This window comes from Triplophysa dalaica, unplaced genomic scaffold (assembly GCF_015846415.1).
Source record: "Triplophysa dalaica isolate WHDGS20190420 unplaced genomic scaffold, ASM1584641v1 Contig8, whole genome shotgun sequence".
NCBI classification, from domain to species: Eukaryota; Metazoa; Chordata; class Actinopteri; order Cypriniformes; family Nemacheilidae; genus Triplophysa; species Triplophysa dalaica.
Window position 1 is genome coordinate 149,186 of NW_026622642.1, and position 247,926 is coordinate 397,111.

General features: G+C 39.2%; 2 protein-coding genes across 4 annotated transcripts; one reads left to right on the top strand and one right to left on the bottom strand.

Moving 5' to 3' along the window:
• Positions 1–96,457: 96,457 nt before the first annotated feature.
• LOC130417022 (CAP-Gly domain-containing linker protein 4-like) lies at positions 96,458–159,326 on the top strand. Of its 3 annotated transcripts, none has more exons than XM_056742362.1 (15): positions 96,458–96,568; positions 102,525–102,671; positions 103,199–103,338; positions 117,280–117,373; positions 117,529–117,690; positions 117,806–117,924; positions 134,534–134,773; positions 136,292–136,427; positions 136,986–137,117; positions 152,349–152,531; positions 152,810–152,947; positions 154,012–154,135; positions 155,944–156,008; positions 156,138–156,207; positions 157,203–159,326. In XM_056742362.1, the coding sequence occupies exons 2-15, from the start codon at positions 102,539–102,541 to the stop codon at positions 157,594–157,596; spliced, it is 2,130 nt and encodes a 709-aa protein (XP_056598340.1). In that variant the 5' UTR covers positions 96,458–96,568; positions 102,525–102,538; the 3' UTR covers positions 157,597–159,326. The 3 variants fall into 3 exon arrangements, with proteins under 3 accessions (XP_056598340.1, XP_056598339.1, XP_056598341.1); XM_056742361.1 differs by having other exon boundaries at positions 96,468–96,788; XM_056742363.1 differs by having other exon boundaries at positions 96,468–96,788; positions 156,138–156,200; positions 157,203–157,388.
• Positions 159,327–162,003: 2,677 nt separating this feature from the next.
• Positions 162,004–237,980, bottom strand: LOC130417021 (ALK tyrosine kinase receptor-like). Its single transcript, XM_056742360.1, has 25 exons — positions 237,603–237,980; positions 224,896–225,021; positions 215,310–215,444; positions 214,981–215,081; positions 211,294–211,460; positions 209,432–209,526; positions 194,682–194,804; positions 189,762–189,927; positions 188,946–189,093; positions 188,661–188,771; positions 188,139–188,280; positions 178,931–179,101; positions 178,723–178,821; positions 177,586–177,741; positions 176,030–176,143; positions 174,600–174,786; positions 172,912–173,002; positions 172,518–172,582; positions 172,280–172,409; positions 171,842–171,939; positions 170,936–171,028; positions 165,983–166,084; positions 165,621–165,755; positions 165,213–165,303; positions 162,004–164,877 (listed from the first exon to the last, which is right to left on the bottom strand). Exons 1-25 carry the CDS (start codon positions 237,958–237,960, stop codon positions 163,921–163,923), a joined length of 4,161 nt encoding a protein of 1,386 aa, XP_056598338.1. The 5' UTR covers positions 237,961–237,980; the 3' UTR covers positions 162,004–163,920.
• Positions 237,981–247,926: the final 9,946 nt, after the last annotated feature.

Consider the following 247,926-nt stretch of genomic DNA (forward strand, 5'->3'; position numbering starts at 1 on the left):
AATTGATAAAGAACGAAGCCATTAGCAAAACAAAGCAACTCCTGTGTCTCTAAAACATTCTATTGCACAGATATAGGTCTTTTTTTTAATACAATGCACATTCTTCAAAATAGCTTATTTTTTGTTCTGAAGAATTGATAAAAAAAATACGACCAATTTAAATAGATAATTGATTCACATTCATGGTCTGCAACAATATTCCAGAAGACCTTGCCATTTAAGTGATGCTTATTTGGTTGAGTCTGGTGACTCTGAAGGCCATTGGAGTAGAGTGAGCTCATTGTCATGTTCAAGAAACCAGTTTGAGATCATTTGAGCTTTCTGACATGGTCGATTTTTTTTACTGCTGGAAGTAGCCATCAAAACATGGACATGGTTGGCAACAATCCTCAGGTGGTATGTGTTATCTAATATATCCCATACCATATATCCAATTGTTTCTCCATTTTGATGCTCGGTTTGAACTTCAGCAAGTGTGTTTACCACGTCTAGATGCCAAAATGGATTGAGTTTATGCTATGTGACTGGCTGATTAGCAATTTGACTAGCAAATGATGTATTTATTAAAGACAAGTTTAAAATAGTAATTTTAAATGTATGATATTTCACCTTTTTGACTGTTGTGAAGGCATGCCTCTTCCGATAAGAATCACATGTTGCATGCTTGTTTTGTGTCATAATATGTATAATAGTACTTAATGGCAAGTCAGTTGGATTAATTATTAAGGAGTGGTGACCTTCACCACACTTGTTTCACGCTAATATAATAAAGGACCCTGTTATGGTCACAAAACAAAAAAAAAACTCAACATGTTTTTGATGATTATTGACCTAGAGAGTCCAGAGAAATGTACTGTGGTGGAAATTTTGTAATTGCTTGAAAATCTTTGAACAAGTTTGCAAAAGTAGGTTTTATACATCATCACCAATAACTCACAAACCATTTGATAGACATCAATGGTTCAAGAGGCAAAGTTGTTATGAATGAGGAGATCTATCGTTTGATATCAATAGTTTGTGTATTAGTCAAATGTCACATGACACAAAGTTGTCCAGGCCACCAAAATACATGTACATTTTGCCTTTTTTAATGTTTTAGCGCCACCTAGTATCCAAACGCCACCTTCCTTTGTATGTGACCTTGGAGTGATGGTCTACACATATCATCTGAGCCCCATGATGATATGTTAAGCCGTTCTGGATTTATGGCCATTTTAATGTGATAGGCTCAGACCATTTTAAGTTTTGGCGTCCCTAAGCAGCGGTGAAAGAAAAATTTCAACTTTTTTTCAATGATTATTTACATTCACACTCCACAGAAGTCATCTGCATTGGTTTGGTTCCGATCGGTTGAAAAACCAGGAACTAGTTCGCGAAAGTAGGTTTTTGACATCATCAGCGATAACTCACGAACCGTTTGATCAATAGAAGTTGTTCCAGAGGCAAAGTTGCTCAGAATGAAGAGTACTATCATATTATAACCATAGTTTGGGTAAATGTCAAATATCACGTGATACACAGTTGTGCATGCACTCCAAAAGCGCTATTACGCCCCCAGGTGGCCGAATAAGTTCATGTTTCTTACACACCGTCAGGACCATGAGACAAATAAGCCCAGTGAGTGGCGTTTTGATCGGCCTCCGTTAACCCGGCGTAATGAGTGCTCAAACTTCATCGACCAATGGCGGCCATGTTTTTTGATATACGCCAATGTCCATTTAGATAATTATGTAGAATGAGACAAAGACACACCATACCAAATAATAAGTCAATCGGGCAAACTGTTGCGTAGTTATAGACATTTTCTAGCTCATTCAAATTATAGCGCCATCTAGTGGCCAAACGCCACTGTCTTTTTATTGTGACCCCGGACTGAGGGTCTACACATGTGTTCCAAGCCCCATGAAGATATCTCAAACAGTTCAGGAGTTATGGCCATTTTAGCTAAATATGTTACTTCCGGTTTGGATGTTTTAGCGCCACCTAGCGACCGTGAATTGAAAATTGAACTTTTTTTTAATAATTATTCATATTCACACTCCACAGAACTCATCAGCGTTGGTTTGGTTCCAATAGGGCAAAAATCCAGGGACTAGTTCATTATTTTTTTTTTTCATAAAATGCTAATTAGCGAAAAATCTATAATGGCGGAAATGAAATCGGAGATATACGTTTTTTAAGTTTTGAGCCAGTGATTACACTGATATAAGACACTTGGGTGTGCGACAAACGGTTTCGGAGTAACAAGCGCAAACGCGTTTGGTATTGCTATAGCGCCACCTATGGGTCGATATGGCTGGCTCCGTGTATCTGAGTAGCGACAAGGACTACTACCATCTGACCAAGTCTCAGCTCTGTCGGCCTTACGGTTTGGGCTGCAGTATCAGTTTTATGGCAGAATAATAATAAGAAGAAGAATAATAAAACCAACAAATACAATAGGTTTCTAGCCCTTCGGGCTCGAACCCTAAATATAGCTGCAAGCAGCAATCATCGGGTTCGAGCAGTCTAAGGCGTCTAAGGGGTCGACTAGGCTCGGGAATCGCACCATTACAATCCATGACGGATGTCACTCTCCCACAACAAGAAAAATGACGGAAAAATGACAACCATGGGACTGGTTGAGTATCAATTTGGGTTTACATGCAATTAAACTGGTGTACCTAATAAACGTTTGTTATGTACATAAATACAGCATCTTACAACCAGCCATACATGTGCCATATTTATAAATGTATTAATAAGGACCAACGTTTAACGTTTATAACATTTAATTTCTATCACTGTCGTCCTGTAAGACTTATTTCATTCCACACACATGCACAGTCTCAATCACGCACGACACACAGAACTATAAAGTACATTCACTCTCTTATGAAACAGAGAGAAATAACATCCATAAATACACACACACAGAATAAGTAATACTTACGCACGTATGCACATATAATATAATATACAATAAACCGCTACAGTGGAACTACATGCATTGTGATCTGTTGACTATAAAAAAGCCATTGAAATGAATTATATTTCACACTTTTGACTGTTATGAAGGCATGCCTCTTCCGATGACCTTCACATTTTGCATGCTTGTTTAGAGTCACAAGATGTATAATAGTACTTAATGACAAGTCAGTTGGATTATTCATTAAGGAGCTGCGAGCTTTCAGGTGGACTTATGAGGTTAATATGATAAATGACCCTGTTATGGTCACACAAATTAAAAAGTTCAACATGTCTTTGATAAGTATTCATCTAGAGAGTCCAAAGAATTGTATTGTGGAGGACATTTTTTAATTCCTTGAAAGACCTGAAATTAGTATGCAAAAGTAGGTTTTTAACATCATCACCGATAACTTGGGAACCATTTGATTGACATCAATAGATCAAGAGGCAGAGTTGTTCAGAATGAGGAGAACTATCATATGATCTCAATACTTTATGTAAATGACAAAAGTCACGTGATAGACAAATGTTTAAACAAAGAAATACACTTCAATTTTACCATTATTACTGTTATAGCGCCACCTAGTGTCCAAACGCCACGTTATCTTGTAGGTGACCTCGGAGTGATGGTATACACATATTTCCCGAGCCCCATGATGATATGTCAAGCCGTTCTGGATTTATGGCCATTTAAATGTGATAGGCCCCGCCCATTTTTAAATTTTGGCGCCCCTAAGCGACCGTGAAAGGAAATTTCTACTTTTTTTCGATAATTATTAACAATCACCTTCCACAGAAGTCATCTGCATTGTTTTGGTTCCGATCGGTCGAAAAACCAACAACTAGTTCGCGAAAGTAGGTTTTCGACATCATCAGCGATAACTCATGAACCGTTTGATCGACAGAAATGGTTCAAGAGGCAAAGTGGCTCAGAAAAAGGAGTCCTATTATATGATATAAATAGTTTGGATACATGTCAAATGTCACGTAATACACAATTGTATAAGCACTCCTAAAGCGTTATTTTGCCCCCCGGTGGCCGAATGAGTTCATATTTCTTACAGACCTTAAGGACCATGAGACGAATAAGCCCAGCGAGTGTCGTTTTGATCGGCCTCAGTTAACCCGGTGTAATTAGCGCTCAAACTTCATTGGCCAATGGCGGCCATTTTTTTTGAGATACGCCAATGTCCTTTTAGTTATTCATGTAGCATGAGACAAAGACCCACCATACCAAATATCATGTCATTCGGGCAAAGGATTGCGTAGTTATAGCCATTTTCTAGCTCATTCAAATTAAAGCGCCATCTAGTGGCCAAACGCCACTGTTTTTTTATTGTGACCCCGGACTGAGAGTCTACACATATTTTCCAAGCCCCATGAACATATCTCAAACAGTTCACGAGTTAGGGCCATTTTAGTTAAATATGTTACTTCCGGTTTGGACGTTTTAGCGCCACATAGCGGCCGTGAATTGAAAATTCAACTTTTTTTTGATAATTATTTACATTCACACTCATCAGAACTCATCAGCGTTGGTTTGGTTCCGATCGGGCAAAAATCCAGGGACTAGTTCATTTTTAATTTTTTTCATAAAATGCAAATTAGCGAAAAAATTTGCATACCGGAAGTGAAATCGGAGATATACGTTTTTTAAGTTTTGAGCCAATGATTACACTGATATAAAACACTTGGGTGTGCGACAAACGGTTTAGGGGTTACGTGCGCAAACGCGCCTTTCATCGCTGTAGCGCCACCTATGGGCCGATTTGGCTGGCTCCCTGTATCTGAGTAGCGACAAGGACTACTACCATCTGACCAAGTCACAGCTCTGTCGGCTTTACGGTTTGGGCTGCACGATCACTTTTAGGGAAGAATAATAATAAGAAGAAGAAGAAGAAGAAGAATAAAACCTACAAATACAATAGGTTTCTAGCCCTACGGGCTCGAACCCTAATAAAACCTACAAATACAATAGGTTTCTAGCCCTACGGGCTCGAACCCTAATAATTAAAGCTGCAAGCAGCCTTTAAGAGGGTTTCGAGTATTTGCGCCATTCAATGGAGCAGTGCATCCACGAACAGGCTAAGGGGTCAAACCCCAACAAACCCACGACGGATCAAAGTCCCACACACACAGAAAAGTGATAGAAATTATCAGTATTAGCTCACAGAAGCGTTGCATGCTTACACACTCATGACTAGCTGTTTTCTCTCGATAAAACAACAAAATAATCTAATTCAAAGTTGGTTGGTGTCAGGTAATGGTGTCATAAAATACTGCCTGCAGGCATAGCCTTTGTCCCCTAGCAGGATTCCATCATAGTCACCTGTATAATAGAAACATGCAGTTCTGTTAGGCCCAAGATTAGTAATCTATTTAGTTTGTAAAGTCTATTTGACTTGCCACGTTTAAATAATGTGCATAACTCTCTAGGATACTTGGGTCGTGCACAGAGCCTGGCCATTTCGCTACCACATTGATCCTATGATATATAGTCACACACCATCTAAGAGATTTGTTTTATAATTGAATACATTCCCTTGAATAATTATCAAACTAAATGTTATGAATCTCACCTTCACATTTATACTGTGAACCCCATTTTGGGCCACAAAATCCCCTTCATTGTGGCCTGGGGGTGCCTTGATGGCAATGTGTGTGCAGTCTATGGCACCAATCACATTAGGGAAGCCGGGAGACAATCGCGTCATATTAACTGGCATGGTCATTTTTTAATCTCTATTGATAAATTATAATGTGCCTGCAATAGAGAATTTTTAAATTGCTTGAAAATCAAAGAACTAGTTAGCAAAAGTCAGTTTTAAACCCCATCACCGATAACTCGTGAACCTTTTGTTTGACATCAATGCATCAAGAGGCAAAGTTGTTCAGAATGAAGAGGAGGACTATCGAATGATATCATTAGTTTGTGTAAATGTCAAATGTCATATGATACACAATTGTTTAAAAATGAGATGCATGTCAACAAACTGTTTTAGCGCCACCTAGTGTCCAAACGCCACCTTCTTTTGTAGATGACCTTGGAGTGATGGTCTACACATATCAACTGAGCCCCATGATGATATGTTAAGCCGTTCTGGATTTATGGCCATTTTAATGTGATAGGCTCAGCCCATTTTAAGTTTTGCGTCCCTAAGCAACGGTGAAAGAAAATTTCAACTTTTTTTCAATGATTATTTACATTCACACTCCACAGAAGTCATCTGCATTGGTTTGGTTCCGATCGGTTGAAAAACCAGGAACTAGTTCGCGAAAGTAGGTTTTTGACATCATCAGCGATAACTCACGAACCGTTTGATCGACAGAAGAGTGTCCAGAGGCAAAGTTGTTCAGAATGAGAAGAGCAATCTTATGATACCAATAGTTTCTGTATATGTCAAATGTCACGTGATACAGAATTGATCATGCACTCCAAAAGCGCTATTTCGCCCCCCGGTGGCCAAATGAGTTCACATTTCTTACAGACCTTAAAGACAGTGAGACGAATAAGCCCAGCGAGTGTCGTTTTGATCGGCCTCCGTTTACCCGGTCTAATGAGTGCTCAAACTTCATTGGCCGATGGCAGACATGTTTTTTGAGAAACGCCAAAGTCCTTTTATATAGTCAAGGTTCATGACACAAAGACACACCATACCAAATAATATGTCGATCGGGCAAACGGTTGCGTAGTTATAGCCCTTTTCGAGTTCTTTGCTATTATAGCGCCACCTAGTGGCCAAATACCGAGTTTTTTTTATTGTAACCCCGGACTGAGAATCTACACATATGGTCTAAGCCCCGTGAAGATATCTCAAACCATTCTCTAGGTATAGCCATTTTAATGAAATAAGCCACTTCCGGGTTTGACGTTTTGATGCCCCCTAGCGACCCTGAATCGAAATTTCAACTTTTTTTCAATGAATATTTACATTCACACTCCACAGAATTTATCAGCGTTGGTTTGGTTCCGATCGGGCAAAAATCCAGGGACTAGTTCATTTTTTATTTTTTTCATAAAATGCAAATTAGCGGAAAAATTTGCATACCGGAAATGAAATCGGAGATATACGTTTTTTAAGTTTTGAGCCAATGATTACACTGATATAAGACACTTGGGTGTGCGACAAACGGTTTAGGAGTAACGAGCCCAAACGCGTTCAGCATCGCTGTAGCGCCACCTATGGGCCGATTTGGCTGGGTCAATGTATCTGAGTAACCTGCACAGATACAACCAACTGACCAAGCCTCAAGTTTCTACGACTTACGGTTTGGGCTGGGCGACCGGTTCTATGGCGGAAAAATAATAATAATAATAATTAAAGCTGCAAGCAGCATTTAGCGGGTTCGAGCAGTCTAAGGCCTCTATTGGCCTTGCCATTGTCAACTAGGCTCAGGAATGGCACCGTAACAAATCCACAACGAATGACACTCTTCCACACCAAGAAATATGACAGAAACGGTTGGTAACTTTTAATACAGACCATGCATGCGTACACTCGTATGCAAAAACGGGCGTAAACCGATAATACCTAAGGGACGAGTGCAATAAACCATTTCTCATGTCTCTATGATGATTTGTTGCAGAGATAGAGATCTTGCTAAACGGTTGCTAAGCTAACCTGTTCGGTTGCCATGGGTGTCAATTAATACCTGTCAATTAATAACACATCAAACCACAAGTCAAACGAACCAAGCCCCGTGTCTTTATAATATTCTACTGCAGAGATGTAGGTCTGGCTAGACGATTGCAAAAAATAATCTGTTTGGTTGCTAAGGGCGTGGCTTGGCAGCTGTCAATTGATAAAGAATGAAGCCATTAGCAAAACAAAGCAACTCCTGTGTCTCCAAAACATTCTATTGCACATATATAGGTCTTTTTTTTAATACAATGCACATTCTTCAAAATAGCTTATTTTGTGTTCTGAAGAATTGATAAAAAAATACGACCAATTTAAATAGATAATTGATTCACATTCATGGTCTGCAACAATATTCCAGAAGACCTTGCCATTTAAGTGATGCTTATTTGGTTGAGTCTGGTGACTCTGAAGGCCATTGGAGTACAGTGAGCTCATTGTCATGTTCAAGAAACCAGTTTGAGATCATTTGAGCTTTATGACATGGTCGATTTTTTTTACTGCTGGAAGTAGCCATCAAAACATGGACATGGTTGGCAACAATCCTCAGGTGGTATGTGTTATCTAATATATCCCATACCATATATCCAATTGTTTCTCCATTTTGATGCTCGGTTTGAACTTCAGCAAGTGTTTACCACGTCTAGAAGCCAAAATGGATTGAGTTTATGCTATGTGACTGGCTGATTAGCAATTTGACTAGCAAATGATGTATTTATTAAAGACAAGTTTAAAATAGTAATTTTAAATGTATGATATTTCACCTTTTTGACTGTTGTGAAGGCATGCCTCTTCCGATAAGAATCACATGTTGCATGCTTGTTTTGTGTCATAATATGTATAATAGTACTTAATGGCAAGTCAGTTGGATTATTTCTTAAGGAGTAGCGACCTATAACATACTCGTTTCACGCTAATATAATAAAGCACCCTGTTATGGTCACAAAACTAAAAAATACTCAACATATTTTTGATGATTATTGACCTAGAGAGTCCAAAGACATGTACTGTGGTGGAAATTTTGAAATTGCTTGAAAATCCTTGAACAAGTTAGCAAAAGTAGGTTTTTTACATCATAACCAATAAGTCACAAACAATTTGATAGACATCAATGGTTCAAGAGGCAAAGTTGTTATGAATAAGGAGATCTATCGTTTGATATGAATAGTTTTTGTATTAGTCAAATGTCACGTGACACAGAGTTGTCTAGGCCACCAAAAGACATGTACATTTAGCCATTTTTACTGTTATAGCACCACCTAGTGTCCAAACGCCATGTTATTTTGTATGGGACCTCGGAGTGATGATCTACATATATTTCCCGAGGCATATGATGATATGTTAAGCCGTTCTGGATTTATGGCCATTTAAATGTGATAGGCTCCACCCATTCTTTTATTTTGGCGCCCCTAAGCGACCGTGAAAGGAAATTTCTACTTTTTTTCAATAATTATTTACAAACACTTCCCACAGAAGTCATCTGCATTGTTTTGGTTCCGATCGGTCGAAAATCCAACGACTAGTTTGCGAAGGTAGGTTTTTGACCTCATCAGCGATAACTCACAAACTATTCGATTGACAGAAGTTGTTCCAGAGGCAAAGTTGCTCAGATAGAAGAGTACTATCCTATGATACCAATAGTTTCTGTATATGTCAAATGTCACGTGATACACAATTGTTTAAGCACTCCTAAAGCGTTATTTCGCCCCCCGGTGGCCGAATGAGTTCACATTTCTTACAGACCTTAAAGACCATGAGACGAATAAGCCCAGCGAGCGTTGTTTTGTTCGGCCTCCGTTAACCCGGTCTAATAAGTGCTCAAACTTCATTGGCCAATGGCGGCCATGTTTTTTAAGATACGCCAATGTCCTTTTAGATATTCATGTAGAATGAGACAAAGACACACCATACCAAATAATAAGTCAATCGGGCAAACTGTTGCGTAGTTATGGCCATTTTGTAGCTCATCCAAATTATAGCGCCACCTAGTGGCCAAACGCAGGATTCTTTTTACTGTGACCCCGGATTGAGGGTCTACACATATGTTCCAAGCCCCATGAAGATATCTCAAACAGTTCAGGAGTTATGGCCATTTTAGTTCAATATGTTACTTCCGTTTTGGACATTTTTGCGCCCTCTAGCGATGGGGGATGAAAATTTCAACTTTTTTTAATAATTATTCATATTCACACTCCACAGAACTCATCAGCGTTGGTTTGGTTCCAATAGGGCAAAAATCCAGGGACTAGATCATTTTTTATTTTTTTCATAAAATGCTAATTAGCGAAAAAATTTGCATACCGGAAATGAATTCGGAGATATACATTTTTTAAGTTTTGAGCCAGTGATTACTCTGATATAAAATACTTGGGTGTGCAACAAACGGTTTAGGAGTAACATGCGTAAACGCGTTTTTTATCGCTGTAGCGCCACCTATGGGTCGATTTGGCTGGCTCCGTGTATCTGAGTAGCGACAAGGACTACAACCATCTGACCAAGTCTCAGCCCTGTCGGCCTTACGGTTTGGGCTGCAGTATCAGTTCTAGGGAAGAAGTATAATAATAATAATTAAAGCTGCAAGCAGCATTTAGCGGGTTCGAGCAGTCTAAGGCCTCTATTGGCCTTGCCATTGTCAACTAGGCTCAGGAATGGCACCGTAACAAATCCACAACGAATGACACTCTTCCACACCAAGAAATATGACAGAAACGGTTGGTAACTTTTAATACAGACCATGCATGCGTACACTCGTATGCAAAAACGGGCGTAAACCGATAATACCTAAGGGACGAGTGCAATAAACCATTTCTCATGTCTCTATGATGATTTGTTGCAGAGATAGAGATCTTGCTAAACGGTTGCTAAACTAACCTGTTCGGTTGCCATGGGTGTCAATTAATACCTGTCAATTAATAACACATCAAACCACAAGCCAAACGAACCAAGCCCCGTGTCTTTATAATATTCTACTGCAGAGATGTAGGTCTGGCTAGACGATTGCAAAAAATAATCTGTTTGGTTGCTAAGGGCGTGGCTTGGCAGCTGTCAATTGATAAAGAATGAAGCCATTAGCAAAACAAAGCAACTCCTGTGTCTCTAAAACATTCTATTGCACATATATAGGTCTTTTTTTTAATACAATGCACATTCTTCAAAATAGCTTATTTTGTGTTCTGAAGAATTGATAAAAAAAATACGACCAATTTAAATAGATAATTGATTCACATTCATGGTCTGCAACAATATTCCAGAAGACCTTGCCATTTAAGTGATGCTTATTTGGTTGAGTCTGGTGACTCTGAAGGCCATTGGAGTACAGTGAGCTCATTATCATGTTTAAGAAACCAGTTTGAGATCATTTGAGCTTTCTGACATGGTCCATTTTTTACTGCTGGAAGTAGCCATCAAAACATGGACATGGTTGGCAACAATCCTCAGGTGGTATGTGTTATCTAATATATCCCATACCATATATCCAATTGTTTCTCCATTTTGATGCTCGGTTTGAACTTCAGCAAGTGTGTTTACCACGTCTAGAAGCCAAAATGGATTGAGTTTATGCTATGTGACTGGCTGATTAGCAATTTGATTAGCAAATGATGTACTTATTAAAGACAAGTTTAAAACAGTAATTTTAAATGTATGATATTTCACCTTTTTGACTGTTGTGAAGGCATGCCTCTTCCGATAAGGATCACATGTTGCATGCTTGTTTTGTGTCATAATATGTATAATAGTACTTAATGGCAAGTCAGTTGGATTAATTATTAAGGAGTAGCGACCTTCACCGTACTCGTTTCACGCTAATATAATAAAGGACCCTGTTATGGTCACAAAACAAAAAAAACTCAACATGTTTTTGATGATTATTGACCTAGAGAGTCCAGAGAAATGTACTGTGGTGGAAATTTTGAAATTGCTTGAAAATCCTTGAACAAGTTTGCAAAAGTAGGTTTTTTACATCATCACCAATAACTCACAAACCATTTGATAGACATCAATGGTTCAAGAGGCAAAGTTGTTATGAATGAGGAGATCTATCGTTTGATATCAATAGTTTGTGTATTAGTCAAATGTCACGTGACACACCGTTGTCTAGGCCACCAAAAGACATGTACATTTAGCCATTTTTACTATTATAGCGCCACCTAGTGTCCAAACGCCACGTTATTTTGTATGTGACCTCGGAGTGATGGTCTACATATATTTCCCGAGGCATATGATGATATGTTTAGCTGTTCTGGATTTATGGCCATTTAAATGTGATAGGCTCCACCCATTTTTTTATTTTGGCGCCCCTAAGCGACCGTGAAAGGAAATTTTAACTTTTTTTCAATAATTATTTACAAACACTTCCCAAAGAAGTCATCTGCATTGTTTTGGTTCCGATCGGTCGAAAATCCAACGACTAGTTCGCGAAAGTAGGTTTTTGACATCATCAGCAATAACTCACGAACCGTTCGATCGATAGAAGTTGTTCAAGAGGCAAAGTTGCTCAGAATGAAGAGTACTATCATATGATACCAATAGTTTCTGTATATGTCAAATGTCACGTGATACACAATTGTTTAAGCACTCCTAAAGCGTTATTTCGCCCCCCGGTGGCCGAATGAGTTCACATTTCTTACAGACCTTAAAGACCATGAGACGAATAAGCCCAGCGAGCGTCGTTTTGTTCGGCCTCCGTTAACCCGGTCTAATAAGTGCTCAAACTTCATTGGCCAATGGCGGCCATGTTTTTTAAGATACGCCAATGTCCTTTTAGATATTCATGTAGAATGAGACAAAGACACACCATACCAAATAATAAGTCAATCGGGCAAACTGTTGCGTAGTTATGGCCATTTTCTAGCTCATTCAAATTATAGCGCCACCTAGTGGCCAAACGCAACATTTTTTTTACCTTGACCCCGGATTGAGGGTCTACACATATGTTCCAAGCCCCATGAAGATATCTCAAACAGTTCAGGAGTTATGGCCATTTTAGTTCAATATGTTACTTCCGTTTTGGACATTTTTGCGCCCTCTAGCGATGGGGGATGAAAATTTCAACTTTTTTTTAATAATTATTCATATTCACACTCCACAGAACTCATCAGCGTTGGTTTGGTTCCGATAGGGCAAAAATCCAGGGACTAGTTCATTTTTTATTTTTTTCATAAAATGCTAATTAGCGAAAAATCTATAATGGCGGAAATGAAATCGGAGATATACGTTTTTTAAGTTTTGAGCCAGTGATTACTCTGATATAAAACACTTGGGTGTGCGACAAACGGTTTAGGAGTAACAAGCGTAAACGCGTTTTTTATCGCTGTAGCGCCACCTATGGGTCGATTTGGCTGGCTCCGTGTATCTGAGTAGCGACAAGGACTACTACCATCTGACCGAGTCTCAGCTCTGTCGGCCTTACGGTTTGGGCTGCAGTATCAGTTCTAGGGAAGAAGTATAATAATAATAATAAAACCAACAAATACAATAGGTTTCTAGCCCTTCGGGCTCGAACCCTAATAAAACCAACAAATACAATAGGTTTCTAGCCCTTCGGGCTCGAACCCTAATTAAAGCTGCAAGCAGCATTTAGCAGGTTCGAGCGATTTAAGGCATCTAAGGTACGTCTGCCATCGCCGATCAGTTTCAAGAATCGCACCATAACAGATCAAGGACGGACGACACTCTAGCGCACCAAGTAAAATGTCAGAAACGTTTAATACAGTTGCAGAGATATAGATCTTGCTAAAAGGTTGCTAAGCTAATCCGTTTGGTTGCTATTGGCGTGGAATGGCACCTGCCAATTAATAACACATCAAACCACAAGTGGCGAAACAACTCCAGTGACTCTGCGATGCTCTATTGCAGAGATGGAGGTCTAGCTTAATGGTTGCTAAGTTAACAGTTTAGTTGCTATGGGTGTGGTATGGCACCTGCCAATTGATATTACATTAAGTCACAAGTGAAATTAACCGAACCCCTGTGTCTCTACAATATTCAACTGCAGAGATATACGTCTGTGTAACTGATTGTAGAGCTAATCTGTTTAGTTGCTATGGGCATAGCTTGTCACCTGTCATATTATAATACACTTTTCCATGAGTAGAACGAAGCAACTTCTTTGTCTCTATGACATTCGATTGCAGAGATATTGGTCTTTTTTGTTAATTTAATGCATATTTTTCAACATAGCCTCTTTTGTGTTTTGAAGAATTAAAATTGAATTTAAAATTTAGGACAATTTTAAATGGATACATTGATTCATATTCATGAATACATTGTGGTCAGTAGGACATTGACATTGTCTGCAATAATATTTTAGAAGGACGTGCCATTTAAATTATGTTTCTTTGGTAGACACACCTCACATGATATATCCCATTTCTTCTCAATTTTGATGTTTGGTTTGAACTTCAGGAAGTCATGTTTACCATGTCTAAATGCCTAAATGCATTGAGTTGCTGCCATGTGACTGGCTGAGTAGCAATTTGGGTTTACATGCAATTAAACTGGTTTTATCTAATAAAGGTGTGTTGTATATATATATATATATATCAACACAGCATCTTAAAACCAGCCAGACATGTGCTATATTTATAGATGTGTAAATATGGAGCAACTTTTAATCTGTAATACATTATATTTCTAACACTGTCTTCCTGTGAGACATATTTCATTACACACACATGCACAGTCTCGATCACACAAGACACACAGAACTATACAGTGCATTCACACTCTTATGATAAAGAGGGAAATGATACCCAGAAACATACACACATGCACACTACACACCTTTATCCTGCACACATTTATCGTTCCTTAAGCAAAGCTACATGCATTGTGATCTGGTGACTCTATAAGAAAGCCATTGAAATGAATGATATTTCACCTTTTTGACTCTTATGAAGGAAAGCCTATTCCTATGAGCATCACATTTTGCATGATTGTTAAGTATCATAATATGTATAATAGTACTAAATGGCAAGTCAGTTGGATCATTTATTAAGGACTAGCGACCTTCACCGTACTCGATTCACGCTAATATCAAAAAGGACACTGTTATGGTCACAAAACTAAAAACACTCAACATGTTTTTGATGATTATTGACCTAGAGAATCTGAAAAAATGTACTGTGGTGGAAATTTTGAAATTGCTTGAAAATCCTTGAACAAGTTTGCAAAAGTAGTTTTTTACATCATAACCAATAAGTCACAAACCATTTGATAGACATCAATGGTTCAAGAGGCAAAGTTGTTATGAATGAGGAGATCTATCGTTTGATATCAATAGTTTGTGTATTACTCAAATGACATGTGACACAGAGTTGTCTAGGCCACCAAAAGACATGTACATTTGGCCATTTTTACTGTTATAGCGCCACCTAGTGTCCAAACACCACGTTATTTTGTAGGTGACCTTGGAGTGATGATCTACATATATTTCCCGAGGCATATGATGATATGTTAAGCCGTTCTGGATTTATGGCCATTTAAATGTGATAGGCTCCACCCATTCTTTTATTTTGGCGCCCCTAAGCGACCGTGAAAGGAAATTTCTACTTTTTTTCAATAATTATTTACAAACACTTCCCACAGAAGTCATCTGCATTGTTTTGGTTCCGATCGGTCGAAAATCCAACGACTAGTTTGCGAAGGTAGGTTTTTGACCTCATCAGCGATAACTCACAAACTGTTCGATTGACAGAAGTTGTTCCAGAGGCAAAGTTGCTCAGAATGAAGAGTACTATCATATGATACCAATAGTTTCTGTATATGTCAAATGTCACGTGATACACAATTGTTTAAGCACTCCTAAAGCGTTATTTCGCCCCCCGGTGGCCGAATGAGTTCACATTTCTTACAGACCTTAAAGACCATGAGACGAATAAGCCCAGCGAGCGTCGTTTTGTTCGGCCTCCGTTAACCCGGTCTAATAAGTGCTCAAACTTCATTGGCCAATGGCGGCCATGTTTTTTAAGATACGCCAATGTCCTTTTAGATATTCATGTAGAATGAGACAAAGACACACCATACCAAATAATAAGTCAATCGGGCAAACTGTTGCGTAGTTATGGCCATTTTCTAGCTCATTCAAATTATAGCGCCACCTAGTGGCCAAACGCAGCATTTTTTTTACCTTGACCCCGGATTGAGGGTCTACACATATGCTCCAAGCCCCATGAAGATATCTCAAACAGTTAAGGAGTTATGGCCATTTTAGTTCAATATGTTACTTCCGTTTTGGACATTTTTGCACCCTCTAGCGATGGGGGATGAAAATTTCATCTTTTTTTTAATAATTATTCATATTCACACTCCACAGAACTCATCAGCGTTGGTTTGGTTCCAATAGGGCAAAAATTCAGGGACTAGTTCATTTTTAATTTTTTTCATAAAATGCTAATTAGCGAAAAAATTTGCATACCGGAAATGAAATCAGAGATATACGTTTTTTAAGATTTGAGCCAGTGATTACACTGATATAAGACACTTGGGTGTGCGACAAACGGTTTAGGAGTAACAAGCGTTAACGCGTTCGGCATCGCTGTAGCGCCACCTATGGGCCGATTTGGCTGGTTCCGTGTATCTGAGTAGCGACAAGGACTACTACCATCTGACCAAGTCTCAGCTCTGTCGGCTTTACGGTTTGGGCTGCACGATCAGTTCTAGGGAAGAAGTATAATAATAATTAAAGCTGCAAGCAGCATTTAGCGGGTTCGAGCGATTTAAGGCATCTAAGGTACGTCTGCCATCGCCGATCAGTTTCAAGAATCGCACCATAACAGATCAAGGACAGACGACACTCTAGCGCACCAAGTAAAATGTCAGAAACATTTAATACAGTTGCAGAGATATAGATCTTGCTAAAAGGTTGCTAAGCTAATCCGTTTGGTTGCTATTGGCGTGGAATGGCACCTGCCAATTAATAACACATCAAACCACAAGTGGCGAAACAACTCCAGTGACTCTGCGATGCTCTATTGCAGAGATGGAGGTCTAGCTTAATGGTTGCTAAGTTAACAGTTTAGTTGCTATGGGTGTGGTATGGCACCTGCCAATTGATATTACATTAAGTCACAAGTGAAATTAACCGAACCCCTGTGTCTCTACAATATTCAACTGCAGAGATACACGTCTGTGTAACTGATTGTAGAGCTAATCTGTTTAGTTGCTATGGGCATAGCTTGTCACCTGTCATATTATAATACACTTTTCCATGAGTAGAACGAAGCAACTTCTTTGTCTCTATGACATTCGATTGCAGAGATATTGGTCTTTTTTGTTCATTTAATGCATATTTTTCAACATAGCCTCTTTTGTGTTTTGAAGAATTAAAATTGAATTTAAAATTTAGGACAATTTTAAATGGATACATTGATTCATATTCATGAATACATTGTGGTCAGTAGGACATTGACATTGTCTGCAATAATATTTTAGAAGGACGTGCCATTTAAATTATGTTTCTTTGGTAGACACACCTCACATTATATATCCCATTTCTTCTCAATTTTGATGTTTGGTTTGAACTTCAGGAAGTCATGTTTACCATGTCTAAATGCCTAAATGCATTGAGTTGCTGCCATGTGACTGGCTGAGTAGCAATTTGGGTTTACATGCAATTAAACTGGTTTTATCTAATAAAGGTGTGTTTTATATATATATATATATATATCAACACAGCATCTTAAAACCAGCCAGACATGTGCTATATTTATAGATGTGTAAATATGGAGCAACTTTTAATCTGTAATACATTATATTTCTAACACTGTCTTCCTGTGAGACATATTTCATTACACACACATGCACAGTCTCGATCACACAAGACACACAGAACTATACAGTGCATTCACACTCTTATGATAAAGAGGGAAATGATACCCAGAAACATACACACATGCACACTACACACCTTTATCCTGCACACATTTATCGTTCCTTAAGCAAAGCTACATGCATTGTGATCTGGTGACTCTATAAGAAAGCCATTGAAATGAATGATATTTCACCTTTTTGACTCTTATGAAGGAAAGCCTATTCCTATGAGCATCACATTTTGCATGATTGTTAAGTATCATAATATGTATATGCACTGTTTTGGTTCCGATCGGTCGAAAAACCAACGACTAGTTCGCAAAAGTAGGTTTTTGACATCATCAGCGATAACTCACAAACTGTTCGATTGACAGAAGTTGTTCCAGAGGCAAAGTTGCTCAGAATGAAGAGTACTATCATATGATACCAATAGTTTCTGTATATGTCAAATGTCACGTGATACACAATTGTTTAAGCACTCCTAAAGCGTTATTTCGCCCCCCGGTGGCCGAATGAGTTCACATTTCTTACAGACCTTAAAGACCATGAGACGAATAAGCCCAGCGAGCGTCGTTTTGTTCGGCCTCCGTTAACCCGGTCTAATAAGTGCTCAAACTTCATTGGCCAATGGCGGCCATGTTTTTTAAGATACGCCAATGTCCTTTTAGATATTCATGTAGAATGAGACAAAGACACACCATACCAACTAATAAGTCAATCGGGCAAACTGTTGCGTAGTTATGGCCATTTTCTAGCTCATTCAATTTATAGCGCCACCTAGTGGCCAAACGCAGCATTTTTTTTACCTTGACCCCGGATTGAGGGTCTACACATATGTTCCAAGCCCCATGAAGATATCTCAAACAGTTAAGGAGTTATGGCCATTTTAGTTCAATATGTTACTTCCGTTTTGGACATTTTTGCACCCTCTAGCGATGGGGGATGAAAATTTCATCTTTTTTTTAATAATTATTCATATTCACACTCCACAGAACTCATCAGCGTTGGTTTGGTTCCAATAGGGCAAAAATTCAGGGACTAGTTCATTTTTTATTTTTTTCATAAAATGCTAATTAGCGAAAAAATTTGCATACCGGAAATGAAATAAGAGATATACGTTTTTTAAGTTTTGAGCCAGTGATTACACTGATATAAGACACTTGGGTGTGCGACAAACGGTTTAGGAGTAACAAGCGTTAACGCGTTCGGCATCGCTGTAGCGCCACCTATGGGCCGATTTGGCTGGTTCCGTGTATCTGAGTAGCGACAAGGACTACTACCATCTGACCAAGTCTCAGCTCTGTCGGCTTTACGGTTTGGGCTGCACGATCAGTTCTAGGGAAGAAGTATAATAATAATAAAACTAACAAATACAATAGGTTTCTAGCCCTTCGGGCTCGAACCCTAATAAAACTAACAAATACAATAGGTTTCTAGCCCTTCGGGCTCGAACCCTAATAAGAATTAAAGCTGCAAGCAGCATTTAGCGGGTTCGAGCGATTTAAGGCATCTAAGGTACGTCTGCCATCGCCGATCAGTTTCAAGAATCGCACCATAACAGATCAAGGACGGACGACACTCTAGCGCACCAAGTAAAATGTCAGAAACGTTTAATACAGTTGCAGAGATATAGATCTTGCTAAAAGGTTGCTAAGCTAATCCGTTTGGTTGCTATTGGCGTGGAATGGCACCTGCCAATTAATAACACATCAAACTACATGTGACGAAACAACTCCAGTGACTCTGCGATGCTCTATTGCAGAGATGGGGGTCTAGCTTAATGGTTGCTAAGTTAACAGTTTAGTTGCTATGGGTGTGGTATGGCACCTGCCAATTGATATTACATTAAGTCACAAGTGAAATTAACCGAACCCCTGTGTCTCTACAATATTCAACTGCAGAGATATACGTCTGTGTAACTGATTGTAGAGCTAATCTGTTTAGTTGCTATGGGCATAGCTTGTCACCTGTCATATTATAATACACTTTTCCATGAGTAGAACGAAGCAACTTCTTTGTCTCTATGACATTCGATTGCAGAGATATTGGTCTTTTTTGTTAATTTAATGCATATTTTTCAACATAGCCTCTTTTGTGTTTTGAAGAATTAAAATTGAATTTAAAATTTAGGACAATTTTAAATGGATACATTGATTCATATTCATGAACACATTGTGGTCAGTAGGACATTGACATTGTCTGCAATAATATTTTAGAAGGACGTGCCATTTAAATTATGTTTCTTTGGTAGACACACCTCACATGATATATCCCATTTCTTCTCAATTTTGATGTTTGGTTTGAACTTCAGGAAGTCATGTTTACCATATCTAAATGCCTAAATGCATTGGGTTGCTGCCATGTGACTGGCTGAGTAGCAATTTGGGTTTACATGCAATTAAACTGGTTTTATCTGATAAAGGTGTGTTGTATATATATATATATATATCAACACAGCATCTTATACCAGCCAGACATGTGCTATATTTATAGATGTGTAAATATGGAGCAACTTTTAATCTGTAATACATTATATTTCTAACACTGTCTTCCTGTGAGACATATTTCATTACACACACATGCACGGTCTCGATCACACAAGACACACAGAACTATACAGTGCATTCATACTCTTATGATAAAGGCAAGGCAAGGCAAGGCAATTTTATTTATATAGCACATTTCATACACAGTGGCAATTCAAAGTGCTTTACATAGAAGAAATTAAAATAATAAAAAGAAATAAGAGTAATTAAAACAGTTTATAAAAGTAAAATACAGTACAGTACAGACAGTCGGACGAACATTGGCACAGTGCTCATTCATTAAATGCATAGCTAAACAGATGCGTTTTGAGTCTGGATTTGAAAGTGACTATTGTAGGAGCACATCTGATCTCCTCTGGAAGCTGGTTCCAGCTGCGGCTGGCATAATAGCTAAAAGCAGATTCGCCATGCTTTGAGTGAACCCTTGGTATTTCTAGCTGATATGATCCTAGTGATCTGAGTGATCTGTTGGGTTTATATTCATTGAGCATATCTGCAATGTTTTGAGGTCCTAGGCCATTGAATGATTTATATACCAGTAATAATACTTTAAAATCAATCCTAAATTTAACAGGGAGCCAGTGTAAAGACCTGAGGACTGGTGTGATATGTTCATATTTTCTAGTTCGTCTCAGAATCCTGGCGGCAGCGTTCTGTATGAGCTGCAACTGTCTAATGGTCTTTTTGGGAAGGCCAGTGAGGAGTCCGTTACAGTAATCCACCCTGCTGGTGATGAAAGCATGAACAAGTTTCTCTAAGTCTTGTCTGGAAACAAAGCATCTAATTCTTGCAATATTTTTCAGATGGTAGTATGCTGATTTGGTTATTGCTTTGACATGACTACTGAAACTAAGGTCTGACTCTAGTGTCACACCAAGATTCCTGACTTGATTTTTAATTGTTTGACCCCTAGAGTGAAGGTATGCGTTCACCTTGAGAACTTCATCTTTGTTTCCAAATGCAATTGCTTCAGTTTTGTCTTTGTTTAATTGAAGAAAGTTTTGACACATCCAATTGTTGACTTCATCGATGCATTGGCACAGGGAGTCAATGGGGCTGTAATCGTTAGGCGATAGAGCTAAGTAGATCTGTGTGTCGTCTGCATAGCTGTGGTAAGCAATTTTGTTCTTTCTCATTATTTGGCTCATTGGGAGCATATACAGGTTGAAGAGGGAAATTATACCCAGAAACATACACACATGCACACTACACACCTTTATCCTGCACACATTTATCGTTCCTTAAGCAAAGCTACATGCATTGTGATCTGGTGACTCTATAAGAAAGCCATTGAAATAAATGATATTTCACCTTTTTGACTCTTATGAAGGAAAGCCTATTCCTATGAGCATCACATTTTGCATGATTGTTAAGTATCATAATATGTATAATAGTACTAAATGGCAAGTCAGTTGGATCATTTATTAAGGACTAGCGACCTTCACCGTACTCGATTCACGCTAATATCAATAAGGACACTGTTATGGTCACAAAACTAAAAACACTCAACATGTTTTTGATGATTATTGACCTAGAGAATCTGAAAAAATGTACTGTGGTGGAAATTGGTGGTGAAATTGCTTGAAAATCCTTGAACAAGTTTGCAAAAGTAGTTTTTTACATCATAACCAATAAGTCACAAACAATTTGATAGACATCAATGGTTCAACGGGCAAAGTTGTTATGAATGAGGAGATCTATCGTTTGATATCAATAGTTTGTGTATTACTCAAATGACATGTGACACAGAGTTGTCTAGGCCACCAAAAGATATGTACATTTGGCCATTTTTACTGTTATAGCGCCACCTAGTGTCCAAACACCACGTTATTTTGTAGGTGACCTCGGAGTGATGATCTACATATATTTCCCGAGGCATATGATGATATGTTAAGCCGTTCTGGATTTATGGCCATTTAAATGTGATAGGCTCCACCCATTCTTTTATTTTGGCGCCCCTAAGCGACCGTGAAAGGAAATTTCTACTTTTTTTCAATAATTATTTACAAACACTTCCCACAGAAGTCATCTGCATTGTTTAGGTTCCGATCAGTCGAAAATCCAACGACTAGTTTGCAAAGGTAGGTTTTTGACCTCATCAGCGATAACTCAGAAACTGTTCGATTGACAGAAGTTGTTCCAGAGGCAAAGTTGCTCAGAATGAAGAGTACTATCATATGATACCAATAGTTTCTGTATATGTCAAATGTCACGTGATACACAATTGTTTAAGCACTCCTAAAGCGTTATTTCGCCCCCCGGTGGCCGAATGAGTTCACATTTCTTACAGACCTTAAAGACCATGAGACGAATAAGCCCAGCGAGCGTCGTTTTGTTCGGCCTCCGTTAACCCGGTCTAATAAGTGCTCAAACTTCATTGGCCAATGGCGGCCATGTTTTTTAAGATACGCCAATGTCCTTTTAGATATTCATGTAGAATGAGACAAAGACACACCATACCAAATAATAAGTCAATCGGGCAAACTGTTGCGTAGTTATGGCCATTTTCTAGCTCATTCAAATTAAAGCGCCACCTAGTGGCCAAACGCAGCATTTTTTTTACCTTGACCCCGGATTGAGGGTCTACACATATGTTCCAAGCCCCATGAAGATATCTCAAACAGTTAAGGAGTTATGGCCATTTTAGTTCAATATGTTACTTCCGTTTTGGACATTTTTGCACCCTCTAGCGATGGGGGATGAAAATTTCAACTTTTTTTAATAATTATTCATATTCACACTCCACAGAACTCATCAGCGTTGGTTTGGTTCCAATAGGGCAAAAATCCAGGGACTAGTTCATTTTTAATTTTTTTCATAAAATGCTAATTAGCGAAAAAATTTGCATACCGGAAATGAAATCAGAGATATACGTTTTTTAAGTTTTGAGCCAGTGATTACACTGATATAAGACACTTGGGTGTGCGACAAACGGTTTAGGAGTAACAAGCGTTAACGTGTTCGGCATCGCTGTAGCGCCACCTATGGGCCGATTTGGCTGGTTCCGTGTATCTGAGTAGCGACAAGGACTACTACCATCTGACCAAGTCTCAGCTCTGTCGGTCTTACGGTTTGGGCTGCACGATCAGTTTTAGGGAAGAAGTATAATAATAATTAAAGCTGCAAGCAGCATTTAGCGGGTTCGAGCAGTCTAAGGCCTCTATTGGCCTTGCCATTGTCAACTAGGCTCAGGAATGGCACCGTAACAAATCCACAACGAATGACACTCTTCCACACCAAGAAATATGACAGAAACGGTTGGTAACTTTTAATACAGACCATGCATGCGTACACTCGTATGCAAAAACGGGCGTAAACCGATAATACCTAAGGGACGAGTGCAATAAACCATTTCTCATGTCTCTATGATGATTTGTTGCAGAGATAGAGATCTTGCTAAACGGTTGCTAAGCTAACCTGTTCGGTTGCCATGGGTGTCAATTAATACCTGTCAATTAATAACACATCAAACCACAAGTCAAACGAACCAAGCCCCGTGTCTTTATAATATTCTACTGCAGAGATGTAGGTCTGGCTAGACGATTGCAAAAAATAATCTGTTTGGTTGCTAAGGGTGTGTCTTGGCAGCTGTCAATTGATAAAGAACGAAGCCATTAGCAAAACAAAGCAACTCCTGTGTCTCTAAAACATTCTATTGCACAGATATAGGTCTTTTTTTTAATACAATGCACATTCTTCAAAATAGCTTATTTTTTGTTCTGAAGAATTGATAAAAAAAATATGACCAATTTAAATAGATAATTGATTCACATTCATGGTCTGCAACAATATTCCAGAAGACCTTGCCATTTAAGTGATGCTTATTTGGTTGAGTCTGGTGACTCTGAAGGCCATTGGAGTACAGTGAGCTCATTGTCATGTTCAAGAAACCAGTTTGAGATCATTTGAGCTTTCTGACATGGTCGATTTTTTTTACTGCTGGAAGTAGCCATCAAAACATGGACATGGTTGGCAACAATCCTCAGGTGGTATGTGTTATCTAATATATCCCATACCATATATCCAATTGTTTCTCCATTTTGATGCTCGGTTTGAACTTCAGCAAGTGTGTTTACCACGTCTAGATGCCAAAATGGATTGAGTTTATGCTATGTGACTGGCTGATTAGCAATTTGACTAGCAAATGATGTATTTATTAAAGACAAGTTTAAAATAGTAATTTTAAATGTATGATATTTCACCTTTTTGACTGTTGTGAAGGCATGCCTCTTCCGATAAGAATCACATGTTGCATGCTTGTTTTGTGTCATAATATGTATAATAGTACTTAATGGCAAGTCAGTTGGATTAATTATTAAGGAGTGGTGACCTTCACCACACTTGTTTCACGCTAATATAATAAAGGACCCTGTTATGGTCACAAAACAAAAAAAAACTCAACATGTTTTTGATGATTATTGACCTAGAGAGTCCAGAGAAATGTACTGTGGTGGAAATTTTGTAATTGCTTGAAAATCTTTGAACAAGTTTGCAAAAGTAGGTTTTATACATCATCACCAATAACTCACAAACCATTTGATAGACATCAATGGTTCAAGAGGCAAAGTTGTTATGAATGAGGAGATCTATCGTTTGATATCAATAGTTTGTGTATTAGTCAAATGTCACATGACACAAAGTTGTCCAGGCCACCAAAATACATGTACATTTTGCCTTTTTTAATGTTTTAGCGCCACCTAGTATCCAAACGCCACCTTCCTTTGTATGTGACCTTGGAGTGATGGTCTACACATATCATCTGAGCCCCATGATGATATGTTAAGCCGTTCTGGATTTATGGCCATTTTAATGTGATAGGCTCAGACCATTTTAAGTTTTGGCGTCCCTAAGCAGCGGTGAAAGAAAAATTTCAACTTTTTTTCAATGATTATTTACATTCACACTCCACAGAAGTCATCTGCATTGGTTTGGTTCCGATCGGTTGAAAAACCAGGATCTAGTTCGCGAAAGTAGGTTTTTGACATCATCAGCGATAACTCACGAACCGTTTGATCAATAGAAGTTGTTCCAGAGGCAAAGTTGCTCAGAATGAAGAGTACTATCATATTATAACCATAGTTTGGGTAAATGTCAAATATCACGTGATACACAGTTGTGCATGCACTCCAAAAGCGCTATTACGCCCCCAGGTGGCCGAATAAGTTCATGTTTCTTACACACCGTCAGGACCATGAGACAAATAAGCCCAGTGAGTGGCGTTTTGATCGGCCTCCGTTAACCCGGCGTAATGAGTGCTCAAACTTCATCGACCAATGGCGGCCATGTTTTTTGATATACGCCAATGTCCATTTAGATATTTATGTAGAATGAGACAAAGACACACCATACCAAATAATAAGTCAATCGGGCAAACTGTTGCGTAGTTATAGACATTTTCTAGCTCATTCAAATTATAGCGCCATCTAGTGGCCAAACGCCACTGTCTTTTTATTGTGACCCCGGACTGAGGGTCTACACATGTGTTCCAAGCCCCATGAAGATATCTCAAACAGTTCAGGAGTTATGGCCATTTTAGCTAAATATGTTACTTCCGGTTTGGATGTTTTAGCGCCACCTAGCGACCGTGAATTGAAAATTGAACTTTTTTTTAATAATTATTCATATTCACACTCCACAGAACTCATCAGCGTTGGTTTGGTTCCAATAGGGCAAAAATCCAGGGACTAGTTCATTTTTTTTTTTTTTCATAAAATGCTAATTACCGAAAAATCTATAATGGCGGAAATGAAATCGGAGATATACGTTTTTTAAGTTTTGAGCCAGTGATTACACTGATATAAGACACTTGGGTGTGCGACAAACGGTTTCGGAGTAACAAGCGCAAACGCGTTTGGTATTGCTATAGCGCCACCTATGGGTCGATATGGCTGGCTCCGTGTATCTGAGTAGCGACAAGGACTACTACCATCTGACCAAGTCTCAGCTCTGTCGGCCTTACGGTTTGGGCTGCAGTATCAGTTTTATGGCAGAATAATAATAAGAAGAAGAATAATAAAACCAACAAATACAATAGGTTTCTAGCCCTTCGGGCTCGAACCCTAATAAAGCTGCAAGCAGCATTTAGCGGGTTCGAGCAGTCTAAGGCCTCTATTGGCCTTGCCATTGTCAACTAGGCTCAGGAATGGCACCGTAACAAATCCACAACGAATGACACTCTTCCACACCAAGAAATATGACAGAAACGGTTGGTAACTTTTAATACAGACCATGCATGCGTACACTCGTATGCAAAAACGGGCGTAAACCGATAATACCTAAGGGACGAGTGCAATAAACCATTTCTCATGTCTCTATGATGATTTGTTGCAGAGATAGAGATCTTGCTAAACGGTTGCTAAGCTAACCTGTTCGGTTGCCATGGGTGTCAATTAATACCTGTCAATTAATAACACATCAAACCACAAGTCAAACGAACCAAGCCCCGTGTCTTTATAATATTCTACTGCAGAGATGTAGGTCTGGCTAGACGATTGCAAAAAATAATCTGTTTGGTTGCTAAGGGTGTGGCTTGGCAGCTGTCAATTGATAAAGAACGAAGCCATTAGCAAAACAAAGCAACTCCTGTGTCTCTAAAACATTCTATTGCACAGATATAGGTCTTTTTTTTAATACAATGCACATTCTTCAAAATAGCTTATTTTGTTTTCTGAAGAATTGATAAAAAAAATACGACCAATTTAAATAGATAATTGATTCACATTCATGGTCTGCAACAATATTCCAGAAGACCTTGCCATTTAAGTGATGCTTATTTGGTTGAGTCTGGTGACTCTGAAGGCCATTGGAGTACAGTGAGCTCATTGTCATGTTCAAGAAACCAGTTTGAGATCATTTGAGCTTTCTGACATGGTCGATTTTTTTTACTGCTGGAAGTAGCCATCAAAACATGGACATGGTTGGCAACAATCCTCAGGTGGTATGTGTTATCTAATATATCCCATACCATATATCCAATTGTTTCTCCATTTTGATGCTCGGTTTGATCTTCAGCAAGTGTGTTTACCACGTCTAGAAGCCAAAATGGATTGAGTTTATGCTATGTGACTGGCTGATTAGCAATTTGACTAGCAAATGATGTATTTATTAAAGACAAGTTTAAAATAGTAATTTTAAATGTATGATATTTCACCTTTTTGACTGTTGTGAAGGCATGCCTCTTCCGATAAGAATCACATGTTGCATGCTTGTTTTGTGTCATAATATGTATAATAGTACTTAATGGCAAGTCAGTTGGATTAATTATTAAGGAGTGGTGACCTTCACCACACTTGTTTCACGCTAATATAATAAAGGACCCTGTTATGGTCACAAAACAAAAAAAAACTCAACATGTTTTTGATGATTATTGACCTAGAGAGTCCAGAGAAATGTACTGTGGTGGAAATTTTGTAATTGCTTGAAAATCTTTGAACAAGTTTGCAAAAGTAGGTTTTATACATCATCACCAATAACTCACAAACCATTTGATAGACATCAATGGTTCAAGAGGCAAAGTTGTTATGAATGAGGAGATCTATCGTTTGATATCAATAGTTTGTGTATTAGTCAAATGTCACATGACACAAAGTTGTCCAGGCCACCAAAATACATGTACATTTTGCCTTTTTTAATGTTTTAGCGCCACCTAGTATCCAAACGCCACCTTCCTTTGTATGTGACCTTGGAGTGATGGTCTACACATATCATCTGAGCCCCATGATGATATGTTAAGCCGTTCTGGATTTATGGCCATTTTAATGTGATAGGCTCAGACCATTTTAAGTTTTGGCGTCCCTAAGCAGCGGTGAAAGAAAAATTTCAACTTTTTTTCAATGATTATTTACATTCACACTCCACAGAAGTCATCTGCATTGGTTTGGTTCCGATCGGTTGAAATACCAGGAACTAGTTCGCGAAAGTAGGTTTTTGACATCATCAGCGATAACTCACGAACCGTTTGATCAATAGAAGTTGTTCCAGAGGCAAAGTTGCTCAGAATGAAGAGTACTATCATATTATAACCATAGTTTGGGTAAATGTCAAATATCACGTGATACACAGTTGTGCATGCACTCCAAAAGCGCTATTACGCCCCCCGGTGGCCGAATAAGTTCATGTTTCCTACACACCGTCAGGACCATGAGACAAATAAGCCCAGTGAGTGGCGTTTTGATCGGCATCCGTTAACCCGGCGTAATGAGTGCTCAAACTTCATCGACCAATGGCGGCCATGTTTTTTGATATACGCCAATGTCCATTTAGATATTTATGTAGAATGAGACAAAGACACACCATACCAAATAATAAGTCAATCGGGCAAACTGTTGCGTAGTTATAGCCATTTTCTAGCTCATTCAAATTATAGCGCCATCTAGTGGCCAAACGCCACTGTTTTTTTATTGTGACCCCGGACTGAGGGTCTACACATGTGTTCCAAGCCCCATGAAGATATCTCAAACAGTTCAGGAGTTATGGCCATTTCAGCTAAATATGTTACTTCCGGTTTGGATGTTTTAGCGCCACCTTGCGACCGTGAATTGAAAATTGAACTTTTTTTTAATAATTATTCATATTCACACTCCACAGAACGCATCAGCGTTGGTTTGGTTCCAATAGGGCAAAAATCCAGGGACTAGTTCATTTTTTTTTTTTTTCATAAAATGCTAATTAGCGAAAAATCTATAATGGCGGAAATGAAATCGGAGATATACGTTTTTTAAGTTTTGAGCCAGTGATTACACTGATATAAGACACTTGGGTGTGCGATAAATGGTTTCGGAGTAACAAGCGCAAACGCGTTTGGCATTGCTATAGCGCCACCTATGGGTCGATATGGCTGGCTCCGTGTATCTGAGTAGCGACAAGGACTACTACCATCTGACCAAGTCTCAGCTCTGTCGGCCTTACGGTTTGGGCTGCAGTATCAGTTTTATGGCAGAATAATAATAAGAAGAAGAATAAATATAGCTGCAAGCAGCAATCATCGGGTTCGAGCAGTCCAAGGCGTCTAAGGGGTCGACTAGGCTCGGGAATCGCACCATTACAATCCACGACGGATGTCAGTCTCCCACACCAAGAAAAATGACGGAACAATGACAGCCATGAGACTGGTTGAGTATCAATTTGGGTTTACATGCAATTAAACTGGTGTACGTAATAAACGTTTGTTATGTACATAAATACAGCATCTTACAACCAGCCAGACATGTGCTATATTTATAAATGTATAAATAAGGACCAATGTTTAATGTTTAATACATTTAATTTTTATCACTGTCGTATTGTGAGACAGATTTCATTCCACACACATGCACAGTCTCAATCACACACGACACACAGAAGTATAAAGTACATTCACACTCTTATGAAACAGAGAGAAATTATATCCATAAATACACACACATAACATGTAATACATACGCACGTATGCACACATAATATAATATACAATAAGCCGCTACAGTGAAACAATATGCATTGTGATCTGTTGACTATAAAAAAGCCATTGAAATGAATGATATTTCGTCTTTTTGAGTGTTATGAAGGCATGCATCTTCCGATGACCTTCACATTTTGCATGCTTGTTTAGTGTCATAAAAGTATAATAATCCTTAATGACAAGTCAGTTGGATTATTCATTAAGGAGGAGTGAGCTTTCAGGTGTACTTTTGAGGTTAATATAATAAAAGTACATCTTTAACATCTTTAACATCATCACCAATAACTTGCCAACTGTTTGATTGACATCAATGGATCAAGAGGCAAAGTTGTTCAGAATGAGGAGAACTATCATATGATTATATTAGTTTGTGTAAATGACAAAATGTCACGTGATACACAATTGTTTAAACAATGAAATACGCATCAATTTTGCCATTTTTATCGTTATAGCGCCACCTAGTGTCCAAATGCCACGTTCTTTTGTAGTTGACCTCGGAGTGATGGTCTACACATATGTTCCGAGGCCCATGATGATATGTTAAACCATTCTGGATTAATAGGCATTCTAATTTGATAGGCTCCGCCCATTTTTTTATTTTGGCGCCCCTATTCAACCAGGAAAGAAAATTTCAACTTTTTTTGGATAACTATTTACCTTCACACTCCACACAAGTCATCTACATTGGTTTGGGTCTGATCGGTTGAAAAACCCACGACTAGTTCGCGAAAGTAGTTTTTTGACATCATCAGCGATAACTCACGAAGCGTTTGATCGACAGAAATGGTTCCAGAGGCAAAGTTGCTCAGAATAAGAAAAGCTATCATATGATACCATTAGTTTGGGTATATGTCAAATGTCACGTGATACACAGTTGTTCATGCACTCCAAAAGCGTTATTACGCCCCCCGGTGGCCGAATAAGTTCATGTTTCTTACAGACCTTAAGGACCATGAGACGAATAAGCCCAGCGAGTGTCGTTTTGATCGGTCTCCGTTAACCCGGTGTAATGAGTGCTCAAAATTCATCGACCAATGGCGAACATGTTTTTTGAGATACGCCAATGTCCTTTTAGTTATTCATGTAGCATGAGACAAAGACCCACCATACCAAATATCAAGTCATTCGGGCAAAGGATTGCGTAGTTATAGCCATTTTCTAGCTCATTCAAATTATAGCGCCACCTAGTGGCCAAACGCCGCAGTTTTTTTATTGTGACCCCGGACTGAGGGTCTACACATGTGTTCCAAGCCCCATGAAGATATCTCAAATGGTTTACGAGTTATGGCCGTTTTAGCTAAATATTCCACTTCCGGTTTGGACGTTTTAGCGCCACCTAGCGGCCGTGAGTGGAAAATTCAACTTTTTTTTGATAACTATTTACATTCACACTCCACAGAATTCATCAGCGTTGGTTTGGTTTCGATCGGGCAAAAATCCAGGGACTAGTTCATTTTCTTTATTGATGCATAAAATGCAAATTAGCGAAAAAATTTGCATACCGGAAATGAAATCGGAGATATACGTTTTTTAAGTTTTGACCCAGTGATTACACTGATATAAGACACTTGGGTGTGCGACAAACGGTTTAGGAGTATCGGGGGCAAACGCGCTTTTTATCGTTGTAGCGCCACCTATGGGCCGATTTGGCTGGCTCCGTGTATCTGAGTAGCGACAAGGACTACTACCATCTGACCGAGTCTCAGCTCTGTCGGCTTTACGGTTTGGGCTGCAGCATCAGTTTTAGGGCAGAATAATAATAAGAATAATAATAAAACCAACAAATACAATAGGTTTCTAGCCCTTCGGGCTCGAACCCTAATAAAACTAACAAATACAATAGGTTTCTAGCCCTTCGGGCTCGAACCCTAATAAAAATCCTTACAAAAACAATAGGTTTTCAGCACTTCGTGCTCGAAACCCTAATTAAAGCTGCAAGCAGCATTTAGCGGGTTCGAGCAGTCTAAGGCCTCTATTGGCCTTGCCATTGTCAACTAGGCTCAGGAATGGCACCGTAACAAATCCACAACGAATGACACTCTTCCACACCAAGAAATATGACAGAAACGGTTGGTAACTTTTAATACAGACCATGCATGCGTACACTCGTATGCAAAAACGGGCTTAAACCGATAATACCTAAGGGACGAGTGCAATAAACCATTTCTCATGTCTCTATGATGATTTGTTGCAGAGATAGAGATCTTGCTAAACGGTTGCTAAGCTAACCTGTTCGATTGCCATGGGTGTCAATTAATACCTGTCAATTAATAACACATCAAACCACAAGTCAAACGAACCAAGCCCCGTGTCTTTATAATATTCTACTGCAGAGATGTAGGTCTGGCTAGACGATTGCAAAAAATAATCTGTTTGGTTGCTAAGGGCGTGGCTTGGCAGCTGTCAATTGATAAAGAATGAAGCCATTAGCAAAACAAAGCAACTCCTGTGTCTCTAAAACATTCTATTGCACATATATAGGTCTTTTTTTAATACAATGCACATTCTTCAAAATAGCTTATTTTGTGTTCTGAAGAATTGATAAAAAAAATACGACCAATTTAAATAGATAATTGATTCACATTCATGGTCTGCAACAATATTCCAGAAGACCTTGCCATTTAAGTGATGCTTATTTGGTTGAGTCTGGTGACTCTGAAGGCCATTGGAGTACAGTGAGCTCATTGTCATGTTCAAGAAACCAGTTTGAGATCATTTGAGCTTTCTGACATGGTTGATTTTTTTTACTGCTGGAAGTAGCCATCAAAACATGGACATGGTTGGCAACAATCCTCAGGTGGTATGTGTTATCTAATATATCCCATACCATATATCCAATTGTTTCTCCATTTTGATGCTCGGTTTGAACTTCAGCAAGTGTGTTTACCACGTCTAGAAGCCAAACTGGATTGAGTTTATGCTATGTGACTGGCTGATTAGCAATTTGACTAGCAAATGATGTATTTATTAAAGACAAGTTTAAAATAGTAATTTTAAATGTATGATATTTCACCTTTTTGACTGTTGTGAAGGCATGACTCTTCCGATAAGAATCACATGTTGCATGCTTGTTTTGTGTCATAATAGGTATAATAGTACTTAATGGCAAGTCAGTTGGATTAATTATTAAGGAGTGGTGACCTTCACCACACTCGTTTCACGCTAATATAATAAAGGACCCCGTTATGGTCACAAAAAAAAAACTCAACATGTTTTTGATGATTATTGACCTAGAGAGTCCAGAGAAATGTACTGTGGTGGAAATTTTGTAATTGCTTGAAAATCCTTGAACAAGTTTGCAAAAGTAGGTTTTATACATCATCACCAATAACTCACAAACCATTTGATAGACATCAATGGTTCAAGAGGCAAAGTTGTTATGAATGAGGAGATCTATCGTTTGATATCAATAGTTTGTGTATTAGTCAAATGTCACATGACACAAAGTTGTCCAGGCCACCAAAATACATGTACATTTTGCCTTTTTTAATGTTTTAGCGCCACCTAGTATCCAAACGCCACCTTCCTTTGTATGTGACCTTGGAGTGATGGTCTACACATATCATCTGAGCCCCATGATGATATGTTAAGCCGTTCTGGATTTATGGCCATTTTAATGTGATAGGCTCAGACCATTTTAAGTTTTGGCGTCCCTAAGCAGCGGTGAAAGAAAATTTCAACTTTTTTTCAATGATTATTTACATTCACACTCCACAGAAGTCATCTGCATTGGTTTGGTTCCGATCGGTTGAAAAACCAGGAACTAGTTCGCGAAAGTAGGTTTTTGACATCATCAGCGATAACTCACGAACCGTTTGATCGACAGAAGAGTGTCCAGAGGCAAAGTTGCTCAGAATGAAGAGTACTATCATATTATAACCATAGTTTGGGTAAATGTCAAATATCACGTGATACACAGTTGTGCATGCACTCCAAAAGCGCTATTACGCCCCCAGGTGGCCGAATAAGTTCATGTTTCTTACACACCGTCAGGACCATGAGACAAATAAGCCCAGTGAGTGGCGTTTTGATCGGCCTCCGTTAACCCGGCGTAATGAGTGCTCAAACTTCATCGACCAATGGCGGCCATGTTTTTTGATATACGCCAATGTCCATTTAGATATTTATGTAGAATGAGACAAAGACACACCATACCAAATAATAAGTCAATCGGGCAAACTGTTGCGTAGTTATAGCCATTTTCTAGCTCATTCAAATTATAGCGCCATCTAGTGGCCAAACGCCACTGTTTTTTTATTGTGACCCCGGACTGAGGGTCTACACATGTGTTCCAAGCCCCATGAAGATATCTCAAACAGTTCAGGAGTTATGGCCATTTTAGCTAAATATATTACTTCCGGTTTGGATGTTTTAGCGCCACCTAGCGACCGTGAATTGAAAATTGAACTTTTTTTTAATAATTATTCATATTCACACTCCACAGAACTCATCAGCGTTGGTTTGGTTCCAATAGGGCAAAAATCCAGGGACTAGTTCATTTTTTTTTTTTTTATTAAAATGCTAATTTGCGAAAAAATTTGCATACCGGAAATGAAATCTGAGTCATACGTTTTTTAAGTTTTGAGCCAGTGATTACACTGATATAAGACACTTGGGTGTGCGACAAACGGTTTAGGGGCTACGAACAAAAAGGCTGTTTTCATCGCTGTAGCGCCCCCTATGGGCCGATATGGCTGGCTCCGTGTATCTGAGTAGCGACAAGGACTACTACCATCTGACCAAGTCTCAGCTCTGTCGGTCTTACGGTTTGGGCTGCAGTATCAGTTTTATGGCAGAATAATAATAAGAAGAATTAAAGCTGCAAGCAGCATTTAGCGGGTTCGAGCAGTCTAAGGCCTCTATTGGCCTTGCCATTGTCAACTAGGCTCAGGAATGGCACCGTAACAAATCCACAACGAATGACACTCTTCCACACCAAGAAATATGACAGAAACGGTTGGTAACTTTTAATACAGACCATGCATGCGTACACTCGTATGCAAAAACGGGCGTAAACCGATAATACCTAAGGGACGAGTGCAATAAACCATTTCTCATGTCTCTATGATGATTTGTTGCAGAGATAGAGATCTTGCTAAACGGTTGCTAAGCTAACCTGTTCGGTTGCCATGGGTGTCAATTAATACCTGTCAATTAATAACACATCAAACCACAAGTCAAACGAACCAAGCCCCGTGTCTTTATAATATTCTACTGCAGAGATGTAGGTCTGGCTAGACGATTGCAAAAAATAATCTGTTTGGTTGCTAAGGGTGTGGCTTGGCAGCTGTCAATTGATAAAGAACGAAGCCATTAGCAAAACAAAGCAACTCCTGTGTCTCTAAAACATTCTATTGCACAGATATAGGTCTTTTTTTTAATACAATGCACATTCTTCAAAATAGCTTATTTTTTGTTCTGAAGAATTGTTAAAAAAAATACGACCAATTTAAATAGATAATTGATTCACATTCATGGTCTGCAACAATATTCCAGAAGACCTTGCCATTTAAGTGATGCTTATTTGGTTGAGTCTGGTGACTCTGAAGGCCATTGGAGTACAGTGAGCTCATTGTCATGTTCAAGAAACCAGTTTGAGATCATTTGAGCTTTCTGACATGGTCGATTTTTTTTACTGCTGGAAGTAGCCATCAAAACATGGACATGGTTGGCAACAATCCTCAGGTGGTATGTGTTATCTAATATATCCCATACCATATATCCAATTGTTTCTCCATTTTGATGCTCGGTTTGAACTTCAGCAAGTGTGTTTACCACGTCTAGATGCCAAAATGGATTGAGTTTATGCTATGTGACTGGCTGATTAGCAATTTGACTAGCAAATGATGTATTTATTAAAGACAAGTTTAAAATAGTAATTTTAAATGTATGATATTTCACCTTTTTGACTGTTGTGAAGGAAAGCCTATTCCTATGAGCATCACATTTTGCATGATTGTTAAGTATCATAATATGTATAATAGTACTAAATGGCAAGTCAGTTGGATCATTTATTAAGGACTAGCGACCTTCACCGTACTCGATTCACGCTAATATCAAAAAGGACACTGTTATGGTCACAAAACTAAAAAAACTCAACATGTTTTTGATGATTATTGACCTAGAGAGTCCAGAGAAATGTACTGTGGTGGAAATTTTGTAATTGCTTGAAAATCTTTGAACAAGTTTGCAAAAGTAGGTTTTATACATCATCACCAATAACTCACAAACCATTTGATAGACATCAATGGTTCAAGAGGCAAAGTTGTTATGAATGAGGAGATCTATCGTTTGATATCAATAGTTTGTGTATTAGTCAAATGTCACATGACACAAAGTTGTCCAGGCCACCAAAATACATGTACATTTTGCCTTTTTTAATGTTTTAGCGCCACCTAGTATCCAAACGCCACCTTCCTTTGTATGTGACCTTGGAGTGATGGTCTACACATATCATCTGAGCCCCATGATGATATGTTAAGCCGTTCTGGATTTATGGCCATTTTAATGTGATAGGCTCAGACCATTTTAAGTTTTGGCGTCCCTAAGCAGCGGTGAAAGAAAAATTGCAACTTTTTTTCAATGATTATTTACATTCACACTCCACAGAAGTCATCTGCATTGGTTTGGTTCCGATCGGTTGAAAAACCAGGAACTAGTTCGCGAAAGTAGGTTTTTGACATCATCAGCGATAACTCACGAACCGTTTGATCAATAGAAGTTGTTCCAGAGGCAAAGTTGCTCAGAATGAAGAGTACTATCATATTATAACCATAGTTTGGGTAAATGTCAAATATCACGTGATACACAGTTGTGCATGCACTCCAAAAGCGCTATTACGCCCCCCGGTGGCCGAATAAGTTCATGTTTCTTACACACCGTCAGGACCATGAGACAAATAAGCCCAGTGAGTGGCGATTTGATCGGCCTCCGTTAACCCGGCGTAATGAGTGCTCAAACTTCATCGACCAATGGCGGCCATGTTTTTTGATATACGCCAATGTCCATTTAGATATTTATGTAGAATGAGACAAAGACACACCATACCAAATAATAAGTCAATCGGGCAAACTGTTGCGTAGTTATAGACATTTTCTAGCTCATTCAAATTATAGCGCCATCTAGTGGCCAAACGCCACTGTTTTTTTATTGTGACCCCGGACTGAGGGTCTACACATGTGTTCAAAGCCCCATGAAGATATCTCAAACAGTTCAGGAGTTATGGCCATTTTAGCTAAATATGTTACTTCCGGTTTGGATGTTTTAGCGCCACCTAGCGACCGTGAATTGAAAATTGAACTTTTTTTTAATAATTATTCATATTCACACTCCACAGAACTCATCAGCGTTGGTTTGGTTCCAATAGGGCAAAAATCCAGGGACTAGTTCATTTTTTTTTTTTTTCATAAAATGCTAATTAGCGAAAAATCTATAATGGCGGAAATGAAATCGGAGATATACGTTTTTTAAGTTTTGAGCCAGTGATTACACTGATATAAGACACTTGGGTGTGCGACAAACGGTTTCGGAGTAACAAGCGCAAACGCGTTTGGTATTGCTATAGCGCCACCTATGGGTCGATATGGCTGGCTCCGTGTATCTGAGTAGCGACAAGGACTACTACCATCTGACCAAGTCTCAGCTCTGTCGGCCTTACGGTTTGGGCTGCAGTATCAGTTTTATGGCAGAATAATAATAAGAAGAATAATAAAAACAACAAATACAATAGGTTTCTAGCCCTTCGGGCTCGAACCCTAATAATTAAAGCTGCAAGCAGCCTTTAAGCGGGTTTCGAGTATTTGCGCCATTCAATGGAGCAGTGCATCCACGAACAGGCTAAGGGGTCAAACCCCAACAAACCCACGACGGATCAAAGTCCCACACACACAGAAAAGTGATAGAAATTATCAGTATTAGCTCACAGAAGCGTTGCATGCTTACACACTCATGACTAGCTGTTTTCTCTCGATAAAACAACAAAATAATCTAATTCAAAGTTGGTTGGTGTCAGGTAATGGTGTCATAAAATACTGCCTGCAGGCATAGCCTTTGTCCCCTAGCAGGATTCCATCATAGTCACCTGTATAATAGAAACATGCAGTTCTGTTAGGCCCAAGATTAGTAATCTATTTAGTTTGTAAAGTCTATTTTACTTGCCACGTTTAAATAATGTGCATAACTCTCTAGGATACTTGGGTCGTGCACAGAGCCTGGCCATTTCGCTACCACATTGATACTATGATATATAGTCACACACCATCTAAGAGATTTGTTTTATAATTGAATACATTCCCTTGAATAATTATCAAACTAAATGTTATGAATCTCACCTTCACATTTATAGTGTGAACCCCATTTTGGGCCATAAAAAATCCCCTTCATTGTGGCCTGGGGGTGCCTTGATGGCAATGTGTGTGCAGTCTATGGCACCAATCACATTAGGGAAGCCGGGAGACAATCGCGTCATATTAACTGGCATGGCCATTTTTTAATCTCTATTGATAAATTATAATGTGCCTGCAATAGAGAATTTTTAAATTGCTTGAAAATCATAGATCTAGTTAGCAAAAGTCAGTTTTAAACCCCATCACCGATAACTCGTGAACCTTTTGTTTCACATCAATGCATCAAGAGGCAAAGTTGTTCAGAATGAAGAGGAGGACTATCGAATGATATCATTAGTTTGTGTAAATGTCAAATGTCATATGATACACAATTGTTTAAAAATGAGATGCATGTCAACATACTGTTTTAGCGCCACCTAGTGTCCAAACGCCACCTTCTTTTGTAGATGACCTTGGAGTGATGGTCTACACATATCATCTGAGCCCCATGATGATATGTTAAGCCGTTCTGGATTTATGGCCATTTTAATGTGATAGGCTCAGCCCATTTTAAGTTTTGCGTCCCTAAGCAACGGTGAAAGAAAATTTCAACTTTTTTTCAATGATTATTTACATTCACACTCCACAGAAGTCATCTGCATTGGTTTGGTTCCGATGGGTTGAAAAACCAGGAACTAGTTCGTGAAAGTAGGTTTTTGACATCATCAGCGATAACGCACGAACCGTTTTATCGACAGAACCGTGTCCAGAGGCAAAGTTCTTCAGAATGAGAAGAGCAATCTTATGATATCAATAGTGTCTGTATATGTCAAATGTCACGTGATACAGAATTGATTATGCACTCCAAAAGCGTTATTTCGCCCCCTGTTGGCCAAATGACTTCAGATTTCTTACAGGCCTTCAGTACTATGAGACGAATAAGCCCAGCAAGTGTCGTTTTGATCGGCCTCCGTTTACCCGGTCTAATGAGTGCTCAAAATTCATTGGCCGATGGCAGACATGTTTTTTGAAAAACGCCAAAGTCCTTTTATACAGTCAAGGTTCATGACACAAAGACACACTGTACAAAATAATATGTCGATCGATTAAACGGTTGCGTAGTTATAGCCCTTTTCGAGTTCTTTGCTATTATAGCGCCACCTAGTGGCCAAACACCGAGTTTTTTTTATTGTGACCCCGGACTGAGGGTCTACATATATGGTCTAAGCCCCGTGAAGATATCTCAAACCATTCTCAAGGTATAGCCATTTTAATGAAATAGGCTACTTCCGGGTTTGACGTTTTGATGCCCCCTAGCGACCCTGAATAGACATTTCAACTTTTTTTCAATGAATATTTACATTCACACTCCACAGAATTTATTAGCGTTGGTTTGGTTCCGATCGGGCAAAAATCCAGGGACTAGTTCATTTTTTTTTTTTTTTCATAAAATGCAAATTAGCGGGAAAATTTGCATACCGGAAATGAAATCGGAGATATACGTTTTTTATGTTTTGAGCCAGTGATTACACTGATATAAGACACTTGGGTGTGCGACAAACGGTTTAGGAGTAATGAGCACAAACGCGTTACGCATCGCTGTAGCGCCACCTATGGGCCGATTTGGCTGGGTCACTGTATCTGAGTAACCTGCACAGATACAACCAACTGACCAAGCCTCAAGTTTCTACGATTTACGGTTTGGGCTGGGCGACCGGTTTTAAGGCGGAAAAATAATAATAAGAAGAATAAAAATCCTTACAAAAACAATAGGTTTTCAGCACTTCGTGCTCGAAACCCTAATTAAAGCTGCAAGCAGCCTTTAAGCGGGTTTCGAGAATTTGCGCCATTCAATGCAGCCACGGATCCACCAACAGGCTAAGGGGTCAAACCCCAACGAACCCACGACGGATCAAAGTCCAACACACACTAAAAAATGATAGAAATGATCAGTATCAGCTCAAAGAAGCGTTGCATGCTTACACACTCATGACTAGCTGTTTTCTCTCAATAAAACAACAAAATAAACTAATTCAAAGTTGGTTGGTGTCAGGTAATGGTATCATAAAATACTGCCTGCAGGCATAGCCTTTATCCCCTAGCAGGATTCCATCATAGTCACCTATATAATAGAAAAATGCAGTTCTGTTAGGCCCAAAATTAGTAATCCAGTTAGTTTGTAAAGACTATTTGACTTGCCACGTCCAAATAATGTGCATAACTCTCCGATACTTGAGTCGTGAACAGAGCCTGGCCATTTCGCCACCAGATTTATAATGTGGAACATAGTCACACACCATCTAAGAGATGTGTTGTATAATTGAATACATTCCCTTGAATAATTATCAAACTAAATGTTATGAATGTTTACTGGCATGGTCATTTCATAATCTTTATGATCAATTATAATGTACCTGCAATAGAGAATTTAGAAATTGCTTAAAAAAATCAAAGAACTAGTTAGCAAAAGTCAGTTTTAAACACCATCACCGATAACTCGTGAACCGTTTGTGTGACATCAATGGATCAAGAGGCAAAGTTGTTCAGAATGAAGAGGAGGACTATTAAATGATATCATTAGTTTGTGTAAGTGTCAAATGTCATGTGATACACAATTGTTTAAGATATGAGATACACGTCAATTTTGCCATTTTTACTGTTTTAGCGCCACCTAGTGTCCAAACGCTACCTTCTTTTGTACGTGACCTCGGAGTGATGGTCTACACATATCAACTGAGCCCCATGATGATATGTTAAGCCCTTCTGGATTTATGGCCATTTTAATGTGATAGGATCTGCCCATTTTAAGTTTTGGCGTCCTTAAGCAACGGTGAAAAGAAATTTCAACTTTTTTTCAATGATTATTTACATTCACACTCCACAGAAGTCATCTGCATTGGTTTGGTTCCGATTGGTTGAAAAACCAAGGACTAGTTCGCGAAAGTAGGTTTTGACATCATGAGCGATAACTCACAAACCGTTTGATTGACAGACGCGTGTCCAGAGGCAAAGTTGTTCAGAATGAGAAGAGCTATCATATGATACCAATAGTTTCTGTATATGTCAAATGTCACGTGATACAGAATTGATTAAGCACTCCAAAAGCATTATTTCGCCCCCCGGTGGCCGAATGAGTTCATGTTTCTTACAGACCTTCAGGACCATGAGGCAAATAAGCCCAGCATGTGTCGTTTTTATCGGCCTCAGTTAACCCTGTCTAATGAGTGCTCACATTTAATTGACCGATGGCAGACATGTTTTTTGAGATACGCCAAAGTCCTTTTATACAGTCAAGGTTCATGACACAAAGACACACCATACCAAATAATATGTCGATCGGGCAAACGGTTGGATAGTTATAGCCCTTTTCGAGTATGTTACTATTATAGCGCCACCTAGTGGTCAAACACCGAGTTTTTTTTATTGTGACCCCGGACTGAGGTTCTAAACATATGTTCTAAGCCCCGTATAGATATCTCAAACCGTTCTCTAGTTATAGCCATTTTAATGAAATAGGCTACTTCCGGGTTTGACGTTTTGATGCCCCCTAGCAACCCTGAATCGAAATTTCAACTTTTTTTTAATGAATATTTACAATCACACTTCACAGAATTTATCAGCGTTGGTTTGGTTCCGATCGGGCAAAAATCCAGGGACTAGTTCATTTTTTATTTTTTTCATAAAATGCTAATTAGCGGGAAAATTTGCATACCGGAAATGAAATCGGAGATATACGTTTTTTAAGTTTTGAGCCAATGATTACACTGATATAAGACACTTGGGTGTGCGACAAACGGTTTAGGAGTAACGAGCCCGAACGCGTTCAGCATCGCTGTAGCGCCACCTATGGGCCGATATGGCTGGGTCACTGTATCTGAGTAGCCTGCACAGATACAACCAACTGACCAAGCCTCAAGTTTCTACGACTTACGGTTTGGGCTGGGCGACCGGTTCTATGGCGGAAAAATAATAATAATAATAATAATTAAAGCTGCAAGCAGCATTTAGCGGGTTCGAGCAGTCTAAGGCCTCTATTGGCCTTGCCATTGTCAACTAGGCTCAGGAATGGCACCGTAACAAATCCACAACGAATGACACTCTTCCACACCAAGAAATATGACAGAAACGGTTGGTAACTTTTAATACAGACCATGCATGCGTACACTCGTATGCAAAAACGGGCGTAAACCGATAATACCTAAGGGACGAGTGCAATAAACCATTTCTCATGTCTCTATGATGATTTGTTGCAGAGATAGAGATCTTGCTAAACGGTTGCTAAGCTAACCTGTTCGGTTGCCATGGGTGTCAATTAATACCTGTCAATTAATAACACATCAAACCACAAGTCAAACTAACCAAGCCCCGTGTCTTTATAATATTCTACTGCAGAGATGTAGGTCTGGCTAGACGATTGCAAAAAATAATCTGTTTGGTTGCTAAGGGCGTGGCTTGGCAGCTGTCAATTGATAAAGAATGAAGCCATTAGCAAAACAAAGCAACTCCTGTGTCTCTAAAACATTCTAAAAGTTTAAAATAGTAATTTTAAATGTATGATGTTTCACCTTTTTGACTGTTGTGAAGGCATGCCTCTTCCGATAAGAATCACATGTTGCATGCTTGTTTTGTGTCATAATATGTATAATAGTACTTAATGGCAAGTCAGTTGGATTAATTATTAAGGAATGGTGACCTTCACCACACTCGTTTCACGCTAATATAATAAAGGACCCTGTTATGGTCACAAAAAAAAAACTCAACATGTTTTTGATGATTATTGACCTAGAGAGTCCAGAGAAATGTACTGTGGTGGAAATTTTGTAATTGCTTGAAAATCCTTGAACAAGTTTGCAAAAGTAGGTTTTATACATCATCACCAATAACTCACAAACCATTTGATAGACATCAATGGTTCAAGAGGCAAAGTTGTTATGAATGAGGAGATCTATCGTTTGATATCAATAGTTTGTGTATTAGTCAAATGTCACATGACACAAAGTTGTCCAGGCCTCCAAAATACATGTACATTTTGCCTTTTTTAATGTTTTAGCGCCACCTAGTATCCAAACGCCACCTTCCTTTGTATGTGACCTTGGAGTGATGGTCTACACATATCATCTGAGCCCCATGATGATATGTTAAGCCGTTCTGGATTTATGGCCATTTTAATGTGATAGGCTCAGACCATTTTAAGTTTTGGCGTCCCTAAGCAGCGGTGAAAGAAAAATTTCAACTTTTTTTCAATGATTATTTACATTCACACTCCACAGAAGTCATCTGCATTGGTTTGGTTCCGATCGGTTGAAAAACCAGGAACTAGTTCGCGAAAGTAGGTTTTTGACATCATCAGCGATAACTCACGAACCGTTTGATCGATAGAAGTTGTTCCAGAGGCAAAGTTGCTCAGAATGAAGAGTACTATCATATTATAACCATAGTTTGGGTAAATGTCAAATATCACGTGATACACAGTTGTGCATGCACTCCAAAAGCGCTATTACGCCCCCCGGTGGCCGAATAAGTTCATGTTTCTTAAAGACCTTCAGGACCATGAGACAAATAAGCCCAGTGAGTGGCGTTTTGATCGGCCTCCGTTAACCCGTTGTAATGAGTGCTCAAACTTCATGGACCAATGGCGGCCATGTTTTTTAAGATACGCCAATGTCCTTTTAGATATTCATGTAGAATGAGACAAAGACACACCATACCAAATAATAAGTCAATCAGGCAAACTGTTGCGTTGTTATAGCCATTTTCTAGCTCATTCAAATTATAGCGCCATCTAGTGGCCAAACGCCACTGTTTTTTTATTGTGACCCCGGACTGAGGGTCTACACATGTGTTCCAAGCCCCATGAAGATATCTCAAACAGTTCAGGAGTTATGGCCATTTTAGTTAAATATGTTACTTCCGGTTTGGATGTTTTAGCGCCACCAAGCGACCATGAATTGAAAATTCAACTTTTTTTTAATAATTATTCATATTCACACTCCACAGAACTCATCAGCGTTGGTTTGGTTCCAATAGGGCAAAAATCCAGGGACTAGTTCATTTTTTTTTTTTTCATAAAATGCTAATTAGCGAAAAAATTTGCATACCGGAAATGAAATCTGAGTCATATGTTTTTTAAGTTTTGAGCCAGTGATTACGCTGATATAAGACACTTGGGTGTGCGACAAACGGTTTAGGGGCTACGAACAAAAAGGCTGTTTTCATTGCTGTAGCGCCCCCTATAGGCCGATATGGCTGGGTCCGTGTATCTGAGTAGCGACAAGGACTACTACCATCTGACCGAGTCTCAGCTCTGTCGGCCTTACGGTTTGGGCTGCAGTATCAGTTTTATGGCAGAATAATAATAAGAAGAAATATAGCTGCAAGCAGCAATCATCGGGTTCGAGCAGGCTAATGCGTCTAATGGGTCGACTAGGCTCGGGAATCGCACCATTACAATCCACGACGGATGTCACTCTCCCACACCAAGAAAAATGACGGAACAATGACAGCCATGTGACTGGTTGAGTATCAATTTGGGTTTACATGCAATTAAACTGGTGTACCTAATAAACGTTTGTTATGTATATAAATACAGCATCTTACAACCAGCCAGACATGTGCTATATTTATAAATGTATAAATAAGGACCAATGTTTAATGTTTAATACATTTAATTTTTATCACTGTCGTATTGTGAGACAGATTTCGTTCCACACACATGCACAGTCTCAATCACACACGACACACAGAAGTATAAAGTACATTCACACTCTTATGAAACAGAGAGAAATTATATCCATAAATACACACACATACACACACAGAACATGTAATACATACGCACGTATGCACACATAATATAATATACAATAAGCCGCTACAGTGGAACTACATGCATTGTGATCTGTTGACTATAAAAAAGCCATTGAAATGAATGATATTTCGTCTTTTTGACTGTTATGAAGGCATGCCTCTTCCGATGACCTTCACATTTTGCATACTTGTTTAGTGTCATAAGATGTATAATAATCCTTAATGACAAGTCAGTTGGATTATTCATTAAGGAGGAGTGAGCTTTCAGGTGTACTTTTGAGGTTAATATAATAGAGGACCTGTTATGGTCACACAAATGAAAAAGTTCAACATGTTCTTGATAATTATTTATCTAGAGAGTCCAGAGAATTGTACTGTGGTGGAAACTTTGAAATTTCAAGAATGACCTAAAATTAGTATGCAAAAGTACATCTTTAACATCATCACCAATAACTTGCCAACTGTTTGATTGACATCAATGGATCAAGAGGCAAAGTTGTTCAGAATGAGGAGAACTATCATATGATTATATTAGTTTGTGTAAATGACAAAATGTCACGTGATACACAATTGTTTAAGCAATGAAATACGCATCAATTTTGCCATTTTTATCGTTATAGCGCCACCTAGTGTCCAAATGCCACGTTCTTTTGTAGTTGACCTCGGAGTGATGGTCTACACATATGTTCCGAGGCCCATGATGATATGTTAAGCCATTCTGGATTAATAGGCATTTTAATTTGATAGGCTCCGCCCATTTTTTCATTTTGGCGCCCCTATTCAACCATGAAAGAAAATTTCAACTTTTTTGGATAATTATTTACCTTCACATTCCACGTAAGTCATCTACATTGGTTTGGGTCTGATCGGTCGAAAAACCAACGACTAGTTTGCTAAATTAGGTTTTTAACATCATCAGCAATAACTCACGAACAGTTTGATCGACAGAAGTGGTTCAAGAGGCAAAGTGGCTCAGAAAAAGGAGTCCTATCATATGATATGAACAGTTTGAGTGTATGTCAAATATCACGTGATACACAGTTGTGCATGCACTCCAAAAGTGCTATTACGCCCCCCGGTGGCCGAATAAGTTCATGTTTCTTAAAGACCTTCAGGACCATGAGACAAATAAGCCCAGTGAGTGGTGTTTTGATCGGCCTCCGTTAACCCGTTGTAATGAGTGCTCAAACTTCATCGACCAATGGCGGCCATGTTTTTTAAGATACGCCAATGTCCTTTTAGATATTCATGTAGAATGAGACAAAGACACACCATACCAGATAATAAGTCAATCGGGCAAACTGTTGCGTAGTTATAGCCATTTTCTAGCTCATTCAAATTATAGCGCCATCTAGTGGCCAAACGCCACTGTTTTTTTATTGTGACCCCGGACTGAGGGTCTACACATATGTTCCAAGCCCCATGAAGATATCTCAAACAGTTCAGGAGTTATGCCCATTTTAGTTAAATATGTCACTTCCGGTTTGGACGTTTTAGCGCCACCTAGCGGCCATGAATTGAAAATTCAACTTTTTTTTGATAGTTATTTACATTCACACTCATCAGAATACATCAACGTTGGTTTGGATCCGATAGGGCACAAATCCAGGGACTAGTTCATTTTTTATTTTTTTCATAAAATGCAAATTAGCGAAAAAATTTGCATACCGGAAATGAAATCGGAGATATACGTTTTTTAAGTTTTGAGCCAATGATTACACTGATATAAAACACTTGGGTGTGCGACAAACGGTTTATGGGTTGCGCAAGCCAACGCGTGCGGCATCGCTGTAGCGCCACCTATGGGCCGATTTGGCTGGTTCCGTGTATCTGAGTAGCGACAAGGACTACTACCATCTGACCAAGTCTCAGCTCTGTCGGTCTTACGGTTTGGGCTGCACGATCAGTTTTAGGGAAGAAGTATAATAATAATAATAAAACATACAAATACAATAGGTTTCTAGCCCTACGGGCTCGAACCCTAATAATAAAACATACAAATACAATAGGTTTCTAGCCCTACGGGCTCGAACCCTAATAAAAATCTTAACAAATACAATAGGTTTCTAGCCCTTCGGGCTCGAACCCTAAATATAGCTGCAAGCAGCAATCATCGGGTTCGAGCAGGCTAATGCGTCTAATGGGTCGACTAGGCTCGGGAATCGCACCATTACAATCCACGACGGATGTCACTCTCCCACACCAAGAAAAATGACGGAACAATGACAGCCATGTGACTGGTTGAGTATCAATTTGGGTTTACATGCAATTAAACTGGTGTACCTAATAAACGTTTGTTATGTATATAAATACAGCATCTTACAACCAGCCAGACATGTGCTATATTTATAAATGTATAAATAAGGACCAATGTTTAATGTTTAATACATTTAATTTTTATCACTGTCGTATTGTGAGACAGATTTCGTTCCACACACATGCACAGTCTCAATCACACACGACACACAGAAGTATAAAGTACATTCACACTCTTATGAAACAGAGAGAAATTATATCCATAAATACACACACATACACACACAGAACATGTAATACATACGCACGTATGCACACATAATATAATATACAATAAGCCGCTACAGTGGAACTACATGCATTGTGATCTGTTGACTATAAAAAAGCCATTGAAATGAATGATATTTCGTCTTTTTGACTGTTATGAAGGCATGCCTCTTCCGATGACCTTCACATTTTGCATACTTGTTTAGTGTCATAAGATGTATAATAATCCTTAATGACAAGTCAGTTGGATTATTCATTAAGGAGGAGTGAGCTTTCAGGTGTACTTTTGAGGTTAATATAATAGAGGACCTGTTATGGTCACACAAATGAAAAAGTTCAACATGTTCTTGATAATTATTTATCTAGAGAGTCCAGAGAATTGTACTGTGGTGGAAACTTTGAAATTTCAAGAATGACCTAAAATTAGTATGCAAAAGTACATCTTTAACATCATCACCAATAACTTGCCAACTGTTTGATTGACATCAATGGATCAAGAGGCAAAGTTGTTCAGAATGAGGAGAACTATCATATGATTATATTAGTTTGTGTAAATGACAAAATGTCACGTGATACACAATTGTTTAAGCAATGAAATACGCATCAATTTTGCCATTTTTATCGTTATAGCGCCACCTAGTGTCCAAATGCCACGTTCTTTTGTAGTTGACCTCGGAGTGATGGTCTACACATATGTTCCGAGGCCCATGATGATATGTTAAGCCATTCTGGATTAATAGGCATTTTAATTTGATAGGCTCCGCCCATTTTTTCATTTTGGCGCCCCTATTCAACCATGAAAGAAAATTTCAACTTTTTTGGATAATTATTTACCTTCACATTCCACGTAAGTCATCTACATTGGTTTGGGTCTGATCGGTCGAAAAACCAACGACTAGTTTGCTAAATTAGGTTTTTAACATCATCAGTAATAACTCACGAACAGTTTGATCGACAGAAGTGGTTCAAGAGGCAAAGTGGCTCAGAAAAAGGAGTCCTATCATATGATATGAACAGTTTGAGTGTATGTCAAATATCACGTGATACACAGTTGTGCATGCACTCCAAAAGTGCTATTACGCCCCCCGGTGGCCGAATAAGTTCATGTTTCTTAAAGACCTTCAGGACAATGAGACAAATAAGCCCAGTGAGTGGTGTTTTGATCGGCCTCCGTTAACCCGTTGTAATGAGTGCTCAAACTTCATCGACCAATGGCGGCCATGTTTTTTAAGATACGCCAATGTCCTTTTAGATATTCATGTAGAATGAGACAAAGACACACCATACCAGATAATAAGTCAATCGGGCAAACTGTTGCGTAGTTATAGCCATTTTCTAGCTCATTCAAATTATAGCGCCATCTAGTGGCCAAACGCCACTGTTTTTTTATTGTGACCCCGGACTGAGGGTCTACACATATGTTCCAAGCCCCATGAAGATATCTCAAACAGTTCAGGAGTTATGCCCATTTTAGTTAAATATGTCACTTCCGGTTTGGACGTTTTAGCGCCACCTAGCGGCCATGAATTGAAAATTCAACTTTTTTTTGATAGTTATTTACATTCACACTCATCAGAATACATCAACGTTGGTTTGGATCCGATAGGGCACAAATCCAGGGACTAGTTCATTTTTTATTTTTTTCATAAAATGCAAATTAGCGAAAAAATTTGCATACCGGAAATGAAATCGGAGATATACGTTTTTTAAGTTTTGAGCCAATGATTACACTGATATAAAACACTTGGGTGTGCGACAAACGGTTTATGGGTTGCGCAAGCCAACGCGTGCGGCATCGCTGTAGCGCCACCTATGGGCCGATTTGGCTGGTTCCGTGTATCTGAGTAGCGACAAGGACTACTACCATCTGACCAAGTCTCAGCTCTGTCGGTCTTACGGTTTGGGCTGCACGATCAGTTTTAGGGAAGAAGTATAATAATAAATATAACTGCAAGCAGTAATCATCGGGTTCGAGCAGTCTAAGGGGACTAAGGTCAACTGCCTTCGCAGACTACGGTCAGGAATCGCACCATAACACATCCGCAACGGATGACACTTACCCATATCCAGAAAAATGAAAGAAATGGTCAGCAACGGTTAATACAGACCACGCATGCTTACACTCATATGCAGGTTTAAACAGATAAGGGACGAGTGAAATTAACCAATTCTCATGTCTCTACGATGTTCTGTTCCAGAGATATAGGTCTAGCTTAATGGTTGCTAAGTTAACCTGTTTAGTTGCTATGGATGTGGCATGGCACCTGCCATACATTATGATAGACGTGTATACATTTTTTTTAAGGCTTTAGGCCAGGAGCATCTTAAATAGATACATTGATTCACATTCATAATATTCTAGAATGCCATGGCATTTAAATTATGCTTAATTTTATACAAACACCTCACATAATACAATATACCCCATTTTGATGTTTGCTTTGAACTTCAGGAAGTCATGTTTACCATGTCTAAATGCCTAAATTTATTGAGCTGCTGCCATGTGACTGGCTGAGTAGCAATTTGGGTTTACATGCAATTAAACTGGTTTTATCTAATAAAGCTTTGTTATATATATATATATCAACACTCATCTTAAAAGCAAGCAGACATGTGCTATATTTATAGATGTGTAAATATGGAGCAACGTTTAATGTGTAATACATTATATTTCTAACACTGTCTTCCTGTGAGACACATTTCATTACACACACATGCACACTCTCGATCACACAAGACATACAGAACTATACAGTGCATTCAAACTCATATGATACAGAGGGAAATGATATCCATAAACACACACGCACACTACACACCTTTATCCTGCACATATTTATCGTTCCTTTAGCAAAGCTACATGCATTGTGATCTGGTGACTCTATAAGAAAGCCATCGAAATGAATGTCTCTTCCTATGAGCATCACATTTTGCATGCTTGTTAAGTGTCATAATATGTATAATAGTACTAAATGGCAAGTAAGTTGGATTATTTATTAAGGAGTATCGACATATAACATACTCGTTTCACGCTAATATAATAAAGGACCCTGTTATGGTCACAAAACAAAAAAAACTCAACATGATTTTGATGATTATTGACCTAGAGAGTCCAAAGAAATGAACTGAGGTGGAAATTTTGAAATTGCTTGAAAGTCCTTGAACAAGTTTGAAAAAGTAGTTTTTTAAATCATCACCAATATCTCACAAACCATTTGATAGACATCAATGGTTCAAGAGGCAAAGTTGTTATGAATAAGGAGATCTATCGTTTGATATCAATAGTTTGTGTATTACTCAAATGTCACGTGACGAACAGTTGTCTAGGCTACCAAAAGACATGTGCATTATGCCATTTTTATTATTATAGCGCCACCTAGTGTCCAAACGCCACGTTCTTTTTTATGTGAAATCCTAGTGATGGTCTCCAGATATTTCCTGAGCCCCTTGCTGTTATGTTAAACCGTTCTTGATTTGAGGCCATTTAAATGTGATAGGCTCCGCCCATTTTTTTATTTTGGGGCCCCTAAGCGACCGTGAAAGGAAATTTCAACTTTTTTTGATAATTATTTACCTTCACACTCAACACAAGTCATCTACATTGGTTTGGGTCTGATCGGTCAAAAACTCAGGGACAAGTTTGCGAAGAAAGGTTTCTATCAATATCTGCGATAACTCACAAACCATTTGATCGACAGAAGTTGTTCTAGAGGCAAAGTTGTTTAGAATAAGGAGATCTATCATATAATACAAATAGTTTGGTTATATGTCAAGTGTCACATGATACACAAATGTTTAAGCACTACTAAAGCGTTATTTCGCCCCCCGGTGGCCAAATGAGTTCACATTTCTTACAGACCTTAAGGACCTTGAGATGAATAAGCCCAGCGAGTGTCGTTTTGATCGGCCTCCGTTTACCCGGTGTAATGAGCGCTCAAAATTCATTGGCCAATGGCGGCCATGTTTTTTGACATACGTCAATGTCCTTTTAGATATTCATGAAGCATGAGACAAAGAGACACCATACCAATTATCAAGTCATTCGGGCAAAGGGTTGCGTAGTTATAGCCATTTTCTAGCTCATTCAAATTATAGCGCCACCTAGTGGCCAAAATGCCACATTTTTTTTATTGTGACTCCGGACTGAGGGTCTACACATATGTTCCAAGCCCCATGAAGATATCTCAAACAGTTCACGAGTTATGGCCATTTTAGCTAAATATGCCACTTCCGGTTTGGACGTTTTAGCGCCACCTAGCGGCCGTGAATGGAAAATTCAACTTTTTTTCGATAACTATTTACATTCACAGTCCACAGAATTCATCAACGTTGGTTTGGTTTCGATAGGGCAAAAATCCAGGGACTAGTTCATTTTTTTTTTTTTTCATAAAATGCAAATTAGCGAAAAAATTTGCATACCGGAAATGAAATCGGAGATATACGTTTTTTAAGTTTTGAGCCAGTGATTACACTGATATAAGACACTTGGGTGTGCGACCAATGGTTTAGGAGTATAAGGCGCAAACGCGCTTTTCATCGTTGTAGCGCCACCTATGGGCCGATTTGGCTGGCTCCGTGTATCTGAGTAGCGACAAGGACTACTACCATCTGACCAAGTCTCAGCTCTGTCGGTCTTACGGTTTGGGCTGCAGCATCAGTTTTAGGGCAGAATAATAATAAGAATTAAAGCTGCAAGCAGCATTTAGCGGGTTCGAGCAGTCTAAGGCCTCTATTGGCCTTGCCATTGTCAACTAGGCTCAGGAATGGCACCGTAACAAATCCACAACGAATGACACTCTTCCACACCAAGAAATATGACAGAAACGGTTGGTAACTTTTAATACAGACCATGCATGCGTACACTCGTATGCAAAAACGGGCGTAAACCGATAATACCTAAGGGACGAGTGCAATAAACCATTTCTCATGTCTCTATGATGATTTGTTGCAGAGATAGAGATCTTGCTAAACGGTTGCTAAGCTAACCTGTTCGGTTGCCATGGGTGTCAATTAATACCTGTCAATTAATAAGACATCAAACCACAAGTCAAACGAACCAAGCCCCGTGTCTTTATAATATTCTACTGCAGAGATGTAGGTCTGGCTAGACGATTGCAAAAAATAATCTGTTTGGTTGCTAAGGGCGTGGCTTGGCAGCTGTCAATTGATAAAGAATGAAGCCATTAGCAAAACAAAGCAACTCCTGTGTCTCCAAAACATTCTATTGCACATATATAGGTCTTTTTTTTAATACAATGCACATTCTTCAAAATAGCTTATTTTGTGTTCTGAAGAATTGATAAAAAAAATACGACCAATTTAAATAGATAATTGATTCACATTCATGGTCTGCAACAATATTCCAGAAGACCTTGCCATTTAAGTGATGCTTATTTGGTTGAGTCTGGTGACTCTGAAGGCCATTGGAGTACAGTGAGCTCATTGTCATGTTCAAGAAACCAGTTTGAGATCATTTGAGCTTTCTGACATGGTCGATTTTTTTTACTGCTGGAAGTAGCCATCAAAACATGGACATGGTTGGCAACAATCCTCAGGTGGTATGTGTTATCTAATATATCCCATACCATATATCCAATTGTTTCTCCATTTTGATGCTCGGTTTGAACTTCAGCAAGTGTTTACCACGTCTAGAAGCCAAAATGGATTGAGTTTATGCTATGTGACTGGCTGATTAGCAATTTGACTAGCAAATGATGTATTTATTAAAGACAAGTTTAAAATAGTAATTTTAAATGTATGATATTTCACCTTTTTGACTGTTGTGAAGGCATGCCTCTTCCGATAAGAATCACATGTTGCATGCTTGTTTTGTGTCATAATATGTATAATAGTACTTAATGGCAAGTCAGTTGGATTATTTCTTAAGGAGTAGCGACCTATAACATACTCGTTTCACGCTAATATAATAAAGCACCCTGTTATGGTCACAAAACTAAAAAATACTCAACATATTTTTGATGATTATTGACCTAGAGAGTCCAAAGAAATGTACTGTGGTGGAAATTTTGAAATTGCTTGAAAATCCTTGAACAAGTTAGCAAAAGTAGGTTTTTTACATCATAACCAATAAGTCACAAACAATTTGATAGACATCAATGGTTCAAGAGGCAAAGTTGTTATGAATAAGGAGATCTATCGTTTGATATGAATAGTTTTTGTATTAGTCAAATGTCACGTGACACAGAGTTGTCTAGGCCACCAAAAGACATGTACATTTAGCCATTTTTACTGTTATAGCACCACCTAGTGTCCAAACGCCATGTTATTTTGTATGGGACCTCGGAGTGATGATCTACATATATTTCCCGAGGCATATGATGATATGTTAAGCCGTTCTGGATTTATGGCCATTTAAATGTGATAGGCTCCACCCATTCTTTTATTTTGGCGCCCCTAAGCGACCGTGAAAGGAAATTTCTACTTTTTTTCAATAATTATTTACAAACACTTCCCACAGAAGTCATCTGCATTGTTTTGGTTCCGATCGGTCGAAAATCCAACGACTAGTTTGCGAAGGTAGGTTTTTGACCTCATCAGCGATAACTCACAAACTATTCGATTGACAGAAGTTGTTCCAGAGGCAAAGTTGCTCAGATAGAAGAGTACTATCCTATGATACCAATAGTTTCTGTATATGTCAAATGTCACGTGATACACAATTGTTTAAGCACTCCTAAAGCGTTATTTCGCCCCCCGGTGGCCGAATGAGTTCACATTTCTTACAGACCTTAAAGACCATGAGACGAATAAGCCCAGCGAGCGTTGTTTTGTTCGGCCTCCGTTAACCCGGTCTAATAAGTGCTCAAACTTCATTGGCCAATGGCGGCCATGTTTTTTAAGATACGCCAATGTCCTTTTAGATATTCATGTAGAATGAGACAAAGACACACCATACCAAATAATAAGTCAATCGGGCAAACTGTTGCGTAGTTATGGCCATTTTGTAGCTCATCCAAATTATAGCGCCACCTAGTGGCCAAACGCAGGATTCTTTTTACTGTGACCCCGGATTGAGGGTCTACACATATGTTCCAAGCCCCATGAAGATATCTCAAACAGTTCAGGAGTTATGGCCATTTTAGTTCAATATGTTACTTCCGTTTTGGACATTTTTGCGCCCTCTAGCGATGGGGGATGAAAATTTCAACTTTTTTTTAATAATTATTCATATTCACACTCCACAGAACTCATCAGCGTTGGTTTGGTTCCAATAGGGCAAAAATCCAGGGACTAGTTCATTTTTTATTTTTTTCATAAAATGCTAATTAGCGAAAAAATTTGCATACCGGAAATGAATTCGGAGATATACATTTTTTAAGTTTTGAGCCAGTGATTACTCTGATATAAAATACTTGGGTGTGCAACAAACGGTTTAGGAGTAACATGCGTAAACGCGTTTTTTATCGCTGTAGCGCCACCTATGGGTCGATTTGGCTGGCTCCGTGTATCTGAGTAGCGACAAGGACTACAACCATCTGACCAAGTCTCAGCCCTGTCGGCCTTACGGTTTGGGCTGCAGTATCAGTTCTAGGGAAGAAGTATAATAATAATAATAAAACCAACAAATACAATAGGTTTCTAGCCCTTCGGGCTCGAACCCTAATTAAAGCTGCAAGCAGCATTTAGCGGGTTCGAGCAGTCTAAGGCCTCTATTGGCCTTGCCATTGTCAACTAGGCTCAGGAATGGCACCGTAACAAATCCACAACGAATGACACTCTTCCACACCAAGAAATATGACAGAAACGGTTGGTAACTTTTAATACAGACCATGCATGCGTACACTCGTATGCAAAAACGGGCGTAAACCGATAATACCTAAGGGACGAGTGCAATAAACCATTTCTCATGTCTCTATGATGATTTGTTGCAGAGATAGAGATCTTGCTAAACGGTTGCTAAGCTAACCTGTTCGGTTGCCATGGGTGTCAATTAATACCTGTCAATTAATAACACATCAAACCACAAGTCAAACGAACCAAGCCCCGTGTCTTTATAATATTCTACTGCAGAGATGTAGGTCTGGCTAGACGATTGCAAAAAATAATCTGTTTGGTTGCTAAGGGCGTGGCTTGGCAGCTGTCAATTGATAAAGAATGAAGCCATTAGCAAAACAAAGCAACTCCTGTGTCTCTAAAACATTCTATTGCACATATATAGGTCTTTTTTTTAATACAATGCACATTCTTCAAAATAGCTTATTTTGTGTTCTGAAGAATTGATAAAAAAAATACGACCAATTTAAATAGATAATTGATTCACATTCATGGTCTGCAACAATGTTCCAGAAGACCTTGCCATTTAAGTGATGCTTATTTGGTTGAGTCTGGTGACTCTGAAGGCCATTGGAGTACAGTGAGCTCATTGTCATGTTCAAGAAACCAGTTTGAGATCATTTGAGCTTTCTGACATGGTTGATTTTTTTTACTGCTGGAAGTAGCCATCAAAACATGGACATGGTTGGCAACAATCCTCAGGTGGTATGTGTTATCTAATATATCCCATACCATATATCCAATTGTTTCTCCATTTTGATGCTCGGTTTGAACTTCAGCAACTGTGTTTACCACGTCTAGAAGCCAAAATGGATTGAGTTTATGCTATGTGACTGGCTGATTAGCAATTTGACTAGCAAATGATGTATTTATTAAAGACAAGTTTAAAATAGTAATTTTAAATGTATGATATTTCACCTTTTTGACTGTTGTGAAGGCATGCCTCTTCCGATAAGAATCACATGTTGCATGCTTGTTTTGTGTCATAATAGGTATAATAGTACTTAATGGCAAGTCAGTTGGATTAATTATTAAGGAGTGGTGACCTTCACCACACTCGTTTCACGCTAATATGATAAAGGACCCTGTTATGGTCACAAAAAAAAAACTCAACATGTTTTTGATGATTATTGACCTAGAGAGTCCAGAGAAATGTACTGTGGTGGAAATTTTGTAATTGCTTGAAAATCCTTGAACAAGTTTGCAAAAGTAGGTTTTATACATCATCACCAATAACTCACAAACCATTTGATAGACATCAATGGTTCAAGAGGCAAAGTTGTTATGAATGAGGAGATCTATCGTTTGATATCAATAGTTTGTGTATTAGTCAAATGTCACATGACACAAAGTTGTCCAGGCCACCAAAATACATGTACATTTTGCCTTTTTTAATGTTTTAGCGCCACCTAGTATCCAAACGCCACCTTCCTTTGTATGTGACCTTGGAGTGATGGTCTACACATATCATCTGAGCCCCATGATGATATTAAGCCGTTCTGGATTTATGGCCATTTTAATGTGATAGGCTCAGACCATTTTAAGTTTTGGCGTCCCTAAGCAGCGGTGAAAGAAAAATTCAACTTTTTTTCAATGATTATTTACATACTCACTCCACAGAAGTCATCTGCATTGGTTTGGTTCCGATCGGTTGAAAAACCAGGAACTAGTTCGCGAAAGTAGGTTTTTGACATCATCAGCGATAACTCACGAACCGTTTGATCGACAGAAGAGTGTCCAGAGGCAAAGTTGCGCAGAATGAAGAGTACTATCATATTATAACCATAGTTTGGGTAAATGTCAAATATCACGTGATACACAGTTGTGCATGCACTCCAAAAGCGCTATTACGCCCCCCGGTGGCCGAATAAGTTCATGTTTCTTACACACCGTCAGGACCATGAGACAAATAAGCCCAGTGAGTGGCGTTTTGATCGGCCTCCGTTAACCCGGCGTAATGAGTGCTCAAACTTCATCGACCAATGGCGGCCATGTTTTTTGATATACGCCAATGTCCATTTAGATATTTATGTAGAATGAGACAAAGACACACCATACCAAATAATAAGTCAATCGGGCAAACTGTTGCGTAGTTATAGCCATTTTCTAGCTCATTCAAATTATAGCGCCATCTAGTGGCCAAACGCCACTGTTTTTTTATTGTGACCCCGGACTGAGGGTCTACACATGTGTTCCAAGCCCCATGAAGATATCTCAAACAGTTCAGGAGTTATGGCCATTTTAGCTAAATATGTTACTTCCGGTTTGGATGTTTTAGCGCTACCTAGCGACCGTGAATTGAAAATTGAACTTTTTTTTAATAATTATTCATATTCACACTCCACAGAACTCATCAGCGTTGGTTTGGTTCCAATAGGGCAAAAATCCAGGGACTAGTTCATTTTTTTTTTTTTTCATAAAATGCTAATTAGCGAAAAATCTATAATGGCGGAAATGAAATCGGAGATATACGTTTTTTAAGTTTTGAGCCAGTGATTACACTGATATAAGACACTTGGGTGTGCGACAAACGGTTTCGGAGTAAAAAGCGCAAACGCGTTTGGTATTGCTATAGCGCCACCTATGGGTCGATATGGCTGGCTCCGTGTATCTGAGTAGCGACAAGGACTACTACCATCTGACCAAGTCTCAGCTCTGTCGGCCTTACGGTTTGGGCTGCAGTATCAGTTTTATGGCAGAATAATAATAAGAAGAAGAAATATAACTGCAAGCAGTAATCATCGGGTTCGAGCAGTCTAAGGGGACTAAGGTCGACTGCCTTCGCTGACTACGGTCAGGAATCGCACCATAACACATCCGCAACGGATGACACTTACCCATATCCAGAAAAATGAAAGAAATGGTCAGCAACGGTTAATACAGACCACGCATGCTTACACTCATATGCAGGTTTAAACAGATAAGGGACGAGTGAAATTAACCAATTCTCATGTCTCTACGATGTTCTGTTCCAGAGATATAGGTCTAGCTTAATGGTTGCTAAGTTAACCTGTTTAGTTGCTATGGATGTGGCATGGCACCTGCCATACATTATGATAGACGTGTATACATTTTTTTTAAGGCTTAAGGCCAGGAGCATCTTAAATAGATACATTGATTCACATTCATAATATTCTAGAATGCCATGGCATTTAAATTATGCTTAATTTTATACAAACACCTCACATAATACAATATACCCCATTTTGATGTTTGCTTTGAACTTCAGGAAGTCATGTTTACCATGTCTAAATGCCTAAATTTATTGAGCTGCTGCCATGTGACTGGCTGAGTAGCAATTTGGGTTTACATGCAATTAAACTGGTTTTATCTAATAAAGCTGTGTTATATATATATATCAACACTCATCTTAAAAGCAAGCAGACATGTGCTATATTTATAGATGTGTAAATATGGAGCAACGTTTAATGTGTAATACATTATATTTCTAACACTGTCTTCCTGTGAGACACATTTCATTACACACACATGCACACTCTCGATCACACAAGACACACAGAACTATACAGTGCATTCAAACTCATATGATACAGAGGGAAATGATATCCATAAACACACACGCACACTACACACCTTTATCCTGCACATATTTATCGTTCCTTTAGCAAAGCTACATGCATTGTGATCTGGTGACTCTATAAGAAAGCCATCGAAATGAATGTCTCTTCCTATGAGCATCACATTTTGCATGCTTGTTAAGTGTTATAATATGTATAATAGTACTACATGGCAAGTCAGTTGGATTATTTATTAAGGAGTATCGACATATAACATACTCGTTTCACGCTAATATAATAAAGGACCCTGTTATGGTCACAAAACAAAAAAAAACTCAACATGATTTTGATGATTATTGACCTAGAGAGTCCAAAGAAATGAACTGAGGTGGAAATTTTGAAATTGCTTGAAAATCCTTGAACAAGTTTGAAAAAGTAGTTTTTTAAATCATCACCAATAACTCACAAACCATTTGATAGACATCAATGGTTCAAGAGGCAAAGTTGTTATGAATAAGGAGATCTATCGTTTGATATCAATAGTTTGTGTATTACTCAAATGTCACGTGACGAACAGTTGTCTAGGCCACCAAAAGACATGTGCATTTTGCCATTTTTATTATTATAGCGCCACCTAGTGTCCAAACGCCACGTTCTTTTTTATGTGACATCCTAGTGATGGTCTCCAGATATTTCCTGAGCCCCTTGCTGAAATGTTAAACCGTTGTTGATTTGAGGCCATTTAAATGTGATAGGCTCCGCCCATTTTTTTATTTTGGGGCCCCTAAGCGATCGTGAAAGGAAATTTCAACTTTTTTTGATAATTATTTACCTTCACACTCCACACAAGTCATCTACATTGGTTTGGGTCTGATCGGTCAAAAACTCAGGGACAAGTTTGCGAAGAAAGGTTTCTATCAATATCTGCGATAACTCACAAACCATTTGATCGACAGAAGTTGTTCTAGAGGCAAAGTTGTTTAGAATAAGGAGATCTATCATATAATACAAATAGTTTGGTTATATGTCAAGTGTCACATGATACACAAATGTTTAAGCACTACTAAAGCGTTACTTCGCCCCCCGGTGGCCAAATGAGTTCACATTTCTTACAGACCTTAAGGACCTTGAGATGAATAAGCCCAGCGAGTGTCGTTTTGATCGGCCTCCGTTTACCCGGTGTAATGAGTGCTCAAAATTCATTGGCCAATGGCGGCCATGTTTTTTGACATACGTCAATGTCCTTTTAGATATTCATGAAGCATGAGACAAAGACCCACCATACCAATTATCAAGTCATTCGGGCAAAGGGTTGCGTAGTTATAGCCATTTTCTAGCTCATTCAAATTATAGCGCCACCTAGTGGCCAAACGCCACATTTTTTTTATTATAACTCCGGACTGAGGGTCTACACATATGTTCCAAGCCCCATGAAGATATCTCAAACAGTTCACGAGTTATGGCCATTTTAGCTAAATATGCCACTTCCGGTTTGGACGTTTTAGCGCCACCTAGCGGCCGTGAGCAGAAAATTCAACTTTTTTTCGATAACTATTTACATTCACACTCCACAGAATTCATCAACGTTGGTTTGGTTTCGATAGGGCAAAAATCCAGGGACTAGTTCATTTTTTTTTTTTTTCATAAAATGCAAATTAGCGAAAAAATTTGCATACCGGAAATGAAATCGGAGATATACGTTTTTTAAGTTTTGAGCCAGTGATTACACTGATATAAGACACTTGGGTGTGCGACCAATGGTTTAGGAGTATAAGGCGCAAACGCGCTTTTCATCGTTGTAGCGCCACCTATGGGCCGATTTGGCTGGCTCCGTGTATCTGAGTAGCGACAAGGACTACTACCATCTGACCAAGTCTCAGCTCTGTCGGTCTTACGGTTTGGGCTGCAGCATCAGTTTTAGGGCAGAATAATAATAAGAATAAAACTAACAAATACAATAGGTTTCTAGCCCTTCGGGCTCGAACCCTAATAATATAACTGCAAGCAGTAATCATCGGGTTCGAGCAGTCTAAGGGGACTAAGGTCGACTGCCTTCGCTGACTACGGTCAGGAATCGCACCATAACACATCCGCAACGGATGACACTTACCCATATCCAGAAAAATGAAAGAAATGGTCAGCAACGGTTAATACAGACCACGCATGCTTACACTCATATGCAGGTTTAAACAGATAAGGGACGAGTGAAATTAACCAATTCTCATGTCTCTACGATGTTCTGTTCCAGAGATATAGGTCTAGCTTAATGGTTGCTAAGTTAACCTGTTTAGTTGCTATGGATGTGGCATGGCACCTGCCATACATTATGATAGACGTGTATACATTTTTTTTAAGGCTTAAGGCCAGGAGCATCTTAAATAGATACATTGATTCACATTCATAATATTCTAGAATGCCATGGCATTTAAATTATGCTTAATTTTATACAAACACCTCACATAATACAATATACCCCATTTTGATGTTTGCTTTGAACTTCAGGAAGTCATGTTTACCATGTCTAAATGCCTAAATTTATTGAGCTGCTGCCATGTGACTGGCTGAGTAGCAATTTGGGTTTACATGCAATTAAACTGGTTTTATCTAATAAAGCTGTGTTATATATATATATCAACACTCATCTTAAAAGCAAGCAGACATGTGCTATATTTATAGATGTGTAAATATGGAGCAACGTTTAATGTGTAATACATTATATTTCTAACACTGTCTTCCTGTGAGACACATTTCATTACACACACATGCACACTCTCGATCACACAAGACACACAGAACTATACAGTGCATTCAAACTCATATGATACAGAGGGAAATGATATCCATAAACACACGCGCACACTACACACCTTTATCCTGCACATATTTATCGTTCCTTTAGCAAAGCTACATGCATTGTGATCTGGTGACTCTATAAGAAAGCCATCGAAATGAATGTCTCTTCCTATGAGCATCACATTTTGCATGCTTGTTAAGTGTTATAATATGTATAATAGTACTACATGGCAAGTCAGTTGGATTATTTATTAAGGAGTATCGACATATAACATACTCGTTTCACGCTAATATAATAAAGGACCCTGTTATGGTCACAAAACAAAAAAAAACTCAACATGATTTTGATGATTATTGACCTAGAGAGTCCAAAGAAATGAACTGAGGTGGAAATTTTGAAATTGCTTGAAAATCCTTGAACAAGTTTGAAAAAGTAGTTTTTTAAATCATCACCAATAACTCACAAACCATTTGATAGACATCAATGGTTCAAGAGGCAAAGTTGTTATGAATAAGGAGATCTATCGTTTGATATCAATAGTTTGTGTATTACTCAAATGTCACGTGACGAACAGTTGTCTAGGCCACCAAAAGACATGTGCATTTTGCCATTTTTATTATTATAGCGCCACCTAGTGTCCAAACGCCACGTTCTTTTTTATGTGACATCCTAGTGATGGTCTCCAGATATTTCCTGAGCCCCTTGCTGAAATGTTAAACCGTTGTTGATTTGAGGCCATTTAAATGTGATAGGCTCCGCCCATTTTTTTATTTTGGGGCCCCTAAGCGATCGTGAAAGGAAATTTCAACTTTTTTTGATAATTATTTACCTTCACACTCCACACAAGTCATCTACATTGGTTTGGGTCTGATCGGTCAAAAACTCAGGGACAAGTTTGCGAAGAAAGGTTTCTATCAATATCTGCGATAACTCACAAACCATTTGATCGACAGAAGTTGTTCTAGAGGCAAAGTTGTTTAGAATAAGGAGATCTATCATATAATACAAATAGTTTGGTTATATGTCAAGTGTCACATGATACACAAATGTTTAAGCACTACTAAAGCGTTACTTCGCCCCCCGGTGGCCAAATGAGTTCACATTTCTTACAGACCTTAAGGACCTTGAGATGAATAAGCCCAGCGAGTGTCGTTTTGATCGGCCTCCGTTTACCCGGTGTAATGAGTGCTCAAAATTCATTGGCCAATGGCGGCCATGTTTTTTGACATACGTCAATGTCCTTTTAGATATTCATGAAGCATGAGACAAAGACCCACCATACCAATTATCAAGTCATTCGGGCAAAGGGTTGCGTAGTTATAGCCATTTTCTAGCTCATTCAAATTATAGCGCCACCTAGTGGCCAAACGCCACATTTTTTTTATTATAACTCCGGACTGAGGGTCTACACATATGTTCCAAGCCCCATGAAGATATCTCAAACAGTTCACGAGTTATGGCCATTTTAGCTAAATATGCCACTTCCGGTTTGGACGTTTTAGCGCCACCTAGCGGCCGTGAGCAGAAAATTCAACTTTTTTTCGATAACTATTTACATTCACACTCCACAGAATTCATCAACGTTGGTTTGGTTTCGATAGGGCAAAAATCCAGGGACTAGTTCATTTTTTTTTTTTTTCATAAAATGCAAATTAGCGAAAAAATTTGCATACCGGAAATGAAATCGGAGATATACGTTTTTTAAGTTTTGAGCCAGTGATTACACTGATATAAGACACTTGGGTGTGCGACCAATGGTTTAGGAGTATAAGGCGCAAACGCGCTTTTCATCGTTGTAGCGCCACCTATGGGCCGATTTGGCTGGCTCCGTGTATCTGAGTAGCGACAAGGACTACTACCATCTGACCAAGTCTCAGCTCTGTCGGTCTTACGGTTTGGGCTGCAGCATCAGTTTTAGGGCAGAATAATAATAAGAATAAAACTAACAAATACAATAGGTTTCTAGCCCTTCGGGCTCGAACCCTAATAATATAACTGCAAGCAGTAATCATCGGGTTCGAGCAGTCTAAGGGGACTAAGGTCGACTGCCTTCGCTGACTACGGTCAGGAATCGCACCATAACACATCCGCAACGGATGACACTTACCCATATCCAGAAAAATGAAAGAAATGGTCAGCAACGGTTAATACAGACCACGCATGCTTACACTCATATGCAGGTTTAAACAGATAAGGGACGAGTGAAATTAACCAATTCTCATGTCTCTACGATGTTCTGTTCCAGAGATATAGGTCTAGCTTAATGGTTGCTAAGTTAACCTGTTTAGTTGCTATGGATGTGGCATGGCACCTGCCATACATTATGATAGACGTGTATACATTTTTTTTAAGGCTTAAGGCCAGGAGCATCTTAAATAGATACATTGATTCACATTCATAATATTCTAGAATGCCATGGCATTTAAATTATGCTTAATTTTATACAAACACCTCACATAATACAATATACCCCATTTTGATGTTTGCTTTGAACTTCAGGAAGTCATGTTTACCATGTCTAAATGCCTAAATTTATTGAGCTGCTGCCATGTGACTGGCTGAGTAGCAATTTGGGTTTACATGCAATTAAACTGGTTTTATCTAATAAAGCTGTGTTATATATATATATCAACACTCATCTTAAAAGCAAGCAGACATGTGCTATATTTATAGATGTGTAAATATGGAGCAACGTTTAATGTGTAATACATTATATTTCTAACACTGTCTTCCTGTGAGACACATTTCATTACACACACATGCACACTCTCGATCACACAAGACACACAGAACTATACAGTGCATTCAAACTCATATGATACAGAGGGAAATGATATCCATAAACACACGCGCACACTACACACCTTTATCCTGCACATATTTATCGTTCCTTTAGCAAAGCTACATGCATTGTGATCTGGTGACTCTATAAGAAAGCCATCGAAATGAATGTCTCTTCCTATGAGCATCACATTTTGCATGCTTGTTAAGTGTTATAATATGTATAATAGTACTACATGGCAAGTCAGTTGGATTATTTATTAAGGAGTATCGACATATAACATACTCGTTTCACGCTAATATAATAAAGGACCCTGTTATGGTCACAAAACAAAAAAAAACTCAACATGATTTTGATGATTATTGACCTAGAGAGTCCAAAGAAATGAACTGAGGTGGAAATTTTGAAATTGCTTGAAAATCCTTGAACAAGTTTGAAAAAGTAGTTTTTTAAATCATCACCAATAACTCACAAACCATTTGATAGACATCAATGGTTCAAGAGGCAAAGTTGTTATGAATAAGGAGATCTATCGTTTGATATCAATAGTTTGTGTATTACTCAAATGTCACGTGACGAACAGTTGTCTAGGCCACCAAAAGACATGTGCATTTTGCCATTTTTATTATTATAGCGCCACCTAGTGTCCAAACGCCACGTTCTTTTTTATGTGACATCCTAGTGATGGTCTCCAGATATTTCCTGAGCCCCTTGCTGAAATGTTAAACCGTTGTTGATTTGAGGCCATTTAAATGTGATAGGCTCCGCCCATTTTTTTATTTTGGGGCCCCTAAGCGATCGTGAAAGGAAATTTCAACTTTTTTTGATAATTATTTACCTTCACACTCCACACAAGTCATCTACATTGGTTTGGGTCTGATCGGTCAAAAACTCAGGGACAAGTTTGCGAAGAAAGGTTTCTATCAATATCTGCGATAACTCACAAACCATTTGATCGACAGAAGTTGTTCTAGAGGCAAAGTTGTTTAGAATAAGGAGATCTATCATATAATACAAATAGTTTGGTTATATGTCAAGTGTCACATGATACACAAATGTTTAAGCACTACTAAAGCGTTACTTCGCCCCCCGGTGGCCAAATGAGTTCACATTTCTCACAGACCTTAAGGACCTTGAGATGAATAAGCCCAGCGAGTGTCGTTTTGATCGGCCTCCGTTTACCCGGTGTTATGAGTGCTCAAAATTCATTGGCCAATGGCGGCCATGTTTTTTGACATACGTCAATGTCCTTTTAGATATTCATGAAGCATGAGACAAAGACCCACCATACCAATTATCAAGTCATTCGGGCAAAGGGTTGCGTAGTTATAGCCATTTTCTAGCTCATTCAAATTATAGCGCCACCTAGTGGCCAAACGCCACATTTTTTTTATTATAACTCCGGACTGAGGGTCTACACATATGTTCCAAGCCCCATGAAGATATCTCAAACAGTTCACGAGTTATGGCCATTTTAGCTAAATATGCCACTTCCGGTTTGGACGTTTTAGCGCCACCTAGCGGCCGTGAGCAGAAAATTCAACTTTTTTTCGATAACTATTTACATTCACACTCCACAGAATTCATCAACGTTGGTTTGGTTTCGATAGGGCAAAAATCCAGGGACTAGTTCATTTTTTTTTTTTTTCATAAAATGCAAATTAGCGAAAAAATTTGCATACCGGAAATGAAATCGGAGATATACGTTTTTTAAGTTTTGAGCCAGTGATTACACTGATATAAGACACTTGGGTGTGCGACCAATGGTTTAGGAGTATAAGGCGCAAACGCGCTTTTCATCGTTGTAGCGCCACCTATGGGCCGATTTGGCTGGCTCCGTGTATCTGAGTAGCGACAAGGACTACTACCATCTGACCAAGTCTCAGCTCTGTCGGTCTTACGGTTTGGGCTGCAGCATCAGTTTTAGGGCAGAATAATAATAAGAATAAAACTAACAAATACAATAGGTTTCTAGCCCTTCGGGCTCGAACCCTAATAACTGCAAGCAGTAATCATCGGGTTCGAGCAGTCTAAGGGGACTAAGGTCGACTGCCTTCGCTGACTACGGTCAGGAATCGCACCATAACACATCCGCAACGGATGACACTTACCCATATCCAGAAAAATGAAAGAAATGGTCAGCAACGGTTAATACAGACCACGCATGCTTACACTCATATGCAGGTTTAAACAGATAAGGGACGAGTGAAATTAACCAATTCTCATGTCTCTACGATGTTCTGTTCCAGAGATATAGGTCTAGCTTAATGGTTGCTAAGTTAACCTGTTTAGTTGCTATGGATGTGGCATGGCACCTGCCATACATTATGATAGACGTGTATACATTTTTTTTAAGGCTTAAGGCCAGGAGCATCTTAAATAGATACATTGATTCACATTCATAATATTCTAGAATGCCATGGCATTTAAATTATGCTTAATTTTATACAAACACCTCACATAATACAATATACCCCATTTTGATGTTTGCTTTGAACTTCAGGAAGTCATGTTTACCATGTCTAAATGCCTAAATTTATTGAGCTGCTGCCATGTGACTGGCTGAGTAGCAATTTGGGTTTACATGCAATTAAACTGGTTTTATCTAATAAAGCTGTGTTATATATATATATCAACACTCATCTTAAAAGCAAGCAGACATGTGCTATATTTATAGATGTGTAAATATGGAGCAACGTTTAATGTGTAATACATTATATTTCTAACACTGTCTTCCTGTGAGACACATTTCATTACACACACATGCACACTCTCGATCACACAAGACACACAGAACTATACAGTGCATTCAAACTCATATGATACAGAGGGAAATGATATCCATAAACACACACGCACACTACACACCTTTATCCTGCACATATTTATCGTTCCTTTAGCAAAGCTACATGCATTGTGATCTGGTGACTCTATAAGAAAGCCATCGAAATGAATGTCTCTTCCTATGAGCATCACATTTTGCATGCTTGTTAAGTGTTATAATATGTATAATAGTACTACATGGCAAGTCAGTTGGATTATTTATTAAGGAGTATCGACATATAACATACTCGTTTCACGCTAATATAATAAAGGACCCTGTTATGGTCACAAAACAAAAAAAAACTCAACATGATTTTGATGATTATTGACCTAGAGAGTCCAAAGAAATGAACTGAGGTGGAAATTTTGAAATTGCTTGAAAATCCTTGAACAAGTTTGAAAAAGTAGTTTTTTAAATCATCACCAATAACTCACAAACCATTTGATAGACATCAATGGTTCAAGAGGCAAAGTTGTTATGAATAAGGAGATCTATCGTTTGATATCAATAGTTTGTGTATTACTCAAATGTCACGTGACGAACAGTTGTCTAGGCCACCAAAAGACATGTGCATTTTGCCATTTTTATTATTATAGCGCCACCTAGTGTCCAAACGCCACGTTCTTTTTTATGTGACATCCTAGTGATGGTCTCCAGATATTTCCTGAGCCCCTTGCTGAAATGTTAAACCGTTGTTGATTTGAGGCCATTTAAATGTGATAGGCTCCGCCCATTTTTTTATTTTGGGGCCCCTAAGCGATCGTGAAAGGAAATTTCAACTTTTTTTGATAATTATTTACCTTCACACTCCACACAAGTCATCTACATTGGTTTGGGTCTGATCGGTCAAAAACTCAGGGACAAGTTTGCGAAGAAAGGTTTCTATCAATATCTGCGATAACTCACAAACCATTTGATCGACAGAAGTTGTTCTAGAGGCAAAGTTGTTTAGAATAAGGAGATCTATCATATAATACAAATAGTTTGGTTATATGTCAAGTGTCACATGATACACAAATGTTTAAGCACTACTAAAGCGTTACTTCGCCCCCCGGTGGCCAAATGAGTTCACATTTCTTACAGACCTTAAGGACCTTGAGATGAATAAGCCCAGCGAGTGTCGTTTTGATCGGCCTCCGTTTACCCGGTGTAATGAGTGCTCAAAATTCATTGGCCAATGGCGGCCATGTTTTTTGACATACGTCAATGTCCTTTTAGATATTCATGAAGCATGAGACAAAGACCCACCATACCAATTATCAAGTCATTCGGGCAAAGGGTTGCGTAGTTATAGCCATTTTCTAGCTCATTCAAATTATAGCGCCACCTAGTGGCCAAACGCCACATTTTTTTTATTATAACTCCGGACTGAGGGTCTACACATATGTTCCAAGCCCCATGAAGATATCTCAAACAGTTCACGAGTTATGGCCATTTTAGCTAAATATGCCACTTCCGGTTTGGACGTTTTAGCGCCACCTAGCGGCCGTGAGCAGAAAATTCAACTTTTTTTCGATAACTATTTACATTCACACTCCACAGAATTCATCAACGTTGGTTTGGTTTCGATAGGGCAAAAATCCAGGGACTAGTTCATTTTTTTTTTTTTTCATAAAATGCAAATTAGCGAAAAAATTTGCATACCGGAAATGAAATCGGAGATATACGTTTTTTAAGTTTTGAGCCAGTGATTACACTGATATAAGACACTTGGGTGTGCGACCAATGGTTTAGGAGTATAAGGCGCAAACGCGCTTTTCATCGTTGTAGCGCCACCTATGGGCCGATTTGGCTGGCTCCGTGTATCTGAGTAGCGACAAGGACTACTACCATCTGACCAAGTCTCAGCTCTGTCGGTCTTACGGTTTGGGCTGCAGCATCAGTTTTAGGGCAGAATAATAATAAGAATAAAACTAACAAATACAATAGGTTTCTAGCCCTTCGGGCTCGAACCCTAATAATAAAACCAACAAATACAATAGGTTTCTAGCCCTTCGGGCTCGAACCCTAATAAAACTAACAAATACAATAGGTTTCTAGCCCTTCGGGCTCGAACCCTAATAATAAAACATACAAATACAATAGGTTTCTAGCCCTACGGGCTCGAACCCTAAAAATCTCTACAAAAACAATAGGTTTTCAGCACTTCGTGCTCGAAACCCTAATTAAAGCTGCAAGCAGCCTTTAAGCGGGTTTCGAGTATTTGCGCCATTCAATGCAGCCATGCATCCACGAACAGGCTAAGGGGTCAAACCCCAACGAACCCACGACGGATCAAAGTCCCACACACACAGAAAATTGATAGAAATGATCAGTATCGGCTCAAAGAAGCGTTGCATGATTAGACACTCATGACTAGCTGTTTTCTCTCGATAAAACAACAAAATAATCTAATTCAAAGTAGGTTGTTGTCAGGTAATGGTGTCATAAAATAGCCTTTTTCACCTAGCAGGATTCCATCATAGTCACCTGTATAATAGAAAAATGCAGTTCTGTTAGGCCCAAAATTAGTGATCCAGTTAGTTTGTAAAGTCTTTTAGACTTGCCACGTTCAAATAATGTGCATAACTCTCTGAAGATACTTGAGTCGTGCACAGAGCCTGGCCATGTCGCTACCACAATTATAATATGGTACATAGTCGCACACCATCTAAGAGATTTGTTTTATAATTGAATACATTCCCTTGAATAATTATCAAACTAAATGTTATGAATCTCACCTGCACATTTATACTGTGAACCCCATTTTGTGCCACAAAATCCCCTTCATTGGTGACTGGGGGTGCCTTGATGGCAATGTGTGTGCAGTCTATGGCACCAATCACATTAGGGAAGCCTGGAGACAATCGTGTCATATTTACTGGCATGGTCATTTCATAATCTCTATGATCAATTATACCTGCAATAGAGAAAAAGCTCTCTTTTCCAATTTGGGCTCTTAAGTGGCTTGGAAAAACCACAAAAACACCCAAAAATTGTTTGAGTGCTAAGTAAACTTTGCGAATGGCACGACAGACGGCACTTTTCACAATGTTCTCTGCATTTCCAACCATGTAAAGGAAGGTGTCACTCGCAAAGTAACACAAGGCAATACACACAGTTTGTGCTGTTGTTAAAGCCTGGCTACGACAAGTTAAACCTTTCACATAAGGATCCAACAAATTAACTAGATAAATTATACCCTCACGTGAAAAACCATATCTTTCTAATACTGTCCCGCTGCGCTAAAGGATCTTATATCGCAATATGTGATTAATCCTGAAAGCTCTCCGAATTTTCCTTGCACCTTTAGCAATAGGTTGCTCTCTTACAAATGGACAGGACATGGCTGTGACAAACTTCCCATATCACCTTCGTTTATAAAGCGTGATCTAATCCTGCTAACATGAAGTTAGCCTGCTCCCGAGCAGGTTTAAGCTAACGGACCCGTTAATATGACATCAAGTCCCGGATAAGCGCAGAAGAGCCTAACGATCCAAGATCGTGTGAAATCGTCAATGATCAAATCCAGCTAACTGAGTTAGCGAGTTACAAAGAATGGGCCCCTTATTTGGATGCATGTGATTTAGAATTGATGAGATGAAAGAGTTGTTTGTTTTGGTTGTGTCTGATTGAGAAACGATGAGCAGGTGATATTGAGAATGTGTATAACTTTAAAGCGAATAAAAAAACTTGTACGACAGAAAATTTAATTAAATATAAGAATTCTGATAATATAAAACACATTAGAAAATTAGAAAAAAATGTATAATTTAATTGCGTCTTAGCACTGTGAACACAGATCTGCAGCGCATTTTACGTACATGCAACTGTTAGAGCAGTTTTTGTTCTTGAGTCAAGAATCGGTTGTAGAAATGTTTGGATCAGCAATACAGTGAATCAGGATTTTGGTCATGTTTGATTTGTGATCCTATAAACTTATGAGATTGAGCATGCGTGATTACCTTGAAACTGCTGAACAGTATGGATGTTACATGCATGTGAACTGAGGACTTAAATAAGTGGAGCAAGTTTATTTAATTATGAATAAATAGTATGGATTATGCATGGATAACACAGTTTCTGTAAAATGTCATGGGCGAAGAATAGCACCTGCCATTTAATATCACATCAAACCACAAGTCAAACAAAACAACCCCAGTGTCTCTACGATGTTCAATTGCAGAGATATAGGTCTAGCCTAATGGTCACTAAGTTAACTTGTTTAGTTGCTATGGGTGTGGCATGGCACCTGTCAATTGATAACACACTAAGCCACAAGTGAAACGAACCAAGCCCTGTGTCTCTATGATATTCTTCTGCAGAGATGTAGGACTGGCCAGACGATTGCTAAAATAATCTGTTTGGTTGCTATGGCGTGAATTGGCAGCTGTCTATTGATAAAAAAACAAAGCCATTTGTAAAACAAAGCATATCCTGTGTCTTTAACACATTCTATTGCAGATATATAGGTCTTTTTTGTTAATCCAATGCACATTCTTCAAAATAGCTTATTTTTCTCCAGTTTGATGCTGGGTTTGAACTTCAGCAAGTGGTTCACTTTTTTATGCCATGTGACTGGCTGATTAGCAATTTGATTAGAAAATTATGTATTTTTTGAAGACATGTTTAGCAAAGTCATTTAAATGAATGATATTTCACCTTTTTGACTGCTGTGAAGGCATGCCTCTTCCAATGAGAATCACATTTTGCATGCTTGTTATATGTCATAATATGTATAATAGTACTTAATGGCAAGTCATTTGGATTATTTATTAAGGAGTAGCGACCTTCAACATACTTGTTTCAAGCTAATATCATAGAGCACCCTGTTATGGTCACAAAACTAAAAAAACTCAATATGTTTTTGATGATTATTGACCTAGAGAGACCAAAGAAATGTACTGTGGTGGAATTTGTTTAATTGCTTGAAAGTCCTAAAACTAGTTTGCAAAAGTAGGTTTTATACATCATCACCAATAACTCACAAACAATTTGATAGACATCAATGGTTCAAGAGGCAAAGTTGTTATGAATGAGGAGATCTATCGTTTGATATCAATAGTTTGTGTATTAGTCAAATGTCACGTGACACAAAGTTGTTTAGGCCACCAAAAGACATGTACATTTTGCCATTTTTAATGTTTTAGCGCCACCTAGTATCCAAACGCCACCTTCCTTTGTATGTGACCTTGGAGTGATGGTCTACACATATCATCTGAGCCCCATGATGATATGTTAAGCCGTTCTGGATTTATGGCCATTTTAATGTGATAGGCTCAGACCATTTTAAGTTTTGGCGTCCCTAAGCAGCGGTGAAAGAAAAATTTCAACTTTTTTTCAATGATTATTTACATTCACACTCCACAGAAGTCATCTGCATTGGTTTGGTTCCGATGGGTTGAAAAACCAGGGACTAGTTCGTGAAAGTAGGTTTTTGACATCATCAGCGATAACGCACAAACCGTTTTATCGACAGAAGCGTGTCCAGAGGCAAAGTTCTTCAGAATGAGAAGAGCAATCTTATGATATCAATAGTGTCTGTATATGTCAAATGTCACGTGATACAGAATTGATTATGCACTCCAAAAGCGTTATTTCGCCCCCTGTTGGCCAAATGACTTCACATTTCTTACAGGCCTTCAGTACTATGAGACGAATAAGCCCAGCAAGTGTCGTTTTGATCGGCCTCCGTTTACCCGGTCTAATGAGTGCTCAAAATTCATTGGCCGATGGCAGACATGTTTTTTGAGAAACGCCAAAGTCCTTTTATACAGTCAAGGTTCATGACACAAAGACACACCATACCAATTATCAAGTCATTCGGGCAAAGGGTTGCGTAGTTATAGCCATTTTCTAGCTCATTCAAATTATAGCGCCACCTAGTGGCCAAACGCCACATTTTTTTTATTATAACTCCGGACTGAGGGTCTACACATATGTTCCAAGCCCCATGAAGATATCTCAAACAGTTCACGAGTTATGGCCATTTTAGCTAAATATGCCACTTCCGGTTTGGACGTTTTAGCGCCACCTAGCGGCCGTGAATGGAAAATTCAACTTTTTTTCGATAACTATTTACATTCACAGTCCACAGAATTCATCAACGTTGGTTTGGTTTCGATAGGGCAAAAATCCAGGGACTAGTTCATTTTTTTTTTTTTCATAAAATGCAAATTAGCGAAAAAATTTGCATACCGGAAATGAAATCGGAGATATACGTTTTTTAAGTTTTGAGCCAGTGATTACACTGATATAAGACACTTGGGTGTGCGACCAATGGTTTAGGAGTATAAGGCGCAAACGCGCTTTTCATCGTTGTAGCGCCACCTATGGGCCGATTTGGCTGGCTCCGTGTATCTGAGTAGCGACAAGGACTACTACCATCTGACCAAGTCTCAGCTCTGTCGGTCTTACGGTTTGGGCTGCAGCATCAGTTTTAGGGCAGAATAATAATAAGAATTAAAGCTGCAAGCAGCATTTAGCGGGTTCGAGCGATTTAAGGCATATAAGGTACGTCTGCCATCGCCGATCAGTTTCAAGAATCGCACCATAACAGATCAAGGACGGACGACACTCTAGCGCACCAAGTAAAATGTCAGAAACGTTTAATACAGTTGCAGAGATATAGATCTTGCTAAAAGGTTGCTAAGCTAATCCGTTTGGTTGCTATTGGCGTGGAATGGCACCTGCCAATTAATAACACATCAAACCACAAGTGACGAAACAACTCCAGTGACTCTGCGATGCTCTATTGCAGAGATGGAGGTCTAGCTTAATGGTTGCTAAGTTAACAGTTTAGTTGCTATGGGTGTGGTATGGCACCTGCCAATTGATATTACATTAAGTCACAAGTGAAATTAACCGAACCCCTGTGTCTCTACAATATTCAACTGCAGAGATATACTTCTGTGTAACTGATTGTAGAGCTAATCTGTTTAGTTGCTATGGGCATAGCTTGTCACCTGTCATATTATAATACACTTTTCCATGAGTAGAACGAAGCAACTTCTTTGTCTCTATGACATTCGATTGCAGAGATATTGTTTTTTTTTGTTAATTTAATGCATATTTTTCAACATAGCCTCTTTTGTGTTTTGAAGAATTAAAATTGAATTTAAAATTTAGGACAATTTTAAATGGATACATTGATTCATATTCATGAACACATTGTGGTCAGTAGGACATTGACATTGTCTGCAATAATATTTTAGAAGGACGTGCCATTTAAATTATGTTTCTTTGGTAGACACACCTCACATGATATATCCCATTTCTTCTCAATTTTGATGTTTGGTTTGAACTTCAGGAAGTCATGTTTACCATATCTAAATGCCTAAATGCATTGGGTTGCTGCCATGTGACTGGCTGAGTAGCAATTTGGGTTTACATGCAATTAAACTGGTTTTATCTGATAAAGGTGTGTTGTATATATATATATATACCAACACAGCATCTTAAAACCAGCCAGACATGTGCTATATTTATAGATGTGTAAATATGGAGCAACTTTTAATCTGTAATACATTATATTTCTAACACTGTCTTCCTGTGAGACATATTTCATTACACACACATGCACGGTCTCGATCACACAAGACACACAGAACTATACAGTGCATTCACACTCTTATGATAAAGGCAAGGCAAGGCAAGGCAATTTTATTTATATAGCACATTTCATACACAGTGGCAATTCAAAGTGCTTTACATAGAAGAAATTAAAATAATAAAAAGAAATAAGAGTAATTAAAACAGTTTATAAAAGTAAAATACAGTACAGTACAGACAGTCGGACGAACATTGGCACAGTGCTCATTCATTAAATGCATAGCTAAACAGATGCGTTTTGAGTCTGGATTTGAAAGTGACTATTGTAGGAGCACATCTGATCTCCTCTGGAAGCTGGTTCCAGCTGCGGCTGGCATAATAGCTAAAAGCAGATTCGCCATGCTTTGAGTGAACCCTTGGTATTTCTAGCTGATATGATCCTAGTGATCTGAGTGATCTGTTGGGTTTATATTCATTGAGCATATCTGCAATGTATTGAGGTCCTAGGCCATTGAATGATTTATATACCAGTAATAATACTTTAAAATCAATCCTAAATTTAACTGGGAGCCAGTGTAAAGACCTGAGGACTGGTGTGATATGTTCATATTTTCTAGTTCGTCTCAGAATCCTGGCGGCACCGTTCTGTATGAGCTGCAACTGTCTAATGGTCTTTTTGGGAAGGCCAGTGAGGAGTCCGTTACAGTAATCCACCCTGCTGGTGATGAAAGCATGAACAAGTTTCTCTAAGTCTTGTCTGGAAACAAAGCATCTAATTCTTGCAATATTTTTCAGATGGTAGTATGCTGATTTGGTTATTGCTTTGACATGACTACTGAAACTAAGGTCTGACTCTAGTGTCACACCAAGATTCCTGACTTGATTTTTAATTGTTTGACCCCTAGAGTGAAGGTATGCGTTCACCTTGAGAACTTCATCTTTGTTTCCAAATGCAATTGCTTCAGTTTTGTCTTTGTTTAATTGAAGAAAGTTTTGACACATCCAATTGTTGACTTCATCGATGCATTGGCACAGGGAGTCAATGGGGCTGTAATCGTTAGGCGATAGAGCTAAGTAGATCTGTGTGTCGTCTGCATAGCTGTGGTAAGCAATTTTGTTCTTTCTCATTATTTGGCTCATTGGGAGCATATACAGGTTGAAGAGGGAAATGATACCCAGAAACATACACACATGCACACTACACACCTTTATCCTGCACACATTTATCGTTCCTTAAGCAAAGCTACATGCATTGTGATCTGGTGACTCTATAAGAAAGCCATTGAAATGAATGATATTTCACCTTTTTGACTCTTATGAAGGAAAGCCTATTCCTATGAGCATCACATTTTGCATGATTGTTAAGTATCATAATATGTATAATAGTACTAAATGGCAAGTCAGTTGGATCATTTATTAAGGACTAGCGACCTTCACCGTACTCGATTCACGCTAATATCAAAAAGGACACTGTTATGGTCACAAAACTAAAAACACTCAACATGTTTTTGATGATTATTGACTTAGAGAATCTGAAAAAATGTGCTGTGGTGGAAATTTTGAAATTGCTTGAAAATCCTTGAACAAGTTTGCAAAAGTAGTTTTTTACATCATAACCAATAAGTCACAAACAATTTGATAGACATCAATGGTTCAAGAGGCAAAGTTGTTATGAATGAGGAGATCTATCGTTTGATATCAATAGTTTGTGTATTACTCAAATGACATGTGACACAGAGTTGTCTAGGCCACCAAAAGATATGTACATTTGGCCATTTTTACTGTTATAGCGCCACCTAGTGTCCAAACACCACGTTATTTTGTAGGTGACCTCGGAGTGATGATCTACATATATTTCCCGAGGCATATGATGATATGTTAAGTCGTTCTGTATTTATGGCCATTTAAATGTGATAGGCTCCACCCATTCTTTTATTTTGGCGCCCCTAAGCGACCGTGAAAGGAAATTTCTACTTTTTTTCAATAATTATTTACAAACACTTCCCACAGAAGTCATCTGCATTGTTTAGGTTCCGATCAGTCGAAAATCCAACGACTAGTTTGCAAAGGTAGGTTTTTGACCTCATCAGCGATAACTCAGAAACTGTTCGATTGACAGAAGTTGTTCCAGAGGCAAAGTTGCTCAGAATGAAGAGTACTATCATATGATACCAATAGTTTCTGTATATGTCAAATGTCACGTGATACACAATTGTTTAAGCACTCCTAAAGCGTTATTTCGCCCCACGGTGGCCGAATGAGTTCACATTTCTTACAGACCTTAAAGACCATGAGACGAATAAGCCCAGCGAGCGTCGTTTTGTTCGGCCTCCGTTAACCCGGTCTAATAAGTGCTCAAACTTCATTGGCCAATGGCGGCCATGTTTTTTAAGATACGCCAATGTCCTTTTAGATATTCATGTAGAATGAGACAAAGACACACCATACCAAATAATAAGTCAATCGGGCAAACTGTTGCGTAGTTATGGCCATTTTCTAGCTCATTCAAATTAAAGCGCCACCTAGTGGCCAAACGCAGCATTTTTTTTACCTTGACCCCGGATTGAGGGTCTACACATATGTTCCAAGCCCCATGAAGATATCTCAAACAGTTAAGGAGTTATGGCCATTTTAGTTCAATATGTTACTTCCGTTTTGGACATTTTTGCACCCTCTAGCGATGGGGGATGAAAATTTCAACTTTTTTTTAATAATTATTCATATTCACACTCCACAGAACGCATCAGCGTTGGTTTGGTTCCAATGGGGCAAAAATCCAGGGACTAGTTCATTTTTAATTTTTTTCATAAAATGCTAATTAGCGAAAAAATTTGCATACCGGAAATGAAATCAGAGATATACGTTTTTTAAGTTTTGAGCCAGTGATTACACTGATATAAGACACTTGGGTGTGCGACAAACGGTTTAGGAGGAACAAGCGTTAACGCGTTCGGCATCGCTGTAGCGCCACCTATGGGCCGATTTGGCTGGTTCCGTGTATCTGAGTAGCGACAAGGACTACTACCATCTGACCAAGTCTCAGCTCTGTCGGTCTTACGGTTTGGGCTGCACGATCAGTTCTAGGGAAGAAGTATAATAATAATAAAACTAATTAAAGCTGCAAGCAGCATTTAGCGGGTTCGAGCGATTTAAGGCATCTAAGGTACGTCTGCCATCGCCGATCAGTTTCAAGAATCGCACCATAACAGATCAAGGACGGACGACACTCTAGCGCACCAAGTAAAATGTCAGAAACGTTTAATACAGTTGCAGAGATATAGATCTTGCTAAAAGGTTGCTAAGCTAATCCGTTTGGTTGCTATTGGCGTGGAATGGCACCTGCCAATTAATAACACATCAAACTACATGTGACGAAACAACTCCAGTGACTCTGCGATGCTCTATTGCAGAGATGGAGGTCTAGCTTAATGGTTGATGTTGGTTGATATCAAATGGTTAATGCCAATTGATATTACATTAAGTCACAAGTGAAATTAACCGAACCCCTGTGTCTCTACAATATTCAACTGCAGAGATATACGTCTGTGTAACTGATTGTAGAGCTAATCTGTTTAGTTGCTATGGGCATAGCTTGTCACCTGTCATATTATAATACACTTTTCCATGAGTAGAACGAAGCAACTTCTTTGTCTCTATGACATTCGATTGCAGAGATATTGGTCTTTTTTGTTAATTTAATGCATATTTTTCAACATAGCCTCTTTTGTGTTTTGAAGAATTAAAATTGAATTTAAAATTTAGGACAATTTTAAATGGATACATTGATTCATATTCATGAACACATTGTGGTCAGTAGGACATTGACATTGTCTGCAATAATATTTTAGAAGGACGTGCCATTTAAATTATGTTTCTTTGGTAGACACACCTCACATGATATATCCCATTTCTTCTCAATTTTGATGTTTGGTTTGAACTTCAGGAAGTCATGTTTACCATATCTAAATGGCTAAATGCATTGGGTTGCTGCCATGTGACTGGCTGAGTAGCAATTTGGGTTTACATGCAATTAAACTGGTTTTATCTGATAAAGGTGTGTTGTATATATATATATATATATCAACACAGCATCTTAAAACCAGCCAGACATGTGCTATATTTATAGATGTGTAAATATGGAGCAACTTTTAATCTGTAATACATTATATTTCTAACACTGTCTTCCTGTGAGACATATTTCATTACACACACATGCACGGTCTCGATCACACAAGACACACAGAACTATACAGTGCATTCACACTCTTATGATAAAGGCAAGGCAAGGCAAGGCAATTTTATTTATATAGCACATTTCATACACAGTGGCAATTCAAAGTGCTTTACATAGAAGAAATTAAAATAATAAAAAGAAATAAGAGTAATTAAAACAGTTTATAAAAGTAAAATACAGTACAGTACAGACAGTCGGACGAACATTGGCACAGTGCTCATTCATTAAATGCATAGCTAAACAGATGCGTTTTGAGTCTGGATTTGAAAGTGACTATTGTAGGAGCACATCTGATCTCCTCTGGAAGCTGGTTCCAGCTGCGGCTGGCATAATAGCTAAAAGCAGATTCGCCATGCTTTGAGTGAACCCTTGGTATTTCTAGCTGATATGATCCTAGTGATCTGAGTGATCTGTTGGGTTTATATTCATTGAGCATATCTGCAATGTATTGAGGTCCTAGGCCATTGAATGATTTATATACCAGTAATAATACTTTAAAATCAATCCTAAATTTAACTGGGAGCCAGTGTAAAGACCTGAGGACTGGTGTGATATGTTCATATTTTCTAGTTCGTCTCAGAATCCTGGCGGCAGCGTTCTGTATGAGCTGCAACTGTCTAATGGTCTTTTTGGGAAGGCCAGTGAGGAGTCCGTTACAGTAATCCACCCTGCTGGTGATGAAAGCATGAACAAGTTTCTCTAAGTCTTGTCTGGAAACAAAGCATCTAACTCTTGCAATATTTTTCAGATGGTAGTATGCTGATTTGGTTATTGCTTTGACATGACTACTGAAACTAAGGTCTGACTCTAGCGTCACACCAAGATTCCTGACTTGATTTTTAATTGTTTGACCCCTAGAGTGAAGGTATGCGTTCACCTTGAGAACTTCATCTTTGTTTCCAAATGCAATTGCTTCAGTTTTGTCTTTGTTTAATTGAAGAAAGTTTTGACACATCCAATTGTTGACTTCATCGATGCATTGGCACAGGGAGTCAATGGGGCTGTAATCGTTAGGCGATAGAGCTAAGTAGATCTGTGTGTCGTCTGCATAGCTGTGGTAAGCAATTTTGTTCTTTCTCATTATTTGGCTCATTGGGAGCATATACAGGTTGAAGAGGGAAATGATACCCAGAAACATACACACATGCACACTACACACCTTTATCCTGCACACATTTATCGTTCCTTAAGCAAAGCTACATGCATTGTGATCTGGTGACTCTATAAGAAAGCCATTGAAATGAATGATATTTCACCTTTTTGACTCTTATGAAGGAAAGCCTATTCCTATGAGCATCACATTTTGCATGATTGTTAAGTATCATAATATGTATAATAGTACTAAATGGCAAGTCAGTTGGATCATTTATTAAGGACTAGCGACCTTCACCGTACTCGATTCACGCTAATATCAAAAAGGACACTGTTATGGTCACAAAACTAAAAACACTCAACATGTTTTTGATGATTATTGACTTAGAGAATCTGAAAAAATGTACTGTGGTGGAAATTTTGAAATTGCTTGAAAATCCTTGAACAAGTTTGCAAAAGTAGTTTTTTACATCATAACCAATAAGTCACAAACAATTTGATAGACATCAATGGTTCAAGAGGCAAAGTTGTTATGAATGAGGAGATCTATCGTTTGATATCAATAGTTTGTGTATTACTCAAATGACATGTGACACAGAGTTGTCTAGGCCACCAAAAGATATGTACATTTGGCCATTTTTACTTATATAGCGCCACCTAGTGTCCAAACACCACGTTATTTTGTAGGTGACCTCGGAGTGATGATCTACATATATTTCCCGAGGCATATGATGATATGTTAAGCCGTTCTGGATTTATGGCCATTTAAATGTGATAGGCTCCACCCATTCTTTTATTTTGGCGCCCCTAAGCGACCGTGAAAGGAAATTTCTACTTTTTTTCAATAATTATTTACAAACACTTCCCACAGAAGTCATCTGCATTGTTGTGGTTCCGATCGGTCGAAAATCCAACGACTAGTTTGCGAAGGTAGGTTTTTGACCTCATCAGCGATTATTCACAAACTGTTCGATTGACAGAAGTTGTTCCAGAGGCAAAGTTGCTCAGAATGAAGAGTACTATCATATGATACCAATAGTTTCTGTATATGTCAAATGTCACGTGATACACAATTGTTTAAGCACTCCTAAAGCGTTATTTCGCCCCCCGGTGGCCGAATGAGTTCACATTTCTTACAGACCTTAAAGACCATGAGACGAATAAGCCCAGCGAGCGTCGTTTTGTTCGGCCTCCGTTAACCCGGTCTAATAAGTGCTCAAACTTCATTGGCCAATGGCGGCCATGTTTTTTAAGATACGCCAATGTCCTTTTAGATATTCATGTAGAATGGGACAAAGACACACCATACCAAATAATAAGTCAATCGGGCAAACTGTTGCGTAGTTATGGCCATTTTCTAGCTCATTCAAATTAAAGCGCCACCTAGTGGCCAAACGCAGCATTTTTTTTACCTTGACCCCGGATTGAGGGTCTACACATATGTTCCAAGCCCCATGAAGATATCTCAAACAGTTAAGGAGTTATGGCCATTTTAGTTCAATATGTTACTTCCGTTTTGGACATTTTTGCACCCTCTAGCGATGGGGGATGAAAATTTCAACTTTTTTTTAATAATTATTCATATTCACACTCCACAGAACTCATCAGCGTTGGTTTGGTTCCAATAGGGCAAAAATCCAGGGACTAGTTCATTTTTAATTTTTTTCATAAAATGCTAATTAGCGAAAAAATTTGCATACCGGAAATGAAATCAGAGATATACGTTTTTTAAGTTTTGAGCCAGTGGTTACACTGATATAAGACACTTGGGTGTGCGACAAACGGTTTAGGAGTAACAAGCGTTAACGTGTTCGGCATCGCTGTAGCGCCACCTATGGGCCGATTTGGCTGGTTCCGTGTATCTGAGTAGCGACAAGGACTACAACCATCTGACCAAGTCTCAGCCCTGTCGGCCTTACGGTTTGGGCTGCAGTATCAGTTCTAGGGAAGAAGTATAATAATAATAATAAAACCAACAAATACAATAGGTTTCTAGCCCTTCGGGCTCGAACCCTAACAAATACAATAGGTTTCTAGCCCTTCGGGCTCGAACCCTAATTAAAGCTGCAAGCAGCATTTAGCGGGTTCGAGCGATTTAAGGCATCTAAGGTACGTCTGCCATCGCCGATCAGTTTCAAGAATCGCACCATAACAGATCAAGGACGGACGTCACTCTAGCGCACCAAGTAAAATGTCAGAAACGTTTAATACAGTTGCAGAGATATAGATCTTGCTAAAAGGTTGCTAAGCTAATCCGTTTGGTTGCTATTGGCGTGGAATGGCACCTGCCAATTAATAACACATCAAACTACATGTGACGAAACAACTCCAGTGACTCTGCGATGCTCTATTGCAGAGATGGAGGTCTAGCTTAATGGTTGATGTTGGTTGATATCAAATGGTTAATGCCAATTGATATTACATTAAGTCACAAGTGAAATTAACCGAACCCCTGTGTCTCTACAATATTCAACTGCAGAGATATACGTCTGTGTAACTGATTGTAGAGCTAATCTGTTTAGTTGCTATGGGCATAGCTTGTCACCTGTCATATTATAATACACTTTTCCATGAGTAGAACGAAGCAACTTCTTTGTCTCTATGACATTCGATTGCAGAGATATTGGTCTTTTTTGTTAATTTAATGCATATTTTTCAACATAGCCTCTTTTGTGTTTTGAAGAATTAAAATTGAATTTAAAATTTAGGACAATTTTAAATGGATACATTGATTCATATTCATGAACACATTGTGGTCAGTAGGACATTGACATTGTCTGCAATAATATTTTAGAAGGACGTGCCATTTAAATTATGTTTCTTTGGTAGACACACCTCACATGATATATCCCATTTCTTCTCAATTTTGATGTTTGGTTTGAACTTCAGGAAGTCATGTTTACCATATCTAAATGCCTAAATGCATTGGGTTGCTGCCATGTGACTGGCTGAGTAGCAATTTGGGTTTACATGCAATTAAACTGGTTTTATCTGATAAAGGTGTGTTGTATATATATATATATATATATCAACACAGCATCTTAAAACCAGCCAGACATGTGCTATATTTATAGATGTGTAAATATGGAGCAACTTTTAATCTGTAATACATTATATTTCTAACACTGTCTTCCTGTGAGACATATTTCATTACACACACATGCACGGTCTCGATCACACAAGACACACAGAACTATACAGTGCATTCACACTCTTATGATAAAGGCAAGGCAAGGCAAGGCAATTTTATTTATATAGCACATTTCATACACAGTGGCAATTCAAAGTGCTTTACATAGAAGAAATTAAAATAATAAAAAGAAATAAGAGTAATTAAAACAGTTTATAAAAGTAAAATACAGTACAGTACAGACAGTCGGACGAACATTGGCACAGTGCTCATTCATTAAATGCATAGCTAAACAGATGCGTTTTGAGTCTGGATTTGAAAGTGACTATTGTAGGAGCACATCTGATCTCCTCTGGAAGCTGGTTCCAGCTGCGGCTGGCATAATAGCTAAAAGCAGATTCGCCATGCTTTGAGTGAACCCTTGGTATTTCTAGCTGATATGATCCTAGTGATCTGAGTGATCTGTTGGGTTTATATTCATTGAGCATATCTGCAATGTATTGAGGTCCTAGGCCATTGAATGATTTATATACCAGTAATAATACTTTAAAATCAATCCTAAATTTAACTGGGAGCCAGTGTAAAGACCTGAGGACTGGTGTGATATGTTCATATTTTCTAGTTCGTCTCAGAATCCTGGCGGCAGCGTTCTGTATGAGCTGCAACTGTCTAATGGTCTTTTTGGAAAGGCCAGTGAGGAGTCCGTTACAGTAATCCACCCTGCTGGTGATGAAAGCATGAACAAGTTTCTCTAAGTCTTGTCTGGAAACAAAGCATCTAATTCTTGCAATATTTTTCAGATGGTAGTATGCTGATTTGGTTATTGCTTTGACATGACTACTGAAACTAAGGTCTGACTCTAGTGTCACACCAAGATTCCTGACTTGATTTTTAATTGTTTGACCCCTAGAGTGAAGGTATGCGTTCACCTTGAGAACTTCATCTTTGTTTCCAAATGCAATTGCTTCAGTTTTGTCTTTGTTTAATTGAAGAAAGTTTTGACACATCCAATTGTTGACTTCATCGATGCATTGGCACAGGGAGTCAATGGGGCTGTAATCGTTAGGCGATAGAGCTAAGTAGATCTGTGTGTCGTCTGCATAGCTGTGGTAAGCAATTTTGTTCTTTCTCATTATTTGGCTCATTGGGAGCATATACAGGTTGAAGAGGGAAATGATACCCAGAAACATACACACATGCACACTACACACCTTTATCCTGCACACATTTATCGTTCCTTAAGCAAAGCTACATGCATTGTGATCTGGTGACTCTATAAGAAAGCCATTGAAATGAATGATATTTCACCTTTTTGACTCTTATGAAGGAAAGCCTATTCCTATGAGCATCACATTTTGCATGATTGTTAAGTATCATAATATGTATAATAGTACTAAATGGCAAGTCAGTTGGATCATTTATTAAGGACTAGCGACCTTCACCGTACTCGATTCACGCTAATATCAAAAAGGACACTGTTATGGTCACAAAACTAAAAACACTCAACATGTTTTTGATGATTATTGACCTAGAGAATCTGAAAAAATGTACTGTGGTGGAAATTTTGAAATTGCTTGAAAATCCTTGAACAAGTTTGCAAAAGTAGTTTTTTACATCATAACCAATAAGTCACAAACAATTTGATAGACATCAATGGTTCAAGAGGCAAAGTTGTTATGAATGAGGAGATCTATCGTTTGATATCAATAGTTTGTGTATTACTCAAATGACATGTGACACAGAGTTGTCTAGGCCACCAAAAGATATGTACATTTGGCCATTTTTACTGTTATAGCGCCACCTAGTGTCCAAACACCACGTTATTTTGTAGGTGACCTCGGAGTGATGATCTACATATATTTCCCGAGGCATATGATGATATGTTAAGCCGTTCTGGATTTATGGCCATTTAAATGTGATAGGCTCCACCCATTCTTTTATTTTGGCGCCCCTAAGCGACCGTGAAAGGAAATTTCTACTTTTTTTCAATAATTATTTACAAACACTTCCCACAGAAGTCATCTGCATTGTTTTGGTTCCGATCAGTCGAAAATCCAACGACTAGTTTGCGAAGGTAGGTTTTTGACCTCATCAGCGATAACTCACAAACTGTTCGATTGACAGAAGTTGTTCCAGAGGCAAAGTTGCTCAGAATGAAGAGTACTATCATATGATATCAATAGTTTCTGTATATGTCAAATGTCACGTGATACACAATTGTTTAAGCACTCCTAAAGCGTTATTTCGCCCCCCGGTGGCCGAATGAGTTCACATTTCTTACAGACCTTAAAGACCATGAGAAGAATAAGCCCAGCGAGCGTCGTTTTGTTCGGCCTCCGTTAACCCGGTCTAATAAGTGCTCAAACTTCATTGGCCAATGGCGGCCATGTTTTTTAAGATACGCCAATGTCCTTTTAGATATTCATGTAGAATGAGACAAAGACACACCATACCAAATAATAAGTCATTCGGGCAAACTGTTGCGTAGTTATGGCCATTTTCTAGCTCATTCAAATTATAGCGCCACCTAGTGGCCAAACGCAGCATTTTTTTTACCTTGACCCCGGATTGAGGGTCTACACATATGTTCCAAGCCCCATGAAGATATCTCAAACAGTTAAGGAGTTATGGCCATTTTAGTTCAATATGTTACTTCCGTTTTGGACATTTTTGCACCCTCTAGCGATGGGGGATGAAAATTTCAACTTTTTTTTAATAATTATTCATATTCACACTCCACAGAACTCATCAGCGTTGGTTTGGTTCCAATAGGGCAAAAATCCAGGGACAAGTTCATTTTTGATTTTTTTCATAAAATGCTAATTAGCGAAAAAATTTGCATTCCGGAAATGAAATCAGAGATATACGTTGTTTAAGTTTTGAGCCAGTGATTACACTGATATAAGACACTTGGGTGTGCGACAAACGGTTTAGGAGTAACAAGCGTTAACGCGTTCGGCATCGCTGTAGCGCCACCTATGGGCCGATTTGGCTGGTTCCGTGTATCTGAGTAGCGACAAGGACTACTACCATCTGACCAAGTCTCAGCTCTGTCGGCTTTACGGTTTGGGCTGCACGATCAGTTCTAGGGAAGAAGTATAATAATAATTAAAGCTGCAAGCAGCATTTAGCGGGTTCGAGCGATTTAAGGCATCTAAGGTACGTCTGCCATCGCCGATCAGTTTCAAGAATCGCACCATAACAGATCAAGGACGGACGGCACTCTAGCGCACCAAGTAAAATGTCAGAAACATTTAATACAGTTGCAGAGATATAGATCTTGCTAAAAGGTTGCTAAGCTAATCCGTTTGGTTGCTATTGGCGTGGAATGGCACCTGCCAATTAATAACACATCAAACCACAAGTGGCGAAACAACTCCAGTGACTCTGCGATGCTCTATTGCAGAGATGGAGGTCTAGCTTAATGGTTGCTAAGTTAACAGTTTAGTTGCTATGGGTGTGGTATGGCACCTGCCAATTGATATTACATTAAGTCACAAGTGAAATTAACCGAACCCCTGTGTCTCTACAATATTCAACTGCAGAGATACACGTAAGTGTAACTGATTGTAGAGCTAATCTGTTTAGTTGCTATGGGCATAGCTTGTCACCTGTCATATTATAATACACTTTTCCATGAGTAGAACGAAGCAACTTCTTTGTCTCTATGACATTCGATTGCAGAGATATTGGTCTTTTTTGTTAATTTAATGCATATTTTTCAACATAGCCTCTTTTGTGTTTTGAAGAATTAAAATTGAATTTAAAATTTAGGACAATTTTAAATGGATACATTGATTCATATTCATGAATACATTGTGGTCAGTAGGACATTGACATTGTCTGCAATAATATTTTAGAAGGACGTGCCATTTAAATTATGTTTCTTTGGTAGACACACCTCACATGATATATCCCATTTCTTCTCAATTTTGATGTTTGGTTTGAACTTCAGGAAGTCATGTTTACCATGTCTAAATGCCTAAATGCATTGAGTTGCTGCCATGTGATTGGCTGAGTAGCAATTTGGGTTTACATGCAATTAAACTGGTTTTATCTAATAAAGGTGTGTTGTATATATATATATATATCAACACAGCATCTTAAAACCAGCCAGACATGTGCTATATTTATAGATGTGTAAATATGGAGCAACTTTTAATCTGTAATACATTATATTTCTAACACTGTCTTCCTGTGAGACATATTTCATTACACACACATGCACAGTCTCGATCACACAAGACACACAGAACTATACAGTGCATTCACACTCTTATGATAAAGGCAAGGCAAGGCAAGGGAATTTTATTTATATAGCACATTTCATACACAGTGGCAATTCAAAGTGCTTTACATAGAAGAAATTAAAATAATAAAAAGAAATAAGAGTAATTAAAACAGTTTATAAAAGTAAAATACAGTACAGTACAGACAGTCGGACGAACATTGGCACAGTGCTCATTCATTAAATGCATAGCTAAACAGATGCGTTTTGAGTCTGGATTTGAAAGTGACTATTGTAGGAGCACATCTGATCTCCTCTGGAAGCTGGTTCCAGCTGCGGCTGGCATAATAGCTAAAAGCAGATTCGCCATGCTTTGAGTGAACCCTTGGTATTTCTAGCTGATATGATCCTAGTGATCTGAGTGATCTGTTGGGTTTATATTCATTGAGCATATCTGCAATGTATTGAGGTCCTAGGCCATTGAATGATTTATATACCAGTAATAATACTTTAAAATCAATCCTAAATTTAACTGGGAGCCAGTGTAAAGACCTGAGGACTGGTGTGATATGTTCATATTTTCTAGTTCGTCTCAGAATCCTGGCGGCAGCGTTCTGTATGAGCTGCAACTGTCTAATGGTCTTTTTGGGAAGGCCTGTGAGGAGTCCGTTACAGTAATCCACCCTGCTGGTGATGAAAGCATGAACAAGTTTCTCTAAGTCTTGTCTGGAAACAAAGCATCTAATTCTTGCAATATTTTTCAGATGGTAGTATGCTGATTTGGTTATTGCTTTGACATGACTACTGAAACTAAGGTCTGACTCTAGTGTCACACCAAGATTCCTGACTTGATTTTTAATTGTTTGACCCCTAGAGTGAAGGTATGCGTTCACCTTGAGAACTTCATCTTTGTTTCCAAATGCAATTGCTTCAGTTTTGTCTTTGTTTATTTGAAGAAAGTTTTGACACATCCAATTGTTGACTTCATCGATGCATTGGCACAGGGAGTCAATGGGGCTGTAATCGTTAGGCGATAGAGCTAAGTAGATCTGTGTGTCGTCTGCATAGCTGTGGTAAGCAATTTTGTTCTTTCTCATTATTTGGCTCATTGGGAGCATATACAGGTTGAAGAGGGAAATGATACCCAGAAACATACACACATGCACACTACACACCTTTATCCTGCACACATTTATCGTTCCTTAAGCAAAGCTACATGCATTGTGATCTGGTGACTCTATAAGAAAGCCATTGAAATAAATGATATTTCACCTTTTTGACTCTTATGAAGGAAAGCCTATTCCTATGAGCATCACATTTTGCATGATTGTTAAGTATCATAATATGTATAATAGTACTAAATGCAAGTCAGTTGGATCATTTATTAAGGACTAGCGACCTTCACCGTACTCGATTCACGCTAATATCAAAAAGGACACTGTTATGGTCACAAAACTAAAAACACTCAACATGTTTTTGATGATTATTGACCTAGAGAATCTGAAAAAATGTACTGTGGTGGAAATTTTGAAATTGCTTGAAAATCCTTGAACAAGTTTGTAAAAGTAGTTTTTTACATCATAACCAATAAGTCACAAACAATTTGATAGACATCAATGGTTCAAGAGGCAAAGTTGTTATGAATGAGGAGATCTATCGTTTGATATCAATAGTTTGTGTATTACTCAAATGACATGTGACACAGAGCTGTCTAGGCCACCAAAAGACATGTACATTTGGCCATTTTTACTGTTATAGCGCCACCTAGTGTCAAAACACCACGTTATTTTGTAGGTGACCTCGGAGTGATGATCTACATATATTTCCCGGGGCATATGATGATATGTTAAGCCGTTCTGGATTTATGGCCATTTAAATGTGATAGGCTCCACCCATTCTTTTATTTTGGCGCCCCTAAGCGACCGTGAAAGGAAATTTCTACTTTTTTTCAATAATTATTTACAAACACTTCCCACAGAAGTCATCTGCATTGTTTTGGTTCCGATCGGTCTAAAATCCAACGACTAGTTTGCGAAGGTAGGTTTTAGACCTCATCAGCGATAACTCACAAACTGTTCGATTGACAGAAGTTGTTCCAGAGGCAAAGTTGCTCAGAATGAAGAGTACTATCTTATGATACCAATAGTTTCTGTATATGTCAAATGTGACGTGATACACAATTGTTTAAGCACTCCTAAAGCATTATTTCGCCCCCCGGTGGCCGAATGAGTTCACATTTCTTACAGACCTTAAAGACCATGAGACGAATAAGCCCAGCGAGCGTCGTTTTGTTCGGCCTCCGTTAACCCGGTCTAATAAGTGCTCAAACTTCATTGGCCAATGGCGGCCATGTTTTTTAAGATACGCCAATGTCCTTTTAGATATTCATGTAGAATGAGACAAAGACATACCATACCAAATAATAAGTCAATCGGGCAAACTGTTGCGTAGTTATGGCCATTTTCTAGCTCATTCAAATTATAGCGCCACCTAGTGGCCAAACGCAGCATTTTTTTTACCTTGACCCCGGATTGAGGGTCTACACATATGTTCCAAGCCCCATGAAGATATCTCAAACAGTTAAGGAGTTATGGCCATTTTAGTTCAATATGTTACTTCCGTTTTGGACTTTTTTGCACCCTCTAGCGATGGGGGATGAAAATTTCAACTTTTTTTAATAATTATTCATATTCACACTCCACAGAACTCATCAGCGTTGGTTTGGTTCCAATAGGGCAAAAATCCAGGGACTAGTTCATTTTAAAAAAAATTCATAAAATGCTAATTAGCGAAAAAATTTGCATACCGGAAATGAAATCAGAGATATACGTTTTTTAAGTTTTGAGCCAGTGATTACACTGATATAAGACACTTGGGTGTGCGACAAACGGTTTAGGAGTAACAAGCGTTAACGTGTTTAGCATCAATGTAGCGCCACCTATGGGCCGATTTGGCTGGTTCCGTGTATCTGAGTAGCGACAAGGACTACTACCATCTGACCAAGTCTCAGCTCTGTCGGTCTTACGGTTTGGGCTGCACGATCAGTTCTAGGGAAGAAGTATAATAATAATTAAAGCTGCAAGCAGCATTTAGCGGGTTCGAGCAGTCTAAGGCCTCTATTGGCCTTGCCATTGTCAACTAGGCTCAGGAATGGCACCGTAACAAATCCACAACGAATGACACTCTTCCACACCAAGAAATATGACAGAAACGGTTGGTAACTTTTAATACAGACCATGCATGCGTACACTCGTATGCAAAAACGGGCGTAAACCGATAATACCTAAGGGACGAGTGCAATAAACCATTTCTCATGTCTCTATGATGATTTGTTGCAGAGATAGAGATCTTGCTAAACGGTTGCTAAGCTAACCTGTTCGGTTGCCATGGGTGTCAATTAATACCTGTCAATTAATAACACATCAAACCACAAGCCAAACGAACCAAGCCCCGTGTCTTTATAATACTCTACTGCAGAGATTTAGGTCTGGCTAGACGATTGCAAAAAATAATCTGTTTGGTTGCTAAGGGCGTGGCTTGGCAGCTGTCAATTGATAAAGAATGAAGCCATTAGCAAAACAAAGCAACTCCTGTGTCTCTAAAACATTCTATTGCAACTATATAGGTCTTTTTTTTAATACAATGCACATTCTTCAAAATAGCTTATTTTGTGTTCTGAAGAATTGATAAAAAAAATACGACCAATTTAAATAGATAATTGATTCACATTCATGGTCTGCAACAATATTCCAGAAGACCTTGCCATTTAAGTGATGCTTATTTGGTTGAGTCTGGTGACTCTGAAGGCCATTGGAGTACAGTGAGCTTATTATCATGTTTAAGAAACCAGTTTGAGATCATTTGAGCTTTCTGACATGGTCCATTTTTTACTGCTGGAAGTAGCCATCAAAACATGGACATGGTTGGCAACAATCCTCAGGTGGTATGTGTTATCTAATATATCCCATACCATATATCCAATTGTTTCTCCATTTTGATGCTCGGTTTGAACTTCAGCAAGTGTGTTTACCATGTCTAGAAGCCAAAATGGATTGAGTTTATGCTATGTGACTGGCTGATTAGCAATTTGATTAGCAAATGATGTACTTATTAAAGACAAGTTTAAAATAGTAATTTTAAATGTATGATATTTCACCTTTTTGACTGTTGTGAAGGCATGCCTCTTCCGATAAGGATCACATGTTGCATGCTTGTTTTGTGTCATAATATGTATAATAGTACTTAATGGCAAGTCAGTTGGATTAATTATTAAGGAGTAGCGACCTTCACCGTACTCGTTTCACGCTAATATAATAAAGGACCCTGTTATGGTCACAAAACAAAAAAAACTCAACATGTTTTTGATGATTATTGACCTAGAGAGTCCAGAGAAATGTACTGTGGTGGAAATTTTGAAATTGCTTGAAAATCCTTGAACAAGTTTGCAAAAGTAGTTTTTTTACATCATCACCAATAACTCACAAACCATTTGATAGACATCAATGGTTCAAGAGGCAAAGTTGTTATGAATGAGGAAATCTATCGTTTGATATCAATAGTTTGTGTATTAGTCAAATGTCACGTGACACACCGTTGTCTAGGCCACCAAAAGACATGTACATTTAGCCATTTTTACTATTATAGCGCCACCTAGTGTCCAAACGCCACGTTATTTTGTATGTGACCTCGGAGTGATGGTCTACATATATTTCCCGAGGCATATGATGATATGTTTAGCTTTTCTGGATTTATGGCCATTTAAATGTGATAGGCTCCACCCATTTTTTATTTTGGCGCCCCTAAGCGACCGTGAAAGGAAATTTTAACTTTTTTTCAATAATTATTTACAAACACTTCCCAAAGAAGTCATCTGCATTGTTTTGGTTCCGATCGGTCGAAAATCCAACGACTAGTTCGCGAAAGTAGGTTTTTGACATCATCAGCAATAACTCACGAACCGTTCGATCGATAGAAGTTGTTCCAGAGGCAAAGTTGCTCAGAATGAAGAGTACTATCATATGATACCAATAGTTTCTGTATATGTCAAATGTCACGTGATACACAATTGTTTAAGCACTCCTAAAGCGTTATTTCGCCCCCCGGTGGCCGAATGAGTTCACATTTCTTACAGACCTTAAAGACCATGAGACGAATAAGCCCAGCGAGCGTCGTTTTGTTCGGCCTCCGTTAACCCGGTCTAATAAGTGCTCAAACTTCATTGGCCAATGGCGGCCATGTTTTTTAAGATACGCCAATGTCCTTTTAGATATTCATGTAGAATGAGACAAAGACACACCATACCAAATAATAAGTCAATCGGGCAAACTGTTGCGTAGTTATGGCCATTTTCTAGCTCATTCAAATTATAGCGCCACCTAGTGGCCAAACGCAGCTTTTTTTTTACCTTGACCCCGGATTGAGGGTCTACACATATGTTCCAAGCCCCATGAAGATATCTCAAACAGTTCAGGAGTTATGGCCATTTTAGTTCAATATGTTACTTCCGTTTTGGACATTTTTGCGCCCTCTAGCGATGGGGGATGAAAATTTCAACTTTTTTTAATAATTATTCATATTCACACTCCACAGAACTCATCAGCGTTGGTTTGGTTCCGATAGGGCAAAAATCCAGGGACTAGTTCATTTTTAATTTTTTTCATAAAATGCTAATTAGCGAAAAAATTTGCATACCGGAAATGAAATCGGAGATATACGTTTTTTAAGTTTTGAGCCAGTGATTACTCTGATATAAAATACTTGGGTGTGCGACAAACGGTTTAGGAGTAACAAGCGTAAACACGTTTTTTATCGCTGTAGCGCCACCTATGGGTCGATTTGGCTGGCTCCGTGTATCTGAGTAGCGACAAGGACTACTACCATCTGACCGAGTCTCAGCTCTGTCGGCCTTACGGTTTGGGCTGCAGTATCAGTTCTAGGGAAGAAGTATAATAATAATAATAAAACCAACAAATACAATAGGTTTCTAGCCCTTCGGGCTCGAACCCTAATTAAAGCTGCAAGCAGCATTTAGCGGGTTCGAGCAGTCTAAGGCCTCTATTGGCCTTGCCATTGTCAACTAGGCTCAGGAATGGCACCGTAACAAATCCACAACGAATGACACTCTTCCACACCAAGAAATATGACAGAAACGGTTGGTAACTTTTAATACAGACCATGCATGCGTACACTCGTATGCAAAAACGGGCGTAAACCGATAATACCTAAGGGACGAGTGCAATAAACCATTTCTCATGTCTCTATGATGATTTGTTGCAGAGATAGAGATCTTGCTAAACGGTTGCTAAGCTAACCTGTTCGGTTGCCATGGGTGTCAATTAATACCTGTCAATTAATAACACATCAAACCACAAGTCAAACGAACCAAGCCCCGTGTCTTTATAATATTCTACTGCAGAGATGTAGGTCTGGCTAGACGATTGCAAAAAATAATCTGTTTGGTTGCTAAGGGTGTGGCTTGGCAGCTGTCAATTGATAAAGAACGAAGCCATTAGCAAAACAAAGCAACTCCTGTGTCTCTAAAACATTCTATTGCACAGATATAGGTCTTTTTTTTAATACAATGCACATTCTTCAAAATAGCTTATTTTTTGTTCTGAAGAATTGATAAAAAAAATACGACCAATTTAAATAGATAATTGATTCACATTCATGGTCTGCAACAATATTCCAGAAGACCTTGCCATTTAAGTGATGCTTATTTGGTTGAGTCTGGTGACTCTGAAGGCCATTGGAGTACAGTGAGCTCATTGTCATGTTCAAGAAACCAGTTTGAGATCATTTGAGCTTTCTGACATGGTCGATTTTTTTTACTGCTGGAAGTAGCCATCAAAACATGGACATGGTTGGCAACAATCCTCAGGTGGTATGTGTTATCTAATATATCCCATACCATATATCCAATTATTTCTCCATTTTGATGCTCGGTTTGAACTTCAGCAAATGTGTTTACCACGTCTAGAAGCCAAAATGGATTGAGTTTATGCTATGTGACTGGCTGATTAGCAATTTGACTAGCAAATGATGTATTTATTAAAGACAAGTTTAAAATAGTAATTTTAAATGTATGATATTTCACCTTTTTGACTGTTGTGAAGGCATGCCTCTTCCGATAAGAATCACATGTTGCATGCTTGTTTTGTGTCATAATATGTATAATAGTACTTAATGGCAAGTCAGTTGGATTATTTCTTAAGGAGTAGCGACCTATAACATACTCGTTTCACGCTAATATAATAAAGCACCCTGTTATGGTCACAAAACTAAAAAATACTCAACATATTTTTGATGATTATTGACCTAGAGAGTCCAAAGAAATGTACTGTGGTGGAAATTTTGAAATTGCTTGAAAATCCTTGAACAAGTTAGCAAAAGTAGGTTTTTTACATCATAACCAATAAGTCACAAACAATTTGATAGACATCAATGGTTCAAGAGGCAAAGTTGTTATGAATAAGGAGATCTATCGTTTGATATGAATAGTTTTTGTATTAGTCAAATGTCACGTGACACAGAGTTGTCTAGGCCACCAAAAGACATGTACATTTAGCCATTTTTACTGTTATAGCACCACCTAGTGTCCAAACGCCATGTTATTTTGTATGGGACCTCGGAGTGATGATCTACATATATTTCCCGAGGCATATGATGATATGTTAAGCCGTTCTGGATTTATGGCCATTTAAATGTGATAGGCTCCACCCATTCTTTTATTTTGGCGCCCCTAAGCGACCGTGAAAGGAAATTTCTACTTTTTTTCAATAATTATTTACAAACACTTCCCACAGAAGTCATCTGCATTGTTTTGGTTCCGATCGGTCGAAAATCCAACGACTAGTTTGCGAAGGTAGGTTTTTGACCTCATCAGCGATAACTCACAAACTATTCGATTGACAGAAGTTGTTCCAGAGGCAAAGTTGCTCAGATAGAAGAGTACTATCCTATGATACCAATAGTTTCTGTATATGTCAAATGTCACGTGATACACAATTGTTTAAGCACTCCTAAAGCGTTATTTCGCCCCCCGGTGGCCGAATGAGTTCACATTTCTTACAGACCTTAAAGACCATGAGACGAATAAGCCCAGCGAGCGTTGTTTTGTTCGGCCTCCGTTAACCCGGTCTAATAAGTGCTCAAACTTCATTGGCCAATGGCGGCCATGTTTTTTAAGATACGCCAATGTCCTTTTAGATATTCATGTAGAATGAGACAAAGACACACCATACCAAATAATAAGTCAATCGGGCAAACTGTTGCGTAGTTATGGCCATTTTGTAGCTCATCCAAATTATAGCGCCACCTAGTGGCCAAACGCAGGATTCTTTTTACTGTGACCCCGGATTGAGGGTCTACACATATGTTCCAAGCCCCATGAAGATATCTCAAACAGTTCAGGAGTTATGGCCATTTTAGTTCAATATGTTACTTCCGTTTTGGACATTTTTGCGCCCTCTAGCGATGGGGGATGAAAATTTCAACTTTTTTTGAATAATTATTCATATTCACACTCCACAGAACTCATCAGCGTTGGTTTGGTTCCAATAGGGCAAAAATCCAGGGACTAGTTCATTTTTTATTTTTTTCATAAAATGCTAATTAGCGAAAAAATTTGCATACCGGAAATGAATTCGGAGATATACATTTTTTAAGTTTTGAGCCAGTGATTACTCTGATATAAAATACTTGGGTGTGCAACAAACGGTTTAGGAGTAACATGCGTAAACGCGTTTTTTATCGCTGTAGCGCCACCTATGGGTCGATTTGGCTGGCTCCGTGTATCTGAGTAGCGACAAGGACTACAACCATCTGACCAAGTCTCAGCCCTGTCGGCCTTACGGTTTGGGCTGCAGTATCAGTTCTAGGGAAGAAGTATAATAATAATAATAAAACCAACAAATACAATAGGTTTCTAGCCCTTCGGGCTCGAACCCTAATAAAACTAACAAATACAATAGGTTTCTAGCCCTTCGGGCTCGAACCCTAATAAAACTAACAAATACAATAGGTTTCTAGCCCTTCGGGCTCGAACCCTAATAAAACTAACAAATACAATAGGTTTCTAGCCCTTCGGGCTCGAACCCTAAAAATCCTTACCAAAACAATAGGTTTCTAGCACTTCGTGCTCGAAACCCTAATAATAAAAATCCTTACAAAAACAATAGGTTTTCAGCACTTCGTGCTCGAAACCCTAATTAAACAAAAGTTATATGGGAAAAGAATAATTAAACACATGCTATATGTTAAATAGTGGAACTTGGTCTCGGTTATTATTTAGGCCTACAGGTACACTCACAAATACAACATACTCAAGCCAGCTTTGTTTTTACGTGGCCTATAGAACAGATAAAAAATAAGAAGAAACATATTTGCAACTAATATAAACGGATCAGTCAGAGATAATACAATGCATTAGTAATTCAAAAGAGAAAGGCGCGATTTAAGTGACGTATGCAATACGTCACGTTGTCGGAAGTAGATCGCAACAGAGCCGAAGCTGAATCCACAAGTCAAGATAACACGGAAATATGATCACAAAGCTAGCGATCCAACAAGATAAACTGCGGTTTTTCATTTCACGAAGAGACAGGTACTTTATCGCCTTTTTCAACATGTTTCTATCCATCCGTGGCTGTATGTGATGTTGTTAGAGGATGCATATGCATATGGCTCTCAAGTACTACAATCCGATGCTTCGTTTAGTAAAATATTCCGATTATTTCGGTCAAATGAACGACAAGAAATTCCTTGTGATGTAAAAAACAGAGATATACGATCCATTAGACCTCTCCGTGATCAGTATTTGTTAGGTAATATGGCACCACACGAAAGGTTCTCATAGATGTGCTACATGAAACACAATATGTAGGTTTGATGATAAGCTGCCACACACAATTACTTTGGTGGTACTTATGTAAGATGTGAGATGTTCCGAATGGTGCTTAGACCATGTACTGTAAATGTACCATATTTATGTGATACCTTAAATCATTGAAGTAATTATACTAAGATCGATAATAGTGACATTGAACCATGGTTAAGATTTAAAGGTTTGTGCCTTGACATTCAACAAATAAAGCCTAATAAGCAAAATACAATTCCTTAGTGATTTTACAAAGTTGCCATATAATGCCCGATTTCTCTTAACTATTCACAATAAACAGAAGTGGTTGTTTCACCTTTTGTTAAATATAAACATTTGTAAATAAAAATGCATTTTATGTTTCAAATAATTTATATCGATAGTTTTAGCATTTTTGTGTACATACCATTGTAATGTATTTTAAATCAGAGGCAATTGACCAGTATATGGACTGGGTTTACAGTTTTTATTGGCTTAGCTATCTGTATACATTTTTGGAACATCTACATTTGTATACTTTCACAGTTGTCAGACAGGCCTACATAAGCATTTTGCTGCTGCCCTCACTTTGCTGTTTACTTGTAGGAAAATGAAATCTCCAGCATTGTTGTAGAAGATCAGAAGCTGGCCTAAACCACAAAGCAATAAGAACAGTTTATGTATTTTAAATCATTTACAACACACAGCTTTCTCAATAGATACAAAGCACTGCTTTGTAATCTAATGTAACTGGTAGGGCTGGAGGATTTGGCAAAATTTAAATTAAATTAATTTTGGTCTAAACAATATAATTCCGATAACGATATGAACAACATTACAAAAAGCAAAATGTAAGATATAAACTGAGAGAGTCCTCTGATATGAACAATAAAATGCTGATCAAAATCGTTCTAGATGCCAGCAGTGTGCAATGCTACATATGAAAAGAATAAAATCTTTTTTGTGTTGGCCTGTGCCCTTACCTTGTGTAAGTATCAAATATTAGAATCGTTTTACAAATAAAAGAGAGAATAAATTCTCTAAATGTGCTTCAAAGCATAATTCCATAATTAAATCATGGGCGTATCTTCAAAGCTCATGGGGCACATGCCTGCCATTTCTAGACAGTTTTTTCTTGAAAGCCTGCTTTAGACATATTCATCTTAATCAATAATGTTAATTTATTTATGTCCACTGAATTTTATGTATGAATGTATTTAATTTTTTTAATCAAAACTTTACCATGCACTCCTGCAAGCTGACATTAAGAACCATTTAAATTAGTTTCAGTGTCTTTCATATAGTATGCTTCTGTTTTTTAGCTGTAACAAATTGCTGGTGTTCATTTTCCGACAAAACGTGTATTTAAGATGAATTGAAATGATCCATTTTATCTTCTGCATCATGGCTGTTGCACACGGAATTTAATCCTTGAATTTGAAGTAGGGTGGTACCGATATGTACATTATTGGCCCATAACAGTAACCGATAATTCATAACATTAGAAGCCGGTAATCGATATATAGCTGTGACGGGTGAAGCAATGACACATACACGAGGGGGTTAAACAGATGTGCCCCGGAGGGTATATTTATTGAAAGTCCCCGGGGGAGACGGAAGAAAACAAAACAACAGAGGCGTGACTTCCGGGTTCCCAGGGTTTCCGTGTGACTTCCTTCTGGATTAGGGAGCGTTCTTCTGGTGTCGAGGGTAGCTTCCTCGATGATAGAACTCCGCGGTTCAGTCCTCTTAGTTCCCTTCTGACTCTGCAAAAGAAAGACACTGAGTGAGAAGTCTGTCTGGTTTGGAGACGTTGCTCACCTCCACTCCGTCTTCCTGGGCTCTTTATAGCCCTGTGTTTAAGAGCCTCTGATGTCCGGCAGGTGTGAGGCTCTAATTCCTTTCGTCTCCATGGCGACGCTGATTGCACCAGGGGTGACTCGTCACAATAGCCAATATACAGTATCTAAATATTAATATAAAATTCTCTAAGACTAAAACAAAAGCCAAAAAGTGGACAACTGTTTTTATTTGAAAAAATTGACTGCAGAAAACAAGGTAACCATTAGTTAAAACTTGGTACATTTCTTTTTTTCCCCTGAAAATCATGTACCAAGCCTACTTCAAACTTTTCTGGTATATTTTCTATTTAATAAACAATTATTTAATTATAGATGTTCTTCCAGGGCAACCTAGAATTTTTTTCTTTAGTGTCACATGTCTAACATGTCTAACACAAGCGTTTGTAGAGCCTATTACTTATTGATTTTGATGTTTTTGAGTAGACCTCATAGCCTACAGTATATTAAACAATAAACAAGTCCAGTTCATGATACCTAAACAGTTAACATTTAAAGAATATAGAAACAGATTTAAAGAATGGGAATTAATTTTGAATTTATGCATTTGAAATATTTTCAAACATTACAGCTGTTTTGACCACAACCAAACACACCTGAGGAAGCCATGCATTTTTGCATGAACTAGTGAAGGTCTGGTCATGTTTTTGTCTTGTCACACTGACATTACCTGAGACATGTAAATGCTTTCGGCGACTTGTAGTTTAGATGACTGGATTGCACATTCAATCGTTTACCATGTTGATGCGGGTCAAGCACTGCCACAAATGACAGTACAGGTGTGCAAACTCTAGAGCTGTGGAAAGAGGAAGAAAACGACGCAGCCAGCATTCTGCACATGTTTTTAGATGCGACATGTAAACAACCCCTTACATTTCTATGATAAAACATTTAGCTATTTACATTGCATTCTTTCACAGTTAAACTGACCACGAGCTGGGCTCCTGTCAAAAACTACTCCCGCCTTCTTTCTGACAGTAATGCTTGGCCACCTTCATTTGATCTCAATTGGATTGATGAGCGCTTGTAGAACGCTGAAGTAGATCATATCTGAGATCAGTCATAGCCAGGTGTTTTCTACATAATTGGCAACAATTCAATCAGTTTGCCCTGTTATTCAAAACTTTTATGATACACCATTGAATAATGACACTGTTTACCCACGTATACCCTCGAACACACCTCTGAACACACCCAGTAGCATCTGAGTATGATTTTTAAACAGCTTTGCAGTTCATTATGCTGTGACCTAGAATAAGGGCTAACGTTGGCTGTAAATTGAGGGGGTAATTGTTGCAAGCTGAACGACATACTACTATTAATAACATGTTGCACAATATCTGTAATGTTACTGTGTATGCTAGGAAAATGATAGGGAAACTTTTTGCATTTTCATCCTGAAGCTACAACTAGGGTTGTATATGATATGCACCACTGTAAAAAGAGATTGGTTGGAGAAGCGGGGGATTAAAATTGTATTTGGATCCAAATAATTAATCTAAGTGTAGAAAAATATATATTCTGAGAAAGTAATCACCACAGACTAGAACACATGTATCAAACCTGCCTTGACATTTCTAGTAATCCTGAAGAGCTTGATTATCTGCATTAGATGTGTTTAATAAGAGTTTGAGCTAACTTTGCTTAAGTTTGGCACCCCTGAGCTAGAAAGTCTTTATATGGCACACCGTATGTACAGAAAGTTGAACTCAAACTATGACTTTCAAATCATAATGACCCAAACTATTCGGACACTTAACTTTGTGTCACTTTATTTATCAAATTGTTAGCATATGCTGTCACTGTCAGATGCAGAGAAATTAATTCATGCATTCATGACATCAAGACTGTAATGCACTTTTAGGTGGTTGCCCTGCAGGCCAATTACAAAAACTCCAACTGGTTCAAAACGCGACAGCTCAAGTTCTTACACATACAAAAAAGTATGAGCATATAACCCTGGTTCTGTCAACCTTGCACTGGTTACCTATAAAGCATCGCATTAACTTTAAGATCTTGCTTATTACCTATAAAGCCCTACATGGTCTAGCGCCGCAGTATTTGAGTGAACATCTATTGTATTACAGTCCTCCACGTGCGTCACGCTCTCAGGCGTGCTGTCAGTTTGAAATACCTAGAATTTCAAAATCAAGTGCAGGTGGTAGATCCTTTTCTTATCTAGCGCCTTAACTTTGGAATATTCTTCCCTGCACTGTCCGGGAGGCAGACACACTCTGTCAGTTTAAATCTAGACTAAAGACGCATCTTTTCAATCTTGCATACACTTCACTTCAATAATATTAATCCTCAGAGGATTTAGGCTGCATTATTTAGATCAACCAGAACCAGGATCACATCCAACAACACATGATGTACTTGTTGCATCAAAGAGTGCAGAACAGTACTCTACTCTCAGCCAGTCTTGTCTCTTTGTTCCAAGGTTAACGCAGGATGCAGTTCATGCCCAGACCTGATGGCAGAGCTGAGAATGGGAAGCGGTGACCTGACAAGAGCTGAGATGATAGAGCTGGATAAAGAACGCGGCGACTTGACACGATTTCACTATAAAATTTCAAATGCTATTAGATTGTTAATGATAATCTATAATTTACCTTATTAGTAAGTTTATTTATTTTTTATATAGCCTTGTTGTGCAAGCACTGTTGAGCTTGTGCAGAGGCAGCAGCTTTTGCCAGAGGGGAACTAGAATCCCCTGGTTGGGCCTGGGTTCACCCGAGTTTTTTTTTTTCTTGATTGGAGTTTTGGGTTCCTCGCCACCGTTTGCATACTGCTTTGCGCTATTTGCCTGGCCGGAGGGGCTGCTTTAGAATTCAGAAGTTTTACATAATCAACATTGCATATAGGAATTTACAGTCCGTTAAATATTTGACCTGTGGTTCTCTCGGATTTATCTCAAATGTGTGCTTTCACTGTGCCTGTGTGCGAGTATTTTTGCGTATGTGCGTCGAGGTGTGTAAGTATGTATGCATATTGTGTGTATGGAGCATTTGTATGTCTGTCTTTTGTGTTTTCACCTTTTTTTTGTTTTTACAGGTGTATGACTTTAGTTGTTTTACTTGTAGTCAATGTGTCTCATGTACAGTTGCTTTGTAACAATGTTGTAAAAAGCGCTATATAAATAAAGTTGAGTTGAGTATAACAATAATGGCATATTACAATATTTTTCAGGCGTTATCACAATCCATTATTTTTACTTTCGTTGTGAAAGTATGTAGAAAAATGTATATATATATTTTTTTAACTTGGTGTAAGGTGTGAAATGGTCCTATACACTGAAGTGGTTTCAAACATGTTCAGAGTCTGTTTTCCAAGACATGAGCCCATAGGTTGTTTATATTTAGCAGGCACTTTGGAGAAACAACGTACAACTTGCATTTTTTGTGTGTGTGTTCACTGGGAAAGAACAATTATCTTGCTATGCTAATGCAAGCTACCTGAGCTACAGAGATTTCAGAATAGCACTCACACATTAAATCCCAACAAGCATTATGGCTTTAAAATTAAAAACGTAATTTAGAAAAGGCTCCTATTGGTTGAATTAAAGGGACGTGACAAAGAACCTATTTGTTTGTATGGGTTGGAAGAATATGTTGGAATAGTCCAACTTGACACAGAAACTTCTTGGCCATTTACTGTTGTTCTTGAGTTCTACTCCTGATTTCCATTCACCCAGCATTATCCCTAAAACGTCATGCATTTCTGTAAAATCTGTCACATACCACTTGCTTAATCGACAACACCTCTTTAAACTTGATAGTTACTGACTAGTACTTCGAAATGTTGTTTAAAACCTCTATATAAGACCAAAATATTTTTGTGTTTAGGTGGTGAGGGGGAAATGACCAAGGAGGATGTGCTGAGAGAGTCCTCAGAAGGAGACTTGGTCCAAGGGCGATACAGCATAATTTCACGTTCTTCAGACCGACCGGTAATTCATCCGGTGGCGTCAGCGCCCATGCCTACAGATTGTGGTGAGCAACTGTGGTGCCTTCAGAGTGTGATGTACATGCATGAAAAACTGGTGAATTTGAAATATCCTTTTGATTTTAGTTGAAAAATGTATCATATTTTAAGCAGGTTACACCAAAAGTGCTCACACTGTTAATCTCTGTAATTTCTCGGCCAATAAACACACAATTTATTTAGCTGTTTTCTAAAGTGTAGTTTTATTTACTGAGTGAATTTAAGATCTTACTGTGTAAACTGCTGTAAAAGTTAACTATTGACAAGGTCAAAGAATTTATTTTCCAATTTTCTGCTTGTCAGCACTGATACATCATTTTCCCTCTCAGCCGCCTTTTCATTCACCCCGACGCATCACTTTAATTCACTTCAAACTGAGCTGTTTAACTGAATTTGAGTGATCAGGGCTTTGGCTCCGCACGGCTAAACCTGAAGAGTGATTTGATACATTTTTAATACAAATTTATATTGCCTTGATGCAAATGTTTTGTTTTTTAAGGTTTCTTCAAAGAATGCATTGATTTTGCTGTTTTAGAGTTCTCCTTCTTTGACCCGAATGATCCACAATGTCAAGAGGTTCTGTTGGACCCTGGGACTACGGTGTCCGAGCTCTTCGGTATTCTCAGGCAGTGGGTTCCCCAAGTCCAGCGGAACATTAGTTTGATAGGCAACGAGGTCAGTGTTAAAATGCTTATTTTCTTAAAAAAAACATGAAATTATGTTCACAGCACATTTAACTGCAATATAATGGTATTTAGGATTGAAATAAAATATTAAGCAGAAAATAATGTCAAGGAGAAATTGTTTTTCAAGAAGATTTAATTTGATTGTAAGTAGAGCTGCACGATTCTGGATAAATTGAGGATCCTGATTCTTTTGTTTCAAATAGAGATTGCAATTCTTTTACGATTCCGAATGATGACTAAAAGTAATACATAATTTACTAGAGGTTCTGACAAAAAATAGTTTATGTAGGTATGTAATATAGGACTTTGCTTCAAAATTATTACATATTTCATGGTTAACCTACAGTAACTATGGAGAGAAATGTTTAACCACAGATTCCATAAGTAAACTAAAGTGTTTCTTCAATTTTTTACTTTAAATGCAAAAGTTCATAACAAATTCATAAGGTAACACTTTTTTATTTGATACATTTGCTTTACAGAAAGACACTACTGATAAACATAAAAACGCAGTATTCTCACCTGTAAACAGTTTAAAATAACCTGAAAACATGAAATGATGGGCAACTTGACGAAAAGCTTGAATAGCGCACCTTCATCCTTTCATCCTTCAATCTTTTCATTAATGAGATCGTCTGGTGTTTCGAATCGAGATCGGGATCTTTTAACGATTAATCGTGCAGCTCTAATTGTAAGGGTGTGGAAATATGATATTGTTAGTAGTGCCTTGCTAAGGCAAGCATGACTGTTGTTATTTTTTCTCGTAGTCTGGAGACTTAACCAAATCCTTCTCACTAATCTTAAAACTTTGGAGCTCAACTCGTCCCAGGCCGTTTGCAATTTATACATGAATGATCTCTCAATTTGAAGGGTTTGTTGAGGAAAACTGTGCTTACATTTTAATGCGCAACCTAGATTACCATTTTTTCCACACAACACAATTTTGTGTACCAGTACCATCAGTGGTGTATGCATTGTTCTCATGCATTTGCAAAGCTTTGGGCTATATATTATGTACAGAAGCCCTTCTCAAAGTCCGGACCGGGAGATAATTTTTTTATCCAACTGCCAAACGAAAATGTGTACACACACTCACACAGGCGCAACACGGGCACAAACCAGTGTAGAGGGCCGATAACATAGAAAGCGTTTATGCGTTAAGCCTTTTTTTAATTGTTTTCAGTTGGCAGAGAGCGTTTTGCGCACGTCGAGCACCTCGCGTTTTGCCGCCTTTAGTAGTATTTTTAGACTTAAAGCGCGTAGATTAAATTTTGCAGGCACCGCCCCTCGAGTTCGTGGTTTTGCTTTGCTCTAAAATTTACATTGAAGTAATATATCAGAAACATAAAATATGTAAATGGGAACGTTTTTTTGCATTTTGTTGTATAAAAATGCAGCACTGGATGTAAAGGTCTATACACATACAAAATTTTGTATGTGTATAGGGTTAGTGTTAGGTAGTGTTTTTTTTTTATTTGCCGCTCGTTTGTATAGTGTCTCTGAATTGTTAAAAAAGGCCTCTCAAAATGTTTGCTACGGATCCGAAAAATGCAGAAAATCGAACCTAGTCCGATTTTTTTTATGAAGGACAAAAATATCAGAGGCAGTGTGTAAACATGATTGACGCAACGTGAGGTCATATTTATTTTTTAACATGTGGAAATTACTGATGTAAATTTCAGAGTCAATGTTTAGCGGTCTTAACCGTTAAGACCGTGAACGAAAGTACGACTAGATGACGTCACGAATATGATGATAAGCATTAGAAGAGTTGATTAGCAAAAAATTACTTTTTCATTAAATGTTGTGCATTCAAATGAAACTGCAGTTGGGTTCTTTTGATTAAATAATAATATAAAATACAGCTAACTAACACAATAAAACGGAGTTATCTGTTTTTTGCAAATAAACTCTTCATACAGAGTTGATCGAAAGCTGTTTTTAATGTTTATTAAAAGCAAGTTTTGTGATGACAATTGTACCGTCTGGACCTTTGACGTTGATGAGAATTCCGTTTCGGACCTTTGAATCTAAACTTTGAGTTCCCCCTGATAAACAGTATATTATAAATTGTGTGATTACAATGGAATTATAGGAAACATTTTATACACGGCTTCATGTTTACAGCACGAATAACTGCGTTCCAAGCGGCTGCACTTCTCATGCCCAGCTGAACGAACAGAATGTTTTATTATTTTGGGATTTTTTTGGTCACAGCATATTTCTTTTATTTAGATACCGAGTGTTAATTCTGATGAGTTTTGATAAATGTGTTAAAAATCCATGCCCTCTGGAGACAAAAGTAATAAAATATTTCAAAAGCGTTTAAAAAAAAACATGAATATATGAATAAACATACTTCAATGTAAAATTGAATAATAGCATTTTCACAATTACAATATCAAGGGACATATAGAAAAGGCTAATTATTTTTGTCATGATGGTGTAGCCCCAAAGAGAACAAATGTTAGAACAAATGTGTTACTATTTTTTTCCTATGACGACATTGATAGGTTGAACACCCCCTCCATAGAAATATTTCACAACTATTTCTCTAGCCCCGCCCACTGGTTCGCGCATGACAATTCTGAAGTAACACAAGCGGCGCGGAACCAGATAGAGCAAGCAAGCAATATAAACATGCTGTTAAAGATCTCAAAATACTCTGCAGTCAGTGCCTAGTAGTTTGTATAGCCTATAGTTGTATTTCTTTTAATGATATATGACCGTGCCTGTCAGCATTTGAGACCTGCGATTGCGGTGATCTTCTGTCCGGTTCGCGATCACGGGTCTCAAATGCTAACAGGCTGGGTCTTATGTCATTAAACGCAATATAATGTAGGCTTTACAAACTACACGCAAAGCCTTGCCATCACATCCGGGAAATAAGTCAGTAAATTTGTGTTAAATCCTCCTATGCGAATGCGTCACATGAAATACTGATGTGGGGAGGTAATTTATAAATCACAGGAGGTCACAAGATAATACTGATGCCCTGCGAAAACTGTGAATGGTGCTAATGTGTAACCTATCGTTACCTAATTACCTAATTGGAAGAATAAGATACCAAGGCATTTTCCAGCCCGAGAGTGCCACAGTACTTCCAGGTTTTTCCACATGGATGGGTCGAGTTTGGGCTGAACAGTCTCATAAATGACCATTTTTGAAGGATTGAGTTAAGATATTATGACAACAGTCAAAATACTGAATGTGTTCATGATGAAAATGCATCTACACGCGTATGAGAAAGTCAACTTAAAGGAGAGGTTGTTCGAATGGTTTCACTAGATGTTAAATAATTCTCTGGTGTCCCAAGAGTGTGTTTGTGAAGTTTTAGCTAAAAAACACCACAGGTCTTTAATATACCATGTGCTACATGCCCACTTTTGCATGCGAGGAGAAAAGCACTGTTTTGGTGTGTGTCTCTTTAAGTGCAAGAGAGCTGCTAGTCTCCGTCCCCTTTTCAGCAGAAACTGTGCAGTAAGTGAACGAGAAACAAGGTCTCGTCTTCGAACACCAAACACATTGTTTCCGAAAAGCACACCGTTTAATCCAAAGAAGGTATTTTAATATGAATTCCAAAGGAAAGACAGTAACCAGGAGCAGAACATACATTAACATTAAACAATTGCAGACATCAAACTGAGGGACACACAGGGCTTAATTACATGGGGAAACCCAATCAAGGGAAACTGAATCAGGTGAGGGACTAATAACTAAAAAGGACATTAGGAACAGAAGGCAGAAACAAAACAGAGTAAAACCGTGACATTATCCCCCATCCAAGAGTTGCGTCCTCGCACCTAAACAGTACAAGGTGGAAAAGGGGGGTGGACGTCCTTGGGAATGGGAAGGGAATGGAATGGGAAGCCTCCAAGATGATACGCCCGGCTCGGGAGGTCTGAAGGGTGCCCTCCGCACCGGAAGCCTGGAAGGAGCCAGATGACTGTCCTGTCTGTGCCGGCCCTTCCATCCCTATACTGCTCCCCACCGAAAAAATGATGTGACGTGTCCAGGTGTTCTGTGCTGTCATCGGGACAGGGGTTCTGAACAGGCTTCGGGACAGGACCGGCTCGGAGACCACAGGGAGGCCGGTCGGGACCAGCTCGGAGACCACAGGGAGGCAGGTCGGGACCGGTTCGGAGACCACAGGGGACCGGTTCGGAGACCACAGGGGACCGGTTCGGAGACCACAGGGGACCGGTTCGGAGACCACAGGGGACCGGTTCGGAGACCACAGGGGACCGGTTCGGAGACCACAGGGAGGCCAGACGGGACCGGCTCGGAGACCACAGGGAGGCAAGACAGGACTGGCTCAAAGAAGATCTGGGCACCGCTCTCTGGAGGCTGGATAGCCGGCTTTTGCGGCTAGGCGGTGGAGGAGTGAGTCGTGATATCCAGGTGAGTTGGAGCGCATCCCTGTCAAAAGGCCGATACTGGGCGATCCTCGCTCAAGTCCTCATCAGCTACCCCTCTGTGTCGGGAAGCATGATGAGGACAAGCAGATCGTCGTCCAGACCGGTCAAAAATGCGAGGTAAAGGGATAATTTGCTCCAACTCACCCATAGCACAACTCCAGGAACTCTTCCACATAACTCTCCAGATCTCAGATCCATGAGGATGGCCTCTGGAGAGAATTCGTAGCCGTCCATGACGAGGGTCTGCTATTCTGTCATGTGTGGTGGCAGGCAAGAGCGTATTCGAACTAGGGCTGCAACAAACGATTATTTTGATAGTCGACTAATCTAACGATTATTAGATCGATTAATCGACTAATCGGCTATTATTTCAATGACTAATCAGTAAGTTTTTAATGATTATTCAGATTTTGCAACTAGTTAAAACATTTAGTTATAGATAATTTACGTAAAGAATAAAATCAATTCAGAAATTTGCTTTAATGAACTTGAACCAACTGGTTACTCTCTTTAAGTTTGCTGATTATGTCCATCTCGAATCACACAAATACTCTCTCTCTAGAAACTTTTAAATACAAATAAAAATAAATAAATCAGGTACATTAAAGGCAATTTTTTTTTAATGTAAACGAATCTCTTGACACAAGCATTAAGCAGCATTTATATGACAACAGTTCAGTTTAACTCTATCCCCGTCAGCCTTTAAAAAAAAAGTTGCCAGCCTACGCCAGCGTTTTTTACATTTTAACCAAACTTTGATGGCTCACACTATATTTCTGTAAAGAATATATGGACAAACAATATGTCAAATGAAAGAACACAGTCTCTGCTTTTAAACAAAGGAAACCGTATTATTCAATCTTGATTTGATCTTTTTTTATCACTCCTTAGATGTGGGTAGGTTTCTTCAAAAATGCATCACTTTGATTAAAATATAATTTTGAGTCAGTTATTTTTTTTTGTCAAAGATTGCGCACAGATTACACTCAGAACAATCATTAAAAACCGATAAGAAATAAACTTAGGTTCTAGGATTCAGTATTTTCCCGAAAAGTGTGTAACAGCGCCACCTGCTGTACAACAGTATAACCACTTATTGACGTTATAACTTGTTTGGCGGGGAACCGTTTTTTTTAAATGACGAGATAAATCATCAATCATGTCTGTGAAAGAGTTAATGAAAAAGTCTAGATATAAGACTCCTATCACTTAACTTCCCTCTCATATAAGGATTTACCGCTCATGTAATACCTAATAGTGTTATAATAATCAAAACAGGCTTGACTTTTAAACTCGATCAAAGCTTTTTACTTTGCAAAACAAATAATAACATAACTGTAATTATATGATTATTGTTGTTATTATCGTTACTGTTATTATTGCATTCTCTCATAAAAAGATTTAGCGCTTAATTAGTTAGTTAGGTCTAGATTGAGAACACTCGCCTCTCTTCTGCTCATTCTCCGGGATGTTTCCTTTTAAATACTCCAGCATGCAGGTTGTGCTGATGTGAAAGGCAAGTTCCGCCTTGCTTGCATTACACAACCGCATTTTGTCGTTTTCAATTTGGTAAATCTTTCCCACACTTTACTTGTTCGCATTCGTTTATACTCCGCCATAATTCTCACTGCGTGTCCTTCTACTGCGATAGCATTCGGGAAGACTGCATTACACTCTAGCGCTACAGAAACGTAGCGGTCAAATTGTGATATTGCAGGCCCTTAAATTAAGTCACGTAATCAAACGACTACTCGACAACAAGAATATTTGTCGACAATTTTTTATTGTCGACGTTGTCGACAATGTCGACTAATCGTTTCAGCCCTAATTCGAACAGGTAATCCAAAGAAGGTATTTTAATAGGAAATCTGAAGGAAAAACAGGAACCAGGAACAGTAACATTAAACAATAGCAAACATCAAACTGAGGAACACACAGGGCTTAAATATATGGGGAAACGTAATCAAGGGGAACTGAATCAGGTGAGGGACGAAATAACTAATAAGGACATTAGAAACAGAAGGCAAAAATAAAACAAAACAGAGTAAAACCGTGACAAAGATGTTCAGCATAGAGCATGTGAGCGAAGCAGAGTCACTCACGGAATAAGCAAACGATCCGCTCACATTACGCTCACAGGTAAACCAAATCCCGCTCAGATATAAAAAAATGTGTATAGGAAGCCTAATTGTTTTCAGTTTATAATAAACTTCTTGAATAAATGTCTCAGTTTAATTAGTAGGATGAAAAGGAGCAGTTATGTTTTAGTCCGATTCTGTGACATTACAGCCAATATTTTTTGTAATTTTTATTAAAAGAGTGCCTAAAATTATTTCATAATAACTGATAATGCATATTTGATTTCACTTACTTTATTTCCGTGAACATATACAGGCCTTTGAAAAAGTTTTTTTTGCATATTTGTCATGCTTGAATGATTCAGATCATCAAACTAATTTTATATTACTCAAAGAAAAAAAGAAGAGTAAATTCAAAATGCAGTTTTTAAATGATGGTTTTATTTATTAAGGGAACATCCAATCCAAACATTTCTGACCCTATGTGAAAAAAGTAATTGCCTCCCTTGGTAAATCATGAATTAACTGTGATGAATTGAATAACTGAGTTAAATTTCACTAGCCACACTCAAGCCTGATTACTGAGACCTGTTGAATCAAGAAATAACTTAAGTAGAACCTGTCTGACAAGCTGAAGTAGTCTAAAAGATCTCAAATAGCAACACATCATGCTGCGATCTAAAGAAATTCAAGAACAGATGAGAAACAAAGTAATCTAAAAAGGGTTACAAAGCCATTTCTAAGGCTTTGGGAATCAAGCGAACCACAGGGAGACCCATTATCCACAAATGGAGAAACCATGGAACAGTGGTAAACCGTCCCAAGAGTCCAAAAAATTGAAAAAAAGAAAATGTCCGGCCATCCGCTTGTGACCTGAAGCTTAAACGTCAAACCTCAATCGTAACAGCATTTTTGAATGTACTTTTTAGAAACTTGGACAAAGTAGCTGCATCTTCGAAGGCTGCATGGAAAAGCATGCAGCCTTCGAAGGCAACTGTTACATTGGGTAAGTGACATAATGTTTTCTTAAGACTAATAAATATAAATGTTATAATGTTTTTTTAACTGAAATTACCCTGTATCTAACCTCTTGTTGCCTACAAATCTCCGTCAATGGACGAGGCTTTTGTAGTTGACACACATGCCCTTTAGGAGATAACTGTAAGCTATGCAAAATAAAAATAATAATTAACAAACGTAAATGATTTAAAGCCCACTAATCCGGAAAATCACCACAAAAAAACACAACAGCCATACTGAATAGGCAGTTGGCGCTCTCCTAGAAAAGTGATGTCACTCTGATAACGCCCGTCCCATGAACACGCACAGACTCCGCCTTTTGAACGTTGATTCCACCTTCCGCCAAAGACATGCTGTCTGCCATTTTCACGCAAGAGCATTTGAAGCCAGTGATAAGATTGATCCGAAAATACATTGTCGAATGTAAAAACGAACATAGAAGTCTTCATTTACTCCTGACATCTGAGCCTCTGAAGACACTGCGGATTGGATTTCTCAACGGACATCTGGTCAAGTCACTTTACACCCATGATGCTTCACAAACGAATGTTATTAAAATTGGTCCTTGTTGACAAATGAATGTCAAAAGAATAAACTGCAGTAAATTGTGTTTATACTGTTTGAGATACTGAAATAGAATGTTTTGGCTGCGTAATTGTAATGCAATTGAAAACTATTAAATGGTCACATGTAATTGAAGTTTAAATATATAACTACCATATATAAACTTAACCAAAATTTTTTATTTTCCTAATTTAGTGGAAATATGTTGTTGTGCTTGGGAAAGAAAATGGGATTGGGTGTGGTGTGAGCACGGGGTTGGGGGTCCATGAGGATGGTTTGAGATATGATGGGGAGATATTTGGAAATAACAACATAGCGAAACCGTGGTATTTTCGATAATGTTATTATAACGCCTAAATATCACAACGGCCCATGCCTATTGTGCATTCACTCATGGAGCCCATGTTTTCAGTTTTCACCTATATGATGCGTTAATCATTAAAGACGTAACACGTTTGTCCATTCAATCAGAAAACAGAGTGCTCAGTTTTTAAACATAATAAACAAATGACGCGTTTGTCTTGTGTACTCTCACTTATACAAAACAATGTGTTTGGTCTTTAAAGATGAGACAGTGTTTCTCATTCGCTTAACTCTTTCACCCCCATTGACGAGTTATCTCGTCATTTAAAAAAAAAAACTTCCCCGCCAAAGAAGGGTTATTACGGTAATAAGTGTTTGAACTGTTGTACAGCAGGTGGCGCTATTACACACCTTTTGGAAAAAGTACAGAATCCCAGAACCTAGAACGTATATGTTTTAGCGGTTTTTAATCATTGTTCTGAGTGAAATCTGGGCGGAATCTTTAACAAAAAAAGTTAATTATCTCCGCTGTTTAATCAAAATTATGCATTTTTTTAAAAACTTACCCACATCTACGGAGTGATAAAAAATGAACAAATGGAGATAGAAGAATACGGTTTCTTTTGTTTAAAAGCTGAGACTCTGTTCTTTCATTTGACATAATGTTTGTCCATATATTCTTTACAGAAAATGTACTGTGAGCCATTAAATTTGGGTGAAAATGTAAAAAAACGCTGGCGTAGGCTGGCAACTTTTTTTTTTAAAGGCTGGCGGGGAATGAGTTAATGGCCTTTCAGTTAAGTTTTTCTGTTGGAAGCACCGCTTCGCACAGCTCTGCGCTTTCTGCTGGAAAGGGGGCAGAGACCAGTAACTCATTTGCATAATTTGCATAGTCTTTCCTAACAGGCAAAAATAGACTTGTATGGCACAGTATAATAAAAGATCTGATGTGTATTTTAAGCTGAAACTTCACATACACATTCTTTGGAGTCCTAAGATTTATATTACATGTCGTAAAACGGCTAGATTAAAGGGCCTTTAAAACTGAAAGACAACAAACATTACACTGACAATAAGAACAATCAAGCATAAAATTTAATTCACATTTTGACTCGCATCTAAATAATCCTTTACTTAAAGCAACACGTTGCTCTGGAACCATCTAGATCAGTGGTTCCCAAAGTGGGAGTCGCGACCCCCCGGGGGGTCGCGTAGTGGGGGGAGGGGGGTCGCGAGATGATTTGCAGAAACTTAATTAAAAATAAAAAATTGTATATGTTAAAAAAGGTTGTAATGATGCGAGTATAAATTTAGGATAATTAAAATAAACTGGAAATAAAACTTCCCGACCAATATGACTGGATAAGGTCACCATTTAATGTAACCACGGAAAATAATCTGGCGTCAGATATGGAAGATGCGCTGATAGAACTTTCATCCGATCGAATCCTGAGGACGGCATTTGACAGCAAGACGCTGGATGAGTTCTGGGTTTCTGTTGCGCTGGAATATCCACAGTCGTCGAAAGCCGCGTTGGATGTACTCATGCAAAATTGGGTCAACGTATTTATGCGAAAAGACATTCTCCGCGCTGACTTACATTAAGAATAAACACAGTTCACGGCTTAACGTGGAAGACGATCTGCTTTGCTCCGCGCACAGCGCCCATCCATCACATTAGGCGTTTTTTCTGAATACAGAGTTATTGTTGTATGCGTGTTACAGATAGCTTGTTCGTATTCTGTCTTTAGGCATTTCACAGTTATGGGATGTATTTGTTTTTGTCCATAATTTGTTAATAAAATAGCCTGGCTTAGAGATTGTGTTCCTTTTTGTTTTAGCTCTGTCAGTATGTAACCAAATCGCAAATCCTTACAAGCTGTCGGAGGAAAACACAAAGAGGAGAAAGGAGGGGGGGGTCGCGGGTCGTCAGCAGTCTAATATTGGGGGTCGTGGTCTGAAAAGTTTGGGAACCCCTGATCTAGATGTCAAAAAAAAAATGTAACACGCAAATGCAGTGTGTTTTTTACTAACCAAATGAATGATAAACAAAAATCAAGCATGATAAATGTAGTTTACTCAAGAAAGCAAATCATATGAAAATAATAATTCTCCAAATGTGCTGACACAACTTTTACATATTATCTTAGGCAAAGGAAATACAGTGGATTGCAGTGGTGCGTATTAAAGCCGAGACTCATATAAACACTTTACCGTTTTGTGACTGTAAGTCATTCCCTGTAAATGATAATGAGCTTTAAATAAGTGTATATTTTGTGTAGGAACCCGTACAGTAGTGAAATATGAATATTTACATATGATTTAACAGTTTATTGTAACAAATAACACACATCTAGAAGTGTATATTAATGTGTCTCTATATTCACGACTATAGACACTTGTGCTTCCATGTGCTTCCATTTGATATACTCCTTGTCAATAAATGAATTACAGAAAATGTACTGCGAGCCATCAAAATTTTGTGAAAATGTTAAAAAACTATCCCACTGGCTGGCAACTTTTTTTTCAAATGGCTGGCAGGGAAAGAGTTAAGTGACATCTACACCTACCAGACAGAGAAACCAAGAGTGTATAGTAAAGATAGACTGAGAGCATACACATCTGTAGATGCCTGCATGTACTAATAGTGGCAAACGTTAGCAAATGCATTTACTTAAAACAAACTACACATAACATGAGCCTCTAATGGAGATGAGCCTCTACATGGAGATGGTGGTCTAGTGGGTTAAACCACTGAACTGGTAAATCAAAGGTTGCTGGTTCGATCCCAGCAGCCACCACCAGTGTGTCCTTGAGCAAGACACTTTACTCCATGTTGCTCCAGGGGGATTGTCCCTGTAATAAGTGCACTGTAAGTCGCTTTTGGATAAAAGCGTCTGCCAAATGACTAAATGTAAATGTAAATGTAATGCACTTGTGACAATGAAAGTAAAAGAGATGACAAACCATTTACTTTATTTTAAGTTTCTGACCGATAGCTTACTGCTATTTGTATAACTAACAAAGTTAGCTAACTAAACCAATGCGTTCAAAGTTAACGCTATTTGAAAAATAACTTTGTTCCCCAGTTTCTGATTTAGGCATACCTCATGAGATATGTTTAGACACATACCCAAATCATAAATAGCACAAAAACACATGCGTTCTTGTTCTTTTGCGTCGCGTTGTTCTAAAAATAGCTTCTTTTTTTCATTATAGTAATTTTGATTCGGTACTCAAGGGGGCCCTGTAATGGTGCAGGGGCCCTACGCAAGTGCATAATTTAAGTATACGAAGTATCATTTCATTTGAATTGTAAGATGAGGTGTAAAGATAAAGATTCACAGCTGTACTATTAATTGAAGTGTTTATTCGTATGATTTGCAGGGCTCTAGACTAACTTTTCGCTCTGGTGCGCCTAACTTTTTTTCTTAGGTGCATTTAATTGGTTTTACCAGTTCACTTTTTTTTTTAAATGTCCACATAGGCAAAATTGACTCGTAAATGATAAACTAACAATCTAGTCAACATAAAGTTCTTTATTTGAAGCACAAATCTACAAGAAAGGTTACTTACTGAAAAGTGTATGTGTTTAAAGTGCTTCACTGAACTGAAAGTTAAACTTAAAAGATCTCAAGATAAATGGACCAGGGCCTGACATAACCTGGGCGGTTGATGATTCCGTGTCAGAGCATTGCTTACGATTTTCGTTCGATCAGGCCTTAACTTAACATTATTCACGAAAAGGTTTTCAATCGTTCGTTACATCTTCTCTCATTATCCCTCTGTTTAACTGACGCCCCTAGGCTACTCACCTCTCTCTGTCTGACTGCAGCACACCCATTTTCAAACGTACACATCAGAGGTAGGGCTAGACTTTTTTATTGTCCGTCATTTTGACTGAAAGGCTCTTAAAAATCCGTCATAGTCTAATATTACCCGTCACTATGGTGCAAGGTGGCGTTAGGTGGTAATTAGTATGTTCGTGACGTCATCACGCTGTACTAGCGTCTCGGAACTTGTTGTATTTTAATACAACTGAATGCCAAATAAAGCCGTTGTTGTTTATATTCATTTATATATTTAATCTTTTAATGTTTATGTTCATATGTGATTAGATCTGGGAAAACCAAACACATGGTGCAATTCTCCAACACATTTCTCCTGACCGTTGTGCAGGTCTGATCTGCAACTATAGGAAACGTTTGGTTGAGGTTATTGCTGCCAAAGGAGGGTCAACCAGTTATTAAACCCAAAGGTTCACATACTTTTTCCACCCTGGACTATGAATGTTTAAATGTTGTGTTCAATTAAAACATGAAAACGTATCATGTTTGTGCAGTATTAGTTTAAGCAGACTGTGTTTTTCTATTGTTGTGACTTAGATGAAGATCAGAACACATTTTATGACCAATTTATGAAGAAATCCAAGTAAGCCCAAAGGATTCACATACTTTTTCTTTCAACTGTATATAGGCCTATAACAGTTTTTGATACCATATTCAAGCCCTTTCCAAATTAGTTTTTATTTTGCTCATATCTTAGGTATGTAACAAAAGGTTGGCTGAGGCGCTATGAACGGAATTTGGAGCTTCGACTTGCGAGCATATCACACTCTAATGAAGGGAAACAGGGATTTACAAATTGCCCTCATTTTAATCCGCCGAAATGACTTTTTTCCGTTACAGGTAAATTTTTCCGTTACAGGTAAAAAAATCTGTCAATGACAGAGAATTTTCGGTTAACGCGACCTCTGGTACACACACGTACAGGAACATCTGGACCACGGCCAATCAGAGGGGGGATCCGCCCTTCGCTATCTCTGATTCGTTAAGACCACGATATGGGCCTAATGTTTGTCTGTTGTTGAATGACAGGGAAACTTTCAGAGTTGCGTACACTCTTTTTCTCCCTCGAACGGCTGGTCGCACCGATGCGACCTCTGATTATTTTTAGTTGCACCATTGAGAAATAAGGTCGCATTTACAACCAAATTGTTCGCACCATAGAGCCCTGATTTGCTATGCCGGTCATTAGGTGGTAATTGGAACCACTACTTTATTTTGATCTTAAAAGTTTGAGAACCTGCGGTTATATATATTTTCAATATAGTTGCCATTGACATAGTGCTAATGGTTCCACTTAACTCACAGATGTCTCGCAGAAGTCATTCCATGTCACGCAAACAAAACTAGTGGCCTACAAATGAACAGGATTCTTTAATTTAAATCAAAACTGTGACATCTAGACAGTTTTATTTCATATCTTTATAGCCAGTGTGAGTGTTGATCAAATAAACTGCCTAAGTCATAGTCGGGGTACTCTATAAAGAAAACTGGGTTCATTTTAATTGCTAGTTGGCTTATAGCTATCGTAAAACATTCCCACAACTTTCCCACTCTCTGCCTTTGGTATCAGGCTCTGTAGACTGCAATATTTCCTTTGCAGACAGTGTGTTTGTCTCTCTCAGCATGAAATCTTTTCCTTGAAGCCTTTGCTGTATCAGTTAAAAAGTGAGATTCAGTAAAGAAGTGCATTCTTTTGTAGATTCTGAAGAGAGGATGTGGCGTCAATGACAGAGATGGTCTCACTGACATGACTTTACTTCACTACTGTTGCAAAGCAGGAGCCCCCGGAATAGGTAAGGATGCAACTACATTGTCACTTTAAAACACACTCAATTTAATTGTTTGGTATTGTGGTACGCTTCAGAAGAAAACCAGACATTTTGGCATGGGCATACTATTGAATCAGCTCCTGTGGCAACAGTGTGAAAAAAAACCCATCTGTTTACAGGTGATGCTGAGTGTGCAGCCAGTTTCGCCCGTCAGCTGCTGTCTCTGGGAGCCGAACCGTCCTCACGCAGTCGCTGGACGAACATGAATGCCCTTCACTACGCTGCATATTTTGATGTTCCTCCACTCATCCGGGTGGTTCTGCAGGCTTCACAGCCGGGAGGTGAGGAGAGGTGATTGAATGACAGTAGGAATAAAATTACTATCACAGTTTGAATTTCATGGATATAACAAACAAGGATGTGATTGGCTGTTCATTCATGGCCTTTTGGTTTCAGAGGTGGACTCAACCTGCAGTGATTTTGACTTTGGCACTGCCTTGCATATTGCTGCATCGAACCTGTGCATTTCTGCAGTGAAGTGTTTGCTGGAACTGGGAGCCAATCCCGCTTTTAGGGTAAGTTTTGTAGTAAATTAAAATATGGATAGATATTGGCCAAAAAATGTAGATTTAGTATATATGTCTGCCCAAATTGCTCATGAAAGTTTACCTGATCTTCTGCTAAGACCAAGTCTTGTTAAAGGTCCAGTGTATGAAATTTAGTGGCATCTAGCAGTGAGGTCACAAATTCCAACAAACGGCTCTCTCCACCTCTTCCCTTTCAAAGCCCTATGTGGCTGACATGGGGCTAAGATGTCGTCACGTTTTTCGCTTCTTTGCCAAAGAAGAAAATATATTTATGAAACACACTCTGTAGAGCAATTAGTAGGTTTAGGGCCTCTGTAGAAACAACGTTGCGAATTCCAGGGGACCCGCGATGCATTTAGATTGAATCTTGCATTTAGGTCTTTATACACCTCTGAAATCATTTTATATTGTATGTTATATTTTTATACATAGAAACAAATGTATAGTTTGATGCAATCTAAGTGGTTTTGGATAAAAGTGTCTTGCATAAATGTAAATGTAGATATCGCATTTATGTCAATAAATCCTTCCAAAAAATATACACAGAACCTTAAATAATTAAATAATATTAAAAAAAAAACATGTTAATACTTTGTCTTTATTGACCCTGTAAAAATTCACAGTCCAGGTTGGAAAACATATTTAAATATTTACATGCTTAATGCTACATGGTACTTCCCGGGTGTGCGCACACGTCCTGAAAAGTGAAGCTGCAGGTTCTTTGATGATCCCTGGTGAATGGCTGCAATATAGGACATAGACCCCGCCCTCTCAATGTAAACAACTGGGACAGGTAGTCAGTTTTTAGTCAAGTTTGGTTGTAGTTAGTTATAAGATGTAATAAAAGGGGTGTGGTAAAATCTCATCAGGTATTATGGGCTGGACCTTCTACTGCACAGACTCTTGCTCCAAAAGAGGTCAGTGTCAGTGGCCATAACTCTAACGTTTTTGGCTTCATTTAGGGGTGTTCGATTCCGAGTTTTTTGGAGTCGACTCTGATTCTCGACCATCACTTTTGGAGCCGATGGAATTTACATTTCGTCTCCATTTAATTCAAAACGGGGTCAGGAATACGAATATGAAATAAATGAATGCAACTTCACAAATTTGGGAACTTTTGCCTGGCAATCAATTTCCAGACTAACAAGTGAATACACGTGCATTTGCAGGGCTCCGGACTGCAACAAAAATGCTGCATTTGCAACCAAAAAAATTAATTGTTATTTATCCACACTCAGTTCACCAGAGCCTGAGAAGTCAGCATGTAATAAGCTCCCGCAGGTCTCCGCAGAAAACTACATGGAATTCCGCAGATTTCTTGTTTTTGACAAATATGCAAACACATGAGTGCATTACTATGATGTGCTGTTTGCTGTGACAGATTAAATATAGAATAAATGTGCCCTTAACAAGGCTAAAACAGTTTTTATTTACTTTTGCTTAAGAATTTAGTTCAACACTTAAAAAAAAAAAGGAGGAAAAACGTTGAGCCTACCATGTGTTCTTTTCTTAATGTAACTCATTGCGTTGGGCATTTAACAATAAAAAATATTAAAAAGTGTTTAAACATATTATTTTTAAAGCAACAAAATATGCTATAATAATAACCCATCAATTAGTCTGTTGCTGGTTATTAAGCTGGATGAAATGCTTAAAAAAAATTACACAAAGTTGATTTTGATTTGTTTCTAGTTATACTCACAGACTCACGTTTAAGCACGCTTTCTTTCAAAACAACTTACAAAGGCTTAACAGTTGTTTAGAGATCAGATGAAATATAGGACCGTTTTTAATAAGAATTTGAGAATTTAACGTGATCTGATTGAAGGTGCGAGTTCTGTTGCTTTGGGCCAATCACAAAGATAATTCAACCGATATGAGTCAGTGAAGACATTAAAAATTACGGAGTCGACTGGAGTCTCCTGTCTTTAAGTCGAATCCGACTTTCTGGACATTAGGAGTCGATGAATCGACTCTTTTGGAGTCGACTGGTCATCTCTTGCTTCATTTTTCTACAATGTAAGTGAATTGTCCATATTTTATATGATCTATGGTACTTCCTAACATCTTTTGACATGATTACAAAACAATGTTTGTGGGAGAACATCATAGACGTACTTACTGCTTTCAGAACTTCATGACTGAACATGTGAAGACAATTTATCCGTATCGTCTTGATGTTACACAGTGCTACTGACACAAAATTCTGTGGACAGAAAAAAACAAAGTTGAGTTGTTTGTAGAAATCAAACAAGCTTTCATCAAGCAACAAATCAAAAATTGTTTTTTAGAAGTGCACCTGTCCACTCCTTGAAACTTTATAAGAGTTGGGTGATGCAACAATACACCAACCACAAGATCACAGGAGTAAATGAACAATAGAATGGCTTCAATGAGAAAATTCACTGTCTGGAGTGGCCCATTCAGAGTCCTGACCTCAACCCAATTCAGAACCTTGACCTTATCCAACTCAGACGCTTGACTTCAAGAGATAAATTTACAGGACAGCCCAAGAATATTGCTGAACAGTGAAGAGACATGATGCGTAATACCTCCCCGCTTGTTGTCCATGTCTGATCCACAGTTACAAAAACATTTATTAGCCTTTTAAGCCACAGGTTTGTAAACTTTTTCCATCCTGCACTTTAAATGTTTACATTGTAAATGTAAGATTTTATGTGTGTTTGTTGTTTGTATAAGCAAACTGTTTGTCTATGAATACAAAATTCTGTCATGGAACTCTAGAGTGTTATCTATAGCGCAGTTTTTTGGTTGGTGTCGTATCAGCTCAACATTCAAATATGTAGCAGTATTTGCTGTAAGCAGTTTGCAGCACACTTTCAAAAACCCTCCTCCTTTCCAAGCTCCACCTGTATAGATCTGGAACAGGGGTTATTTATGCATGATATGTGCCGCAGCAGCATGTATTACGTGCTCACAGCAGGATTGTGAAGTTATTGGCGGTAGCAAGTCTTGGCACTTGCTTTGCAACAGCAGTTTAGCAGATATATTCCACCAAGACCAAATACATTACATTGCCATATTCATAAACAGGTTAATCTCCCAGAGAAATGTCATGACAGAATTTTGATTTTAATTCATCCAGAAATTCAAATTTAGAGATGCGCATCATTATCTTGCTCTTATTTAGCATAGAACAGATGAGATAATTAGCCACCCTTAAAGGGGTCATATGGCGTTGTCTGATTTGACAAAGACCGCCCAAATGTATATGCAAGTAAGGTGGGCGTACCCGTCAGTGCAATTGCCTTGGAAATTGATGTTCCAAATACAGTAAGAGGTGTAACATTTCCGTCTGACCATTACAGTATTCAACCAATCACTACGCACTGGTTAACTGGCCAATCATAGCACACCTCGCTTTTCAGAGTGATGAGCTTTGTAAAAATCTTGCGTTTCAGAGAGGCGAGCAAAGAGGAGATACAAACTGGGATGGTCCGATAGACGAAGACATCACGATGTTGGGCTGGCATCGTGGTTCCCCTGCATGACGTAACTTTCTAAATCAGGAGGTTCCGCGGTCGTCCGCACATCCCGTACGCCTACAGCCCGACAAATGTTGACAGCCAAGTCCACAGAATGACATTCTGCGCATGTGTCGAGCTCGTCCGTTCATGCTTTTCTGCGGTCGAGTATGATTTGGAAGCTGCGAAACGCGTGTGCGCCAGACTTGACAGACGCAAGCAAACAGTGAATCGTAGTGATGCACTCATGCTGTGTGCGTGTAAACTTGTCAATGACAACCTGAACTGTGTGCGTCCACGATGGCAGCGAGAAACATCAGTGACGCTTGACCCGCGCAGTTAACTAGTCACACACACACACAGCACACACTGGTGGGCTCAATAACTAATCGTCTTTCCATGTGAAATAACAACTGGAAGAAATTCAAAATATGCAGGCTGTACATCTCAACTCAACTCAACTTTATTTATATAGCGCTTTTTAAAATTTTCATTGTTACAAAGCATGTATGAATTCTAAATTCTAAAGCAGCCCCCCCGGCCAGGCAGAACAATACAAAACAATATGCAAACGGTGGTGAGGAACCCAAAACTCCCATCGAGAAAAAAAACCTCAGGGGAACCCAGGCCCAACCAGGGGATTCCAGTTCCCCTCTGGCAAAAGCTGCTGCCTAAGGCTTAATAAAAATATAAAAATTAAGGATTTAAGATTATCATTAACAATCTAATAGCATTTGAAATGTTGTAGGAAAAACAAAGTTGTCGCGTCCTTTATCCAGATCTCTCCTCTTAGCTCTTGTCAGGTCACCGCTTCCCATTCTCAGCTCTGCCATCAGGTCTGGGCATGAACTGCATCCTGCGGTAACCTTGGAACAAAGAGACAAGACTGGCTGAGAGTAGAGTACTGTTCTGCACTCTTTGATGCAACAAGTACATCATTTGTTGTTGGATGTGTTCCTGGTTCCGGTTGATCTAAACAATGCAGCCTAAATCCTCTGAGGATTAATATTATGGAGGTGTAGTGTATGCAAGATTAAAAAGATGAGTCTTTAGTCTAGATTTAAACTGACAGAGTGTGTCTGCTTCCCGGACCGTGCAGGGAAGAATATTCCAAAGTTTAGGCGCTAGATAAGAAAAGGATCTACCACCTGCACCTGATTTTGAAATTCTAGGTATTACCAACTGACAGGACGCCTGAGAGCGTAATGTACGTGGAGGTCTGTAATACAATAGAAGTTCATTCAAATACTGCGGCGCTAGACCATGTAGGGCTTTATAGGTAATAAGCAAGATCTTAAAGTTAATGCGATGCTTTATAGGTAACCAGTGCAAGGTTGACAGAACCGGGGTTATATGCTCATACTTTTTTGTACGTGTAAGAACTCGAGCTGCCACGTTTTGAACCAGTTGCAGTTTTTGTAATAGGCCCGCAGGGCAACCACCTAGAAGTGCATTACAGTAATCTAGTCTTGATGTCATGAATGCATGAATTAATTTCTCTGCATCTGACAGTGACAGCATGTGACGTAATTTGGATATATTCTTAAAATGGAAAAATGCAATTTTACAGGTGTTGGCAACATGGCTTTCAAATGACAGAGTACTGTCGAATACAACGCCAAGATTCTTAGCTGATGACGAGGATTTTATGGGGCATCCGTCAATCGTTAAGCAGTATTCTTGGTTGTTACGCATAGAAGTTTTCGGTCCAGTAAGTAACACTTCTGTTTTGTCCGAGTTTAGTAGTAAAAAATTGTTACTCATCCACATTTTTAAGTCAGCTATGCAATCCTTTATTCGATCGAACTGTTGGGTTTCATGAGGCTTCGAGGAAATATAAAGTTGAGTATCATCAGCATAACAGTGAAAGCTAATTCCGTGTCGCTTTATTATATCTCCTAGAGGTAGCATGTATAATGCGAAGAGCAGAGGCCCCAAGACTGAGCCCTGTGGTACACCGTACTGGACTTGTGATTTGCGGGACACCTCATTGTTAAATTGCTACAAATTGAAAACGGTCAGATAAATAAGACTTAAACCATTTCAATGCTATTCCGTTAATGCCGACGTAATTTTCGAGTCTATGTAGAAGTATGCTGTGGTCAATGGTGTCAAATGCAGCACTGAGGTCTAGCAGCACCAATAATGAAATACAGCCACGGTCAGACGCTAAAAGCAGATCATTTGTAACTCTGATCAAAGCAGTCTCTGTACTGTGACATGCTCGAAATCCAGACTGGAATTCATCATTAATGTCATTCCTTTGGAGGAAGGAGCATAATTGAGTTGAAACTACTTTTTCCAGAACTTTAGATATAAAAGGTAAATTCGATATAGGCCTGAAATTCCCTAGTTCTTTAGGGTCGAGTTTGGTTTTTTTTAAAAGAGGCCTTATAACAGCCACCTTAAATGCTTTAGGCACATGTCCTAATGTCAGAGATGAGTTAATAATACTGAGAAGAGGATCTATAATTTCTGGGAGCATTTCTTTCAGTAGTTTTGTAGGTATAGGGTCTAGCATGCATGTTGTTGATTTAGATGATCTAATGATTTTAGACAGTTCATCGTGATCTACTGTAGAAAATAATTGCAATTTCTCCTTAGGGGTGCTGTAGTTAGTTTGTTCAGCGGATTTCACTACAGGTTGCATTGTTATAATTTTTTCTCTAATATCTTGGATTTTACTCGTGAAGTAGTTCATAAATTCATCACTGTTATGCTGATAATCAGAATCTGACGTCGATGACGACTTATTTTTTATTAATTTAGCCACGGTGTTAAATAAAAACCTAGGGTTGTGATGGTTTTCCTCTATTAGTGTTGAAAAGTAGGCGGATCTAGACGTTTTTATGGCATTCCTGTAATTTCGAGTACTATCCTTCCATGCTATACGAAATACCTCTAAATTAGTTTTCTTAAAGTTGCGCTCCATTTTCCGGGACGCTTTTTTTAGAGTGTGTTCATTATACCACGGTGTTGGGCTGCTATTTTTAATTTTCTTTAAACGCAGAGGACCAACTGTGTCTAATATTTCCGAGAAAGTAGAGTTAAAATTTTCAATAGTAGTGTCAAAATGGTCAACGTTTTTACTCATGCTAGATATTTTAGACAATTCAGGCAGATTATCGAGAAACGCATCTTTGGTAAATCGTTCTACCATATTTGTAACAAGGTGTTTGATTTGCAGCCGTAGGCCATTGAAGCAAACATAATATCAGATAATGATCCGAAATATCTTCACTCTGCTGAACGATTTTAACATCGTCCACATTTATACCATAAGAAAGTATTAAATCTAAAGTATGATTACGAAGGTGAGTGGGTCCTGACACATGTTGACTAACGCCCATGGAGTTAAGAGTGTCTTTGAAAGCCAGTCCCAAGGCATCTGTATCATTGTCTACATGGATATTAAAGTCACCGACGACAAGGACTCTATCTGCGGCCAGTACTAGTTCTGATAAGAACCCACCAAAATCTTTAATAAAATCTGTGTGGTGCCCTGGAGGCCTATGTATAATAGCTAAAATAAATTTTAAAAATGTTTTGTCCTTAGTATTAGGTGTCGATACGTGAAGTACCATGACTTCAAAAGAATTGTATTTAAAATTAGACTTCTGAGAGGTGGTAAAAGAATTATTGTAAAGTGCAGCGACACCCCCCCCTCTACCTTTTAGACGAGGCTCGTGTTTATAGTAATAATCTTGGGGAACGGATTCATTTAGAGTAATATAATCATCTGGCTTTAGCCATGTTTCTGTCAAAGAAAGCATGTCTATTTTATGATCGGTTATCATATCGTTAACAAAAAGTGCTTTATTTGAGAGAGATCTAATATTAAGCAATCCGAGTCGTAACAGTTGATTATCTGTATTTTGTTCATGTTTGATTTGTTTAACGTTTATTAAATTACTTTCAAGAGGTTTACGCAATATTTTATGTTTGCTAATCCGGGGGACAGACACAGTCTCTATTTTATGTTGTTTGTAAAAAGGGATTATTACATGTTGTAATCTTTTGTGTATTCTGTAACGCAAGACGGCAAGCAGACAGTTGGTTAAGCCATTCTGTCTCCTTCCTTACCTGGGCCCTAGGTAGTCAGACTTTAGCATTATTAAGACTGTGTGCCAAATTTCTAGAGAGGAGAGAAACCCCATCCCAGGAGGGATGGAGACCATCTCGTTTCAACAGGTCAGGTCTGCCCTCAAAACTCTTCCAGTTATTTATAAAATCTATATTATTCTGCAGGCACCACTCAGACAACCAGCCATTTAGTGATGATAATCTGCTATAAATCTCATCACCACAGTAAGCAGTAAGGGGGCCAGAGAATATTACAGTGTCTGACATCGTTTTTGCGAGCTCACACACCTCTTTAATATTATCTTTAGTGATCTCCGATTGACGGAGTCTAACATCATTTGTGCCGACGTGAATAACAATCTTACTGAATTTACGATTAGTCTTAGCCAGCACATTTAAATTTGACTTGAGGTCAGGCGCTCTTGCTCACAGTAAACATTTGACTATGGTGGCTGGTGTCTCTATGTTAACGTTCCGGACAATAGAATCACCGATCACTAGGGCACTTTCAGCAGGTTTCTCAGTCGGTGCGTCACTGAGCGGGGCAAACCTGTTCGAGACTTTAATCGGAACGGTTGAGTGATGTTTTGTCCTGCGACTATGCCGTCTCACCGTCACAAAGTTTCCCAGCTGCAGGGGATTTTCAACCGGAGCCGAACTGTGTGCACTAACATTGCTCGCATCCGAAGTGTTTTCTACAGTCCTAACACTCTTACTATCCTCAAATAAAGATTGGATGCGAGACTCTAATTCTTAGATCTTCTCCGTCAGCCTAACTACTTCCCTGCATTTATCACATGTAATAGCAGCGATGCAAATACTTGTTAAAAAGTACGCTGTCTTGAAAACTGATCGAAAAATGAGATTTGGTGGCAGTCTGGAGCAATGATATAAATTTTTTTGAATGTTTTGGCAGATGGCCATCTAGCAAACTGATATAACCCTGCCCCGTCCCCTATGTCATCGCCAATCACTATGTTTCACCTTAGGCATCGTCCGATACCAATGAGGTCGACATCACCCTAATACCCTTTGAACCTTAAATCATGTATACACATTGCATTACATAGAATACAAACGAATAATATTCATTTTAGCCATGTCTATTACCCCTTTAAGGAAAAATGGCATATGGTTTTATGTTAGTTATTGTAGTAATGGTGTTTTCATTTGTATTACTTTAGTTTTTCTACAAATATCATAGTTATAGTTTGTTTTAGTAGTGAGACCATGGTGAAATTGTGGTTATTTAAGTTAAAGTATGGTTACACACACTCACACACACACACAGAAATATGATATATTCCATCCCCTAACCTGACCCCAACACCTTAACCTAATAATCACACAAACATGTTCAAGACATTAGATTTAAAGAAAAATACTTTATTTAGTGAGGACCAGTAAAATGTCCTGACAAGTCGGTTGTATTTATAAATCAATGTATTACTAAGGACATTTAGCCCCCACATATATAGATAAACCTGTACACACACACACACACACACACACACACAAATGTTACACATTCACAGTCTGCTTTATTATTTTCCTCTCAGTCTTTTCCCACCACCACAGCGGTTAAATTAGCCATGCTCATTTCTTGATATTATTTATATATATTTTTCTAATTTTTGTAAAATATGTGAATTTTTCCAGAACTGTGGGGAGAGAGACATAAACCTCTGCCTCTTAACATGGCGTTAGTCAGAGTTGTTTGTTTGTGTATGAAGTGTTCATCAATGGTCTTGCCAAAACATAAAATGGGAACTTGCGAGAGGCTCGACTTGAGCAGTTATTTCTCTCATTTGTGAAGCAGCCAACGTTTCCCATTCTTATTTTTTTAACTCTGCGTTGTCTCTGCCAATAATGCATTGTTTTTGCCAGTTATATTTGCGTCTGTCCATTTCTCACTAGTCAGGGGATGTATTTTTAGGTTAGTGTTTTTTGTTCTTGAAGCAGCACTCGGATAGAGATTTTGTGGCCCGTATATCAAATCATCTAGTAATGTTATAACATCGGGCTTGGCAGACTTGTGTGTCAGTGAAAACAGAGGCAAGGTTTTAGCCATAGAAATATCTCTTTTGATAAGTGTTGCCAAGCAACAGCACTGACAATAGGAAACAAAGGTATAAAACGTTAAGAAGGAGTTTGGGCAAACCATTCTTACTCATTGTCTTTAAAGACCATGTCCCACCCTGTTACTGCTCTGTATTCAGGGGAACATGGCCAAACAAGTTTCCATATGCTTTAGTCTTTAGTTGTGTCTGCCTATAATCATCATTATTGTTTAACAAACTATATAGCCTGTGACATTAATAAATATTCTGATTGCAGAGAAACTGCAGGGTAATTCAATGGTTAATAATTACTCAGTACAGTGGGATCCTAAATAAAGGGCATAATTCTTTGACATTTTGAACAATGAAATGAAATGGTTGATCTTTCTGTAGAGCTTTTTTTATCCACAAGGGGGTAGTGTGATGCTGTGAAAATGAGCTACACTATTTGGAGCATAACATGTGCTATGATTGTCTGAACTGTAGCTCCAGGAAATATATTTTCTTGTTTGTTCTTTGATACCATGGAAGCGTAATCTAATTACCTTATTAAAATGACCTCAGTTCTATCAGTGATCAGTATCATTTTAAAAACTACATCTGTGAACATCATGCTTCCTACAGCATTGAAGTTTTGTTTTGTTGCCTGTGGCATGGCCACTCGGAGACAGGGAAGTGCTCCTGGGCCAGTGTTGTTTACGTCTTACAAAATGGTTTATAGAGCGCTTGACACTTTGTTTAAAGGGGTCATATGACATGGCTAAAATGAAAATTATCCTTTGTTTTAGATGTAATGCAATGTGTATACATGATTTAAGGTTCCAAAACGCTGTATTTTCCACATACTATGCATTTTTCTATCTCCTCTTTGCCCCGCCTCCCTGAAACGCTCTGATTTTTTACAAAGCTCATCGCTCTGAAACGCGAGGGGTGCTATGATTGGACAGTTAACCAGTGCGTAGTGATTAGTCGAATACTGCTAGCATGTGACGGATATGTAATTCCTCTTACCATATTTGGAACATCAGGTTTGGGCTGTCTTAGTCCAATCCTACCACCAACTGACGTAGATTTGTGGGGATGTGGTTACACAAGGCGTTTCAGGCAGGTCTGGGTGAGCATTCGCTTTTAGATTTTAGAATGCATCTTTTGTTCTAACACTTTAATTTGTGCAATTTTACGTTTCTAATATTTGCATGGGCAACATATAACACACCAAATACACAGAAAAACATGTATTCGCGTCATATGACCTCTTTAAAATGTTCACACAGAGTGGCGGGGCTAGAGTTTTATATATGGGGTGGCCAACGCTACTTCAGGGGGACCACAGACCATTACAGAAAATGTGTGTGTAACCCTGAACTGGCATCAAATTATGAATAAATAAATCCAAGGATTAATGCATAGATCTACAAGTGATAATTTACTTCACAGTTTGTCACAAATGTGACCAATGTATACAAAACAATTGCACAACATAAAGGGTTCAATCTAATTCTAAATTCTAAATAAAAATGAAAATGTTAGATTTTATGACTGTTGCTGTTTTTATTCTCTAAGGAACATAAAAAAGCACTTATTCAAATGGAAAATATGTAAACGGGAAACTAAGAACATCCAAAATCACTTAAACAGTCAATGGCTTTAGGTTATACAGTAAAGAGTCTAACTACTCTAATGAATCTCTTTCGTACATCGTATCTGTATGAGGTTGTCCATGATAAACTTTGTGTGCCTGGAGCGTTCAGCACAGCTCTTATTCATCGGTGACTCATTTAAACGCCTCTGATTGGCCGGTATTTTCACCCCATGTACTTGATTTGCTGTAGTGCTCAAAGCTGTAGCAGAGCAAAAACGTCCACATTCGTTCATTTTCACCTAATCTATTTAGATTGTGACTGTTTTAGCTAGTGTTTTATCATGCAGGTAATGTTTTCCTGTTTTTCGTGTTATTGTTTATTGTCTTGTCGAGTTCTTTTTTATTAAGTTTAGTTTTTTGGGTTTTTCCCCATTGTGGGAAGTGTTGTTTTTTCATGTTTTTATATTAGTTGGGTCCTGGCTTTTCCCCCATCGTTGGTTTTTTGTTTGTATAATAAAGGTCTTTTTGTTCACCCCGTACTTTCGCTGCCTGAATCTGGGTTCTTCCCTCAAAACCCTGACACATTGATATGTATTGCTAAAATTATGTTTTCAATTTTTTTGTCACCTGTTTCCTCTGTTTTGCAGCAAGGCACATCTTAAAAGCACTGTATGAATGAATTGAATCAGCCTTTTTTAGCAAATTGCAGCTTTTTGTAGATTTGAAGCTTGCTGTGAACATAACAACAACATAAAATGTTATCTTTGAAAGATAATTTTATCCCTGATGGAGGGAACGAGACGTTGTGTCGTTGAGATCAACTCTGACTACTTTTTGAAAAGGCCAATGAAATTTGCATGCCGGGCTGCGCCTCCGGATGTCCAGTATAAAAGGAAGCCTACGTGCTTCATTCATTCACCTTGTGTTCTGAGGAGCCTGAGAGCCTCTCACGACTGCTGCAGAGGGCGATACGCGTTGTGGCATAAGGGACACAACGTCTCGTTCCCTCCATCAGGCTACAGACGTAACCAAGACGTTCCCTTTCTGTCGGTCTCTCGACGTTGTGTCGAACAGACAGATGGAGTTCCCATGGAAAAGCCACTACTCTGTATCGCGTTTCTAGGGGAGCGACGGTGACAGACCTAGGCTTGTCATACACGAGAGCTTTCGCGAAATTGTAACTTCCAGTGTGATGGGTTTGGGGTCCCAGAGCTTTCTCAAGGGAAAGGTGGGAAGCCCCGACCACCCGTTTACGGACGAGTCCTTATCTCTCTTTATCGGTGAGAGGCCGTCCGGTCAGGGTTCACTGGTTATGCACTGCTTCCTTAATTAGGGATGTGCTGCAGCGACCTCTTCCTGCTGTTGTGAAGAGTTTAGTGAGATACCAACATGGTCTCACCGTTTAGGGAAGATCTCATGAAATAAGTGTGGACTGAGGCAGTTAACCACGAGGTGGAGGTCCACCTGGGGAGTTCATGGGTTTCCAGAGATGGGAACCGTTCATGAGGGTACGTCAGATGGAACAGCCCAAGGGGGGGGGGGTGTTTCAGTCGTCCAGTAGCACTAGGTCCGGTTAGAGTTACACATTAACTCATATGGGATCCCGGCCTAAGGGGCAGGGCTGCTCTGCCCAGCCGGCCAGCATGGGGTGCTTGCTTAGTGATGGATGGAATGCCTGTTCTTTACCACGTGGGGTGGAAAAGAGGTGAGGCTATGTAGAACACTGATCCAACCTACTGGGAGGGTGGGAAGGTGCTTTCGCAGGCATACGCCCAGCCAGCTGCCGGTCCTACACGTAGCCATGCAGGACGCGGGCTGATACAGGTTTACGCCGAATCGCGAGGGTGTTTGGGCGTAGCCCAACCTACAGCTCTGCAGAAGTCTGCCAGAGAGGTGTCCCTGTCCGGGGCCCCCGTGGGAATATCCAACTGGGATCGGGACGCTGTCGTGACGGCGTCCATGATCTGGTGCACCAGTCTCTGTTTGGAGACTGTCCTCCCTGCTGCTCTCCGAATCAGACAAAGAGCTGATCAGAGCTCTTAAGCTCTGCGTGCGGTCCAACGAGAGGCGCAGCTGGCGTGCAGGACACGAGTGGGGTTGGGACAGACCGAAAGGAAGGTACTCCTGTACTCCTGAACTCCTGCCTGTACTCTGTACTGACATGCCCAACCTTTTCTCGAGAATCAAGACATGAAAGTAAGTGTCACCCATCTTTGACATCCCGAGACGTTGAGATGTGCTTCTGCGTAAGCATCCTGACCGGCAGCTTGAGTAGGTGCCTGTTCAGGATCTGCAGATCTAGCAACCCTCATTTTTCTGAGAACGATGAAGTACGGGTCACCACCTGTTGAAAATCATGGCTAAAGGGACGAATGTAGCAGAGACGGATCATGTCCCCTAGCCGAGTGGCGGTTTGGGCAAGTCTTGTCAGACTCCCAGGGATGGGGACTAGAGGTACAATCTACTTCATCGACCTCCCAGGGGGGTTCAATGGCTGGTAGAGCGGCCCTCCCACTGTTGGGGGACCCCGGGGGGGAGGTCGGCTCCGCTTTCCTGCCTGGCGAGGATGTAGCAATGTGCACCCTCTGTAAAAGTGCAACGGGTTGCTGCTTATCCTCGACATTGTCTCGCCATGACTCAATGTCCGAACACCGTCATATAGAGGGAGAGCGCGGCTGTGAAACACCCAGAGAGAGGGAGAACCCTTTGAAAACGGTGCACAGAATCTTGACAGCCTGAGGGGGGGTCAAGTCGTGGCAGGGGAAGATATGCTTGATATCCTCTGTCTGCTTTTTACTGTCAAGGTCGACAGTATGACCAAACAGCCCCCTTTTGAGTCGAGAAGGCGTACCTTCCCGGTGTCACTCATCAATGCAAGGTTCAGCCAGAGGTGTCTCTCCCGGACCACAAGTGTGGGACATGCCACGCTGGAGAAATATGCTCTTTTAGAAGGAAATAAGCTCCTCTAGAAAGACACGTCTGGCACCTCCGAGACGCCAAGGGGACAATCGCCGCAGGAAGGGATGATCCGCTGCACCACGTCGTGAGAATCCGGCGAGAAATTGTTGTAAGGAGCGAAGGCTATGAAGAACAAAAGGTGAATGAATGAAGCACGCCGGCTTCCATTTATACCCTACATCCGGAAGCAGAGCCCGACATGCAAATTTCATTTGCCAATTTTATTGGCCTTTTCTAAAAGTAGTCAGAGTTGATAGGTTCTCAAGGGCGAAATATAAATCAAGGTTTATGTGTGCACCACAGTGTGTGTTTGCTACACCCAATTAGGATTGCATTTAGAACTTGCATGCAATATATTTGTATGCCGCAGAGGTGGACAGTAAAGAAGTAAATTTAAAAAAGTACTGTACTTGAGTACACTTTTTGAGTATCTGTACTTGAGTATTATTTTTCTCTTCACTACATTTGAAAGACAAATATCATACTTTTTACTACACTACACTTATAAAAAGTGCAAAAGCAGAAAGTCGCTTCTATGTAGCAGGTTTTCCTGTGTGCGCAATTTTTCTTGCTTGCGTTCTGCCAGGATCTTTCTCTGTTGCCAAGCATTTAAGTTTTTCTACGCTCTCTGTTTTCCGGCTAGCTTTGAATGGCCATTTGGCTTATTAGTTTTACGCAAATCTGGCAATCTTCCCCACTAAACTAATGTAAACTTTAGCGCTACTACATAGCTGAAAGCACTCTAAAAAGGCAAATATAACAATATAAGATGAAAAAGTCACATGATAAAGGGTGGTGTAATCACCTTTGGGTTCAATTATGTGTGATGCATAGCTTAGAACGAGCACTACGATCAGTCAAAGATCATAGAAGACATTGTCATAAAAATGATCAGCATAATGCCTAAATGGTAAATAAACATCACATACACCAAGACAGAGAAAATGGTAGATATAAAGTTTTCCTTCGAAGTTTCATGAGATCCCCTTGCCAGAGTTCAGGAAGTGTGTGTGTGTGTTAACTTCTGATCTGTTTCTATTTCATTTAAAGCTGTTTGGAAAATGAATTATGTGTTTTGAATAGCAACTATAGTTGAACTATTCCTGTTGAAATAAAAACAATAGAACCCTCCCCAAAATACAACAGAAAATGTAATGGCATTTAATGGTTATAATAGGACTTGTATTGTAAGGATCCTTGTTGTTGTCTACTTGTATGTGATGGATTCTATTGGTGGGATGGTAAATCCTATTGGAATAATACCCAAAACACACTACGAAGAGGAATTCAATAGAAAAATCTAATTCACAAAGTCCTTCATTTTTCTGCAGGGATGGTATTTGCAGTAAAACCACAGTATCCACAAATTTACCATTGTCCCTACATAGTGGCCATACTCCAATTAAGCCATTTTTTTCATGTCATGTCAACTCACAGCTAAACAAAGTGAACAAAGCTCATATGGCTTTATAAAACGGTCAGTTGTGATGTTTGATTCTGATTTGTTGAGCTGCATTGCCCCTCATGGTCGACGGCCGGTGAATACAACATAAATACAAACATAAACATGTTCGGGCCCGGTCCTCTCTCTTTGACGGTCCGGTCGCTCGTTCTCTTATATGCTCCCGATCTCCTACGTGATTCGAGACCGGTGCGTGCAGGGCTGGCGCTCATTAACAATTACTCACCGGTCTTGAACCATGGTCTCGCCACGCCTACTCCACTACAGGCACAACAAGTCCAATATTCAAGCAGTTGGCTAGAGACACTGCATTTAATAATGTTGTTGTTTTGATGACAAAAGCTGCACTAAACACAAAGGATGGTCATACCAAATGTTGATTTAATTGATTTAATATAAGTTAATTGATAAAGAGAATCTATGTATGACATTCTTTTAACATCATACTCATTTTACAGTGTTTTTATACAAATGTCTAAAACTTTGAACAGTTCTGTGCAGGTAAGTTTCTTGAAGCACCTTGCAGACATTGCCACAGTTCTGTATTTAGACTGTCTTAGTTTGTTCTTTCCCGAAATACTGGATGATGAGATCAGATCTCTGTGTGGAGCACTGGCTGTTGTCAGACCCATTGTGCAAATAAAAATTGTACTGGATTACAATTAATGGCAACATGAATGTTTGGAAATGTAAATGGATATTTCTTACTGACACACTTCAGCAAAAGATACAAAATCACTGACTTAAAACCATTTTTTAACTGGTGAAAATACTACTTTTCTAACTACCACTACCACTGTATCATATCCTGAGGGTCATGACTAAACTGATATCCTTCATCTCTGTTGGTTACAGTACATAATTAAATGCATATTACCCACATTTATGTATTTTGGTTGCTGTTTTATGATTACAGCTTAACTGTAACCACTTATAATAAAAAAATGCTTGTCATTATTTATTTCAGAATGAAAAAAGTCAGTGTCCAGCTGATGTTGTTCCAGACCCTCTAGACATGCCCCTGGAAATAGCTGACGCAGCAGGCCAAGCCAAAGAGTTGCGTGCATTGCTGCAGGAAGTGCTCCCCTGGCCAGAAGCTCCTCTTCTACATGTCCGACCTCCCAGCCTCCTTTCAGACAAGGCCTGTACCCAGCTTTCAAGTATGGGCCTTCACCTTGGAGACAAAGTAGTCATCGCTGGTCAAAAGGTAAAGCATTTATAAATCCAGCATTACTTCACTGCAATAAAGTACATAATAGTACTGTTTCTTTAGATACAAAAAGTTATTTTTTTGCTCCTTACATATAGTATAAAAATAGGGCTTACTTATTAGGGGTTGCTAGTGCTAGAACAGATTTATTATGACTGGTATGGATTGGAGCTGTTGAGAAAACCCATTTAATAGACACAGTTTCTCTCCTACAAAGCTTACATCTAAAAAAGAATTGTTGAAAAGAAAGTACTTCATAGCTTTCCATGAGGAAAAAAAATAACTTTTCTAAATGATATCCTAAAGGTGGAGGCATTAAGTTACTATAAGTTGTTTCAAACACTGTTCTGTTGAACACAAAGACATATATTTGGAAGAACGTTGGCATATTTCAGTTGTATGACATCATTGACTACTATAGCTGAATAAATTATTATTTTTTGTTCTTTGGAACTCAAAATGAGATATTTTTAAGAAATTAGTTTTAATTTTGCCTACTATGGTAGGTAAATTGGCAACAATACAGAGAGAAACATGTAGTAAATATTTACACAATTTTCTTTATTTAAATTCACAGTCATACCACAAATTGACACTTAAAACCTTGCAAGGCTGTTAGTGCAACTTTTGAATTTCTAGACTTGAATTTTGCTTCTTTCGAAATGTACCTGTTGTAAACCTAACTTGTGCACTTGTAAACTTCAAAATGTAAGAGTAGCCTGTCTTTAATGAGCACACAACAGAGCTACTTCACCTACCTATGGCAGGCAAAGTTCGGATGGAGGGACCTACTTTTGCAATTTCAAATCTAGAATCCAAAGGCAGGCTCATGACATCATCAGTAATGGATTAAGGCTGCTATTGTTTAATAACCCATTAAGAGTTGGTATGGAAAATAGATGGTCAGGAGACTAAAGAGTTTGCAGTCTAGAGAATTAAAGGGTATTCTCATCTGCATCGTCCTTGCAGAAATAAATCATTTAAGTTGCGTCTGTCTCAAACGCCCTCACATACCCGCACAGAAAATTAGCCATTAATGAAATCCTCCGCCACATTGGGACTAAAGTGAGCAGAGTGCATCTAGAGATTGGCTAATCAAAACACCATTATCTTCTGGGATCCTTGGCGCCGCTGGCTTTCTTTGATTTCCATTTTACTTTTAACCTTATTTTTAATCCAAGCTTATTTGCCTGTTTATGAATGTCAGCATAAGAAAAAAAGCAAGGTTGGCTCTCCAGCGATTGACCAGTACGAGCCAAACTACGAACATTGTGTGCGAATGTGCTTGTTGTTTTCTGGAAAAAGAAGTAATCACTTTTCATTGCTTTTTCGAGAACAGAGCAAGATAAAGATAGCGTCAAACAGGTCTATTGAACGTGTATTTTCTCCTCTGTAGCACACACATCCAGTAAACTATTTCTCACACTTTTCCCAGAGAACCCCCATTTGCTAAAGTGATTTCTGCGAGGTGCTTCTGTGGTCCCATGATTAAATATAAAATGTTTTGTTGGTTAGGTTGGTAGGCTACGGTTCTGCGGCAGTACTGAATTTTCCGGTGGTCTTTGGGCTGGAGTGGAGCTTCACCAACCGGTGGGCAAAAATGATGGATCAGTGGCTGGCGTCCAGTACTTCAGTTGCCCTAATAAGCATGGTAAGTGATATGGACATTGTTTCTCAGATAAATTAAATTTACTTGCATAGTTTAATGTTAACTCTTTAATTAATTCAGGGTTTGGGCAAAAAGTAGCGTATGAGAGGCTGTGCTGTATCCTGACTTATTCACTACACAGCACTAGCACAATACAATACATTGCAAAACCAAAAATAATTTTAGGAAAAAGCTCTTTAAGCCTTCCACTGAAAAATACTGCAGTCCCTGACTGACTGCGAACAGCAACAGAATGTTTATGTTGCTAAGGGTGCGTATTATATTAGGTATGTTAGATATTTCTTTTATTTAAGTCATTAAATAATTTAACCATCAGACATTTTCGTATTCTTGTAGCTCAATATGTGTTTCTGGGGCTCAGATGGTAAACCATGGTTGTGCAAGGTCATGGGTTCGATTGCCAGGAAACATCAATACTGATAAACTGTATACCTTGAATACATTGCAGGGTGCTTTGAATACATTTTCATTCACATACGTAAATTTGGAATTTACATACATTAAAGTAAATGCAATTCATGCTTGCCTGCTCCTTTCCAGGAATCTTCGCCCCCCTTTCTAAAATCAGCAAGCTCTTTGAGCGCAGCAAAGAGATTTCCCGCCAGCCTTACACTCCTGTTCCCCGCCCAAGACGCATTGACTTGGCACGGGTCACGTCAAAGGTCAACACAGGTACACCTCTAATATAACTAGTTGCTTAATGATCCTCTTTACAGCCTACAAACCCAATATCAGATAAAGCCTAGAAGGCACCATAGGCTCAATGCTAATTAGCATCCCAGTGGAATAGCTTGATAAATAAACTCACACAAGTGTTAATGGTGACAGTGGTGATAAGGTCCCCTTAAGGGTTTTAGAGACAGTAAAAAGCAATGTGAGCACTGAAGAATGTAGAATTTATTGAGAGAGCTTGTGAGTATCACTTGTGTGCTAATTCAGTGCCCACCCCAGGCTCTGTTTATGGAGACATGACACTCAACAATGAAACATAAATGTAGGGGTAGCTACATACACAAAATGTGTATTTATCTTGGGTATCTTGCTATGTCATGCATTCTGACTTCTTTACACTTTTAAACGTGCTTGGTTCTCATGCTTAACATGCTCAACTTGTTAAAAAACGAGTTGGACGTATGACGTCGTATTTCTGTACTTGATACACTCCCCCAGCACTCCAACTAGTTTCGGAAAGTTTTTAATAATTCTGGATCCCTGTGATGACACATTCCGGGAAGCTATTCCTTTCATTGGCCATTCTCCCGGAAAAGCACAGCAAGGTGAAAGAAAAAACACTCCCACAAGCCTACCAACGAGCGAGACCCGCTTACCATCAAGTTCCCTTTCTGTCGGTCTCTCGACGTTGTGTCGAGAACGACAGATGGGGGTTCGCCCTTGAGAACCAATCAACTCTGACTACTATAGAAAAGGCCAATGAAATTTGGCGAATGAAATTTGCATGCCGGGCTCCGCCCCCAGATATCCGGTATAAAAGGAAGCCGGCGTGCAGCATTCACTTACCTTTTGTTCTTAGGAGCCTTCGCTCATGACTACGAACAGAACGAATTCAATGAATTCCTCTTCTTCTACATTGCCGGATCTACGACGTGTTGCAGCGGATCGTCTTCACCTACAGCGACCTTCCCCTGGGCGTCTCGGCGATTCCGGAGGTGTTAGAGATTTTTTTCGGACTGACTGCGCAATCTCCAGCGCGGCATGTCCCGCTGTTCTCTGGGGTGCGGCACCCTCATCGAGGAGGGGGATGGACACGATCGCTGCGTTAGGTGTCTGGGCGTCCAGCACGCTGAAGCAGCGTTCGTTGACACATCTGCCCGCAGATTGTCATTCTGAAGTTGCGGTAACGGGTGGCAGCGTTAGTGATATGGGGAACTCTGCGAACGTAAACCCGCCAGCCAAGTGCTCACGGGCCGATCGCACCCTGATTCGCTCTTCTAAACTTTCCCCAACCGGCGGTGGCAAACCGTCCGGATCCTCACGCACACACTCGGAAACGATGTGTGACATAGATGAGATGTCGCTCGCAGCATCGGAGGGAGACTGGCATCCGACTCTGGCAAATCCAAGCTCCACCCCCAGCGGTCGAGTTCAGGAGGAAGCAGAAGTGATGTCAAATAATGCTAACGCGGGGATGCGTGGTTCCTGAGGTCGGAGCGCGGTGCAAACCGCGCCCACCCCGGGTGCCATGTTTTTCCTGGAGGTGCATGAGGAGCTGTGTAAAACTTGGAACGCTCCACTCACGGACCGTTCCAGTGAAACCAGCTCCGGCTCCCTTACTTCCCTCGTTGGTGGGGCAGCCAGAGGCTACGTCGAGATCCCCCGGGTGGAACGGGCGCCTGCGGTGCAAGTCGGAGCCAACCTTCCCTCTGGGGACACCCGCGACATGGTTAGCTCCGCCAGCCGACGAACCCCCCCGTGGGAATGATGAAGCAGACCGTCTACAGCTGTAGCGTACACAGATCGTCAGGGTGGCGTTCGCTCACAGCAGCTAACACAACTTGCTCGACGCCTCCTCCGGTGGAGTCAACAGGTGACCCGTTCCCTGCGGGCCACACACACCCCGGGCAAACTGAACTAGACAGCCGACGTGCTTTCACGCCAATTTATGCCTCGTGGAAAGTGGCGACTCTACCCCCGCGCAGTCCAGCTCATTTTGAGACTGTTCGGGTAGGCCCAGGTAAACCTGTTCGCCTCCCGTAACACCACCATTTGCCCGCTTGGTATTCCATGCTCTCGGCACGGATATCCTGGCGCACAGCTGACCGCAGGATGGGTGGAAGCATACCTTCCCCCCCAGGAGCCTCCTTGCACAGACGCTGTGCAAGGTCAGGGAGCAGGAGCACCAAGTGTTATTGGTTACACCACACCGGTCTAACCGCACATGGCTTCAGAGCTGATGCTCTGGACAGCGACTCCCCCTGAACCATTCCCCTGACAGAGGACCTGCTCTATCAGGGGAGGGACACGTTCTGGCATCCCAGATCAGACCTCTGGAACACCCATGTCTGGTCTCTAGACGGGACGAGAAGATCCTGAGATGGCTACTCCCCCTCTATGGCAGAGACCATCACCCAGGCTAGGGCCAGGGATGGGCATAAATACATGTAAATGTATTTAAAATTCAAATACAAAATACTGTGTGGAAAAGTGTATTTAAATACAAATACAAAATACTGTGTGGAAAAATGTATTTAAATACAAATACAGTATTTTGTATTTTGAAAATACACAAAATACATGTGAAATTGGTGATTCAGTGCAGGTACCCCTATTAGGCTAAAATCTATCTGGGCCTATTCTAAATGCCAAAAAGCATGATGTGTTTAACTGCTAAGAAACTTTCGTTTTCATTTTATTTACCGCTTCCCTTCCCCTGCCTGGTAGGAAATACATAACTACAAAAAAAGACACTTTATAAAATGTTTTATTTTATTATGTTTTATCACCCACGGTGGCTTAACGGTTAGCACGTTCGCCTCACACCTCCAGGGTTGGGGGTTCGATTCCCGCTTCCGACTTGTGTGTGTGGAGTTTGCATGTTCTCCCTGTGCCTCGGGGGTTTCCTCAGGGACTCCGGTTTCCTCCCCTGGTCCAAAGATATGCATGGTAGGTTGATTGGCATCTCTGGAAAAATTGTCCGTAGGGTGTGAGTGCGTGAGCGAATGAGTGAGTGTGTGTGCCCTGCAATGGGTTGGCACTCCATCCAGGGTGTATCCTGCCTTGATGCCCCGTGACCCGAGGTAGTTCGGAAAAGCGGTAGAAAATGGATGGATGGATGTTTTATCACCATCATAACTTCAAACTCAGTAACAAAAATAGAAAGTTTGTCTAAAATAAAAAATAAATAAAATTAGAATTTGGCATTATTCAACCAAAGGTTGTTTTTTTTCTACTAAAAGCTAAAGATTTTGTGTGGTGTATCATTAATCAGTGTCATCACAGATGCACACAATCAATACAGATTGTTGGGTTGTAGCTACAGCTGAAGCTCACGTGCATGAATGTTAGGGCTGGGGAAGGGCGTGTCTGGCCTGAATTATGTTGGTTGATGCACGAAAACACCCTGATAAAAAGGTTGACTGGCTCAAAGTATTTTGAGTATTTTGAAAATACAAAAATACTCATCTTAAATGTATTTAAATACAAATTACATTAGATTTTTCCAAAGGCTTTAAAATACAAAATACAAAATACTATTTTGTATTTCAAATACGTATTTTAAATACATGTATTTGAAATACTGCCCATCCCTGGCTAGGGCCCCATCTACTAGGCGGTTACACGCCTCTAGACGGCGCCTCTTCTCGTCCTGGTGTCTCTCTCAATAAGAAAGACCCACTGAGGTGCTCGATCAGGATTGTGTTTTCCTTCTTACGAGACTGGAGACTAACATCTCCCCTCCACACTGAATGTGTATGTAGTCGCTATTGCCACTCATCACGACTCAGTCGGTGGAAAGTTTCTAGGGCAACACGACCTGGTCACCAGGTTCCTAAGGGGCGCGAGAGGGCGGAAGCTGCCTCATCTCCCCCCCATACCCTCTTGGGACCCTAAGTGGTCCTGGGGAGCCTCAGTGCCCCCCAAGAGCCCCTCGGAGGTTCCGATCTTCCTCACAGAGTAAGACTGCCCTCCTGACAGTGCTCACATCCTTCAAGAGGGTAGGGGACCACCGAGCAGCCTCCGTGTCCCTGGATTGCCTTAAATTCGGCCCTAGAAACTCTCACGTTATCTTGAGACCCAGGCCCTGATGCGTGCCCAAGAAGTTCCCACTACTCCCTCCGGGGCCAAGTGGTGGACTTGCAGGCGCTCCCCATAGGGGAGGAAGACCTAACCTGATCAGTGTTGTGTCCAGTACGTGCTGGACCGCACGCAGAGCTCTGAAGCTCTGACCAGCTCCGTGTCTGTTGGAGGACAGCAGAAGGAGGAGGCTGTCTCCAAACAGAGGCTGGCGCACTGGGTCGTGGACGCCGTTACGATGGCTTTTGATCTCAGAATCTCCCATGCCCATTGGCAGTGAGGGCTCACTCCACACGGAGTTTAGCCACCTCCTGGGCACTGGCAGAAGCGCCTCTCTAGCAGACATCTGTAGAGCTGCGGGTTGGGCTACGCCCAAACACCTTCGCAAGGGTTAGCAACCTTCGCGTAAACCCGGTGTCAGCCCACGTCCTACGTGGCGACATGTAGGACTGGCATCCAGGGGGCGTATGCCTGCGAAAGCACCTTTCCACCCTCTAACAGGTTGGGTCAGTGTGCCATCTACCTTTTCTTCTTACCCAAACACATGGCTAAGAAACTGGTACCTCACCAACCTCCCTTCTTACCCAGACACTGGTTAAGAATAGGCATTCCATCCATCACTAAGCAAGCACCCCCAGGGGGGCTGGCTGGGCAGAGCAGCCTTCCCCCTCAGGCCGGGATACCATGTGAGCTATCACAGATAGCTCTAACCGGACCTAGTGCTACCGGACGTCCGTAACACCCCCTCCGTGGGCTGTTCCGTCTGATGTATCCTCATGAGAATGGTTCCCACTCCTGGTAACCCATGAGCTTCCCCAGGTGGACCTCCACCTCGAGGTTGACTACCCAGTCTGCACGTTCCATGCGTTCTCCTCCAAGGACGAGACCATACCTATATCCACCATATTCCTCCCCACGGGTAGGAGGTGGCCTCTGCAGCGCTTCTCTGATTAAGAGTTGGGCTCACCCGTTGTAAACCCGAGCCGGACGGCCTCTCGCCAGTAGAGAGCTAAGGCCTCGTCCGTGAAAGGTTACCGGTCAGGGCTGTACCCATCTTTCTCCAAGAAAGCTCTGGAACCCCCCGACCACCACACTGGAAGGTTACAGTTTCGCGAAAGCATCGAGCTGACACGCCCAAGCTTGTTTCCGTCGCTTCGCTAGAGATTGTGACGCGATACAGCGTTGTGGCGTTTTCCATAGGCAACCCCATCTGTCGTTCACGACACAACGTCGAGAGACCGACAGAAAGGGAACGTCTTGGTTACGTATGTAACCTCAGTTCCATGATGGAGAGAACGAGACGTTGTGTCCCTTATGCCACAAACACGTATCGTATTCTGCTGCAGTCGTGAGAGGCTCTCAGGCTCTTCAGAACAAAAGGTAAGTGAATGCTGCACGCCGGCTTCCTTTTATTCCGGATATCCGGGGGCGGAGCCCGGCATGCAAATTTCATTCGCCAAATTTCATTGGCCTTTTCTATAGTAGTCAGAGTTGATTGGTTCTCAAGGGCGAACCCCCATCTGTCGTTCTCGACACAACGTCTCGTTCCCTCCATCAGGAAACTGAGGTTACATACGTAACCAAGACGATAATCTGCACCAAGATGGGCAGCAGCTCGTTACTCTTGCGATAGTGAAGTTTAGGTGTGTCTGTTTGTTCAGGGCATTTCAGAGATGGTTGTTATATAAAGGGTGGATGTAACGCTGGATTTGGAGATCGTTTGAAACTGATAGATGATACTGTATCAGTGCTTAAAGATGCAGGACTTGAACTGCACGCGGTAAGACAAACTAAGTCATACGTCTGTGTTTTGGTTGCAATCGGCTTGTATGTGCATAATGTACAAAACACAAAGGAATAAATGTAATGATGTGTAGCTTGCTCGTGAAAAGCCTATATTCATTTTGAGAGTGTAGATTATAAATAATTATATGTATGTAGAATATCCTGCACACATTAAGGGCATCAGTTTTAAAAGCAATATAGCTGACACATATCAAAGCGTCCTATGCTTTACAAAACTGCAGTTTCTCTCAGAGAAAGTCTGCAGGGAACGACAGTGTACCCACATAAGTTTCCATTGGCACACTAATGTTGATGAACAGCTGTTCTCCTTACTTCTGTTACACCAGAGACTTCTTTTTGCACTCTGTGTAGGCTACTGTTCAGCGTGAGTGGGTGGTGGTCAGTCACTTTAGGTAGGGCTTCTGGGGCTTAAGCCAGTCATGTCTTGCCAAAAGCCCCTCAGCTTTTTGAATATTTAAAACGGTTCATTTCAAATACAAGACTATAATAATATGAATTTTAATAAGTTTTGCGACGCGGGTTGTAGTACATTATCGTAATTTGACACAGCTCTGAAGCACTCGTTGTTTTTGGATGGTAAATAGTACTTGATACTGTCAGGCGTATTTTATTTACTGAACTGTTGCCTGCGAAACAAACAATTTATTTCTAAATTATAATGATAAACTTTTACTGTTTTCAATGTATCTTTGCAGTTTTGCTGTTTTTGTGCAAACTTTGACCTAAACAGTACATCAACCATCAGGGTGGCATTCGCTCAAGGCAGCTAACAAGATTCGCCCGACGCCTCCTCTTGTGGAGTCACAAGGTGATCCGCTCCCTGAGAGCTACATACATCCCTGGCAACCTGATCCAGACCGCCGACGCGCTCTCTCGTCAGTCGACGCCTCCCGGAGAGGGGCAACTCCACCCCAGCGCAGTCCAGCTTTTTTGGGTGCGGTTCGGGTTCGCCTCCCTGGACACCATCCATTGCCCGCTATGGTACTCTCTGTCCAAGACCCCCTCGGCACAGATGCTCTAGCACACAGCTGGCCGCGGGACAAGTGGAAGTACGCCTTCCCCCCAATGAGCCTCATTGCACAGACCCTGTGCAAGGTCAGGGAGGAGGAGCATCAAGTGTTTCTAGTTGCGCCGTACTGGCCCAAACGGACTTGGTTCTCGGAGCTAATGCTTCCTACAAAAACTCCCCCTGGCCAATCCCCCTGAGGAAGGTCCTGCTATCTCATGGGAAAGGTACATTGTGGCATCCCAGGCCAGTCCTCTGGAACCTCCACGTCTGGCCCTTGGATGGGACGACGAGACCGTGAGTGGCTTAATCTGGAGGTGCTTGAGACCATCACTCAGGCTAGGACTCCGGCCACTAGGTGGCTATACGCCTATCAGTGGAGCCTCTTCTCTTCCTGGTGTTCTACTCAAAGAGAAGACCCACAGAGTTGCTCGATCTGGAATGTTTTGTCCTTTTTACAAGAGAGTCTAACCTCTCCCCTTCCACACTGAAAGTGTATTTAGCCGCTATTGGCGCTCATCACGACTCAGTTGCTGGGACAGCACGACCTGATCATTTGGTTCCTAAGGGGCGCGAGGAGGCGGCATCCGCCTTTTCCGCACTCCATACCCTCTTGGGACCTTTACGTGGTCCTGGCGGGCCTCAAAAGGCCCCCATTCGAGCCCTTAGGAGAAAGCACTCTTCCTCACCTAACAAACACCTAAATGTTTTGGAAACAATCGTGAAGCCGTATCAATTTTTTATTAATGTGATCAAACTAAATACTCTTCGAAAATACAAGTTTGCAATACTACTCTATAGGTACTCAAGATTAATATGAGATTGGCAGAAACCCTGTGTGTTACGCCCGTTTTAATGTCATGGACTGTGATGAAGGTGAAAGTAGTTTAGCTGTGTCAAATGTTTACAATCTCTGATAAACCAAACACTACTCCAGCGGCTCTTCCACTTCTCTAAAGAAGGACCCGCACATTTTGTGGCGTATTTTTTTGGGCGGAGGTTATTATAAGCGCTCGGAATAGTGACATCATGTACCCAGGAAGTAGAGGGCTGTAGTCAATTCACAATTCACTAGTGCAGTTATTTTTGGTTTTATAATTTTAGGTTTTGTTGTTTTGCTTCTTTTCAAATTCAGTTTTTAATATTCAATGACTTTAAATGTATTAACTTGACTTGTTTGATAATCAGTTTTACTGTAGCTCAGTGGTAAGAGCATTGCGTTAACAACGAAAGGTTGTGGGTTCGATCCCAGGGGATTGCAAATACCTATGTAAAATGTATAGGATAAAGCAATGTAAGTCGCTTTGGATAAAAGCGTCTGCCAAATGCCAAAATGTAAATGTGATTATGGTGGGTGCCTCAACAACACCTTTTTTTTTTAAACAGTTTGATTATAAACTGTAATGCCTTCACTGCCTTCTTCCATTTTATTTTACTTATCTTTCTTTTCTAGACCTCTTTGTTCTGTTCAGCCTTACACGCTGCTTTTATAGCCCTTATTCCTAAAGTTAACTTTTCTGTTTCTTCTAGTTTGAAGGACTTTTGGTTATACCAGTGTAGTGAATTCAATGAGGAACAGTATTATTTAAACACTATTCTTCATCAAATATGTAAGAATCATCATGAGCTTTGATCACAATTATAAGTAATATATTCTCCACCACCCTTTGTAAGGGAAACAAATATCAACCCAAATTGGGATGAATTTAATTAATAATGATCATTATAATTATCTTGATCAAATTCATGATTTGGGGAAATCACTTAGCATTACGAGCAGGTAGCAAGAATCGGCATGTTTAGGGACTCCGGATTATGAGCATGAACTACAAACAACATCACGTGTGAAATAAAACAGGACTTTATTACCTAGACTAGGCACATACTAATCTAACACACACACATACAGTTTAGCATTGGAAGAAGGTTGAAGTTGAAGCAGAGAGAAGAACAGAGTATGGATTTATGGCAGTATATGATATTCAGAAGATCAATAGCCTGAACTAAACATCAGTTTCTTCTTGTAAAGCACCTTTGTTAAAAGGATTAATAATGCCCTATGCATCCATTAATAAGACTAAGTTTGATACTTGCACGTCTTGCCCATCAAAAGAAAGAAAGTGTCCTGATGCAATTTCTTAAGGCTCCAGGTGATCTTGGCTGAAAGTGATCAGAGAGAACCAGTTTTATGGAGAGGATCTGTATCTGGAAAGACGAGGCCGCAGCCTGGCACAAACTTATGGGTCAAAGGTGAAGTCTTCTTCTAGTTCATCCTTTGGAGATGCAGAACGCAAGGAGAGAAAGAACAAACCCCCACAAACTGCAAACCTGAAGAACAACTCCTAAAACCTTGACACAAGAACCAAAGAAAAAAAAGACTCTTCTCGTGGTCTCTTTTAAACTGTAAGGATGTCACATCCTACAGACGTGACTGATCCAATCAGGAGATGGCAACTTTGGAGGGAAAGTTAATTGTCTTTGTCTCTCAGATGGTGTTTTGCATGTGAGAGCTGATTGGATGTTCACTAAGAAGATTTCTAAGAGTTTGATAAAACTAATATGAAAAGAGTTAACAAAACACAACAAACATCAACATTAAGGAAATAACAAATGTAGCTCATAGACACCAAACATGATCTAAATATCATCTTGGTTAAATGAGTTACTACAAATCTAATAATTCCAGTAGTTAAACACACATCCATGGATACTTTGGATTAATGTTTAAAACAGACGTAACAACAAGAACATTAATACATGGAAATGGTATAAATGAATATATGTACATTTCCATATAAATGCATTTAGAATTGTATGTCTGTCCCCAAAGTGAGTAAAGAGAGTTCAGCGCCATACATTCCATTCGGTCGTAAAATACTCTATCTTGATGGATTGGTGTGAGTTGCTATGGTCACCAGAGATCTTCTCCTGCTCTTGGTGTAAGTTACAGATTGGGGGTAGACCCCAACCGACTAGCTTGCTGGTGGGGTGAGGGGTGTTGTTGTAATATTTAAGAAATTTAATTTGTTATGCGTGTCTGATCGGTATCAGGTACTACACCAGTGTATATCAAATAGATACAGTTATATTTTCAGGTGAAATTAAAGAACAGGTTTTAAGCTTTAAGTCATGTTTTTTTGTTCAGGGGGCTCAAATATAATTAGACAAATTAATATAATCTTATTTTGTTTGTATTTGCTTAGCATCCTTTGCAGGCAGTGACTACCTGTAGTCTGAAAACGCACAGACATCACCAAAGCCCAGGGCTTTACTACAGCTGCCTTAATTTGTTGTTTGCTCATTGGTCTATCTGCCTTTAGTTTTGTCTGGATATTCAATTAATTTACCTTCGAAAACCGTGGTACGTTTTTGGGTCATTCTCAATCTGTACTAAGAAGCATCTATTGCATTTGGCTGAATCTGGACAGACATTCCATTCTGTGGGTTCACAACAACAGCTTCCAAATGCAAATGTCACACATAGAATCAACTCCAGACATTTTAGAGTTTTCACCCATACATTTAGTCATTTAGCAGACACATTTTTCCAAAGCGACTTACAAGTAAAAAAATCTGGAAGCAATTGGGTCAAACAGTAAGCATAAGAGCAATAAAACGTGTCTCACAATGCCTACTACAGTGTACAGAGCCAAGTTTAGTTTATCTAAGCATGCGTTTTTATTAGATATTGTAAAAAAAAATTGAAATCAGAAATTATCAGTCAGGTGCAGACGGAAGAGATGTGTTTTCAGCCGATTCTTAAAGATGGCAACTTAATCTGCTGATCTTGTAGCAGCAGGGAGATCATTCCACAAATGTGGAACCGATCCAGATTTTTTTTACCTTTTTGGGATGGCACCACAAGACGTCGTTTTAGATTTTTAGTTGTGAAGAAATGATGAATCAACAGCCTTTGAGTTAACTGTCCAATTACTTTTGGTCCCTTGAAAGGGGCTGTTTGGTAAACAGCTAAAATATCAAATTGTGCCTGTGTCCAAATATCTATGGATTTAACTGTAATTCACCCCAAAATCAATATGTATAATTTTTTCTCACCCTCATGCCATCCTAGATGTATATGCTGGCCATTAAACGATATTTTTGACTCGCCGGCCAATTTGTCTACTCTGTTGTGTTAAGTTACCATTCAAAACATCTACTAGACCATACAAATAAATAAGTATAATATTAACTTCATTAACAGGTTATATATAGATATATAGTTAATTATACATCTTTTACACATTCTTGCTTTTTATCCTCCATTCCTTTCACCAAAATGCGTATATAGTGGACAAATCCATACAGTACCTTAACATATATGAAGTTATTTGTGGAGTCTTATAAAAGACACTGACACCCATTTAACCAATTGACATTACAATTATTTTCTTTTCTTTCCCTGTTCTTCTTTTTTTGCATGGGGTACCTTCTTTTTTACAATGGAGTAAGTTATCCCAGGCAAGTATAGTCACATTATCATGTTTTTGAGTCTTCCCCCTGGCACTCCATTATTTGCTGTGAAGTGACAATAATGTTCGAGTAATACTATATGCACAGATACTGTGCAATTAGTTACTTTTTTATATATCACGATGACTCTTCATGTGGCTAGTGATTTGACACCGTTACCCATCCCAATTGGGTAGTCTAGTTGTCCGGTGTTAATTCCATTCCCTGTGATATGTCTTACTTGCTTTCTAAATGGTATCCAACAAAGCACATACACTGATCATTTAAGTAATCCAAACAACTGCAGTATGTTAACAAATATATTTTGAAGAGAAACGATAGGTGTACGAAAGCAAAGTATTTATATTTTGACTTTGTTTAGCATTTAGATATTGAAACCATAACAATCATACTCTAAGAGTAATATTCAAATATGGTTTGTGTCGTGATCTCACTAATTCTTGCATGTCTTGTGACAAGTTGTCATATGATATTCCAGTGAATTTCTAATACAAGAATTTTCTTTTTTGAATGAACTATTCCTGTAGGACTAATTCGCTGATCCGGGAAAATACTCCACAGATAATGGTCTCCATAGAGCACTTTTAGCTGCCTGACTTTAAATATGATCCACGGTCAAACACCCATTTCCAAAATGTTTCAGGTATACCTCCAATTCGCGCACAATTACCATATCTAAGCAACACATTGTCTGTTTAATGACACTATGATGATGTTACTGTCTTTTCAACCACTGCTGAAGAAATGACTGATCCCAGTTTTCCTCTAATCAGTGCCACTTTGAGGTGTTTCTTGTTAAATTCCATTCACAAGGTGATTTGAATAGTGGACCGTGGTGGATATTTGTGTTCCCTGTTGATTGATTGTCCAATGAAGGCGAGCCTAATGAGCAGTTCTCACATCGGTTTGAACAGACTGGCAGTAATTTGTCATGAAAAAGAATAGAAGTGGCGTGGTTGTTACTGCTGTAACCCTTAGTAGTATAGCTTTTATTTCATGTGCTGGTGTAATACTTTCTTTTGAAGTGTAAATATCCAAGACCCAAGTCCAAGCTTTTTATCTTTTAGAAGGTAATTCACAAATTTGCAATTTGAAAACAGACCACTAAAATTACCTCTGAATTTTCAAACACTCCTAAGGGATTCATGTGATTGTCACAAAACTGGGTCAGCTTTATGCAAAAACATTGAAGTTGCCATGTTGAGTCAGTTCATTAATCTATGTTGAAAAGTAGGCAACAGGAAGCAGCTTTGTGCATTGAGTGAATGAGATAGATTTGCTATTTGTTTGACCGAAGTTAAATTGGTAAAAATAATTCAAGGTGTCTGAAACATGTTACTTAATTTTACTAATAAAAAGCTATAGGAACAGGCACGTTTTTTGTTACATCTTAAGTGAAAGTTGTTAATGTTATACTTGAAATGCCCTGCCCCTTATCATTTACCTCTAGGCAGCCTGAAAAAAAATATATATAAAGCTTATTGTTGCACATAATTAAGTACTGTCTGTGTGAATCTGCTGAGAGATCTGTTTCTATTGTTAATATTGAACAGTGGGCAAAGATCATAATACGGTCTTGTTATGCACGCAATGCAAAGACCTGCAAGTTTAGCTTTCCTGTGGCTCTGTGTTTAGACCATGGCGCTAGCATCGCCAAGGTCATGAATTCGATCCCAGGGGATTGCACATAGTTAGAAACCCATGTATAATACAATGCAATGTAAGTCGCTTCGGATAAAAGCATCTTCCAAATGCGTTAATCTAAATGTAGTGCCGGTTCATGGGAGTGCAGATCTTTACACTGCTTTGGAAGCAGCTTCTTTGGGAGGTCCTTGTGTTGTGTTGCGAATGATGTGTTTTGGCAGTGTTCAACATGACTCCCTCCCTTGTTATTCATGATTAACACATTCTGTATTATATTTTACAGTAGCCTTAGATTTTTATATAATTGATATAGACAAATTGGATTATTTCAAAGGATTAGGTTTCCTTTTCGTAATGATTTTCCTTTCATATTCCTATTGAAAATTTGATAACAATTTAAATTCCAATCAGTTCCTTTCACACAGGTGTCCTAACAGACTATCAACACAGTCCATCTCTTGAACTGACATTTTTCAAAGTAATAAAACTTGTTGGTAATACATTTACAATGTGCTTTTTCTTTATATTAGTAATTTACATTTACATTTAGTCATTTAGCAGACGCTTTTATCCAAAGCGACTTACAGATGGGGTAAACAATGCAAGCAATTGGGACAACATAAGGACAACAAAAAGCATAAATGCAATCAAAATAAAAAGTCATAGTAATCATATTTACTTGATATTTGCCAGTGATAAGTGTGGTATACATAACATGTCCAAATACATTAACCTTTGAAGGCTGGATCCTGAGACCTTTCATAATGTTTCAAAATGAAAAGAAATAAGAAAACATGCTGGAATTCGGCCTTAATGAGTAAACAGGTTGGACCTAGATAACATCATTGCACTTAGGCTGTGTTTGGGGGAAATATACTCTATTACTGATGTCTTTTTTTGTTTGTTTAACAATTAGCCTTGTAAATTGTTTCAATAATGAAGTCTTTAACCCATGATGCTCTGTGAATATAATAGTTTAATGAGATCCTCATTCCCAAGCAGTTTTTTAAGGGCTGGAAGGTTAAGTTGTCTTGTCTCCTGTGGCCTATTTCCTGCTTCTTTAAGTACGGTAAAAAATTTAGGTCTTGTTAGATGTCTGTGTTGCTGTGCCAAGGCTCGGGCACTTTTCCATGGTTCCACAAGATTAACATTTGGCCAGGACTCATACAAGCTTCAAAGACTGCATTTTAAAGGACTGAAATTGCAAAATAATTAAATAACTTGACTCTGATAAGTGCACATTTAATTTTTGGAATGCTGTTGAATTTAAGTGTGCAGAATTAGTGTTTACAAGGACATTTTAAGTAATGTTATTATGTAAAATAGGTTCAAAATTAACTCATTGAGATGTTAACTGTTTTAATTCAGCCAGGATTAACACTGGTTTACCATTTACCTGTTCATAGACAGCAATATGTAAACCAGATTTACGCTTTTGATGTCCATACTTAATGGCTCTGGCACTTACAAAATTGTTAAAAGTGGTAAAGAAATAAACTTGAATGAAGGGATGGCTATGACAATGTGTTTTGTGTATGTCCAGTGATCCTTCAAAAAAACATTCAAATGATCAATTAATGCAGTAAATTACCAAGAGACTTGATTCTCCAGGTCTGTCAGTCCAACAATAGTTCGCAAAATAAAATTCAGGGCGATGTCAGACTGGGCACGTTTGCTGGCGTCCGAACCCGAGTGCAATTGTTCCTCGTCTCATGCATCATCGTAAAAGTGCATGACAAAAACAGAACACAGGTCAATATTTTGTGTTTTTTATTAATTTGGTGCTATAATGCGCACCTTTCTCTATGTACGTTAGACAGCTTTCTGCTGCTTGCAAACTTTTCTGACTGCAATCGCTACACGCAAATATAATGCAGGCTCACCCTTGTTCGAATCCAAGGTAAATCACCAACGCTGTCATCTCTAACATGTGTTTTGATGAAATAAATACACCATAATCTGCTAAAAGGCATGCGCAGGTTACCTTACTTCCTGAACAAATGTGCACTTGGGTCAGTGTTGCTTTCACATTCACGAGAACCGCGCCACAGTTCAAATGCAACCATTCAGACCACCTCCTTCAGGTGGTCTCAAGTTTGACAGCTTTTACTTTAGCGATTTTAAACGCAAACTCTGCCCAGTTCTGAATTAAACAAGTATGAAAGCCACCTCAGTACGCGATTTTAGTCGTGCTTAAGAGTTTCTTTTCTTTCTTTTTGCAGGTCTTTCACGCAGTTGCTCCACCTCCTCATCGTCTCTGGACTCCAGACAAACTTCATCCAGGCGAGCACAACGGCCACGTTCACGGCAAAGAACACCACTGAGTCCATGGCAAGAACGGACCCCTCCGAGTACCAGATTTACCCCACAACCACCCCCCTCTCTAACCACCACCCAACACCCTGGTACTTACTTCTTTCAGACTCTGCTTTTTATCTCTGAGTATGTGGAAAACTGTTCCATTTTAAGTCACGTTGTGCATTGTGTATGGAATAATGTATTGAACTATCCATACATTACTGCAAAACAAACCCTGACAGGTTGGTAAAATAAACAGCTCACTTTACAATATCTTGCTATGCAGAACAGGTCATGACGTATTAATTTAGGTTTTTTATTGTCATACATTTGGAATAAAGAGGGAATTGACAACTGTTATGAAACAAATTTTATTTTTCATCAGTTAATGCTCGCAGCAGGACCCCCTCAGCGAACAGCATGGCACATGAGAACGCAGAGGTGCATTTGGGGGAGCGTGTAATAGTGGTTGGGCAGAGGACGGGAATCATCCGGTTTCACGGCAAGACTAGTTTTGCTCCAGGTACGACCCTATTGCCACCTACATTGCTCTGCCCGGCAGTATACGATTATTCCAAAATTGCTAAATGAACATTTTGAGAAATTCAATTGCCACTCCTTTGCCTGTGTTCTTGGAACTCTCTCCTTTGTATAACCTCTGGATGAATTAAAGCCATATTTCAGTGCCAGGATAAATGTCTATTATCACACAATGGAGGGAGAAACATTTTATAAACGAGTTAAAGGCCAGCCACTCAAATTCGCGTACTGCACACTTTATCTGTCATACTCCTGGGACTTTATGGGTTGCTACACTGCTGGGTCTTGAAGTTGAACACAGCAGCTTTTGAAATGTATTATTAATAAAGGTTATTCATTTAATGTAACTGTATTTGCTATTGTTTAACAATTTTACTTTGAAAGAAACTTCAAAGGCACAAATGTAGCTCACTGACCGCATTTGTCTTTGAAATGTGATGACCACTGCACTTGTAATAAAACATTTGCTGTATGTAGTGTAACATTTTCAGATTGAACCAAATCAGGTCTGTATAAGCTTATACTTCATACTTGTTGCATGACTTCAGTGGAAGCCTTCTTAACATTGTTTCTGAAAATTGTAACACTGTTAAAGTTTAGTTTTGGGAAGAATCCTACATAAGTCCCTAGTTTGGCAGAAATAACAGTTCAACAAGCATTCTGTGTTTAAGAGAGAACACAGATCTTATCTACACTTTTATTGAAGACGTGCTCAAAGCCCTGAGTTGAAATCTGTTTTTCTCTTAGCATGCCCTCTTCATCTGCTATTCCTACATTTATAGAATGACTTTTACCCTGTGATCTGCGAATTGTTTACCATAAAGAAAGTGTGTGGTTGTTTGTCCCTGCATTACAAAGCTTTTGGAAAGGATATAACTGGATTTACTCAAATCACAGGATTTAGTATCCGTTTGTTATAGCTTGGCTGTACTGGGAGATGACAGATTGAAGATTGTCAACCAAAGCCCCGGTCGGCAACCGAATTGCTACGTTTTGTTGAATTGCTGTGAAACACGTCTGTTTGTATACTGTTCGTTTCTCTGACAGGATTTTGGTTGGGGATTGAGTTGGACAAGCCGAGCGGAAAGAATGACGGCTCAGTCGGAGGAGTGCGATACTTTAGCTGTCCCCCAAAACATGGAGTCTTTGCCCCACCCTCACGAGTTCAGAGGCAAGTGTACTGTGCAGGATTTGCACTCATAGCCACGTCTTAACTGAGCCTTATTTCTGGTGTCAAGCTGACTTGTAGTGTGATTATTTCTGGCCGACTGTGTCTTTGATTGTTGGACAGACATCCTGACCTTTCTGTACAGAAGCATTAATAAGATTGTGCATCGACATTTGCGAGTCATTTCTGCATGAGGGAAAAACAGTAACCAAAGAAAATAATCACCCTGCCCTTGTCCTCAAAAGACATTTAAAATTAGATCTCAAGATGTGGACTTTATATTTCGAAATTAGCTTTTGAGTTAAGTTTGCCAAGGCTAAGCTATTGTTACTCTTACACTTACTTTAGGTCTGTTCAGATTGTTAAAGTTATTTTGAATGATTAATAAAAATAGTCAGGAAATAATATCTGAGCTAAAGCTATCCTATCCTTACAACCATACATCAATGGAAATCTTATTTGAGATGATGTATTCATTTTAATTTCATAAAAATTCAGGCACCAGATGATATCTGGTAAACTATAACCAAAAATCAATTATAAAGCAAGTACTGTACATAAAAAGGGTTCAAAACTGTCTCGTTTCCGTAAGCGGATTCTCAAAACTAAGCTTGATTTATAATTTGAGACGTCAGGTAGACTTTGTCTGTAAATGTCAGTTTGATGTTGTTTGACTTCAACCCCCATTAATTTATTTTATATAAAGTAACTTGTAATTTAATACTTCAAACAGAGATGGCGATATATATGTAAATGTTGCAGATTTTAGCTTTAATTCAGAAATTTGGCTTTTGATTATTAAGCTCAAACCTCATTTGCCTTTTTATGTACTTTTCCTCCTCAATCACTCTTCCATTACAGCTGTAATCCTTCCAATCGGCAGCCGTCTGCCCTCCATTTGTCCCTTTGTACCTCTGAGCTTTTTATTCCCCTGCTAGTCATTCAACAAATGGTCGACGTTCTTCTCCATCTGTCATGAAACATATATTCTTAATTCAAAACTTTTCAACTATGCAATATTCCTATTTAAGATTGCATTGTATTTCTCAAAAATCAGCAACTGGCTGATAAGCAGATTGTTCTTGAAGCTTTATCGTTTCTCTTCTTAATTAACCCTCAGGGCAGCAAGAAGAACGCCGCCAGCTAAGCCAGTGGCGATTCACTTCCTACTGCCTTGTGCAATTCACATATTCTTTGATTTTGTCAAAGAAAGAAAACTGCTGCCCACCCACCATACTCATTGCACTAAAGATGTGACTTTACTGATAAACTTACCATTTATTTTGCCCATAATTTGTCAATACACATTTTCCAAATAATAAAATACTTTTGTCTTTGTTATTTTCATAAAAACCTTTTCCTGTTTCGAAACTACTTGCATCACTAAATATTCATATTATACATACAGAAAAGTATGATGGGGATGTCGCTGTGTTACATAAGGGGAATTGTTCTTCACAATTCACTCCTTTTATGGAATTTGTCACATAATGTCTTGGGGTGCGAATGCTATTTCATCTTGCCTCAAAATATTTTATATACCTGTCATAAAAAGATCATTCAGAATCATTCGTTTTTTTCTGTACTATCATAAAAAATGTCAAATTGTTTATGGCACTTTTGACAAGCATTTGTCAAAATAAACCCATGTGACTGTCACCATTTTGAAACGGATAAATTTGTTGTTTGACTGCCTACAGAGTAAACTCAAGGGTAAAATAACGCGCCTTGGCAGTTTTCTGGCACATCGTCAGTTGTATAAACGCTGTGAAAGAAATCACATTGAACATTGGCTTTGTTTTAACTATCAGGATTCATGGCTCAGTGGACTGTCTGTCGGAGCTGTCCTCGTCTCGGATGAGCTATTCTTTCACAGGTGAGCTGTCCCATGCGTCTGCTGTCTTATTCACTTTCCTCGGTTAAATATTTTAAGACTGCGGAAGGTTTAGACATTTCTGTCATTTAAAGCTTTTGATTAATGTTAGACGTGTTTTTGCTTATTAAGGAATCCGTCGCACTCTTAGCACTTCCTCGGCCATTGCCACAGAGAGAGAACCAAATCGAAAAGGTACCAGGTGGGTGTAATATTAAGTAAGAATTTCTTATTGAAGAGCTGTACTGTAGGGGTTACCACATTTGTTCAAAAACTTTTGTTTTTTAAAGGAGCCATTCTTTTGCTGTTTTTGAAGCTTTGATTATGTTTTTTGGGGGGTTTAACAGTGGATGTTCATGTTTCTAGTTTCAAACAATGCTTTATATTTCACATATTTCAAGTCTATTGTTCACCGTTGATCCTCTTCTTGCATAACGACTGGATTTTTTCCGGTTTTTATAAAGTCCCTCCGTCCGAAACGCTATGATTGGTTAAGCTGACCAGGTATGTCGTGATTGGTTCCCCATTTAGAGTGTCTGAGTCTGAAGATATCCCACACACACCATTTCAGCGAGCTTCCGCTTCTCAGGCTGTTGTGATTGGTCGGCCCACCTCTCAGTGTATGTGTATATATAAGCTTTGGCTTTAGCAATAAACAGTAACAATGGCGTCAACTTTCAACTTCATCAGTTAAAAACATGCAGATCGATCGAAGTGTAACGGAGGTCTATTATTGCATGTGTAAAGGTTAATTGTTGTTAAAGATCGATTTATTTCCCCCTACTTTGGCGAGGGAAATGACACCGGACGGATTGGGTCAGACCAGTTAACACTAATAACAGAAGCGTTGGTTTTGCCTTTTTATATTGGACCTAAATTGGATAATAAAACAAGCAGACTGACCAGGAGATATTTGCAAGTTTCATAGAAGTGCACACATGCGCACACACACAGTATCAGTGTATTGCACAGCTTATTGGACACTTAAATGGACACTTTAACTTTGACACAGGTTCAGGTCATCCTGTGGCATTTCCTGACCTTTTTCCTCATTATTTCCTTTCATTTCCATTATGCATATTTTTATAAAAGTGGCAAATTGCCTAAATGACTAATCAATGTATTTGTACTCCCTTGTTTCTCATTCTCAAAATCTCTTTGTCTTCTGTTTTTTTTCTCACTTGGCGTGTTCCACAGGAACCGTTCCTCTAACCTGCGACGACGTTGGAGCACGATAAGTGCAGGATGGGGGGCATCAAAGGCAAACTGTAGCATTGGGCCAGTGGCCAACAGTGTGGGTGGCACAACTAGTTCCTCTGGCTCAGATGGCGCTGTGAAACTCCACTTGGGTATGCAGGTCTTGCTAATTAGTGCCAATGAGATGGGCATCATCCGCTACATTGGCACAGCAGACTTTGCCCACGGCCTCTGGCTGGGTCTTGAGCTGCGGAGTCCAAAGGGAAGAAATGATGGTTGTGTGGGCATCCGACGCTACTTTAGTTGTCGGCCTGGCCATGGGGTTCTGGTCCGGCCCAGTAGGGTCACGTACCGCGGAATCAGTGGAGCCAAGCTGGTGGATGAATGCTGCTAAGACCCTCACACACACACCAGAATCATCTCACCACCCATCTGTTTTATTCTTAATTTTGTTTTTATGAACTTCTTTGAACTTTTCAGCCAATCTAAAGAATATAATCTTGAACTCACTTATTGAAACTTCTTAGACATTCACATCTGAAATTTCCTCAAATGTTCATATCAGATCTTTTTGGGTGAAAATTAAACAGTAGCATTCTGTGAGCACTTTAATAAAGAAAATAAAAGGAAAAGAAAAGAAAAAGAATGCCTTACATAGCAGCAGTCATGAAGCCGATTTGATCACTGAAATGTGAATAAATTAGCTCCTCAAAACATTCCTAAAATCCTTGAGAAGTTCTAACAATAGACCAGAACAGTTTCAACTCTTATCAATAGAACCAACTTTATAACATGGCACTGCAATCATCCGTTCCTGTTCAAGAGCATATATGATTAAAAAATAGGCACTTTAATCTATCATAATCTATGATCTAATCAGTTATTATAGTTGGATAATCTAAACTGTTGATTGAACTTGATTGTTCCACAGATGATGAAGCGTTTTTTCTGATAGGGTTAATAACAGTAGGTTTTCATTTTGGCTAAAATGTCACCCTTTAGTTAAAGTTATACATTGCCCAGAAGATCTAGACTAAATCAAGACTTGAAGATTTGCCATCAATTGTTGGATTAAACCAATATCATAGGCATGGATGTGTCGGATAATTTGGTTCTGTTTATCGAAGATTATAATTTCAGAGGCAAAGATTTGTTAAAATGATTCATTATAATAAACTAATCAGTATTATTCAAATTGTAATTCCTGAAATTCTGTTAATTTAGAAACAAGGTAGAAGTTTGCACTCTCTATATTTGTTTACATTGATATTACGGTTTTAAGTATGTTAATCAGAAAGTCTCCTATAAAGATTTTCCTAATAATTGCTTTTCTAAAAAAATGAAACTATTATTCATCCTAAAACTAAGTTACAAAAGGGAACTGTAGCCTTTTGTAGGGAACTGTAGGGAATTTTTACATTTCAGTTTATTTAATTTATTAATTTATTCTTATTTTTCCTCACATCATTAAAGCCGTTTTCTAAAAGACTTAATTTTGTCAACAATCTCTAGTCTAGGTTTCATTTTTTTTATATAAAAATAGGAATATGTTTGTGTTCTTTAGACTCAACGTTGCTTTTGATTTGTCTGAACCATCCCCCAAACTTATAATATCTACTCATAAAGAGTTACCCACACTTTACCAATGTCTGACTCCTCAGTCATATCACTTTGCACTAATGAGAGAATAAATAGAATTCATCATTACATTTTGGTACAGTAGAAGGAAAAACTTATGAGGAATAAAGATGAGTAAGTAAATGTATAAATTGGTAAATGAATAAAACAAGTTTTAAAACGAGACAAATTCCAATGGAAACTAATGTCTTATTGCACCTTTTAGCCTGTTTCACAGGTTTCTTCTGTACTGTGTTTTCATTCTCTGCACAGCAGTGTATTTGGTGTATATTTTCTCTGAATTTAATTGTAATATTTTCGGAGCAATAAAATGTTCTGCACATAGGGTGTTTGTCAGAATTTTCATATAAAATTACAATTATAATATATTCGATTTTTTTCTTTTAACTCTGGGCTTCTTTGAGATGTATCTGTATAGTTCCATTTGTTTTTATTTTTATGTTTTTGTTTGAAAAGTGTGTCTGTATTTTGAATGTTTTTGTTTAAAAAGTGCGTCTGTACTTTCTTTAAAATTGAATTTTTTTTGTTTTAAGTTTAATTTAATGCTATTAATTAAAGAGGTACAAGCAGTGTTAGCTGGGTATTTGTGGTCTTTGTGGTCTTCCTGTCAGATTTAGTAGTTTAAAGCCATTCTTTTTAGACACAGAGCTTTTGGCTCTACAAAACTGCCACTTGTGGAATACAGACTGATTATTTCCAATTTGTAGTATTTGGTATAGGGTCATCCAAATCGACATTTCTGCTAAATGTAGTGCGAAGGCTGCTTTATGGAAATTTTGTAGGTAGCGATATAGCGCTATTTTTTCACACTTCATTCTGAAACCCATATCAGGTGTACATTTTCGCTAACCCGGACACGTATGCAAACTTTTATGGGTTTTCAAGCATGTTTAGGCTCTCAATGATGTGATTTCATCAGTTTTCGGGCCATAATTAACAACATCCCCAAATTTTCCTAAAACTCAAACAAGTATAGAATCCTAAAATAAACTATTCAGACCAAGTTAATATGCCTCAACCCTATCATTTTTTACATTAACTCCGTGCCAAAAACACACTGAAATGATTATGTTCAATGCGGTTATTTTGATACAGTAGATGGAAAAAGATACATTTACATTCAGCATTATTTGTTCTTGAGACTTCCCCCTTTTAGAAGAAATAAAGTCAGGCTTTTTGCAAATAGACTTACATTTGGTATTTGCTTTTGTTTTTCAATAGTTTTATCATAGCCACATTTAGATCCCCATTTCTTTCAGAGACTGAACAATATTGGACCTTAAAAATGTAGTTCCCAAAAGAAGAGTAGGTCAAGCACAAGAACATTAAGGTATTAAACATTTCTTGACTGTAAATTTTGTAAATATAACATCTGTTGTGAAACATGAAAATATGTCAAGGATTGCTAAAATTGACAGATTTTACAAAAATATATAACAACCTCTACGTAAAAAAAAAATATGATAGTGGCATATTTCTCATGTCATTTTCACCCCTCTGATATGTCTCCATATTTCAGGTGAAAATTGTCATTTTACCCTCCTTTACAAATGAGTGGATTACTTGGTATTCAGGGTATTTTATGTTATATGTTTTTTTTAAATTGAGCCGGGGAAATGTTCAAAGTTTGGTTGATTTGACACTAAATGAAAAGATGAGGAAACACATTTACTTCTGATTTAGAATCAGAGTAAACTTTATTCACATTTACCACCATTTGACCCAATTTGTCCCTGGAACATGCCTGAAACATCAGGTAAAAAAAATCTATTAATGGGTCAGCTGACATCATTTGTTTGCTCTATTTTTGATGGGCCTGTATATGACTCATTAAAGCCTCCAGAGGCTTGTGTAGTCGGGCACTATGCATCGTTTCAGGCATTTTCCTTTGGCCCTGACATGCCGATCGCTTTGGAATAGAATAAATCTGGACTTAACAGTAAACATGATCTTTTCCCGTTGCTCCACAGTCCAATCAATATGCCACCTGGTATTTTAAATCGTGTTCTTTCTCTTCAGAAAAATACTTTCAACAACTCTTTCAACATATGGCCATGAGCCCAGTGTTGGTTCTATATCATTTGTTTTAAATGAAAAACGAATTGTTTTAAAATTGACGCAGTTGTCTTTTCATTATTCAGAAATTTCTGAATGGGTAGGGTTCTCGGAACCTTTTTTTTTGCACTTGCCATGGATATGCCCTTTTTTGCATTCACTTTGTGAAGTATATTTAAAAAAAATATTTACATTGCTATTCGTTTACACCACTGTTCTTATTTTGTGTTGGAGAATTGCCTTTTCAGTGGGTTCTGTAATATTTACATTTATGCATTTGGCAGACGCTTTGTGACTTACATTGCAATATCTTCGATGCATGCCATAAATGCCCTTTAGAGTAGCATTATTTCCATGAACATATGGAACATGGTTGTTTAAGAAATAAGAAGCTACATTACATTACTTAAAAGTAAAGGAATTTAAAAGAAAAACATATTTATTACTGCAATAATGATCCAATCACAAACTCTTAATTATTTTCTTATGTAAATGCAAGGCAGTGTATTGCTTACGACAGTTTTTTGTCCAAAGACCTTTATTAACATTATAGGAGAATTAAGAAAAATAATGTAATTTGATGTGATTTCCATTTTTGTGCCAAAATCATGTACCCAAATCAGTGTACCTCTACTTTATAAAGTATTATTTGACCAATTTATGTATTACGCAATGCCATTTTGTATTATATTCTGACAGAAATTAATACTACACTGCTATATAGATATCCATATTTTAGTGCTTCAGTGGTTCTCTATATAGCAGTGTGGTATTAATTTCCACTAAAACTGGTTTCCCTACAATCACGAGCCAAGAACCACTTTTTGTGCTATATAGCACTATTTTTTTTGAGTTTACATTTTACTACATACATGAATTTCATCATTTATTTTAAGTTTAGGTCTAAGACAAAGATATTAAATAAGTAATTTATTAATTTCTTAGGTCTCGTTATTGAATGTCAACTTACAGAGATTGCAGATACATGAGACGGTAAGATTTTACAACATTTTTACAAGTGTGGTCACTTGTAAAAGGAAAAAAGGAAAAAGGAATTAAAAAGGGAAAAAATCTTCATACATCACAACTGACTTTTTATTCTCCCAAATCCATATCAGGCAGTTTTCAAACCTCAGACCAGCTGTATCAAAACATACATAAATGTACTATTTATGACATCCGAAAAACATTAATGCAAACAAAAAGCCACCCTCTGCAATTTTGTTGTTTTAACAAGTGTTACATAATGTAGAAAATAATATTTTAAACATACTTTTTTATAATTCTTTGATATTACCAATATAGGACTTGTTACGAAGGTGACAAAGAAAGATAAGGATGAAATAGGATACTTTTTACAATAAGACCACTAGTGACAAAAATACTAGACTTTCTTGGTGATTGAAAAATATTCCACAAATATTCCTTCATCAATTACAGCATTTCTTTTTCATAGTAAATTAAACAGTACAAAGAAATTTGTTTGATATAGCAGCTTGAGAGAAATGAGAAGAAAGATTTATGTCTAACATTGACTGTCAAAAAAATTAAAGGGGAAATGGATGCTTTTTTATGCTTTAAATAATTCCTCTACACAAAGAAACAATAACAAAGAGAGATGGATAGGTAATAATGTTCCTAGCAAACAGGTTTAAGGAAGTTATATACACAAAAAATCACTTTAAATCCAAATGCCAAACAGAAAAAATAGTACCTTATTTTCCAAAGTGAAATTTTGAAATTTCCTCTTACACAGCCAACACCAAAATTTCATACAGCAAAGTCAAGAGTCTCATATCACTCATATCAACATTCCACAATGCTTTAATCTACGAAGCAAAGTGTCCAGCTATGATGAAACATGGTTGTGTGGAACTTTATCAGTGACACTGAGCGTTCAAACAACTTTGAACCGATTTGCTAATGCTTTCGAAACATAGTATGGTATGGTGTATCATTCTTGGTTGGTGCAGATGTGGAAATGAAAACAAAATCAGTGAAAGATTGAGCTAATGTAAATAAACTGACTTTGACACAGCAACAAAGGTTTCTCTGTTGACAAATAGCTGAATCATCAAGAGTTTCTTGGTCAACAAGCTTACCAAAAAAGCCATGCTGATCGGACTACCTAAAATTTGCTGCAAAATCAGCTTTTATCAGCCTGGCTTAGGATGGTCTTTGTCGCATGTAGCCTATATTTGACAAATCAATTTCTTTCTAATCTCAGATTAAATATATCACCTACTTGCATTTCACACATTTCTGTGCTCTTCCTGCTTTTTTCAAATAAAATGCTTCTACAGATGTTTTCATGTGAAGGTCAAAGCAGTGCATGATACCTGTGGTAAGAGTAGCATTGAAGAGTCCTGTGAAAAGGGACTTAACCCATTGCCATGCTTTTGAATAGAAACATGTAGCAACTGGCAATCTGCAGAAAAAGCCACCAACTCACTAAAACACCAGTTCGTTGCTCACACATACTGTAAACCATTACAGACTATTTTTATTCATTATGTTTGATAGATGAAAACTGAGGCAGTTTAAAAGCGAACCAAGTCTGAGATTGAACAAAATGATACATAATGAATGGGACAGTTTGCTTTCTGAAGCGCACCCATTAATAATTTACATAACCTCCAAATAATAAATTAACAAATGAATAAATAAACAAGCAGGCAAGCAAACATCAACAAACCCGTTTTTATTTAAATTTTTTCTCCCCAATTTTGAAAAAATATCATATAATATAGTTTGTGTGAGGGCTAAATATTTTTTTTGTCTCTCAAGCTTTCAGTTGTGGGCTTCAGAAGAACAGCAGTCTTATTTCTGTATGCAAACAACTATCAATCATTCTTTTTCAGTGACTGTGAACTGAAGAGTTTCTTTGAGCTTACAGTATATAACCTTTTCATTCAGTCCTGTCTTTATGGTAAAGCACAATGTAAAAAAGCACAGAGGGTGGATGTAGCCGGACAGCACAGTGTTTTGCAGAGTGGGCACTGACAGAGAGAGAGAGCGTGCACAGTCACATCACAGTAGCATTGTGCCCTTCCATTTTTGGAAGTCTGGAGTCCTGCACCGTTCCCATGGTAACCAAAAGTGGGCGGCTGTCCTCAGGCCCACTAGCCCGAGCTAAAGAGATGGGCCTCTGCTGCCCAGAATGGGGAGGTGGCTGGGGCCCCGGCATGGGCTCCAGGGGCAGGCCTTGCTCCTGATAGCCATAACCGATGTTGCCGCAAGGGAAGCGACGAAGTCTGTAGAGAGGGACTGGAGCTAGGGTGGCTGAATCCAGCAGTAATGGTGCCGGGGCAGGTGGGGGTGGAGGAGGTAAAAGCGGCCGACACATGCCTTGTTGCTGCAGCTGCTGTTGTTGATGTTGGAGTTGCTGTTGGTACTGTTGCTGTTTGTGCTGTTGCTGCAGGTTCAGGGCTTCTGCTACTGTCACAGTCCGGCCTGCTTGTTCCTGACCTTCACCTGGGATCCGTGGGCCGCTCGTCTGCCTATGCACCTGAGCCTGCTGCCTCTTCTGTTGCTGCTGGAGGAACCATGATCCATAAGTGGGATTCCACAGGTTGGTGGGCTTCCCATTATGGCTCTCCTTTTCTGAATAGTTGGCCTGCATGAAAGCTAGGTTCACATGGCCCCCATCCTGGGCGGAAAGGGAAGTTATAGAAGAAGGTTTGGCAGCAGCTATGGGGGCAGTAGTTACTGGGGGGTGTGGGTGATGATGGGTGTGGGTTTTAGATGAGGGAAGAGGTTCGCATTTGTTATCAGAGGATTGACTGCTCATAAGCAAGGAATCTCCTTCTCTTTTAGCCTGCTCGGTGTTGGTGGCAGTAGCAGATGATGGATCCTCTGCACCCTGAGGGTTTACAAGCAAGGAGGGGGCAGAGGGGTCTTCGGGACGCATGGGTACCCGCTCCTCTTCCTCAGGGATGGGGCCATACTCAACAGGCAAAGGCACATTCACCACATCCGGATCCTTGGGACGGAGAGGTTGAAAAAGCATTAGCTATAAAAAACAATCTAACTTTTCAGTACAGGGTATGTTAAATTGATGAATATGTTGCTTCCTGGAATGGGTTTCCCGAATCCTTCGTATCACTACGTAATTATTAAGAATATATCACTACAACTCTTAAGGTATAACTTTAAATATAGAGTTAAGAGGGTTTTGGGAAACCCAGCCCTGTTCAATAATCACAATAGATGTGGAAAATGAAGTTGTGCTGCATTTTGGTATCGACTGTGCTCTGCTGTGAACTGAATATTTTAGAAAAATAGTATGGAAAATAATGCAACTTTAGGATGTTTTACCTGTAGACAATAGTCAATCCTCTCTAGAATAGTTGAGAAGTTTGGTCTGTCTTCTGGTTGATGCTGCCAATTTTGTGTCATTATCCGGTACCTATTTTATAAACAAAATAATAATAATAATTCCTATTATTTTTACTTTTCAATTTTTTTGTGTTTTAATTACTAGCTTTTATTGTTGCATGCGCACACATTAATATCAAAGAGAAAAGCCTTTAATACATTTACCTCAATTTTTTATATTATTACAATTTAAAAAATTTATTCAAAGCTCCTCCTATTTCTTGTTATTCTTTGAGAAGAGAAAAATCTCACAGCTCTCAAAAGTTCCATCATCAAACATCATATTATTTTTCTTGTTATGTGGAGTGCATCATGCATAAATGCATTTGAGCATAAGAGCTCACTTACACTGGCCCGGGGCAGTTCTTGGGTGGATCCATTCGGCCTCCATTAGTCACAAACTCCAGCACCTCCTGATTACTGCGACTCGGGTAAGGCATGTAGCCCAGCGAGAAGATTTCCCAAAGCAAAACTCCAAATGACCTAAAAAAGCAGAGAGAGAGAGAGAGAGAAAGAGAGAGAAAGTGAGAGAGTGATACAACGAGATCAAAGCATAATAGAAAAGAAAGAAATTGTGAAAAATAGCAGGGGCTCTTATAACATATGTCAGAACATGTCTTTACAGTAAATCAGATTAAAATAACATCTGACAGAACATATGTTTACTGTAAATCGGATTAAAACAACTATCTTTACTTTACAACACTCACCATGTATCTGTTTTTGAGGTAAAGATTCCCTCCATAAAAGCCTCAGGGGGCATCCATTTTACCGGCAGCATAGCACGGCCTCCTTTCCTGTAATAGCTGGCCCTGTAAAAATGCACACAAGCCCAGATACAAACAAACTGAGATAAAAAAAATTGTAATAAATGCCCAGAGTAGACAGAATAGAAGAGAGACTTATTAACTCCATTTGCAGAAAAAACGAAAGAAACGGCAAGCATATTAAAGAACCAGAAAAGTAAGGGAACAACAACAAAGAGAAACGTATGTCATTGTCAGTAAAGCAAAGACGAATAGGAAAAGAGGGGAGATTCGTATAATTGTTCACCTGTTTTCAGAACCCTTAAATATAGAGCTGAGAAATTAAATTGAAGTTGAATAAATAACGTAATTATTTCAAATAAACACATTTAATCGTGCCATGAACTGTAGCATGTTAAAAAATTAAGCTCTGAACATGAATTCTGAATTGATGATAGAAGTCTGAAGCCAGTCTAAAATGCCAATAAACTGACATTGATCCAATTCCTATTGTTAGAAAAAATAAACTTGGTTAAATAATTGTTAATTCAAATATATATATGAAATTGAACTGCCTACTGAGCGTTTGTATTTTCTATCATGAAGATACAGTATTTTTGCTACTAAAAATCTATACATTACAGTGATTTTACCACAAATTGTTCTGTATCAGATCACTACAGCTTATTTCATTAAAGCAATACATCCAAACTTGAGGTAAATTTAATTTAATGTTAAACATGGCCAAACTGCTGATTTAAAAAAGGGAAAAGGCAACATTATAAGTATCTCAAAATTACTGAACTAAAAGGACCTTTATGTCCACTTCGGTTTTGCTAAACCAAAAACACTTTTAAAAGTGTTCAAGAGAGAAGTTCACTCTATAGTTTATGGAAAGTGACTGACATAGATCATTTGCTCATGTACTGCCTAATTTGCATGCTTTACTCATGGCAGAAAATATGCAGAGGCTAAGTAAATTACCCAAGATGATTTAAATGAAACCTGCTCTATAGATCTGGGTATTCAATCGTATGCTTACTAGGTCATGATACAATTGGTCACAATGTGATTTATGCAATGTCAGGATCCATGTTTTTGGATCGACATCCAGTTGGTCTTGGAAAAATATGATTTAAAACTTTACTGTTAAAATGGCTTATTATAATAACCTAATAAAGAAATAAATACTAAAAACAAATCAATAAATATGTTTATCATAATACATAGTAAAGCCATGAGAAGTATAAAGCTGATGTTTTGGAGCTACTGAAAATCACCAGTCAGAACATGTGGGAAAATACAGTCTGCATATATGAAACATTTCCGGGCATCTTATCTGAGGAGAGATAGCTACAGTGTGTCTGAGACTGTTTTTTTCATTCAGAGCTGATTTTATCACAATTTAGAACCAATATCTGACCCTCTGATGACAGCAGCAGCAATGGGGATACAGAAACAACGGTGTCCTGTTTATTCTCTCTTTTTTTTGCAAGGTTGCGAAAGCAATAATCTCAGGAGCGTATTATGCTGAGCATTTATCACAAAAACAAAATGAGAGAGACTGAAGCACAATATATATTGCCCACTATCTCCCAAACAAAGGCATTTGCACTTTTGACAGAATCTTGATGCTGCTGGTCTTATCTGGCTTTGGTTTTATTTAAACCAGTGTGCGGCCTTCAGGGATACGGGCAGCTAGGTTTGCTCTGCCACGAGAGAACGCATCTCGCATACCAACATTACACTCATGTTCTCAGCAGTCCCTCTCATGCGAATTGATCCCACAAGGCAGGACTCAAGGGAAACTAACACTGAAACCCTTTGAAGAATGAAATCAAGAAGATCATAGAAAAGCTTTGTATTGCTATACCGCCTGTCAGGTCCCTGGTGGGATGGTTTGCTGCCACATGCGATAAAAATGGAGGAAGAAACATGAGGCAGGGGATACCAAGTTTGTGATGGTAAAGACACAAAGTTAATTTCTAACTCAGTGTGCGAAATAAATCAAACATTTCTTCAGCCATGCATGCTCAGGCTTGTGTTAAAGTACAGTCAGTTTTGGTGAATAGTGTATGTGAGAGTGACAATGGCAAAAGTAAACCACAAGATGTGCCAATCTACATCTTTTAAAATATAATTATCGGGTTACCTGAACACCTAGTCAACCCGATGGCCTTTAGAAATGTGTATACTGTTATGTTTATGGACTTGAACATAGGGTAGTTTTTGACCTTAGTTGTCAATATAAGCTTGATATATTTGTCTGTGGACACCCAGCAAACTGAAGCTAAAGGTGACTCTGGAACAAAATGAAGCCTGTGCTCCAAGTAAGATTAAATCAGCATCACCAGTTCCACTCTCTGAAATCTGCAAGAAATTTCATCTCTAAATTTGTCCCCTTCAAAGCATGGCAGCTAAAACACATATAAATGACCAGCTACTGTATAAACAATTTATAAACAGCTGTAACAAAGATCAATAAGCTTGTTGTTGGACCATCCTCATTCATACGTAGTGACAAAATATACATATATTTTTTTACAAATACTCCAAAAACCATATCAAACAGAGTCAATGGTCATCTCGCATCTCAAACACATCATGGTCTCTCAGAAAAATAACTTGCACATAAATATTCACGAAAACATCAAAGTACTGTATCTTCCGCCACCGCCCCCAGTTCTGTTTTCCCCGCAGCTCAGAACTCAGTTCCTGTCTGCAAAGCTCAGCGGGAAATTCTTAGAAAAAATCTACATCAGCAATTAGAGTACACTTTTACACCAATGCCCTGAGGGAGTACAACAAGGTTTTGCCTTTCCCGGGTTAATAATACCTTGCTTTCGCCATCTAAGAGAGCCATTTTCAGACACACAGTCCTACAGTGTCTGCGAGGCAGTCTACCTTACATCTCTGTACCTTTCATTTCATCACAGCAGTGCTGCCATTGCATGCAAGGAATAATGTTATAGATAGATTCACACTAGGTAGGCCTAAGCTGTTTATTGCTATAAATACAGCCTCCACAAATAGCTTCTCAAGACAGGAAGATTGTTAGTTGCTTTAGAAACACCACATAGCCCGATTAAGCATTCAGATATGCTACACATCATCCTTTCATTTGAGGTTTATATTGAACATATTTCACTATTTTAACAATGTATACTGCAAATAATAATAGTGCATTTGCATGCTTAGGTAAGCAACTGCCATCCAGTTTTGATCTTAAAAAATTATAAATATTTTTTATCATTGTTAATGTAGAATGAAAATACATCATTAGCCTATTAATCATTTCATTTTTGTTGTTTATTAACAATATATTAAAGTGATAATTTACCCAAAAATGAAAATTGTGTCATGATTTATTCATCATCTTGTCATTTGAAACCTGTATGACTTACTTTTTTCAGAAAATACAATTTCCATTTTTGGATAAATTGTCCCTTTAGCATTCAGTCTGATCAAATAATATTAAACACAAAATTATTGCTGATATGTTATCCAGTTACACAGATATTGCAACCTGATCTCATGAGAATTCGTAACTATGTGATGAAGTGGCTTATTTGTATGAATTTGTGATTCGAACTTATGATTACTAGGAATAAAAGCAATACTGTGAAGCCCTGCCTCTAAAGTTAATGTCACTGGTGCAAAAGCAAATAGTAATAAAAAGGACACGTGAGATCGTACAAATTCATTCGAATTAGCCAAAATTAGCCACATCGTAAAAAAGTTATGTTTTTGCCATGAGATTGTGTTGGATATTGATATTGTATTGAAAGATAGAGGTCTCTTTATAGGAGATAAAGAAATGGAAATGTTTGCATTTTCCAACCAATATTTTGATTACAAATTATTACACCAGCAACAATTTGAATAAAGTGAACATTTCTAGATCTCTTCATATTTGGAACGTGACTTTTATTCTTCATTGACAGCAAGCTCTCGAGTTGGAATGGAGTACACAATTTAGTGCTGAACCTGATGATCCATGTTATCTCAGCATGATTTGAGAGCATTCCAAGAAGCGTGCTCTTTACTTTGAAGGAAGCAAAGAAAATGGATCTCTTAAATTACAATAGTAAGGTATTACATGGACTACAAATCTATACAGAAATGCAAAAACAGGAATACAAACATAAACTGGTTCTGTGTAGATTATAAAGCATACCGATATTCACAAAGGCAAACATAGTTTTTTCATTAATTTTCAATAATTCATTTGGAAAACGCTTTTATAGAAAGCAACTTACATTACATTATCCTACACATTTGGTTCTAAGTATTTGCAGTCCCCTGGGATCAAACCCACATCCTTGGCGTTGTTCACGCCATGCTCTTAACACTGAGCTGCAGGAAAGCTAAACTTACTCAAACTAAAACCCATCACACTTTTTACGGTCTCAACGGTTTTTACATTGAGAGGAATGTTACTACACCAAACAGCCATGGTCACATGAAAGAGAAACACGCTGGGAAAACTATTCACCAGAATTACTCTAGAAGAAACTCGTAAATAATATGGAAGTGTAAATCTACTCTGAATGAACACTTATTAAATTAGGTGGCTTGACTTGTGTTTAAAATGAGAAATGTATTGATAATAAAAGCCGTAATAGGGTTTCATAATAAGATATGCCTTCATTTGTCCTCACCTAAAATGTCGTTAAAAAAAATCCCAAAGCAGCCTTTTCCACTTTATGACCAATTGAATTTTAAGATAAAGGCAAAGATAGATAGATATCATGTTTTCCAATATGAGCCAGACATCTTTACTTTCTATGAGGTGGTGCTTGAATGTTAATTATAAAAATAAATATATGTGTTTTCTTCTGTGTCCGGTTGGGGAATTTTAAGGTGAAATATGAACAAGCGCACATTACTGAGCTTGTAGTAAGCAAACTTGCATACCTGTAGATGTCTCTTGCCATCCCAAAGTCCCCAATCTTAGCCACCCTCCCTGGACCTTTGCAGGTCAGAAGACAATTCCTTGCTGCAATATCCCTGTTAATAAAAACAAGAACAAAATATTATTAGACACGATGAAACTAAAACATGTTTACTTCTGCATTTACTTCAGTACAGATAGAAACATGATTTAATTGAAGATTAATCTGCTTGTGCATTGTGACAATTTAAACCAATTTAACAGAAAATTGTGAAAGGGTATCAAACACATATTAGTCTTGCCTAATACAGCTATGGACGATCCATAATCTTGGCAAAACTAGCAGAGTTGTCTGAAATCATCTGATTGGCTGTAGTTAAACAGTTATAGAATGATGCAGTAAATGAGTGAATATGAGAATGAGCAAAATGTATTAGTTCTGAGGCAGATTAAGTAGCCATGGTGACAGACAAATGTGTGATTTTGCAAACATCATTCATGTCTTTGTTCCAAAAGTCACATGAGTCCTGCACATTTTTGCTGCATTAAAAAAAATCAGCGAAAGGGCGAACTGACCTTAAAGAAACTTTTCTTACAAAAAGCCAAAGCTGTACATAAAGTCCCTTGCAACAAACTGTTTGAGAAACTTCCAAATTAAAACCACAGATGGGTACATGTCTCAGTGTGCCTGTTCTACAGCTGGATTGATGACCAGGCTGTTCATCTAGCATAAATGAGCTCTAAGTGGACTAATTTTTCATGTCATTCTAGATGGGAGTGTCAACAGGAAGGAGAACTCCCATAGCAGGGAAGAGAGGGCCGCAAGAGTTGATGAGTACTGCATTTACGTTGACTTCAGAAGAAATCAAGCCATCCATCTGTTATGAGCTGTAAAATGCATTGATGTGTTGGGGTGACAGTAATTATACCTGTGGATGAACTGGTTCTCTTCTAAGTACTGGCAGCCACGGGCTATGTCTCTGGCTATGTTGAGAAGGTCCACCATTGTAAGACTGGAAGGATGCTCCTGGAAATTATGAGAACATTAAAAAAGATCTGAAAGCTGAAAATAATGGTGTCTTGGCATGACTTTTAGCATGAAGTTCAACTATATGCTATTGTAATCTGAAATGTTGATAATTCACTTTTAGCAGGTATACTATTGTATACTGTTATATGCATTTTAAATAATCATTATTTTCTCTTATGAGAAAATGAACCAATAATAATAATCAACTTTGTGTTTTCATAGGATATTTACCAACAAAGATAAATTTCAATCTTTAATCCAGTTTAGTATATATGATTAGAATATGTGCAATCTGCTATAAAAGATGGTACAATTGTGTGAGTGAATGTGTTCTTACTAGTCTGGGTCTAGTTTCTCTCAGAAAGCTCTTAAGATCTCCTCCAGCCATCAGTTCCAGCAGAATAAAGCGAGGCAGAGCCTGAAGACTCACCCCAATACAACGCACAATGTTCTGGTGACTAAACTTGCTGTTAGAGAGAAATAACCTTTAAGTAACAGATGTGAGTTCGACCTTGTGGCCATACATAGCTTTTTTATGTAAACATAAGCAAATTTATTTATTTATTTATTTGTACCTGATTATAAGAGCTTCCATGAGAAAGTCTAGTTCGTCCTGCTCAGAGCACACCTCGGGAAGTGTCTAAGAACGACATTATCATTAGCTTTTAAACTCTACTTATTTTTTTTTAACATATGTAGGCTCATTTAATGGCATGCTGTAACTTTGGTCTGACTGAATTCCCAAAAGATAGATAAGTACTTGGATTTCTAGACTGTGTTCCTGTGTAGCTGTGTACTGGCAGTTAACCTACGAACAAACATGTTTCTCAGGTTTGTGAGAGTTATTCAAATTTAGGTTAGCCCCAAGCAATGAACGGGATATTGTACTGTTTAAAAAAATATTCTGACCTCTTATTTAAGTCATTGTCTTAATTTAAAACATTTCTCATGTTTATATGCAGATCTTACCTTGACAGCCACCTGCATAGGGCTGGGCTCTCCTGGTATCCCAACAGCATGTCCTTCATAGACTTCCCCAAAAGCACCATGACCTAAACCTCTACAAACAAACACATGTACATTACAAAACATTATTAATAATTTTGCCATAGCCTACATTTTAAATACAGTCAAAACCCAAAATTATTCAGACAACAGATATATTTTTTACTAGTGGGTGCAGGACACTGTAGTACTTTTCTTCCCCATTTATTCTGGACTACCAGTGGAATTGCTAATAATTTTGGACCAAATTATTCAGACACTTTGATTTGACATTTTTATTTAATTGTCAATGCGGCCTTTTTACGCCATATACAGCAAAATTAAGCAATGCCTGGTAAATGGTCGCCCTTAATTGGTTTTATCTAACTGACCTTTGCGTGGGGTTTGATTGACAGGTGACCGGACCAGTAATAACGCCGGTATTATTCGCCCTGTTGCTTGTCACCATTTTGTCCGACAATTTAACGGGCTGCACATTATGCGCTTTTAAAAAAGTCCCTCGCGATTGTTGTAGACTTCACACTGGACGAACATGATCCCAGCTAAAAGTCATGACACTGTGGAATCTTAATTGTCATACTGTAATAACGTCTTAAAAACAGACTACTATAAGAAGATTTATGTAGAGTTTTACCACATAGATTTTCATATGAACTGCGATGAAGGATTGCATCTCATTAAAAATGCAAGACTTTTATCGGAGGTAAAATTGGATCTTTATGGTGTTAGAAACCAATGCCGCTATCCAGACGTTATGTTGCTACAGCAAGCATAGTACGTTAGGCTAAAGCTTCAATCTTTATTGTGTCTACTTTATTCGTAGCCGCTTTTCACATCCTGAATAAAGACTTTGTTATTGCTTTTGGTTGAAAGAACATGCCATTTTTTCCCAGAAATTATTATTTTACTTTAGTGCAGTGGGAGTACTTTGACTGATGTCGGACATAGCAAAAGGAGTAGGACTTTGCGAAGGGTCGACTGCGTACTTAATTTTAACAGCTGACAGCTATTCAACCGTTATATACCTTTCTATCAAAGTTATCTGACATTATCAAGATCATTTTGTTCTGACACAGTTTAACTCTTAGTTCTTGTCATATTTTATTACCATTTTCTAAACTATAGCGAATAAACTGTGATAATGTGAGAAATGTTGAAGTTTGACTGTATATACATGCATATTAGATCACATTATATAACATTATAGGCCAGTCAAATTACTTTGTTATCCTTAAAGTATTTCTAGATTAAAACATACTTTCATAATTAAATTATTATATTACATTTTAATTATAATAATTATTTTAGATGCAATTTCTATTCCTACATTTTAATTAAGAGGCTACATATTTTATTTATATATTTTACTATAAATTCATCTGAAAAATCGCAGAGCAATACACATTCAACAAATTTCCTTATAAAACATATGAGTCTTGATGTTGAACAAATTTCTTCATTTGTTTACTACCCCATGTACGCCATGTTTATCTTACCCAGTGCTTTCCCTTGACAATAAACCACAGTTCAGTGGCTGTATGGATGGTTTGATAAAATGTTCAGTATTTGATACAGCCTATAGGTCCCCAAAAACCCATGGGGGGCCTGCTGTAGATTGACTGAACCATAGCAAGTTGGCACTGGCTACTAACCTGGTCAGAGATATGTTGCGCCGTGGAACCTCCTTTAAATCATTGACAGAGGCAGTCTTTCCGCCAAAGCAATAATTGGGATTGTAGTCTGTCATAATGGTGGAAGCCCGTAGTTTGCTGAGTTTACAGTCAGGACTCTGTAGCTCCAGCTGAATAGACTGCAGCTCAGTGTGTTTACGCCGGTACACTGAAGGATAATCAGCACAGCAAGACATTTTTCCAGTTAGCTACAATGGTGTTGCCATAACGGGATTGGTGGCATTTTTATAATTGAATTTTCAGTGTTGGAGTAACAAGATAGCAGATTGACAAACATATTTCATATGGTAAAAACTACTTGCAAACCCACTGGGGACATTTTTATTGCAAACGAGTTGATATCAATGTGGCCAGATCTAAAATGTCAGATTCACAAACTATAACAATCACATAAACATGCATGAGTTTGGTGGGCCTGACCCAAGCAGTAAACACATTTGTGTGGACTGTGGATGTGATTTATTCATAAAGTGGTAAATCGAAAAGGCTTGTCAGATTCTAGTTAACAGCTCATTTATCACACGCCTATTCAATTCATCAGTTGGAGGCTGTTACTATGCATAGATGGACAGATGATGTGTAAGACTGTGATGGTTTACTGTGTGCATGTTTCTGCATGTGAACCTGAGGTAATGCCTCATGCAAAAAAGAGTCACCTGCATTAAATGACAAATTTTGTGAATGTCTTGAGCATTTCTAAGATTAGCATTCAACAGAACACAAGACACCATTTAACATATAAAAGAGACCCAAATGATTTGCATGCTATTTATGTATTTTGACTGCGAAAAACAGGTTTGCTGCCATAAAAATAAGGCTTATACTGATTGCAAAGGGATCATTGAATCATCAAAAATGGATCAATCAGGGTAATAAATGAATCACCGCTGCAAAGAACATGTAGGCTAGGATGAAGGTCAAGAATGTTCTTAAATGTTAGTTTACTTCTCAAAACCTGTCTTCAGATGATTTAATGTAACGACTGAATATTGATTAATGACTATAGATTTATAGTGCTTTTGCATCCACATTGACGCCTACATGTGATGCTTACTTATGTATCCAGTCCAAGTTCATTTTAATTTAATAGAAAAGAGCAACCACGACAGTTTGATCAATTATGATTGACTAAAAATATGAAACTTCAGTTGGCTTAACTTAAAAAGAATGCTGTGACGTGGAGCATAATGGTCAGTGATGCATATATGTTACAGAGTGCACAACGGTTGTTCTTTCCTGTGGTATGTTAAAACCATTTAAGTTTCTTCAACACCCACAGAAGCTCAAAATATCTTCCATAAATTACTTGGCTAAAATATTATGTTTTAGTTTAAGACTTTTGGCAACCGTGAAACCATGTTGATTAAAATAATTTGACATGCTCCACTCACTGATCATGACGCCAGACACAGCCAGGAGCAAGGCGGCAATGAGTGCAGAGGTCCCCACAGACAGGCCCAGTGCCAGATGAGAGAGAGATGGCTGGGCGGGCAGCATAGACACATCTACACAAACACACACAAATGGATACAGCTCAGATGAATCAATTATATCTCAATTTGGGCTTAAAGTACAAGTACAAAATAAATATGAACCATTCTCTGAAAATCCAGTTTATGTAATTTTTTTGTGATTTTATGATCATAAAATCTTCTTACTTAATGTAAAGAACATTATGTGAAAATATAAACTTGATATATTGATTGAGTAAGGCCATGTCAGTAATTGAAATCATTGTGAAATCAATGGGTAAAATGAACTTTGATTATCTCTTATCTTGATTAGCTTGTTATCTCATAATTAGATGTTGAGACTGTAGCCTGGACTGGGTTACAATTATTATAACCGAGTATCATATAAGCATCATCTTATATGTAATATAAAGTGGTATGTTTGGCATTACAATTCAAAGGCTTCAAAATTAGGGTTTTAAAGTGAACATCTAAACAAAAGTGTTGTTTAAAAAGGTAGATCTTATTAAAGCAAAATAATTTGTTTGTTGCTTTTACTCTTTCTGTTAGCTCTGAGGCCATATTGTGTGTTCTTGAAGTTTAAAAAAACTTAACATTAGATTTAAGCTTTTACACTTGCACTCAGGTACATATTCATATTATTGTTTTATAAAATGCTGACTAAGAATCCATGCTTTCTCTTATGACCCCAGCAATAGGTAAATTGTACTGTTCAGAGGTTGCTCTTTCATAGCTCAGGAGATCTGATGGAGTTCTCCGTTGGGGTTCATTTAAGTATTAACTTAATCTCAGCTGTTTCTCCAAAAATATCTTAGGATAAATAAAAAAAACAGAAAAAATAAGACAATTGTTCAAATGCATTAAGACTACGGAGGTGTAAAATAAATGTAGATTGTACAGTAACATAATCTAGATGAATGGAAATTTGTTAATGTCTCAGATCATTTATATCTAGGACAAATAATGAGATTTTAAAGAGATCTCCTCTGTGTTTTTGCCTCCCTTTTCCGCATAGCAACATTAAGTAGCAAACCAAGCATCACTATTGTGACAGAAAACATAAAAGTTGCTTACAAAACAAACAACCAAAATAAGTAAATAATAAAAAATTAGAACATTCTATCTCAACAAAGGAAAAGCGGCATTTTATTAGGTCGCCACCTTCAGGGTTAACATTTGATTAATCCAGAATTAATATAAACAGAAAAGCAAATATATAACTACATATTCTTTAATACTGTACCATTAGCAAAAGTAAAACGTATGCTATTTTTTTTCCCAGAAACAGTTCACAGTGTCGACCTCAGTCACAAATGCTATTTTATAAATTGAAGAAAATTGACTTCATAAAGGTAAGTGCTGCACTTGAGAAATAACTTCATCATTCTGAAAACATTTTTTCAAGACTTTCATTTAAGCATTTTATGAGACAGTCATTCTTCTGATGGTGGTAAAGTGTATTTTGATGAACTGACCCGTATAATTAATACACGACACTCTGTCTGGGGCTAGAGTGAGCTCTTCATCGCAGTAACAAACTGTGCCATCAAAGGTCTCGTGGCAATCTCCAGATTCACAGTGACTGCAGTTTTGTACTGGGTTGATGATAACTTCACCAGCGCCCTCCATGCCTGGAAACAACAATTTGGTATCATAGGTATAAAATGGTGGAGCTCATAATGATTAGATGATGGTTTGATCAATGCAAGACTGAGTCATCACCTCCCACCATTTTTCCCCCAAGCATGCCACCAAACCCCAGGTTACTAGTGGAATTGGAAAAGTAATCTGTGATCCCCTTTGGTAAAGAAAAAAACTTCTTGACTGACCAATCCTGCTTTACAAGATACACTCTTAATAATAAATGTGCTACAAAATTTTCTTCACAGCAATGGAATAAAATACCCATGTTTGGTTCCCCAAATAATCATTCAGTAAAAAGGTTCTTTAAAGAACCATTCTTTATTACCTTTTCATGGGTTAAAAACTCTTTCCACTTCAAAGATCCTTTTGTAAAATAAAAAAGTTTGTCAGACAAAAATGCTTCTTCTAAAGTATTGTGTCATATAGCACCTTGATTTGTATGGGTGTAGAGTAAAAAAATAGGATTATTATAAACATAGAATAGGAAATGTTTTTTATTTGAACCACCTGATGGAAGTTCTAGTACATGCTACGGCATATGAGTCATTTTATCCTTGGAAACACACTACAATAATCTATAATAATCTACCACTTCTATACTACCACCATTCAGAAGTTTTGTATTGCCCATTTAAAATAAAGACCAAAAGTACAATCAAGGAGGTTCTCCCTATCCTGTTAAGTGGCATCCCAATTCGCATTCACTCACAGTGCTCTTCACTTGTGTACTTTGCTGGTGATTGGTACATTTGGGATTTTTTTTGCATCAATTCCACAGGAACATCAGACTTATGTTATGCAAGGAATAATAGCCCAAAATAACATTAATACATACTGTCTGGACATCTCCAATTTCATTAATGTCCCATGATTGTGGGATGCAATATTTTTATGTTTCATGCTACACAGTTTGGATAGAATTGTAGGCAGACTCTCTCAGACTCATTGTTAAGACTTCATCGTTTCACCTTTAAGTGGCTCTAGATACATCTCTCCATCAGGGCTTATGAAAGATGTTCCATCATCTCCATCCTTTCTGGGATCATTATCTGGTGATGCACTGCCCCCTATAGCCATGGAGGAAAGGAAAGAAAATGTTACACACCATTACAGAATCCAAACGTAGCATTTTGTTTTTTAAAGCAATTTAATATAAAAACCGGTATGTGGTCTAACCTCTGTATCCTCCACCTCCTCCTCCAGCTGTGCAGGCCCCTCCACCGCCACCAAAACCCCCTCGAGTCTTCCAGCCCAAAAGTTGACAGGGCTCTCCGCCCTGAGCTCCCAGGATGAGAGGCCTACCACCTTGAGCAACAGGGGCACTGTCATTCCAGCCTCCACCACCCCCTGTGAAGACAAACGCTTTATTTAGGCACACTATTTCAAATACAACCCAGGATTGGAACGTTTTAAACGTTCTAAACATTGCAGTAAAAGGACAATGTGCTGCCAACACACCCCACGCAATAGAGAAGCACAGTGTTGGCCAACACTACTGATGCATGTATATGTTCCTATTGGTGACAAAAACCTATATATTATTTTAGTATTTTGATTTGTAAAAAAACACATAATTAGTATATTCCTTGTGATCGAATGAATATGCACAAATTAAATGTTATGATTTTGTCATCACTTACAAATTGTGATTGAATTGGTCTGAAACCAGAACACACAATTTACAACTAACTCTTTAATAATCATACATGTTAATTATTTCAATTATTTTAACATTTAACATAATATTAACAAGTCTTTCGTATATTGGTAGCTCTTGAATGGTTTCTTAGCAGCACATGTTTTGCTGGTAAAATATGTAGAGCTATCCAGTCATGACAGTTATAACCACAATGCTATCTCAGAGAAAGAAAAAGTACAGAAACATATTCAGCGGCATTAGCCTTTAATGAAATTTATGTGAAAAAAGGGAAGAGTTGGAGTAAAATATGTCTTATGCATCTCTGCAATAAAGAGACATGCATTATTTTTGGACATCTTCATTTATTTACGTCAAAGAGACAACTGAGCCATATGAATACACTAGCCGACTACTAATGTGTTGGGCTTAGATGACCAAATGAGGCAGAACAGAAAGTACATTAAATGTGCATCAAAAGTTGTACAAGTAGGTCATGCAAACTGCGGCCTTCATGTTGCATAGGCCAAAAAAAGATGAAAAAAGGTTGAACAGAAGGAGATGTGATGGTTTTGCGTTGGGCTGGATCCCAGCAGCAGTAAATCGAGCACAATGGGGGAGCTGTCCTTTGAAAACAGTGCTTCTGATAGAACCCATACTGAGAGCTCAGTGGGAGACATCCAGGGCACCCACAATACATGCACACACACATAGAGGCACACATGTCTTTGATTGCTTATGTTATTATTATACTATTGCCATGTTCCCATCAGATGGCAAAAAGCCTACGTGTGCATTCATTTCTTTGTAAAATAATCTATACAGCGAGAAAACAAAAATCCACATTTACACGCCAACACACAAATGCACACAATAAATTCTCTTTCAAAGGCAATTCGCTATAATATGTGGAAAGTATTTATATCAAAAGTAAAATCCAATCTTGCACTATACATGGTGGATGTTTAAATCTGTTCTGAAACACTATTTTAAAAGCTAGATTAAAAATCAATCAATGAATGCAAACACTGTCTAGAGGCAAACATCTTGGGAAAACTGCATGCATTTCATTTCATGGAAGAAACCCTTACACTGGTGTTCTAAGACCACTCGACTGAGTTCCTTGGAGAACCCCCGGTTAAAAATTTAGTAAATTGTTTAATAGTGAGTGGTATCGTTATTAATGATGCTTTTATAAGACTTCTCCGCTTTTCGCACCGTCTACTAAAGTTAGGATTTTAAATGTTCTGCCATTTTTATCTGATGAAGTTCTACAGTGTGAATTAACACGATTTGGAATGGTTGTTAGTCCTTTTAAAACTATCTCGCTTGGCTGTAAACATCCTCCATGGAAACATGTTGCATCCTTGCACTTTAAATTTTATTTAAGATCATAATACAGAGGAACCTCATTTACAGTCCTCAAGCTCATTGTCTAAATTGATAAAACATTTTAAACTTTTAGATGTGTGGAGAATTAAATTCTAATGATAGACAGTATACATGAGTTAAAACCTTTAACAACAGGGTCAGTGTAGGCCGCTTGGACAGATTTTATGTGTCAAAATGTTTTAATAATCGAGTAACAAATTGCTGTATTTTTCCAATAGGATTTTGAGATCACAATTTTATCTCTATGACAATTGTTATGTCTGAGTTGGCCAAGAAGTCTCCACTTTGGCATTCCAATGTTAAGTTGCTGCAGGATGCTGTCTTTTTTGATCATTTTAATTTTGGGAGGAACATTGGAGAGAGGAGAAAGCTAGTTTTGAAAATTTAAAGCAGTGGTTGGATATAGGGAAAATTCAAATAAAAATGTTGTTTTTAGTGGTATACGGTCTATTTCAGTAATAGAGTAAAAATGTGATTGAGACGCTTGGAAAACAAATTAACTTAATAGAATCACAGTTGATGGATACATATAACCCTACTTTATATAATAATTTAAAAGAAAAGAAGAGAGAATTGAGTCTGGTTTTGAATGAGAGGGTGAAAGGAGCTCTGTTCAGGTCTCGTTTCCTATCTTTGGCAGAGATGGACACTCTAACTTAATTTTTTAAACTTGGAAAGTAGAGTTGCTCAACAGAGATAGATGCATTGTCTTAAGCTTCCTGATGGGAGGGTGACCTCTAATGCTTTGGAAATGAGGAAACATGCGGTGGATTTTTACTCTAATCTGTATGCTGCAGAGAACTGTGATAATGATTGTATGATGCAGCTTATTCAAGATCTTTTTCAGTTGCATGGTGACTCTAAATTTACCTTAGATGCAGATATAACATTGAAAAAGAACTTACTGCTGCTGTTGGAAACCTTAATATACGATGATCATAGATTAAGCCGATTTAAGAGTTTCTGGAGTTGTATAGGCAAGGACCTTTTGATTTTTTTTTGTCCTTTCAATATGCTTTTTTAACTTTATTGCCAAAAAAAGGGGATCTATCTCTTTTATAGAATTGGCGTCCTGTTACGCTTCTTACAACTGAACATAAAATCTTTTCAAAATGTTTGTCAAACAGACTAAAAAAGGATTTAGAGCTGATTGTACAAAAGGACCAACCGTCCTGTGTTCCTAAGAGGTCTATTATGGAGAATTTATTTTTGGTACAAGATGTTTTGGATATATCTAAAGTTTTTAATATTAATGTTGGTTTAGTCTCATTGGACCAAGAGAAAACTTTTAATAGTGTTGATCTTTTTACTGTGCCAAAAAGTTTTTGGTTTTGGTGACACTTTTGTAATAATGGTACAATTGTTATATACTAATGCTGCTTGTGTAGTTAAGGTATGGGTTGGTTTGAATCAACCTTTTCCTATATTAAGAGGGATAAGGTAGTGCTGTCCAATATCTGGTCAATTGTACAGTTCAGCGATTGCACCAATACTTCCTAAACTTCAAAAGAATTTGTCAGGTAAAATATGTCCTTTTGTCTCGAAAATATGACTTTCTGTCTATGCTGACGATATTACAGTCTTTGTTAACCATAATGTAGATATTATGATGGAGATGAGGCTTTTTGAAGTTCTGAATTGTTATGATAAAGCTTCATCAGCCAAAGTAAATTGGAACAAAAGTGAAGCTCTTTGGGTGGGTCAGGGGCATTAAGAAAAACTTCCTCAATTACCATGTGATCATATGTGAAGTAAAGAAGGAACCAACATGTTGGGAAATTTTGGGGGGTCTGACACTTTTTAAAAGTTAAATTGGGAGGGTACAGTAGAAAAGGTGTGCACAAAGTTGTCAAGATGGATTTTTTTGTTACCTCAGCTGCCTTAAAGGGGAAGAATTTTAGAGACCAATAATTCGTCTGCTTCTACTTTTGCATAACGGTGCTACAACCACCTGCAGGATTTATAGAAGAAATTCAAAGAAAGCTTGTGAGTTTTTTTTGGAGTTCCTTATGTGTTTCCCTCATTAAAGATAAAAATTGCTATGGGGAGTGGGAAGGTGATAAAAAGTGTATTCTGTCATTAAAAATCCCTCAGTTGGATGAGTTTTAGGAATTAAGAAGGAAAACTCTTTATAGGCCTATTTCCTGTGTTAAGTCATCCAATGGTCATATTTTGAGAGGAGTTCCAGAAACTAGATGGACTTGGTTTTTAGGAACTAATTCTTCCCCTAGAGGCTGCTGGCGGTCCCTGCACAAACGACCAATTGTTGTTCTGAAGTTGAAATAGTTTTTCATTTATTTGTACAATATTCTCGCTTTAACAAACTCTTCTTTCTCTTCAATCTATTCTCAATGGTTTATGGCAATTGGTGAAGCTTTCTCTTCAGAAATAATAAAGATGATGATTTGTGATTGCTTTTAAGGGAAAAAAACTACAACATTAAAAAACCGGGTAACACTGTTTATATATATTATTTGTATGTTTTAAAAAAAAAATGTATTTTGAAGGGTCTTTTATGTGATTGAAAATATTGTGTCTAAATAAAGGTGCTTTCAAACTCAACGCTCACACACTCGGTCACTTAAACTGTGTTTCGATCTATGCCACAGCTCAAAATGCTGGTTGATAAAGTCGTTTTACTCATGTCCATGAGATAACGTTAAAGTGTATAATATCATTGATGCATTTGCTGGACGAATACATTCAAGGACTTTTATTACTATAATAATCAGAATCTATAAAATATGTATATTTAATGATGATTATTATACGAATTTTCCTTCAAGTTAAACTAATTCCCTGACTGAAATTAATGTTTTAAATAACTAATTACAATGATTTGTCTTGATAGATCTGGTGGAGAACATCTTGGTTATGTCTGTTACCTCAGTTCCCTGATGGAGGGAACGAGACGTTGTGTCGAGAACGACAGATAGGGTTCGCCCTTGAGAACCAATCAACTCTGACTACTATAGAAAAGGCCAATGAAATTTGGCGAATGAAATTTGCATGCCGGTCTCCACCCCCGGATGTCTGGTATAAAAGGAAGCCGGCGTGCAGCATTCATTTACCTCTTGTTCTGAAGAAGCTGAAAGCCTCTCATGACTGCAGCAGAATACGATACGTGTTTGTGGCATAAGGGACACAACCTCTCATTTCCTCCATCAGGGAACTGAGGTAACAGACGTAACCAAGACGTTCCCTTTCTGTCGGTCTCTCGACGTTGTGTCAAGAATGACAGATGGGGTTACCTATGGAAAACGCCACAACGCTGTATGGTGTCACAATCTCTAGCGAAGCGACGGTAACAGGCCTGGGCGTGTCATCTCGAAGCTTTCGCAAAACTGTAACCTTCCAGTGTGGTGGTCGGGGGTTCCAGAGTTTTCTTGGAGAAAGATGGGTACAGCCCTGATCGGTAACCTTTCACAGACGGAGGCCTTAGCTCTCTACTGGGGAGAGGCTGTCCGGCTCGGGTTTACACCGGGTAAGCGCAAGTTCCTTAATTAGGGATGCGCTGCAGAGGTCACCTCCTACCTGTGGGGAGGAATACAGTGGACATAGGTATGGTCTGGTCCGTGGAGGAGAACTCATGGAACATGCGGGCTGAGTAGTTAACCACGGGGTGGAGGTCCACCTGGGGAAGATCATGGGTTACCAGGAGTGGGAACCATTTCATGAGGATACATCGGACGGAACAGCCCACAGAGGGGGTGTTACAAACGTCCGGTAGCACAAGATCCGGTTAGAGCTATCTGTGATAGTTCATATGATGTCCTGGCCTAAGGAGGAGGGCTGCTCTGCCCAGCCAACCCCCAGGTGGTGCTTGCTTAGTGATGGATGGAATTCCTGTTCTTAACCAGTGTTTGGGTAAGAAGGAAGGTTGGTGAGATACCTGTTCTTAGCCATATGTTTGGGTAAGAAGAGAGGTATAGAGCACACTGACCCAACCTACTGGAGGGTGGAAAGGTGCTTTCGCAGGCATACCCCCCCTCGGGCAATGGTGGTGTTGCGGGAGGCAAACAGGTTTACCTGGGCCTACCCGAACAGCATCAAAATGAGCTGGACTGCGCGGGGGTCGAGTCGCCACTATCGGCGAGGCGTATACTGACGAGAAAGCGCGTCGGCTGTCTGGTTCAGTTTGTCCGGGATATGTGTGGCCCGCAGGGAACGGGTCACCTGTTGACTCCACCGGAGGAGGCGTCAAGCAAGTCGTGTTAGCTGCCGTGAGCGTACGCCACCCTGACGATTTGATGTACCCCACAGCTGTAGTGCTGTCCTCGGACCAGCACGTGCTTGTCCTGAACGAGAGGCCGCAGCCTGCTCAGTGCAAGTAGCACAGCCCACAGATCTTGGCAATTGATATGCCAGCGCAGGCAGGGGTTCGTCCAATGCCCCGCTACTGCGTGCCCATTACACACTGCACCGCGCCCCTGCAGGGAGGCGTCTGTCGTCACCACGACTTGCCTCGTAACCTGCCCAGAGGGACCTTAGTCGGTCAAAAGGTCATGGAAGACCAGGGGGTTGTGGTGCGTCGGCAGCAGGGCGTCATCACCATGCGCCTGCTGCCGTTGTGCCACGCTCTCTTCGGAACTTGACTCTGAAGCCAGTGTTGGAGCGGTCTCATGTGCATCAACCCGAGGGGTATTACCCCCGCGAGGACGCCATGTGTCCCAGGAGCCTCTGAATTTTTTCAGGGGGACCGCTGTTTGCCTTTAGTGTTCCAGGCAGTTCAACACAAACTGGGCTCGTACTGCGGACAGTCTCACCAACATGGTGACAGAGTTGAGTTCCATACCGAGAAAGAGGATGCTCTGCACTGGGGAGAGCTAGCCCTTCTCTCGGTTGACCTGTAGTCCCAAACGATCTAGGTGCCGGAGCACAAGGTCCTTTTGTGTACATAACAGATCTCGCGAGTGTGCCAAGATAAGCCAGTCGTTGAGATAGTTTAGTAGCCGCACATCTTCCTCCCCTCAGGGAGATAGGGCGGCTTCCACGATCTTCGTGAAGACCGTGGGGACAGGTACAGATCCAAAGGTAGAACAGATCGATTGTCACGAAACCAATCCTGACACCTGATGGATGTCATGATGCGCTTCTTGCAGCGGCTGCAACCAACTGAATATCTAGGTTTTGAGGGACGAACTCGATGCCTGTTTCGCCAAAAGGGTGGTGACCTCTTCCCGAAGTACGGAGGTGTCCCTGCCTCTGACAGAGGGAGAGAGGATGCCCCGAAACTTGGGAGTGTCTCTGGCGAACTGGATCGAGTAACCAAGACGGACCGCCCTTATTAGCCACCGAGACAGTTTGGGCAGCTCTCGAGCTCCCAGGGACTGTGACAGGGGGACCAAGGGGACGGTCTGCTTCACCATTCCCACCGGGGGTGGTTCGTCGGGTGGCGGAGCCAACCATATGTCGCGGGGGGTCCCCGGAGGGTAGGTTGGCGCTGCCTTTTTGCCTGCCTGGTCGGTTTGAGAGTGGTGGCAGCTGTCATGTGTGTGTACGACCCTACGCCTCGCCAGGGCAGTCCAGTGGAGTGTGCGATCGGCTGCAAGTACACCCGGGGAGAATGGAAAAACTCTGTGAGTAAGTGGGCTCCAGGCCCTGAAAAGGGTCCGGCTTTGATGACGAGGCAGGAGCCTGGGGGGACAGAAACCAGAGCCAATGTCGAAGGGGTCCTGGGCTGCCAGGAAGCAGATGACACGCGAGATCTCGGAGGCCTCTAGGCGGCCAAGTCGCGGCACGGTAAAATGTGGCTAATTGCCACTTTCTGCTTCTTCACCATCAAAAACTGCTGAGTGCAGTCCTCGACGGTGTTACCAAAAACCCACTGTGCGAGACGGGTGCATCAAGAAAGTGGACTTTCTCAGTGTCACTCATCTGCGCAAGGTAAAGCGGGGGGTGTCTCTCCTGGACCACTACCGTGGACATCGTCCGACCGAGGGCCCGTGCCGCCACCTTGGTCGCCCGTAGAGCGCTGTCAGTGGTGGCACGGAGATCCTGCATTTTACCCGGGTCGGCCTTCCCCTCATGGAGCTCTCTCAACGCCTTGGCCTGGCGGACCTGCAGGATGGACCTTTGGCTGCCCCACCATCGAGGGAAGTGAGGGAGCCGGAGCTTGTTTGACTGGAGTGGGCCGTGAGTGGAACGCTTCAAGCTTTACACAGCTCCTCATGCACCTCTGGGAAAAAATGGCGTCCGGGATGGGCGCGGTTTTTCACCGCGCTCCGACCCCAGGAACCACGTATCCCCGGGTTAGCATGGCTGACATCACTTCTGCTTCCTCCTGAGCTCAACATCTCATCTATGTCACGCATCGTTTCAGAGTGCGTGCCATGCCACCGCCGGTTGGGGAACGTTCAGAAGAGCGAATCGGGGTGCGATCGGCCCGTGAGCACTTGGGTGGCGGGTTTACGTTCGCAGAGGTCCCCACATAACGCTGCTAACACTGGCGGGCATCGGGGCTTTAGCCACCGATGTCATTGCCCGGGTAGCAATGAAATGGTGGCTGGTTCCCGTAGGAAGACAGCCATCTGTGACCGCAACTTCTGTATGATCATCTGCCCGCAGTGCGGGCAAGATGTGTCAACGAAAGCTGCCTCGGTGTGCTAGACGCCCAGACACTCGACGCAGCTATTGTGTCCATCCCCCTCCTCGATGAGAGTACCGCACCCAAGAGAACATCGGGTCATGCCGCACTGGAGAATGCTCAGTCCCTTTTCCTCTAACACCTCCGGAACCGATCCGTTGCTCTACATCATAGATCCGGCAATGTAGAAGAAGAAGAATTCATTGAATTCGTTTTGTTCGTAGTCATGAGCGAAGACTCTGAAGAACTAAAGGTAAATTAATGCTGCACGGCGGCTTCCATTTATACCAGACATCCGGCGGCGGAGACCAGCATGCAAATTTCATTCGCCAAATTTCATTGGCCTTTTCTATAGTAGTCAGAGTTGATTGGTTCTCAAGGGCGAACCCCATCTGTTGTTCTCGACACAACGTCGAGAGACCGACAGAAAGGGAATCATATTTAGTGAGCTAGGGTCATCACTATTTTAACAGCAGCAAAAAACATTACAGGGGTGTAGTTACACGAGGCGTTTCAGGCAGGTCTGGGTGAGCATTTGTTTTAGATAGAATGCATCTTTTGTTCCGACACTTTATTTTTTGCAATTTTACGTGTCCAATACATGCATGGGCAACTTACAGTATAACGCACCAAAGACACAGAAAAACACGTATCCCTGCCATAAGATCCCTTTAAACCATATATTAAACACAAGTTTAGCCTAATTCACATGTAATTCAAGTATTTATAAATCAATGTTAAAACTGTGTTGAGGGGCGGTTAAAGGACACCTGCTGCTCCTGATCTGCCATTACGTCCGGGAATGCTTGGATCTTTGTCCATCACTTCTTCCGGGTTTTCTGATTGGCTGCTGTAGCCCCGGCCACCACCTCCAGCAGCAATGAGCAAAGGAATGTGGACTCCTTTCTCCACCTGTAACCAATGGAACATAATGTTAAACTAAAGGTATAATACTGCATACACATTGAAAATACTCAAGACACCTAAACAGCAGGTGTCTACATGAGAAGCTAATGTTGCATTTTCCTCTGATCAGACACATGCAGACTGTGTATTTCTCAGCCAGGTAAAATATTGCTTGACTGTTTACTTAAACGAAAAACTGCAACTCTTTGTCAGTAAATGTATATAAGTTACAATGGCTGATTTGGTTGTATATAAGTTTGGAATCTGAAAGTCTTTAAGGTCCTGAATGAACACCCATACATTATGGTTAAGTTCCATAAGGATTGGGTTAGTGTTTTTGATTTTGAGGAATGGTTAAGGGTTAAGGATGGAGGAAGACTAATCACCCTGAAAACGTAGGTTGCCCCCCCTCCTCCGCCTCCCCCTCCCTTAAGCTGGGTCTTGTTGTTGGAGGGTCCTTGCTGTTCTCTACAGATCCGGTCCATTGTAGGTACCATCTAGGAAAATCATTCCAGCAAAACATTATTTGTCTCATTTTATTTAAAACATTTTGTTTCTATTCATATCCTTAAGCATGAAGTGTAAAGGCTTCAATTCATTTTGATGCTAAACATGTTTCAACTTCAACTAAGGAACATCACAGATAATTGTTGATAGAATGGCTCGCTCACATTAGGGCAAGCGTACTCTCCTTCCTGTCCTACTAGAACATATAGCAGCTCATCCTTCTGCAATAGAAAGTCTCCGGTGATGTAGACCCCATGCGACTTGTGAACAGCCAAGACACTGCGCCCGCCAGCTGCTCCATATGCTGTGATCCTGAACCAAAAAAAAGACAATTTAGGGATGGTTCACCCAAAACAACATGTCTCTGATGAACCAGTGAAAGATACTTGGAAGAATGCTTATATCCCAACAGATTTTGCCCCCAATTGACTACCATAGTCAAAGGTTTGCTGTCCTATACTACTCAAAATGTTTTGTCTTCAACAGAACAAGAAAAATATATAGTATTTTTATAGTATTAATATATAATATATAGTATTTTTCCCTACTATGGTAGTCAATGGGGGCAAAATCTGTCTGGTACTAAGTATTTTTCCCAATATATTTCCCTGTGTTCATCAGAACTAAGAACTGAATACAGATTTGGAACAACTCGAAGATGAGTAAATGATGACAGAATTGACATTTTTGGGAGAAGAATCCCTTTAATATATTTGTTTATCAGATATCTACTCTTCTCTACTGAGTTTGCTATTGGAATGTCATGATCAGTCTGCATACTACCTCAAATATTCCTTTGTTTCATAAAAATGACCTTAATAACCGGACAGAGCTTGATAACAGGCTGCAATTGTCCCAAAGACATTTAACCATTACCTGTTAACAAAGTTACAGCTAAACTTTTAAAGGAGCATACAGGCGTATATTTTACCTTTAGTAGTCGGGACATTATGTGAGAGAGAGTGTGTTGTTCTTTGCACCTGTATTTCCTTGTCTCTGGGACCCGCCACATCTGTATACCCTTGAATGGTCCCTTAGTTCCAACAGTGACATTGACATTGGTGTTGCGATAGGAGTTACTGCACTGAGTTGGCGTTGGACCATCTTGTCCTGTGGCTCCGCATGTGTGGAATATCCACTTGACAACTGCATACAAAAATGCACACAGATGCATCAGGTCTAGTATCTTCATACGATAAGCCCACTTCTCATTAAGCAGAAGTATCAACACTTACTGCGTTGACAAAAAGTGTGAAAAAATGAACTCTGTACTCTTAAATGCAGGCTAAAAAGATGCTATATGACATGTTCGGCGGTCTGAACCATTGAAAATCCAAGGTAACTAACAGTAACAGCCATTAAGTAACAACAGAAACTTACAAACCTATAGAAGGTGTTTTTCAGACCTTGAAATAGTATAGAGCGCAACATAGAGTGCTCATTCAATGCTAACTGTCAAACTCAGGTATTTATGAAAATAACAGTATAAAAAAAGATTTTCGCTTTCAAACAAACGTCTGAAAGAAGTTAAATGATGTGTTACAGGAATGTCATCCTCTATTTTATTATTCTGCTGTTTAAAATATTGTTTTCAATTAATGTTTTCTTTTCTGTGCAAAGTACTGTATATAAACTACAGAGATGTAATTAGATCTAAAGCAAAAGAAAACGTTTGAGACGTAAGACAGATCCTGTGGCTTGGACAAATATCACCAATTACGGTCTCATACAAGTTCCTTTTATTAGACTTCTCAAAGATTTGATTAGTGGAAATGGCTGAGTCATCGGAAGCCGAGCGGTGGAACTCAGTCCATCATGAGGTTAGCGGTCCGTCTCTTTTTTCTCATCATAGGACGCAATCACGCAGGCAAAGTCGGAAGAAGTAATCAAGGAGACAAAGGCCGAGGGAGCTGATCTGACAGAAGAACATGTTCCCTCTCACCATAGCATTAAAAGGTTTGAGCCAGCGTAAAGCAAACTCCCCCTTTTGGCTGGGCTTTACTAGGCAAAATAAGGTGCCATGATAGCAAAGGGTGAAATCGATAAGAGATTGATAGAAAAGTAGGAGGCGAATGAAAAGAGGCAAAAATTAAATGAGCTGGGCCCAGATTCACAATACTTTATTGAGAGGATAATTTTTTTTCTAAAGCTGCAATTTGTTACTTTTGGACAAGAATAAACAAAAATCAGTTCTTGACCATGTAAGTCACTGCTTACCAATATTTTACTTAATCCCCATTCAATAATTCAATAATCTTAAATTAATGATTTATAATTTAAACTTTTGGGTATCATTTCGAGGGATGACAACAGATGCTGAAATGTTTTGGATTGCCGTTATAAGGTTATTCTAAAAAACTTCAAAGGTTTTTACAAACTGTCAAAAATGACATCTTCATTTTTACATTTATTTCCATGTATTCTATATACATTTCATAATTTTATTTTTCTATTTGTGTCAATACTATTTGTATAAAAGGGACGCAATCCCAGAAAATGCTATTTTAAATGTTTATCTAACAGAAATTGAGTCGCCAGCGTGTGTGCAGAAACACCCTGTAATTATACAAATCCATCTATTCTTCTTTTTGTAATCTCCTTTAAACAACAACAGTGACACAAAACAGGCTTTTGGCGATCCTCTAACAATCTGATGCCACATTGTTTACGCCTGACCATGACTGCTCACAGACTCCGCCTTCCGCCAGAGACACGCTGTCAGACATTTTCAGGCAAGAGCAGATGTAGCCACTAGCCAGCGACAAAAATGTCTAATAAACAATAAATATGTGCTGTTGTTGGATGCAAAATGAAACATAAAAGGAGACCCGGAGGAGACCTTTCTGACGAGCGTGGGTTTGCAGAAGCTCATTTACATTAAAAGAGACACACACAAAATGATGCGTTTTCCATTGCATCCACAAATGGCCATGTTCAACATATTGTACTGAAAGATATGTGGTGTATTTTGAGGTGAAACTTTACAGAGACATTCTGGGGGTACCACTGACTATTTTTTCATTACAGAAAACCCCTGGATTTGCGGCCCTGTAATATTAACTTTAAAGCTTAATTAAAAAATCCAGTGTTTAGAAACACATTTCAATTGAAATTTGCATTATGACCTGATGGATACATCCGAAAGCTATAACATGCTGCCCTCAGAGCTATCAAGGCACTTTCAAATCCAATGTTTGCTTTACTGCCTGTCTCCTGAGATACTTGGTTGATTTTTGAAAGCCTCCTTTGCTGCCTTCCATGTCCCACAATGTCATGCATGTGCGTGCACACAAAAGGTTATTGGTCAAGCAGGGTCAAGCTTGAATATATAATATTATGACGGAGAAACTATGGTATTGTTTTTTTAATGTGATCGGTTATCGCCAAGGCCAATGAAGCCTGTCTGAATCGGTTTCTCAGAGCTGCCTGCTTTGTGCACAAACACCGGCTCCATCAATAACTGATTACAAGTCTGCTGCCTAAACATACAAACGCAACCTATAAAATAATCTGCATACTCTAGTCAAGTCAAATGTATTTATTTATTTTATAGCATTGCATTAAAGCATCTGTAAAGAAAGAAAATAAAACAACAAAAAAGGAACATATGTTGAGAACTTGATTAAATTCAATACAAATATTGCACGGTGTGTTTTTCTAAAATATTGTTGCTTGACAAGGAGCTATTAAAATGTATCTCATTTTATTCTTATGAAAAAATATGAATCCTATGAGAAATATTAACCTCTTTAACTTCCTTTAGAAACTTTCAAGAATTTACTTAGCCTATGTGTCTGGGTGTGTGGTAGTCTGGTATGGACACTCACACACCCAGAGTGTTTAAATATTAATATGTCTTTATCTCGAGTTATTGTTTATAACAGCACAAAATTACAAGCTGTATGAAGGTTTTGTTTGAAGTTAGGTGTAAAGTATCACAGTACAGAATGAACAATTTTACAACTTTTGGGGGATTTAACTATAAAATAAAAAGAACACCAAAGGAGCCACACTGTTGGTTGTCAGTGACACCGGATATTGGCTCTTGTGTTTCTTAAATATGATAACAATGTGTATGTTCAATAGCACAAATTCAAATCTATATTTTCCTGACCATTGCAATGAAGAAATTAGTCTGTCATTTCATGCAAAAATTTGGTTGCATATGTAAATAGCAACAAAACACATTTTTTTTTTATTACGGTTGAATTAATAGATTTAATAAATTTGGGATACACTTATATCTAAAGCACCTTACGGCGGCTCAAGGTACGCATTTTATCAGGAAAACAAACATGTTTAATCCATGAGCTTGATTTGGTTTAAGGGCAATAATCTACCAGTTGAGCTATAGGAGATGGATAAGGTGCTTTAATCGAGCATGCCACCAAAATTGTATAACACCATAGAAGACCTTGTGTAAGTGAGGCTTTGCTAATGAGTCTTGATGAATAGCAGATTATCTCCTCACTCAGATTTATTTAAATTAAAATGTCATTACACAAACAATCGAGTGCTCCACATTTATTGACACTTTACTTCAAAGACCTCTATCGGAAGAGGGATGCGTGAATATACCATCAATGGACAAAAAGATCAGTATTTTCAATAAGGATGACATTCGTTTGGACAAATTTGAGAGGCCATATAAAACCTCTCTGAATAGATTTTGTTGAAAAAAACAGATTAGATTATAACATATTTCCTGTTTAGCTGTGCTTGTCTGGTTGGTGTGCCAACACAGCCATATTCACCAGTCTAATATCCCATGCTGGGGATTAGCTTCCAAATCACTAGTTATGCCTTTTTTGTCAGCAGGGTAGTATCCTTTCTAACTAAAATCTTTTAGTTCTATACTCGTTCTAACCTGCTTGTCACGTGAGGGCTGGAGCCTATCCCAGCATCTAGGGAAATGCTTTGTAAAGATGCCAAGTCTATCGCAGGAACCTCATAGACTCACATTCAAGTTCACACAAGTAAGCTAAACTCCATTTTGCCTAATATTTAGTTCTTTTGACAGTGTGCAAAAACAGAATACAGTGAAGAAACACTGCTGATACTGGGAGAACTGACTCAGAACTGGGAATCAAATCAGGAACTTTTTTAATGCGACAGATGTGATCCACCACGCCATCCTCAGAAACGTATTATTAATTTGTACAGTCCTGATGAGTAATTCTTGTCAATATGTACTTGCTCTCGGGACCCCTGCACTGCATACAGTAGTTTAACAAACCATATTAAAATCGTAGGAACAGAGCTCCATTAAATAAAATGCAAATTGGCAACATGTTGAAAATGTGCAGAGTTGTAGTCCCTAGAATTGATAACTGAGAACCACTGTTTTACTGATGGCCTTTTAGATGGCCTTTCAGATTTTAAATTTAGGAAAATGATGTACATATAGTCCAGTAGATGGCACACTTTAGTTTCTCTGTATTATATCTCCATGCTCTGTTCATAAGCATTCATCTTCTATATTCGTTAGAAGTCCAACATATTTGGTGTACTCAAGCATTTAATTTTTTTTTCTGAGCTCAGAAGGAAAAACATGGTCCAGACTGTGAATTAGGTGCTCTGATGTTTGGAGTACATAACTCTGTGAAACCTAAATTCCAGGTTCTTTTAATGCATGAACAGTGAAGTAAATTGGAATTTGAGGATTCTTCTTTTTTTGTCACTAAAATATGTAAATAGCACCATTTGATCAACTAATCAGTGTGTGTAAAATCATTAATTACTACCCTCAATGTTCTGTACCAAAATATTTAGAAAAATGTAAATCGAAAAAGTTGAATCGCATTAGTGCAATTCACAAAGAGCATACACTGTACAAAAGTAACAACAGGAAATATATCAAACACTTCAAGCACATGAAAAAAGTTGAAAAGAAAACTCACATTCTGTAAACGTGGGATGAAGAGAAAATGCTCCAGTCACTTCATAACGTGGTGTAGTGGTCTTGATGTTTTCATTGATTGGTGTAGGGATGGTGGGAAATACTGGAGGATACTCTCCATTGGCTGAGGATGAGAGAAAAGACACAATACATGATTGCAGTCAAACACCACCACTACAGCCAGAGAAAAGGCCCCACGCATTGATAAAGCACCGTATCCAACACTGTGAGCCTACTGAAGCAACTCAAATAAACAACACTTTCACAAAAAACTTTTTTATAATAGTGGATGATATCGGTATCCTTTAAAACAGGTAATGATATCAACTTCTTGAAGTTAAAAAAAAATTACTTGAATATGCATGCCTTCACATTTCTAGAAATGTTAATGATATGCTAATAAGACTGATTGCTGATGATGTAGAAGTCTCAAATAGGTTGACCTTAAAATCTTGAAACGGAACCTTATACACAGAAAATTCATCACACCTGGTTAAAGTCCTGTACAATGGACAGACTTTATATTTAAGGTTACCATGTCCCATTACATGTCGGGGGAGGTCCAGCCATCCAGATATTTTTGTGTTTTATTGTGGTATTTTAGAAATGTCAAAACTCTCTTTTGAGAGTTTTTGAAATTGTTATTACCCTCTGATGTGATTGGGTAATATTTTTTGGGGTTTTAAAATGCTGATGCACATAAGCATCGCTATTAAACTAGCTGTGTTGTGCTCACTGCATTACAGATATCATTTCGGCACATCCAGAGGTTGCTCTTTCAGAGTTTAGGAGTTTTGAAAGAGCCTCAGTTCTCCTCCATTTAAGAACCTTAAGTCTCTAGCTTTGACACAGATGTTACTTATTTGTTTGAGTTTATGTTGAAATTTTAAGTAATACTTACTTTTAAATGCATATTTTACCAAATTTGAGCTTGGTTATTAACATTTTAAAATGTCTTATTTTCTCAGACACGAAAGACAAAAGTTTTAAGTTACTTTCTGTTAAGTGAAGACAATTGGAATGTTGATTTCATCTCTGAACTTTCTTATTGGATTCCTACTGACATAAGTTTTCAAACTTGCAATGACAGCTTGAGCTATTCCAGCCAAAGTAATTTGTTTAAACAACAATTCAGGGATGGAAATATAAAAAATGCCCCGGGAAAAACACATGTAAATGGAGTAGCAATAATATGACTGTGAATATTTGAAAATTGTCGCAAATGAATTCATACCAAAGGTTCACATCATGTGGCCACATTACCACGATAGAGACGTGCTAATTGACAGTGGAGTCAACTATTTCTGACGTATCAGACATATAAACAAAGCATGAAAGAAATGGCTGAATAGCTTTGAATTAAAAGCAACTAGCAAGAAATACCCTAAGAGTTAGTCATCAAAATTACCAAGCACAACAGGTCCAGATAGAATTGGTTTAATTATGAAGCACATTATGATTGCCCTTATTGAACAAAAAACATACAACTAATCTCCACAAAACCAGACAACCACCACCAAGGGTGTCAAGAGCCAAGTTCATGTTTCTTAATTACTATGACAAGCCACATGAGCTCCTACAATGTTCCAATTGTCAACTCCTTGTGAAGACAAATCATCCCTGTCCCCTACATGTAGCCTCCTCAGACAATACTGTGAATCTGTGAAAAATGCTGCCTCTCATCTCCATCCCTTAATCATCGCTTTAAAAATACTCATCTACTCCCACAAAACTCCCGTACCACTCTGACTAGAGTTGGTATCATTCATCACAATCTGGACTCCCTGTTGCAGAAGCCTTCCCATGATGCACCGTCTGGAGTTGTTATCTGTCCTCTCATTCCAGGCATCAGGATGGTGGACATCTTAGATGCTCTTCTTCTTTTTTACACATAAAGGAAATAAAAGTTGTGTTTTACATAAAGCACAAAGTATGCAACCATTGCTGCATGTGCCTGATGTGCCCCAGAAAGCAGTGAAGGACTACCAACTCACCAGACATTGCAGAACATTGTATAGCTGCCTGCTATCAATGTGCATGACATTGATAATTTGAAGCTGATTGAGTGAAAACGATGGGTCTCAGTTGACTAATTTTTAATCCAATCACCCTAAATGCATTTTAATCTTAATATCTAACTTGCAACAAAGTAATGTCTATATGACTTTGTTATACTAATGTTCATTCATATTTGTTAGTAAATTAGATTATGTACATAGATTACATAGTGCATACTACATGCATTACCCCAAACTGTCACTATTCATAGTATTCCGATACAGGTAACAGAAACTGCAGTAGGCAAGTCTTGGTTGGTAGTCTAAAATCAAGATTCCTCAGCTGTGGAAGAATGTAATCCCTTGCTTCAGGGAAAACTGTCATTCAGCAAAGTTTCATTTTAAATCTGCTGGGAAAATCAGGAAGGAGCTTAGTCATCACTCTTTAAAAACTTCAATATGTCTCTATATCCAGTTGGCCAGTTGTGGTAGGTCTACTGTAATCCAAATCCTAAAGCTTAAAAAAACTAACACCACAGAGAAAGAATCAAAGAGTTAGCATCACAGAATGTAAACATTGAAGTTATTCCAACAATACTTATCAATATTATTGATATTTGACCTGAAGTTTTTTACTGAGAGAAATAATGGCATAAACCAGACTCAATCTTCTGCCTTTCTAATGAGCACTGCAGCTCAATGCTCAAACCCGCTAAACCATGACTCTTACATGTGTTAGTATTCTAATCTTCTTTACACCCAGAGGTGTGAAGGAATTCAGATGGATCTGAAAGCCAGAGCTTTCCGGCCCAATGTCAGTTTCTGTAAAGGGGGATGCCAGATGAGGGCTTTTATATACAGTATGTACTTTGTAGTTTAGAAAGCAGTGCTTATTGCAATTTTCAGGGAGAACAATGGATCAAAGCAAACATCCATTGAACTAACATCTCTATAATCTGGAGTTGAAACAAGAAGTACAAAAACATTGAAACATTTGTCCTAAATTCATAGCAATTACCACTGGACCAAATAATGTATTCAATTGCTCGTAACATTCATATTTAAGCGTGAGGCTTGATTTATTCCCCAACAATGCCTCAATGAGTCCATGCTGTACATCTGGATCGTACATAGACAGTATCTTCCCATGTTATTTAGTTCATTTATTTTTATACTCAGTGAAGTCAAAAATCCATTATTGTTTGTTTCTCCAAAGGATTTGCTCAATTTATGTTGACAACTGTATACTATATAAGCTATCAAAACCTATAACTTTGAGGATTCCTAGCAAGCTGTTCTTTGTCATTCCCTTGGTCTACAGTTCATAGCTTCAGATGCCAAATGGCTTCTTTGGCAATCACAACCCATGTGAGTTACATTGGAGCATTCCACTCATGTTGCTAGGGAGCAACGCATTTCATGTTGCTCAGTAGGGAAACACCAAACCATCGCTGAGCAGCTGGCATTGTCATAAAAGCAACACTGGCTGATTTTATGAGGTCTGGGCACCACAGGTAGTACCGCAGAATGAGTATCTCTGGGCATAAAATCCTCAACAAAAAAAAAGTCAGACTTTTTCTGACAGCTTTTTTTATTTAACTGTGCCATCAGAGTCTGCCACTCAGGGTGGGATATGCAAATTTCACACTGATATGACTCCCTGTTCTGGCGAGAAAACTAATAAAAACAGAATAAAAGAGTCTGCAGCCATGCCAAAACTGAGGAATAGAGGTAAACACCCACAAAGTGAATTCAATGCCATCTGCTTCAACTGGAGGACAGAGAGCGGAATTGATGGTCTTTTACAGAAAATTGAATCTAGAAGCAAGGCCACCTCCTAGAGCAACCTGGGGTTAAGATGATTGCTCAAATGAACGATAGGGCTGGCTTATAAACTGTAAGGGTCCGAAGCACATTTCCCGATACCATCTGTGACCTTTAACAGGTAATCACAACAACCAATCACATTACAAACCCAAGTTCTTTACCAACAGTTCTATGATTCCAATAATTTGGTGAAATGGCTGAATTTGTCTTGGGTAAACTTGAGCGTGGTGTCTCCACTGCCAGGTGACTTTTACCAACAGTGAATAGAGTCATGCATTACAATGAAATGCAAGTATGACATGATAAAGAACTGTGGGTGGTGTTAACTTATAATAAGTATTTCTGTATCTGTACTCCCAGAGGAATTATTATATTGTATACTTTGCTTTAGTCTCCTAAACTTGCTTAGAAAAGTCAAAATTGTTGACCTACAGTTAGAGTCTATGAACTGCAAGGATTTACTGAAAAATATTTGAGTTTATCTTAGACCTTTGCAGAGTTTGGAACCTTGGCAAATTTGAAAACTGTTTATAACGTCTTGGTTACGTATGTAACCTCAGTTCCCTGATGGAGGGAACGAGACGTTGTGTAGAGAACAACAGATGGGGTTCACCCTTGAGAACAACTCTGACTACTATAGAAAAGGCCAATGAAATTTGGAAAATTAAATTTGCATGCCGGGCTCCGCCCTCGGATAGCCGGTATAAAAAGAAGCCGGCGTGCAGCATTCATTTACCTCTTGTTCTGAAGAGCCTGAAGGCCTCTTACGACTGCAGCAGAATACGATACGTGTTTGTGGCATAAGGGACACAACATCTATTTCCCTCCATCAGGGAACTGAGGTTACATACGTAACCAAGACGTTCCCTTTCTGTCGGTCTCTCGACGTGATGTCGAGAACGACAGATGGGGTTGCCTATGGAAAACGCCACAACGCTGCATCGCGTCACAGTCTCAGCGAAGCGATGGTAACAAGCCTGGGCGTGTCAGCACGAAGCTTCGTGAAACTGTAACCTTCCAGTGTGGTGGTTGGGGGGTCCCAGAGCTTTCTTGGAGAAAGATGGGTACAGCCCTGACCGGTAACCTTTCACGGACGGCTCCTTAGCTCTCTACTGGCGAGAGGCCGTCCGGCTCGGGTTTACACCAGGTGAGCGCAACTCTTAATCAGAGAAGCGCTGCAGAGGCCACCTCCTACCTGTGGGGAGGAATATGGTGGATATAAGTATGTTCTCGTCCTTGGAGGAGAACGCATGGAACGTGCGGACTGGGTAGTTAACCGCGAGGTGGAGGTCCACCTGGGGAAGCTCATGGGTTACCATGTGTGGGAACTACTGTCATGAGGGTATGGGGGTCTTACTGCATCTGATAGCACCAGGTCCGGTTAGAACTATCTGTGATAGGTCATATGGTATCCCGGCCTAGGGGGGAAGGCTGCTCTGCCCAGCCAACCCCCAGGGGGTGCTTGCTTAGTGATTGATGGAATGCCTGTTCTTAACCAGTGTCTGGGTTAGAAGGAAGGTTGGTGAGGTACCAATTTTCTTAGCCATGTGTTTGGGTAAGAAGAAAAGGTAGATAGCACACTGACCCAACCTCTTGGAGGGTGGGAAGGTGCTTTCGCATGCATACGCCCCCCCGGATGCCAGTCCTACATGTTGCCAGGCAGGACGTGGGCTGACACCGGGTTTACTCCAAGGTTGTTAACCCTTGCGAAGGTGTTTGGGCGTAGCCCAACCCACAGCTCTACAGATGCCTGCTAGAGAGGCGCTTCTAGCCAGTGCCCAGGAGGCTATACCCCGTGTGGAGTAAGCCCTCAGTGGGCATGGGAGATTCTGAGATCGGAATGCCGTCGTAACGGGATCCACGACCCAGTGCGCCAGCCTCTGCTTGGAGACAGCCTTCCCCTTCTGCTGTCCTCAAATACAGACAAGGAGCTGGTCAGAGCTACTGAAGCTCTGCGTGCGGTCCAGGACACAACATGGATGGGGTTGGGTCTTCCTCCCCGATGGGGAGCGCCTGCAAGTTCACCACTTGCTCCCAAAGGGGAGTAGTGGGAACTTTTGGGCACGTCTCCGGGCCTGGGTCTCAGGATTACATGAGAGTTGCCAGGGCCGAATTCAAGGCAATCCGGGGACACAGAGAATGCTTGGAGGTCCCCTACCCTCTTGAAGGAAGCGAGCGTCAACGGGGGGGGCCGTCTTACTCAGGTGAGGAAGATCGGAGCCTCCGAGGGGCTCTTGGACCCACGTTAGGGTCCCAAGAGGGTATGGAGCGGAGGTGAGGCGGATTCCGCCCTCTCGCGCCCGTTAGGAACCTGGTGACCAGGTCGTGTTACCCTAGAAACTCTCCATCAACTGATTCGTGATGAGTGGCAATAGCGACTACATGCACTTTCAGTGTGGAGGGGAGATGTTAGTCTCCAGTCTGCATGTCCTCTGTTGACAGTGTGACAGGGTGACCAAGGGGACGGTCTGCTTCATCATTCACACAGGGGGTGGTTCGTCAGCTGGCGAAGTTAACCATCTGTCGCGGGGGTCCCCGGAGGGAAGTTTGGTTCCGCTTTTTTACCAGCCTGGTGGGACAACAGCACGCACTGTCGGTTTGAGAGTGGTGACAGCTGTCGTATGTGTACGACCTCACACCTTGCCAGGATGTGAGGTCGGTTCGCCGAGCACAGTCCAGTGGAATGTGCGATCGGCTGTAAGTACACCCGGGGAGAAAGGAAAAACTCTGCGAGTAAGTAGTCGCCAGGCTCTGACAAGGGCCCGGCTTTGGTGACGAGGCAGGAGTCGTCCCGTACCGACCAATCAGAGCCGTGGCTGTGAAGGTTCGGGCCCGATTTTGTCCTTCCTGGGGTCTTCCCGTCAGTGTCCCTTCTCGCGAGAAGGTTGCTGATGGGGTGGAGGTTTCCCCCTCAACCTCTGCTACCGGGGTGCCGCCTGTGGGGGTACAGGAACCGGAGCCGATGTCGAACGGGTCCTGGGTTGAAGGGAAGCAGACGTCATGCGGGATCTCGGAGGCCTCTAGGCGGCCGAGTCGCGGTGTGAAAAAATGTGGCTAATTGCAACTGTCTGCTTCACCATCAAAAACTGCTGAGCACAGTCCTCGACGGTGTTACCAACAACCCACTGTGCAAGATGGGTGCATCAAGAAAGCGGACTTCCTTGGTGTAACCCTTCTGTTCAAGGACCGGGGGTGTCTCTCCTGGACCACTACCGTGGACATCGTCCGACCCAGGGCCCGTGCCAGCGCCTTGGTCGCCCGCAGAGCGCTGCCAGCGGTGGCACGGACATCCTGCATTATACCCGGGTCGGCCTTACCCTTGTAGAGCTCTCTCAACACCCTGGACTGGCGGACCTGCAGGATGGCCATGGCGTAGATAGAGGAGGCAGCCTGGCCCGCGGCATCGCAAGCCATCGACACCAGTGATGCCGAAGTCTTACGTGCTTTGGACGGTAGGTGTGGACGATTCCCCCCCCAGGTAGTAGCCATCCACGGCACAGGTGCACCGCGGGCGGACATTCCACCCAGGGGATCTCGACGTACTCCTTGGCTGCCCCACCATCGAGGGAAGTAAGGGAGCCGGAGCTGGTTTTACTGCAACGGTCCGTGAGTGGAGCGTTCCAAGTTTTACACAGCTCCTCATGCACTTCCGGGATAAACATGGCACCCGTGGTGGGCGCGGTTTACACCGCGCTCCGACCTCAGGAACCACGCATCCCCGGGTTAGCATGGATGACATCACTTCTGCTTCCTCCTGAACTCGACCGCTGGGGGTGGAGCTCGGATTCGTCAGAGTCGGATGCCAGTCTCCCTCCGATGCTGCGAGCGACATCTCATCTACGTCACACATCGTTTCCGAGTGTGTGCATGAGGATCCGGACGGTATGCCACTGCTGGTTGGGGAGCGTTTAGAAGAGCGAATCGGGGTGCGATCGGCCCGTGAGTACTTGGCTGGCGGGTTTACGTTCGCAGAGTTCCCCATATCACTAACGCTGCTAACGTGTGTGATCATCGGGGCCGTATCCACAGATGTCACAGCCCAGGTAGCAGACGAAATGGTGGCTGGTTCCCGTAGGAAGACAGCCACCCGTGACCGCAACTTCTGAATGACGCAGTGCAGGCAGATGTGTCAACGAGACGTGTCCATCCCTCTCCTCGATGAGGGTGCTGCACCCAAGAGAACAGCGGGACATGCCGCGCTGGAGAATGCTCAGTCAGTCCTGAAAAGGACACCTCCGGAACCGCCGAGACACCCAGGGGAAGGTCGCTGCAGGTAGGGACGATCCGCTGCAACACGTCGTAGATCCGGCAATGTAGAAGAAGAAGAATTCATTGAATTCGTTCTGTTCGTAGTCATGAGCGAAGGCTCTGAAGAACAAAAGGTAAATAAATGCTGCACGCCGGCTTCATTTTATACCGGATATCCGGGGGCGGAGCCCGGCATGCAAATTTCATTCGCCAAATTTCATTTGCCTATTCTATAGTAGTCAGAGTTGATTGGTTCTCAAGGGCGAACCCCATCTGTCATTCTCAACACAACGTCGAGAGACCGAAAGAAAGGGAACCTTGAGATTTCTTCTGTTACTTCTCAAGATAAGGGTTTGTTTCAGAATAAAATTTAATACATCTGAGTCTCATTTGTTATGATCTTTACCATAGGCATTTTCCCCATATTATGAATGTTAAGAGAACCATAGATATTGTTACCCCTAGAAATAAGACTGGACACTCCACTTCAGACTCTAATGCTGATTGACTTATGATGTAATGCAACTAAACTATTTTATTTATGCATGGAATAAGGACATATTATATGCATCAACACATTCAAAAGTGCCATCGGAAACAGAGAGAGAGGCTAAAAAGAGGATGCCGCAGTGCCATGCCGAATCAATGCGTGGCAGAAGATGATATCAGTTACAAATTGCCGGCCAAGTAAGCCATTCTATGTTAGTGACACTCTCTCTATGCCACCTGAGAGAGATATGATATGCTGTTGTCCGACCCTTAGATCTTCTGAAGTTGAAAATCTCATTGCGTTTAATGATGTTATTATCACACTGTGAGGATCAAAGTGTCAACCATCAATTTCATGTTCATTGATCTAACCGTTTACTTTTAAGACCGTATTGTCTACCATCCAATAATAATATCTATTATCATTTATACATCACAAATACAGCATTTTATGACAACTGAAGATGTTATGGTGCTCAAAAGTAGAGTAACAATTGTTTCCTTCCCATATTATTTATGTAAGTTCATGTTCAGCTGTTTTGCTTTTTATTAAAGGTCGTTAATGCAACATAAACAAGATATTGCAATAAACAGCTGTAAAACCTTATCCACTCATTCTGGAATTATTAAATTGTTACCAGTGTCTGGGATTATTGTCTTTAATGTGGGCAAAATTTCAAGGCAGATACCAAAGGTAGAAAGGGCAAAGTGATTTTATTGTTTTATCCAGGATCTATTTCTTTATGTTCGTCATTCTAGGTCTTTTCCCACCAGCCCTGTATCCTGAGCTGATCTTCAAAACCATCTAAAGAGTTTGCTCAGGCATCTTACAATTTTGTGCACAGAACATGAAACTCGAGAGTCTTGTCAAATGTCCACTTAGCACAAGCTTAAAGGTCTTGTCATTTTTGTGTCCTCATTGAACTGGCATCTCAGTTAAAATGTGACTGAGTCTTTGCACAAAGAATAGGTCTCAGGCTCAATGTGATTTATATGAAACTTAAAACACAAGCTATGTCTCTGTAAGTCTGTGGTAGATCACACAATGAATTAGGCTTCTGTGTGTAGAACCTTGAATATAAATTCCATGACATATTTTAGTCATGACATATTTTTAAACAGATAAGTAACAACCCAATGTTTTATGTTAATGTGTAATATGTTGAAACTTTGTTCTTGACATACTATGTAACATTGGACATGAATTTGGTAATACTGGTACTACCATCTGATGCCATTGCTGCAACCCTGTACGACTGTAGGTTAGTTAAGGGCAGCTCTTACGTAATGTAGTACAAATGTCTGCACTTATATTAAAGGTTTACTGTTAAATGTGGGTACACATCAAAGAAAATAATAGATCTAAGTTTAAAAGAGCAAACTGGTTACACAGAATAAAATTAATTCAATCAATTCTGTCCCTTATCTGCGCAGAAAAAAAAATCTTAATATCAACCAGAAAAAGTAAACCAGTCAACATATTCTCATTGTAACAGTCATGAGACACCGTTCCGTGTTTTTCTTATGGTTATGCCTCTCCACACCTGAAGGGGGAAACAGGGTTATGTCAGGAGGTTTATCCCTTTAAAAAGGGCCAAGTAAGACCAGTTAGCGCATAACTAGCATAAACCTGGATTTCAACCACTTTTCTTACTCATTACCTGGACAAAATAAGTCATCACAGCTATTTTCTTGCCATCATCCTGTGAGCATTAATATTCATCATGCAAAGACCGTTCCCTTTACCGATTAGTAAGCAAAAGTTCATTGATGAAGAGATTGAGAGAATGCTAAGTAAGGGCATCATACGGCCATCTACATCCCCTTGGGCATTACCCGTCGTATTTGTTTCCAAGAAAGATGGGAGTGTTCGTTTCTGTGTGGATTACCGAGCTTTGAATGCCAAAACTCCATTGGACTCCCTATGCCTCAAATACAGGATATCTTGGAGTCAATGTACGGAGCCTTGGTATTCAGCAGGCTAGATCTACGAAGCGGATATTGGCAAGTGGTGATGGATGACTGCACTATCCAAAAGAATGCTTTTAACACCAGGAACAACCAATATGAATTTGTTCGCCTGCCTTTGGATTGAAAAATGCAGGAGCTACCTTCCAAAGATTGATGAATAGGATGTTGAAAGATTTGATTGGCAAGTGTTGTTTGGTATACATCGATGATATAGTGGTGTATTTCAAGGATATCCAACAGCATCTCCAAGATCTCAAGGCAGTGTTTGGCGAACTGGAAGTAGGTGGAGTAATGCTAAACCTCCAGAAGTGTAATCTTTGTAAAAAGTTAGTAATTTTTCTAGGACATGTTATCTCTGAGGAAGAGATTAAGACGGTGGGGTCAAAAGTGGAAGCTATAAGGGACTTTCCAACCCCATGGAATCTAAAGGATGTTCAGCATTTCCTTGGTTTAGCAGGCTGGTACCATTGATTCATTGCAAGTTTTTCGGAGATTGTGCCCTCCTTTGCACGCTCTGAAATGGAAGGATGCCGTATGGAACTGGACAGACGAGTGTCAACAGGCTTTTGAGAGTTTAAAAAATGCTTTGCAGAAGGCTCCAGTTCTTATGTCACCGGACCCTAGCAGACCATTTAAAGTACAGACCGATGCCAGTAATCTTGGATTAGGGGCTGTTTTAACTCAAGAAACCGATCAAGGGGAACATGTCATTGCATACGCCTCTCGGCTACTTCACGGAGCTGAGATAGCCTATTCTACACCTGAGAAGGAGTGTCTTTCAGTGGTATGGGTATGGGTATTCATAATGTATGGGCCGTGGAAAAATGGCAAAAGTATCTGGAAGGAGGGTGATTTCAAGTTCTCACCCACCATGCCGTTCTTGCCTGGGTGTTCAACCATCAGTGACCTACCTCGAAGCTCCTGAGATGGGCCATCCGACTCCAAAGTACTGTACTGTCAAGTACAGAAAAGGGCGCTGCAACGTTGTTCCAGACGCATTGTCACATGCCATACCTGGGGTGGAACCCCCGAAGACAGTGCCAATATGTCAGGCAAAGGAAATGGGCGAGGACTTGCCTATGGCAAATCTCAAAAGGATGACCCGGCATGGAAAGGTTTTTGGGAAAAGGCCAAAACCCCCCTGTTAGACCAAAATCACATCCATTTACGATATACAGAATCCGTACTTCTTCCAAAGTATTCTGGATTCTTTAAAAGGAAGCAACTTGCAAGTAGTCATTTCTAAAGGCCTTCATCAATATTTCTCAAGTTTGCTCACGAAAATCCATTGAGTAAGCATATGGGAGGTATGAAGACCTTACGCCGACTGCTCAATGGGGTATACTTGCCAGATATTTGACGAGATGTCTGTAATTACTGCAAGCAATGTCAGATTTGCCAACAATATAAACCACGAATTACAAAACTCTCTGGATTGTTGCAATCTACACCGATCAAGGAACCTGGATATATGTTGGGACTGGACCTCATTGGACCTTTTCCAAGAAGCTCTAAATTAAACGAGTACCTGTTAGTGATTGTGGATTATTGTAGTAAGTGGGTAGAAGTGTTCCCCTTACCCTCAGCCAAGACCCACGTGATGGTAGATATTCTTATAAAGAGATCTTCACACGCTGGGGCACACCGACCTACCTGGTGTCAGATCAAAGACCTCAATTCACGTCTCAACTTCTCAATTCTACATGTAAGCAATGGGGGGTGGTTCAAAAACTGAATACTGCATATCATCCACAATCCGACCTGACAGAGAGAGTGAACCGCACGATTAAAACCATGATCGCCTCCTATGTTAAGGATAACCATCAGCACTGGGATAAGTGGGTACACGAGTTCCGCTTTGCGATAAATTTTGCATGGCAGGAGAGTACTTCATTTACACCTGCTGAAATTGCTCTAGGACGCAAGTTAAAAGGACCCATGGAGTGGTTCCAATATCAACACCCAGATCCTGATCATTCTGCCAAGACCATTGAACGACAGCAATCTCTATTGGACAGGGTGAAGGAAAATGTAGAGAAGGCCCAAGAACGGAAAAAGGAAGTACTATAACCAGAAAAGATGTCAGGAGACCTTTGAAAAGGAAGATCTGGTATGGGTTCGTACTCACCCTTTGTCTCGAGCAGGAGATGCATTCATGGCCAAATTACCCCCTAAATGTTTTTTTTTTCATTAACATTTCGTGTGGACTATGGTTCATTTACCATAGATCTGATGGATCCTTTGCTGGATGATATTTCCCGAATGGAAGGTTACAATGACCGATTTTTACACTACGAATGGTGAACTGCAGATCGGGATCTCAGCTGTGTGTATTATTGGACTCATGAACTCTTGAACCTGTGCAAACTTGTATCTGGACTAAATGTACTCAAATCAATGATGGATTAAAGTTTATTGATGTTGTAGGGTTATCGTCCGTCTATTGTTGAATATGATTGTAGTAGAGTAGGCGGGGCGCGGCCGTGGTTCGAGACCGGTGAGTAATTGTGAATTAATGCCAGCTGTGCGCACACCGGCCTCGAATCCCGTAGGAGATGGGAGCATATAAAAGGAACGAGCGACCGGACCGTCGAAGAGAGAGGACCGGGCCCGAACTTATGTTATGTTTGTATTTATATTTATGTTCATGTTTTGTTCGCCGTCGGTCGTCCGTGAGGGGCCGCCGGCTGTTATATTAATTTATTAAATGTTTAAAATGTCTTCCGGTTCCCGACTCCTTCCTTCCATTGTATTGAGATGTGTTACAATGATTTTCTGTACCCTTGAATGATTCCATCCCCCTTATTATGAAGTGTGGGTGGCTTAAATTAGCAGTGATACATCATGATACACACACAGGGTCATTTTTTTTCTAATTATAACTAACAATTATAAAGTTTTCAATTTAGGCAGTTCACTGAAAAGAACACACCTTAAAAATGTTGGGTAATTGGGTAAAAAATTGACAAACTTAACTGTTGGGTTAATTTTACCCAGCAAATGATTTATATTTAACCTAACAATGGGTTGAAACAACCCAGTTTACATAATTTATAACCAAACATTTGGGTTTGCCTAGGGCCGGCCCCTGCCTTTACGGGGCCCTAAGCAGAATTTTATTTGGGGTTCCCCCTTTAACCCCAATACAATCGATTATTGTTAATGTTTGATTATTTGCACGCACACTTTAAATCAAACAAACCCAATTGTATTAGTTGTTGCAGTATTTGGGTTAGGGTATGTATGAATGTCATAAAAACAAAAACACACAATTGTCAAAACATTGACCATTTCATTGCTTCCAATTTAAGGTGAACTGTCCCTTTAAATTTTGAGCACAGACCATACAAAGGTAGTGGCATTTATTGTTTAATGCATTTAAGTACTTGGAAAGATTTTAATTTAATTTTAACCACAACCTATAAAAACCCTTTTAGAGCCACATACTTTAGCCCTTGAGGATGATTTAATAGAAAAAACATATTTAGTGCATATATTTGATGAGCATTAACCTAATTTACAATATGCACACAATTATTCTTAACCTAATCCAAAATAAAACACTGAATTGACAGATAATTATGAATTATATGAATCACGTAAATTACATATTTTTCATCTAAATCAGCATTTTGTCATTTGCATCAGTGAATTGGAGATGGTTGTCTATAATGGAGATGGTGGTCTAGTGGGTTAAACCACTGAACTGGTAAATCAAAAAGGTTGCTGGTTCGATCCCAGCAGCCACCACCAGTGTGTCCTTGAGGAAGACACTTTACTCCATGTTGCTCCAGGGGGATTGTCCCTGTAATATGTGCACTGTAAATCGCTTTGGATAAAAGAGTCTGCCAAATGACTAAATGTAAATGTAAATGTGAATTGGCTACTCTCGATGTTCAATATTTCTATCGTTAAACACTAAACAATTGTCAAATATTAAATATTTTAAGTCACTTACAGTGTGTCGTGTGTTGAAAAGTACTCTTTCAACTTTAAAATTGAAGCGTCTTACTGAACAACTTAGTTCGCATATAGGGAGGGCTCTGTCTATGACCAAACACTTGGCTGACATAACCAACATTTTATGAGTGTATTTAAGGTGCCTGAGTCCCAGAAACAAAAAAACTATTTAACAAACGATTAATAGTTAGATTAATTATGTCTTTTTAAAATGCCATAGTCGCTGATGTTAAAAATAGTACAAATGCAATTAACTTACTTTCAAGAAAACATTCCATGCTTAGAGTAAAGTTGTCCACAGCAAATGCATTTCCTGCACCAGAAGAAATATCTGCATTGAACTGCAGGTAGAACCTAAAGTGTGAAAGAGTTATAACAACAGAGATAAAATAATTTACAACAGTCCTTAAGTAAAGACAAAAAATATAAAAATCAGAATAAAATAAAAATAAAAAAATCAGAAAAACATGATCATAATTCAACAGGAGAATGGATTAAAAACACCATTTGTTAGCTCTTTAATCTCAATGACACTTGTACATTAAACCTGGTACCTGAAGGCGTGATAACACAAGATGTGCCGGCAACGAGTGCATTTACATGCACAAAATAAATGGATATCTATCAAAAATCAGCTTATAAATAAACCTGTTTTCTCGTGTTTACATGCATATCAATAAACAGGCTATGCCAAAATCCACATTTAAATGGAAATTTGAGACTTGGTTTCTCACGTGCAGTGACATCATCATCGATAGTCCATCTAGTCATAATACATGCTGCAGAAAATCATTCAGAAGCTGTATTTTATATCTTGTCTCATGTTCGCAGAACCTGCAAATGCAACAATATTTTTTTCATTTTGCCGTTTCTACACCGACTGCATGGTTCAAGAGCAGATGATAATGCGTCATTTCACTCTTACCTCTGTTTGGGACTTTTACTATAATGCTGTCAGGAATGCGCACATAAACAAAACTGAGAGAAAACCGGCAAGGAGTTTACATGCAGTGCAAAATCGGGGTAATGGGCAAAAAAATGTTTTTTGCTTATGCTATTATGCCCTTTCCCTGATAAAAGAAAACCGTTCTACGTGTTTACATGACCGTTTAAGCAGCTTTTAAGCAGCTTATTAAGCATAATCAGAGTAATACTGTGCATGTTAAAGCACTCAATGATGTCATATGCCATTTTCGTTTGAATGTATGCACAACTGAGACTACAGAAATATATTTTTTCTCTATGGTTCAGATTAAAAACATACTGGTTTGGAACAATGTATCAGTGGATGATAACAAAAACATTTTTGTGAACTATTTAAATCAATGAAAACACAACTGTAACCACATAGATGTGCTGTAAATGTTGTTCTCGGAGTTTCCCACAATCCATTATGTTCTTCATGCTAGTTCATTTTGAATAATTTTTTGAAAGAGTTTCATTTACTTGCTCTATTGTAAGATTGTCTCGCTTATCCCAACAATTGGGTCAAAAAAGGCACCTTGGGTCACAGGAGGTATGCTGTGATTTCTAAAGGTTGCATAAATTGTCAATAGTGGAACTGAAACAAGGTAGGGCAAAGGGCAAGAAATGAAATTTTAATCACTCTCTGTGGAACGGGATTAGTAAACCTTTAGATAACAACAGCAGAGGTTGGGGCAAAGGGGATTGTGGGGGTTTTGAGGGGTGTTGATAAAAGTCCAATCAAACACATAGAGATGTAACAGACTATTATTTTGATCTGCCCTCTCAACGCCTACAAGTCAAGAGCGGTTGCTAATTGGTGTAAAAGTGAGAATGAATGAGCCTCTTCATTGAATTTTTCTTCTAGAGAGAGTGATATGGTAAGCGAGGGATGTGGTCGCTCTACTGGGCCCATAGGCTGGGACATGGCACCAGTGGGATCTATTAGGATATCTAGGTAAACTTGTGGGTTTGAGCAAAACTGAAAGCAGATGAGAACAATTTGCACAAGAGTAAGTGATCTCAAATCTCAATTTGTATAATATTTTTAACAGATGCTTACTGACCAATAAATATACGTGATTATTTTAAATCCCGAGTGAATACTTATGCGAAAGACAACATTAAGAATAAATGAATAAAAAGTTTTCGACTTACAGATCCACCAATCCAAAAAGAGGTAAGGTAATGAGTTTCCATCCGTTCCCCATATCAGCCTCGTTTGTTGTGTTCCAGAGATTGCGATGGGCCTCGGGACCTGTGCTGTTCTCTATAATCCAGAGGGAGAGCACTCCATTTGAAGATCCACACACCCAAAACTTGACCTAAAGATGATGTTACAAAGTCAGAACTAAGCACCGCTCTTTTGCCAAAATTACACCCTAATCCTTCGTTTAAGGTCTCTAAAATGGTGGATGTTTTAAGATTAATTATGTGATCTACAGCACAAACACAAATGTTTAATTATATTTGGATGGCCTACTGTTAACTAATTTGATCGAAAGGAAATAAATCAACATTTCCTCTTATTTTATTGATGCTGTCTAAATAACCATTTATACAGTGGAAACTGCAGTGTTATTTTTTCAACAGTAACAAATATCATGTTGTACTTACAGTCAACTTACACTACCTACGAAAAATACTGGGGAGTATAAGGTACCTATACTTACACTACATGGTATAAGTTTAGGGGTATGTGTAGGTTCAGGGTTAGTACCTAATTATTACCCAGGTATTATATTTATTGTAATGAGTACACAGTATGTACATGGGAAACAGGACTGTAAAATAAAGTGCTACCATCAATTCAATTCAAGTTTATTTATATAGCGCTTTTCAGAATGTGTATTGTTTCAAAGCAGCTTTACAGGGAGAAACAGGAAAAACAGAAAAGTTAAAACACAGCACAGTGCATCGGTTCACCACATTTCAGTTCTTATATATTTCATGATTCCTGCCACTAAGTATTGGATAAAATGCTTAGAGGCAGGAGACAATGGATTGTGATTGCTTGCTTTTATATGTCAATCATGTCAGGTTTATATTAAGTATGCCTTTGCATGGGACGATTAATGAAAATACCAGTTATCTTCCTATCACAGGTGGAGAACAATGTCTCGAGACAGAGGCGATCATGGTCATAATCTACAGTCATGCCTCGTGTTTGGGTCCAGTCCAAAATGCTGTCATGGCCCGCTATGCTTTCACTACGCTCTGGGGTCTGTTCAAACAAGAGCAGCTTTCACTGCGCATCCATCCAAAGCTGTCAGTCAAGATGTCTCATAAAGCCCAATACAACGCCCTTCACCTGTTTCCCTATATATCTACCCTCCATAATCTCTCTGACATTCTATCATTCTTTCTTCAGTTTTTTATCGTTGTTTGTCTCTCTGCTCCATCTCTGTCAGTCTGCACCCCTTTATTCCATTTGCAACCCTCCATTTCAGTGTTTTTCCTCAACTGTATTTCAGTTGTGTAATTTACCTTTCCCAGCAGGTTTGTGTGTGAGGCAAAGAATGATGGGGACAAGGTCTATGAATTGAGAATCTAAAATGGACGGCACTTCCTGACTAAAGTCAGACATTTCCATGCTTTAAATGGACATTTACATTCCACATTTGGTTGCCAAATTTCAGTGTAATTAAATTCAGACATTAAAATGTGGGTGAAACAAAAACCTCCTGACTCTGGGCTGTAGTCTGTCAGTAGCTTTAAAAAAACAGACCATTTGGCTATTACACACCCTAAAAACATCACATATTGCTTTAAACATTGAAAGAGTACCAGCTAAAACCAGATTTTTGGTGTGAAACCTTTTTTTATGACACCTTATGTTAACATTAAAGTTATAAGAACAAACTACATAGTAGGATGATATTGTGAAATGAAAAAATTAAATGAATTTAAGTGAAGTCAGAATCACTCGTCGATAGATTATTGTTATAGTCACATGTTCAGAATGGAACACGGCTTTACTATTTGTTTAGTACAATTACTATTTTGTTACACTATTATGTTTTAAAGGCTATTTTTAGAATAGCGTACTACAATATTATTGACTTTTCAGTAGCTTATTTAGCATGCATATTGTACATTATATGTAGACAATATGTTCATAGCAGGTAAGCATAAAATGTCCAAATACATTACATTTAGTCATTTAGCAGATGCTTTTATCCAAAGCCACTTACAAAGAGTCTAGGGAGCAGTAAGCGATATGTCAAACAGGAGCAATAATACCATAGGGGCCAATACAAGGTTACTGGTTTCAACAAAAGCTAGACCACAACCTGTTGGGAGAAAGAGAGAGGTTTAGTCTTTTTTTTCGTTTGTCTGTTAAGTATTACCAGAAGAGATGGGTTTTAAGTAGTTTTTTGAATGTTGTGAGAGATTTGGTTGACCGGACCGAGTTAGGAAGAATGTTCCACCAGGAAGGTGTGAATGAGAATGAGAGGGAAAGCGATTTACTGCCCTTACGGGAAGGCAATACAAGACGCCGCTAGCTTAAGGAATGCACGGATCTTGATGGGGTGTAGTAGTGTAGGAGGTAAGGTGCAGATCCAGTTATAGGTCTGTTGGCAAACATTAGTGACTTGAATCTAAAATGGGCTTCAACCGGTAGCCAGTGGAGAGAGATGAAAAATGGTGTCACAGGAGCCCTTTTGGGTGGTTGGAAGATGAGGCGTGCTGCGGCGTTCTGAACCAGCTGGAGCGGTTTGATAGCCTTTGCAGGAAGACCAGCAAGGAGAGCATTAATAACCTTTCTAATGTTGAATAAGGCATATCGGCATGTCTTTGCAATGTGATAATTGAGGGACAGCTTTTCATCAAATACGACTCCTACGTTCTGGCTGTTTCGGAAGGAGTGATTGTGGTATTTTCAAATTGGATGGTGATATCGTCTTGCACCGTGGGGTGTGTCGGAAACACAAGTAGTTTTGTCTTGGCAGGGTTCAGCTGGAGGTGATACTCATTCATCCAAGCTGTCATGTCTTCTAGGCAGGCTGAAATGCGTGCAGCTACATTGGTATCGTCTGGGTGTCGTCAGCATAAAAGTGATTTGAGAGGCCATGTGCCCGTTCGATGGGTTCCAAGGATGTTGTGTAGATTGAAAAAAGCAGCGGTCTAAGCACTGATCCCTGAGGGACCCCAGTGATCATGTGGTGAGCAGTGGACAGCGAGCCCCTCCATGACACCCTGATGATCTGTTGGAAAGGAGGATTTGAACCAGCGGAGTTGAGAGCCTGAGATTCCTAGAGATGACAAGGCTTCTAGAAGTATCTGGTGATTGCCAGTGTCAAACGCTGCAGTTAGGGCTAGCAGAATCAGGACCGAGGATGTAGATTCAACCTTGGCTAGCCGCCGTGCTTCTGTGATCGATAGCAGTATATCAAATTAAACTTAAAGGGAAAAAGGATTTTTTTTGCAGATTTAAATCACATGCTTGCTTCTCAAACGTAAAGCAGACACCAATTAAGGATGTTTTTCTTTGCATTTGATTTCTTTTTCAGATTTGTATGAAAAAAGCTGCTTACTAAACACAACACACATAGAATCTGCAGAAACAGTGTAGTTACTATAGCCTTTCTCTTTTCTTCTCTTACTGGCCATAATGTAAAATCGCCCCAATTGCTCATCTAATATTTGTATTCTGTGCAAGGCTAAAGATGTAGTGTTGAGATCTTTGTGCAAAGGCAAGAACACATTTGCTAGCAACACCAAATTAGACTTGATAGAAACTGCTTAAACTGAATTTCCTCGGATATCCAGCCTATTGGACAATCACAGCATGCCCCAGCTATGGATGTTTGCGGAATACAGAAAATGGTGGAGCCTTCTTACCATGCAAGGGGCATTCCGCAGTGGGTAGAAGAAAAGCGGACTTCGGACTTGGGCTAATCCCCGCTGACCTTTGGGCTGACTGTCAATGGCCAACACAGCCCCTGCCAGAGTGATGAAAGACATGAAACAAATTCACAAAAGGTAATATCCTACCAAAAGAAAAAACATGAAATATTGACACCTTGTCCCTTAAAAGTCCACCTCTAAGTTTTATTTGAAAATAAAGGCTTGTGAGCTTTTAAAAATTACTAACAAAAATTTTGATATTACTTTTGTGGAAAACTTCTTAAACAATTTGATTTTAATTTGAAGAAGTTTGGGCAGAGCACCTGATGATGGACAGGTGTTTCTTAGGCCTTTGGGAATGGATGGATGGACCCGCCATTGGGGACCGCTACCTGGAACCACTTGCCAGCTGCAGTCTTCCCTTCCAAATGAGCAATAGCTTCCATTAAGGAACTGACCTAAAGAAAAAAAACAATAAAATAAGACATTTTGAGAATACTGAGAGACCAGAAAGTAAAAGAAAGTGGAGGTGGAGAAAGAACACTAAGCCGAAAGCAAGAGAAATTGGGCTCACAATTGTACCCCTAGTTCAAGCACTGGAAAGCCTTGATGAAAAAGTCTTTGACCATTTATGAATGTCTGAAGAGGCATAACAGGAAATCTGAGAGATAAGCAATGCTCCTGAGTGCAAATGAGGGTATGTTTTTCAGGTAAAGCAACAGAAAGACAGGGAATAAAATGAAGAAAGGCCATATTAGCAACGCCCCCCTAGTCCTCCTTTCAACAGACAATTCATTCAGGCCCTCTCTGGGCTGCAGGGAAGGATCTGACCTTCATTAAGAAACATGGGGAGAAGAAACATGCTTGCCCTCCAGCGATCAACTTGCATTACTGAGGATAAATTGCCTATAGGCTTAGCTTGAAGTGATCATATAATCTGAGTTTAAGCGTATAGAATGACATGTTGCCAAGCAGTGTCTCTATCCACAGGATCAAATATAACAAATAGATAATAGAAAGACATTGTTAATGTAGAACAGTTCTTTTTTTCCTTGAAAAAAGAATAAGAATAGTCTAAAAATACAATTTATGGGTTTATTGACAATTATTCCATATGCATAATATATTCCTAATGCATAAAAATGCAATTATGTTGAAGGTTTAATACAGCAAGAAAACATGGTTGCTCTCCAGTGATTTACTGAATTACTAAAGATAAATAGCCTGCTCGCATGCAACAGTAGATGCATAAAATGACATGCGACATTGACATGTTTTCAAGCAGTGTCTGCTTTTAGGATGAAGCGTGACAGTTCAGATTGACAGTCTGTGCTAGTGTTTTGCTTCTTTAAAGTTGTCTTGTCAAAACGTTTCATGTTTTAATTAAATAAAAGAAGATCCTCTGCTTCTTTATCATTATTTTACTTTTATCAATTTCTTTGTCGTTTAGACCATTTATAGACCAATATCTGTGCCCTTATTTTAATTAAAAAATAAAATATATTACATTTATATTCTCAAAACTGCAGAGTCTCATGTAGACACATCTTATCTGTTTTTTGTAAGTCTATTATCAACCAGCTTGACAAAAAAGTAAATTAAAGAGTCAACGAAACCTTTTTGTGTAAATGAAATGTGTTCGATGCATGTCAAAAGAGAATGATTAGGAAGTTGCTAATCGATATCAATTCCTGTGGTGGCATATTGAGCATGAACAGTGACATTCAGGTTTGTTCTAACAATAAACAACAGTAAATGCTCAGAATCTTGTTAAAATCTCAACATTTGAGTGGGTGTCATTTGTTTTTGTCTTGAATGCTGCAGGCAGAAAAATTAAATTTGATTTCCGCTTTTGTGATGGATTGATTTGAGAGGTGTGAGGTAGCATCACCTAATCATCCACTGAGGGAAGAAGTGCAACACTTAACTCACTGCCATTAACTAGGAGAGAGTACACACATCGACCACACGTGACCACACTCATGAGGATTAGCAAGAGAAGCGATGACAACTTTAGAGAGGCAGCACTCTGCATCAGTGATTCAAAAACTGCAGCCCACCCCCAGGTCTTAAGCAGCACTGCTTTAAACATGTATAAAGTAATAACAATATATATTAATTGTTTATCATTTATGTATAAAATATATATTTTGTTTTGCTTTCAAATAGGTTAATTATCAATAATCGATTCCAACATTTTTTTTTTGCGTTTATAGTATGTGTGTGTGTGTGTGTGTGTGTGTGTGCCATAATTTTTTTACATAAATACACAAAAACATGTAAGTGTATTAATTTAGGAAATTACTAATATACAGTATAATTAAACACAAGATACATTTAAATATAAAATGTATTTAAATGTATGTAAATATTTGTTAAATATATTAAATATATAGGCTATGTGTGTGTGTGTGCATTTATATAAATAAATAGGTATACACGTATTTATTGACACAAAAAACTTTTGGTATCAATTAATGCTAATTAATCAATTTGAAAGCACTATAATTTTTTTAAATACTTTCATATATTATATTATATAATATTTAAAATGTATATATAGATATTAATATATTTATTTATAATTGTATAAATCCATCTATGAGGAACCATCTTTGTTTATTTATTAATATAATTTTTTGCCCAGGCCTGTATGACAGTCATTATACTAAAACCTTAAAGATGACATAGAATTGAAAACTGTAATTACCTACATTTTCAAAACGACAATTAATTCAATGTTGGAAGGGCAAAAATATACAAGTTGAACCCGTATTTTTGTTCGGGCTTAGTAAGGAAATCACAATATTTTAAATTACCAAAAGTATATTTTAAAAACATTAAATTAAGGGTTATTTTCAAATCCAGTCAACATTCAGAATGGGGAATGTTGGCTGAACTAATTAAGACAAATCTAGTCCATATATGTACTTAAGACAGCAATACTGTAAAACTGTACGCAGTAAAATGCCCATAATACTGTTATTTGGTCATGAAATGTAGTATTAAGAGTTGTTCAGGCGAGAATGTATCTGTTTTAATTTCAAATATACGATTGGTTAAAGCGGCTGTCCGCAAGTTCTTTCGAATAAAAATTTGTAGTAAAACTGTGTCATTATCCTTGCGGAAAGCTTGTAATCATGGTTTGTAATTTGCCCTGTCGGGTCGACTATCCCGGAGATCCTTAGATGGTTTCTTTCGTCTATGCGTAATTTCGTCACGTTCGTACACAGAACGAAGGGGTTCCGGCTGCTAGCCAGCGTGTGGATGCGAGTGACAGGCAGTTTCTGTCCGGTTCACTTCATGGGAGTTTCCATGAAAAATAACAAAATGACTCCGCACCGAAATAATATCAAAAGACTTCAACACAGAACCATTTGCGCTATTTGTGTCTGTTTATGTTCTTATTTGTTTCGTGCTATATCATCTGCAATGTTATCTGTTTTTATTATGCGCTCCTGATGTACAGCGATGATTCTCACAACTGCACTGTCACAGGCCACAACTAAAAACATCAGACTCATCCATGCATATGAGCAGTGCCGAATCACAACTCACGTAAAGAAATACCTCACCTGCAGTAGCAATTACAAACTGAGATGGCGACAAAGAGGCTATCCTACAGATTGCCGCTTTAATAAAGATAGCGTTTGTTGAAAATTTGCTCGGATACTTTCGGATGGCGAGATCCAGGCAATCACCAGGCGTTCAGTGCTCATGCACCCCGCCCAATGCAGCCTCACCTAGGACAAGTGCTTCTGAAATTTGTCGCTGGCTCTGATGTCTCTGTGGCGAAATCTATTAAACTTATTGCTTAACGTAGAAATATGTTATTAGGGTAACGTGGGCTTAATTTGTGTGTTTTTGCCTGTGCAGTTTATTCAACTAAAATGGCATGAGTTTGAGTATTTATTTGAGAACTTGGGTGAATTATTCATTCATGTTTTTCTCTGTTATCCAATGTTAGTTCCAGGTCCAAGCAGAAATTTAAAAGAATCACTGGATGAATCTACACTCAACTTTCCACAAAGACTTGGAAGTCCGTGCTCAAGATCTGATCAGGATGTATCAAACCAGAAGAGGTGATAGTCAAGATGATTTAAATGCTACTAAGAAGCCTAACGTAAATGAGGCATACATGCACACTGTTCTCGAATAAATTCATTTGTATATTTGTATATTTTAACCTATGTTTTCTTTATTGAAGACCGCAGATACATGCATCGATGGATGGTAGCAAGTGATTCATTATAACAAACTCAAAAAATAACTATGTTTTGCATGTTCAATCGGCCTTTTTGTAGTTCAGCAAATAAGTTTGCTGTTGTATTTCAAATGTAATGTCTGTCAACCAGATCACTTTATCATGTGTGCTCAGTCAATATGAGAAGTACTTTTATGAATTAAAAGCTATGTCTTGGTTTATTAGTGTGGTTTACTTTTTGTGACTGAAAGATTCCAGTTAATATTTTTTGGTAACAACCCTGATGTCCAATTATTTATAACTAGTTCCACCGGTTTTTCTAGTTAAAATTCCCAAATAATAAAAAATTACTTGAAGTAACAGATAAAACTGAAAATACTAAAATTTTAATTGACAGACTTACTTTGGTGTAATGTATATTTCAAAACTAATAAAAACACTTTAGTTGAATGAACTATAAAACTAGTTAAGCAAGAATACTTTTGTACATGGAAATGTCATTTCGTGAGCCTCAAACACTATTATTTCGTCCTGCTCATGTAAATCTTGTGCATGCAAAAGACCATAGAAAAAGAGGTCAATCCCAACATAACACCGACTACGACGTTACAGTGGGTATGTACATTGCATAGAACCGCCCCATGTTCTTGGCCAGCCGGACGTGCACAGCCGAATGATTGGAAGTTCTGCGGGTATTGTCAATTGGGTTGGGCGAAGTCTACCAAATTGGTAGTCCATAGTAAAAATAAGTTATGAAGTGAGGTGTGTTGTCTGTAAAGAGCAAGCTTCTCAGTTATAAACTCATGCGAGTCTTCTTTATACAATGCAAGCTGCGAAGCCACGCGTCTTCTTTATACAGGTATAAAGTCAGGAGGTTCTGCGCAAGCTGAGCGTCTTCTTTAAACAGCACAAGCGGCACTGCTATAAAGTCATGCGCATCTAATCTGAATAGTGCGATCTAACAACGGAACAGGGCAAATATTAGACATACATTCTGCATATTTTGCATGTAATTGGGATTAAGTAAACATATGTGAAGAATTTTAACATAAAGAGCTTGATTTTGTTGAATTAAAAGCCCAAAACTGTAGCAGGTCCACGAGAGCCACGGACACTGACTGAGTAACAAAAAATAAACGCCAAACATGGGTTTAAAAGTGTTTCAAAATTCTGTACAATAAAATTGGCTTCAAAATAACATTATCCTCTGTTGTTGTGGATGCTGATATAGTTATCATTATTGGTGTGAATAAACTTAGGGGTTTCAAATGGATGTAAATGCAGTAAAAAACACAGTTTTGTCTATATAGTTGTCATTTCAAATAATTTAAATTTACATTTAACACAATATTCTGTACCAGTTAACTGAATTTAAGTCATTGGTTGTTTTGCATTAAGAAAAGAAACATGCAGTGCATACTTAAAATATTTGTATTTACAGATAATAAGGATAGTCACTATTTTTTTACAACCTGTGTTTAAAATACACTTTAGAGCTTTAAATGTGTAGACACCCAACAAAAGTGCTTTCAGGTTCATGTTTTCAACTTTAAATAAAAGATACTACCGTTGTAGAGTCTTACTGTAGGTCAGACGGGCTGCAGAAGGAAATGACTTAGGGGACACCTGAAATTGTTAAGGGGGCTTAACTTTAAACCAAAAACAAGATTTGCTTTAAGACTTTTTCAACGCAGTGCTCCCTAAAATACTATATATAAACACGTATATACTGTACAGCTAATCAAACAGACCAAACTAAAACAAATTGAACTGAATATTTAAAAAAAATGTAGAATAATTTTATCAGACATCTTACATTTTTAGAAGAGCTGCAGTCTTCTTGATTTGGCATTGGATATCCTCACCAATTTGTCCTGACATTCTATTTGTCAGGTTATGTTCAAATGCCAGTTGAATGCTTTGTGCTTTCCTCTGATGCGACATGCCACGTCTGTGCTGAGTGAACACATTAGTGAGGGTGGAAAAATTGTTTTCACAGGTGGCTGTGGATGCCCCAAATGTTATTCTGTTCCTAAGCACTGTGTAAACCAATAGCATGGCAGTAAGAAACGCAGTAAATTGTTGCAGTACATCAAGAGGGCTCCATCAAGGTTCGAACAAAAGATTTCGGTCTGTACAAATTGATCAGCGATTGCGTTTGTTGAACCATGATGATATTTACATTTACATTTACATTTAGTCATTTAGCAGATGCTTTTATCCAAAGCGACTTACAAGTATCCAACGTACTGAAGAAAAGTATTTTGCATTCATTCTTATCTACTTTGTCACCCTGTCCAACAGAACTTTCAAATACAAAGTGCTGAAGCCCTTTACTCTGGTATTTTGGAAGAAATTCCTTCTTGCTCATCATTACATTAAACTCACTATCACATCTGAGATTGTGAACACACTCACACACACTGTGTACAAGTTTTATGCACGTGTAGAGATCAGTTGATTCAGCCTGAAGTATCTTGTTTGCAGGATCAAGGAGAAGGAGGATCTTATGTACCATTACAACAATGAACTTGAAATCCTCTTAGAATATCGACCTTACCAGGCCTGAAGCCTGCTGCTTTCACAATTTCTTCAGTTACAAGGTCACTCGTGATTCCCTTTCCTTCCACAGAGCCATGCATTTTCATGTTCTTTTGCAGACGCATGCCTGGAAGATCCTTTTGAGGAATCCATTGCATGTCTCCAGTTAGAATAGCCGGTTAGTGTGAAGGCCTTGTAAGCATTAGCCCAAGTTATAAACTACATGGAAAACAAAAGTCTGCATCGGATTTTTGTGAATATTCCCAGCCATTCCCTTCCATTAAACCAACTACTTAAGAATGCACTTTTTTTTTTGCCATTAAACATTCAACATGGGTATGTTTGCAAGCAGATCTGAAGTGGGTTCTCTATTCGGAAGTCATCAGGCACCAGCAGGGGTGGTTGGGGTCAAGTCTGGGACTGGGCCTGTAGCTGGTGATTTGTGCTCGTGCTGGCTGCTGGCTCCGAGTGTGGGGCTTATTAAAAAAAGCAGCTACATTTTAATGGCTGTCATCTTTGTAAGGCTTACCCCCACTTTCAGTGTTCTTCTTCATGGCTGAAAAACGATGTGTATATTTTCTTATGTACATTCTCAATTTTTTTTACTTCACACGCAGTGTAGATCAAACTACAATCTATGATTTCATAACATTGCGAATAAATGTGGGGTAAATCCACACCTATACTATATATATTTTTTTTAATATTACTGGTTGCGTATTGTTTCATGTGCCTGAACACAAATGCCTAAAATGGAAAATTGTAGCTCACAACTCGACAAGATTATTGTTTGATTACACACATATTAAACATTTTCTATGTTACCATGACTCAAACTTATAATAGTATTGCATTTTACATTCATATTAATTTTTATTTTCAGAATCATACGACTCACCGCTGACCTTACACGTGGAGGAGTGTTAAATGAGATGCATGCAGTAGATAGGCAGCAAATAAAAATAGTTATGCCGCTAACAGAAATTAACGTTTATCCCTTTCTGTCCAATCATCTTGTAGTGCGATTATTAATCTACATTTCCCTGGAAAATGGAGACGCAAAGCCAGAACGCGTCTAGAACAAATAGATAAAGACGAAACCTAAAATAAATGTTCATTAGCCTATTATCTTTATTTCAGTTAGTCTTGAAAACACAAACACAATGCAGTTTTTATTTTTTGTAAAGCCTCGTTTTAAACGTTGCCATAGAGAAAATAAACTGAGGGGGCACAAATCAGATCTGAGAGTGCAATTCCCCCTTTTGCCCCCTCGTGGCGCAGGGCCTACTGTATGTACTGCTCTTGTGAGGACCTATTGATCTCAAAATGAGTCCTTCAGCAGTATGATTTCTCCTAAACAAAGGAACATTTATCTGAATGTGTGTGCTCCACACAATCCTTAAGTTTGCTCTCAATGTGATACAAATTCACTCGATGTTAAAAATTACATGAAACACTGAAAGCACTTGGTGTACTGATATGTTTGACACCATAGAGAACCTCTGCTCTGTTCAAATTGTACAATGCTCTGTACACACTAAGATAGCTCGCTTTCTTTTTAATTTCCAATTGCATCTGGCAGTATACAGTATGTAGGCCTACTGTGTTTGAGAGATGTGCTGTGAAGTGATATCACGGTTGCCTGCATCAATCAAAGTAGACCATGAGAAGAAATGGCAGAAAAATAAGGCGATGAGCGCTAACCTTAAAGGTCAAAGAATAGTAAGAATAGTAACATGCATAAAGCATCAGGAAGTGAAGGGGTAGGGCTGTCAGACAGGGAGATTATAAAATAACATGCTGTAAAATGCTGTAAATGTGGGATATATGTATTCCGAATGTTAATTGTACGGCTGTAATGACTTTAAATGTATAATTTGAGAAAATTACAGTGGAAGTGTGACTGAAATCTACTGTCCCAAATCCCTAATAGAGTAAAACCAATGTCAGGTCAGCTCATTGTTATACAGTAGTTAGGCAACCCTATTTACAACATTTACAGCACACTAACAAAATTGTACAAAAGTGTATTGTAGCAGTTCCATGATAAAGGTATCAAATGGCAATACCAATTAAATACAGCATCTTCTTGTAATGAATAATGCCATATTCTAATCTAATGGGATATTTTCCACCAACATTAAAACTCTGTCATAATTTAACCTCATGTCACTCAAAACCTGTAGGAAACTCTTCCATCATATTTAACATGACACAAGGGTGAGTCGATTATGAAGGAAGTTTTTGGGTGAACTATCCCTTCAACTAATCTACCTTGGTACTTTATACATTTTCTTATACTAAATTTACAGTTACATTTAAGATAATATAGCATCAATCACAATAGTTATACTTACAATGAAAAGTACTATGTTCTGTTATTAATGCTATTATATATACTCTTGTGTGATGTGAATGATATCTTCAGTGTCTATTGTATACTCTTTAGATAAGTTGTAGGAGAAAAGAGGATAATCTTATTTTATGTAAAAAGTGACATTAATTGATTGAACATTTCAATGCTATCTTCCCAGCATGACATTAGAAACAGTGTCCCTTAACAAACTGAAAACAAATATACTGCAGTATTTTTAAAGATGCATGGTAAAACCCCAGCACATTTAGTATAAAAGGACAGGCATTAACTTCTACCCTAATAAAATAATTCGGTAACACTTTATTGTAGGGACCAATTCTCACTATTAACAGGTTACTAATTACCATTCATATTATTAGCATGTTGGCTGTTTATTAGAACTTATAAAACACATATTCTGCATGACCATATTCTACATCCCTAATCCTACCCAATACCTAAACCACAATCACACAAACTATTAAAAAGCACCAGATTAGGAGTTTATTGAGGCAAAAGTCGTAGTTAATTGTTTGTTAATAGCGAGAATTGGACCTTAAAGTTTGAGCGATAATTCAAATTAAAGAAACATTATGGACTACTACATTTCCTTCATTTACCTATCATTGGTCATTTTATTTTATACACTTTATTCAGAAAGAGATGGCTGCTGAGGCAGAACAGTTCCCACAATGTCTAATGAACACAACTTCTGTTATATATTGAGCAAACACCCTATGGTTTCATTAAAGACCTGCTGTCACCCTCCCGCTCCCCCGTCCTCCAAATGGACTACACTAATACTCACGGCAATGTTCTCCCTCATCGTCCCCTTGTGGACAGTCAGGGTTGAAGTCACACAGCTGGCTCACATTGATCTCTCTGCCCTCTCTGCAGTGATAGCGGCCCCGGAGAGTGACGTTTCGAGAGGTTTCTGTGAGTAAGAAGACAAGAGGGTATCAGAGACACTAATTACAGAGAGAGTTCCCCTGAAGCAGCCTAGGTTTCAATACCTCAAGGGCACAGTGGTGATAAAACAGATTTTTAATGCCAGTAATTCTACGATTCCAGGGTCACCCCTACTTGGGATGTACTGTTTGCTCAAGCAGTTCAAATCATTAACCATTAGCCTACTGCCACCTCACTTTCATCATATATCTTTTTTACAGCAGGACATTAGGTGTATTGCTAAAGACAGAGGATTGCTTTATGTCTCTCCAATAGAGTGTCTGCCAAGAAAGTAAATCGGAGCGATACATTAAAAGCTTTTGTACAAACAAACACAAAGACATCAAGTAAATTCAGCACTTTGTGAAAGTAAATGAGCCGAAAGAGAACATAAAAGAAGCCAAGTCTCACTTGTTTTTATAGCTTCAGCAACAGGAAAGGATACTGACAAAGGCTATCAACAAATAAAAACACAAAAGCCCTTTTCCGTCCAATAAAGATATAATAGGCACTCAAAAATGTGGCAACAAAACACAAACACAGGCATGGGCAACATTTTAACATGAATGTATTCCACTTTCTGTTTTGTGATATGAATCATTTTTCTACAACACTATATTCATTGTGTTTTGTAGATTTTTTTTGCATATGGACCATTAGATGTAAAGGCTTTTTCAGCGTTAGCACATTTTAGAATATGTGGAACGGAACAATGGCCCAGATAAGTAGCGTGTGGTGACAGGATTTATGCGAGTTGAGTGTCTGATAGCATCACAGCGAACACGATCTAGCCACATTTTGAATATCTATGCAAATGGCAGACAGTCGGCTGCTGGAGCTGTACAAACGGGCCGCGCTCACCAGGGGTTCAATGATAAAGACTGATTGTACAGCGAAAAAACCGAAAAAAGCTTAGGCTCAGTGATGTGATTCATTTTTACTTCCTTCTTTAAAAAAATAAAACAAGGAAGATGTGATTTTTATCACTGGCAGCTACAGAGGCATAATGTGCCCTTGATCCGGAATACTGTTTTTGGTAAAATACAGGGTGAGAGCTGCCTCTCTGATATTAAAATGTTCCAACGCTGAGTGACGTGTCCAAGTATTCATTACCGCAGAGACCCAGATCAATTTTGAGAATTTATCAGTGATCAATCATTATTGTAAAAAATCCCCTTTTGTATCTTGGATCATAGCTAATACAGTTTCAGTTGTGGTAAGAAGACAAAGCAAGTGTGTACATAGCGTTTACAACGGATAAGAAATCACCTTTTAGTAGAGAAGACATTCTATTTTCTCTCTTTCACTCACGCTTTGTTTTTTCTCAACACGCTTTCATTTGTCTCCTAGTGACACGTCTTTAAAAGTCACATTTGCATGCGTTGAGCGAGACCTATCAGCTCATTTAATTGCATAGCAATTAATAGCTCTGTTTTACAGCTCAGCATGGCACTCTTGCTAAAGACAATATATATATATATATATATATATATACATTAGTGTTTTTAATCAAACTCTTTGTAAGTATGGAGAGAAAATAAATATAAACAAAGTTAAAATGTATTAATACACCAATCTCCTCTAATGCAGATGCTTTGTGATAAAAGAACAAGCACGTGATGGATATGTCGTACTAGCATCAGTGTGTAGATACAAAAATGATTTAATTATTGTTCAGCAGGCATTTGACAGTCAGCCGTAACAGTGAGTCATAGCACTGCCAGGAAAACATTCATGAAACTAAGCTAAGATAAAAGACTCTGAATCTGTCACTGCACATGGGGAAACCATTATGGTCGTGGATGGACTCTGCTGCACAAACGCAACATCTTGTAAATATTGCACCACCATGCTGAATTGTGGGTCACCAATGAACAGCATGGAAAGAATCTGAAATATTGTTTCCTCTCCATAAGAATATTGCAATGTAAGTACCACACTTCATGCACAACAAATGATGTGAAATAGTAGCCAGTTCCACTTTGGAAGGGGTTAAGTAACTTGTTTGTATACAAATCATGTAAATATTTTTAGATGCACATACTGTATGCACAGATTTTTTTTGTATCCTTTTTCACATATTACTCCACAAAAAACAAACCATGTTAAACATTGGGACCAGCTATTTTACAAATTTAGTATTAAGTGCTATTTGAACTTCATTATTAATTAAAAGCTTTTTCAAGCCACTTTGACCTTGATCAAACACTAAAGCTATGACCCTAATGTAAAGGTAAATGGGGCAAAGAATAAACTCAATGGATGAAAAGGATTTTTGTGTGCAAGTATAAAGGATGATGGATGCGTGTGTGTTCGCCATAGCAGAAAGATCAGCGTTTGCATTGTGCCCTGTAGAAAGACGCAGCTACAAGACGGCACAAAATGTGTTAGCTGAAAACGAGATGACAGTAAAGCATCTGAGTCATAGAGGACACACTGTGCTTCTCTCAAAAGTATCAAGGATAACATTAAAAAAAAGAGGTTTTCTGCATCCTGCTTCTGAGAATCTGGCTAATGGGATGAGACAAAATAAACCATTTGTTTTTCTCTGCAAGTTCATTGCACATTGTAGATGTTATTGTGGTACCTAGGGACTTAAATACAGCATGGAAAAAGCTCATATAAAAAAGTAAGTAATAAATATAAAATAAGTGAGATAATGGTAAATCTGAACCGGCCTAGATCAAAGACATTGACCGGTATTTTATTCTGATGCCCTCTGCTTTTTTTTCATACCAGCATTTTCCTATCTTTCCATCACTTATCAGTACTTTCCTGCATTTCTTCCTTCCTCTGACCTTTAAATTATTTTTGTATCTTTTATTAATTTCACTTCCTTGTTTTAAGCCTACTTCAACTTTAAGCAATTACTTATATACAGTGCTTTCAATATAAAGTAACCAAATTATATTATGTTTTTAATGTCTACTTTCTTCCTCTGATGTAGACACAACCTCATACTTAAATACTCTGTCATGTTTCATTGCGCCACAGAAATTACTGAGCCACATTAAAATATTGTTGTTTCATGGAAATTGTGAACTTACAGCCAAAACTGTACAAGACATGACTCAAAATAATAAAATAAAAATAACATTGTAACATTTTTTTTTCTTAGCTGAAAATGTTCCCTAGTTTGTTTTTGAATCTTCTGCACCATTGTAATGTATGATGGACAATGTAATAGACCTTTGGACTAAACAAGTGTTGCTACCAAAGAAATGCCATGGTTCCAACAGACATTCAGAATCAAAAGCCATCAAGTCATTTAGGAACCAGAATCATTAACTACAATCCAACTTTAGTTACACAATTTTAAGTAAAACCTGTTTACATTCTAAACTTTATCATTTAATAATGAGGTGCTTAGATGAGAATGTGAACTTGTGGACTCTACTTTCAGCTTCAATCATTTTCAGCGGCCTCAGAAAGCCCCCAACTCCCAGGAATGGTTAGATGAGCACACAGGTCTTAGTTGGGGCAGTCCAAGCCAATGTGTCTGATCTATGAGGAGAGTCATGGAGTTAATGCCCTTGGATTACACACCACCTTCCCTCAGGACAAGAGTCGAAATGGGGGGCATCTATTTAGGGATTCAATGAACTGTTTGGAACCATGCTTGATTGGCCAACGAAGGTTTGTGGCATCATTTGTCTCTGTCAGATTATTCCACATTGCCTGAGGGGCAAACGCATGCAAAAGAAAACTGTTTCATTTTGTTTTACTACTTTTTGGAGACGTTTTGGGGCTGCTGCATTAGAGAAGCAGACAAATCAGAGGAGACAAGTTGGTGAGGAAGACAAAGTGAGCTGATAAACCAAAGCTCTTATTGGTAAAAGGTGGTGTGTGTTCCTGCAAAGAAATATATAAGAGCCAAAATACATGTTAGTACTTCCACCATTTTCACTATTGCCAGAAACTGCGAATGCTTGTTCAATACATTGCAAGTATGCAGCAACATTGTCCATGCATACATTGAACATGCTTAATACATTCTTGAGTTGCAGTTATATACCTTTGTCAAATTGGATTTAAGGCTGTCACGATAAACCGACGATAAATATCACATGATTTATGCACAGCACAAGAACGGGAAAATGCTGCTGTATCTGAAAGCCATAGGCCGGTCTCGAGCGGAAACTCCAATTACGGACTGCAGAAGAAGACCACAACACGTTCTAGAATCTAGGAAATGCCTATGGACATCTTTTTTGACTGTTACTCAAGCCTCATCAGGAATTTTTATGATAACATAGTATATTTATAATGATCATGTTTGACGGGTGTTGCTTATTGCACATTATAAATTACTCAACCTCGCACTGCTTTTAGAGCGAGCAGCATTTCCTACTAATCCCAGAGCCGTGCTTCATGGACAAGCTACGCATTCAAAAAAATATTGACATATTGCATTTCGCAGCCATTTTTTTTACAATAACATTTAGTGGTATGGCGATTAATTATCGTGCAGCCCTACTTGGAATCATTGACACCTCCTGCAAGATTCATAGCTTGAATTGTCCTCCTTATCAGTAACAAAAAGATTTCTGCAATCATTCTCTGGAAAAAAATGAATATAAATGGCTGAAATGTGACTTCACATGATAGATTCATTTTATATGAGCTGTGTACTATAACAACACCCACTTTTGGATTATCACATTGTTGGCTCCGCCCACTGATGGTCAGTCTGAGGAGTGAGTGGATCTTAAGGAGTAGCCTGCTTGTTTTTCTTTCTGAAATTGATACTTCTTTAAACCGATAGTGAATATGCACTGTCACAAATCATTACTGCACTTCAAAACACAACTACAGTATGTGTGATGGGCAGAGCTGCCACCCACAGCATATGAAAGGGTTAAAATATGTTTGTTTTTATTCATTATGAAAGCCTGTGTTATGTTTACTAAGAAAAAAATCTGTTTTGAAATCCAACAGTGATTACAGTGCCATCTAAAGAAAACATTTAGGATTTGAGGAAAACACTGTTCACTTCTTTGAATGACACTTTTAACCATTTTAACACATTTTTTAAGCTCTACCCACTTTTGAACTGTAACCATTAAAAAAAAACTACTATAACTAAATGGTCCATTTATGTGGAAGAATGACAGATAAGTCAAAGACAATATTAACCCGAAGCTATACATTCACAGGGTATAGAATGCCTGACATGGCTATCTCATGTTCTAGACCAAGTCGAGACAGGCCAGTGTGAAGGCCAGCAGCGTTATATAAAAGGCTGCCCAAGAGAGATTAGAGGGCAGTCTGTCTGCTTCGTGACATCTCAGAGGCCTAGACCTTCTTTGATTCCAAGGTAGCCAGGTGCCTTGATGTTTTCGACGTGTTTGGTAAAGCTGGACGGACACATTAAAGCTAAATCTGCTTCATTTTGAAGATGATTGAAAAGGAGACTCCAGAGGTTAAGGGAAAAGAACTAGGCTATATGGGGAATTCAGTGGCTACAAGAGGAGTGGACACTTTGTATGCTACTGCAGTAAAACATAAGACGGATTCAGCTCTAACACCTACAGCTAAAACGAAGGTTTTGCCTTTTAGGTCTGATGACATGCCCCCAATATTTATTTACCAGCTGAAAAAACAGCCGTAGTTCTGACCAGTATGGATTTACATGCTAAGTCAGACTGGATAATAGCCATGCAAAACATATGATCCTTCTGGCAAAGCCGGTTGACAAAGGAACTCTTGCTGGGAAAGTTGTACAAGAAGGGGACATTTGTTAACCAACATTCCATGCTGGAAACAAGCATCCAAAACAGAGCACCCTCTTTTACCACAGGTTTACCATTGATATTAGCCACGACATACATACGCCTAACAGAATATGGTAAATGTTGTAAATTTAAGAAAAATGAATGGACTTAAAGGTACAGTTTGTAGAAACCGCCGCTAGAGAGCGCACAATCTAAATAACAACACTGCTGTAGCTTGATGACAATGTGAAGGAGTGGGAATGATTGGATCTTCTGTCTTCAACTCGCTAAAGCCCATCAATTAGACGGGAAGGAGAAATCATGTTAGTGGATGTGGTAAAGCTTTATAAATGTTGCGATTAATTGTGGTCCATAAATAAGGGACTGCTCAATAGACGCTAGACTCTACTTCCGCATTTGTCCACCACACTGTTATCATACGGTTTCTACGTCATGAAAGGCTGTAACAAAGGGTAACGCGGATATGACGCCATTGACAGGCGACTGGACAGCCCATTGTCACTGTTTAGAATGGAGATTTTCCCACGATTTATGAGTAGTTGGAAACATTTGAGATATTGTAAGTACTCAGCTAAACAAAATATATACCACTAGACTAGTGGTTTTTGGATATTTTACCGCAAAATTCTTACAAACTGCACCTTTAAGTAAAAAAATAAGTATTGCTTTTAATGTACTACTGAACAAGTTATTTTACAGGGCTGAAACCACCAGACGCATTGGTTGCTATGAAACGCCGAGCGTTGAAAAAACGTTGAGCGCTAGCTTTCTTAAAAAAACTAGGCACTTCCTAGGGAACAAAAAAAAGCAGGCCTTTCGCAGACATAAATGCATCAGTAGACAGCCCCTAAACATTTCCACAGAATAAAAACTTAAAATGTAGTCATTCTTCTAATCCTTACCATTTTACAATCTTAATTTCTCAAAATCTGCTTTTGTCAAGTGTTTTAAGTGACTTACAGCACTCTCAGTTTTAAATGAACTTTTTAACTACAAGTTAAATAAATTGTTATTCGTAGCAGAAAAGAATTACAGCTTTTGTTATTTCTATCACAGGAAATAAATGTAAGTGCAACCTACACACACTGACCTTTCTCCTGAAAAAATAAAAAGTGTAGGTCCTTTGAAAGAAGCTTAAATATACAGTGGCACAATGATGATAGCTGCTGCTGATGGTAGACTTTCTAAATATCTCTGTGGAAGACCTGGGGCAAGACAGGTAATAAATGCAGGCTTTTACAAATAATTTGTAGTCTGAAAGAAGAACACGGATTTCACAAGTTAAGAATTAAGTGCCTACAGGGTAGGAACATGGGAGACGATGAAGTGTGATGTAGGAAGGGGTAGAAACTAAAGAGCTGAAGCACAGGCACACAAAAATGTAAATGTATTTATTGACGGCTAATCAAAATGGCACTTTCTAGCAATTTTATCTCAAAAGCCATCTTCATAACGTTAGTATGAATATTAACTAATGGTATGTAATAGTATGAGGAAATGAAACAACCCATAAGAAAGACGTATGATCTGTTTAACTGTTTCTCTTAAACTGCAATGAGATGAGCAATCAAACTTTTGCCATGGAAACAGTATATTTCCAATAAATGCTTCCAACATCCACTTGTCTGGACAGTGCTATCCACATAAACAGCTTTATTGTTACAGTATTCTGTATGTCAGCAAATACTCGCAGCATGTATACATTAAGTACTACACAGGAGAAAGATCATGTGCTTTATTTTCTATGCTACCATTGGTGGTCAACACAGAGCATTGCTGCTTATTTGCATAAAGTCAAACTCTGCTGAGACTCTCAATGGCAACAATCACTAATATCCTATTAAACTGGCCACTTTCACTAACAATTGATAACTTCTGGTCATTGTCACTGCAAATTGTTGTCAATTTTAATAACTATTATGAGTCATGATTTGAAATATAAATATAGAAGCCGGTAGTTTGTTTAAACAATGACATTTGTTTTATTTCTTGAGGCCTGTCATTAGTGCCCAAAGCCAAGCTCAGTCCAAGAACATCTGATGCTGTTGATTTAAGCAGTGGGCCAGTCCAGCAGGGAAACAATTCATTATGGTGACATTTTAATAGCTGGCAAATGAAGGGATAGTATCACAAATACTTTTCTAGCTCTGTTGTGTACAGATTTGTACTGATTTGTGACACATGGGGTAATACGCCCTATAAAGACAAAATATTTACAAGATGTGGTCTACAAATCAGTAAATTGCCATAATGGTGACATTGGATGACACTGTGAATATCACTATTCTTACAAACTTGCAAATTCAAAGGAAATTCTGTCAATGTGAGTGTTTTTTGCAGAATAAGCAGCAAAATGAAATGTGACAATGCAGCGAATATCCTTCTTTAATGTCTAAAATGTTGTGTAAATTATGATATAACAGTAGCATTCAACAACACCATTAAATACAGATGCAAGGGGGATGCTAATACACTTTTTACACACTCATTATAGAACTTCTGATACCTAATAAACACCAGCCATCAGATCAAATTATAGTCAGTAATCATTCCGCTTTTACTCATCTAACAGTTATTTAATTATCTCATGGTGTAATATAATCAAACGGTGTGTCCTCTGCTGCTGATGACACTATCAACTTAATCATCATCACCACCAAAAATCATATTTTTTTACTTCTTTATCTTAAAAGCACTATACGCTTTTAAAGCTTGACATCATATGCCATACAAAAGTCCGTTCAAAACTCCTGTTTTGCACCTTTGAGCACACACTCTCCAGCCATAATCTAACTAGAAGACCTAAGTGTCATGCCCACTAGACTTCTCCTGAGATTCGTGTTCACTCCGTTCACAGCACAGCTCATTTCACTGACTCAGTCTCGCGGGTCTGAATGATTGATGGTTGGGGGAAAGGCTTGGCGTACTTTCACGGTCCATCCCAGGCTGCAAAGCAGCAGGTATTTCAGTGTTAAACCCTGACAACTGCACAGCTTAATAGGGAAGGGTATAGCCTGGGGAAGATTTGGTTGCTGGTTCAAATCCCTAGAGGCAAGTTGCAGTAATAAATTAATAAATGCAGCTCATTTTCTTGAATGGCTGTTGGCAAAATAAGAATGCATTCAGAGAAAGAGAGGGTTTTGTGTATGTAGTATCTTGATATTTTATACAATTTTATCTTCATGGATGTTTTGCTACATTATAAACATTTAAATTCCTAAAATTTGTGTAACTTAATCATTAATTTTTTAAAGAATGGAAGAAATATAACCTTAAGGTTAATACTTTATGAATCTGAACAAAAAAATAAATAAACAAATGCAATGGAAGTCAAAGCAATGCTATTCATTAAAATGGCATGACTGTCTTGCTCTGAGACATGGTTGTTTGTCTGGTTCACTCAAACAAACAAATGATGGCCCACAACCTGTCCTCTTTGTAACCGTTCAGCTAGATTTGTTCAAGTAGGGCTCACTCCTTAGCGCAAGCAAGTTAATTAGCGAAACACCCTTTAAAAGTGACCGTAAAAATAATCGACCGAGGAGGAACACTTTCTCCGAAAGTCATTTGACTCACAGTGAGAGATGATAGGAAATTGAACACCTTCACTTTGCACTTGCAGGACGGCACTGCAGTGGTCCTTCACCACGCACTTCCACCAGAAAAAGAGAGGATAACTCAAAGAATATAAATGGACCTCATCAAACCTCTGCAGAGCTCGACTCAGCCTGCCAGACACATTTTTATGATAGCGGTGTAATCAAAATCAGATTTGCCGGAGGGAGCAAAAAGCAGATGACTCAGACAGAAACAAATAGGGAGTGAGTTAACATTTTATGATTGGATGATCTACACCTCCGCACTGTCTTGAGTATGAGGTGAAGGCAGCAAGAGGGTGACGGTGGTTACATATGGTTACAGACGTCAGTGCTCTACCAGGAGTGTAAATCACACAGAACCAGAAAATCTCACTGGTTTTATTAAGGCAAGCATCACTTCCACTTTAATTCATTTGAACAAACTCCTATCTGTACGTATCACAGTTCAGTATACCTCACACCTTTGTGGTAGGAACATGAATCATACCTTAAATCGCACTGCCTGTTAAGGAGGTGTGCTATTACTTTTCTAAGATATTGGACCGCTTCATCTGGTGGATAGAATGGGTGAATAAAATAATTCCATGGATCCCAGTGGATGAAATTGAGCCATGTCTAAGGGTCAAAGTGTTGTACTGTATTGTAACAATCAGTATAACTATAACACCTTTGCCATTTGCTTTTGCATAAAATGTCAAATTCATATCATTTCTCCCTAAATTTTGCCATGGAATTGGCAAAAAAACAAATTCCAACCATTTTTACCTGGCAAAAATCAACCATTATTATTAACTAATAAGACAATTAATAGTAACTTATCAAAAATCATCTTTGTTAAAGGAGTCAACATCAGCATAGCAACACCCAGAACACAATGCAGCAAATTTTGCAACCAAACACATTTTCGTCCAAAAAATAAATGATTGTTTTGCCTCATGAACGCTCTTGATAATTTAGCAAAACTGATGCAACAAAAACAACCAACTGGCTACTTGTAGCGCATCTTAGATTACAGCAATTACTTAATCTCATTAAAAGAGAATTTCAAGCCTTATCAAGCACATCTATCTAACACAACCACACACACACAGGCCTCAGCTTTGCAAATCAGCACGTCAAACGAACACCTTTTCGGGTGGCAGCCTGCAGGTAATTCGAGATCTAGTGGCAGGTGCTTCAGGAAGACAAGCCATGCTGTAAAGCGTGTCAATCTGCTAATATCTATTATGGCAAGCGAGAACAGATTAGAGAAGGAGAGAACAGGGCATTTAGCAGCAAGAACAGAGAACACATCGTGCCTCAAAACAGGAACAGCCTGTCGAACGTAGTGACTCCCGGAGGGATTTGTTTGGGCAGACCCAAGAAACTAGGCTACTGAGCTACACCACCCTGAAACAATTAGAGATCTGTCTGCTTCTGAATTTGCATGACAAGCAGCGTTCTGTTCCCTGTGGTCAGACATGGGCAATTTCCCCGCCAGTTATTGAATCAGGAAGCACAGAGCAGGAAAAAAAGAAAATAAAAAAAATGTGAGGAGAAAAAATTGAGTTGCTGTAGTTGTTCTATAAGGCATGAAGGCTCTGCAGAAAATGTGGTTTAAATGAGGAAGTGGGAAAAGACAGTTGCTCAACAAGCATGGTTGTAAAGTCTGGAGAATACTGAAAAGCATTGTTTCAAGGCATCAGACTGTTGTATAATGTGTTTTTCTATCTTTGAAATTGATCTTATCTTATAAATTTGAGTTAAGTCCAGCACAGCTTTTATAAAATGAATTAATAATTATTATATTATATTTTTTTATTATTCTATAAATATTTTTTCTGGTCTTCATGTTCATTTAAAGTCTATTGGTAATTTAGTTTATTCATGTTAATAAATAAATGTTGAACTCATGTTTATACAACTTGAATGTGATTATGTGATAATATATGTAGAAATTAACATTCAACTAGATTAATAAACGTTGTAAAACATTGTTTTTTGTTGAGCATATTTTTTTACTCCGATGATAACTAAATAAAGCTAATGTTAACTAAATAACGTTAGTGATAAATAAAGAACTAATTTGAAAGTCCCAGTGACAATTCTTATTTTTTCATGAAATACTGCAGTGTTTATAGTAAATAGCTTATCAAAGTGGGTCATTATATTTAAAAAATTCATGTACCCTCATAATCTTCAGTTAAAATCTGAAAATGCACTGCCTCCCTGAAATGAGATAAATGAGATGGCTTTTCTCCTAATTTTCTCCTTCGAAATTACGGAATACGGAAGTAAAAACTATTGCAACTTCCGGTTCACAGGGACTTTAAAAAACCTGCTGAAAATGTGTAAGCATTAAATTGTATATTGTGACTTGGCAGTAAGTTAACAATATGTATTGTACATTGTTCCAATACATATTAATCAATCAAAGCTGAAGCTTTGGTCTCTCCAAAATGGACATAAAGTGACACTTTATTTTTGTTATTTATGTCTTGGTTATTGACATGACCCTCTAGTCAATTGCAGCATTCTGTGGTCAAAAAGTTTTGAATATTGACCACTGAACTGTATACTTTCCTGCTGTCCCTGGCAACATCACACTGTGCTTTTTCAACACTACACTCTGCAGTCTTTATAATCCAAATAATCCAACCAGTTAAATTTCAAAATATTGTTCATGTCCATTTGCTTATTTTTTTTATAAATACCCATGTAAGAAGCGCCAAAGTGTACAGTCAGTTGGTAATTATTGCAACATAAGATAAATAAATACTTGTATTCAATGTGTCTCATGTACAGCTGCTTTGTATTAATGAAAATTGTAAAAAGCGCTATATAAATAAAGTTGAATGAATGAATGAATGAATGAATAAAAAAATAAAAAAAATAAGATAAAACAGCAAAGCAAACCATCACAGTACTGTCAATCTTTGAAATAAAAAGAACATTGAAGATTTAAAGGTAGTTCTCTTCATAGGATTAAAGAACAACGTTTAAATCAAAGAAATACAGCAGAAATGTAAAATCTCAGGAAAAAGACATAGCTATTTCAGCTTGAAAATCATCACACACGACAATACTAACAGTGAATCATGAGTATAGAAAAAAGTCTGTTTGTCAGTCGATTTTAAACTTTTTGTATTTAAAATCAAAAAGGTCATGCTGAAAAACCCTCACTCTCACAGACAATTTATTTGTTTTAGCACCACAAGAGGTTTTAAAAAGTTATCAAAAGGTCAAAACCTTACCTATGGTGCAATTGGTGGTGAAACCAGAGTCAAAGATCGCTGTCTCCATGTTACCGGGCTGGTTGTAGCTAGAAGAAATCCTGAAGGGTTTGCTACGATTGCCCAAGCTCAGATGCACTACCGCCCAGCTGAAAAGAAGAGAAAGAACCAGCAAGATCAGCACCAGGACCAGACAGCAGGGTCGGTGCAGTGTCTGCAGTGGGCTGTATGAGGTCAGGGTAGCCCCTGGGAGACCCTCCTCAGTTTGCGTTAGTTCAACAGTCTCCGGAGAGTTTACAGAGGGAGTCGGCTGGTCTTCTGACACCAAGCCAGCGCCCTCTGCCATTTTGGGGTCATCCTCTGCTGACGCATCACACATTTTTCCAGATACCCACTGTGTTCGTGGAACCTCGTGTAAGAGAAAGTCAAAAGTCAAAACCTAGTCCCACGAACGTATTTGTCTATAAGTCTTTATAGATGTTGTTTCCGATGGATGTCTTTGCAAGAATGCAGGGATGTGCAGTTGCACTGCGGGTTTGTGTGCATTTAAACAAATCACCCCTCATGAGGAAGTCAATGATCTAACTAATTTTATTAAGCAAATTGCTAAGATTTCAATTTGCTAGAGGCTAGTGACCACTGGCTTTTCCCCCTCCCTTTTCTCTCCACCCTATTCCCTGGACCAGTAACCTGCCAGTTGTGTTGTTTCTAATCTCGCTGCAGGATTTGCATTGACGTCTGATTTGCTCAACAACAGGAGTTGAGACCCATGACTAAATGGGCGGTGATTCTCTAAACAAACATGTAGACAGCTAGCAATCACAGGAAAATGAAGACAGGCAGTTCTCTTACGTAGACGATACACTTGGATGCACTTGAATAAAGAATATTGTTCCGCATTTCCCTAAAGTTTCAATGAGCTAGTGTTTGTAGTGTTTTACGACCAATTTCAGTTGATTAAGTGCGACTTAACCCAAATATCTGTATAGTATTTCCATGTTATATATGTTTTTGCATGCAAATCCTAGCATGACAGCACAACAACAATGTGTTCAGTGATGTTTTTTATCTCATTTGACTGAGCATATGGAGAGTTGAACTTGTCATCAAAGCCTCTGGTTTTCATCATTGGTAATGTCGTTTTGATAAAAAAGAATAATACATATTTATGTGTACAAATGTGTAATATATTATCATTAGGGTTGCATTTGTAAAATCACTTCAATGCTCTTAGCAGTCAACCTCAAATTACTTTTGCAAGATGGAAAAGACAAGCTCTCACAATCAGAGTTGACTTTCTCTAATATCAACTTTTTTCTGGTAGAAGCTTGCTTCTATATAATTATCATGCAATTTCCAAATGCTTGGAATAATGATTAGCATACCAAACATTACATTTGCATAATTTTAAATTCAGCACTATTTTAGACTAAACATGCGGCTCTGCATGGAAGGAAGGGAAATAATTATATCCACATATCCATGTTCTTGGACTTTGTCATTACTAAATACACTGTGTGATAGCAAAGCACTTTTGTTCAAGGCATATTGAAAAACAATGTCTGTGGTGCAGTTATAGTTTGACAACCCTATACTGACATAACAGTATGCATTATTACAGTCAGTGTGACATAGAAAATAGTGTTTAAAAAACGAATAAATTAAAAAACATGTTAGGATTAAAATGAACTCTCATCAGGATACCTTTACCTATGTATTTAAATCTCACACCCATAAACCTTATTTATTATACACGCTTTAGTTAAAAAAGACTAATATATAGAAGAAAAAGTTTTTTATTATTTTAGGGTTAATGTCATTTGATCATTTCACTTATCCCTAACTTTTTTGGATCAGACTGTGTATTTAGAAAACTGCGGGGACAACTTCTTTGCATCAGCATATTTTTACAACTAAATCAGTCAGAAGCAACTTTAAAACTAAACAAACAAATCTTTTGTGATGAATTAATAATAAATCCAAACAGCATGCAGAGATGCGGAAATCACACATATACAGAAGATAGTGTGCCATCTAGGAGTGTGATTTGGGATGCACCTATTCTAGTACCATTTCATAATATTCTTATTGCTCAGCAAATTCAGCTTTTTTATGTATTCAGCACAAACAAAATGTACTATTTAATGTAGATCTCAGAGGCACACAAACATTTATGAGAGAGAGAGATTTTTGAGAGATAGATTTGATCTCAAAACAATTGAGACGGAACTACACTTCCTAACAGAATGCACAAAAAACACGGATATACGGACAATGTTTTATGGAAAAATCAAGTACACACACCAGACGTTTGTCAAACGATCAAAAACGTATCTGTAACACAAGGACTACTGTCTGTTAGCTGCACAAAATTTGTCTACCTGTCACAACAAAAGAGAAAACAATGAATCTGCCCTGACCTTCCCAATATATGTTCAAAACATTATATTATTATATCTCTTTATTCTGCTACTTAAATTGTTTTTTTTTTGCTTTTGTAATCTTTGTTCAAACTTTACTCTATTTCTATAAACCACTTTAAGTTGCACTTCATACGTCACACTTTATTAAATTAAATTTATTACTATGATTATCTTTGTTTTCGTTTGTTTACATACTTATACTATTTTCACGCAGTCCAGCTCCAAATGCTTTGGCAATACGAATGTACATTTTTGTTATGCCAATAAAGCAAACTTAAAATGAAATTGAGAGAAAGAGAGAGAGAGAGAGAGAGAGAGTTAGAGAGATGTTGTGTACAGAAAATTCAACATAATTTTGTACAGTGACCTGCAAGGTTAGAAATGGATTTGATCTGTTAATAGCGGAGTGTGTGATTTAAGGGTCACATTTATATTTCACTGTGCTCAGATATTCTCACTGCTCATATTTGCCTTCACATGCTAATCAGGAAGTGTCTTGGGTTTTTCACCATCTGCTGAATTAGCAAACACTCCGATTATTGTATTCATTTCCTGGGCTAATGAATTCTGAAGATTATTATGGAAAACAGAGTGAGATAAAGAAGTAAAACACCTTCTTGATCACCTCTCACCAACGCTGTGATAAGTATGGGCATTTCTGTAGCACCTCAATAAAACATTTTGATCTAATTAATCAAACTCAACTGAAAGAAAAAATCTCTCATGCAAGGTTTAATAAAAAGACTAATAAGTAATGCCCCTGATAACACTTTTCATTATTAGTAGAATTATAACTCATTTAACATAATCATTCCACCTGATGGGTTCCAGACCAGCGCTGACCTCAGAGTGTCTTTTAAATAGATACACATCAATTACGATATATTGTCAATTCATCATGTGTGTTTCATTAACAGGTTTTTTTCTCTAATTAGATTCTCTTGTTTCAATCCATGATTTGTTTTGATTAAATCTCAAAGTTTTTTTGAGGTCACCAAGGCTGTTGCTTTGTGGTTGCTACACTATCCATCAGCATTCTGAAAGATGCATCTGCCATTCTACACAGTAAAGAACACAGTAAAGACACATAGAGTGCTTTTCCACCATCGCGCCGAACCATTTATGTTTCTTAAACGTTCCACTCTGTCCCGATCCAGGTCAGCCGGTACGTAAATAGTTTCATTTTCACAAGGAACCCAAAAATGTTCCCAAAATATGTAAATGTTTGTTTTTGCTCATGTAAAATTCATGTGGCTTCTGGGGTATAAATAATGGAGGTTAAATGATATAGTATATATAAAACAATATGGTGTCAGAAAATGATACTTTACTATATGTGTATACGTTATTTGATCACTAATGCTGAGAACAGCGCTAATGTCTCTGAAATGTATCCACTATAAAAATATGTATTATTTTACGTGTCTTGGTGGTTGTGTCATAGTAAATATGAGAGCATGCAATTTTTTAATTTATATTAATTTATTTAATTTGATAAAGTCATTTTGAGCACAGATAGATGTGTCCTATATGATGTTAATGGATGACTATAGATTAACCATGTTCGGGAGAAGCCAGAGCATATAATTAAGACCAATCAGCAATCATAGACTCTACCCTATCAGCTCAAGCGAACCAGCACATAAGTAGAGAAAGATTCTTACTTGAAGCCATCTCTAAAGGATTACACATCTACACATCACAGGAAGGACGTAAGGTTTTCAAGGGCTCATACGGGTTTGCAATCGATGCAGTCACGCAGCAGGGCCGATCCGTGAGGCAACATTTCCAATTAAATCTTCCCGCAGATTAGGGAAGCGATTCCGTATCCCCACTTGTTTACGTCGCGCAAATCACCTCGTTCGTTCCCACGTGCAATTGCTGCCGGCACGCTAGCTCGCTGCTAAACGCCAGCTCATTGCAAACGCTAGCTCGCTGCTAAACGCCAGCTCGCTGCTAGCGTTTGCTCACTGCTAACGGGGAACGAGCGTGAAGACGCCGACACCAGTAAACATATGCTAGCACGCCTCACAAGATCGCCGTGATTCGACCCAATCCAATAAAGATACGCTCAATGACAACACGTCAACGTTTCAATGGCTGCGCAATAATTTTGGGGGAAACGATTCACTCTGTCGTTCCATGCAGCAACGTTGACTCTAATCAACCCCGAATTCTATGACTCAATTCCGATAATTCACAATATATGAGAATGTACATAATTATAAACTGACTTTACTAGTGTTTGAACAGCCGAACTCGCTGTCACGCAAGAAGCTGGGTGAGTACAATCTTTTAATACATTTAGATTTATCCACTGTCATTCCGCGGCGCCACTGCACTCAAGATTGGCATATCGCTTGCCAGCACGGAACCGTGCCGTTCAGCGAACGTCAGTCATACTATTGTAAAACTTCCGGAGATTAGTAACATAATCGGCACTTCCGAAAGGGATTGCTGGTTAACAAATGTGTCCGTATCCAACGGGATACGTTTCTACACAGGGTGTCATTCCCATTTACATCTTGCCCAAATAACGCACGCACCCGTTACAGTTAAAGGTGCAGTTTTTAACAATTTCGCAGTAAACTTTCACTAAACCACAAGCAAGTGTTTCATATAGTAAATACTCTGTTGAACAAAATATATATCTCAAATTATTCTTTCTACTTGTAAATCGTGTTTGTCACCGCCTTTCTGACGTAGAAACCGCATGACCACTGTGTCTTGGACAAAGGTGGAAGTAGTGTCCAGCGTCTAGTTAGCCACAACAAGCTTGTTACAAGCAGTAACTTATATATGGACCACAAATATATGCAATATAACCATAAACTTTATTGCTCTACTCAACACGCTAACATGATTTTGCGTTCCTGTCTGATCGATGGCAGTCAGCGGTGAAGACAACAGATCCCATCATTCCACCCGCCTTCACAGCGTCAAGCTACGGCCTGTTGTTTAGATCGTGCACCATGTAGTGGCGGTTGTTACAAACTGTAGGGTTAAGCTACACAACAAGGGCACGCACCAGTATATTTACCAGTTGCTTAAACGCAAGATCTCGATGGTATCTCGTCTGCCAACCTGAACACAACCGCATCTTGGAATCGCAACGCAGTCACAATGTTACCTCTGAAATAATTCATTGTTTTGTTTTTTTTACCCACACAGTGCGCACATCAACTTAAAGATACATGAGCATTCCACAAGTCGGCTAGCCTAGGCCGTGCTCCAGGTGAGCCATTGTCGATGCCAGTTGGGGGGCAGACGGGACATTTCCCGCTCCCTCGCACGGCAACCGCCAGCACAGCTTGAGCTGGCCTGCAACAGCACTGTCCGGTCCGTTTACCCGCTAAACATCACTCCTCCACCTACCCAAGCACCCGCCTCATGGCCAGCGGATCCGCTACTAACAGCCGTCGCTTGCCAGGATGCCGTCACCGGCCTGCGGAAGCACCAGTTGGTCGCTCCAGCGGAAGCCACAACTACCCTCATCTCTGCGACTCAGGCAACGTCTCCGCATTCTTTGGGGACTGCTGTCCCCTCTCCGATGCCTTTAAACGCTCCGGTTCTGGGACCTCCTCCAGTCTCTAACAGCATCAGGGCGCAGATTTTAGCAAAAATTCAGGCTGCTTGCACCAGAGGCAGACCAATCACCAACACCGGTCCCTCCCCTTTCGGCCTTAATATTCAATTAAATCATCCTCTAAATACCTTGCTAACAGCCTCCAGAAACTCAATCATCCATGCCGTTTCTCACAGGACCCAACGGACATACCTCACGCCTTGGAGGAACTTCAAAACGTTTCACCTCTCATACAACATCCCCTTCCCGGATTCTTCCCTCCTCTCCATCACGTCATTCATATCCTTCCTCAACACGAAGCATCTCCAAGCCAGCTCCATCAAAGGTTACTTGATTGGGATCCAATTTTTCACAATTGATGTTCAAAGCACCTTCCACAGACATAGGAAGTTCTCAGACATCCATGTTCCTCAAGGGCATCCAAAGAACCCAACCTCCTCCTCGAGACGCCAGGCAACCCATCACATTAGAGATCCTAACAAAATGCATCTCCACTCTTCGCAGAGGCTACCTCACAAAGCACACTGCACGCACCCTTGATGCCATGTTCATCCTGGCGTTCTTCGGTTTTCTCAGAGGTTCAGAATTCACCACTACATCTCACTTCGATCCTTCAGCTCACCCTTCCATCGCTGATTTGTCCATAATCGATCATGAAACCATCTCATACTTCATCAAGCAGAGCAAGACAGACCAGGCCGGATGTGGTCATTTAATTTAATCTCCAAACTCCCTTCACCGATCCAGCCGTTTCAAACATTAGCAGGATACCTCCACTCCAGGACATCTCAGGCCTCATCTCCATCTGACCCTCTCTTTGTGGACGATTCAAATCACCCTGCATCACGTTTTTGGTTCCAAAAACACCTTAAATTGGTCTTATTACAATCGGGCATTCCGGCGGATCAATTTTCCACCCATTCCTTCCGCATCGGCGCTGCAACCACAGCCGCCCAAAAAAGGCCTTACAAAATCGAAGATCCAAACACTCGGCCGCTGGTCGTCCGACGCATTCAAGAGCTACATTAGGACCGACCGTGCCCACATCAGGAAAACACATCGGACTCTCCTCACCCACCTCGTCAAGCATCAGCCTGCATCCACCCACCAAGCATTGCCTCCTAGATGAGGCATCATCAATGTGCCTCCCCGCACCAGAGACACCTTCACTCCATGCCACCCATCCCTTCACGTTCTGCCGCAGCAGAATGTCTTTCTCTCATTTATTGAATCCCTGCATGTCTCCCTCACCTCTTCCTGGAAGTATTGTGCTTCCTCCCTCACTCTGCAGCAGCAGTCTCAATCACTTTCCTATCACCTCCTCGAAGCCAGTATCGCCGCAGCGACCGCCCCCGCAGGGGCCCGTGCTTCTTTCCGTGCTCTGCAGCGCAGTCACAATCACTTTCCATCCCTTCCAATCACCTCCTCGAAGCCAGTATCGCACCACACGACCGCCCCCGCAGGGGCCCGTGCTTCATCCCTCACTCTGCCGCAGCAGAACGTCTCTCCTCCACTTAAAACGAATCCCTGCATGTTTCCCTCACCTCTTCTTGGAAGTATCGTGCTTCCTCCCTTACTCTGCCGTCACAACCACTTTCCTATCACCTCCTCGAAGCCAGTATCGTGGCAGCGACCGCCCCCGCAGGGGCCCGTGCTTCATACTTCTCTCTGCCGCAGCAGAATGTGTTTCCCCAATACTTGGAGCCATTGCTTCAAACTCCTCTATGCTGCAGCAGAACGTGTTCCACACCCCCACCCAAGCTACAGCCACCCCATGCTAGAAGCCCGTATCGCCGCAGCGACCGCCCCCGCAGGGGCCTGTGCTTCATACTTCTCTCTGCCGCAGCAGAACGTGCTCCCCCCCCCAAAACCAGAAGGGGACCATGGCTTCAAAACTTCTCTCTGCCGCAGCAGAACGTGTTCCACACCCCCACCCAAGCTACAAGCCAGTGTCACCGCAGTGATCACTCCCGGCTCTACAGCAGTTAAACATCAAGCAGCACGTAGACAGCATCGCGTCTGCGAACACCCCCACAGGGGCACATTGATGTATACTTCTCTCTGCCGCAGCAGAACGCGTTCCAAACCCCCACCCATGCTAGAAGCCGGAGTCACCGCAGTGACTGCCCCGGTCTTCCAAACCATGCTCTGCTTCAGCAGCCGACATGCATTTCGAAGCCAGCATCGCTGCTGCGAATACCCCCACTGGGGCCCATTGCTTCCCACCCATGCTCAGCAGACACCATTCATCCTCAAAGCCAGCATCGTCGCAATGACAACCATGCTCTGCCACAGCAGACGTCTTTCATCAGTAAGCTTGCTTCACCACAGAGGCCATGTTTCCTTTCCATTCACAGGCCATGCATGCTCATGCCAGAATCACGCAGCGACTGCCCCTGCAGGGGCCTGTGGTTCCAACTCGTGCTCTGACGCCACGCATTTCGAAGGTAACTTTGCTGCAGCAAATGCCCAAACAGGGGCCCATTGCTTCAAAATTTCTCTGCCGCAGCAGAACGTGTTCCACCCCATCCGTACAAGAAGCAGGAGTCACCGCAGTGACCACCCCTGGGCTTCCAATCTTCACTCTGCCGCAGCAGATCTCACGCATTTCAAAGCTAACATACCTGCAACAAATACCCCGCAGGGAACCATTGCTTCCTACTCACGCTCTGCCTCAGCAAACACCTTTCATCCTCAAAGCCAGCGTCGCCACGGCGACCGCCCAGCAGAGGCCCGTGCTTTAAAACCATTCTCTGCCTCAGCAGACGCCTGGCATCAGGAAGCTTGTTTCGCCGCGGAGAACAACTCCACGGAGGCCTGTGCTTCCAACCAATGTTCTGCCACAGCAGACAGGCAAAAGTCACCCTGCCGAAGCTAGCCAACCTTCCACCTTCGTTTCGCCCCAGGAACATGATCCCAATTCACGATCACAGAAGAACTCCCTCGGAAATTCACTTCCAGAGGACATGACAACATCTGCTTCATCAGGACCTACACGACCCCTCAGCCCATGGCGACCGCAAGCCACCATCCAGGAAGCCTTTCTCTCAGCGGTTTGTTTTTGGGGAGTATGTGCTACCTGGCTGCTGTCCAACTCATATCCTTGCACTTTGGGGGGTGAGTTCTGGGTTTGGCCGTTTCCGAGCTCGGCGCACTCGCCCCTATTGGGGGGCGGGAGCGTTCCGGGATCGGATGGAATCGGCGAGCTCGGAACCTGCCCCCCGGACAGCACGCCAAACACGCATACCTTTACTACCCCTGCTATCTTAATTATCTGCTCAGGTGAACTCGTGAAATGATGTTAATGGATGACTATAGATTAAAAAAGTTCAGGAGAGCCAGAGCATATAATTAAGACCGGCTGGTTCGCAATCAGCAATCATAGACTCTACCCTATCAGATCAAGCGAACCAGCACATAAGTAGAGAAAGATTCTTACCTGAAGCCATCTCTAAAGGATTACACATCCCACCACCTCCCCGGCTCCTCCACTTGAGCTCTTGTCGATAGCAGAACTCCGGGGGGTGAGTTCTGGGTTCGGCCGTTTCCGAGCTCGGCGCACTCGCCCCTATTGGGGGGGCGGGACTGTTCCGGGATCGGATGGAATCGGCGTGCTCGGAACATGCCCCCCGGACAGCACGCCAAACACGCATACCTTTACTACCCCTGCTATCTTAATTATCTGCTCAGGTGAACTCGTGAAATAATAATATAGCGCAATGAATTATTTGTCACTGCATGCCATTAACACACAGACTCACAAATAAAAATAATCCTGCTAAGATTCTTGTCCCATCTCAATGGTCAAGCAAAATTCTGGCATGCTTCGTTATTTTGGGATGCTTTACTATTTTTATTATTCAGCTTGCCATCATTCACACCAAACTGCTGACAGACAAGGCTTAAAAAGGAACTATGTTCAATGTCGAGGATGAATGAGCAAACAGCAGATCGTCAGCATTGCAAAAGGTAGATGAGATCAATATAGGAGGGGCAGGCCAGTGGCTCTACTGTATAGAGAATCGACCACCCATTTTAGTGCCATCGATTTTGACTGTCAAATCTCACAGTGCATATCAAACAGGCAGATATAGTGTGCATAAACTGTCGATTAGATGCACCACTTTGACAAAGTGGGCCAAATAAATGCTACTTCCCCAAATGGAATGGAACATATTTGAATACTGTCAGAAGAGATTTTTTTTTTCTGGTCAGAGCAAAAAGGACAGTTACTCTGAGTTACTCAGGATGGGATGCAGTTTTTTATGGATCTAATGTGCTTCACATTAACATTTTAATATATTTACTGCATTAAGTTGCTCTGGAATGAAATTGT

What these genes read in the sequence shown, in the direction of transcription:
- LOC130417021 (XM_056742360.1), bottom strand. Translation starts at nt 237,960, where the DNA reads ATGTGTGATGCGTCAGCAGAGGATGACCCCAAAATGGCAGAGGGCGCT. An exon ending in GTATCTAGAGCCACTTAAAG is followed by an intron (nt 177,742 to 178,722) that starts GTGAAACGATGA and finishes TGTTGTTTCCAG; the next exon opens with GCATGGAGGGCGCTGGTGAA. An exon ending in CGCAACATATCTCTGACCAG is followed by an intron (nt 173,003 to 174,599) that starts GTTAGTAGCCAG and finishes GTTTGTTTGTAG; the next exon opens with AGGTTTAGGTCATGGTGCTT.
- LOC130417022 (XM_056742361.1), top strand. Translation starts at nt 96,620, where the DNA reads ATGTTGTTAGAGGATGCATATGCATATGGCTCTCAAGTACTACAATCC. An exon ending in CAAGACTAGTTTTGCTCCAG is followed by an intron (nt 152,948 to 154,011) that starts GTACGACCCTAT and finishes TTTCTCTGACAG; the next exon opens with GATTTTGGTTGGGGATTGAG. An exon ending in CCAAATCGAAAAGGTACCAG is followed by an intron (nt 156,208 to 157,202) that starts GTGGGTGTAATA and finishes CGTGTTCCACAG; the next exon opens with GAACCGTTCCTCTAACCTGC.